The 286328-nt window shown below is 45.3% G+C and overlaps 10 protein-coding genes and 1 non-coding gene across 37 annotated transcripts in view; 6 read left to right on the top strand and 5 right to left on the bottom strand.

The window, feature by feature from the left end:
* The first annotated feature begins 420 nt into the window (after positions 1-420).
* ncoa1 (nuclear receptor coactivator 1) lies at positions 421-41535 on the top strand. Of its 2 annotated transcripts, none has more exons than XM_070988000.1 (22): positions 421-1039; positions 16918-17136; positions 25487-25592; positions 28313-28479; positions 29213-29319; positions 29431-29608; positions 30933-31112; positions 32097-32189; positions 32619-32759; positions 33686-33833; positions 34322-35303; positions 35461-35688; positions 36690-37038; positions 37531-37713; positions 38157-38271; positions 38400-38568; positions 38778-39095; positions 39631-39732; positions 39924-40335; positions 40468-40636; positions 40739-40928; positions 41215-41535. In XM_070988000.1, exons 3-22 carry the CDS (start codon positions 25504-25506, stop codon positions 41392-41394), a joined length of 4500 nt encoding a protein of 1499 aa, XP_070844101.1. In that variant the 5' UTR covers positions 421-1039; positions 16918-17136; positions 25487-25503; the 3' UTR covers positions 41395-41535. The 2 variants fall into 2 exon arrangements, with proteins under 2 accessions (XP_070844101.1, XP_070844100.1); XM_070987999.1 differs by having other exon boundaries at positions 39921-40335.
* Positions 41536-51509: 9974 nt separating this feature from the next.
* unc93a (unc-93 homolog A) lies at positions 51510-57263 on the bottom strand. The gene is made up of 8 exons (XM_070987665.1): positions 57174-57263; positions 55812-55993; positions 55213-55442; positions 54831-54956; positions 54522-54733; positions 53089-53224; positions 52851-52982; positions 51510-52426 (listed from the first exon to the last, which is right to left on the bottom strand). The coding sequence occupies exons 1-8, from the start codon at positions 57261-57263 to the stop codon at positions 52137-52139; spliced, it is 1398 nt and encodes a 465-aa protein (XP_070843766.1). The 3' UTR covers positions 51510-52136.
* A 22617-nt stretch (positions 57264-79880) lies between these two features.
* On the top strand, positions 79881-159373 carry afdna (afadin, adherens junction formation factor a). Of its 26 annotated transcripts, none has more exons than XM_070986721.1 (39): positions 79881-80184; positions 104442-104637; positions 104751-104863; positions 105358-105515; positions 105800-105960; positions 107468-107625; positions 109224-109308; positions 109559-109705; positions 111706-111750; positions 112436-112530; positions 113372-113622; positions 116530-116599; positions 117331-117401; positions 117490-117557; positions 119930-120135; positions 121806-121826; positions 124648-124793; positions 124994-125088; positions 125247-125512; positions 125713-125856; positions 125964-126162; positions 126612-126718; positions 130279-130359; positions 140111-140176; positions 140260-140333; positions 141902-142020; positions 143636-143836; positions 144355-144446; positions 144679-144873; positions 145041-145188; positions 145360-145762; positions 146172-146419; positions 146508-146722; positions 146829-147008; positions 148356-148391; positions 149903-150037; positions 152854-153388; positions 157121-157205; positions 157650-159373. In XM_070986721.1, the coding sequence occupies exons 1-39, from the start codon at positions 80083-80085 to the stop codon at positions 157804-157806; spliced, it is 5874 nt and encodes a 1957-aa protein (XP_070842822.1). In that variant the 5' UTR covers positions 79881-80082; the 3' UTR covers positions 157807-159373. The 26 variants fall into 26 exon arrangements, with proteins under 26 accessions (XP_070842822.1, XP_070842804.1, XP_070842807.1 ...); XM_070986703.1 differs by having other exon boundaries at positions 148353-148391; XM_070986706.1 differs by having other exon boundaries at positions 144676-144873.
* Positions 159374-159888: 515 nt separating this feature from the next.
* trnal-cag (transfer RNA leucine (anticodon CAG)) lies at positions 159889-159971 on the top strand. Its single transcript has one exon. It is a non-coding gene; the product is annotated as a tRNA-Leu (tRNA).
* Positions 159972-161515: 1544 nt separating this feature from the next.
* On the bottom strand, positions 161516-168748 carry tdrd15 (tudor domain containing 15). The gene is made up of 3 exons (XM_070988110.1): positions 162858-168748; positions 162347-162507; positions 161516-161529 (listed from the first exon to the last, which is right to left on the bottom strand). Exons 1-3 carry the CDS (start codon positions 168746-168748, stop codon positions 161516-161518), a joined length of 6066 nt encoding a protein of 2021 aa, XP_070844211.1.
* Positions 168749-172408: 3660 nt separating this feature from the next.
* rfx6 (regulatory factor X, 6) lies at positions 172409-182836 on the top strand. Its single transcript, XM_070987791.1, has 20 exons — positions 172409-172559; positions 174082-174241; positions 175008-175131; positions 175365-175426; positions 175512-175589; positions 175679-175706; positions 175788-175895; positions 176005-176082; positions 176170-176283; positions 176522-176571; positions 177271-177430; positions 177504-177648; positions 177782-177891; positions 177978-178095; positions 179200-179322; positions 179976-180182; positions 180479-180797; positions 181019-181377; positions 181684-181884; positions 182658-182836. Exons 1-20 carry the CDS (start codon positions 172409-172411, stop codon positions 182834-182836), a joined length of 2874 nt encoding a protein of 957 aa, XP_070843892.1.
* A 36501-nt stretch (positions 182837-219337) lies between these two features.
* On the top strand, positions 219338-225008 carry vgll2a (vestigial-like family member 2a). The gene is made up of 4 exons (XM_070987998.1): positions 219338-219415; positions 221079-221322; positions 222794-223291; positions 224919-225008. Exons 1-4 carry the CDS (start codon positions 219338-219340, stop codon positions 224969-224971), a joined length of 873 nt encoding a protein of 290 aa, XP_070844099.1. The 3' UTR covers positions 224972-225008.
* Positions 225009-248869: 23861 nt separating this feature from the next.
* Positions 248870-260095, top strand: plg (plasminogen). Its single transcript, XM_070987666.1, has 19 exons — positions 248870-248918; positions 250634-250769; positions 250848-250954; positions 251366-251480; positions 251567-251706; positions 252133-252253; positions 252362-252480; positions 252882-253044; positions 253777-253901; positions 254126-254285; positions 255210-255400; positions 255487-255635; positions 255774-255867; positions 257253-257367; positions 257944-258018; positions 258106-258246; positions 258824-258930; positions 259382-259527; positions 259934-260095. The coding sequence occupies exons 1-19, from the start codon at positions 248870-248872 to the stop codon at positions 260093-260095; spliced, it is 2415 nt and encodes an 804-aa protein (XP_070843767.1).
* Positions 260096-260406: 311 nt separating this feature from the next.
* Positions 260407-265899, bottom strand: LOC139347716 (solute carrier family 22 member 2-like). Its single transcript, XM_070987468.1, has 12 exons — positions 265546-265899; positions 264631-264678; positions 264180-264283; positions 263673-263827; positions 263055-263223; positions 262647-262761; positions 262471-262571; positions 262168-262382; positions 261695-261803; positions 261501-261613; positions 260906-261005; positions 260407-260499 (listed from the first exon to the last, which is right to left on the bottom strand). Exons 1-12 carry the CDS (start codon positions 265897-265899, stop codon positions 260415-260417), a joined length of 1668 nt encoding a protein of 555 aa, XP_070843569.1. The 3' UTR covers positions 260407-260414.
* A 3209-nt stretch (positions 265900-269108) lies between these two features.
* LOC139347718 (solute carrier family 22 member 2-like) lies at positions 269109-273102 on the bottom strand. Its single transcript, XM_070987471.1, has 11 exons — positions 272701-273102; positions 272211-272314; positions 271939-272093; positions 271665-271833; positions 271386-271500; positions 270785-270885; positions 270455-270669; positions 270265-270373; positions 269846-269958; positions 269512-269611; positions 269109-269202 (listed from the first exon to the last, which is right to left on the bottom strand). Exons 1-11 carry the CDS (start codon positions 273100-273102, stop codon positions 269109-269111), a joined length of 1677 nt encoding a protein of 558 aa, XP_070843572.1.
* Positions 273103-274262: 1160 nt separating this feature from the next.
* The window catches only part of igf2r (insulin-like growth factor 2 receptor), a 28827-nt gene continuing 16761 nt past the window's right edge, over positions 274263-286328 (bottom strand). Inside the window, exons 29-51 of the mRNA XM_070987136.1 lie at positions 285944-286047; positions 285307-285440; positions 285019-285218; positions 284437-284563; positions 284211-284342; positions 283290-283449; positions 282954-283062; positions 282262-282343; positions 282045-282178; positions 281546-281695; positions 281308-281466; positions 281002-281212; positions 280729-280881; positions 280366-280600; positions 279930-280066; positions 279702-279819; positions 279011-279157; positions 278706-278890; positions 278360-278546; positions 278115-278258; positions 277953-278022; positions 277582-277866; positions 274263-277512 (exon numbers count right to left, since the gene is read on the bottom strand). Of these exons, the coding sequence (XP_070843237.1) occupies positions 277363-277512; positions 277582-277866; positions 277953-278022; positions 278115-278258; positions 278360-278546; positions 278706-278890; positions 279011-279157; positions 279702-279819; positions 279930-280066; positions 280366-280600; positions 280729-280881; positions 281002-281212; positions 281308-281466; positions 281546-281695; positions 282045-282178; positions 282262-282343; positions 282954-283062; positions 283290-283449; positions 284211-284342; positions 284437-284563; positions 285019-285218; positions 285307-285440; positions 285944-286047 (3513 nt within the window). The 3' untranslated portion in view covers positions 274263-277362. The remainder of the gene's footprint in view (positions 277513-277581; positions 277867-277952; positions 278023-278114; positions 278259-278359; positions 278547-278705; positions 278891-279010; positions 279158-279701; positions 279820-279929; positions 280067-280365; positions 280601-280728; positions 280882-281001; positions 281213-281307; positions 281467-281545; positions 281696-282044; positions 282179-282261; positions 282344-282953; positions 283063-283289; positions 283450-284210; positions 284343-284436; positions 284564-285018; positions 285219-285306; positions 285441-285943; positions 286048-286328) is intronic.

The raw sequence follows: 286328 nt of genomic DNA, 5'->3' as shown, positions 1-286328 counted from the left end.
TCTAAATTCTGTTTTCAAGCTCCTCAACTTTTCTGAGAAACACGCAAACAAAACGCTTAAACCGCAAATATCCAGAAAAAAAAACAGAGGCCATGACCTGCAGCTTTAGCACTAAGTGTATTTATGTTGTTAGTTTTTCTTCACGTCTGTCTTCATTAAATACTTTCCAAGATAATTTCCCTCACTGACGATCAGGTCCGAACGAACTACCGACGCTCACAGACGCGCTGAAGGCTCCGCTAACGGACCGCTCCGCAGCGCCGTTAAAACACGCTTTCCGTCCGCGTCCGTGTCGGTCCCCGCGTCTCGTCCCCGGCCCCTGATCGGGACTCGGGTCTCAGTCAGCTCGGATCGAGGCTTGCGCCCGCTGCCCTCCTCGTGAACGCGCCTGACGCTCCGTGCGCACGAGCAGCCCTGTTTGTTTGTGTTGAGAGATTGGAAATGGCGGAGAGCAGAGACCAAAGCGATAACTTAGGTTTGCGAACGCGAGTGCGCCGTCATTGAAACGCAGAAATCAGCCGCAAGTGACCCCCGGACTCACGTAGGATTTGCAGCTGCCGATGGGATACAGGTCGGACGCGGCGAAAAGGGATTTTCGGAACAAGGTTTGGATTTAGCAAGCTGGTTAGCTCGCTAGGCTAACCGTGCTGGCAGCCTGGCGTTAGCTAGCTTCAAGTCGTGTGAGATTTTAACTACGCAGGCTTGTTTGTCAACATAAGCTGGCGTTAAACCGCGAGCCAGCCAGCTAACGTGGAACTTCAGCGCGCTTTCCAAGTGAACCGACGTGGCTTTGTGACATGATCGCCGCAGCTGACCGCAAAATTATCAACCCAAAGTATCAGAGGATAAAAAGTAAGACATCTGACTATTCTTGTCGCGAGCAGTTAAGTTAAGCTGGTTAGCCAAGTTAGCTCACTGGCTTGTTTTACGTGCGCTCCGAGCTGCCCTCTGCATGGGAATTAATCATCCAGCGTGACAACTTCCAGCAAGACGCCGTTGGCAGGATCGATAACTCCACGTTCAGCGGACGACAGACCAGGTAAGCGACCGAGAAACGCATGACAGCATGTCATCCTGACCGTGCGCGAGCCGCCTGGCCGCCGCAGCGGAGCATATGCTGCGGGCCTCCAAACGCGCCTGACTCACTGTTGGTTTTTCCACACAACGCCGCCGCGATCCACCGACACCATCTTCTCGAGCTGAATGCATAACGTGCTCAGCTCGCTGGGACATTTTGCTCCTTTGCCACCTGCAAAGAGACGCATGAGGCTGCTCTTATGTAAGACGGTGCGAACGGCCTCCAGGTGTCGCTGCGGCGCGTTTGATTCACCTGCAACTTGCGTCCGGAACGCGAATTCTTAAAGGGCAGCTTGACCTCTGGGCTCAGTGCAAACAGCCTCTGGTCGTCCTTAGATAAGCTCAGACACAGATCATGGACTGTTTGACAGCATCCAGGTGGAGGAGGTGTCGTCCCTCCATCCGCCTGAATCTAATGGACAGAAATCACATTAAGTGACCTCACTTCCTGTCGTCACTGTGCTCCTGATGCTGCTTCAAGGGTGAATGACTTCATGTAGAATTTTAAATGGAGCGGACAGAAACTGGCGTTTGTTTCAGTACGTTTGAGTTAAACTCAGCATCAAACAGCAGCTTTAATCGAGTGAACGAAGGAACGCGTCCTTAAAGGTCTGTGGGAGGAACTGGTGCCAGTTAAGACTGGACGTCGCACTCTGATTCGCACTGGTTTCTAAGACGTTGGGTTGCTGAAAGCCATTCAGGAATCTAAGCAGTTTGCATTTTAAAGACAAAAGATGATTTATGATGAAACATCACACGTTGTTAAATGGAGATCTTCCTTCAGATCGCTCTCATGAAGGCCAAACGCTTTGTTTGCCGAGTGTCACCCAAACGTGGAACACGACGGCCTGGTGTTCTACTGAGAACATCATTATTCAGAGTTCAAGTTCTGCTGGAGTTTGGTTATAAAGGCCGCTTCAGCGTTAGCGTGACTCTGGAGTCGGACGCTGGAGGTTTGGCGGGTGAACGGCGTTTGAGCCGTTGGTGTCTGCAGGACGTGACGAGTCTCTGGTCAGAAGGTTGAACTGGCCTTCGTTTTCTTCGCCTTAAATCAGCTTCATCTGCAGCGCAGGCGGAAGATGCTTCAGTCTGTTTCATGTCTCTAAGTTTCTTTTAGGTTTTTCTGTTGGATGCATTCATACTTGTGATGCCGCTCAGCGCAGCAGCTGAGGACACTTTGAACTTATGTGATGTGACGTCACGTTGGTTTTATTTATGTAGCCCAAAATAACCAGTCAAGAGAAAATCTTATGATTAACTTTGCTTTTTCAAATGAAGCTGGATGATACTTCAACACCGCTGCTGTTCAGTCAGGTCAGCGTTTTCAAACTTTAAGTTAATTCTTTAAATATCTGCGTGCCCGTCGTGGCTGACTGTAGCTGGCTGATAGCAGCCCGTCTGTTTGTGTAGTGTTGGCTTTGCCGTGTTGTAAGTGAAAGCGTTGTAGCTGGGCCTCTCTGGGCTGAGATGGAGTCCAGATAAGAGCCCAGGAGATAGAGTTCAACGCAGACCCCGCTTCCTCGGTTCAAGGTTTGCTGCGACTGCCTGAGGGCGACCCAGGCACAGCAAAAACACGGGAATGAGAAAGTGAAAATGGTCGGGTTTGTTGTTTAAGCACGTTTTCGAGCTTCAGAGTGAAGTTACTTTTGTTTCAGACGGACCAAACAACACATGCAGTGTTTCCTCAGGACTGTTTCCAGCAGCGGTGCTCGAGTTTTATTTAGCGCATCTCTGACACGAGAAGAGCCTAACACGCATGTTTGTACAGGACATGTACGCTGCTCAGCACGAGCTGCTGACATCAGAGGACGCTGCACAGAGTAAGATCCTGTCAGACAGCCTTCGTCCTGTGGTCACTCAGGCCTCTCCTCCTCTTCTCTCCTCTCTCCTCTGTTTGCATTCGTTCCTGTCTCACCTGTACTACCTGTCGTCCTGCCTCCAACAGAAGATATGAAGTGAAGTCCGTGATGAAGCCCCCCCCACCCCCCCCCGTTTTATCCAGCTAACCTCAGCTGCATCATGACCGTCCTCAGCCTTTACTTCCCTGATCAGTCGTTTCACTGAACGCTCGAGCGTGCAGAAGTTTACGGTGATCACATTCAGGAGAAATGTGCGCCGTGTCGGTCTGTCAGCGTTGGCCCAGAATGACATTCACATATTCACTCCAGAACAAATACACACGTTGAAGTATGTTTGAGTTCCTGTTGGATGTTTAATGAGCACATGTTGAAAACGCTGAAATGATCCAGACTCACGTCCACGCCGAGCGTTCAGGACTGAGACGAGCTCTGCGGAGTTCGATGTTCTGAAGGAGCCCGTCACCAGGAGGTGTCTGCCCCGTCTCCCCCAGTACGACCATGACGGCGGGAAAAGTCATGCTGGGAGGAAACTGGTGCAGATTATTGATGAGCCGAATGGGAAGTTTTGAGTCATGGCGAACTCATTTCAGATAATTAAGTTTTAGTGGTTCTTAACATGCGCGGTCCGTTTGGTGGATATTCTGAGCATTCAGCCCAATAACTGTCCATCAAGACAAAGACAGACAGGAGCTGCTGACCTTTGAACTGTCCCATGTCATCTCTACGTCTTCGCTGAACTTCACTGTAATCTGAAGGTCGCTCTGTTGCCGGTAACCAATAACAGCATAATGGCGTCCACGTCTGTGGTTGTTTGATTTGTAATCCAGCTCGTCCAGACTTAAAGCACAGGTCAGAGTTTGGCGTGTTTGTGTTTGGGACAGCGGTGCTGTTGATTGAACGCTGACGTGCAAACAAGCGTATCAGTGTTGGATTGACTCTGTCTTCACCCAGAATGCACCTGGAGAAAAGATGAAGATGCTTCACCTGATCTTGTCCAGGTGTGGTGGCAGCGCTGTAGTCACCTCCACCTCTCTGGTGTAAAGAGGGGGATGTGGAGGCAGATGACGGAGGAGGCTGTTGCTGCTGGATGTTTTCAGAGGAGCGCTGTGGGTCTCATTAGAGTATAATCCCATGTGTTTAATATTTATTCTGATGGCATTTCCTTTATTAGCTCTACACACACGCTGCTCAACCTTCCAGAGGATGAGCCACATTTGAGGCAAATTGTTGGGAGTGGGAGCCCTCCTCCTCCTCCCAGCTCCGCTCTGTCTGTACGGGCAACGAGCAGCCATTTTACACTCAGCACTGCTGCAGCCTGCCTCACGCTATCACAGCATGCTCGTGCCGAAGCCGTCCTACGTGTCCACGCTGTTTGTTCTGAACCCCCGGGACACCTGCAGCCCACCTGTGAAAGTGTCACTCTGAGGCTTCCTCTCAGGTCAGAGCAGCCAGCAGATGCTGAATGCTGACGACTGTCAGCGGCGACGGATGCGTCCGTGAGGCTCACCTGCCGCGCTGGCCGGCACGTGGATGTCTCTGTTTGTGCTCTGATAGCAGCACCAAGTTTAATATTTATGTTCCTCTGCTTCAGCACGTAAACCTTCTCTGAATCAGTTTAAATCAGTCACTCAGTTCTTTGATCAGGCAGCTTTTTGTGACGTTTGTCTTCATCGTCTTCAAAGTAAAATGCTCCCTCGGCGAATGATGTCAGCCTCTTTAAATGATTCATCCTGTGTGCAGCGAGGTGCTTCGTGCCGTCGCCTCGTCTTCGCTCGCAGAGAGTCGTTCGTCCTCTTCTTCATCATGAAGCTGAGCTGAAGCTGCTGACGTCGCAAACACGTGGTCAGGGATGGGACGGCGAAGCGTTGTCATGGATCACATGATCAGACGTTCAGTGATGATGGTGCCTGACAAAAATCTGCTCAACTTGTTCCCAAACTCTGTGTTTTCTTCAACTTTTTATGGTCGTCATCAGGAGGAGCGTCTTATCAGGTGTTGGATGAATAAAATCTCAACAGTTCAAAATTGGATGAACATCAATGAACTCGTTATTTGTGTGTGTGTGAACCGAAACATAGCAGCCGAGTTTTTTCTTTCCGTTCATTCGGCTGAGGAAAAACCCTCATCACTGCAGAGAAAAGCCTGATTCTTACTAAACTCCTCAGTTCCTTCTGCGTTTCCTCCACCGTGGATCATAAACTCGGGGCTGTAGGGAAATGGATGCAACAGAAACGTCGACGGGGAATCGGCAGTTGAATTATTGATGCTAAGAGGAAGATTATTATCCCTGATGCTCACATTGATCAAACTGTCGGTGGAAAGTTTTATCTGAGGACGAGTGAACGCAGTGAAGTTCAAAGCAGCACTGTGGTTAAAGCCGATCACTGAGGTGAGCTGCACAGTGTAGGATAAAAAGTGAAGGCTGTACGTACGCCTGTCCCGCTCTGTTTAACGTTACATCTCTGGAACGCTCATTAGATTTTGCAGGTCAAAGGTCAGTGTGACCTCCAAAACACAGTTTTGAGCATAACTGGAAATTTCACAGGCTAAGTCTGACAAAAGGAGGATGAAATGATGAAGTTATGGTGTTTTATATTAAAAAGGTCAAAGGTCAGCTTTGCTGTGACATCATAATGATGTGCAGAAACTCTTTTCTGTCCATAATTCAGCAGATTCAGCAGGCGGATTGTGACCATGTTTCACATGTGCTCAGGTGATGGTGACTGAACATGTCTGTGCAGCAGCGTCCATGTTTGAAGCGTCGTAGTGCAGCAGAAGCTGATTGGCTGAGCTGATATTGATCTTTGGCTGATTATCATTAAGTCTGGACACACTGCGATGTGAATGAAACTTGACTGGTTGATCATAAACTGATAATTCAGCCAAAATTCAGTTTTTTTTTACATTGGAATAAACTAACATTTGATAAGGTTTTGTTCAATAAGTTTATTGAACAGTTGTGACCAAGATATGTACTTCATATGATATGATCTGTACGACTGTGGCAGAAGGTAGCGACAGGTGAAAGCTGTTGTTTTGTTAGCAGGTGAGGCCAAAGCAATCTGGACTGATCTTAAATGTCATCAGCTGACAGCTGGCGGTGTCTTGTTAGTTTACGTCGGATATGAAGGAGAACGATCTCTCACGCAGGTTTCCTCTGATCGATGTGTGATGTCTCCAGTTCTGGCCTGTTCAGCCTGCAGCACCGGCCCGTGGGTGACATGGTCCTGGCAGGTCGGCGTGATCACAAATGGGAGCCTGTCGATAAAATAAGCTGCGTGCAAACTGTCATTGATAACGTGCAGCGGGACGTGCGGGAGCCCTCGGATTGGCCGGCGGTGCAGCCCAGCGGCTCGGGCTGATGTTCGCCGCGGGTCGTCCTGTGAGTCAGAACGCGAGGAAGACGAGCGGCGCTGCCTCGACTCCTCGCTGCCTTCCTCTGTCGGAGCGATGGCCTACATTCTCACCTAGAGGAAAAGGCTTGTGCAGCAGACTGAGAATCTGTGAGGGCTGGGAGGAAATGGAGGGAAGGAGAAGGTAAAGAATGAGAGAAACAGGAAGAAATCGATCGGGCAAGTGAGAAAACAGAGCGGGGAGAGTGGGCTGCTGAGTTCACGGTCGAGCCAATGGCCCGCCATCAGAAGAGCTCCTCTCTCCTGCTCAGATGTGGAAGGTGTCTGTGATGAAGAGGCTGTTTGCCTGAAGGATGACAGTCACAGGTACAGGATCCTCTGCTGACGCGCCCAGAGGACTCTGTCAGGTGAATTAGAGGAAGTGTAACAGCTGGGGGTGTTGCACCTTCGATGTGAAATGAACAGTGTGTAATGAACATATGCTGGTGTAAACAGCCTTTGTGAAGCGCAGCGTACAGGTGCTGTAAGGGGGGGGGGGACACTTCCAAAGTTTGCTGAACTGAGACTCACTGAGCTGTTGTTTAAGTTGCACTCAGCGCTTTAATGTGTGTGACTTGACATCACGACACCTTTTTGTTGTGTTGTATCGCAGCCAGGCCTGAAAAAGCAAAGCCGCTGAGTGGCCCCGAGGCTCCAGTGTCTCAGCTGAAAGTGGATTCAGTGTGTTCTCAGCGGCTCTGAAATGTCAGCTGGAGCCGCTGGTCCCTCCCTTCTGTACTTTGCTTTCCATCCAAAGGTATTTAAAGTCCACATTTTAACCGAATTTTGAGATAATCCTCATGTGAATGAATGCTTGTTTCCATCCAGCACCGTGATGCAATTATCGGCTCATGGAGATAAGCAGGAGGTGGCGCCACTTCTCATGTCAGGCAGCCCTTATGCCATCGCAGAAGAAGAAAGGGAAACAAGGTGACGTCGTTAAAAGAGCCTCAGTCGAAGCTCTGATGGGGAAAACGATGGAAATACAACATTTCTGTTTGTTTCATGTGTTCGTGTGACGAAGGTTAGATCAGATCTGTGAAGTGATGAGGAGACAGTTTTCTTCTTCTTCTTCTTCTCCTGAGTGGAAACAGCTGATCAGTCATGTGGGTTAAATGTTCACTATGCCAGAACTTCATCAAAAAAGGTGTCTCCACCTCCCATCAAGCCCATTAACTGAAGAATGTTTCTCCAAGATTGAGTTTTTCTGAGTTTGAGCTTTTCCTGTACGATACGTCAAAGCTCTTAAAGTCATAAATCATACCACACGAAGAAGATGATTTATTTATTTACCCCTCTTTTAACTCTTTGGAGCTCACCAGTTTGATGATCTCCACCGGTCATTGCTTGTAGCCTTTACCTGAAAGGTACACAGGTACAGGTGCTTCATGAACACAGTTAATTTTAGCACATACATATGTGCTGAAATTCATAACATGTCTTTGGGACAGTGTGAATGAATTTGAAGCTGCTCAAAGAGTCTTAAAGTGGCTCATCTGTCCGAGGTGGAAATAATATATAGAATTTAAAATACAACATCTAAGCCCACAGCTCAACTGTGATCACATGACCATAAGTCGCGGCAGGTGACTGGGAAACCTCTGGCATGAGGAGGAGGAGGAGGAGGAGGAGGAGGAGGAGGAGGAGGAGGAGGAGGAGGAGGAGGAGGAGGAGGAGGAGGAGAAAGCAGCATGAGCATCACTGGCTGGGTCTCTTTTGTGGTGCAGGGAGTTAAATCCCAGCACACGCTCATCACGCCGGCACTGATTTATTTAAAAAGGTCGACACAAACGCAGACATTTACGTCGATCTCTAAATAAGTCACTGCAGTCGTTCTGACGGGAGTCCTGCTCAAGCTGTGGTGTAAATATGCTGCTTCGCCCTTTTTGTTTCCCACTCTGAACATTGCCTGCTTTAGACTTCTTGCTCAGGACGGAGGGATTTATAGAAAAGTGTGGAGAAGCTGGGGGTGAGTGGAAGCTACGGTAAGAGCATGATTAAGAAGACTTAAACGCCGTCGTCCAGGTGTAATCACGACAAACTTCAGCGCAGGTGAACACTGTCAGGAGCAGCCTGGTCTACTGGCTGCACAGCTGAACGGCTGCAGAGCAGAGCATCTGTGGCGTCGGTGAAGTCTAGACGGTGGCCATTGACAGAAGGAAGCAGCGCGCTGAGAGGAAGCGAAGCGGTTTTGTGTGAAGTGCGACGCAGTGCAAATGGCTTCTGTTTGTGGTCCAGGTATTCAGATGCAGGCTTATGGCCATCTCACGGCCACAGGTGTTTTCACACCAGCGTTGTGGTTGTTTACCTCTTTCTTTTGTCGATGCTGTTGCGGTCCATGATGACTTTCCACCCACTCACTGCGTTACAGAAACAGCACTCCAGAACCATCTCTGCTCTCTCCAAAACATCTTTACATGCAGCAGAAACGGCACAATTCTGGATTTCTTTGTTAGGAAATGCACGTTTCTCGTGCACGCCAGGTGTCGAACAGGCTCAGGTTTCCTCGCCAGTTTCTGACCGCCTAACCTGAGCTGAAACTTGTGCATGCACAGACGAGCATCTGAGGGCTGTTTGGGTTTAATGGTCGACCCCTCTGACGTCTGCATGCTGTTAAAATCCTGCAAACTCAACACGCCGTGCAGCTGCTTTACAGGAAGAACTTTGCAGTGACGCTTATTGATCGTGACTTTCACTGTGAAGGAGCTGATTTGCTTGGTTGACGTGATTATTTAATGAACAGCATGGATGCCTGAGGTCATGTTGAGGGTTTAGGGGCTGTAAGGAAGCTTTTTAGCCATGCTAGCCGTGCGTCTCCAGGGATGCCACTGTTGGTCAGCCAGTCGACCACTTCAATCCAGACTGAAATGTCTCAGCAACTATCAGATGGGTTTCCAGGAAATTTTGTGCAGACATTTCTGCTTCCTAGAACATGTACCATAATGGTTTGGTGCTCTGCTGAATTTGCATAACGCTCAAAGCACCACTATGACTCAAATTTCTCCTCAGAGCTGCTAAATGTGATTAAAACAGTCATGTGTTCACAAACAACTACCATGTTACATAACTCGTGTAGCACAATGCACAATTAAAAGCAGAGTGATTTCTATGTGTCGCTCTGAGCCTGTGCCTCTAATTAACCGCTCGTTTATCTTCATTTGCACGTCACCATCAGCCTTTTTCAATGGAAATCTGTTTGTGTGGATTCCTCTGGGATTGATTTACGGTGCTTGTTTGCACAAAATCCACAAATGCAGGGAGCATGTGTGTAAAATGTCACATGACTCGTCTCGTAAAACACAAATTTCACCTGTAACCTGTCATTTGAATGAATGTAAGCGGACTTAAAACTGTGTCAGCATGCGTTTATAAAAGCTTCTAACTCACACACCGTTGTGTGAAACACAAAATTAACAAACAACCAAGCGCTTTCCAGTAGACGCATTGTCGCTAGTTGCCTGCTTATGAAGGGGTGTCATCAGCGAGGCTAGCAAACTAGCTTCGCTGCAGAGATGACACAGAAGTCGCGATGTAAGCGATGCTAAGCTCACTTCGTCTTCACTCATACCTGTCAGCAGACTTCCTTCAGAAGAAAGGTGTTTGTGGTCGCAGTCTGCAGGCTGACAGGAAACAAAGCAAAGTTAGCAAGCTAGGCGTTAGCACAGCAACAGCTGGCTGCGTTGCTTAGCTAGCAGCTAACATTAGGAGCATGTGACCACAACCATCGAGCTAGCTGAGCTAAAACCAGCACTGTGTTCAGAGGTGCTCATTGTGAAAGTTGTTTACAGTGTGTTTCTTGTTGTCTGTCGGGCTTTGTGATCGTCTTATTGTCATGATGAGCTTTGTGAGCCGGAGTCAGATGCGTCCTTTTGTGAAGTAGCACAGAAACTAGCTACCTGACGTCGAGGTGACACAATCCTAAGGATTCAATGGTTGTTCAGCCATTGTATCATGCTGCACCGTCATGCTGTACGTGACATGGATGCATACAGTAGCTTTCACAATAGCAGCCGTGGCTTTTTCCTGGAATTGTGTCGTCTTTCAGAGGGCGAGGTAAGGCCGGCACCTCGAGACTGACACCAGAACGGATGACAAACACTCCCAGCAGATGACAAAGGTGAAGGACCAGTCACACACTGTACTCACTCTCACCAATAATGAGTGTTCATAATACCACCAATTCTCCATTTTGAAGCAGAGGATCATGATTGGGTATGAAAGGGCGTCCTGGAAAGGCTCAGTTGATTGTAGAGGATGGAGCGAGTTCACCACTTTGTGAACACATGAAGGATGAAGGAGATTAATACATGGACTCAGAGACACTTCAGGAAACTGCAGTGAACAGTTTGATTATTGAGTCCAGACTGTTGTGGAGTCAGGGTGTACGTCTTAAGGATCAGGCTTGTGTTGGTCCACATGGTCTGTGAAGCATTAAGCCTCTGCTCTGAGAGCAGCAGTGACCACGCTACATGCAAAGGAAGTGAACTTGTGACTGTTAGCCTTAAAGGGAAATTCCACCGCAAAGCAGCATTGAAGTCATTTACCAGATTGAGGCACTGAAGCTGCAGCATATGCAGTAGTTTAGGGTTTTATCTCCGGCCTGACGGCATGTACAGATCAGACCGAGAGCTCAGTGAAGCTGCTTTACTCCCCTTTAACATGAATAACTTCAGAAAAATAATCTGATGAGGCTATTGTTGATATGGTATCCCACAAATCTCAACCTGAGTGTTTCCTTCTGTTGTAATAGATAGAGAAAACCAGAGATAAGGCAGATATTAAACCAAGTTGAACATTTCTTTTTATTTATTAAAAGTTGTAAAGATGCTGACAGCATCGTTAATGAAGTTGGATCCACAGATTAAACTGGGCTCATTTGGAAACAGACACAGCCTCGGGCTGGATGTGATCGCCTATTGTTTGGGGGGCGGGGGGCGGGGGGCGGGGGGTAAGGCTGGCGTGGTCTCCTCCCCTTTTCAGTAAGTCCTGAGAAACACCAGCCCTGAGAGTCTCGACCCTCCAGGGCGGCAGCAGCGACCTGGGAAACGTCAGCCGTGTGAAGCTCGTCACAACAACAAAGCAGGACCTGCTGCGCTCACCAGCAGTCGCTCGTGTAAAGTCAGATTTATTTGTGTAGCTCAGAATTACATGTCTGAGTGGGCTTCACGGGCCAGAAAGGTGCAGCACCCCCGGGCTCAACCCTCCGAGAAGACAAGGAAAAACTCCCACAGAAAACTCTTAAACCCTAAAAATGCTGATGAATCAGAGAAAGAGTGTGATGGTACGTTTGCTGCATGTATACACACTTGCTCTATATACGCATCTTGTATATATATATATATATATATATATGTACTCAGGGCCTGACAGTCATTTCCTCTTGATTCATGATGACATCAGATATCTTACATGACAGTAATTACAAGACTGACATGCTCAGTAATTATGTTTTATCGGCTGATTGAAGGATCTGCCAGTACAAACAGATCCTCCAGCATCTTTAAAAGCCAAACACCCTTTGAGACGCTGGTGTCAGGGGACAGGTAGCTCACCTGGTACAGCGTGCCCCCTGAGGTCATGTCCCTAACTCACGATTAAGATTTGGGAAACGTTGCTCGTTGTAGAGACGTAAAGGTTGACTCGTGTGTGAGAGCAGCGCCACACAGAAGTAAACCGTCAATGTATGAATGAATGGATATTTGGTGTTATTTTGGCTTTAACAGAAAGCTGTTTTTGGCCTGGTGGGGGTCCCCGTAGGTCTGCCAGCCTGCTGGGCTGCAGGGGAAACAAGGCATATCATAGAAGACTGCTGGCCTTGCGGAGGTCTGCGCTGCCCCCCTCCTCACCCGTGTGTTTGTTATTTGACTTAGTGGCCTAAATCTTAGTCATTAGGCTGAAGCAGCTCACCTTCCCCTGATAATATCTGAAGAAAGGTTCATGCGGCTTCCCTTACATCCTCCGTCACACCTCTCCTTGTCCCACGCTGAGGTGTGGTTTTCATCTGGGGTGGCCTGCCAGCACCACAACTCTGTGGCTGCACTTAACAGCAAGATATGCGTAAAGAAAAAAGAGGTTTGGTGAGAAAGCTTTTGATGAGCGTTGTCACCAGTTACTCCATGAAAGAAATCATATCCCAGTCTGCTCACCAGTAAACACCTCGCCATCTGAAATCAGCTGAGCAAAAGAGACCGTGTTCACCTGCAGCTGGTGAGTAATTTCTGTTTCCTCGACCACATTTGTGACCCAAATTTGACCATAAAAAGTGCCGAATGACTTGATGTCATTGGATATTTTAATCGTATGAGCTTTTCAAACCAATTGTTTTCCTTTGTAGGGACAAAAAGGGAAAATTGAAAACCAATTAAGTCTCATCAGATATACTAAACTATCAGTTTGGAGCTCAGATTTAATAATGAATTGAATAACTCCAGCTAATATTAGCATATAGATAGATGTAAAGGTTGAAGGGTGTGCAGTGAGGTGGCAGCGTTCAGTCTTGTGCGATAGCAGTGCAACAGACAGTTGAACTAAACGCAGGTCAGTTAAAGCACACATACGTGATCGGTGCACGATAACCGTGTTCTTTGACAGACGTTCAGCAGTCCTGCGCTCAGCCGTGCTACGCTGCGTTTCCTGTCTGCCCGGCTAACATCAGTCCGTTAAGGGGGCGGCGTTGTTTGGCCTGTTGCTCTGTTAGCTGGCGATGCATCGTGTAGTCTAGATGTAGTCTTTGCAGTGCTGGATTGTGCAGGTTGGAGGAACCTGGTTGTTCTCCTTGTAGAGTTAGCGGCTCTGCTTCATGGCTCCTGTTGCTCCTGAAGTTAGCTGGCAGACTTTGTGCGGCAGCTAAACCTGTTTGCTCTCAGTTAGCGTTGTGCACAGTAGCTAACCAGGAATCTTAGATAGAAAGGTCTCCTCTGAACAGACCACATGGTCAGAGCCATTAACAAGGTGAAGACAAAGAGAATAAAGAGAAAAGAGAGAGAGAACAACGGGGGAAGCTCAGGTTTTGTGGACCGGATGACGTCCTGGGTCGCAGACCACACTCCACCAATGGTGGCTGAAAGCTGGGTCCATGGGTATGACCGTGGGAGTTGATGCATCAGTGTGAATACTGGAGGATTGTGGGAAACATGAAGGAGTCTGGGAGGCTTTCAGGGGCTTACCTTTCTTCACAAAAGTTCAGTTTCAGTCAGACAAAGAACAAATTGTAAGAAGTAACGCTAAAGATTTTTAAATGAGTTCTCAGCCTCACCAGCAAAGGCAAAGAGAAGCTGATGCTAATGAGCGTGGACGGAAAGCTGTGGTTTTGTTTTTCATAGGATCTGTGTGTGTGTGTGTGTGTGTGTGTGTGTGTGTGTGTGTGTGTGTGTGTGTGTGTGTGTGTGTGTGTGTGTGTGTGTGTGTGTGTGTGTGTGTGTGTGTGTGTGTGTGTGTGTGTGTGTGTGTGTGTGTGTGTGTGTGTGTGTGTGCGCGCGTGTGTGCGCGCGCGCGCGTGCATGTGCGCACTTTGTTTTTTTGAAAATGTTTGCTGAACATCCAGTGTCAAGTGCCACGTTTACTCAAACAAATGTTCAAAGATAAGTCAGGCTGCATTGAATGTACTGTGAAGAGCAAACTGCCACCATGACAGGGCGCCGAGGGCTGATGTCACTGACCGGCTCGCGGGGCTTGTTCGCCAACCTGGTCGAGATGACCAGAGAGCCTGACGGCTGCGTCCCCGTCTGGACTGAAGAATTAACGATCGAGTGCGCTAACTGTGGAACGCAGTCAGTTCAAAGGCCTTTAGTCACGTTGACGTACTTTCATGACAGTGAGTGTGGAAGTGGTCGTGGTTTCATGTTGAGTCGGCTGGAAAAACAATAGACGTGACATGATTTACTGCTGCCATGACATTTCAGGAAGTTGGAGGATGACAAACATTATGTGCAAACGGTTTTCAGGTTTTTAGAAATGGCCTGTTTCCATCACGAGGTTGAGCTGAGGACCATCGTGGACATCTCTGGACGTGGTGCCTGACCAGCGGTCCAGATTAAGGACTGTTGTGTTTGCCTGTGTCTCCTTGAGCAGATGACCGTCACAGCATGTGACAGCAGCATTAATCTGTTCAGATTCGACCGTACTGCGTTCTTCAGTCTTGTGCAGACCTTGTGAACGTTGTGACTAGATGTGGAGCACCTTTCATGAACGCTTCCTCTCAGCAGACTGAATGCAGTGTTCCTCTCTGAGGCCGTTCTTCCACACAGATGTTGAACAGGTGAAGTCGGGCCTCCATCATGTTCCACCGCTGTGGTTTCCTCTGCTTCAGCAGCTCTTTTGTATACTTGCTTTCACTCTGACTCAGATTCTCTTTTTCTCGCCTCTCATTTTACTTGTGTGATTTTCTTTTGTACATTATGTGAACGGTGTCGGACGGAGCCTAAGATCGAGAATTTCACTGCCAACGACTGCTTCGCTCTAACTGTTGTGCAGACAAATAAAGATCTTAAACGGTGGCAGGTATCTAAAACGTGTTTTGGATCTATTAGACTTCTGTTAATAGGCCAGTCCTGGCCGAACGCTGTCAGTGCCGTCTGGACGTAGATGTTGGCTTCGTTTCACTGTTGCGTAAGAAGGAATGAGGCCAGAACTCATAACTGTGTGGTGATGCACTGACAGGTGATGCACTGACTTGTGAATGCTGGAAGCGTTGCTGGACTCTAATTAAAAAAGACCAGACCTCCAGATCTGGACTGGCGTTGACCTTCTACCTGATAACATGTGCTTGTATAAGCTGGCTGACCTTTCCACATCTGCACTGTTTGTCACGAGCTCCTTGTATTTATTTACGTGCGTGACAGATGAAGAACAAAGACCGTCACGCTGTTCCATAACAGGTCAGTGTTCACCGGTCTGCAGAAGCCCAAACTGCAGCTGGACCACAGTCTGTGAAGGACAGCTGGAGCTCCCTGTGAAGTGTAAAGAAATGGAGGACTGTGTGGAATGCAGGCGTCGTCGTCTTCGACGAGCTGCATGGCTGAATACTTGCCGTTATCAAAGGAAGCGCTTTGTCAGATATTTTAAGTGCATCTCCATGAAATGATGAAATGCATCACCTTCTCTGTGATCACACCTTGGATATGAAAAGGTGCGTCTGTCTTTGCTGCCTCAGATCCTCCTCACATGTCCGGGCCTCCAAAGACGACGACTTGTTACTCTCAAACAGGTCGTTTAGATGCAGGAGTGGAGATGAAGGTGAAGCAGAGGTGGAGGCGAAGGCCAGGTTCATGTCCAAATGTATATTCAGAACACACCTGTCGGCAGCGCCTCGTCAACGCTCGTCGTCCTGTGAAGGGATGGAGGTTGACTGTTTCTGAGTTTTATCTGTTATTTCAATTGCACAAAGCTGTTGAACTGCACGGTTTTGATCATTTCTTGACCAACAGCAAGACAGCGATGCCCTCACAGAACTCCAGACTCATGAAAGCAGCTGGATTAGCAGGAGCATTCATCAGCTGCTGTGTTTTAGGCTCTTTCATTCGTGCCATGAGCTCTGAACTTTCTCCAGACCGAGCGGCTGAGCGACGGCCGCTCAGCTCGACCGTGTGTCGTCTGACCTGTGAGACTTCAGACTTTTTCAAACATGAGATTAACGACTGAAAAGAGACGCGGGAACTGTTTGTGACAGTGTTTGTGTTTCCAAGTTCTTCAGTTTCCAGCTTTATTGTCATCTGCGCAGCAACCACGGGAAGCTATAGGAGGACGTCATGACGTCCCTGCACACATGTTCTGAGTTTCCTCTTCATCAGGTCACTCGCAGGTTAATGTCACGACACATTCACAGCAGCACTCGATGGCGATTGTTCGACTGGACTTCAGCTTCTGTCGTTGGGCGAGCTGGAGCCACAGTCCGTTTCCTTCCTGGAGGTTAGCTGGCAACAACAGGTGTCAGGAGCTCAGAGGCGTGCATCACGTTCACTAAAATATCACATCTGTGCGTGCGTGTGTGTGTGTGTGCGCCGTCTGTTCGAGGCTCTTAGATGCTGAATGTGCGTGCAGACTGTGGATGTAGGGCTGTGTGACTCCGGTTATCTCACGTTGACTTTAACGCTTTCATCTTTGAGGGGCAGAGCGATGAAACGCTGTGTTGTCGGCTTGTGTTTGTTGACGAGGCGTTGTGATCGTGAGAGCTGAAGCCGCTGAAGTTTACAGGACAGCGCGCAGACTTGGCTGCGTTCGTTCGGTCTGTCCCGACCTGCTGCGTCGCTAACTAGCCAGCTGTCTGCGGTCATCAAGCTGATGTCCCGCTCACAAACACAAACATCAGCAGCAGATGAATCAGTGCGCTGAGGCTGAGGTGATGATTAAAGTGGATGTCTGCGCTCCTGCTGGTTAAAGCGTGTAGCGCTGACGGTCTGACCTCCATTTTTTTGAATGGCAGCCTGCAGGTGGTGCGGCTCTTCATCATCCTTCAGCTGTCTCACACATGAAGTCCTGACAGTGGTTTTTGTTTTCGTCTTAATGCGTTTGCAGTAATGACCAATGAGCCGTCGTCAGCTGATGAATCCACGGCGTCGCGTACTTACAGTGTCTCCCATCTCTTTCCTCAGAGGCCAGCAGGCTTCTCCCTGCACCTGGGATGGTGCCATGTGACAGAGCGGCTGTGGAGCCATAACCCCGCCACCACCGCTCCATCGTCTCGACTCCAAGCTGCTCGCCCACCGCTGATCTCACCCCCAGTCTCCCCTTCCTCCCTTTATCTTTGCTCCGAGCCCTGGACGAGGCCACCACAGCCACCACATGACTCACCCACTGGAGCCTTAGATCAAGTAAGTGAAGTGTGGCTGCTCACCTGCGCTCAGGTGCTGCAGCACGTCGCAGGTGAACGCCGGACTGCAGCTCGCTGCTTGCTGTGTGTTTTGGTCCTTGTCTGCTGTAACTCTGTTATCCGCGCTGATCCTCGCAGAATACTCCAAACAGGTTTGTTCATGACTTTATTGATGCGTGCTTTCAGAAGGCTGAAGGTGGTGTTTGAAGGATGGCGGCCGTGGAGGTGAACTGAGGTCACTGTTTAATGTTAAGAGAAGCAAAGCGAGAGGAGCCGCTTGTGTCGCTGCATCGAGCTGAAAGCGACTCGTGGACTGGACGTGCAGCGTGTGCCTGGATGCAGCGCTGCTCGTTCCATGATGCTTCTGCAGCTCGAGACCCTTTTCATCACCTGTTACTCGCTTTTCTAAATTGTTTTGTCCACAAATGATGTGAATAATGAAAAACAACAATCCCAGGTTGTGATAGCTCAAGATAACACCATCAGATATACCGTGTAAAATCAGTTGTAGATCAATAGTTTAGCAGCAGTTGCTAAAGCTAACCTCACAGCTCGAGTCCGTCCCTCGCTGTGCTTTCGCTACAGAGCGGAGTATCTCCTCTATATACAGTAGAGAACGTATCCGGACCTCTGCATGTGTTCCACATTTCCCTGTTACATAAACCTCATTTGAATATTTTTCTCACCAGCCTCTGCAAAGACTCCTATAATGACTAATTCAAGAGCTTCTCAGAGGTCTGAAGATGAATGAAACAGACCAGTTTACGAGTGAGCAGCGCCACGAGAAGCCGCTCGTGCCGTCGGCGTCAGGACAGGCATCACCTGATTTAAAGGGTGTAAGTGCAGCCTGTGCTTTGTATTTGAAAGGACCAGTTTTATTGGCTTTTTGTGTTTTACTGTTGGCCATTATTCGGGCCCTTTATGTGTTTCACAGAGCAAAAGAGACGATAAAGAAAGACCCTCAGTGAAGACGACTGTACGCCAGAAACACGTGAAACAGGCTGCATGAGAGACTGGATTTATAGTGTTTCCTGTCTCAACACAGACTGTCTGTTCCATTTGGAAGAAGACCTCTTAGTTCAGGCTAAATTAATAGTTCAGCGTGACAGAGAGGAAAGATAATGCCTCTCTGTCACTGTCCTCGCCCAGATTTGTAGCCCCAAATCGGCTGCACGGCTCTGAACATCCCAGCATGTCTGACGAGGCCTCCCTCTGCATTTCACGAGTTGAAATGAGGACACACACACACACACACACACACACACACACACACACACACACACACACACACACACACACACACACAGACCAGTGCAGCTCAATAAATGATGAATATTCATGTGGAGTTATCGGTCTGGCAGCCAACGTGTTTGAGATTGAAATGCTCTGTGAAGAATTAGGTGAGCAGCGAGACACATCGGCACTAAGAGACGCGTGTCCAAAGGACGACGTCATGCAGAAGTATTCATCAGCTCACTCCCCTGCTGTGGAGATACATGGAAATCAGTCGTTTTCTCAGCTAATCCATTAACTGTTCGGCCTGTGAAATGTCAGAAAATGGTGACAGAAGTCAGTCAGTGCTTCCCAAAGATGACAAAGATATTCAGTTTAGTGTGGTGGAGGAGTGAAGAAACCAGAAAATATCCACATTTCAGAGGCTGGAACGACTCCATTAATAATCTCTCTCTAAAAATACATCTATACTGTACATGTACTGTGTCTGTTTTACACATAGCGCGACCCGTGAGGAGCGTTTCCTCGTCTAACTTACACTTTTCTGCCCCCGCTGCCTCTCAGATGGCAGGAATGGCTGTGGGCAGCAGTCCACCAGCTGCAGCTCACCACGCTCACTGCTTAGCACTATGTATTCTATACACCGAGCAGTCTGGCTAGCTGTCGCCGTGTGTGTGGAGCTGTGCGCCGTCCAAGGTTATTTCTTACTCTTGGTAAACATCCTGGATCTGGGTGTACACAGATGGTGGGAAACAATGGGCTGGAGCTTGACGGGTATTCAGCTGAGAGGCTGGGACTCTTAAAGGAGCACAGCAGTGTTTCTGCATGTTTAAACCCATTTACCACAGATGTGTATACATTACCCCGACCGTTTTCCATAGAGTTTGAACATTTTCCACCGCCGCTGGTTCCTGCACTGACAGAATGAAAACTCCTGCTTCCAGCTTTTAAAATGTGAAGAATCTCTGGTTTATATTTCAGTTTGCTCGCTGAGACAAAACAAGACATTTGAAGACGAAACCTTGGACTCTGAAATGAATCTATTATGATAATCGTTTAATCTTTAATCTTTTCGAGCAAAAATGCCAAATGTTATCATGTTCCAGCCTCTTCAATGGGAGAACTTCTTCTTTGGGGAGCTGTGATGGCTATTTTCATTATTGTCATTTATAGAGCAAATAATTCAGATAGTCAGCAAAAGGGTCCATAATTGACTTAATTATTGGTCTTTAATTATGATGGAAATCTTTGACTGTTTTTGGTGTTTTTCTGCTCGCACTGCTTTAACAAACAAACACCGCTGTGCTTATTCGGCTTTGTGTCGTTTCTGAGTTGATTTGTTTTGTTCTTAATGGATCGGAGGCTCTGATTCGCGATGATCTGACCAAATCAGAGTGTCTTTCTGCATGAACGTGCAGACGGCGGCGTGGCCTTTGGTTTGGTTGCAGCATTGTGTGTGAAGGCGGTGCAGCAGTGAAACTCTGCACGTGTTGATTCAGATCAGAGAAAGCCGTGGAAGTCTTCCTTTGACGGCCTCAAACACCCTGCGAGCACATGGCTGCACCTGTATGTTCCAGTGCTGTGGGTGTTTGTTCCTCCTCTGGCAAAATACATAGGAGTGGGAGATGCACCCCCGTCTGCTGTCCTGGTTTCACTCATGAAATGATGTTAAAGCAGCTCAATAATTTAGACCTGAGACTTCATTTTGACTCGTAAACCCTGTTCACAGCACCAAGGAGAAACCTCCTCAAACACAGCTCGATTCATCTGGTCTGGATCAATTATGCATGCAGACGGGCTAATGTCGTGTTCAGGAACGTAATATTGCATCAGTCTCTAAAATTTAAGAAACTCAATCAGTGCAAAGCTGAAGGTCGTGATTGCTGCATGATGTTTGAAGTGACCCTCGGTCTGACCTCATGGACGCCACACGCAGGCAGATTCACACCTGCTGTCTGCACTGCAGTGAAGCTGCACGCTGACAGTAAGGACGTGCAGGCTCCCACCTGTCAACAGGTATGACATATAATCCAGCAGTCGGGGGGGGGGGGGGGGCGCCGTGGCCCCGATACACTGAAGCTGTATACGTCCTCCGGTCATGTCCTATATTCAGGAGGGTGGGCCTTAGCAACAGTGACTGAGCAGCTTCTCATGGGCTGTACCAAGTCGGCGCAGCAGAGAGGGGTGGCCAGGCTGCGTGCATAAGCAGTGTGATGAGATTATGCAGGAAATAATTGTTGATTTATCTTTTCCATTCTCAGATTATGAGAGCGAGTGCAGCATTAAATAGCATTTTAAATCCCCAGATATCACGTGTCAGCGCGTCGTTGTCTTTGTTTGACGGTGAAGGCTCCACACTGAAGCGCTCCCACACTCATGGAACAATATGAGGGTTTCAGCGTCATGTGAGAGACTGAGGAAGGCATGAAACTGGTTCAGATCTCTGAAGACATCCCGGTTTTTGGACATTTCAGCCTTTTAGTTTACATCAGGACCAGGATATGAGCTGAAGTGGAGCTGGAGTCTTCATCGAGGAAGCTCTGTGCTTTGTATTCACAGCAGGATGTCCAGACTGATCCTCCACAATGAAAATGGAAGCCAGTGAAAGCGACTGATAAAGATCCTGAATGTGTGTCTGTGGCTCTATTCATCCTCTCCCTGCTCCACTCTTTCCTCCCTCCACCTCTCTAATCCACATGCTTTACTCCCCACTCCTCACCTGGTGGTCTCTTCCTCACTCCCCACACTGCAAGCCATACTGTCGAGTGTGTGTGTGTATGTGTGTGTGTGTGTGTGAATTGATCATGAAGCCGGCGGAGGAGAGAGAAGCGACAAGCCCAGAGACGCTGAGGCGGCTGTGATGGAGAGCCTGTGGAGGCTTTTCTGGCTTTCTCAGCGGTCTGGCTCTGCTGCGCCGTCGTCGCCGCCGCTGCTGCTTTTTCTTCTTCCTCTTTGGCGACTGAAGGCTCCGCTGTACGTCACGTAGACGGGGGGGTGAGGTCAGGAGGTGCAGGAGGCTGACCTGGTCTACAGGTGTGTGGATTAGACTTTCTAATGCTTTAGCGCTCGGCTGGCGTGCGTGAGGGTGCGACTGAAGCCGGGCTCGCGCCGCAGCTGGAACGCTTTAATCTGATCGTGTCGGTCACGTGTGACCGGGCGACAAATGAGCGCGAGCTGTGGACGCTGTCGTATGTCTTTTAAATGCTGCTGCGGGTGCTCAACAGGATCATTTCAGTTTATCAGAAGAGGTTCATGCTCAGACTGTGAATACATGAATGCTGTTCGCTCGTGAAAACTGACTTAATACGTGTGATTCGTAGATTTGATCCACTTTGTGTTTCAGTTCTGATCTGATTCTGATCTCTGAGTTCAGACATTGTTCTGATCCGATCCCAGCGTTTGATTGCCTCACAGTGTGGAAGACACATGGAGCAAAATACAGACGTAAAATCACCGAATTGTTGTCAAAATGATAATGTTGGACCAACAACTCGGTAAAGGAAAATCATTCAAATGAACAGAAATGACATCTTTCAACCTTTAAGTGCAGAAACAAATTAGTCTCCAGTATGAAACAATACGACTGCTTCAGAATGCAAACACTGAGTCAGACGTCACAAACAAAGCGGATAAATTAAATCACAGTTCACACTGAAAATAAACAGGAATCAGAAGTCACTGGAAGTGTTCAGTGCAAATAGTCATGTTGATGGAAACACACACACACACACACACACACACACACACACACACACACACACACACACACACACACACACTTACACTTTCAGGCTGCCATAGTGGACATTCCATTATGTCCAGCTTGTTTTTAACTGGCAGCATGTGGGATCACTGGGCTTGTGTCCAGAGATCGAGGCCTGCGCTGCCGTCCGTGTGTCGGTAAGACAGGTGCACATGGGAAACAGCACACCTGTCCTTGTCACATGGTGGAAGTTCATGCTCAGACTGTAACAGGTGTCTCACAGTGAGATGGAGGCAGAAAGCGTTTGTTAAACCTGGTGCTTCAGGTCTTTATCACAGTGTAAACACGAGCAGAGTCTGGTCTGCCGTCCAGTCATCATCGGACACTTCAGCATCGTGGATGGTAACGCTGCCCCTTCGTTCACAGTAGATCTGCAGTGTGTGCTGTGTTCGTCTACCGTGACTAAAACTGAAGCTCTTGCAATGATTTTTCAGCCTCACTCACCTTTACCTTCGCCTTTATCGACGCTGCTGCACTTCAAGATAGCAGCAGGAGCGTAAACGGTCTCGACGGCGGTTAATAATGCAGCGTTAGCTACGTCGATGAAATCAGATTTTCTGCTCCTCAGAAAACAAACCTGTGGGGTGTAAATCCTTTTAAAGAACATGGAAACACACCTGCAACTGCAGAGACAAGTTCTGAGCGATTGATTGATGGAGATTTCATCAGAGAAGGAGAGCAGATCACATCAGTAATACTGCTGACATTTTATAAACAGCTCAATCTATTGATCAGACAGATTAATGGAGCCTAAATTAGAGCTCAGCTGGCTTTAGACGGCAGCTGACCGAACACGGCTGATCTTCACGCCTCCTCGTCGTGCTGCTCATACAGATCATCCATCGTTTGAACTGATCAGGGATCAGCTCGGCACGCCCTGTGTCTGATCGTACAGACTGCAGTTTCCTTTCAGAGATGCAGCGCGAACAGCTGATTTCAGTGCAGTTTTACTGTAACTTCAGCTGCTGTCGTCCCAAGGACAGCGCAGGCAGACGCTGGATGAATGAAGAACGCCGCAGCGAGCGTCCACTGTGACACGTGACGCATGCGTCCGGCAGAGACAGGTGCATTTACGCCTTCTCAACATGTGGCTCACGGCGTGAACAGCTCGAGCGTGTTCATGGCTTTGAATTCAGAAATAAAATCATCCGTTTAGGGTCAGAGTGCAGCGTCGGCTGTCCACGTCAGCTGCTGTCTCATGAAATATAAAAAATATCTCATGCTCTCTTCCATCAATAATTTCCCATTAACCTATTTCCAGAAATACGGCGGTGTAGTTCGAACTCGTCTTCATCAGAAATGAGCAGCATTGTGACGCCAAGGTCGTTCTGTGAAGATGAGCTCTGTTGACAGCTGCTGTCACTTTGCATCAGAGAAAAGAGTCTGAGTCCATCAACAGAAAATCAATCGATTATCGTCATTATTTCACTTCAACGCCAAAAACTCTCAGATGTTTCTCAGATTTTCTATTTTCTGGTTTCTTCGTTGTTTCTGTTGACTGATATTTTATTTCTCTTAAATATTCAGCAGCCTGTCAGACATTTGAATTTAGCTTTGGGGAACTGTCTAAACGATTGATTAAACAAGAAGGTAATTGGAGATTAATTGATCAAGGAAATATTTGTTAATTGCTGCAACACTCAGCAGAGAAATACACCAAAAGACAGTTTTGATATCAAAATGATAATGAACTATTCAGGGTTAGGGTTAGGTTATTCACACACACGCACACACACATACACACACTCACTCACACACACACACACGCATGCACGCACACACACACACGTTTCTTGGAGTTTGCGATGCACGTCGTTTGCTGCAGAGCTCGTTTTGATGAATCTGGTTTCTCGGGTGGCGATTAGCCGTCATCGTGCTCACACTTCGGCTGTTATTTGGGCGCCGGCGGTCTCTCGGGGTCGGCTCATCCGTGCGTTCATCGAGCGCTGATGTGCAGCGGCGCTCTCACTCCTCGCTGTGGCGGATGGATCTTTTTTAAGTGCAGCGTGTGAGCAGCACAAAGAGGGCCGAGGAGGAGAGGGGTGATCTGAGGTGAAATGTAAACGAGGCTAGTCAGGAAGGATTAACGTCCTGCGAGCAGCGTGGCACCCGGCACGGTGACAATGGCGGCTTGTTTTCTGTGGGTGTCCGTGGATTGAATCATTTGTGTGTCTGATGTGGATTTACAGATTTTTATGTGAATACATCCTCATAGATGTGGTTTCAGAGATGAAGAGACCTGAATCCATCTTCTGTCGTGTGTTGTTAACGTCTCCGGTTCGACTCAACCTGACAGAAATTCATGAGCTGAGCTGCTCTTTGCTGCTCGCGTGTGGATTTGCATCAATAAATCAGCCTTAAATTCAGTTTCTGATGCCATTAAAAGGCTTCTCACGTTGATATCTGGCTGAATGGATCGTGCAGGGACCCTGTTAACTGTCCTCTATGCACGGCGCTTCATCAAATATTGCAGCGTTTCCAGTTGCCGTGGTTACCCTCCCGATGCAGCGAGAGCGATGCGGGCTGTCGACTGTGCAGATGAAGAACAGACACGAGTCCATTAAGGGAGAATGATGAAGAGTGTCAGAGAGACACAAGACGAAGTGTGAGGGAGGCTTTTCGGTACGATGCAGGCAACAACAACAACAACAACAACAACAACAACAAGCTGCAGCGTCTGAAGACGTGAGAGTCACACGAAGGCGAAGGCTGCGCTGGAGTCTACTGCACGTTACTTTGAGCGTGTTCTGAGTGAATAAACATCAGTAAATATTGACACGTTCATGCTTAAACACAGAGTTTTCCTTCGGTGCAGTTCAATCATGGCTCAGCTTCACGTACACGACGTTCATCGTGTTCAGTACTCAGGTGTTGTGATGCGTTCACTTGTACCTTGATGCATTTTTGTTAGTGCAAGTTATGAAGAAGACCAGATGAACTGTTTCTGCTGCAGTGACTGTTGGCTTATCCTGATGAATAATCATTTCTAAATCTTTGAACAACAGTTCTGACATAAATGTGGTTTTTTACTCGTTTGTGTGGACGCTTGTTTATGTATTTATGTAAATATCTGTCATTCCCCAAACTGAAGCTCACGAGCTGTGAATTTTGTGCATCTCACCATATTATGTCACAAATAAGAGCTAATTATGATGACTGTATGAGCCAGCTGTTACATAAGTGCTGATTGTGCTCCTGCGGGTCGACAAACATTCATTACGAGTGTCACTCGTGTTTGCTGATGACGGTTCAGCAGCTGCTCGTCCTCCGCTCTGTTGAAAGGTCGAGCTGTGGGATTGAATTGTGAGTTTTCTTCGTGACCTTTCTCGCTTTAACCTGCCTTCTTCCTCTGCAGGTCAGTTGAAGCTGAAAATGAGTGCAGTCGGGGAAAACCCCCTGGACCCCGCCACGCCGGAGCCACGCAAGAGGAAGGGCTCGCCATGCGACACATCAGGGCAAAGGTAAAGAGCCGCCCACGTATGTTACATCACCAGGCAACAAGACGCTGTAGAAGCAAATTTAAGACGGGATTCACCAAACGACGGTGACCAGAAGTGAGATTTAAAAGCAGAGAGTGTCAACTGCTTGATTAATTAATTAAAGGAAATCAATTGCCAATATTTAGATAACTGAGTATTAAAATCCTTCTCAAGTGACATTACCAAACATCCCAAATGTGATTTGCTGAATTCACTTTTTGTGACATTTTAGAGACTAAACAAACAATCTGTCAATCGAGAAAATGATCTGCAGGTGAATTGATGATGAAACGAAACGTCAGTGATGAGCGAGGGCAGATCATCGAATGAGAGCTGTCTGTGGATCTAAACCGGTTGTTTGCAGATGACGTCGCTTTGTTCTTTTGTTGTGGCGCTAACTGCAGATGGAGGGCAGGAAGTGATTTTCCGCACAGGAAGCAGAGTAACACACTCTCTAAAGGCAGATGTTTTGCGTCGTTTACGGTTGCTCAGATCGATCAAACCACGAGGAGCCAGAAAAAATGGCTTTATTGTCTGCGATGCCTCTGAAACAGTAATCACGGCGTCTGTGCAGGAGGAGGAGCCAGTCGGCTGATGGTGGAAATGTTCGAACGTTAGCTTGTGTTTTACGTCTACGGTGAGAGATTTAGAGTGACAGCTACAAGCAACTCGACGAACACTTGTTAAATCAGCGTTAGCGGTTTCAGCTGAATGTAAATAACGTACCCTGTGTTGTTTGGTGATGATCCACGCCTTTAGTGGTGCTTCAGCAGAGGTACTTAACATTCATCTGCCTCAGCAGCAGCCTGACGTTAGAGCCACATCCAACACTGATCCTGTTTCTCTCGTCATTTCATCGAAACGAGCTCAGTAAGAACTTTCCTCCCTCTCGTCTGTTGTGGTTTTCACTTCCTGCCCTCCATCTGAATTTAATGTGACTGCGAACAGCCTACACACACTTGTCACGTCCCTCCTCACGACAGTTCGCTCCTCATAAATATCCACTTCCTCCAGAGTCGCCGGATGAGCGGCGACACTGTGAACATGTGTGTCTCGTGGCTCTTGAAGGCATCGGCCCCTCGTTCGTGGAGCCGAGCGGAGGCTCTGAGGGGCCCTTTGAATGTGTGAAAGCTGAAGTCTGTCGGGGGAATAAAAGAGAAGAAGAAGAAGAAGAAAAGCCTGTCGCAGCTTAGAGCCTGAGTTAGAGCTCTGATTGGATGCAGCTTTAGGTTAGGCTGAGGTTTAAGGTCGGTCATGTCGTGGTTGAGGAGTGAATGTTCTGTGTGTGTGTGTGTGTGTGTGTGTGTGTGTGTGTGTGTGTGTGTGTGTGTGTGTGTGTGTGTGTGTGTGTGTGTGTATGTATGTGTATGTGTATGTGTGTGTGTGTGTGTGTGTGTGTGTGTGTGTGTGTGTGTGTGTGTGTGTGTCTGTCTGTAAGGCCTGATAGCTGATGTAAGAGCCCAGCTAGCGTTTCTACAGCAGCCACTGACCTGCACGTTCACCACACAGCAGCGACGTCCTCCCCTCCACCCCCCACCCCACCCCTCCCTCCCCCCCCCCCCCCCCTCCCTCCCCCCCTCCCTGCCTGCCTCGGTCACCACGCCTGTGTGTTCTGGCCGGCCAATGCACTGACCTACTTTTGCTGTTGTCGTCTCGCTCTCACATATACACACATTCCTTTTTTCGTGTTTACCACATACCTTGCTGTAACTGGCCGGGCTGGGAGTGTGTTATTGAAACCGGAGAATAAAGCTGAGCTGCTCGCTCTGTTTGACTTACTAATATATGGCAGCTTTCGGGTCTCCTTATGAAAGCTGGGTGAGAAACCGCTGAACTCACAGTGAATTCTGATGTTTCCCGACTCTGAAGCTGAACGTTTGAACATGTTTGAGTCAGCGATCAGAAGTTTAAGTGCGTCTCATGTCAAGTAAAGATCAGGCCGTGATTATTTTCATCTTCTGTTAATCTGCAGGTTGTGTGACTCTTATATACGTGTATGTATAATTATGTTCTCTGCACATTGAGCCCAAATGACACCTTTGTTTAATGCAGAGTGAAAAGCTTGAATATCAGGAAGGATGATTTTTTTCCATCTTTGTAAAAGTCTAAATGTGTTGTGTTCCTTTGATCAAGTCGTTTTAAGGTTAAACAGTATTTTTGTGTTTTTACATGTTTATTTCATCATGGACACAGCAGACAGGTCAGGGAATATCATCGTGGCTCAAGTGAAGTGTCCTCCATTGTCCTCTGACACGATTGAGGTCTGATCCATGACTTTTTATTCACACGGTGCCAAAGATTTGCTTTTTTAGGAAGAATCCTTCCAGTAAATTATGACTTGAAGTCTTTTCTGTTGTGGGAAGTAAAGATATTCTCATTAAAAAACACCGACAAAGAAACCGAGAAGTAGAGAAAGAGAACAAGCCATAACTCAAATTCGAGAAGAATTTCCAATTTTTCACATTTTTTGGTCCCTGTTGCTCCATAACAGACTTCCTGAGCTGATTCAAAGCCTGCTGGAGGCTCTTCACTCTGTTCTAGTCCATTTCTGATGTTCTCTCTTTTCACCTCTGTGACGAACACGTTCACAGTATTTGACAGACTAAAGGAGGAGTTGATTAGATGAGACAGTAAACAGAAGGTAAGGAAAAGACGGCGTGTCTGAGAGTGACGTCTGTCCGTGAACGTCTTGTCCTCTGCAGTCTGGAGAAGCGGAGACGGGAGCTGGAGTGCCGCTACATCGAGGAGCTGGCTGAGCTGCTGTCGTCCAACATGGGCGACATCGCCGGGCTCAGCGTCAAGCCCGACAAGTGCCACATCCTCAAGAGCACCGTGGACCAAATCCAGCAGATGAAACGGCGTGAGCAGGGTGAGGGCGCGCAGGCACACACACACACACACACACACACACACACACACACACACACACACACACACACACACACACACACACACACACTCTCCCGACAGCTAGCTACACAGACCAAGATGTTTTTTGTAGCAGGCTGTAAACTGTTCATATCTGCTGTAAAGTCATTTTAATGTGGGGGTCTATGGGGATCGACTTGCATTTGCAGCCAGCCTCTAGTGGCCATTCGAGGAACTGCAGTTTTTGTCACTTCCCTGTTGGCTTCACTGCGCCTCACCTCTCTCAGGGACGCATATTTGACCAGAATGTCTCATATTTGTGTTTTAAAAACAAACAAAAGCACCGAACAGCTCTTCATCGAATCTCGGTGGATTTTACGGTTTTATGACAGATCAAAACGTGATTCTCGTGTGGAATATGAGGTTGATGTGTCAGATCACTTACAGGTGTGTCTGCGTACATGTTGTAGATGGAATGATGATAACAGTAACTTTATTTATACAGTTTATAACAATAACTTCATTTATACAGCAGCTTTAAAACCAGCGGTTACAAAGTGCTTTGGCAGACAAAGCAGGAAGTCAGTGCAACAACATTTAAGATAAAAGATTTAAGATAAAATCATGACAAAGAGACAAAAGTACAGGTTCATTCATTCATTCATTCATTCATTCATTCATTCATTCATTCATTCATTCATTCCCTCACTTCCATTGTTGTCTCCGGCTGGCAGAGAAAGCAGCTCTTCTGTCTCCAGACGATGAGGTGCAGAAGAGCGACATCTCCTCCAGCAGCCAGGGGCTGGTGGAGAAGGAGGCGCTGGGGCCCATGCTGCTCGAGGTGAGCGGCACGCACGCACGCACGCACACACGCACGCACACACATGCACACACACACACAGAGTTATTGGGATTTCACCTCAACGCTCACCACCTGCTCTCGCTCGCTCAGGCCCTTGACGGGTTCTTCTTCGTGGTCAACCGGGAGGGCCGCATCGTCTTTGTCTCTGAGAACGTGACGAGCTACCTTGGATACGCTCAGGAGGAGCTGATGACCTCCAGCGTCTACAGCATCCTCCACGTGGGAGACCACAACGAGTTTGTTCGCAATCTTCTGCCCAAAAGCCTGGGTGAGTGAGCCGCGGCCATTACTGAGGCATTCAGCAGCTTCAGATTTGAGTTTCCACAGAAATGAAGGAGGCAGTGAAAACCAGGAGAGAACCAGTTTACACTTCTTAATACAGATAATGAAGTGGGTTTATTGATGGAAGAGACTGCTGATAAAGTACACGAGGACCTGTGATGGAAAGCAGTGACGAAGGACAGGTTTTAAGTGAGCGCAGCTTTAAGCTCGACACAAAGCTGTAGAATGTGCTGGAAGAGGGAGGGGAGGCAAAGAGAGGAGAGAGAGCATGTGTGGGTGAGTACGAGGAGCGAGGAAGAGTGAAACAATGACTTTCTGCTCTAATGTTATTTTAATTTTTAGCTCCAACCTTGAGAAGAGATTAGAGTGAGAGCGGAGGGGCCTGAGGGAGGTCGCATCAGGACAAAAGATAACGCAGTGCAGCCGACGACAAGGTTGAACACTCGGGTTTTCTGTCGGTCTCGTAATCCTTTTTAATTGTGTGCCAGCCTCCACGGCGCTCCGCTCTCCTTGGAAACGGATCCTGAAAACCTCACAGAGACACACGAGTGAAACGTACAGATCGGCCTTAGAGGAGCGTCTTCAGGCTGCAGCGGGGTCAAACTCGCCGTCGCTGGTCTGCACGTGACAATAAAGATGTTGAGCTAATTCATTCAGAGCCAGGCTGATTATCGTAAATAAACCTCCGACAGGATCGGTGTCTTCCAGCAGGCTGGAAAAACAGCATTTCAAATAAGATTTGGCAGGAACGTGTTGGAAAAATGTGAGACACGGGAAGTGAAAAGCCATTCAGAGACAGGTGGCAGCGTCACATTTCACAATTGATTGTCTGTCAGGGGTCGCACATGAATTTGCGAGTCCTCGGTGTTTTCACAAGCTTGTGCATTGATTGAAGTGTGTCGTTTGTTTTAATTAGCGATATGTTCAAAATGAGCTGAAGGGTATATTAGTTCATGCTGCAAGTCGCACCTGCAGAGTGAACAGAGTTTTAAAAGTTACAGAACTGATAAAGAAGCAGCAGCTTTCATGGAAATCATGATGACATCCAGCTGTAAGAAACCTATGACCTGTCAGCTGTGTTAGCTCTCCGCTCTCGCCTCTGAAGGGTCTTAAAGGTGCCCTGTGGAGGTTTCTAGTAAGAAGAAAACTCCCATAGGCTTCACAGATATGAGTGTGTTCTTGTCCTTGTGAGGCGTTTGCAGAGCCAGGTGTGGTGACAGCGCCGTGTGGCCTCCAGCGTCCCGTGGGAAGCCTCAGTTCGCCGTGGTTCGACCAGTCAATGCTAAACGATGTGTCCCCCCCCCCCGCAGTGAACGGTGTGCCGTGGCCGCAGGACCCCGGCCGAAGGAACAGCCACACCTTCAACTGTCGCATGCTGAAGAGGCCGCCGGACGAGCTGGATTCAGAAAACCCGGAGGCTCGGCAGCAGTACGAGATCATGCAGTGTTTCACCGTGTCTCAACCACGGACCGTGCAGGAGGAGGGGGAGGGTACGTGCACACGCTCACACACACACACACACACACGAGTGCACACAGTCTGCAGGTGTTTCCGACTCTGAAAGCTTGTTTAAATATAATTCTGCTGTCTGTCCTTTTTTCCTTTATTTTGTTACTATTCTTAAATGAAATTCAATATCTTTAATCAGCAGTGTGGCCTGACTGTAACTTCGTCATTGTTTGCCCGTCTCTGGTCTTTTATTGTGACAGCCTTTGGTCGAGCAGCATGCCTGGCTGACCAAACCTCAGCTTTCTAACCAGCAGTGACTTCTGAAAAGTGACCCCAGACTCGGCGTCTCGGCGGCTCCAGGACGTGCTGCTGAATCACGCTTTGAAAGAGTGATGCCATTTTTGTTTGTGTGGAAGATGGGAGTTTGGTGTTTGTGGAAAGACTTCGGTTCCATGCTGAGTGATGGGAAGCTTTTTAAAACGGAAACATATTTCCACATATTCTTATTTTTCTATTTTAGCTGAATACAGATTGAGGACAGAGTCAGGAAAGTTTTTGGTGTGCTCTTAAAAAGCAGCACTAACACCTCAGTCTCATCTTTTTCCTTTTCATTCTGGATTCTTGCAGGACGTTTCACGTCCTTCAGTCATTGTGGCCTCGATGAAGCTCCATGATGTTTCCTCTGCGCTGTTGAGCTTGCAGAGATTATTGACGGCACATTTCAATAATCTTCTTCTTATTCTTGAGTTTTTGCAGCTTGTTTTCTTCCATCTTCCTGTATCTGAGAGGCTTATTAGAGAAATCTAAATGTAGGATTTTAAATCAGGTGCTGATGTGAGTCTGGATCATGTGACAGGATTCACTCACGTCTGTCTGTTTAGCTTTGACGTTCGTTTTCTTTTCTTCCTTTGTCACAGTTACCTTTTTGTTTCTTTGGCTTACAGGATACATATGACACACATACGCACACACACACACACACACACACACACACACCCCTCACCATGTGTCCTCTCTGTCTTCAGACCTGCAGAGCTGCCTGATCTGTATTGCCTGTCGGATACCTCGCGCCCAGCCTTTCAGCACTGAGTCTTTCATCACCAAGCAGGACCCCACAGGTAACACACACACACACACACACACACACACACACACACACACACACACACACACAGGTATGACGTGACAGTCGTTGACTTGTTGGAGTACGGTGGAACATTTTGAGGTGAACTCGTTGCTTCAGTCAGAGAAGCTGATCGTTTCTGTTGAGCGTCTTGGCACTTTAAAGATGCTACACACATATTTTATTATGTTAAATGAATATTATCCATTTATAAAAACTCTTCAAAACTGTACAGCCAAAAAAAACAACAACAACAGAAAAAAACATTTTAGGAAACAATCCAACTCAGACTTTTAATGCGGGGTCACAGTGTGACCCCTGAATGTGTGGAGGCTACTGTAGATGTTGAAATCTGATCTTTAGCGCGCGTGTGTGTGTTTGTGCCTGTGTGTTTGTGTGTGTGCGTGTGTGTGGTCCCCTCCAGGGAAGATCATCTCCATAGAAACGAGCGCTCTGCGAGCGACGGGCCGGCCTGGCTGGGAGGACCTGGTCAGGAAGTGCATCTACGCTTTCTTTCAGCCGCAGGGCAAAGAGCCCTCCCACGCTAAGAAGCTGCTGCATGAGGGTGAGTAACACGACTCCACTCCCAGAATCACTGACACGCTCTCTGCCGGCTCTGTCGTGCTGAGCTTCAGCGTTACTTCAGAGCCGCTGGAAAAGAATAACCTGAATACGAGATTTGAGTAACTTGCAGGAGATTCGTTCCTTTAATTCAGCATCGCCCTCAGAGTGATGGAGCACATCCAGCAGAAAGCACTGGAACAACGGCACAGACGAGCAGAGGAAGACGCTGTAGATTCAGGCTGCAGCGATCAATGAATCGATCGATTAGTGTCAGGAAACATTGAAAAGGTCATCCACAGTTTCCTACAGCCCAACTGGACTCTTACTGTTATATAAGAAGTTAGAGAAGCAGCAGATCATCACCAGGAAGCATCAGATGCTTGAAATCATCAGCATAGTTGCTCGTTTTTTCTCTGTTGGTCGACTCATAGAGCAGCAGTCGTATTCTGCCTTTAAAAACCAGCAGTGTCATCAAACCGTCACTGCGTCCTGGTCCACCTTCAGGTCTGAAAGCCTGCAGCTGAATGCACAGCTGGATGGTTGATCTTAAAACCCTGAGCTCAGTGTTGTTGGTCACATGAGGTAAAAACTTCAGACATGGATCCAGTGAATCCAAACCTGAAGCATCCAAGGACATATATGGTATACGTGCACAGTCGTCTTTGGCCCTCGATATAAAATGAATGCACGCAGCTAATAGGATGAAAGGAGGGTAGACCTGGAGTGGATTATCTCAGAGCTGCAATCACTTATGGTGGAGCTGCTTCAACATCTCCATGCTCAAGTGTCATTTCGGCCTTTGAGTGAGAGCTGTTGAAGCCGGGACGCCTGTGTGAGAGGAAACAGGCACTAAACACACCTGATGAGAGCGAAGTCTAAACCCTGCGTGTGTGTGTGTGTCTGCGTGTGTGTGCTGTGTACCCGCAGTGATGACCCACGGCAACGCCATCAGCCCACTGTACCATTTCACGTTGAGTGATGGCACCCCGCTCAGCGCTCAGACCCGCTGCAAGTTCTGCTGCCCCCCCAACCCTGACGTACAGCCCTTCATCATGGGCATTCACACTATTGACAGGTATGGTGCTGGACACGTGCACGCGCTGACGCACAGATTTCCGTGCCCTCAAACGCCACGTTGTGATTGTTTGGGAGCTGAGAACAAACAGTCGTTTTTAGCTCAGCAAACATGATGAAATCTCAAAGTTCAACAGAATGATGAACTTCTTCCTGCTTCTTCACTCTTAGAAATGTCACCATGTGCACGATAAGAGAGATTATCACAGAGATAAAGATGCACAGTAACACTCAGATACAAGTCAGGTGATTTAATGGCGTTTTCTAAGAAGCCATAACAAACAGTAAATCTGCTAACGTGCACACGAACATGTTTGCAGACTGAAGGGTCACGCTGGGTCTGTTTACATGCACAGGAGCATCCTGGTTGTTTTTTGCACCTGGTGACACCACATCCTGGTTCCAGAGGTCTGGATAACCTGATGCATGTGAAGCAGATTGTTGGAAATGAGTTAAAGACGCGTCTTTTCTTTCCCTCCTCTCTCGCAGGGAACACAACACTGCTAGCTCTCAGGAAAACACTAACCCCAGCCTTCCACCCAGCCTCGGCAGCCTTGCCCAGACTCCCTCTCGCTCCCCTTCCCTTCCTCCCAGCAGCAACTGGACCCAAGGCTCAGGCCTCGCCGCCTCGGGCCTTCACCCCAACAACAGCAACACCTCCTCCCATGGACATAACCCGGCCACACCCGCAGGCTACCTGACGCCCAATCGGACCTGTCCCCAGCAGGTCAACAGCCCCTCTCCTTTGAGCAGCCCACTCACAGCCACCCCTACCTCTTTTATGTCGCCCAGGATGCCACGGGCCAGTCCTGGGTTAGGGGGAAGCCCTCGGGTCCCGGGGAACCCCTTCTCTCCTTCCACACCGGGCCTCCATTCCCCAGCCGGGGCGCTAAGCAGTGGAGGCAGCCTCAACAGGCAGCAGTCTGGCGGTGATGGTAGTAGCGGCGCCAGCGGTGGGTCAACGGGGTCCTTCTCCCTGTCCTCTCCTGGACCTCAGAGACAAGCCAGTACACCCACCGGCTCCTCTACTCGGCCTCCATCGGCAAAACCCCCAGAAGGAGGAGAAGGAGGGGGAGAGGACTCTGTTAAAGCCCCTCTTCCTTCCGCCTCACAGGTGGGAAACCCCAGGCCCAGTCAGCTCCTGGACAGCAGTGGGACAGGAGCTGAGTCTAACAACAACAGCATCCACTGCACCTCATCACCTCATCCTCCGAACCCTCCCCCCGCCCCTCAGTGCCCAGCCTCCCACAGCACTCTGACGGAGCGGCATAAGATCCTGCACCGGCTGCTCCAGGACAGCAGCCCCAACGAGGCCTCCACCACCACCGACGAAGGAATAAACAAAAACCAAGTTGAGATCAAGAAGGAGCCGCCTTCCAGTCCGGCTCTGACCACAGCAGCTCCCAAGTCCAGCTCCAGAGAGCCGCAGGACCACCAGCTGCTCCGCTTTCTCCTGGACACAGACGAAAAGGTGACGTGACCTCCTCATGTACTGTTTACAGCTATTGAGTGTTTTTTATTGACTAACTACCTTCATCACTACTAAATAACATATCGTCAGTTGTTGTTTGTCGTCTTGAGTCAGGTCGCCATGAAAAAAACTGACTGAAGGGTGATTTGTTTTGAAGGACTTGGGGGACCTCCCACCTCCATCTGCTCTCAGCCTGCAGACGGTGCGGGTCAAAGTGGAGAAGAGAGCCAGCGTGGAGGGAGTGGCCTGCACGGGGGCCGCCGTGTCAGCAGGAGGTGCGTCCAAACCTGCGGGAGTCTCCAGCAGCTCCGCGTGCATCAGTCCCAAAGCGAGCCCCGTCGGAGAGAGCCGGCGAGACGGCCGCAGGGACAGCCGAGACTCCACGGTACAGTTGTCAACGTCGTGGTGATCTGTGAGAACACAAACGGTCCAAAGATCTGAAGGTTATCCTGATAGAATGAAGAGAAGTGTAGAAACAGAAGCAGAAGAAGTGTTTGAAATGTTTGAGGTCGTTTAGAAACAGGACTGTCACCAGCTCTTTTAAAGACCCACACAGGTAAATTTGATCATTACACCTGATGGATCCTGTACTCTGAGGGTGGTCCACGCTGTGTTTGATTGACATCTCCTGGACTCTCCTGTTAGCATCACGTCAAACCCCCCCGAGCAGAGAACTAATCCACCAAAAGAACTGAAGGACCTTTGAAGGACCTTCATCGAGCCTCATCGTCATATTTTTAAAACTTAGATATCTGAAATTTCTATTTTGTCTCCCTGAAAACTGAATTTTAAAGCCTCTTGAGGGGAACTCCAGAAAGTGGTTTGAACTGAGTGACAGCCTGAACCACCCTCCATCCTCGGGGGCCGGCACTAAAGCTGAAGTGTGGCCTGATGGAGCAGAAGGACTCAGAGCAGCAGTGACAGCAGCCTCTTATTAATCAACCTGCAGTGTTTTTGTGCTGAACCCAACCCGACCGGCTGGTCCCGTCTGACAGTCTTCACACCCGAGTCATAACAGTAGTGACATCATAATTGCGATGTGCGTCCTCTTGGTGGCGCTGGTGCCTGTGCGCTGCTGACGATGAAGCTTTGCTGTCTTCCTCTCGAGCTCCGCTCCTGCATTGGCGGCTTCCTGACAGCCGTTGTAAATCACGCTGAATGTTTATTTTCTTGGACTTTGTCTCCTCTGTAGGCTCAGCTACCAGCTGCAGCCTTTGAAGCTCGCTGGCCTTTGACCTTTTGTCTCTCCTCATCTCGCTGTCACTGATCCTCTGCCTCCCGTTATGCTTTAATTCTTTACGCCATTACACCGCTCGTTTCTCCCCGTCTTCCTCTCTCTGTCCCGTTTCATTTATTTCTGCTTTTCTCTCCGTTTCCTGCCCTCAGATGTCAGGTGGCCCTGTTGACATGGACCCTCTCACCCAGCTGCTACCGAGCCTGAGAGGCCCGAGTGGGGCCAAGCAGGGCAGTGAGGATTCAGCAACCCCTGGAGGAGGCCCCCAGCTCCAGTCTCCAGCCCCCCAGCCCCCATCTCAGCTCCAGTCCCCCATGCCTCAGCTCCAGTCCCCCCTCTCCCAGCCCCAGTCCCTTCCTCAGTTGCAGTCCCCGTCACCGCAGCTCCACTCCCCTTCCCCTCAGCTCAAACTGCAGTCACCCACTCAGCTCCAGCCCGGCGAGGCCAACACTCCCCGCAACGTAAATGTGAAGAGAGAGCCTCCTGGCACTCCAAACAGAGGTACAGTTTCAGCTCAGCAGGGAGGGGGCTTAATGTGCTGCAGATGGGCTCTGCGGGTTTGAAGCAGCAATATTCAATTCAAAGAGTTCCCTCAAAAAAATGATTTTCCTTCTTCATGTTTTCAGGAAATTACAGAAGAATGTTTTCCTCAGAATTTTCTCCATGTTTTTTACTGGATTCAGGATTCTTCTTCTTCTTCTCCTATTATTATAATTATTATTATTGTTATCAATAGTTGTGGTTGTATCCAGGATAGTAGATTGATCTGGTCAGGCCTCACGTTGTTAGTCTGGACGCCCCCCAGTGGCTATCAGGAGGCATTGCAGTGTCAGCAGACCACACATGGAAACATGTTAGATTACTTTTCTTATTCTTTTTATTTTGTGTCCTTTTTTATCATGTGTTTGTTCTTTGTCTACGTCTTATCTTATCTTATCTTATCTTATCTTGCACCCTTTCCTCACTCTCTCTGTGCTTGTGTTGGTCTTCCAGGGCTCAGTGACGGCGGTCCACCCTCTGGCTGCAGCCTCCAGAGTCAGTCATCCTTTGATTTCTGCAGCCCCCCCACTCCAAGCCAGACGCAGACCCAGGGACAGGGAGACCCCTTCCAGACCCCCAAAGACAACAGCCCCTTTCCAGAGGCAGAAGTTATCAACCCCTTCAGTTCAAGCACTGGTATACAAGAAGCCATGATGCAGTCAGAGTGTGGCAGGCTTTGAAGATGATCTCACGATCACTGTGGGAACCTGTTTGTTCGTAACGTGACACTAAAGCTTCAGTCACAGCAGCATTGTTGAACTGACCTCTATAGGTAGAAAGTTTCAGCACTGCTGCATCAATGACCATCTCGCCTGCTGAGGTGTGGTCAGACTGTATACTGTTACACGTGAGCCTCAGTGATCAGCTGTGCTCTGTAGACGAGAGCAGCACAGCGCTGCATCAGCGCAGCAACGTGAACATTTGGCTTCAAATGCAGCATTTTAAGCTGATGCTAAGTCACCGTCTGAGCTCTGGAAGGTGCTGCACGCTGCTCATGAATCCAGATTCAGCGTGAACGGGCTGGTTTTAATCAGCTGTAAGCTGATCCTCTTTTAAAACTGTGTTCAAATCTGTTGCAGGCCTAACCAAGATGGATGTGGGAGACTCTCAGTTCCAGCCTCTGCCGCTGTCGGACACCTTGTCCTTTGATGGTCTTGGGACCCCTTTACAGGCTCCTTTGGCATCACCACAAGAGTAAGTTTGACTGTTCCCTCAGTACCCGACCTGTTGTCCTGTTGTGAAGTTGTGGGGAAAATGCTAAAAGAAAAGACGCTGATGTGATGAAGCAGACCATCAGACGCTGTGTTTCTCTGATCGAGCAGGCAGTGTGTGCCCTGCACGCTGGATGAGGTGCTGGGCCCGCCGACCACGCCCGAAGGCCGAAACGACGAGAAAGCTCTGTTGGAGCAGCTCGTCTCCTTCCTCAGTGGGACTGACGAGAGTGAGCTGGCTGAGCTGGATAAAGCTCTGGGTATAGACAAACTGGTACAGGTGAGTGTCGGTCACCTCTGCTTTGACTCAGAATGTGACCTGTTGAAGTGCTGCTGCCTCATAGGTGTCATTTTGTGATGCGAGGAGGGAAAAATTCAAATTTCAGAAGCAAAAAAATCACTAATTCTGAATGCATGTTGGTTTTTTTTTTGTTTGTTTTAATCACCAATCATTGAATATCTCTTCATCCTGTTTTTGCCTCCTCTCAGGGGGGCTGTTTTGACCCTTTGCCCCAGAACTTCCCAACCCAGCAACCCACTGCCAGCCCAGTGTCCATGGACCCTAAACTCCCCAACTACCCTTCCCAAATTACACCAGCGTCACAAGCTCAGTTTCCTCCAGAGCTGGCCACGGTGGGCCCTCAGGGTCTGGGGTTTGGAGCCCCCCGAGGGGCTTTCCCCGGCGGGACGACGGGCATGGGGCTGCGGCCGGGCATGACGCGGCCGCAGGGGATGAGCACTCAGCTCAGGCTGCCGCCCAACCAGCTGCGCCTGCAGCTGCAGCAGAGGCTGCAGGGCCCGCAGCAGGTGAGCGCACACAGGTGGAGGTCTGTCTGTGAGGATGCTTCTACGGCTCGCCTGCAGGATGCTGCTCTCGCCCATGTGTTGAATGTGTGCCGAGCAGAGAAAAACTAATGTGGCATAATGTGGTCACACGATTCAGAGGCTGCTAACACAAACCATAAACAAGCCAAAGAGCTGTGAGTTATTTCACACTTTCTGTGCTTCCGTGTCCTCGACACACTTCACTCAGCGCTCCTGACTGTGAAGTGCTCAGAGCTGGAATGAAACGCACTGACTGTAGTTTTCTCTGCGTTATCGTAACGAATCGTCTGGTTTCATTTTTGAATATTGAATTAAGAACTTTCCACCTCCCTCATCCTGATATTCAGCTCGTCTCCGTCGATCTCTTCTGTCTCCAAACAGAAATCTTTTTACACACATACATTTGTTGGTCTTGTTAAATCCTGCCCTCTTCACTGTCATCACCCTCTCGTCCTTCAACGCCTGTCTAACCTCTGCTCATGTCCTTTGTTTGTCTGTCTCTGTCCCTCTGTCTCAGCTCCAGAACAGGATGGCGGGGATAAGTCCATTTCCTGGAGGAGCCCAGCATGTGAGCCTGGGGATTCGTCAGGGGGTTCAGCAGCCTCAGACGCCCTCACAGGTTTAAATTCTGCGTTCATTTCGTCTCTCTGTAGCTCTTGGACTGTAAATCTGTGACACTCACCTCACTTTTGTACCAGGAGCTCAGTTGGAACTAGTTTGCTAAACTGCTCTTGCGCTGTCGCTCAGGTGGATGCTAAACTGTCCAGAGTCTAAACGTCTTTCTTCCTCGTCCGCCGTGTCTCCCAGCAGCCCCCGCTGAACGCCCAGATGCTGGCCCAGCGTCAGAGGGAGCTCTACAGCATCCAGCACCGCCAGCGCCAGCTTTTCCAGCAGAAGGTCATGCTCATGAGACAGAACATGGCGGGCGCTCCGACCGGAGCCGTGGGGTCCATCGGAACTGTCAGGGTCCCAAAAGGTCCCCCGACGACGCCTCAACAGCAGCAGCAGTTCAGCTTCCCGCCAGGGTACAACCCGATGACGGGAAAACCCCCTACCTCACCGAGTCACTTCAGCCCCGTCGCCGGGGGCCCCCTGGACAGCAAGCTGTCCGTCAGGGTTCCCCTGAACAACCAGACGCTGATGGGCGGCGTGCAGGGCCAGTTCAGCAGCACCGTCAACTCCTCTTTACAGCAGGGCCTGTTTCAGCAGTTTGGAGGGTCCGGTGAGTTCAAGGACACTTCAGGATTGACTGAAAGACAGCATGAGATTCCGGTTCATGAGTAAACCTTGAATGACCTCTTCTCACAGGCTCAGGTTGTGTTGTGTCTCATTTTGGTCCATTCCTCTCTCAAAGCTATAGTCCAGCAAGACTCGTCTTTCCCTCCTGAGATGAGCCCGACCAGCCCGTTGCTGTCACCTCAGAACTCCACCTCCCAGAGTCCTCTGCTTCAGCAAGCCCCTCCTCCTGGCTACCAGTCACCAGAAATGAAGAGCTGGCCACAGACGGGCATGGGCAGCAACAGGTGAGGGAGCGAACGCCGTGAAAATCAGTCATCACCCCATGAATGACTTCATTACGTCTGTATGTTTAAGACTCCTTCACACGACGTTCTCTCTGATTCCAGCCTGTTCAGTCAGTCAGGACAGGGTGCAGGGCAGGCCTTCGGCCAGCAGGGGGTTTACAACAACATGAGCATCACCGTCTCCATGGCCGGAGGTTCGGGCGCCGTCGGCTCCTTACCTCCAATGGGGCAGCCGGTCGGCATGAGCAACAGTAACCTCAGCGGCGTGGGCCCAGTGTGCAGCGACCAGCAGGTGAGCGAACGTCCCCTCCAGGACGTCTTTGACAGCTGTCTCCTCCTGGAGCCTGGCTTTGTCCAGAAAGTGGGACATGAAGTCGTGATTTGTGGCTCGTTCGTCCTAATGCTGGTGTCTGAGGAAACAAACTAAACTTCTGTCAGTTTAATACAGAACTTAAAAAAATTAAAGTCAGATCTATGAAGTGTTTGGAGCTCAGGATGCGTTCAAGGACTGTCAGAAATGTGAGTCTCTGATGATAATGTCTCTTTGTGCAGTGACGTTGTGACTGTCGTTGGTGCAGGTCCAGCAGGTTCAGGTGTTCGCCGACGTCCAGTGCACGGTCAACCTGGTTGGCAGTGACTCCTACCTGAACCAGGGCTCCATCGGAGCTCCGGCCTCCCAGAAGGGCCCCGGACCCCAGGGCCCCCAGAACAACCAGGCCCAGCAGAAGAGCCTCCTCCAGCAGCTGCTCACCGAGTGACACCCCCGCTCCTTCAGCTCTCCTACTCCCTCTACTTCTCACTTCTACGCCTCCTCCTCGGAGGTCGGTGCACCAGACCCATTGCTGTCTCTGTCTCACCTTTTGGATGGAAGGATGGATGTTTGGACGGCCGCGGCGTGTTTAGGCGGCCGAACCGCTTCTGAGGGGGGCAGGGGGGGCAGGGGTATGTCGTTTTACCGCCCAGTACTTTCAGAAAAGACTCGGCAGAAGGAGCAGCAGTGTATTTAAACCTGCCTGTCGAATCTGTCTGACAACCTGTCTGTCTGCCTCAGCCTATTAAAGGCAGTGTTGTCTCGCTGCTCATTCCTTGGTGACCTACTTCCTGCTTCCTTACCCAAGAAAACAACTGCGACATCATTGTAGATTTGCCAAGTTGTCGTCACTGTCAAATCAGGGCCGGCCTCCTTTTGGTTTTGTTTTTCTGATTGGACGGTTCGAGTCGGGCCGTCGCGCCGGCGGCAGCGGCGGTGGCGGCAGCGGTGCATCTTGGGAGCATGAGTTGCAGCACACAGCTGAGCTCAGCGTCTGCGTGTGGGAGCCTCCCACGCGGCGGCGGCAGCGCCTCTGGCTTCTCTTTGTGTTCGTTTTGTTCTCCTCTACCTGTCTCTCAGCGATGTGGGAATGTTAAGGTGTCAGACCTCTGTGGCATTGTGGGATAGAAGCTCAGTATCAGCTGGTTCTGTGACTGTCTCTCTCTATCAGCTACAGTGCCTGGTGGAAGTTTGAGTTTTCCCAAGCTCTGCTTCTTCTTCTTCTTCTTCTTCTTCTTCTTCTACATTTTATTCTATTATGTCTTTTTTTTGGGGTTGTTTTTGTTTTGTTTAAAATCTTCTGCTCTCACCGTCATCATCATCATCATCATCATCATCTTCACGATCATCAGAACAAGCTTTGACAACAGCCAGGATGGATGGATGGATGGATGGATGGATGGATGGGAGACAGACGGGATGCTGCTCAGTTTGAACTTTCGTGTCTTCCTCCCCTGGGAGGAGGTTCGATTTTTATTTTTATTTTTTCAAAGTATAAAAAAGACTGTTATGATTATTTAACTGTCTGTCCGTCACATTTTACCCCTCACCTCAGCAGCTGTGAATACAGAGCCGGTCGGCTCTCTCTCTCTCTCTCTCTCTCTCTCTCTCTCTCTCTCTCTCTCTCTCTCGGCCTATCAGTGTTGTTTGCCATGTGCACGTGCAGGCGGGTAGTATTGTACAGTACAGGAGGACGAAGACTTGGGGACGAGCTCGCTCTTCTCTTCTAACTGCTTTCCTCTAAGACAAACAGATGTGTGATGTGATTCGATCCAGGTTCGCTTCTTTAATCCTGTTGTTGAGATTACTTGGGCGTCATGGCGTCGTGACCCCGCCGCCTGTTGCAGCGGAGGAGGAGCTTATTCCATCCTCTGAAATGTGAAAAGAAATTGGAAGCAGTCGATCTGAAAACTCGCTCCCCTCGGCATCCCGAGTTCGGGGGGGCTCGTCAGCCATCTTTTCTTGCTTTCTCCTCTTTTTTTATTCTGATGTGTGTACAATACTTTGAAGAGACCCTTCAGACAGTTCGTGTGTTTGTAACCGTTGTATAAAGAAGGCGTGATGGTGCCTGAAGCCGCGTCCTGCGCTGCGGCCGCGTGACCTCCGCTGACGCTAACGGTACGGAGCCGCGCCGGCGTCGCAGCCAACGCCGCGCCTTCGGGACATCCCGCCTATATAAAGACATTTACGTAGCGGCTTTAGTAATAGACCTAACAAAGACGTGATGGACGGAGCGGTCCACGCTGGACGGGTGGAGGCTCACGCTCGTCTCCTCCTGCAGACCTGGTCCATCACCGTTGTTCCCCTCCAGCTCTTGTTTGGTTTTTCGGATTCAGCCCTCCTCTTCCTCCACCTCTGGTTCCCTGATGAAGACTTCACTCCACTGGCCACACACACACACACACACACACACACACACACACACACACACACACACACACACACACACACACACACACACAGTTTTCTGTTGACTACTGTTGCTCAGTCAGACACTGTCTCTCTCAGCGATGACAGACCTCTGTTAACAAATCAAACACACTTTCCTTCACACACACACACACACACACACACGCTTCTCATAGCTCACACCTCATTTAGGGTTTAGAAAAAGGAAAACGCTGCCGAGACGTCGCCCTCACAGTGTGTTTCAGGCTCAGTCTGACACACCTGAGCCTGCAGGTGTGTCCTGTCAGCCCTTTTTTCCACAGGATCATTGGGAAACATCCGCGTCTGATTGGCCTGTTCTCGGTTCATCGTTTCTCTCTTTCTATCTCCCTCCTGTCTGGGAGTGTGGAGACAGTCATGGAGTCTGTGGAGAGGCCTTTGCGTCCCGCGCAGACCTCCCGTGGGGACATTAGGAAGCGTCCCCCGACTCCTCGCTCGCTTTAGGTCAACACCACGCAGCCCGGCGCTCCGTCAGTGGAATCGGGCTTTCCTGTGTGCTGTTTTTACTTCGCCGTATGCAACATTAGCAGATAAAGGGATAGTATGCAAGGTCAACATTCCACCCACCGACTCCTCCAATGTTGTGTGATGTGAGAGCCGCTTTGTGCACAGCTGAATGTGTTTCCGTGCAGATCCACGCAGCGCGCGTCCAATCAGAGGCCCGGGATCTGTCGCCATCTTTCCTCCTCACGTCGGTCCTGAAAGCAGGAAACAGATTATTCACAAAGACTTCTTCCTGTTTCTCTCTGTGTGTTTATTTATTAGGAAAGCGCGTGGGTTCATCATCAGGCATCTTTATTACCTCATTGTTTCATTGGACAGGAGTTCTGTCATCTTTCCTTTGGCACGTTCTCATACTGCGAGCGGCGTCTGTGATTGGTCCTCTGCCGCCTCGCCACCAAACACCCGTTAAAAGTGAAATGATTGCAGTTCCCAGAGTCCACGGCGGCGTCCTCACGCTCTGTTCTGTCCAAAAGCAAAAGATCTCAAACAGAGAAAAGCAGCAAATCCTCGTTAAGCCTCTCACTGCTCCCCCTGACCTCCAGCTGACCTCCCCCTGACCTCCAGCTGACCTCCACCTCCACTGTTAAAGGTGGTGGTGTCTCAGATTAAAGCTCCCTCTACCTCCAAACTGAGCCCCTCCATCAGTGAAAGCTGGGGGGGCCCATCATGAAGCAACCCTGCAGGGTTGAAGGTCGGCCTCGTCCGGCTCAGACTGTCCTCCTTTAGACTTTTTCCAGTCATTTTAACCCAAAACGTTTGGACGGAGCTGAGGGACAGACGTGGGACGAAGAGACCGTGAGGCTGCGCTTTGGTCCTTCTGTCCGTTCAGCTCGTAGTCGGCTGGTAGATGAAGACAGAGCTCATCGGGCGGCGGCGCTCAGAGGGTCTGCGGCCGCGTCGCAGGACTTCCTGTGAATCAGCTGACGCTCCTCGCAGTGTGAAGACGCGCTCGGACGCTCCGTGTAAAATACTCCAGAAGCTGCACAAAGTGGAAGAATGTATTTCTTGGAAGGATTGCGCCGGCGTCGGCCTCCGCTGGTTCACCTGCTCCCATGATTTCACTCATACAGCGTCGCCCCCCCCCCCGCGCCCCCCCTCACTCCTGCATGGATCAGGCATTCCTCCTCCGCCTCCCGTCAGCTGCAGAAACTCTTCAGCTTGTCCTGACTTCAGACAGAAACATGCCAAATACAACCGATGCGTATGTAATCTTTGTGTTATGCAACAGCCATCAGCGGAGCGGCGGTCCCTCCTTCCTCACGACGTTAAAGGTACAAGGCTCGCTTCTTTTGTAACATCGCTTTCAACATGTTAACATGATGTATATAACAGAGAAATGTGAATATGTATTTGTTCAGAATCAACAAAAAAGTAGTGCTCCGAGTTTGTGGTAAAAAAAAAAACTACTCGCCTCCGTCATGTTTTTATTTTATGTTTTGATTTTCTACTTTTTTATTTTTCTGATGATGTATGTATGTATATGACTATCAGTGAGTGCGTACGTATGTGTGTAAGTGATTAATACTGTATATCTGGTGTTCTCTAAGATGGAAAAGTGGAAGATGTCCTGTTTTGATTCTTTTCTTCTTTGACTCTTTAGACCCTGCACAGTACCTGTGGGTGTTCAGATAACTATGCCAGAGAATGGTTTTTAGCGACTGCTGAATGTGATTTTACTGAGAGAGAAGCAGTGTGGACTGGCTTTTTGTACGGGTTAATTTAAAAAAAAGGCCATATTATTTAATTTTCTCTGTTGTCAAAAGTTTAAGCAGATCTGGGAGAGTGGAGCCTTGGTTTGTGGAGAAGCATTTCCTGCTCGCTCTGCGTGTTCGTGGCTTTTTTTCCTTTTCTACCTGTCGGACTGATGTAGCCTTTTTGCATTTGTCAATAGTAAATGACCAAAGCTTCAAGATGTTTGATGGATATCATATGCAAACCTCATCATCACTGGACAAGACATGATGTAGCGGCTCGTGTGGGTTTCTCTCTCTGTCACATTCTGCTGCCGGTCCACGGCGTCCTCGCATCTTCGTCTCCTCCTCCTCCTCCTCCTCCTCCTCGCTCGTCACTTTCTCAGCGCTCTCTGTCCTTTAAAGCGGCCTCTCGCCGGCGCTCCGCGTGATGTCCCAAAGTTAGGTCGGTCTAGAGACGTCTCCGCTTTGCCAGTGAGGTCTTTTGTGCCTGAAGTGCTGTCACTCGTTTACAGGAAGAAGGAAAACATTGCAGCCGATAGCTATGCACCTTACTGAAACAAGCATTTCCTCACGTCGGGTTTAGATTTAACACTGGAGCAGCACGAAACCATGGAAGTCCAGTCCTTCACAGACCACAAGAAGCCCCATCAGTGTCCCTCTCAGTGGATTTAGCCCATGTCTGATGAGCCGTTGTTGGGGAAAGCCCTTTTCTTTCGCTCACTGAATACTTCATACCAAACTTGAGGTGCCTCGTGTATATACTTTCTGCAGTGAAGTTTGTGCTTTGCTGTTTAACAGTGATGACCTTGTTAACCAGGGTTTTTTTTAAACCTTTTTTCACCTTTATAAAAAAAGTTTACTGTATTTTAAAAGACTTTTTTACACACAGAAGATTAATCAGATTATTCCAGGAATTTGCAAATACAATCTAATTTTGCACTTTATATCGGATTTGTCGGAGTGAAAAGGCCATCAGAAAGCGTCTCAGTGGAGACAGAAGACGTCCCCTGAATGTACCAAGAATCAGTTTGACTCGTTGAATTTGAGACTGCTCAGGTTCTCTCTGAAGAACTTGGCTGTGGCGGACGCCCGCGACCCAAACACGACTAAAAATTGTCCTCACTTTATCTTCTTTGTGACGTAGTCCTCCGTGTCCGTCGATCCTCAGTGTGAAACTATGCTACTCTTCTTCAGGTGATGTCCCTCCCTGCTCTGCGCTGTCAGCTGACTCCAGGCGTACTGTTAGAAAACCTCTCCGAACATTCCTGCTCTCACCTTCAGCAGCCGTCAACTCTCCGCTCTGCCGCCGCCACCGCCGCCGCTCGCTTTCTGTTGCCGTCAGACTCGATGGACAGCACGCCAACCGTGTCGCTCGTCTTCTCTGTTTTACGTGCCGACGGGCCGGGATCGGGCCGATGTCTGGGGCGGGATCGGGCTAACGTCTGGGAAACTCAAAGCCCCAGGAAAGCAGTCCGATTGGTCGTCTCCGGCGCGGTCGGGCGTCGGAGGCGTTCTCACTCGTCATTGGTCCAGAATGGTTTGGTATTCGTGCACCGCTGAGACTCCTTCAACTCCTCACTCCTCCTCGCTCCTCCTCACTCATTCCTAATGCAGGTGTTCAAGACGAATCCGTGCTCTGCGTCAAAGTGAATCCGGCGTCAGTCGTCGTGGTCGCGCTGCCGCGTTGGGACGGAGGCTGGATTCGGTTCGGAAGGCTTCTCGTTAACTCACCACTTTGTGTTGTTTCGGGGGCGGTGATGCTTTCTCCGGAGAATTTGAGAAAAATGACCAAGGTTCCACTTTCTCCCTTGTACAAATTAATATAAATAAATATATATATAAATATATATTATACATTTTACTCATTTTTGTCCAGTTTTGTATATTACACTCATGTAAAGTTTGTTTTTAAAGAGGCATCGGAGCAGCTATTACAAGACAATATGAGTGACAATGTTCATCTGGGAGAATTTTATGCATGTTATATTTTCTCTTTTTCTCTCTCTCTGTCTCTTTTAATACCCCCAGCCCCCCTGTTCAGGTGTGTAACGTGAATATAAAGAAATCTACCTTTTTTTGGGAATGTTGTAGACAATCAGTCTCAGGCCGGGTCCAGTCCCTGCAGGGAGTGAGAGCCCTGCAGGCTGATAGACAAACAAAACTCATTTTGTTTGACGATTAAAAACTCTCTTTATTTGCATCTACTGGAAGTCTAAATTTGGAGGTTTGTTCATTCATATGTTCGTGGCTGCTCAAGTTTACACACACACACACTTCTCTACTACACTCAAAACACAAACACCTCGTGCATTTGATCCCTCTGCTTTTTTTCCAAGGTCAGGATGCCAACCTTGAGGAAATGATGCTTTGACTAACAAATCTATAACATCTATGAATGTGGGAATGCAACACATTGCAATAAAAGCACCATTTGAAATGCAGCACGTCCGCCCTGTTGTTCTTTTACCACCCAGAAATTTAAAAAGAGGGTTTTTTTTTGTTGAGGTCAACAAGTTTGCATCACACAAAGCACCAAGTCTTAGTCCAGACCCGGATCCAGACTCCGTCTTTACCGGAATCATCGCAGTTTATTCTACTAATCAGTGGATCATTTGTTTAATTTGTGAAACAGCAAAATGATCTCCCAATAATCTTTGAGGTCTGTAATTGAAAACACTGGTTCCCAACCTGGGGTTCCAGGCCCCCGCTGGTGGCTGCCAGAGCTTGGCGGCGGGTCACGAGGCGTTTTTATAAATGTGACGTCGGCCTTTTTTCAGCTTCGTCCTGCGTTTGAAGCGTTGGCAGCTGAAACAAACAGCTGATGGACCAACGGTCGGACGTCAGGAGGAGCAAACTGTGCTGATAGAAGATGGACCACACCTCCAGCTCACAGCGCCTCCATCTGCCTCTTCAGCACAGGTTAGCGCCGTCAGTCAGAAGGTCGTGGGTTCGATTCCCGGCTGCTCCTCAGGGAATCAGAAACTAGCCTTTGTTTGACTTTGTCTCATCTAACCACTGGTTGCATGTGGGGGCCACTGGTTCCTGAAGGGTCTGTTGTGTCGTAGTTGGTTTTAATGTGCAGCAGCATGTTTGATGTTGAGGATTTTGTGGTATTTGGACACAAAGCTTAAAACATGAATACATTATTTACAGGTTTCCACTCTTCAAACGTACAGTTTGAGTTAGAAAGAAGAGTCACAGTCGAGTAAGAACGAGACAAATGTGGAAATACTGTTTTATAATGACAGGAAATGGTTTGATAACTGCAGATACACAAGTCCTGAAAGACAAACTGGAGGATCAGACGTTTCCCAGCACATAATCTGGATTTAAGCTGCGCATCACTAGAAAACTGTTTTCAGATTTACAGAGATAAAAGTGCACATAATGGAAAAAACTTCAGACTCATCATCGAACATGAAATGTTATCGCGTGGTGACACTTTTCTTTTAGTATTTTTATGGTGGATTATTACTTGTGGTATTATTTCCGATTGACCCTTTAAAATGTCTCCGTTACTCTCATCACATTTCTTCTCCTTCATTTTGTTCAATGTGGCGTTTTTATCTGCCAGCTTCATTTATTCCGTCTTCTTCTGTCTATATCATTTTTATTAGCCTGCTTTAAATACCACAGATACATTGCCATTCAGTTAAGTAGGTCCACTGTTATTATTTTAATTGTAACTGTTATCATTTTTATAATTATTCATGTGATTATTCAGCCATTATTTCTGTTAGGCCTTCTGTTCATATTGCTGTCCGAGGTTTGATGAATACGTACATTATTGCACACCTTGAGATGATTAGAAATGGCTGATGAAGTTGCAGAAGTTGTTCCAATTAAGTCAATGACAAGGGCAATAACTAAAGTCCCATTCACGTGTGTTTCTTCCTTCACAATGGCGTGCACTTTTTTGGATGATGTGTTGGATGAAGAAGAAGGGCTTTCCGATGTGAGAGAGTGTTTCAGGACGGGTCAGCCCCGTTGGCGTTTCCTGACAACTACCTGCATGACAGGTACCGATTTTCCAGTGATGGCGTCCGATACTTGTGCAGACTGCTGGGTCCCAAAGTTCAGCACCGCACAGCGTGGAGTCACGCCCTCACCGTCCCACAGACGGTCTGTGTTGCACTACGTTTCTTCGCGAGTGGACTGTTCTTATATTCGGTGGGAGATGCTGAAAACCTGAATAAGGGCACCAGGCATCATTGGCACACATCTTCATTCTTCAGAAGAATTTGCTACATCGAGGAGGAATTCTACAAGATTGGCAGTAACGTCAATTACAGATTGCAAAACAGTGCTAGCATTAGAAAAGTCACTGTAGGATACTCATTATTTTGTGTTACAGCTTTCCTTAATGTCATTGGTGCGCTGGACTGCACTCAGATCAGATTAAACATCCGTCAGGGCCACATGAAGGTGATTTTGTAAACAGAAAATCCTTCCACAGTATCAGTGTTCAGGTAAGAATGACTTATGGTTATGGTCAACTACATATATTAATTCTGTGTATTAAATTACCTTAATAGACTACATGTTATTGTTTCAGATGATCTGTGGTGCTGACTGCGTAATCACTAATTTAGACACAAAGTGGCCTTGCTCGGTCCATGACTCCAGAGTCTTTGTACCAGCAACCATCACAAGGTGAGCCACACAAATTTTATCTATAAGCACCTTGAACATAATGCGTGTGTCAAAAGTTTTACTTGATGTACGTGTTGTATTCTCAGGTGAATTCTCTGCCGTGTTGCTGGGAGATAAGGGTTATGCCTGTATGCCATTCCTGCTCTCTCCCCTTGCAGACCCTCAAACAGCAGTACAGCAAGCATATAATCTTGCCCATGCCAGAACAAGGGCCCGAATTGAGATGGCATTCGGCCTTCTAAAGTCACGTTTTCAGTGTCTTCATCACCTGAGGGTCACCCCCGACAGGGCCTGCGACGTCACTGTTGCCTGCACAGTCCTACATAATATTGCCTGTCTCAGGAAGGAAAGGGCTCTTAGAGTGGCATTAGAGATTGACTGGGACAATGCTGCAATATTTCCACACAACGTTAATGGCAGACTGGTCAGAGACCAATACATTGTTAATTATTTCAGTTGATTTTTCTTTGGGGCGCCGGTTCAATCCCTGTTTGCATGTTCTTCCTGTGCATGCGTTGCTTCTCTCCGGGTACTCCGGCTTCCTCCCACAGACCAAAAACATGCTCAGTAGGTGAATTGGTGACTCTAAAATTGCCCCTAGGTGTGAGTGTGAGCATGAATGGTTGTCTGTCTTGTGTGTTGCCCTGCGATCGACTGGCGACCGGTCCAGGGTGTACCCCGCCTCTCGCCCGTTGACAGCTGGGATAGGCTCCAGCCCCCCCGCAACCCCGAAAGGGATAGGCGGTATAGAAAATGGATGGATGTATGGATGATTTTTCTTTTTGTTGAAATCCATCCCTTACCAACAAAGGACAGTGCATGTCACTCTTCCCTGTGTACATGTATTTTATTTAGCAATAGTAGCACAGTTTCTGGTTGTTAGGTTTCATAATTGTATAATCTTCCCAAATTATAGTCTCACTTCACTGGACCAATATGTGTGTACTGTACATTTATGAAACTGGGAGGACACCACAGTGTGTTTTGACCTTTTTTATTTTGCTGTCATCACTTGTCAGCTTGGAGCTTGAGGGAGAGGCCAGACACAGGTGCCTTTTTCTTAACTGCCAAAATCAGTACAGACCATAAAATATGTGAGCAGGCACCTTCTAAGTAATTTATACACCTCATTTGTACATTATCATCAGCAATGAAGGTACTTACCAGCCTGCAAAATGTTCTTATATTTGATCTTGACTTGCTGCCAAGTCCTCTTTTGTCCAGTGATGTTTGTTCAGTATGAACATTTAGACAGACAGAGAGAGATTTGCACATACGGTTGTCGTATATATTCTTGTTTGTAATTAGTCCTCATGGTAAATTTCTTGAGTAACATCAACTTCCACTGATCACTTTTAAGGCAAAGTGTACAACTGTTAATTTGTGAAAATGAAAACTCCTTCAATTGTAATTATGACGGTTTCAGTGGAGCATTGGTTAATAAGTGTATGTTATTGAACTACTTAGGCATTCAGTCGGTCCGCTATTGTCTGCCAGGCTTTTGCTCTCTGTTTAATTACAGTGGCCATATTGCCTTTTTTACTTATAATATTTTTTACCTCCTCATAAGTTTACATTATCAGTTGCTGCTCACCTGGGGAGACGTATGCAGCATGTGTCTTTTCCATTTCTACATCAGTAAATCAGTGATCGACCTTGTGGTCTGTTTAAGAAAGCCGTGAACGTGCACTCATCCGGATTACTTACACCTGGCTTGACATTGTCGCACCTCCTCGTCCTGGCTGGTGCAACAGATTAAGCCTGGATGCACTGATTCGACTAGGTCAAGCCTCACTTTTTCAATTAGCCTGGATTTCTGAATTCTGCTTTTGTGCAACAGCCCCCAGGACGTGAAAAACCTGACATCGACCAAACACCTGAAGCTCAGCCTCTACATCAGCGTCTGGCTGGTGATTTTGTTCTCGTCTGTTTGGGCGGCTTCCTTGTCATTTAGGTGGACGGCCTCCTTGGTGGACGGCGTCGGGTTCTTGTGTTCGTTGAACTCCACGATGGGGTAAGTGAAGATGGTCAGCAGCAGAAAGGCCAGCAGGATGTAGAGTTTGTACTCGAGGCATAAGAAGGTGCTGTAGGCGAAGGCGATAACGAAACCCAGCGACTCCCACATGCGGTAGTTAGCAAATGCTGCCTCTTTGTTCCGGGAGAAGAGAATGCCATAAAGAGCTGCAGGACAGGAAGGACCAACACAAACTGCTGTTTACAACAGCATCAATCATTTGGATGATAAGTGATTCTATAATGATCCGATAGTAATTATTAATAAGGAGTTTAAAGTAGCCTTGAAAACAGAAAAAAGTCTTAAGGCCTCAAGAAGCTGCAGCTCGTCTTGCTCAAATGTCCTGAGGGTGGCGCTAGAGGGAAGCTTATCGAGTGACCGACATGAACAAGGTTCATTGTCTGCAGTCGGAAATTAAAGATTTGCAAAACATGATGATTCATCCTCTGGGGAGCATGAATATCTGCAATGACCTTAAAGCAATCCAGTTCTGAAAAGGTCCAGTGTGGAGGATTCATGTGGACAACAGTCCCACAAATGACTCTGAGGGTTTACACTAGCCAGAGAATGAAGGAGTCTGGACTTTCTTACCATTAGTCTGAGTTTGCCAGATGGCGTCCGCCATACCCCACAAAGCAGCAAACACAAAGAAGACCGCCAGCTGGTCTGGATGAGGCCTCCAGAACAACAGAGCAATGATACAGCAAAAGTTGGTCACTGCAGCTGAAAGGGGACAAATGTGCAAATCAAAAGGTTTTTCATAATCTGAATATGTTTTGTGTCCTTTGAATCTGTAACCGATAATGTGTGAGGATGAACAAGGTTTTACCCAGACAGAAGAGAGCAGCTCGCCCAGTGTACTGAGCCAGCCTGCCAAACAGGAAGGAGCAAAGAGAATTACAAGCTCCGAAACACATCATCACAAAGCCGACTTGATGGACCCCCAACGCGCACGTCACATAGTTCTGCAAAGACACAACACAGATTTACATCGCACATTAATCCAGAATGTGGTATCAATACATGTGAATAAACCTCATATCTTATGTAAGAGAGAAAAAACTGGTTGCAACCAACCTGAAGCACAATCTGCTTCTCTCATATCTATTTCAGTAGAGTTAGCATTAGAGCTTGAATTAGAGTTGGCATTAGAGTTGAAATTAGAGTTTGAGTTGGAATTAGAGTTGGAGTTGGAATTAGAGTTGGAATTAGAGTCGGCATTAGAGTTTGAATTAGAGTTGGAATAAGAGTTGGCATTAGAGTTGGCATTAGAGTTTGAATTAGAGTCCTGCTGAATTAGAGTTGGCATTAGAGTCGGCATTAGAGTTGCAACTCTTATTGCAACTCTAATGCTGAGTCTAATTCCAACTCGGCATTAGAGTTGCAATAAGAGTTGGCATTAGAGTTGGAATTAGAGTTGGCATTAGAGTTGGAATTAGAGTTGGCATTAGAGTTGACATTAGAGTTGGAATTAGAGTTTGAATTAGAGTTGGTTTTAGAGTTGGAATAAGAGTTGGCATTTGAGTTAGAATTAGAGTTGGCATTAGAGTCAGCATTAGAGTTTGAATTAGAGTTGGAATTAGAGTCGGCATTAGAGTTTGAATTAGAGTTGGCATTAGAGTTGGAATTAGAGTTTGAATTAGAGTTGGTATTAGTTGGAATAAGAGTTGGCATTAGAGTTGGAATTAGAGTTTGAGTTGGAATTAGAGTCGGCATTGGAGCTGGAATTAGAGTCAGCATTAGAGTTGGAATTAGAGTCAGCATTAGAGTTGCATTAAGAGTTGGCATTAGAGTTGGAATTAGAGTTTGAATTAGAATTGGTTTTAGAGTTAGAATAAAAGTTGGCATTAGAGTTGGAATTAGAGTTTGAATTAGAGTTTGCATTAGAGTCGGAATTACAGTCCTGCTGAATTAGAGTTGGCATTAGAGTCGGCATTAGAGTTTGAATTAGAGTCGGAATTAGAGTTGGCATTAGAGTTTGAGTTTGAATTAGTGGGCATTAGAGTTTGAATTAGAGTTGGCATTAGAGTTGGAATTAGAGATTGAATTAGAGTTTGCATTACAGTCCGAATTAGTCCTGCTGAATTTGAGTTGGCATTAGCGTCGGCATTAGAGTTTGAATTAGAGTCGGAATTAGAGTTGGCATTAGAGTTTGAGTTGGAATTAGAGTTGGAATAAGAGTTGGAATAAGATCAAGTGTAATATAAACAGATTAAGACAAACATGGACAGCCACATTGTTCGTTTTTGGAGATGCCGTCACCTGGGTGTACTCCCCGGAGAGAAAGCTCTGTTCAAAGCCACTGTACATGGTGAGGGGGATGAGGGTCACCAGCCTCCAGTCCTTCAGCACTCTGAACGTGGACAGGAAAGTGTGGCAGAATGGCTCCCGGTTCCCACGAAACTGGCTGGTCTGCTGCCGGTCAATGTTATCCAGAAACACTGCCACGATGAGGATGGCCAGCACCCCGACACCTACAGCAGGACACAGGACATCACTGACTGATCCACAGCTGCAACCGAGTCCTGCTGCTCCCACAGTCCACTTCAGTCTTTCACACTTGGTTCGTACCGATGTAACATCCGACGAGTGTCCAGACAAGCTTCTCAGCCGGTCTGGTGGAGGTGGTGTTGTTGTTGATGTTGAGACCGCAGTCCGCAGCTCCGCAGAACTGCAGATGCTCCTCGGAGATGTCAGCTGTCAGGGAAGAAGTACTCCTTTACTTCAGTAAAAGTAGAAATACCATCTTATAAAATGTTCAAGAAGTGAAAGTACAGAAGTATTATCAGGAAAAAGTCTTTGGAACTGTGTAGATAAAGTTATTATTGTTCAGGAAGTACTGATTATGCAGAGTGCGTACTTCTTGTTAATCATTATGTTACTGTTTTCATGACTAATGAAAATATGTAAAAGCATTAGTTCATCAAAGTTGAGCCAGTTGTAGATTACCTACCGATGCTGGCGTCCTGTCCGAAGATGAGCGACGACATGAGGTTTCCCCAAACCGCCGACGACTGAAACATGAAGAAGAAGATGCCAAAGTATTGATTGATGACATCGGAGCCCTTCTTGCCCTCGCTGGCAGCCTGCTTGTTTCCGGAGATGGTCAGGTAGGTGCATTTAGCTGCCCACAGAGGGGAACCCCCCAAACCCAGGACCACTGAGGTGGGGATCAGGGTGTACCTGTGAGGCAGCAGAGGGGAGTGCAGCTCTTTTTAGGCCCTTTTAGCACTTTTGATGATTATGAGAAACATTTCCAGAGATATTTTCGGCTCCTCGGATGTGACGATTTGCTGTTTTTCTCTGTATATTAACTCTATGAACTGAGTATCTTTAGAAATCAAAATGCTGTTTAGACAAAAACCACTGCAGGACTGAAGAGGTCACTTAAAGTATGTCACATCTATCACACTGATATTTAGTGTAGTATTTATTTTGTAGTTGTAGTTGTGATCTTTAGTGTGAGTCTTGGTCAGAAATATAATAAAACTAATACGCAGTAATAAATCCAACAGCCACCCGCTGATTTCATTGATGGATCTGATTGATTACCATCTGGGGTAGAGGTTCCCAAACGAGTAGGAGATGTAGCAGGCCATCCCAGCAACAATGGTCCATTTACAGCCCAGATTTTTGATCATGATGGGAGGCAGGAACATGGAGGAGACGATGATGGAGGCGTAGATGACGCTCAGAGACGCAACCCCCATCCCTTGCTCTGCATTCAGGCTGCTCTGCACACACATGGACCAGACTCCATTAACCTTCATGGCACTGATTCAGAGCTGAAGGCCGTCAGTTTGAAGCATGCAGTCATTAAACTGATTATTATTGAACGCTGAACCAAAGCTGACTTTGAGGATGCATCAAGACACTTCCATCGCTGAGGGCAGTTGGTGTTTGTTCTGTTCTGTGTTTCAAGGTTTGGTTTCATGGAGCTGCCCTCAGTAACGAGGACACAGCTGCTGATACACTTCAATCGTACTTGTGTTTGACTTGTCAAGTGTCTCCTGACGGTCTGTCAGCTCAGCTCAGAGACTTTAGTTTGTTTGCTTTCAGTTTTAATGTAAAGTCCGTTAAAAACCACTGACATGAAGCTTAAGAAGCCTTTTTTTTAGCATTAAGAGACGTGAAGACATTTATTTTAAAAATCTGGGGTTTTTTTTGAGTCCTTCGACTGAACTAAACTTCTGCAGCTCTCCTTTAATATTGCATTCAATTATTAAAATCTCAGTTTAAGTTTTTTTTTAAGGCTCACAGTTAATTAAAGGAAAAACAAACAATACAAAATTAAATGATAATAACTTGGAAAAATGTTATTTAACCGTTTAAACAATGATGTAGAAAGACCATGAAACAGTTGTTTACCTCTAATTATAAAATCAAGCACAGTCTTAGGAAACCAATCACATGTCAGTTACTGGAATCAGTAAATGAATTTAATGAATTTATTGTCTTCATAAATGTGTGAGCTAGGCTGTAAACGGGTCATAAAAGCCATTTTTACTAACGAGTCTTCCCCTCCCCATGAATCAACCCAAGAATAAATCCCTTAAATTAACTCCTTCTTGTTCAAGATAAGGAGTTTTTGTGAACAATGAATCCAGTTTTAATGGAAAATGTTCAAATACAATGGATTTATAGACCCATTACTTCTCATTCTGGGTGCATTAAAAGGCTTTTGGTCAAACAATTAAAGAAAATACTGAAACAAAACAAAACCCATGAACATAATCCATTAATTAACTAGAAATGATGCACAGATGCACTAAAACATCCCTTAATTAGGCGTCCCTCCGTGACTCAGCTGATGAATAAATCCCTTAAATCCCCCATGATGCTGACTCCGACAGTTTAATGTTTTTAATGAACAATAAATCTTCTGCATGATGAATAAAACGCTGATCCACCTACCTGTAGGTTCTGCAGGCCTCCATACGCCGTGAACAGGAACAGGAACCCGACTGACACCACCAGCACGTTCTTTAAGTTCCGGCTGATCATGGCGACACTTGTACACCTGTATACCTGTATACCTGTACACCGATATACCTGTACAGTGAAGAGCTGAGGGCTGAGGAGGGGGTTTATCTAGAGAAGGCTTCAGACAACAGCTGCAGCTCCACAGTGAAGTCAGAAGAGTTCCTGCTGCCGTCTGTGATAAACTCACTCTGGAAACAGAGCAAAGTCCAGCCTTCACACACACACACACACACACACACACACACACACACACACACACACACACACACACACACACACACACACACACACACACACACACACACACACACACACACACACACACAGTGTTTGTGGATTTGTTATCATCAGGCCTCTGAACCGCCTCCCTCATGTCACACTTTGACATCATGAGCTCATATATCAGCTCTCTTTGACTCATTACACATGATTTTACTCCAAACGTCTCTTCCTCCTCGTCCTCCTCGTCCTCCTCAGTGTCTTTCTCGTCATCTTTTCGTCTCTGCTCACATGAATCGTCACATGTTCGCAGACATCCAGGAGCAGTGGGCTCGGAGCAAAGGTTTACTGCATGTTCTCTCTGGGACGAAGGCACAAGCTCGTCCTTGTTTCTGTTTGGAAAATGGGACAGAGACTCAGAGACACTGCAGCTCGCTGTGTTGTCCCAGCTGTCTTCGAAACAAAACAAAACAGCCTCACACTGAGCCGTCCGGCCGTGTTGACGGCTTATTAAAACCCAGGCCGGGTCCATGACTTGGTCCAATTCTAATGCTGTCCAGTTTTTAAAGGCTCGTCCGTCCTGTAAAAGCATGGGGTCGTGTATAGCAGGAGAATAAGAAGATGGATTCATGTTTTTAACAGCTTTTAAACTGGCGGTAAAGACGCGTCAGACTTCATTGAGTACTTATCAACAGCAGCCAAAGACTAATCAGACACTGACTACCTGTGACTTTACAGATATGATTTATGACTGATGAAGCCTGCAGAGGCGTCGCCTCAGCTCATTTATCAGCTCTCTGTACTGCCCTCTGTCCCCTCGCGCTCCCTGAGATCCTTTTGGATCATTCTGGGATGGTCAAGGTCCAGACTGATACTCAGAGGTGATGGAGCCTCAGCGGGCAGGCGTCCTGGACTCTGCAGTGACCTGCCTGAAGACAGACGTCCTGGACTCTGCAGTGACCTGCCTGAAGACAGACGTCCTGGACTGAAAACTGTCTCCTCTTTAAGAATCCACTGTTTTCAGAGTTTTATGACGTTTTACTCTCTTTGTGTTTCAAATGTTTTCTGTTTTCACTGTAAAGCACTTTAACTCTGCTTTGAAAGGCATCATATAAAAAAAGTTTATTATCATCATTCCAAGGTTTTGTTCATATCGTGTTTTTCTCTGGCAGAAAAGTGAGAGAACATTTTATCTCTTTTCTGTTAGTTTAACTTAAACAAAAAACTTTTTAAATAAACCGTTTTTTATGTTTCGATTTTTAAAATATTCACGTACAGAACATGATACGTTTTAAACAGACAGACAGACAGACAGTCGATATGGCTGCATGTGCATAAAGTCAGCATCTGTGCTCACATCCAGATGTGCACATGCAGCAAAAAACAATTTACACACACACACACACACACACACATACACACACACACACAGTAGCTTCAAATATTCAGTCTAATCTCAAATACATCACAGTATCAAGCAGTGATTTTACTTTAAAATGCTGAATTCACTATATTTGCATGTGCAGCGTTAATGATGAATTCATCTTAATCTTTTGTCCTGAAGTTATTTCTTTGGCCAGCAGAGGGAGTCAGAGCTCACACTTAAAGCCTTAAAGCTTGTACAAATCCACTAATCCTGCAGATATCCCACAACACATTTCAACAGCGTGCGTCAGGCACCGATCAGCCCTGATGAATATGTTTCATAAAAGGCTTGAAATCCACCGGAGCTTTAAAACTTCACTGTACTTTCATGTTTAAGCATTTCCTCCTTCCTCCTTTCAACCTGTACCCCAACATATTCACCTCATGTGTTTGAGTGATATGTTCTCAGTAATTCTGTCACTGTGTCACATAACGGCAGCAGAGGTGAAGGTAAACAGAGCACAGCTGCATGCAGAGAGTGTCAGGACTCCACCTCTGTGATAAAAACACTTGGCTGTTTAACTGCGTGGAGGCACGAAGAGGCCAGCTCATGCTATGTTTGACAGCATTTAAAGAGGCTGCTTGGTGTTTCCTCCACAGGAGGAGCAGCTCAGAGGGCACTGCTGCCACTTGACTATTTCATGCATTTAATGATATACTGTAATACACATCATGAGTGCTTTTACTTGTGATGGTTTAGGTACATTTCACTGTTCATACTTACTTTTGATTGCAGGACATTTTACGCTGTTTTATTGCTTCTTTTGCTCCAGAATGAAAACTTCTCCTGCTGCCAAATGTAAAATAATGTAAACAAACCAGTGAGATGACGACTTAAAACCAGATGAAGCCAAAAACTTTAAGATAACAGAAGAGCTGATGTCACTTTAAAGGCCTGAAGTGTTGAAAGTCTGAAGAGGCCTCATCAATATTCCCTGTTGAGAAATGTTGGGTCATGAGGTGAGAAGTGTGTTTCTGAGCTCAAAGCAGCCCACACATATACAAAGCAGAGGCTTCAGATAGCTCACACACACAAACACACTTCTCACCTCACCAGGAGTCTTTGCCAGCTTACCCTCCAATCCTCCGCTGCCGTTCAGAAACCCCGTGAAGAAGCAGCCGCGCTGCATTTAAAGACTCCCTTTACATTTAGTTTGCTGCCTTCGGTCACAGCGCTCTGCTCACTGCTCATGGCCTCATTTTTCCCTCCATCTCTGTCTCTCACACTCTCTGAGTTTTATTTTTCATGTGGCGTCATGCTGTATGTGGCACTGGTTGCTGCTGGGCCGCATATAAACCAGTATTTCCAGTTTGATGCTTTCTTTAGAAACAAGTCAGGATGACAACAGCACAAAAAAAACAGCCAAGTCAGAACTTTTTTTTTCAGTTTCCATCACCAGAAACTCAGCAGCTGCTCAGCATCTCACCTCCAACATGCTCCGTTTCATGGGCGGGGCCACATGCGGCAAACCTGATTGGCACTTGAAGTGACCCGTTCACCTGCTGTTTCTGAACCTCTGTCTGACATTAGCTTAAGAATGAGTTAGCGAGCTAACGTTAGGTAGCTAGTGCCAGCTGTCTCCCCTGGAGGCGTGGGTTCGAATCCCACTTCTGACAGCAACTTCCTTCTGGCTGTAATGACTGGGGATCAGTGAAGTCTTATCTTATCTTATCTTATCTTATAGAGGGACTGAAGGGACCTGCACTCGTCACCTTTTTCTTTTCACGTCCGTTCTGCCCAAAGCCGCTTTGCTCTTTGACATTTTTTCTGGTTTTTACAAGCCTGAGACGTCACCAGAGTGCAGGAAATGAAGTGTCTGACACGGATGGGGGCCCTGCTGTGGCCCCTGATTTAGAAAAATCTTCGATCAGCTGATTTTTTGCTCTCTGGCCGATGAGAACGTCAACACCACTTAAATATCTGTCCGATAAATATGAGCAACATGCAGCTAGCTTAGCTTAGCACAACGACTGGAAACAGGCAGAAACAGCTAGCCTGGCTCAGTCCAAAGGCAGAATCAGCTAATTCGATGTTGCATCTTGTTTGTTTAATCGGCAGGAAAAACTGAACAATCAGTGGTTTGATGAAGGCTTTGACGTATCAGAAACTTCTCTGTCACAGCACATTTCTGTCTGTGTCGTGGTAATAACTGACCTTCAGAGGTGCTGATTGGTGCATTTCTTTAACACCCGTTTTCTGATCACAAGCACAAGAATCACTTCAGGTAAATTCTGAGTCAAATACTTCATGTGATCAGAGACTGACTGACAGGACCAGACCGAACTCTGAATTAAAGACTGATCTCACAGACGAGAGAGTGCTGGAACACCTGATCATCAGGTGGAATTGACGTTGGATGTTGATGAACAGAGCAAACAGGTCACAGAGGTGATTTTCATAGCAGTGTTTCAGTGTTCAACATTCCTGTTCAATGACTGAAATCGAAAATCAAATGAACACAACAACAGACCGCCGACTGCAGCACAGCCGGCTTCTCATTGGTTGGTTTAACTGCAGTTTACTCCCGCCTTATTGGCTAAATAAGCAGACCTATGGGGAGTAAGAGCTAACCCTCCCCCCACACACACACACACACACACACAGCCAGACCCTGAGGTAGAGAATTACAGGTATTAGAGTGGCAGACAGACAGGTATGTCTGCTCTGCTTCAGATATGAGCTGAAAGCTCTGTGAGCACACCGGCTCAGGGCACTTTAATAATACACCTGTGTGTGTGTGTGTGTGTGTGTGTGTGTGTGTGTGTGTGTGTGTGTGTGTGTGTGTGTGTGTGTGTGTGTGTGTGAGCCACTGGAGGACTCTGTCACACACAGACTGAAGAGAGCTGCTGTCAGACTGAATCATGAACTGTGTCCCAGTTAATTCAACGACATGTTGCTCAGAGTTTGATGCACTTCTTCAGGAAGTCAGTCAGTGACACACACGTGCTCTCAGACATTAATCAAACTCTGACAAGGTCAAATTCAATAGATAGATAGATAGATAGATAGATAGATAGATAGATAGATAGATAGATAGATAGATAGATAGATAGATAGATAGATAGATAGATAGATTGTACTTGTCGAGCTGTATTTGTACTTTGCGGTAATGTTAGTAAATGATCTAAATACTTCGCAGTAAAATGTGGATGTTTTCAGCCACGTTGAAGCGTCTCAGCTGTTGGATGCTTGAAATGTTTCCTCACACGTTCATGTTGACATGAGGATGAATCCTCATCACTTCACTGATCCTCTGACTTTCATGAGGTTAACTTTTGTGGTTTTGGGTAAAATATATCAACTTTGGGATGAAGTTTGGTGCAGAGCTTCGTTAGCATGCTGGTGTTAGCATTTAGCTGCTGCGTGGCTGCGACTCTAATCTTTGAAATACAGAATTTTCTTCATGTCAGACTTTCGGTGTCCTCCTGCAGGTGGCGCTCTGCTGCTGCTCGTGACAGTTCATTCTGCTGAAGTGGAAATCTGATCCAGAGAGTTGAACACAGCAAACAAACTGGACGTATGTTAAATTGCTGCGTTTCAGCCGGCAGATAAAGATCAAAACACACATTTACTTCTAAAAAAACGCTGCAGATTATGACTTCAAATGTCGGAGAATAAAAAGATTTTGAGGTTTTCTCGTGTCGGCCGGTGAGAGCTGTGAAGGAAGAATTCATTCCTCCAGATTGAGCTGCTCTCTAATCCCAGACCCCTACCTGTCTGACTGCTACAGAGTCATGGGAAAAACCTCTCTCACACGCACTCGCTTTGTTTCTCACACACACACACACACACACACACACACACACACACACACACACACACACACACACACACACACACACACACGCACACACACTTTCCTCCTCCGGCAGACTCTCTTTTCTCACCCAATCCTCCGGCTCTCTCGCCCCAAATCCCTCCTGGAATCTCAGACCTGTGTGTGAACCAGACTGCCGACTGACTGATATGAGTTTGTAAAGACCGCTGCTGATCCTTTTGGACTGAAGATGCCGACAACCTCCAGATCTTTAAATCTGACTACTTTTATGACAAATAAGCTTAAGCGTCCAGTGTTCATCTGGAGAAAGTCTCTGGCACAAAGATCGTGGACGTTAAACCTCTGAACAGCAGGTAGAAACACTCCTATTTATCATAATTTAAGAAAACAGACTTCTTCTTCTTCAGTCCGATCAAAGTGGCTCATTAGAGTCAGCTGAGCTTACAGGCCTCCGTAGAAAACCAATAAAGAATTCATTACAAGTCATCAATCAAACTGGATCATATCGGGGCGGAGCGCACACACAAGACCACATCAGATTTTAATGAGGCCGATATTACTCACATAAATAATAAAGAGATGCACACAGACAAAAACACTCTTTGGAGTCAGTAATTAGTTTGTGATTACTGGACGGTGGAGTTGCTGGGTGGAGAATTACGTGGTCAAATGTTATGCACAAAAAAACCTTAAGGTTTTTTTTTTCCCTTAACTTAGATAATGGAAGTTTTCCACAACATGTAACGGTCCGGTTTCATTTTCACTGAATCTGTTTGGACTCAACGCTGGTCTATAACCTCCTCTGCTGTCAGGGTTTATCACAAAATCATATCGCACAATATTCTGTTATTGCACAAAATAGCGTTTATTAACAACAACAGAAAATGTCATAAAATTAGTATTTTGATATAACGTGAAAAAATGAGATTAAAATGAAACAAACTGGGCCGATATTCAACATTACGTTATTGTAAATGTTAGTGAACTGTGGCTCCTTAGTGACATTTAGTGGCGGCTGAAGGAATTACAACAAGATTTCTTCCTTCCCGCCAAGTTCAACCTTTCTACCTGAGACAGAAAAGCAAAAAAACGCAGATAACGTGAAAAACAATCCGATCTTTGAGTTAAAACGTTCAGCTTGTCTCAGCCCACAAAGGTTCAAAGTTCACTCATTCATTCATCTGCTGCGCGTATTTTACTGCACGTGACTTCAACAACATGATCAACAACAAGAGGACGAGCCAGCACCGATTGAACCAGCTCGTGTGCAGTTAGCTGCAGGTGTCTTACCTGTCCATCAAACGTCATTCCAGCTCGACGATTTTCCCGTCTCTGATTCATCTCCCTCTCCATGTAAAAGCTGCCGTGATGGTCACCCTGGATCTGCAGAGTGGACCAAATGCAGAGTGAATGAGGTTTTGTTCAGGGGTGAAGTTTGGCTGTAGACCGACATTCCCAGAAGATACAAAGAGCCTGTTTACAGAAGGTGGAAATCCCAGAGAGGTGACTGGCAGCGATCGTCACGTCCAGCGTCCTTTGAATGAGACAAAGACTCAGTCAGACATCACTGAATCCAAAGAAATCATTTGAGAACAACAGAAAACTAAACGCTCTGAACTCCTGTGATGCTGAATGTTTTCATGAACTTTGCTTTAACTCCTGAAATGAAACACAGTATTTACGTTTTGGTCAGAAGGAATGTGCAGCTTTGCCTCTTCAGACTCTCAGAGAGAGATTTAACATGACTAACGCCACCAGTATGTCAGAGTCTGTTTACTCTCTATTAGCTTATCATGTTCAAAAGTGCATTCTTTACAAAGAGAAGAATGAAGAGAGACCTGAGAGGAGGGCAAAGGTCAAAGGTTGTCGTTTAGGGAGGAGGTGGAAAGGGAAAGCAGCAGAGGAGCGGACGGTTCAGACGTCACTGATTTCCTTCCTACTGAAACAATGCACACAGAGCCGAACGGCAAAACGCAAAAGTGAACAGAAATAATCGTGTTATTTACTCTGCGGTCCACAGAAATAGACGTTGTTAGCAAAATATGACAAAATGTGATTTCTTCAGATACAGAGCAGCCAAACCAAACTCGCCTTTTTTCACCTTTCGTACCGTTTCCTCGTCAAAACACGAGGCATCAGCTTGGCCCTGATTGGCTTAGGTTCGGTCCAGATGTGGACCAAGCTCTGGACCTCGAGACGCCTTTTCCTTCACACTTTGAAGCCAGCGTGAGGCGCGGCTGGTTGCAATTTGCAACCTCACCAGTAGATGCCACTAAACCCCTCACACCTGAGCTTTAATGTAGAGTTTGGTGTCAAATATGAAACAAAGCAAATAAAGACGTTTCCTAAAGGTTATATGATCATCCTGAATGCATAGCGCTCACTCAGGATCTGGAGCAGGCTTCTCCGGAGCCGTCCAGGGTCTGAGGGCCGGATGCTGCCGTGTGTTGTCCTGCAGAGTGACATGGTCGCCTCTGAGATCGAGGCTGCTGCAGAGACGGAAGCTCTGGCTGAACAGGGAGAATGGATCAGTTATCACTACCCCCCTCTGATCTGATGCTCCAGTTTGATTAATTAAATACTCGCTCAGCCTGATCAATAAGACACTGGATGTCTATGTGAAGCCCTCACACACACACACACACACACACACACACACACACACACACACACACACACAAGCTACATCTTTATTATCAGGAGGAGTAAGCCGATCCTAAGAGTGATGATAAATGTGGAACACCAAAATTTAAAGTCTGAAAACAGAGTTACTTAAAGCAGCTGAAAACTGGCATAAACAATAACCTTTTGAGAAACATCGTCGCTGGCTGAGGAACACGTTTCAGATCTGTGCTGACCACACAGCCGCTGCCTCAGGCCTCATTACAGCAGCACTGACTCCAGCCTTTTGCTTCGAGCAGCTCGCGTCTGTGGCGAGCTTCACTTTTAGCCTCCAGCATCTCGCGCCGGTGCCAGCCTCTGCCGTGGCGGTGACATGTGTGGGCATTTCAGCAGTTAGCTGTCATTAGCGGTTTCAGTATTTTCTGCAGCTTAACCAGAGATGAGCTCATCCTCTGCTGCTGCTGTTCGGCTCAGAGCTCATGTCCCCTAACCGACACGCAGACGTCTGCAGCTTGATATATGAAATGTCAAGTATTTAGGTTTTGATGCTGATCGCTTTCTGGGTGGACTTTTATGTCGTTTTTAAAAGCTTTTCAGTTTTGTTTTGCACGTTACTTTCAGGATAATTGATTCATTGAGACAACAGTCAAAAAAGCCTCTTCTGAAAAACCCAAATATTAAATCTACGAAGATGTAAAACACATGTTTTTTGGCATTTTTCTTGAAAAGTGATTTCAGTCAGAGTTGGCATCCATTGATTCTATTTGGCCAATTAATCAATTAATTAATCCTCGGAGGGATGCCAACACTAAAATTTGAAATTTAATTTTGATGTTAGCTCGCTTAATTGTAATCCAACTGCAGCGTCACTAATGTCAATTGTCTAGTCGGTGCAGCCTTACCAGTACGATGCCGTAGCTGCTAGCTGCCATTAGCTTGTTAGCTCGGTTTGTAACACCCTCAGCTGCACCCCAGGAAAAGGTCTTTACAATCCCAGAAAGTCCACGTCTGCTCTACAAGGATGTTTTGGTATTTGTTTGTTATCCCTGAGAGCATTTGTGTGTGTGTGTGTGTGTGCGCGTGTGCGTGTGTGCGTGCGTGTGTGTGTGTGTGTGTGTGTGTGTGTGTGTTGTTTGTACTGGGCTACATATTGCAAACAGGCTTAGTGTTTTACACTAGTGACAGCCTGGAGTCACTCCCAAAACATCCATTGTAACTCTGTGTGTGTGTGTGTGTGTGTGTGTGTGTGTGTGCGTGTGTGTGTGTGTGTGTGTGTGGGTAGAGACACCAGACGATCTATTGTTATGTGTTTGCTGACATGGTGCATCATCCACAGGGTTGCTTTCCCAGCAGCACAATGAACAGGCAATGCAGAGATGCTGAGCCCAACACTCCACAGCTTTATTTAGCTGAATGACACACACGCGCACACACACACACACACACACACACACACACACACACACACACACACACACACACACACACACAGAACAGACAGAGACAGAAAATGTATGTGTTGTCATCTCAAAAGGACTGAGAGGACAAGAGTTCAGGAGTTTCACAGTGCAGGAAATCATTTCTCTCAGTCACAGCAGGAAGCACGAACACACACAGTTTCAAACCCGACGTGATTTGATGAAAACAGCTTGTCTCTTTATTTTCCAGACAGAGTGAAGATTAGTTTCTGGAGGTGTGGCTGCATCTGAACTTGTTCACCTGCCAACACTACAGACAGCCGCGTGCTGCTAAATGTAGAAGGTTAAACAAGAAATCTGCATGAATTATAAAAACTGCTTTCTATCATATCTGCTGTGTTCGGCTTTTCAAAGGGAAGAGATGAGAGTAAATGCAGCTTATGGCTGATAAAGATAAAGGGCAGCTATGTAGCACATGAAATGAAGTTCAAAGGGTTGTACAAATATGAGAAGAGTGGATGGAGCTCATGAGGCTGCTGGTGATAAACTGTCCATCAAACAAACGAGCTATCAGAAATGTAGTCTGTCTTCATTTGATTGAAGGCTAGTGGGAATGTCATTCGTTGTCATGTATTTAATCATAAATCAAAATGATGAACAAATTGAAATTTTGAGCTCATGGCAAAATTATTCCATCTGATCCTGAGGGGAAGATGACGGCGTTGAAATTTAAAGGTGAAATCATCCAACAGTTGTCGAAACGTTTCACTCAAACGTCGACCTCAGTGTGGCGCCAGAGGAAATATCAGCAGATCGCCAAAGTCAGAGAGGTTCATCCTCTGGGGACCATGAGTGAGTCCTGATCACTTCAGGATGCAGAACGCAAACAGAAATACTCACACTGAGTAAAAATACTCAGTGTGAGACTCAATACTACAGCTGGCCAATGGAAATAAAGCCAGACTTCTCAAATAATGTTTTACAATAATGTTGTATCTTCCAGCTCAAGTGATTTCTGTATTTTGCACCTCATTTTGTCATATCAGGATCAAAAGCAGCTTTATTGCCAAAGAGGTTTTCATATACATAACAGTCAGAATACACAAAGTAGAAGAAGTACTGCAAAAAGTTTTTTAATTAAATTCAAATGTTAACCAGAAATTTGCAATAGAAATGTTCAATATATTCTATAGTATAAAGAGCAATGCAGTGATCAAACAAAGAGAATTTTGTTTCAGTTAACACGATCTTCATCTGAGCATAAACTCACAGTCAGACACATTAATAAAAGGGTTTTTGTTGTGCCTCAACTCATGAATAAACATGTTTCTGGATGCTGGACTTCCAGGAATAAACTCACGAACAAACACAGAATAATCACCGTGTTTCCGACGTGAGCTTAACACACACGACGCATCGTGCGACTCATATCAAAGACTCTTTCATATTCTGTTCAGTCGATGGAAACTGAAGCTGTTATCTGGCTTCAGCTGGAGAGCATCGCCTCCTCGCTCAGCGCCGGGCGTGAGGTGGAGAGATCCAGAAAGAGAAAGAGGAGAGGATGACAAAGGAAAGCTCCATCAGAAAAAAACTTCCATGAATTATTCAACTCTCCCTTTGTGTGCTCTCCATTTATCTCTCAATCCTCCTTTTTCTCCTCTCTTCCCCAAGATGCTGCAGACCCTGACAGGTTTATTGTAGCTGCTCAGTGTGTGTGTGTGTGTGTGTGTGTGTGTGTGTGTGTGTGTGTGTACACTGTGTAAGTGCTGTAAAATAGTGCAGTGGTGCCTTGCGTCCGCCCCCCCCCCCCCCCACCACACACACACACACACACACACACACACACACACACACACACACACACACACTCACACCACTTTAAATAGCCTGGTAATTAGACAGGCAAATTACAGTCCTTTCTGCTGCCTGCTGCTGAGGACTGTGGGAAACGTAGGCAGCTTAAGTGTTTCCTTTATTTGCAGCGGTGGCAAAGGACCAGGAGTGTTTCTGGATTTCTAAAGGCAGATGAAGAAAGGGGACGGGGTTAGCGTGATGATCGTGGAGCTGCTGGATTCAGAGTTCATGCTGATTTGGGTTAGAAAGAGCTGCAGGAGATGTTTGTTGATTAATTGCTTTTTTAAATGATGCTGACGCACCCTGAGAAACAAGGCATTGTGGGTCCAGAGGGGAGAGTCTGGGATAGAACAGGAGGTGCACAAAAACACAAAGATCTTGCTTTCATTGATTTGCTGGTGAGATAGAAAGCATTAAGAGAGTGCTAACACCTCCGCTCGGCTGCACAGTCCTCTAAATACACTATTTATAGAAGCTTGTGGGTTTTTGTGATTTTACAGTCTGCATCTGTATCTCCATCTGCACCCAAATACATACAGAAACAATCTCATCGTGCCTGGAAATGTTCGGTGTGGCTCGTTAGTTATCACAGTTTAAATGTAGAGCAGATGTGTGTATTCTCCTATCCTCTAAACCTTGTTGCAGCTGCACAATTTGAGTTATTTATTTCAAATATAGCACAGCAGGAGGAATTATGAGACCAGTAACAATAAAACAACAGTGTGTCACCTTCTGCTTCCAGTGTTAAAGATGAGCATTCAGTCTCATTGATTAAAACTTTGGCAGCTCGTTCTAATATTTTATTTATCAAATGTGGTGAAGATGTTGAATGAACTGAGTTTGGACTTGAAGTTTAGAAGCAACATGATAACTTGACATTTTCTTACAGTCTTTAAAGAAGGTCTTTAAAGAAAGAAAAGAAATGCAGAAAAACAACAAGTTCAGGTGTTATGAGCCAAAGTGTGGTGCTTGTTTCTTGACATGTGCTAAATTTCCACCATATTTTTAAGCTAAACTGCAGTCTAGGCTCATCAACAAACAGACACATAATAAAATCAGTGTTGGATCAGGTTTGGGTTTGGCTGATGCTCAATATCAAACTATCAAATGACAGAACAGATAAGTTCATTTTATCTTAATTAAGCGAGTGTTAATTAGCTCAGCAAACGGGATGCCAAATGGTCCTTAATCCCATTGTTCTCAGGAACGAGCCGACCAGCTGATTCTGCACAAACTGGTTTCAGTTGCTTACTCACACACTCACACTCACACTCACAGCATTTACATTGAGTGGCCTGTTGGTAGTTTGAATATTGAAACTGGTCTAACTGGTAGTGCAGGCATCTGTCTCTGCCTTCTCTCACCTCTAATACACAAACACAGCACAGGGTGTTTGACTCAGTCACGTTTTGCCTTTTGCCTTCAACAAACCCAAGAATGTGAAGCGTTCATGCTGTCATGGGAATGTGCACATCATAGTTATTCCACGCTGCAATGCTCAAGATATTAACATCACAAGAGGCGATAGCTGTTCAAAACAGGTGGTCAGTGATCGTCCAATCATAGCTCAGCAGCCTGCAGGCCTGTCAGGTGGTGGGAATTAATGCTGCATTCATGCAACGTCAGCAGAATCAGAACAGGAAAACTGGCCGTGAGACTGATTGAGGAGTGTTCATGTGTTAGTCAAGAATGATTTATCTGATCTAACAAAAGCTGCAAATGTTAGCACGTCTGGCTAACTAGCTTGCCGCCTACAGTAGAAACCAAACCCACCTACAAAGCCAAGCAGCATTTCACTCGAGAGCTATATTTGTTGTGTTACTGATGAGTCTACAGTGCATGATGGGGCAGCACCGTGTGGATGCGACTGATTGTTAGCGCTCCTGGCTGCGTAACGACAGTCGTTCGAGACTTTGGAGTCCCTCAGATGTTTGTGCTCCGTCTCTCGGGCTCGGACATTTGTTGGTTCGCTTTCGGCTCAGTGTTGCAGGTTTCGGATGACTCCTAACTTATGCTTCAGTGGGTGTTGAGAGTCAAAGTTAAGTATTGGTCAGCGTGTGTGGGCGTCCTGTCCTCTTCAGTCCAGGAAGGTCAAGCTGTTGTTCCTTTTCTCTTGTAACTATAAAAAGTGGAAAAATTCTGTCTGAAAATACAAGTAAGCTTTGGCCTTACAGTCTTGTGGCATGACATCATTTATGTGGCCATCAAGTGCACATTTAAGATCCTTTTACAGGTTCTTGTATCAAGAATAGTCAGCAGGAAACAGTGCGTTCAACCAACTCATGTTGCTAATATTAGCTTAATAAACTCGCAGCTGTAGCTGATGAAATATGCCAGTGATAGTTGTTACCCAAGAAGTTGAAACCCAGGATTTCTGCTCTCTTCTCCTGTGACAATGATGGCAAAACTCAAAGAGTAGAAGAATAAATAGTTAACAGGAGAGCAGGGTCACTGATGTGATTGGTCAGTTATCTTATAAGTGTGAACGTCTCAGTACAATCAAGGCCTCTCTCTGTGTGTGTGTGTGTGTGTGTGTGTGTGTGTGTGTGTGTGTGTGTGTGTGTGTGTGTGTGTGTGTGTGTGTGTGTGTGTGTGTGTGTGTGTGTTGACTCTATGACTGGGTTCATAGAATTGGTTCTATAGGGTCCCTTGTGTGTTTCTGTCACAGTCTGCTCGTGACAAAGGCTGACTTAATGCAGTGGTGCTGAGTGGTAGAGACTGACACACACACACACACACACACACACACACACACACACACACAGATTCATGTTTCCATCATTTCACCTGAACCCTAACCACTACTTGATTAACCTGAACCTTTACTCTAACCTTAATTAGAGCCTTCAACCTAAAATTTAATGATGATTTAATGACGTTATGGTGACTTGCCCTTGGAAGTTTTGCCTGAGATTATTTTACAGATTAAAATGCATCAGTGTTGCAGCCTGTGCAACATGAGGGACGGCCAATGCTGCATAAAGTACAGAGACAGGTCCTGAAGCTAGAATTAGTGACATACCTTTGGCCTGAATGATACTGGAGGTCAGATTTGAACAAGGTTGAGACAAATTTAAAGATAGCATCACCACATAAAGAAAGCACTTCGTTGCTGGCCTAACGAAGTGCTTTCTTGATGCCATGGAAGAACAGGACTTTAGCCTGTGCAGAAAGCCTGTTGAGACTTTTGTCCAACAGATTCCAGGTTTTTGTCATCAATAATGGACTGAATACAAACACCATAAAGATTATTGATGGAAAGACTTGGAAGCTTTGTCCACTCAGGGGAAGAGAAAACCAAACCGTCATAGTTTTACTTTTGTTGAGGTTAAAAGCCATTTATATAAACTATGAAAAGCAGGGGTCCAAAAACGGATCCCTGTGGAACACCATTCATACCAAAGACTGGGTCAGACATGACATCACCATGCTTCTGTGATTGGTCAGATAGCGATGGAGCCACAGCAGTCAGCCAGGTGTTAGTGAGCAATGATTGGCCCACAGCATGAAAAGCTTTTATAAGGCCTATAAACAAACTGCATGTAAACAGATCATTCAGATATTAAAAACAACTCCACACCTTATCAATTCAAACTCCGCTAATCTCAAATATTTGCAAACATCCGCATCGTGTGTGTGAACATGAATAGAAAAGCTCTTTAACGACTGAGGGAACTGCTGCCGGTCTCACTGCTGCTGTGCTCCATTCAATAAAATGACCTTTACAGGAAGGCCTCAGAGTCATGTGACCTGTGTAATCTCTGCGTCACCTTCAAATGTTAACGAGCTTTCCACTCTGGGTGGTCTGCTCGTTGGCTTAACAGAGAAATGTAATTCACGTAATGTGATTTGAAATTATCTCATGAAGATGTATTTTTCATGGTTTCAGGATCCACAGGCCTTTCTGTTTTTAACAACGCGAGCGAGAACACCACCAGGATTTATTTAGAGACAGCATTTTGACCTCAGTCTGGCTGGACACCAACACGCAGGCACGAAGCCAGAGAGCAGAGGTGTGGCTGCAGTTTGCTGCTGGCTCGTAGCGCTGACTGATGGCTGCACCTGGTTCAAATGAGTCCTCTGCACAGCGCTGATGGTCAGAGAATGATGCTGCTCAGGAGGAAAACACAGGAACTGGCTGTCTGTACATCTGTCTGGCACAGGAGTCTCATGTTTGCATGTTGTTTACTTGAAATACTTGAGAGTCCAAAAAAGTCCACTGAAGTGAGGATCAGTCTTTGCTGTCTCTGCTGGCTGTGCTGTGGCCGGAGCCTCTTTGACTCTGAGATTATGTCCATTATGTCCTCTGCACATAGATACTGTGACATATTTTTGCTTGTCCACAATTGTGAAGGCAGATTTTTGCAGCCAGAGTTTCCCTGTAGTTCATCTTCCATCCACTGACGTTCGTTAATGTCAGGACTGCCATGAAGAGCAGCGTCAGGGACCGAGGGAGTCAACAGCATATCTTCTCCCTTTGACTAATTTATGGAAATAAGCAGGAAAACAGCCAAAGTCCTCATGTGTTATACAAGTCATGGGAACCAGATCATTGAAATGTGAAAATACAGTTTTTGTTGTATTGATATAACCTATAACAGCTGGATAAGAAAAAGCCTAAAAACACAGACTCCAGTAAAGCAGATATCACTTTATCATCATGTTTCTCTTCTTCATTCTTAATTCATCTGTGACATCACATTGTAATAATATAATGTCACCAAAACAGTTTCCTGATTTTGTCCTTTAGATCAACGGTTCCCAACCTCGGGGTCATGACCCCCATAAGGGTGCATAAGATGAAACTCAGGGGTCCAGGAACCAGACAGAGAATTATGTGAATATGTGCTATAAAATGTACTTACACTACAGTAACCTGCCATCTTCACGATGTTTGTTTTTCCTAATCTGAGGATGTTCTTTGCAGATTATTCCAGCCCAGTTACAAAGTTAACATGCGTCAACCCAAAACTGCCCTGCAGCTGTTTTAAGAAACCACGTTTAGAGAAGAATTCTCCCGACTTGCAACCGCAGCCACTGATGCCTTTTCCAGATGCCCGTCGACGGCCGCTCTGCCAGCACCAGCTCCCCAAACATCTGTGAGAGTCAGCTCCTCTCTGTGGGTTTGTCACCTCCTCTCTCCCTTCCTTTGCTTTGTGTTTTTACCCTCACCCCATCTTCCAGTTTCTAGCATGTTTCTAGCCTGCTGCTTAGCCTCCAGCAGGAGCGTAATAATCCTTAGTGGAATGCAGATGGTCAGCGCAGTGAGACAAAACAAAGATGTTCCACTTTCACTCTGTTGATGTTTGACTTCTTGTTCAACAGTGTGGAAGTTAATAGATGTGTTTGTTACACTGGCTCCCACTCCTGGCTTTAGCTTCATATTTATGACAGTGATACCAGATTTTTATGTCTAATTATCAGCAAGAATAACTGTGTTTCCAAAATGTGGGATTATTAGTAAACTGATGCCAGGATAGACTTGGTGACACAGACTTAGATGAAAATGAGGAAAAGAAGAGGAAACCGAACACATGCAGCTACAACAGGCAAACAGGCTGTAAGCCAAGCCGCCTAATAACAGAGAGGAAAAGCTACTGACTGCATTACAGGATGCGTATTACAGAGCAGAAAACATGACTGAAACTCATGTGTAAACTGAGCTTTCACAGAAGCAAACAGTGATACAGCAAAGAGAAAGAGAAATCTAAACATTATAACAAGGTGAAGAAAGACAAGAAGGAAATCTATGTCAGCGTGAGTGAGTGACTTCCAGTGTGTTTCACGATGTTCAGTCAACAGGACAGAGCAACAGATGCTGCAAAGCCCCCGTAGCACATACACACAGCTCGACTGTCCATGCACAGCACATATGAAAGGCTGATAAGGTGCAGAACTATATGAGCAACATCTACACATTCAGCCTGTAAGATCCTCATTTCTTGATCTTAGTCTGCTGGTTTCCTCTGCAGCTTTCAGGAATCTAAACATTGGGTCATCTCAAATGAGGTCTTTGGATTTTCTCTTCATGAGTTTCTCACTGTTGGTTTTTATCTATTTCCAAGAAACCAGACACATAAATACCACCTCTCCTAAACCAGATGACTCTGACAGAAAAAGCAACAGTTTGATAAGGAAAAACTAAGTCATAGATATAAAAAACAGCAAGTAAGAACACAGTGGATGGATTTCACCTGAAAAAAACCATTAAAACTAACATGTCATGTTCCAGGAATGTCAAAAGAAAGACGATAAAACACAGCTTCCACTTCAGCTGCCTGCATGTTGCAGGCTGTAATGTTGGGATGCATGTTCGATGCTTGTTGTTGGTTGTTGGCGCAGTTCATTTATTGATTTGTTTCCATGTGGAGGCAGCACCTCCAGGAACGCTGAGTCGGGAGAAAGACCAAAGACTGATGAAGATGCAGTATTCAGTGTAGATCAATGGTTTTACACTGATATATTTTGACTGCATTGTTCAAATATTGTATGTAAACAGCAGTATATTGTGCTTAAAACATGCATGTAAATACATTTTATGATTAATGGAGGTAATCAATGCAACCTACCTTATACAGTATACATGCATGACCTTTGCTATGAGGCTTTTCTCGTGACAGACAATTCATTCATTCATCAATTCATCCACTGTTGCTGGTGAGCTAGCTGCTAACTGCTAGCTAGCTGGAAACATACAAGCACTAGCTGATCACAAGACTTCTCCAAGACTTTATAAACTATCATTTAGCCAGGTAGCTAGTTGGGTCACTAACGAGACAATAAGTTCACACAGTTGATTCAAAAGATGGATTTATACCATCGACTGGCATCTCATAACTGAAAGGCAGGACTTTTCTATGGAGCGGTAATATTTTGTTCCTCCTGTTGATTCCAAATTTACTGTTCACCTGTTCTGCTGCATTTGAATCCTGTTAGGTAGAAATTATCCACCGTGGTGACTCCCTGCTGGTTGATATTTAGCTCACACGTCTGATATTATGTTTGTAAAATCTGAATCTGAATCAAAGCTTTGTAATGATCTCTGAGATGAAGTGGACGACCCCGATCAGCAAACACAGAGGAAGTCATCAATTAGAAAGACGGGCCGCTCGTCTCCGTGTGGTGAATGTGATGAATAAAACATCACTTTGGTGCTTATGCAGACACTACATGATGTCTCCTGAAGCAGACCATCACCTCGTGAGCGGTCCAACATGCTCTGCACTTTCTTATTTCTGTCATGAGAGCTTACAGTCGTTTGTTCACACCTTTGAATTCATACTCTCTCCACCTCCGCACGTATCCTGTACACGGCCACGTTTCACAGCACTGCAGATGTTTCCTGTTGCACTGTGGGAGAAATCATGTTTCTCTTGGAATATGAGCAACAGATGGCGAGAACAGGACAGGGAAAAAGAAAGGTGTGTTGATAGATAACGCTCTGAATCATGCCGGCATGCAGAGAGAGGCGCATTTTTTAGCTGCCTGCCTGATCGCATGTCTTTGTTGTTTACATTAGAGAGGGATCAGAGACTCTGTCAGTGTGAGTCTGAGGAGTGAGAAGTTAACCAAAAAGTCTGTAGTAAATCACTGACTCTGTTAATACTCCATCTTTTACCTCGTCCAGCCCAGAGTGTCCTCTATTATAATGAACACTCAAACACGATGATATCAGATATTCGATATTAAATATTAGGTGAGAAGATTTATACTACTCTCATATTTGTCTGTCTTTATGCTAAGCTAAGCTAATTAGCTGCTGGCTGCAGCTTCATATTTATTGTAAAAAATGTCTTTATTTCACTGTATTTTAAATGGTAAATCTGATTTTTCATTCGCTTCAGAAGCATCAGTTCTTCCTCCCGTGCAGTGACTCTCAGCACTCATGACGTTAGCTGTGACGTTTTCCTTTATTATCTGTCTAAGAAGCCTGGTCCTCTGATGATAATCAGAACTACTTAAATCTTCCTGGCTTGAAGATGTTCTCTCTTCCCTCAGAAATCAGTGGGATGAACATTATGTCAGGGTTGCCAGTTGTTAAAGGGAAGGTCTGATAAGACAAAAACATACAGTGGGTGATTACAAAAATCGTCATTTAAGGTCACAGTCTTCATCTCCTCTTCCCTCTTTCTCTCTTTTTCTAAGGTTCCTCTCAGCTTTCATAACGAGCTCTTTAACTATATCTGTACTTTGCTTCTTCCTCATTTCGATCCATCCACCTTTATTACCTTGTGCTTGTTGATGACTGTTCATCACCCAGATCTCAGCCTCTCTCTGTCTGTATGTGTTTCCCTCTCTTAACCAAACACTATGTTTAACACCGGCTCCACAGCAGAGTATAAATGTGGCCGTGCACAGCGACAATAAATCCAACACCCTTTAGATGACACTGCATACGCACACACAGATGATGATAAATCCTCCTGAGACTGAGCAGCACTCAGGCAAAGGCAGGAGGTCAGGCCTCATTCTGCTCAGCTCGCTGACATAAATAACCTTTCAAAGGAATTTTTCTTTGAAGAGAGACTGAAGCAGGAGATAGACTGTGACACAGATACAAAGATAGTAAAGGTCTACAGCCACGAGAGCGGCTCTGAGGGGCTGTGCTGAGGCACAGTGCATGAGCTAGTTGCTAATGTTGGCTAACATGCTCACAGTGGCAAAGCTAAAATGTCAGCCCGTTGCTAATGTTAGCTGACATGCTCACAAAATGTAAATCAATTTAGTCAAGATGTCACTTCACTTTATGTTAGCTTAAAATAAGTTGATATATCAAATGCGACACGGTGTCGGCAGGATAACTTAAGATAACGTCTTCGCTTTATTACAGGTTGACTTTGTGGGTTGTCAGCAGTCCATGGTTGAAGCTGTTTGGCTCTTTAGAACACGTCGTTCTCTTCTACATGTTTCCATCCTAATGAACTGCTTTGTCTCACCTCGCTGCTTCCTTGTTTTGATGAATTCAGTCTGCAGCAGCTTCCTTTTTTTCAAACCACATTGTTTCTGTAGGTTTGCCTGAACTCAAACTAACGATCTTTGTGATAAAGCGCTGAGCGTGCTGAACTGCCTCTTTTTGTTTTGTCTTTACACTTGGTTTGCATCCACTTCAATCTAACTTTTTGTGCTTTTTAGGACTGGAAAGATTTAGTAATCTGCTTTGTACTGTAAGTGAGATAAGGAGGAAAACACGCTGCACTGCCACTTGTTGTCATCATTTGCTTAAAAAAGCTAACCGATAAGAGCGGGTTGCTGTGGTCACAGCGAGAGACAAAACGGTTGATAGCATGAAGGAGGATGAGGACGACGAAGCAGCGTGTGATTCTCATCTGTGACCGTGTGAAATGCAAAGAAGCGAACGATGAAAGCAAATCATGCCAGTGAGCGAAAATGTCTGAACAGACAGTGGCAGCAGGAAGAGCTGACGCTTTTTGTTGGGACAGATTTGTAATAATCAGTGTGACTTCTGTCTTTGACCTCTGAGTGTGTGTGTGTCTGTGCACGTGTGTGTGCATGTGTGTGTGGTGATTGAAACAGTGATGATATCACAGATACAGGAAGTGGCAGGGCTATCTGGTGAAGTTGGTTTCCTGTTGTGGTTTCTCACTTCTGCTGTTGATTTCAAGAGTTCAGTAAAAACTCACTCATCTTCTCAACAGTAGTGACGGAAGTTTTGGAAGTGCAAATACTACAATGGAGTAAAAAAACAAAAACAAAAACAAATAATCATACTTAAGTACAAGTGCAGAAGTATTTGCTGCAAAATTCACTTAATGGATTAAAAGGAAACATGTTTTTTCTGATATGTTACAATATTTTCCTGTGGAATGTGGCGTAGAAGTAGCATAAAATTAAAATAGTGTAGTACAAGTACCTCAAAGATTTACTTGAGTAAACTGACTTTCACTTGAGTGAATGTAAACAGTAACTTTCTTCCACATCAGCTTTTGTTTGCCCAGAAGCGCAACATGAGGCGAATCTAGAACGATTTTGGTGTGTTTGATGACTCGTTTCGTTCATCCGCTGTGCTCGGTCTGATCAGCTGCTCTGATAAAAGCTTCTTTTCATTCATTACTCACATGATGTCATCGCAGCACTCACACCCACGAATTCAGTAACAGTGACTAATGTGGTTATAAGGAGCGAGGCTACTGTTCCACAGCCCGTCTGAGGAGTCGGTGGGAGGCCAGCATGACTAACCCTCCGCTGTATCGCTGCTATTTCTGGACATGTGATCACCAGCATATTCCTGACATTTCACATGCATCTGCCTGATATCTGCTGACCTTTCAGAGCCATTGCCAGTTGTGTGTTAATAAAGAGCCGGTGTTGACAAAGATGCAACACTATGCAGCTCATTTACATACACAACCCACCACACCTACGACACACAGTGCACACACACACACACACACACACACACACACACACACACACACACACAGACAAAAAGGAAACCAGCATTTACTGATTATGTTTTCATTTCAGGAAGGACACTCGTTATCAGTTTCAAAGGAGTGCAGACAATGGCTCATCCATCCTACTCATGTGGATAGGATGTGTGTGTTTGGGTGTGTGTTTGTTCTGAGGTTAGAAAAATACCAGCTTAAAAAGTCATTACAATTAGCTGGAATTTAGTCTCTGATTTTGCTGTATTTTTCTTGAAAAAAGAAAAGTGTGTGTGTGTGTGTGTGTGTGTGTGTGTGTGTGTGTGTGTGTGTGTGTGTGTGTGTGTGTGTGTTTGCTGTTGGACAGAGGGACTTGGCATTGCTGTGTGGCATTCAGCACCTGCTGGCTACGACTGAATCAGGGGTCAGTGTGACAACAGAAAACACTAAAAATGCTCCTCTGGCACTGTTTGAGAAATAAAAATCTAATTTCTAATAAATATCACTGAGAAAAATTCAGTTTTCTTGGGACTAAAACTGCCATGTCATGTTTAAAACTACATGTTCCATCATAAATAAGTATTTATTGATAATGTGTGATATTTATTATTATATATATAAAAAAGTTTGCATATATGTGAATGTCCTTGTGTACACGTCATATCTTTTATAATAACTTTAAATTAAAATTTTAAGTTAGAGAGTAAAATTATAGTCTTATTGAACATCAGTATGATGAAATATGTAGATTTTAGATATGAGAGAAAGATTATATTTTAAAAAAGAACATATGTTGACGTAATCCTGCTTCTGTTCAACCCTGTTCATCATTTAGAAAGCAGCGTCATCAATCACGTTTATTAGACTCCAAACAGTTAACGTCTTTGCGCGTGCACAGACACCCGTCCAGAGTGCGGCGGGAGCGCGCAGAGGCGCACCGGGAACGCGAAGCAGAAACCGATCAGACGGCAGGTCGGTCGGTGAGCAGAGAGACAGACCACACGAAGCACAGGCGACGGAACGGCAGACCTGAGCCTTCGGTTTGTGTGGCGGCGTTTGCTTCTCCTGTGGACTAACGTTACGGGAAGTTTTATTCAGCGGTACAGACGGACGGAGAGGGTCAGAAAGGTTGTCCACCATGTCGGGGAGCAGGGAGGAGGAGAGGAGGAAACTGGCCGACATCATCAACCACTGGAACGCCAACCGGCTCGACCTGTTCGAGATCAGCCGGCCCACAGAGGTAGGAGACCACCCTGAAGTAGCAGGAGAGGCCGCGGACCCGCGGGCCCTCTCCTGGGTGAATGGGAGAGCGTCAGTCTAGCACCTTCTGACACTTGGCACGGAAATGTTGAAAGCCCAGCTTGTTGTGGGCAGCGTGGTTTACTCGGTTTAACGTTACTCGGTGTAAGTCCCCGTACGTGCATGGAGGGAATGAACGCCAAACTCCATTGAAAAATCTGACGATTTACTATGTCGTAATATACACACACACTCACATTACACAAAGTGAGGCCTTTAACATTAAATTAATCGTTGAGCTTTCATGGCTGCTAACTGGACAAGTTAGATATTTGTCTACAGATCAGCGCAGAGATGTTTTGATAAAATAACGTCTTTTACAAACACAAACGTAACGTTAGCTAGCCAGCTAGCGCGCTGCCGCCCACAAGTGTGTATTTGGGAAGTAGCTAGCTATGTAGAAGGAATAATTCTCAAAGTTGACAGTTTACAGAACCAGTTTGTGCTTTGTGCACAGTAAGTATGCCGAATTTCAAGTGAATGCAAATAATTAATTACATCTCTCGAGGTATATTCGCGTAAATGTGTGACTGTGAGATGAGAGGCGGCACTGAATTGCCAGATTTTGAATGGAGTTTGGCGTGTTGTCTCAATACAAAAGGGAACGGCACGTATTGGGCTAGCTAGCTAGTTAGCAAGCACATTACCTGTAGAGCAAACGTTAACCCCGCCAGTGTGTTAAAAAGAATAAACCGGAAAGCCAAATTAGTGGGTCCCCGTATAGCACACATCATGGCTGTGTAAACCGTAAACTGAAGTTGTAACACACCCGGCTGTGCCATTGTTAGCTGTGTGTATTGGTGAAGCGGGCTCGCAGCAGTGCCTACAATGGCTGACAAACACAGTGGCACGGTGAGGTTGTTTTATACGCAAGGCAAATAGATAAAAGCTTAAAGTATTAGCAACAAGCTGGGTGTAAACGCTTACAGCAGGTAGGCTGCTCGCAGCACGGACGCTACCAGCCCTCAGACCATCACACAGTGTCCCTGTCAGACCGTGTCATGTCGCCCTGCATTGTCCTTACATCAGCTAGCTTGATGCGAGCTGCTTGTTTGACCAGCAATAATTTGACCCTGCAGCGTATTGAGGAGCTGTGCTGTAATTAAATCTCCCGTCTGGACTCAGGTTGTGGTTGTTTACTAACAACATGACGGGATAAGGAGCTCCTCCCTGCAGGCTTCAGCAAGCTAGCTCCAGTCCCAGAGAGCAGCGAGGGCTGGGTGATGTTTCTAGTCCTTAAGGAGTTAGTCAATATCCTTCTAACCTTACCCCTTAACCGGTGCATCTCATGGATAAGTAGTTTTGATTTATGGCTCTGGCTGTGATTGCATCAGCTGCAGTGTTTTTAGGCGGGCAGCCCATCCCCACCTCTCCGTGGATAAGGGTGTAGGGGGGCCACAGGGTCCCCTCTTCTCGTCTTGAGCCGATTAATTTATCAGGATTGAAGCTGGCCAGCCGTTGGCCGGGGCTGCACACACAGCCTCTCCGCTCTGTGAGGAATGATTAACCCAGACCCAAACTTCTCAAGGCTGTAATGCTCTCACTGTACAAGCAGTGTTGCCTCAGCACTGCTGAAGACTCAGAGTTTAGTCCAGTGGAACATGATTAAACGTGAGCAGATGCATGGCCTTCCTTACCACGCCAGACCCTCCCCATATGTCAGCTGGTAGAGCCCCCAGGCTGTACAAGTGTCCTTCACACCGTCTAGACTGCCCCTTTGTATGAAATACGCTGCGTTTGCAGTCAGACTTTACAGCACGATCTGTGATTGACGATGATTTTACATTTATTTACCATGCGTTAGCAACACATCTGACTATGTTTAATTTCTGAATTTCAGACCAAACTGCCTCATAAGGGGTGAGATCATTCGTGTGATTAGATTAGCTGTGGATGACTGATTAGGCTCGAGCAAAGGTTCTCAAACTTTTTAATCTGGCAGCCCAAACTGAATAAGTCCTGCTGTGGGACTCATGGCGAGGCTCGTTATAACATCACAGGTACTTGTGTCACGTGGGGGCTCGCTGTCGGCAGGGATGTGAGGCCTGTTTCTGCAGGATTCAGTAAACACCGGGCTCGAAAGATGTGGCACAATAGATGCAGAGGAATTCGGATGCAATCAGACCAACAGTTTATTTTATTTGGATAAAAAGGTTGTGGGAAAGTTTACTGTGCTTCGCTTTTGTATTCAGGACGTCTGTCTTCACACTGCTCTGAAATTATTGGACAGAGACTCGATGGTCTGTATTCCTGTTCGGCTGTGGTGGTGTGTGTGCTGTGTGGGTGGCACCGTGAGGATGAATTAGCTGAACATGGAGCTTAAAAACACACGCGGTCTTATTACTTGTCTTTGTGTATTTTAGCACGTGTGACCACACACAATCAGCATTTCGTTCCATCTTCCAAGTGAGACGATTTCCATTCACAATACGGTGGCATTGAACAGCTGCTGCACGGCGCCTAAAAATAATGCTCTCAGTAGTGTTTGAAGAGGAGCGCTGTGCTTTTTTAGGCTTGTGAGCACAGTCTGCAGCATCTGCAGGAATCCTCCCCAGCACGCACGCTTTCACGTACATAAGACTTTGAATCTTGACAGCTGATATCCAGCAGTTCCTTGTGCTTGGAAAGCTGTGCAAGTTGTTGTCAAGATTGTCCTGAATATAGCTTGTGAGAAGGAGTGCGGCATATCCAAAGCGACGTTTCTGGAACCGATAGGCAGAATTTAAAAGCAAGTTTCAGAAGGAAGTCTCGGTTTTCGATAGCCTGTCTGTGGGTTTGCTTATTTTTGGAAGGCTCTGATAGACTGGCAGCGTGAGTCTAAACAAGCCGTAAACGAAAGTGTCGACCGCACAAATCTAAAACACTTAACTGCACAGAGTGACACGCATTGCGCCGGACAAGCACGCCCTGTATGCAGTGAAAGATAAATGATAGAGGAAATGATTCATATCACCTAACAAAAGTGCTTTCAGCGCTCGCTCACTGTGCACTCAGGCAGCGCATGTCCAGAGGAGGCTGAGGCTGTGGCAGTGATGTAATGAGCAGGTAGTGCTGTCTAAGCCAGTAATTTCATGTAATATTGTTGTTAATCAGGCACGTCAAACGTATGCTATGTTAACATCTACCTTGGCACAGGCAATTTGAAGTTGTACTTAAAAGATGAAGTCACTTCCTGTAAAAGGGTGTTTTGCCTTGGATGGGGGCTGAATCATGTACAGTAAACCTGGCTGCATCTCTGAACAGGAAAAGGTTTGAGTTTCGGCTGGAGTCCGTTGAGCTGTCGTTTGTCCCGAGTGTTAACCGAAGGAATATTTTCACTTTCTCTCTGAACAACTGGAGAGGCTTATGGTTTAATACAGGAACAGCAGCTTTTTTGTCCGTCCAGTTCTAGATTGATCCTGCCTGGCACAAAGCCGTCCTCGCCACCAAATGGACTCCACTAAACACTGACCCCTCAAACCTCTGCAGGCTGCCAGATATTGGCAATAAAAGCTGGACATTAAGTTATTAACTTTGCTTACATTCACGCTGTGATTGCATGTCAGCCTGTAGATTAGTGACTTAGAGGGTCTTGAAGTGTCTGCAGGAGCTTAAAAAGAAAAAGCATTGGATCTAAATTTAAGAGTTTTAAAAGAATAAATGCTTTAAATAGACTTTGTAGAGCTTTCAAGCCGCAGCAGAGCTGGAAATTGAAGCACATATTACATCCAGTTGCATAGTTTCACTTCCAGTTGGCCACGGTTAGACTTCCACGCTTGGAAGACAGAAGCAGGTTAACGTAATATGACACATAATTTCCTTTTATCGAGTCTGCTCAGCCGCACAGATCCAAGCATCTTGTCTTTAAATGTACGCCGTCCTGCTAAATTTCCTCAACCTCGTGTTGCTTATTTATAGATTCAAACTTGTGATTGTTCAGCTTTCCGTTTTCATCGCTTTGACCTGGTTTTCTTGTTGCTGAAATTATCGTAAATGCTCGCCAGGTGACAATTCAGTAACAGTGAAGCGTAACAGCGAGAGAGTGACCGCTGGGGAAGCTGATTTTCATAGGAATTCAGGACTGATGCTTTGACAGGATGCAGAGCCGAATAAGGCGGAGAATTGTGTGGTTAAAAATTCAATCAGCTTGACTCCATACATCCATTATGTATCGCACGGATGTGTAGGATGACGATGTGTTGATATATGGTGACATTTTCTGTAGAGTGTCTTTCCTGTGGCCCAGGGAGGCGGAACGACGGAGGCTGTTTGTAACCCAGCAGAGCAGCAATTCCTGATTGTTGCTTTTGCTCCATACGAGGAAAAAACAGACAGCGACAGCGATGATTTGTCTTCGTACAGCGGTTTGTCACGCTGGAAGTTATCTGTGCACGTGTGCGCACGCTGAACCACAAACCAAAATCACAGCAATTACCAGCACAAAACGACTCAGGACGGCGTTTTCTCACAGCGCTGACTGGCTGATTTCGACGTTTTTTACTACCAGGAAGCTCAAATCCACCGTCTTTCCTATGGGACCTGAATGTAGCATGCAAGCAGCCTCGCTGTGACATCAGCGACCTCTCCCTCCTCTTCCCCGCTGCACAGGAAGCAGGAAGCCAGCAGGAAGTATGTGTTGTGTGGAGATAGAGGGTTTCCTGCGGTCGAGGTGGAATGACTGGGTTTGTTTTCACACTCATGTTTGATCAGATTTTATTTTACCTGCTATTTCCAGATCCCAGTGCTCCAGATGAGGCTCCAGTATTATTGCTGTACTAAGACTTCGTTTTACCGTCGAATGGTTCTTGATATTTATTGATATTATTGGTCATATTTTGTTCTTGTGTTTATTGATATTGCCCATAGAATATCATCCTTTAACCTTTATTGGATTTGTTATTGGAGCTTCATCTGGATGGGATCTTCACCCCAACTTCTTCTCAGATATCTGTTTTTGTGTCCAGCCTTTGAACAGTTAATATCACGGTGTGTTCATTTGGTCGTTAGCCTTTTAGAGAGTAACTGTGCATGTGCTTGTCTGATGAAAGCTGTAGCACCAGTTAGGTGTGAGCCGCAGCTTATTTTTTGTGTTTATTTGAGACTAGGAGTTGGTGATACTTGTGTCATGATGTGTAAGTTTAGACAGTATTATATTACTATATATCATTATATAGTATAGTCACTATTTCCTTGAAAGCTGGCACCGTCACGTTTGAAAGTTTTGCTTGAAAAATGACTTTGAATGAAGTGTCTGTCGACCAGCTGATCAGTTAATGATGTTAGCTCTAATTAACAGCATGTTGTCACATCACTCGTACTCTCCTGCGTGCAATGAGGACTTTTTATTGACTATGCAAAGGAATGAAGGAAACCATATCATGCAGTTAAGAGATGTTGAGATGAAGAGGATTTTGCTGTTCCCCATGGGAGTTTTGCTCTTTTGTGAAGTGGCATTGGACCATCATTGAAGGTCAAAATGCTCAATGACAAGAAATTATGCACAGCTAAGAAATAGCTCCAGAGGGACTGGTGCTGAGGGAGGAAGGCTGTTGACTGGCTGGTGTTTGACTTTGGCTTAAAGGTCAGCGTCGGCCTGCTGGGTACCTGTTTTCAGTAGCATCTGGCGATGGTAGCAGCAGGTTTGGCAGCAGTGCCGCGGAGGCCTGGTTAACAGATTTGCTGGCCTCAGCCACAACGACAATACCACGAGGTCACACACACACACACACACACACACACACACGCACACACACACACACACACGCACACACGCACAGTAGTCGACTGCTCTGTGCATTTATCTCTGTTTGCATTGTCTCTTCTGTCTCTCTCATCACGTCACGTGGCCAGTAGCTGGCTGCGTCGCGATGGTAACGCTGTAGCTGTGATGAGCAGAGACTACAGACGCTCTGCAAAAGAGGCCTCTCTCTTTCACTCACACACACACACACACACACACACACACACACACACACACACACACACACATACACACACACACACACACACACACAGAGTCAGTAGCTGACAGGCTAAAAGAAGTATGTGTGTGTGATTGTCAGCCTGCAGTAATGATGAGAGCCGTGTCAAAGAGGCCGTCATCAGTAAGTTTCATAATTGGATTTATTGTGATGCAGATGTGGACCTGAGGTGAACCTGAAGGAGTCAGGTGTCTGCTCACTTTGCTGCACTTGGAGGAGCAGGTGGGCGGGTTGACTGGCTAAATTACGCACCCACATCAAGGTGCTGCAGCTCCTACGTGTGTCAGCTCTGTAGGTATGTGGAGGATCCTGCTAAAGCTCAGGTCACTTTGTCATTTCAAGTTCAATCCAGATGAAGGTCACGTAGCTTTTAAGATGCTTTCCGCCGCTGCTGGTTTTCCCATGCTTCACACCGTGCAGGGTCGGCCTCACTCCACACTCCACAAGCCGTTTCTTTAGCTAACAGCCATCAGTACATTCACGCTAACACACGGACGACTGACATTTATGTTCTATCAGCAAGACAGAAGTTTTCTCATCCTCATTCAGCTTGATCTGATCGGGGATCAGATAAATGCTGTGACAGCTCAGTGCGCCTTCTGTGTTGTTGTTTGTGTTGAAATCACCAGAGCTGCTTTTTCCCGTCGCTTCAATGAGGCAGGAAGAAAGATGGCAAACTTCAGCGTGATTTGAGTGTCTTGTTAGCTATCGTGGCACAGACCCAGACCACAAATACCACACTTCGTCTGCGTGCGCTGCTTTGTTTTTCTTTCCCATGTTTCCTGGTTTTCAGGCTGACATGGAGCTGAAACTTTGGACTGGCTGATGAACAGCTCAGTGTGTGAAGGTAGGATGTTAATGCAAAGTTGTGTGGAGCCTTATCTTGAGAAATGTGAACACACACAATGGCAGGTGCAAAGCTCATATCACAAGGAGTGATATGACGTTTTCTAGTTTCTTTTAAGATTTCCCACCTTCATGCTGTTCTATTGTGTCCGTCTGTGGAAAGTCCTTCAGCACCTTTGAATTGAATGAACTCCCCTTTGTTTTACTGCCACGCTTTGATTCTCTAATTGGAAATAAGTGCTCTTGAGAGGACAGGAGTTTGTTTTGTTTGTTTTAATTCTGGTGGCTGCCATTAAAAGCATTTACTCTGTATAATCTGACGTCACACACACCTGGATGCGGCTCCTGGTTTTCCTCACCGGCCTCAGTAGTGTGGCTGCAGCCTCCTCCGGCTCCTCCTGACGCTCTGCAGGCCTGAGATAATTTGAGCTCAGCATGTGTCTGAGAGTCCATGTCCACCTGTGTCGTCCCCGCTACTGTGTCTCCTATCAGCACAACCGGTTGAAGCTGTAAATGTGTTGTATGTCACATTTCATGGCTGAACAGCGTGTGCGTGTGCGTGTGTGAGTAATCGCTCCACAGCAGTTCATTACAAAGCAGGGCAGAAGATCACGACCGCGAGCCTTATAGGCTGTCCAGCAGAGTTATGGCCCATCTCTATCACACACTCGTGAGAGCACGCACACGCAGACAGGCAGGCAGGATGACGTGATTGGATGAGTAACCTTGTTCATTTCCATCAGCCAGCCACTGCTCAGTCATGTTGACTTCAGGTCCTTGAAGGGATCTGGGTGTTTCTCCTGGTTGGCTGTTTTGTGGTTTAAACACTAAGTTGACTTGAATTTGGCTGCTTGCAGGTCGTCGTGTTCGCTCAGTCTGGACGAGCGCTGTGCTTTGACACTTTGACAGCACGTATGGGGGAGGTGCCGATCTTTGTTCTTACGTTCACGTTTTTGAAATCCACTTAATGTTTCTGTTGTTGAGTCTGAACCCTGCAGTTCAGCCACATCGCTCACTGTACCAGCTGTAATCAATGCAGCAGGCCTCGCTCTATTGGCTGCTGCCTGTCCAAAAGAAGGATGGGGTCACGCTGGACAGCCGGGATATTTATCATCACTGGTTATTTCAGCGCGTTAGGGAGTCCACTTCTGGAGTGATGCAGGCTGTGTGTTGGTTATGGGTGAAACAGTCTTTGTCATGATGTGCTCCTGAAGTTCGATCTAATGAAGGAAAAATCCAGGCGTAGATAGAAAGGTTAGTAAGTGGCATCACGTGATTAAACTGATGGTGGACAAAAGAGGAAAAATGCTGTTTGTGTGTGAACCAGAAGCCCAAATGCAGAGGAAAATGTTTGTTTGCTGAGTTTTGTGTACACACGTTGAAGGCATACATCATTTGATAAACTGATTCATGCTTGCAGCCTCTCCTGAAGCGCTGAAGTCTGCTTCCAGAGGCCTCTTCTCGTTTCGAAGCAGCAGCAGATGACTATTACGAAGCAAATACTGCATACGGCTAATTGCAGGTCGTTTTCATTTTTCAGCATGTGCCATCAAGCCCAACATTTGCTACCTGAGTTGCTTAGTGTTTCAACAAAGAGATCAGAGAAGACAACCACACGAGATTTAGCCGGCTAATGCAAAACAGCAACTGAAGTGTATCCCAAACACAAATTTCTAGACTCCTGAGGAACCTTTAAAATTGTCCTCCAGTGAAATTAAGGCTTTAAAAAAATTATACAGTCTTCCAAAGTTGTTGTTTTTGTTGAGTGTGAGAAGTCATCCCAGTTGAGCCAGTTTTTATTTACATTTGTTTAGGTTGCAAAGTTGATCACATAATTGATCCTCACGTTAATTTACAGGTTCTTTAAGCCTTAAAGTTGCAGAAGCCTTCTCTAGTTTGGCTGGAGGGAGTTCATTTTCCTCGATGGGCTGCCGAAATCTGATCAATATATGTAAAACCCTCCTTAAAGAAGCCTCCCTAAGCAGTCCAGAATAACACACCAGCATGGTCTCTGTGTGGGCGTGTGTGTGTTTGAGCCCTTTGTGAGGATCCAACTGGGGAAGATGTCATGGTTTCCAGCCTTCCTACTGGTCGTGGAATTCCTGGAATGCACATGCAGTCTTGGACAGTGAATTCCACACAGAGAAGGTCAGGTATCCTGATGGATTCCCTGTGGAAATTGGGGAATGTTGGGAAATTTTCCACCTGAAATGCGAGTGTTATTGAGTGCGATATGCTCGTTTCAACGTAGACAGCCTTCAGTGAAACCTGGGCGGAGTCCAGACGTTTCGGAAAAGAGGAGTAATTGTGAAAGTCGTGGAGGAGTCATGGAATTTACATTAAGGCCACAGCGGGAGTCGCTCCCTCCCTGGAAGTGCGTTAGCTGGGAAGCACCTGTGGTTCATAATCCAGCTCGCTGTGCTCGCTGTGCGTCTGTCAAACACACATTCCTCCTCTGTGATTTGGCCTCTCTCTTATCTATCTTTTCTCTCTTTCCTCTTGTTCTAAAACAAGCAGAGTATTGTGTGTGCTCAGCAGAGCAGCCCGCCCTAAAAGCTGTGTGTGTGTGTGCGTGTGTGTGTGTGTGTGTGTGTGTGTGTGTGTGTGTGTGTGTGTGTGTGTGTGTGTGTGTGTGTGTGTGTGTGTGTGTGTGTGTGTGTGTGTGTGTGTGTGTGTGTCCCAGCCAGCCTGTCAGACCGTGTTAATCCCTCTGAGGCCTGGCTCACCTCCTCCCGCCTTGCCCCCTTTTCCTCTCCTCCGGCCTCCATTGGTTCACATTGCCTTCTCAGGCGGCTGATTCGCTCTCCCACCTGTCAGTCAGAACCCGCTCACCTCCCTGCGGGCCAATCGCACAGGACGTAACCCCCCTTTGACCTCACAGGATCAGACAGCAATCAGGAACCAATGACTATGAGTGTTTAGCGCCGCTTGCTACTAGCTCCCATGGTGCTTTGCAGCAGATCAATGTCTAAGTCGTGGCCCACAAGGAGGGAAAACAAGGAGGGAACTGTCTGTGTCACTGCTGGGAGTAAAACCTATTGTTTGGCAGTGCACACGTGGTCAGACGAGGGCGACCGTAAATAAAAATCCTTCAGTGGACTCGTGCATTTTGTGTCAATAAAGTTTATTACAGGACAGCATCTGAGCGACCTGGCAGATTGGCCTTCGGATTTAAAGGCATTGAGCATCTTCCATTATGAATAATGAGTTCATAATTTTTGAAAACCTTCTGAATTGCTAGTTGCAGATTCAATGCTTCTTTTCTTGTCTGAGGACATTCGAGAAACAGAAGGGACAAGTAAGACATCAGCTGGTTCATCATTTGGATCGTTGGCTCAGAGATTTGAAGACATTTTTGGTTGTTTTCTGACATTTTGAAGCGTAAACGATAAATGAACTAATTGAGAAAATGATGGTCAGCGTCACTGAAAATGAAAAGTCAGATGCAGCTCAGGTGATCTGAACGGGCTCTTGTAAAAACATGTGATGATATGTGACTTTATCAGCCTTTATTTGTATCACCTGACCAGAGTATGTTTGTATAAAGGTGGAACTGAGATCCTGAGATCACATGATCAACAGCTGGTGTAGGTGAGACCAGCGTGGGACGTCTTATTGAACTGTGACATCTGGCTCGATAAACTGCAGGGTTGGCTTTTTTTTTGATTGGTTAATCTTAATTACCAGCAAAACAAACCCTCCACAATGAGGAACACACACACACACACACACACACACACACACACACACACACACACACACACACACACACACACACACACACACACACACACACACACACTGGTGACATTCCTCAGCCTTTAAGACGGGACCACAGAATATTTGGCGCTGTGTCTGCGTGTCGAAATGTTTGCTGGTTTGGTGTTTGTCTGTGAAAGTCGCAGCATACCAAACACATGAGAGCAGATGTGCGGGTGGACTCGACTGGACTTCAACCTTTTCGTGATTTCTTAGGGGAGAAAAAGGAATTTAAGAGAGCTTAACAGTGTTCACATCAAGATTTGGTTTTGGTTTTGGTTTTGGCTCGCAAAGTGAACGCACAGCAGCAAGTGAGAGAAATGTGCGCATGTGAAAGTTGAGACGTTCTCTCTGTGAAGAGTCCAAAGACGATATATTTAATGTTTGAGCTCTTTCATTTTTGTAAATATCTGCTTTTTCTCAATGTGATGCAGAACACATTTCAAAGTTAGGACAGGAGCAACAAAAGACTGTGAAAGTCGTGGAAGGCTCCAAAAACACCTGTTTGGAGCATTCCACAGGTAAACAGGTTCACTGGTAACAGGTGACTAATGTGCTAATCTCATGGCAGCAAAGCAATACAAATACACTGACTGTGCATCAAAAGTCAGACTCACTCAGCCGTACAGAAGTGATCTGCACCTTTATGAAATAAGTTGCAGCACATGTTTGAGACGTCGCTGCTCAGCAAGCGATGAGCAGCCAATCACAAGCAGGTGCTGCCGTCTAGAGTTGCACACCAGCTCCATCAAAGAGGAGCGTGTTTGTCCGGACTCTCATCTGCTGGTTGTTAGAAGACTCCCCAACGGAGCTGCACCCCGTCTCAGCCCAGCCCCACCCGCCTGGCAGGACCCGGCGGAGGATCTGAACCAAAGAACTACAATAACACTGTGTGGGTGACCTCAGCGGGCCGGGGACTTCCCTCCACGAGGCCCCACCCGCTCGTATTTGTTGTTCTTAGCTTTACGCCCTGTTTCATAAGAATGGCTTTGACACACACCCGCACACTCATACTCGCAAACACACAGCAATGCAGTGGTGATGTGTGACAGGGGCTGACATCGCTGACGCAAGCCCAGTGTGTGTGTGTGTGTGTGTGTGTGTGTGTGTGTGTGTGTGTGTGTGTGTGTGTGGGGAAGGTACATGGTATTGCATTCCACAACTCCCAACTTGGGGAGCACTCCACCTCCACCTCCACCTCAATCTCTTTCAGGGAAGAGAAGAAGAAAAATAGTTTGTAAGTTGCTCCTCAGTGTTGTGCGTTGATATTTATTTGAGGGCAGTGTGTGTGTGTCCCTGCATGTTGTTTTTATGTGTGTTTGTATGTATGTGTATGATTGTTGAAAGAGGAGGCTCCACGTTACTCTTCCTGCTCGGTTGTTTGTTCAAGAAGGCAGCGCCTGATGCAAATGCACCACACTATCCATCAGCGTTGTGAGTGGCAGAGTCCACCACTAAACGCTGCTGATACCAGGCAATTTAGCCAACCAGTGGAAAGTATGTACGCTCTGCTGTGACGGACTTCTGGAATGTCCTGGTGCACTAAATCCTGCAGAAGTGGAAATTAAGCTCTGACCAGGGCTTCTGCTGCTTTGAGCTGGGCTCTTGCTGAAGGCCAGATGATGTCATCTGCTAATTTGGATACTTGTGGCACCAGTTGCATCAGTTTCAGGATATCTGCAACTTTCATCAGGATGTTTCAAGGCTTCCTGATGCCAGTTAGAAGGCCGCCCAGACATTATGATGAGTCAGGCTTTAAGACCGATGAATTGTGTTTTTGGTGCTTTGCAGAAGTTCAGCCATCATTAATCAGATAACTTTTCAGACCCTGGAAACACCTTACAGCTGTTCTAAAACACAGCCCAGTTTCCAAAAAAGTCTCCTTTAACCAATTATGTGTTCACAAAGTGGTGAACTTTGCTCCACCCCATACCCCATCATGATCCTCTCACCTGTTACCAATGAGCCTGTTTACCTGTGGAATGTTCCAAACAGGTGTTTTTGTTGCTCACATCCCAACATGTTTGAACTTGTGATCAGCAATTTTGCTGTTTTCAGACATTTTAGACAAAACAATTGATTGATTATTAACAGATTTTTTTCTGCTTAAGAAAAGAAACTTGGTACAGTTAGTCGTAGTCGAATAATTCACTGTTTCAGATTGTATGGGCACAAGGAGGAGATGGTTTAAGACCCATCAATGAAGTATTGACGATGCGATGTCAGAGCCAATCACTCGTTCAGACCCACTTTTTATTTCGTCAGGGTTGTGAGATTGAGGTCGGCTTGGGGAAGGAGTAAGTGCTGGAGCTGGGAGATGGAGAGGAGCATCAGTCAGGAGGAGGAGGATGAGGAGGAGAGGGATTGCAGGCGTTTATTTGCTTCTAACCTGAGATGCTGTTTGAACTGTTTTCCAGTGTTCGTGGGGATTTTTAGTTAATGAACTGGAAAAGTGTCTTCCTGCTGGTAGAAGCTGCTCCAGTCTGGACTGAAAAGGCCTCGTTTACGTTCAGCTTGGTTTAGTTCTTGGTTACCGTTTTGCTGCAGCAGCATATTTTGTTTCCCCCTGTCTTTGTGCACCTGACATCCCAAACTGGGCAGGGCCAGAATACCAGTGCCACGGCCACATGACACCCAGCTATGAACTGGTTGCCATAGCACTGGTCAGGAGCTTGCTGGTGTTGGGTTCCAGTGGCGGCTTCCATTCACCGGAGTGTCGGCTGTTTGTCTCTGGAGACAGCCCGCTGTAGACATGGACGAGCACCCACTGGTGTCATGTGTGATCAGCAAACTGAATTTATTTGGATTTTGCACTGTGTGAGACAAAACAACCATTTCTGGTGTGCATTCTGGGATATTGCAATGAAACCAAACGATTAATAGAGAAAATAATCAGTAGATTAAACAATAGTAATAGTTCCTGGTTAAGGCCCAATCTTTTAAGCTTTACAGCCCATTCTTAACTTAGGGTCCATTGACTCTTCTTCCTGAGCTTTCAGCTGTATTGCACAGTCTTCAGCAGATGGAGTTTGTCTGGTTTTTATTGAGCCGTTGTTTTAACATTCAGGTTTGAAAATGTGCATTTATGAGCTCCAGAGTTTGCTTTGGACAAAAGTCTGAAGACTTTATGCAGCTGAGCAAACTTTGTCTGCTGATGAAGACCATGATATGAAGATATGAATATGAACCTTGAGTTGTGACTGATTGGTCAACAACAGGTGAATGTTTCAGTCCAGTTTACTGATCTGAGATTACACTCTTTATTCAGACTCGCTAAATGATTCTCCATATTTTTTGCCCAGCATGCCATCAAAGCTCCCATTAACATTTTTCATCACAGACTTAATGACTCTCACCCTCAGAGCGAGGGAAGAAAACCGCAGAAAAACCCAAACAGAGGCTTTAAAAATAGAGCAGCAGCAGCAGATATCATCAGATGACCCCTGAATTTGAGGTAATTTGTGGTGGAATTTCTACTTTGCAGATTACAGACATGGCAGGTTCACACAGGATTAAGCGTGCAGACGTCCTCTGTGGATATTAAAAATCCCGTGTGAATGGGGCTTTAAAGGCTGCATCATACAGCAGTTAATTACTGTGAGGCCCTTTATACACAGCAGGTAATGAAAAGAGAGACTTCCTCTGATGTGAGCCTCCTCAGGTAGTTCAGGTCTGTTGGTCAGTCTCAAAGTTTGTCATTACCTCCTCCTCCCTGTTTCTGCACCAAAGTCACTCCAAGGCTGAGAGAGGGATGTGGGCGGACCTGCATAATTCAACGCCTCATCCCGGGAGTGTGTGTGTGTGTGTGTGTGTGTGTGTGTGTGTGTGTGTGTGTGTGTGTGTGTGTGTGTGTGTGTGTGTGTGTGTGTGTGTGTGTGTGTGTGTGTGTGTGTGTGTGCATGTGCTTGCTAGCATGCGTGCACGCTGCATTCTTAATAGTGCTTCTCTATTCTCTGCATGTCGGGACCTTCAGAGACGCCTGGTAAGGTCACACTTGTGCTCACGCTGGTGTGTTTGTGTGTAACTCCATAGCCCTGATCACAAGGTGCCATGTTTAACCAGCCCCCCGTAAACCACTGCAGACTGTTATTGATCTTTCTGGTGTGTACACACACACACACACACACACACACACACACACACACACACACACACACACACACACACACACACGAACACGCCCAGAAGCATGTGTGACCTTATTTTGCAGAGGTCTCTATTTTCTCTCTGTCTCTTTGTCTCTCTCTCTTGCTTCTTTTGTAGTTACTGAGAATGAGAGCGAAAATATCAGTAAATGGAGCAGAAGTGAACGCTTCCTCTGTCCGTTTAGTCTCTCACTCTCACTTTGAACGTTTCCGCTGGAGTCACACTGTCACCACTTTGTCACAGCTGACACAAATACTACGTGGACATCTTTGGAATACGTTTAGTAATGGCCAACATCGACTATCTTATGATCTGACCAATATGATGCCAAGAGGAAGAGAAAATGCTGTGAAATCTCTTAGGTGATCACGATATTTACAACTGTGGAAAGCACCTGGCCTGATTTGAAACAGGCTTCTATTAGAGACATGCCTTTATTCCTGGTTTCCTTGTTTTTAGACCTTTAAGACGTGTCTTCTTTTCTGGCCTCGTCCCATGTTAATGTTTGAGCACAAACTTAGCTTCCTCCGTTTTCCTGTCTTGTCTTGATAAAATCAGGATAATGTACGTTTCCACACTGCTAGTTCATCACTATGTCAGTCCGAGTCTCTATTTGTAACAGAGGTGGTGTTGTGAGCGTTTTTTGAACGCTGTTGTTAAAAAATAGATAGATTCTGTGTCCAAGCAGTCAAACTCCAGCATTTCCATCCTGTCCTCACATGTCTGGGCCTTAAGGTCAGATTCTGGGAACAAAGACCTTTGAAGACACCAACACATTTTCTGCACGTCCCACTCGGAAAAGCAGAACTGCACCGTGTTGTTTGGTGTCTTGAACAATGGCTCCTCTGTCAGCCTGGCCTTCGCTGATTCACACTGTTCCTGTGTGTGAGTTCAGTAAAGGCTTGAAGATGGATGAACAAGTTCCTATCAGTCATTTGGACGGTTAAGATGTGGTCGCCCTCCAAACCCTGAATCCCCTGTGTGAACCCAAACTATGTGCAGCCATGGTTTTAACTTTAACTATGCTCTGATCTCCAGCTGAAGCGTTTAAGTGAATATGCATTTATGGCTGAGTTTCAGCAGAGAGTTTATGATATAAAAGTGTTTCTTTAGCCAAACTGTGGTCAACACAGTGCATAGTTAGAATAGTTTGGAGATTTTATGACCTCAGAATGGGCAAATTTACAGGTGATGCGTGTAAGGAGACAAGGTGTCTGTATGAAGACAGGTTTTTAAGTGATGAAACATCTTAAGTGACACCTGAAGTGAAGCTGGCAGCCATGTCAGCCATACATCATGTCTCATGTATGTTTACTCTGTGTCTGGGCATGGCTGGAAGACTGGAGACAAGCTCATCAGCCCTTAACGGCCTTGTGGTGGGCAATTACCTCACACACACACACCCACACACACCCACCCACACACACCTCTGCACACAGTGATTTCCTTCCAGTGGCCATGCAGTTATCTGCCAGCCTTGATCCTTGTGGGCTGCTTATGGAGGCGTTGAGGCGGCGAGCAGGTCTGATTTGTGGCCAGGCGTCACTGCTGGGTCCAGACGATTTATACCGTACCTTCCCACAATGCCTTACTCTGTCAGGATGACAGGGTGAGCTGGGTGGACGGGGGTGGGGGATGGACGGCTCGATACTGAAGCAGAAACTCACCTGAAACAAAGAGGCTTTTCTGTGCTGCCACAGAGGAAATGTGTGCATTTAGTCCTTCATTCGCTCTGGACAACAGGCCTCGGCTGCCTCCCTTTGTGTCTCCTGCTGGGTCTGGTTGGGTTTGCTCTGCAGGAAATTCAGTGAAATTCCAGATCGGCACAGTCACCATTAGCCAAATTAGATTTTGGCTTGGATCCAGCACTAACTGGACCACATTGTTGGGATATTTCAGTATTTGGCTTCTTTCTTGGGTTAAAAACTTACTGTAGGCTGGAAGTGACTGCAGTGTGACTGTAGGTTTCATTCCAGATATGCGTCTCCACCTAGACAGTTAAAAGGTGAGCAGTAAATCCACAGCAGCAGGTTTCCTCCATCAAGCTGTGGTCCTATCAGATAACCTCTGCTGTATGCTGCACGACTGGATGAAAGCCTCATAGCTCTGAGACCCACTTTGGCTGTTGAACAGACGACCTGCGCTGTTCATCTTCCAACCACAAACGCTAGGAAGCCGAATATTTCTAAATGTGTATTTTTTGTCATTGAAAAGCTGTCAAAAAGCATCAATTCCACTACATCAACTAACAATATTTGCTGACATAGAATGCCAATTTAATACCAGTGAGTGAAATCCATCACTCATCTCTCAGCATCAGATTTCTTCTGTATTAGGACATTGACAAATAAACTGTATTAATATACGTCCCATTTTCTGCGTTTAGACTGGAGAACAAGCTAAAAAATAAAGCTGTCCGTGTTACTAAAATGTAAGCTGTGGACATCTGCAGACCCTTTGGTCTTTTCATGGCCAGCGTTTGCATAAAATGCCTTGAAACCAATTAACAGAGGTCAGATAACTTCAGCACACACTGATGCACGTTTGCTTTTAGGTGAAAGTAGAACAGAGTTAACATCACAGACTGCACCCACCTGAAGTTTCACAACTTAGATTCAGTTTGACGGTGGATGTTGTGGTGTATGTGCAGTGAGCCTCGCATCCTTTGGCTATTTAAAGCACGAGGAAAGTAATTCTCCCGCTTCATGCGATGGGATTCTTCATCTTCTCCTCCTCTCCCGTCTTTGTCTCTGCCTGTCGGCGTGTCTGATGTCTTCGAAATGTCTCTGCTGGGACCTGGTATGGGACGACTTTCCCCTCCCCACATCTGAGTTTAAACCTCGGTCCAGCTGACCTCAGTCAGGCTTAGGGAGGAATCCCCCCGTGTTGCTGCAGGTGGGGCTGCAACAATATTGACTCAGGAACTCAGTTCATTTTATTAGGCTCGTGTGTGTGTGTGTGTGTGTGTGTGTGTGTGTGTGTGTGTGTGCGTGTGTGTGTGTGTGTGTGTGTGTGTGTGTGTGTGTGTGTGTGTGTGTGTGTGTGAGACTAGGATGACGCACAGCAGCTGGAATCTATTCTCATTTTCAAACAGCCATCATCCACAAAGCTCCTCTCCTCCCTTCTCTGTAAATTCATCTCTTCAATGCCCCCAAGAAATTCAAATTCAAGTATTCAGTGTCTCCATGGAAACTATGGTTTCAGCTTTTTCTCATTTGCAGGCGTTGGGCTTTAATTAAACACAGGGCTGCAGTGTCAGTGCAAGGGAAACCACAGTGTTGGAAACAAGAAAAGTTGGGTTATTCACACTTAATGGTGGGAAACAGGAGCAGAAAACAGCAGCTTGGCTTTAAACTCACCAAACTGGGCCACATCTTCCCCAGAACAGCTGAGGTTTCAGGGCTTCATATCAACATAGTGGTGAATTGTATTCCCAACTGCCTTCTGAAAAGAGGAAAAGTTGCCCAAAACGAGAGAGTGAGGTTCGGGATCGGTGGTTTATCCACGAGCCAGTGAGACATGGCTACGTACTGGGAAACGTTGTGTTGCCTTTAATTGTTTTCATATTGCATTTCCATCACATCCCGCTGACGTGAGATTGTGGTTTCAGAGAGGTCAAAGCCTGCAGGAAGCGGTCACCTCTTTGTTCAGGTGTGATGAGGAGCCACTGTCAGTCAGAGCAGCTTTCACCATCTCAGATCTAACACCAGCTTCTATGCAAAGAGCGGTCAAAGCTGTCGAGGTGGAAGCTAATGGTTGGATCAGTCGCTGATGCTGGACGGCTGAGGTGGCCAGTATGACAAGTTGGTGCCTTCAGGGTCTAACGAGGTTGCATTTGAGTGTAAAGTGAATGTTTGTACCAATGGATTTGTTTTAGATCTCATTGGATCACAGTGTGTGGGCATTAGACGTGTTCCTCCATTAGACTTGTGTTTGTAGGTATTGATCTATGGCAGTATTGATAGACTGTAATCAGGGCTGTGAACGGTGCACACCTGATCCTAAAACCTCGTCCTCACGTCTGCAGCAGCGTTCGCTCTGACACGCAGCCGTGTTCAGTCTCAGCACAGACGCTGGAGCCAAAAGTGGTTTACAGGCTCTGGTTAGTTTCCTGAACACCTGATAACCCCCTACCCACTTTCCCTCTCACACAAATATAGCCGAGCTGTGTGTGCGTGGCACGGGTTTAAAAACAGCTTTGAAGGCTCACTGCTGTTTCTTGTAAGATGGAGACTGAAGAGGAGATGAGGGAGAACGATAAGAGCGGTGACGGCATGTGATGGAGGGCTCCTTATGAGCAGGGTTCAGTCATAAAACGGATTATATCCAGGTTATATTAATTTAGCTGTTCCCAGGCCGGCTGTGTTTGTGCCTGTTGAGGGTAAAAAGACAGATTTCAGTCAAACGTCAGTGTTGTGTCGTGGAGTTTCAGGACAGCAGCAGTGTGCACACCCTTTGCAGCAGCCATTAATACCAGCTCGAACAGCAGCACAACTGGAAACTCCTTGCTTGCAGAAAGTGAAAGTATCTCCTGAAGCCTGTGATGAGGATGCGTCAACAAAGGTGCACACAGAGCAAAAGACAAACTTTAGAGAGGCTGGAACATAACGCGCTGATAAGTGTTTGAGCTGGATGCTCCTCAGGCGGCGTTTTATTTGTCTTGTCTGCACACCTCAAGCTTTGATAAACATTTCCCTTTTTGCAAACAAGCAGCTTCCAGTGGCCCTCGTGTTGTTTCTCTCAGCCTGTCTGCATCCTCTGTTTCCTCTCACGGACGCCTGGACTCAACATCCTGAAGTACTGACCACTGTGGCCGGACAAGACTGTCTGTTTGACTTATCCAGAGACAAATATTTATATGTTTATGAAGACAAACGCACCGCATGCAGAGTTTTCTGTTTTAACTTTGACGATAGCTGTTCAGATCTTTAAGATGGACTGTTTGCACATGCAAGCGATCCGATCGGACTTGTGCGTCCAGACATCATCTGCCTGTCTGCAGGGGTTGCTGTGGTGGTAATAATAATAATAATAATTATAATAATAATAATAATAATAATTTACCATATTCATAAAGCACGTTTGTCTGCCCAAAGCACCAACTTTCTAACAGCAGTTGCTAAATCTTGGTGTTTTCAAAGAAGTCGTGATGGTGGCTTAGGTAACTACATACGCTACGAGTCTTCTTGCCCTCAAAACAATCGCGCTGTGGAGTCTCGGTGCAGAACTCGTCCATCACACCAAACTCTGCTAATAGCAGCACGAGTTCTGCACCGCTGCTCTGATGCATCAGACATCATTTTACCAGTGATGCAGAAGACACTCTGAAATTCGGTTCGAGCAACCGGACTGAGATGCATCTGTAGAATTTAATTGGAATTGCTTTTCAAACCATCTCCAAATGTGGCTCGGGCTGGATTTGGGCTCAGTGATACCACTTCCTGTGTCTGTTTACACGCCATTGTTCAGAGGTGTGGAGCCGGGAAGAGGTGATGACATTCAAACTTATTCAGCAGCAGTTTATGGTTTCAGGTTCGTTCCAGTATAAAATGAATTTACAGGCAGGAAAGCTCCAGTCTGCTTAAAGTGTAATCTACACACACACACACACACACACACACACACACACACACACACACACACACACACACACACACACACACACACACACACACACACACACACGAGAGAGAGAGAGAGAGACAGGCACCAGGTGGGATCTGGTTTTTACAGCCAGAGTGAAGTGAACTCACTTTCTCATGCGAACACACGCGACCTTTGACCTCTCTCCTGGACGACCTTTGACCCTGAGGTGTTAGTCACAGAGTGTGATGGGTCGGGCTTATCTCTCACAGCGTGCTTCCCCTCTGTTTCATTTCAACGAGCGTCACGCACTTTCACACGCACGGCTGCAGAGGAGCTGTTTGAGTTCAGTGTTGCTTATGAAACGGATTTACATCTGACGCTCCTCAGCCGAGTGTTTCCAGAGGAGGAGAACAAGATGTGTGTGTGCGTGAGCGTTTTTCATGTAGAGAAAACACCAACTAAGATCTACCAACGCTGAGACTTTTCTTTGACACAGCGTACAAACATTTGTTGAATAATGTAGTTGCACTGTAAGGATTTTTTCATGTCTGTCAGCAATCAGAACGTCTTCCATATTATTACAGTGTTGTTGTCCTGCATCAACATTCACTGTTTGTTTATGCAGCAGACAAACACATTAACACACACTTTCATCTGCTTACAGCTGTGTGTTAGTGTGTTATGAACCATTCATTGAATGGACTTATGCCTCTCACAAACCTGCTCGATCTGGTATGATAATAGAATACCTCAGAGTTTACAACTTTGCTGAAAGTAAATTAGCCAGTAGTCTTTTTTAAGGATGCCTTAAACTTGTATTTTAAGGAGTTGTGACTAACATATGGACACACTGACGTAGATATTGTTTATCTACATGAAGCTAAAAGCGGCCGATGCGTCGACCCGCCTGATTTGCTGACTGTCTGGGCTGTCAGAGAGTAAACCACTCACACCGTCACTGGCAGACGTCGATATCTGCTGTTAAATATCCGTAAACAACAGATAATTGGTTCCCTGCTAACATCTACAGCGTGACACCAACCAGCTTGAACGCACGCACGCACGCACGCACGCACGCACACACACACACACACACACACACACACACACTTTCTCGCCTCTGGTCTCTGTCAGCTTTTATCCAGCTGATAACATCTTGCTTCAGTGTTGTCCTACTTTGTGTGTGCGTGTCATAAATAGTCACAGGTAGCACTCATACCTGTCTCTCTCTCTCCCTCTGTGTATGATGTACACACGGTAACTACACACAGGACTTAATTAGCATCAGATGCAGAAAGTGTGCACATCCACTGCATGTGGACCCTCTGTATGAACGCACCCCACAGTGACAGAAGTAGTCCAACTTCAAAGACTTCCCCGAAGCTCGCTTGATCCCTCGGTGCCTCGACTTGACTGGAAATATGTGACGTGTGTGTTTGACAGGCGGCGTGTAGCGGGTCTTATCCGGGCTGTTGTTTGGTGACATACTGCTGCATTAGCATTTCCTGCCAGTCCGTGTGCTGTTTGCGAAATAAAAAGCTGTTAGGGATTAAACGAAAGCTGCAGAAAGGATCAACCGAACAGTTTGTTCTTGTTTTGCCCTCACGTTTTACATTTTGCAATTTTGAGCATTTAACTGACGCGCTCCAACAACAAGCTGCTAAAAAGTCCGAGGTCAGGCTTGTGTCCATTTTAAAGTCCAAATGGATTTGTCCTTTGTTCCTTTTCTTGTCCTTTTTGCTGGAGAAATGAAGCTGATGTCAATTAAAAAAGCTGAGGTGGCTGAGTGGTGCAAGCTGCAGCACCCTTTGAACCGTGTGCTCAGCGAGGTGTCGCACATTTAGCTTTATAGACGTCACGTCTTCCACAGTGAACTCTGTTGTTGTGTTTGGTCTTCCTGGTCTTCATTCAAATATGCTGCGGACTCCTCACGCCTGTGCTTGTTGTAGGTATTTGTTAATCTATAATCGTACTTCTTCCTGAATAGAGACTGAACGTGACTCACTTGTGCGTCCTTTGAGACGTGACTCATTCACTGCAGACAGAAAGATTAAATAATGATGCATTACTTACGGGGAGCAAAAGGCCACACAAATAAATAAACAGATTGAAGGAGGATGCTCTGCTTTACCGAAGCTAAACCTTCCAGCTACAGTCAAGACAAAAAGTACATCAATTTTATCAACACCCTTCACAGGGAACAGTATGATGTGGCACACCTGTAGACTGGACCATTGCCACAAACATGGGGGTGTGCATAAGGACCATAACCTGGAGGCATGCTTCTGTGGGACTGTACCATTCTGCAGGAGTGGGGGAGCTGGACTGCTGCACTGGACTTGAACCACATGTGTTTGTACTTGTCTATTCCCAGTGGCCAAAAGGGGGACTGTGGTTGAACTGGCCGGCGTGTTAATTATCCACTGCTGGCTCTTAGCTGGGCTTTGTTTGAACCCAAGTGGACCAGTGTCTCCACAGAAACAGTTACGCAAGCCTGACAACGGCAACCCTCAATGACCCACATTCCAGCAGGAAATCACAACACACACATTCCCAGCTCCACCCTCGTCTATCGAAACTGCGCTCAGTGTTTCCACTCTGCCTGTGTGACTCGATCAGACGGGGGAAGGGGAGAGAGAGGGGGAGGCAACGGGTGAGAGCGATGGAGGACGTTTTGTCTTTCAGCTGAAGAAAAGAAAGTTTTGGTTTCAGCGGTCTCACCCTGGTTTTACTTTCTGTCCACATGTCTGAATCAGTCTTAACTGTGTGAATGTGTGTGAGGAACACTTACCTGAGAACACCTCGCCCTCACACACACTCAGTCTGTGACCTTAGGAAGCCGTTCAGCCAGCTGTCCTCCATGTTGGCAAGGTCCCTCTTCAGAATTACCATTCAGAAGTGCATCGCTGGCACGCTGACAGCAAAGATACCTGCGCTGAGGACGAACCACAGACAGGGTTTTCCCACAGACGCTCATGAATGCACAGCATCCTCCTCAGAGAACCACCAGTCACAGTCAGAGTTTTACTTTAAAACCCCCGCAGAGGGTGGACACAATAACACGAACACTACAGTACCCTGCTGTGTGTGCGACTTTGAAGCTTGTTCAGTTTTGCTGTTTTTGAGGTGTGTTTATTTGATCTGGTGGTGGCGGCTTCCACCATCGTTGTGATAGTTCAGCATCCAGTTTGGCTTCGTAGGAATGGTGATGTTAGAGAAAAAGCACATACAAGCTTTCTTATGTCCACAAGCTGCCACATAGACCCAGACCTTTTCAGTGGCACTTAAAATGAAATGCGAGGCCAGTTCACTGCACTGTCAGCACTGTGGGACATACCATTATATCAGGACGGGCTGTGCGTGCTGTGTCTTTAAGACGCTGTTGTTGTGTAGTGGATCCTGCAGAGGGAAGTGTCAATATGTGGGTAATGAGTTTGTCCCCACACAGACATACGGTGCAGACAGCCCCGGGTGTTTACTTCAGCCTGCTGCCTCCACATCCAGCTCTGACTGTTTGAGCCTGTGTGAGAGAGGAAATGCATCGGTCAGACTTTTCCATGAAACTTCTTGAAAAGGATTCAGGGCGCCGTGTCTTCTCAAGAAGCCATGTTCCTGAAGTCGGTTACTGCGCGCAGACGTCGGTATGTGGTTTGACAACCAGGTCGGTGACTGGCTGAACAACCTGCTGACACACTCCTCTGCTGGCCCTCAGCCACCGATGCTTCTCTCCTCATGTGACAGTGCAGCCTGATCATGACTGCTGTCTTGTAGTGTTGGAATCAGTTGAAATGAATCAACAGTCTTCTCTAACTCCAGACGTATTCATAAATAGTAATAGTTTGCATGTTAGCACCAGCATACTGAATGTTAAGCTCCAGCTAACAGTCTGTCTCTTGAACAGGACTTGGAGTTCCATGGCGTGATGCGGTTCTACTTCCAGGACCGGGTTGCCGGTAACTTTGCCACCAAGTGCATCAGAGTGTCCAGCACGGCGACAACGCAGGACGTCATCGAGACGTTAGCCGAGAAGTTCAGACCAGACATGAGGATGCTCTCCTCGCCGAAATACTCTCTGTATGAGGTCCACGTCAGTGGCGGTGAGTCTCACAGACGGCCAGTGAGAAGCTGAGGTTCACTAACCTCTCAGTGAACAATGATAGTTCGACACGGTTGACCCTCAGATGAACTGATGTATCTGTGTGTGTGTTAGAAGAGCGTCAGCTGGACCTGGACGAGAAGCCTCTCGTCGTTCAGCTGAACTGGAACAAAGACGACAGAGAGGGACGCTTCGTCCTGAAGAACGAGAACGACATCCTCCCCAAGGTCAGCCGCTCTGTCTGCTGTTGTCTGCTAACCTGCGAGCTGATTCATTCATTCATTCATTCATTCATTCATTCATTCATTCATTCATTCATTCATTCATCAGACCAGTAGACTGTGTGTAACAACGAGGAGTCCAGAATAAAATGTGTTGATTTAAATTTGTTCTGATTCATGTAATGGGGTGATTCTCTCCAGTTTTAACCGCCACACTGACCGTTAGCTGTTTCTAGGTATTATTTTGATCCATGTTCTGTCAAAAAAGCAGCTTCTGTAAAATGAAGGATGTCACAAACTGAAACAGAAGTAAATAAATCAGGTTTAAAACTAAATGAAATCTCCTTTTGATCAGATGTAAGTCTCTAAGATGGCCGAGGAAGATTTGTCCTCGATCATCGTTCTTCATTCAGAAATGAATCCGTCGTTACGAACTGTCGCTAGTGTCTCCTCGTGGTCCCTTAAAGGGCCTCGCTCACTCCTCTTCCTCTCTCTGCCAGAAGAGTCAGAGTAACGGACCGGAGAAGGAGAAGGACGGAGTGATCCAGAACTTCAAGAGGACTCTGTCCAAGAAGGAGAAGAAGAAGGAAAAGAAGAGGGAGAAGGAGTTCGCCCGGATCCCTGATGGAGACGAGCAGGCGCTCAGCCGGGAGGACGGGTAACACACACACACACACACACACACACACACACACACACACACACACACACACACACACACACACACACACACACATACACACACACACAGTCATCCATCTTCCTGTCCCGTCCTTACATCCTCAGTCCTTGGAGAGGATCGTGTTTTTTTAAGGCCAAGAAAAGCACAGAAGAGGAAAGAATAGTGATTTAAACTCTGACCTCTCCGTTCCTCCATCTGTCTTCTTGCTTTCTCTCTATGACTTCTCCTTCATCGCTCCTCTCCCTCTTTTTCTGGTTCAGGGAAAACAGTCGCCTGGCTGCAGAGGTTTACAAGGACATGCCGGAGACCAGCTTCACCAGGACCATCTCCAACCCGGAGGTGGTGATGAAGAGGAGACGCCAGCAGAAACTGGAGAAACGCATGCAGGAGTTCATGAGCAGCGATGGGAGGCCTGACTCAGGTACTTCAGCAGTTTGTTCTGGCTTCTGATGAACTCAGCACGTCCTGTTCACTCGCATCCAGAGCCGAGGCCGTCACTGTCAGCCTCAGGAGGACGGAGCATGAGGGAACATTCCCAGGAGCTAAATGAGATTCATGATAATGAAATGGAAGTTTTAAACCACCGAGACATTTCCTTCAGTGCTTTACAAAGCAGTAAGATAAGTTTGAGTAGCTCACAGTACCTGGCTAATAATCTCTACTGTGCAGCGAGCATGAGTGGAATATATAAGGACACCTCGCAGCAGCCAGAGCTCAGAAACTGATCAGGTTTGACGATAAATGAGCCAAATGTAAAACCCTGCTCCCAGAGTGAACATGACACCATGCAAAGACTCCCCTCTCACAACACCCGCGTCACTCAGCCGCAGCCGGAGCTGGATCAGCTTCGGAACAAGTCTGAATGTCTCCGTGTGGCTTAAGACAAACCTGACGTGAACCCTGCAGAAAATCTGCAGAGCGACCTGGAAACAGTTCACCGCAGCTCCTTATCCAGAGCTGGAGAAGTCTGCAAGGAGGCCTGGGCGAAGCAGCTGGTGGAGGTGCTGCAGCTGCAGTCACTGCCAGTCGTGTTTCTGCAAAGAACGAAGGAGCTGAATGCATGTTAGAATGGAAACGCTCAACTTGTCTTTTCCGTCTCTGATGGCTGTGCATCATGTTTACATCAGCTGGTGCTCAGACGGCCATATGTTGTGGGAAAGTCTCACGCTGACGTGTTTGCAAACAGAAGAAGACATACGTGCATGTTTGAATGAATGAAATGAACGCGCTGGCTGCTTTGGTGACTCAGGCGTTACCTAAGCGCTCTGCCAGGCGGACAGATGGACCCCTGAACGACTCTAAAAACAGCTTTAACCACTGTCCCCACACGGCAGACACACACACACGCCCGGTGGGACAGGACGGCTTGTGGTTAGACAGTGACGTTCTCCCAGCAGAAGGTGCTATTTTAGACCAGCTCACTTTATGTAATGTGTCTGAAAATCCTGTTTGCTTTGCTGAAGACTCCCTCGTGGAACATACCAAGGTGTTCATGTTTGATTGACACGTCACGGTCACGGCGCCTGCGGATGAAAGTGTGCGCCGCAGTCAGCGCTTCTGTGATTCAACACGTTTCTAAATGATGGACGGAGCTGTCTTTTATATGCATGAAGCGCATTGAAGTCAGGATCCCCACACAGAATACTGCTGGGACTGATGTCCAGTCAAATTTAAGGTTTCCTGTCACCTTAACTGATCATCAGCAGGGATTGTGCTTGAGCTAAGGAAGACTTAGCTTAGACTTATATTCTGTCCGCTGTAAGGACATCAGTAGTCTCTCCATGTCGTAAACTAACTTCATCTCTTTAGGGTTGGTGGCTGTTTTGTGTCCTGTGGTCCACATGAAAAAGATGAATATTTAGACTCTTTGAGATCGAATAACAATCAAACGACGGCTAACAAAATGTCTGTGTGTGCTCCTCCTGCAGGAGGCACTCTGCGGATATACGCCGACAGTCTGAAGCCCAACATCCCGTATAAGACCATCCTGCTGTCCACGAGAGACACGGCTGACTTTGCTGTGGTGGAGGCGCTGGAGAAGTACGGGCTGGAGAAGGAGAACCCCAGAGAGTACTGCATCGCCCGGGTAACAACGCTTATCTTTCCACACATTCCTCACCTGTTAGCTCACCGTCTGATCCCACGCCTCCTCCACCCTCCCACTCTGACATTGAACATCTCCATCCTGTCAGGTGGACAGTGCGCCAAACACACTGAGTCTGCTCTGTTTCTGTCAAAGATGGTGTTAATTGCTGCATTTGAGGCACATTTTGTCCTGTTTTCTGCAGCTGAAGTGGATCCTGTTAAAAGGATATTTGATGGCAGCAGCTCATTCGTCATAATTTGATGCACATCAGATTCACAGTGATTTTTTTTTAATATCCCGTCGGCCTTTGCCTGCCGCTCAACACCCACATCCTCCCAGTCCTCATCTCAACACCACCTCTGTCTGTCTCATCAACAAACACCTCCATCATCCTTCTGAGAGGCTGTGCAGAAGACAGCCAAGGTCACGGTCACATGCACATGCACACTCACACACACACTTATATGAAAGCACACACTCTTCACTGGACCGGCAGATTGAAACAGAATGCTGCTTGGCACTAAAACCTTTGGGAGGAATGCAATTCAATTGCTTTCAGACTGAGTGCTATAGCAGCAGCAGATGCTCTGTGTGTGTGTGTGTGTGTGTGTGTGTGTGTGTGTGTGTGTGTGTGTGTGTGTGTGTCTGTGTGTGTGTGTCTGTCTGTCTGTCTGTCTGTCTGTCTGTCTGTCTGTCTGTCTGTCTGTCTGTCTGTCCGTGCGTGCATGCATGTCCTTCCCTGTGTGTGTCTGTGTGTGTGCGTGCATGACAGTGAACTTGGCTGCCCTCCCCGCAGCCTCTCCCATATCTATCCTCTCAGATGGACTCTGGCTACGGCCAATCATATGAAATAACTGCTGCTACCTCAGCCAATACAATGGAAGACCCTCTGGAGACCGCACACACACACACACACAGGCACACGCACACGCACACGCACACACACTCTCACTGTTGATAGTCAGTATCAATTTGCTGATGAGACTAAAGCACAGGGAAAGTCCATTAGGTTAGTGAGCATGAGAGAGAAGCGCTAGCATGCTAGCTAGTAGCATGTCAGCGCGTTCCTGTCGGAGGGGGAGGGGATGTTAACGGAGATGAGACCGAACAGGATGAAGATATGTAGGGCAGCTATGATAGCCTGTAAGGAAATACAACAGAAACTTCAACATGTGTGAAGCTGGAGAACATCATCGTTTCCTTTGTTAACCAATCAGAGAGCAGCTCTGCTCTTTGTTCTCAGTAATGGTTTGTACGCCGGTTAATGGCTCGCCACAACAACTTATCAACTTTTGCATCAGCAGAGTCCAAACAGTAAAATCCAATGCATATTTCAGGCAGCGTGATGTGGTGAATTAAGAGAAGTCAGGACTCATGAAATGAACCTTTGGCACTTCACAGACGAGGTTATGTGGACCCTGCAGCCTCCAGACATGAGGAGCAGTTAGTCGTCCAGCTTCAGAAACCTGCCGTCTTCTGCTGTGTGTGTCAGTCATGAACAGTCTCGAAGTGTCTCAGTTAACTACGCTCATCAGTGAGCTTTGCTGTGTTTGGCTGCTTAACTGAGCGATTTGTTGTCTGTCTTCCTTTCTGTGCAGCAAGACGATAAGTCCGGAAAGGAGGTGATTCTGGACGATACCGAGTGTCCACTGCAGATCTTCAGGGACTGGCCTGCAGACAGAGGTAATAAAGATTGCATGCTTCCCTCACACTGGTCCTCATCTCTTGGTTGCTACCGCCCCCTCCTGCTGCCTAACAGTCATTACACTTTGCCAGGAGCTCCTCGCCTCCTGCTCTTGAGGTGTCTTGTTGGGTTGAAAGAATTGACATGCTTTGTACAGAACAGGTTTCAAGAATCTGCTGGTTAATTATGTCAACGTCAAGTTCGAAGTTTCAGTGCGACATTCTGACGTGTTATTATGTTGTGCGTCAGGAGCGCTCGTGTTCCAGCTGAAGAAGAGACCCCCCGACTACCAGGGGAGGAAGGGGAGGAAAGTGGATGACAAGGGCCTGCGAGGGAAGGACGGCAGCAGCTCCCTGCCGCCAGAGAAACTGCCTTACCTGGTGGAGCTGAGTCCAGGTGAAACCGCAACACACACATACACGCACCGCACTATAATGTTAGGAATAGTGTCCATCAGCTGGACTTCAACAGTACTGCTAATGGAAGCAGGAGCACCTGCTCTGTGACAGGCAGGCAGCCACGCAGCTGCTGTAATTACCGTGTAGGGCTGCTCAAAGGTGAGGTGGTCATCCTCCTCCTGCTGAGGTGAGTCCGTCACACGTGGACGCTTTATGGATCCCAGCTGCTTTGTGGTTTCTGCTCCCACCAGCACAGGATTCCCTCAGTGTGTAACAGTCACAGCAGGAGGTCAGGAGTGGCTGAAGTCTCTGCTGGAGACCATGACAGCTGATGGTGTCTGCTGCCTCTGCTGACTTCAGTTCAACGCTCAAAGCTTCATTCAGAAGCTTCATTCTTGATCCTTCAAGCTTCCAGAATAAGTACTGCAGTATTATAAGAAGCACTTACTGACACTTCTGCACATTTTCCTGGTAAAAAACAGTAATTACTGGACAACAGTACAGTTTGATTATATATGGGAATTTAGCCACTGTGCTGCTCTTGGTTATACAGTCCCGACCTCACCTGTGTGGTGTTGTTGGCTGGAGGCTTCACTGCCCAAAGGTTGCAGCCCAGACGCATCCTGAAAATACAGGCAGAGGGCAGATAAACGCTCCATCTGTGCTCGAATCAGGCAGCTTCTTAAGATCAAGGTCAGATGATTAAAGGCGATATGGATCACAGTTATATGCAGATTCTGTAAGAATGAACAACATCCTGCTGCAGACCGCGGCTGACTTTAAAATGTCTCTGCCACAAACCCCGTACTTCAGAAAGTGTAAATGCAGCGACCCAGTTTAACGCAGACGAGGTAACAGATGCAATCCTGCTGGTACAGTCGCTCACATCAGACTCTTTGTGGAGCCTTTATGTCTGAAATAGAAGTAGACTCTGCAGGTTGAGGGACTTGGAGTACAACAGAAGGTAAGTCTCTACAGCTCAGCTCCTGGAATGCAGTCAGACTCCCAGTATGGAGACGTGATTGTGACGGTAAATAACACCCAAACCCACAGCAGCACTGTGGAGACGAGCCTGGACGTGATGTTCCTCAGCCCTAACAGCTTGTTTCTTGGTACTGATCCCTCTCTCTTCAGCTTCCTCTTCGTCTGCCTCATGCCATTAACTCACCTGGTCTGAAGGGAACCCAAACACCTCTCAGCACCGAACTGGTTTGAGTGGTCAGTGCTGAGCTGGTGTTTGGGAACCAGAGGGTCTGGTCCAGGATTTTACTAACACGTCCACTTCATCTGCTGTCAGGTTGACGGCTGGGAAACAGCCCAGATGGGGAATGGATTTGGTGGCTGCTAAATAATGGGTGCTGGGTCTGTGTGTGAGTGTGTGTGTGTTCTTGTACTTTTATACTTAATTTAGATCACATGTCCGCATGTGTTAGCCAGGTCCTGTTTCTTTGTAACAGCAACAAGAGCAAAGCTCCCCATAAAATGACAAACAATCACACTGCTAACCAGTCACTGCAGGTGTCATGGCACCGAGCGGCTCACCTGCAGCCTGCAGCTCACCTGAGCTGTGAATGTTAATGGAACCAGTGACAAACCTTTCCTCGGGCCATGGTACGGTCTATCACCTGGTGTGTGCTGTAGGAGTTTAGGTGAATTTCTCCTTTAGAGTTCTTTCAGGATTAGGACTGTCTGACAGAAGTAGTACTGCTTTGTGTCACACAGACTATGAAAGGCCCTCAGAAGTATTCTGTGTGTGTGTGTGCGTGCATGTGTGTGTGTAATGTGTGCGTCCATGCAATTAATTGGTTAACAAGGTGATGCTGCATTTTTCCTCCTTGCTGCATTTTCACCCTCTGCTATGTGTCTGTTTTCTTTCCCACCTTCTTATGGCATGGTGTGTGCTTGTGTGTGCGCGTGTGTGTGCGTGTGTGTGCGCGTGTGTGTGGGGTCTTGTGCATGTGTCCTTCTATCTCCGCACCTGCCTGCCTGTTTGCCTAGGGCGAGGGAATCACTATGCCTACTACGCCTATCGGCACCACGAAGGTAAACACCCACCACACCTCCTCTGTGTCTGTTGCAGTGGCTGATGGGATTGTTCAGGGGGAGGTGCAGTGACCCCCGACTCCCAGTAACGATCAAACAGACCCCCTTACTCACCTCCCACCTCCTAATGACGTGTCCTGTTGTACTTGTAGTCCTTAGTAGGATTACTGCAGTCCCTCCATAGAGTCAGTTAGCTTAGCTTAGCTTAGCATAAAGTCAGTTTCAGAATGCAGAAAACGCCTTCTGCCTCAGTATTAGTATTAGTTTATTTGAGGGTTTTATGCCTTCAGTTGAGGTAAAAATACTCCACAGAGCAGCTGATGACAGCTAACAGAAGGTTTGCTCTGAATGCTGCACGCGCAGAAGTGAACTCTGGGAAGTTTTCAGTTTCTTCTTAAACCTCGTTATGTTAGCGTGAAAGGCTGAGCTGCCCTGGTTTTTCTCATTATTATTCATTTGTCCCAGATTTTTGTTCTCCTGTTCCCCTTTTCTTTGAACTAATATGCTTTGCTTTTACTAAACTCCTGTTTACTAATGAGCAGACGTCGAAGCGCCACACATCCCAGTGTCCTCTGTTGAAATGATGGCTTTCATGCTGTCAGCTGTGTGTGGACAGACAGACAGAGTGTGTGAGGACCACCCTGCTCTGTGCTAAACGTGTCGCTGTGTGTTTGTGTGTGTGTAGACGGGTCCGACTCCCGGGACAAACCAAAGCTGTACCGGCTTCAGCACAGCATCACCGAGGTCGGCTCAGACTGCACAGAGGACGGCGCCATCCAGGTAACGGCACCACGAAGACACTCACAGCTGGTAGAGTCTGTCTGTGGAGGGACATGAAAAGGATGACACGGTCTGTGGACATGTTTTTGGAAACAGTATCTAGGATTTGTTTCTCTGAGAGCTGGTGCTAGAACATCCCTGTAAGTGTCTCTTTCCCTGTTTTCAGTCAGGCTGCATTGTGTTTGTTCATATCGTTAGTCGCTGAACGCGTCTGGTCTTTTACAACATTCAGCATGTTGTCTGATGCATCGTGCGGTTCAGTACTTATCCAGATGTTAACGTTAGCGCTGGTTTCCAGTAGACGTGTCTCTTCAGCTCCTGCGATGTCTTCTGCAGCTCCTGCAGCCTCAGGTCTGGGCTGGTCCCACCAGATAAAAAGATGTGACTGTCAAAAAGCTTCAGTTTACAACATGAAATCATTTGTTTTTCCGCTGATTTGTCACGTTTCACTCATCAAAACAACCTCCATGTCTGCGACGTTGCAGTAGCCTGTGAGCCCTGAGGGTCACATGTTTGTGACAGCTGTTTGTAAAATGGGATGCTGCTCCTCTTTGTGATCTGTGTGTAAACAGCTGCTCTAATTGCTTCAGTGAAACCAGCCTTTAATGTGAACCTCTGATTCAGATGACAGCACGGAGAAGTGCAATAAAGCTGTGCTAAATGCTAAACGTGTGGCTACTGGGGTTGAAGTGTATTACAGACTGCTCTTAGTGGCCGCCCAAGCAGGTACTGCACCAATCAAATTACAGTGAAGAGTCTGTCAGTCAGTACCAGATGTTCACGCTCTCTGGACAACAGGGATCATGTAGTTTCTGATCTTCCTGCTGTGGTTTGTCTCCAGCTGCTCGGTCCAGGGATCCTGCCCCACCACTGCAACCTCATGCACAGCGAAGGCATGGTGACGGTGACGCCGCACGGCCCTGACGCCGACACCTTCGTGGACGGGCAGCGGGTCACGGAGACGACGGTGCTGCGTTCGGGCTCCACCCTCCAGTTTGGTTCTGCGCACGTCTTTAAGTTCGTGGACCCGATGTTCGACCAGGGAGGGAAGAGAGAGCCGGCCGCCATGATGAGGAGCCGGCACAAGTCTGGGTGAGTGTGTGTGTGAGTGAGTGTGTGTGTGAGAGAATGTGTGTGAATGGAAAATCCTCACTTCTGAACTCCAGGTCCTTCCTGTGATTCCTCCATACAGCTCTCTCTAGTTTGTGGACAGAAAAAAGGGTGTTGTTTCAGATAAAAGGAGGAGAAGATGAGGTTTGGAGTTGGCAGGCAGAGCGAGAGATGAAGGGAAGGAAAAGGAGGAGGAGGAGGAGGAGGAGGAGGGGGAGGGAAGTGTGGGATTGGACCAATGGAGCGAACGGGGAAATGAGAGGAGAGGAAGAGCGGAGGTCTCGGGTTATGGCAGGCCGGCTGCCCTCTAATCTGATCAACATGGTGTTGGGTGTGGCCTCCCACTCACTGGCGTTTCTCTCACACACACACACACACACACACACACACACACACACACACACACACACACACACACACACTAACAGGAGACAGAAAGAGGAGCTCACCAGATAACCAGAGGAGCTGTGAGGGATGAGTGGAGGACAAGAAAAGGAGGTTTTGAATCAGGATTGAATGAGCCTTTAATGACTCAATGGATGACTAACGCTGCGAGAAAGAGAGAGGTGTGTGTGTGCGCGCGCGTGTGTGTGTGTGTGTGTGTGTGTGTGTGTGTGTGTGTGTGTGTGTGTGTGTGTGTGTGTGTGTGTGTGTGTGTGTGTGTGTGTGTGTGTGTGTGTGTGTGTGTGTGTGTGTGTGTGTGTCTGCAGGGATTAATTCTCAGATGATTCAAGATTACAAGTTACACATTCGGGTTTCTCTGGTAGAGCTTGTCCTGCGATCTGTTTTCGAGGGCTGCCATTAAGTTTTTCAAGAGTTTCGAAGTGGCTTGAAGTCCACGGAGAGTCAGAGATTTGTGTTTGGACGAGCTTCACCGGGAAGGAATAAACCTTTTATTCAGGCGCTTTGAAGGAAAGTAAGTACATTCGTAGGTGGCTGTTAACCACAGCAGCTTCTTCCATGACTTTTACGGCTTGTTTGTGCGTTCAGTAGTTTGCTGGAGAGTGTGCTAATCACATACTGAGATGCGGCTCTCGCTCAGAGGGTTTGAGAGGTTTCAAAGACGCTGTCGTGTGATTTTGATTAGCCCCTTTAACCACAGAGGAAGATGTACTCATCAGCCTGCAGTGAACCTCTGTGCTTGGTTTCTGTTACTGTTGTTATAAAATATGAATTTTTAAGGAAGGCGCTGACTGACCCCTTAAAGTGCCTTTAACATCCAATTTGACTTCCTGTCTGCGACTTTTTAATGTCCTTCTTTCCTGCATGCGCAGCGAGTTCTAACTGGACGTGTTCTTACCATCCCTGATTATACAACAGAGAGAGCGATAAACAAAGTCATGCAATTGCGCATTTCCCTGTGAAAGTGTGTGTAACGTCTGGCCGGTCACATTAACACCAGCTGTCGTTTGCGTGGCTCAGTGTTGCTTCGGTCTGGAACACGAGCCTGATGTTGTGGATGTGGATCCCTGTGGTTTTCTGGGCGGCTTTCCAGCGGCTCTGCTGTACAAACGTACGAGGATACGACGCTCAGGAGGCGTCGTGATGTTTAGAGCGATTAGAGCCGCAGTTTGGCGTGACAGCTGCTTTTTACCGTCGGAGCTGTTTGGCACCGGGTTTTGGCGGTGGAGCAGATGATCTCGCTGCGTGTGAGTGTTCAGAAGTTTAATCTGCTGCCTCTCACAAGTATTCCACATCAGTCAGTGAGAGAAGAGCCGCGAGGAAGGGACATGTACCGGAAGTCTGGGAGGAAACGTCGCCCGCCACCATGTTTGTTTTGACCTTGTATTCTCATTACTTTGGATATAATGAGTTAAATGCCATCCAGATATTCTAATGTATGCTTAATAAACATGGATCTGCAGGTTTGTTTTGGTTTGTTTTGCTTGTGACGGACTGTGACGTCACCACGTAGCTCAGCGATGAGTTTGAAGCCGACGAATCAGGAGAGGCTTTTCTGTGATGGTGAAACATCTTCAGTCACGTCGCATAAATCTAGAATGACAGTCAGCAGCTGAAGGATTCAGCTGAAGATGACTCTGCTGCTGCTTCTTCGTCTGTTTGTTTGGAGGAGGATCAGAGCGTTCGGCCTGATCCCTGTTAATAAAAAGCTCAAATTGCCGTGTTGTCGGATTGATGAGGTGCAGACACATGCCATGTTTTCTAGTGTGGCTTGAGCTGCGATGACATGCCGTGTGAGCAGAGGTTGACGAGCCCGATCTGTGGCGTGTTCAAGTTGTCATAATCAGCATTTAACAGATGAAACTAATCAATTGTGGAGTTTTTGTCATGTCTCCATCCATGTAAGTGCCACGCTGTTAATGGCTTCACCCGTTCTGCTGCCGGCGGTTCATGTGTTCACACAGAGACCTCGCTGTCCTCGCTGTCCTCGCTGTGTGTGTTTCTGTCGGTGTTGTGCTGTTTGTTTGACACTGCTGCCCTCCCGTCATGTGAGCCGTGAAAAGCAGACACTCGTCTTTTCAACCCCACCGCTGTCACTCTCCATTACTGCCACTCAAACACACACACACACACGCACGCACGCGTGCGCACACACTCTGTCAGGCGTGGCTTCTCTATAGCTAATTAGACTATTATATAAGTGTGTGTGCATGTGTCTAAAGCAAACTATCTGTCTGCATGTTTTAGTGAGTCATTTAGCTCTCTCCTCCCTGACGATGGGTTAGATAAGTGTGTGTGTGTGTGTGTGTGTGTGTGTGTGTGTGTGTGTGCGTGCGCGCGCACGCGCGCGTGCGTGCGCGTGCGCGCGTCTGTCTGGATTAAGTCTGAGCTCTTGTCGTTGTCAGTAATGAAAAGTCAGCTGTGAGAGCACAGGACCTAAATCTGAACCGCTGCCTGTCTGTGTCTGTGTCTGTGTCTGTGCTGCAGCAGCGTTCCCGAAACCACCTTCGACCTTCACGGAGACATCCACAGTGGAGCTGCCCTGCCTACCAGCAAGGTAACACGCACACATGCACACACACACATGCACGGAGCATCTGAATTTTTGCTGTATTTATACCTTTGCACTGGAACAGTCTGCTCACAGGTGGAAGAAACATTTTATGACTTAGTACTGATGTTTGATCCTCAGCTTGGTTATTGGGAGAGAAAAGGTTGGAACGATGCCTCCGTCGCTGCACAAATAATGTCTTGTTCCCAAATACAGTGAACTGAGATGTACACCCTTCTGTGTTTTGTATGTGTTACCCCAGAAGTCTAGCATGTAGGGCTGAAAATAAGATATTTACAATGTTGATTAATCTGCTGGTGACTGGCTTTATCAATCAGTTAATTTGGTCTATAAAACATCTGTCACATGCTCGTTTTATCCAATCAGCAGCTGCGTATTCTCAAAACAGACTTAAACAATTAAATGTCAGATTTGCTGCAACTTATTTTTTTTGTTCCTTGACTAATTGATTAATAGCTGCAGCTCTCAACATAATATGAAATGAAATCGTTAACTTTTTCTCATCAGCAGCCCTCCTGTGTGTGTTTGCAGTGTGTTATGAGCTGTTACATGTGTGCTACTATTGACTCTATAGAACAAATACAGATGTTTAGCTGTGTGACAGCCTGCATGTGAGCAGATGACAGCGTGGCTGCAGGCTGTTTGAGAAGGTCACGCGTGAATGAAGTTACAGATTGTGTGGATGCTGTGTGACGCTGCATCTTCTGTGTGTGCAGAGCTCAGGAAAGCTGGAGATGGAGAGAGGCATGGTCAAGCCCATGATGAGAGGAGAGCAGCAGGACAGCAGGTCAGACGCGCTCTTCGTCCTCCTCCTCGGTGTCCTCTCTGTGTTCGGTGTTATCTCCTCTTCTCACGGTGTGATTTTGTCTCATCAGGTCTCAGGACGTTTCAGCAGACAGAGCGGAGTTGACTCTGCCAGCCGGCATCGAGTTCAGAGACAACTGTGAGTATCAATGCGTCTCCATTCCCTCGGTGTGTTAGTGAATCAGTCAATGGATGGAAACTATTGAACCCTCTCAGTTGCCTTTACGTTGGTGACATAACAGCCGGAGCAGTCGCAGTAGACATATGGTAAATGTCAGATCAGGCTAATGTCGCACATTTCCTCTCAGCCTGCTCACTGCGCACACCTCTCATGGAGAGTCAGGTTTTTTATGGGTGATTTCAGAAAGATGTGAAATCATTTAGAGACATTAACACGATTTCTGTGCGCAGACGGAGAGAAAACAAGCATCTGGTCTCAGCCTCTACATTACATCTTATGTTGTGTGCCATTGGCAGGAGATCAGCTGGATCAGCTCGGAGCCTGAAAGCTTTGTTTCCTGTAATTGCGTCAAGATAACAGTTCATTCGACACTGTCAAGAGATGATAAAATGGAGCACTTAGGATTAGGTTCTCCTTTTCATGGCAGACGTTTAGTTTGTCAAAGCAGGAAAACCACACGGGGAATTAATAACATTAACGATGGCTGCGTGCCATTTAGCTGAGCCCTGGTTTTGAGCTGGACACGCTGGGACAAGGTTAATCTTATTATTTTTGCCAGCGCTTCTCGAGCTTCGACAAGTCAGAATGTCTGCAGTGAAAAGGGCGTTTTGAGTCCAGCATGGACGGACGGATGGACAGAAGTAGAGCTTCAGAAAGTCCTGTGTGGTTGGTGGAATGATCCTGCCTTCAGACGTAGATAAAACAGCCTGTATTGGCTGTCTTTTTTGACCTTTTAATGGTGAAGCTTTAATGGCTGCTTCTGTTGACCGAATGGAGGACAGTCCTGCTGTGAGAGGGGTCTGAGTTTAGCTCAGTGGCAGCCAGTTGGTTGTCTGCTCACACTGAGGAGGACACAGTGAAGGCACCAAACTGGAGGAGCTGGTGATCTTAACCGTGGAATCGTCTTTTGCTTTCGTTGAATGGTTCCATTAGAAAAGGGCTTCAGGGTTGTTCCTTGAAAGTCCTCCAGACCCGGCTGCCTGACAGCTGATGTTCCCACGCTCCGTCTGCAGCTCGCAGCTCTTCTCGCTGTTTGCTTTGTCTTTCCAGCGTCGTGTTTGTTGACTTTCCTCGTGCTCTGGGCCTCCGTGCGTCTGCGTGCACCGAGTGTTTATTTGGCATAGCGTGAGATCATCTGTTTGACCAGCCAGAAGGAGGCTTTTGATTGGTTGGAGAGTCCCTTACCCACAATGCACCAGGGGAAACCATATGCTCTGAGAGTGTTTGGGATAATGACGCACATGCACCATTGAAGACTGGATCCCGGCTGTGCCGTCATCTCCAGGTTTTTGGGAGGGTTGTTGTCGCAGTGCAGCTGCAACCAGTTTGACATCAAATACCAGCCGAGCTGAGCTGAAAGAAAGTGACACCGCAGTCTGGCTCAGAGTGGTTTTACTGGTGTAACCCACATGACACATGTGGAGCCAAGTCCTGTGACCAGCAAACCACCAAAGAGACTGACACACACTGCCTGTGCAGCTCAGACGGGATCTATTCCAGGCGGTGCCATCCGTCTGTGGCATGATACAGAGAGTGTGACGCTCTCTGCTTTCATATATATGAAGCTGGCTGTCTGTGAGGAGTCTACAGCATTAAAGCATCCAGATTCCTCAGAACTGTGTGTGAATGCTTCATTATCATTAGCCAAGTTAATGTTAGCGGTGAAAGTATTAGAGGACAGAAGGGGCTGCAGTACCTGTGTCAGGTACTGTGAGATGTTTGAGGAGCGGATCCCCAAGGCTGAAGCATGACGAGACACTCAAACACTGCACAGGAGTTCAGAACGAAGCCATCACAGCAGGTAAACAGTGGAGTCACACAGTACGTAGTTCAGGTAGATGGTGTCTGTCAGGATGTGAGGACCAGGCTCAGCTTCAGGGCAGAGCAGCAGAGCTGTCTTTCCAGTATCAGCAGTGGTTCAGCTGGTCGTGTTGCAGGATGGACTTCAGCAGATCTCCTCTGTGTCCATCAGTTTGCTAAAGAGGAGCTGATCTTTGTTAAATATCTGACATTTGCCCTCTGCTTCATTGTTTTCTTTTTACTGTTTTTGGTCTTGTTTTCGTGACCTCGCTCTGTGAAAGGTGCTGACTTCAGTTACCTCTTTGATAATTGTATTAGTATTTTCCCTTGTTTGTGCTGGTGGAGGTGTTTTTATTTCAGATGGCAGCGTCAGAGTTTTCAGAGGTCTTACTGTTCTCACATGATGTCAGAGTTTCCACGGCAGGTTTGATTCTTCTGCAAAAGAAAAAGGTTTTGAGTTTACAGCCATGTAGCTACAAGCCGTTCTCAGTGTGTCTGTGGTCGAATTATCTGATTCTGTGTCCTTCCAGCTGAAGACACCTTCCTGTCAGCCATCATCAACTACACCAACAGCTCCACGGTTCACTTCAAGCTCTCGCCCACATACGTCCTGTACATGGCCTGCCGCTACGTGCTGTCGCCTTCTTACCGGCCTGACATGTCGCCGTCCGAGCGGACGCACAAGGTCATCGCCATCGTCAACAAGATGGTGAGCATGATGGAGGGCGTCATCCAGGTCAGTATCATCCTTCGTATCTTGGTTGTTGTGCTGTGACTCTCAGGCTCATTGGTGTTTTATCTCTGTGTGTGCTGCCGTTAGTTTGGTGTCGCTCCTCCATGAAGCTGACACACTCGCTGGTGTTGAAGTGTTCTGTTGAATCCCCTCGTTCAGTGTGTTCTTACAGACCGCTGCTCTTGCCGTGGTTGTAAGGTGTGTGTTTGTGTGTGTGTTCGTGCAGCTCTCTCCACGGTCACCTCTGTCGTACCGTCTGCGCTTCTGTCTGACATTCGTCTTCCTGTCCGTGTCCAACGCTCGTGGTGTGAAGCCTGCTGTGACACGACGTAGTGTTAACTAAACGTCAGCTAGCATGGCGCTAACGCTGATCATTAGAGCTGGAAGTCATAGCTGGTTCATAGCTGTGCTAATATGATCAGTTTAAAGGCAACTTTACCAAAACCATTTTTTATATCAATGTTTGTATCAACCATAAACCTCTTAGAACAAAATAAACTTAACGGTTGGACTAAATCAGAATAATCTGCCAAAGAATATGAAATAATAATACAAGAAAACTTTATTCATACAGCACCTTTCACACAGGAAATGCAGCTCAAACTGCTTTACAAGAAAGAAGCATGCAGCAAGTAGAAAAGACAAAGAATGAGCATAAAACTGTCCAGCTGCTGTCTGATAATCTGCATCAGCATGCTTGTGTGAACATGTTTTATTATGAGGAGATGTGCTGCCACGCTAACAGCGTCTGAGCTGACAGCAGCGCTGCTGGAGGATCTGCACGATGACGAGCAGCTTCATTGTGCGAGGTTCAGGAGATGAACGCGTCCTGTATGTCTTCACTTTATTAACGTTCCCCTCAGCATGTGATTATCAAATTAAGTGTTAGGACTTTGTTTCCTCACCAAGAAAGTGGTCAATGTTATCTGACAGCTTCTGTTTCGAACCGTCTGTACTGGTCCCAGTTGTTTTCTGTGCTCAGACCACATTTCCCATAAAATCCGTTTCTTGTTTCCCTTCAGAAACGGCCAGATTTCCCCTGAACGCCCCCGTTCCTGCTGTAAAGCAGTGAAACAGATCAGTGTGATGAGAGCAGAGCCTGAGCCGAAGACGTCTCCAGATGTCTCCTGTTTAACGTGTTATTGACTTTAAACCGAGTTTACTCAAGGACCTATTTGACTAATTCGAGGACACCCTGTTCACACTTAAACGCCTTCACCTCGTTCACTTCCTGTTCACTCGCAGCTCGTTTTACTTCCTGCTGGCGTGCAGAACTGAACACTTTGAAGTCTGTTTCTCTAACCTGTAAAACATCAGACTGTGAGGCTTCACGTGCTCCTGAATGCACTCAGATTCAGTCTTAAGCTGGATGACAGGCCTGTTGCCCCCCCCGCCCCCCCGGTGATGACTTCCTCCGAGCTGGCGCTCTGAAGGCTGTAGACTGGCCTAAACTGGTTTTCAGCTGACCTCCATCAGCTGTAACTGAATCAGACGGCTTTACGTTGTAAACCATGACCATGTGTGTCAAAGTTTATGTGTGTGTGTGTTACATGGCTGTGTCCATACTGTAGCTGTTGACGTGTTTTCTCTCTGTCCTGTGAACGTGTCCTCCTCCTCCTCTTCCTCCTCCTCCTCCTCCTCCTCCTCTTCCTCCCCCTCCTCCTTCCATCCAGGAGATTCCTGAAGGGGATCAGGTAGGATAGCACACCATGATACGGCTGCTACAGACTCGTCTACCTCCCTCACTCACTCTTTCTTTCTCGATCTCTCTGTTTCTCGTGGTGGGGGCGACATGGATGAAGAGTCACTGTTCGGCGATGAAGCTCGGTATCGTTCATGTGATTAAATCTGTAACCCAGCTGCTGCATGCTGGGACTCAATTTCCTGCCTTTAAAGACACTTGAACTTGAGAAACATCAGAGCTGCTCAAAGGAAAAGTATTTTCATTACTTTATAATAACAGTACTTTTCTTATTATGATGATAAATAACTGGCTTTTTATTCCAGTTATCTGTAGAATTTATACTTTAAAACAGATGGAAAGCAAGTGGGTGGCACACAGCAGGGCCTGAAACAGTTCACAGACTGATAAATGGAAATAATGATCATTTATTCATTGTTATGGTCGTTAATTAAGCAAAAATGCTAAATGTTCTCTGGCTCCAGCTTCTGAAATGTGAAGATTTGCTGATTTTCTCTGTTTTCAATAAAATAACTTTGAGTTTTGCACTTTTGTCTGAACAAAACAAGTGATTCAAAGACGTCACCTCGAGCTGCTTGACTGATCAGTCACTGATGAAAAGAGCTTCAGTTGTAGCTCTGCATGCAGATGTTGACAGAAGTGCGAACGAGCTGACTCTGAGTGGCAGCAGCGTATTCCTTTAAAGCCAAAACCAATTTTTAAAAGAATAAATCATGATTGCTCTGACAGATAGACCCTGTGCTGCCTTGTTCAGCCTGGATGTCTGATCTCTGCAGCGTCAGCGAGCCGTGCTGAGCCTTCAGGTCACGGTCGATTGTGTTGTCGTACAGTTGGAGCGTCGGACGTTCCTCTGATGGCCAATCAGAGCCTCGTACACGGTTTAAACTCATGTCGCTCCACCTCATCCACCTCTCGGCTTCTGTCTCTGCCTCTCTACCTTCTTCTCTCTGTCTGCTTTTTGACCGGCCCTTCATTGTTGCTGCTGCTTCTTTTCCTCCATTCTAACAGAAATGTCAAATATAGCCATAATAATGCGTCCTCCCACAGCTGGAAAACTAAGCAACAACAGCACCATCAACCCGACTAATTCCATTCAGCTTCCTGGACCTGCCTGGTACTAAAAAACCAAACCAAACAAAAACTGAGCGAAACCAAAGCAACCACTCTGTCCCGCCATGCTCCATCTTTAATTCCGGCATCCGTTTTGTGTGACATCACGTCCTGCTTCTCCTTCTCAACAGTGTGGATGAGAGACAAGTGGCGTCCCTCCGACCTCCTCTGCTTCATTTGTCTGTGTGGAGTTGAACGTGTCCAGTGTCTCCTCAGTGTCTCATGGTCCCGTTTCGTTTTGGATGCACTTGGCTCCATCTCTCATTCTCTGGCTGTTCTGAATGAAGGGTTTTTTTTCCTTTGTTTGATTTGTGTTACGTTTTTCAAGGCGGGGATAGATGAGTGCAGGACAGCGAGCCTCGCACGTCCCTCCCTCTGACTGGTGGGAGTATTAACCAATCAGCTCCTCAGACACTGAGCTCTGTCCTCCTGTTGATCTCAGACTGACACACGGAGCAGAAGCCGAGCGTCTGATTTCATCAGCGCTGGCCATGTGAGATAATTATGTCATTAATCACTCTCAGGTCTTATTTCCTGGTTCGGCTGTTTGTTCCCTCTGCAAGCTGTTTGATTGACGGATCACTTCACTCTGCAGGAGGCTGATTACATGACGCAGTGATGAGCAGCTGCAGACCAACAGAAGGCACAACATGTGTGTTCAGTAGCTTCTTTAAACTGCTGAGTGTTTGATAGGCTGCAGGAAAGTCTAAAGTTCCTCTCCAGGCACTGATCTCTGCTCATCTGAATGACATATTTAGAAGTTTTCCATTAAAAAAAATCCCCTCAGGCCTTTCATTGGCTCAAATGTAACTACACCTTTGCCTTCATGTAGCTTGCGTGTGCCTAAGCAGCTGCCACCTCCCTCTCCGCCCACCCTCCACCTGCAGGCAAACCTCATTAGCAGCTTCGTTATGTGACAAACTGTTCTGAAGAACGTTTGCTGAAACTTTCTTTGTCAACACCTGCAAGCCAAAGAAAACGTCTCATCAGCACGAGTCATGAATCATCGCGTAACAAACGCACGAAGGCTCAACATCGAAATCATAGTAGTGAAACTGAGCTTGACCCCCCTCGTTCACTGCAGCTCCACCCTGCAGGTCGACTGATTGGTTCCTCCTGAGGTGATGTATGACACTCTGAGTCTGTCATTGGTCCACTGCAGGTCAGAGGTGGCACCGCTCAGCCATGACGTTGTTTTTCAGCCAGGTAAAAAAGCTTGAAATGAATGAACGTCTCGTCACCTGTTGATCCTGCAGCTTGCAGTGTGAGGACATGTGGTCCACAGTTTAAGTCCACAGCCTGAACACGTTTAGTTCGTTCAACATGACAATGAGACAGGAAGCAGCGTGCTGGTGTCTGAGGACCTGGTCAGTGGAGCGTGGGAGGACACGGAGTGGTCACTAATGTCTCTGCTCATTGTGTAAAACTGAAGACGTGAAGAAATCAAATGAGGACACTTTGACTGAGCGCCGTCTTCGACAGTGATGACCACTCCTCCTGTCGACGCTGGGTTGACTCAGAGGGAGGGGTGGGCGGGGCATGAGTCTATCCCTGAAGTAACAACTGCTCCTTCTGGCTGCCACTCAAACAGAAACCCCTGTCCTACCTCCTTCTTAACTGTCCTCTGTCCTCCATGCTGCCGCTCTAACAGCGTCCTCTGTGTGTGTGTTTTTCTTTGTGTGGCTGTCGTTTGTGTGTTACAGAAGCAGAAGAACATCGCAGGAGCGCTGGCTTTCTGGATGGCCAACGCCTCAGAGCTGCTCAACTTCATCAAGCAGGACCGAGACCTGAACCGCATCACGCTGGACGCCCAGGACATCCTCGCCCATCTGGTTCAGATGGCTTTCAAGTCAGTCTGCGTGCAGTTATATGGCAGGGGGAGTCAGGGGCTGTGATTCAACTAGAGGAAAAAATGAAATTCGAACATTGTGTAGAATAAAGAACACAGCAGCTCAGTGTTAGACTGACAGAATTTCTGGATGTGCAGTCTTTTGTGGAAAGTTTTCCCGGGACGTCTGCCGTCGTTAACGAGCTGCGATGTGTCTGCAGGTACCTGGTCCACTGCCTCCAGGCGGATCTGAACAACTACATGCCAGCCTTCCTGGACGACCCCGAGGAGCACAATCCACAGAGACCCAAGATCGGTAAGATACTTATGATGTGTAATTAAAATATGCAAGTAACGTTAAAGTTTCATGCAGAGTTCATTGCTGGTCATTGAGGGTATATATGAGCTTCTTTGCATGAAGAAAACCACATGACAGCTGTGAGACGACCCTTGTGTGTCTCCTTCTCTGTGCAGAGGACGTCCTGCACACCCTGACGGGGGCCATGTCGCTGCTGCGGCGGTGTCGGGTCAACGCCGCCCTGACCATCCAGCTCTTCTCGCAGCTCTTCCACTTCATCAACATGTGGCTCTTCAACAAGCTGGTGACGGACACGGAGTCGGGCCTGTGCTGTCACTACTGGGGGGCCATCCTCCGGCAGCAGCTCAGCCACATCGAGGCCTGGGCGGAGAAGCAGGGTCTGGAGCTCGCCGCCGACTGCCACCTCAGTCGAATCGTGCAGGTGAGAGGATGCTGGGAGACTGCATGAGCGTTGTTTGATCGCATTGAACTGATGCCGATGTCTCGCTGCCAACAGAAGCAAACAGCCGGTCAGCTGTCATCAGAGTCTGAGGAGTGTATTGTTATTTCAGCTGGTGCAAACAGAGCTAAAAGATAAAAAACAACATGTTCCGATAGCTGATTAATGTCTGTGTCCTCCAGGCCACCACCCTGCTGACCATGGACAAGTACTCCATGCAGGATGTGCAGAACATCCACAACACCTGCTTTAAGCTCAACTCCCTGCAGCTGCACGCCCTCATGACCAACTACCACTGTGCTCCGGACGAGCCTTACATCCCGCCCGTAAGACGAGGAGCAGCTCCACAGATCTGATCGGCTCAGGTGTTGAAAGTCGTGGCGGATGTGTTGAAACGGCCTGTCTGACATGTTTTTTTGTGTGTGTTGTCCAGGAGCTGATAGACCACGTGGTGGCAGTGGCAGAAAACACAGCAGATGAGCTGGCGAGGAGTGACGGGAGGGAGGTGCAGCTGGAGGAGGATCCAGACCTCCAGCTGCCCTTCCTCCTCCCAGAGGACGGCTACTCCTGCGACGTGGTGCGCAGCCTCCCCAACGGCCTGCAGGACTTCCTGGAGCCGCTGCTGCAGAGAGGTAAAGCCACCGGGACCCGGACCAGTATTTAGGACGCAAGTTTTTAGATTTATTAGTTCAAGATAATCTGACCTGGAATCTGGTGTCTCTCAGTTTAGTCATTGAATATCACCCAGTAAAAAGAGGATTTTATTATTTTTGGGGTCAGCTTGATGATGGGCTCAAACATTGTCCACAGCAGTGTCTCTAGATGTCTTAAAACATGTCTGCAGGAGACTTTAAAACCATTAGATGTGTAAAGATTTCATGATTGAAGCTTTTGTGTTCATTTGAGTTTCATCTGCATTTCGTTTTGTATTTACACAAAAAGTCGACTTGGAGTTTATTTGTGTCTTAGTGAGGATGTGCTGTAAAGTGTGTGTGTGTGTGTGTGTGTGTGTGTGTGTGTGTGTGTGTGTGTGTGTGTGTGTGTGTGTGTGTGTGTGTGTGTGTGTGTGTGTGTTTTCCAGGTTTCTGTAGGCTAGTACCTCACCCCCGCTCGCCGGGGACGTGGACCGTCCACTTTGAAGGAGCCGACTGTGACAGCCACTTCTCTGCCGCGGACAGTTCTGAGATGGTAGGTCGTGAACACGCGCATGCACGCACGCACGCACGCACGCACGCACACACACACTCTGAGCCTCTGTGCTGCTGTGTCTTTGTGTGTCGGGGCGGCGGGGCGTCCCAGGTGAAGCTGGTTTGCGCAGGTGAAGTAATGCTGACTCATGGAAACTCTGGAGAATAAAGTGCACAGTCGATCTGACAGCTAAGACAGCAGAGAGCAGAGACACACTCTCTCAGAGCCGCAGAGGAAGTTCAGGACACTGCTGTACTCTTGTCTCCGTGCTGCGCTGAGACACTAAGACCTGAACCGAGTCCGTTTGAGTATCTGCTCTGGAGCTGTCCTTCGTCCCACATGATCGTGATGAGGTTGTCTTCTCAGCTCTGCCCCAAATTTGACATTTCTAAAAATCTGTCACGATGTAAAAACTGCAGCTCAGTTTTCAACCCTGCAACATTATCGTCTGCCTTCAAAATAAAAGCATGATAGCAATGTGTTTTAAAATCTAAGTTGCTAACCTGAAGGCGTCATTTAATTTGGACTACATAAGAAAATGATCTGCATCAACATTATATAAGATCCCTTCATTTGCTCCCGTCAACCGTCTTCTGGCTCAGCTCGTCTCTCCAGCGTACTGGATAATTCAGGTGTAAATTATACTGGATTTACTGGCTTTAAGGGGGATTGTACGGGAGTTCCAGCAGTCAGGATGTGACAAAATGAAAACATGGATCAGTTTCCAGGTGGGTTCAGGACTAAAAAAGGTAAAATTCCTCAACAGAAGCCGAGCTGCAGACAATATGACGGCACAGCTGACATAGTTTGACTATTTTTAGAAGAGTTTAAACCTGGAAGTTGCTTTGATTCGAGTCCAGAAGAGTGTGTGTGTGTGTGTGTGTGTGTGTGTGTGTGTGTGTGTGTGTGTGTGTGTGTGTGTGTGTGTGTGTGTGTGTGTGGTCTCTCAGCTTGAAGGCAGTGATTACAGTGACTTCAGAAGGGGCAATTTACTTTTCATAACAACCTTCACAGAGACACACCAAACACACACACACACCAAACACACACACACACACGATTTAATCAACACCAATCACTCTGCAGAGGTTAGTTAGTGAGCCTAGAGCAGTAAATGATAGAGCTCTTCTCATCGCAACACACACACACACACACACACACACACACACACACACACACACACACACACACACACACACACACACAGCCACTTCCTCTGTAATTGGTCTGTTTATCCCTGCTCTACTATTTCATGACTGTAACCTCGACATAATGCAGGCGTCTCTCTCTCTCTCTCTCTCTCTCTCTCTCTCTCTGTTAGCTTGTAGCTAAGCGTTAGCTTTATAAAGGTATCATTGGATTACTAAATACTTAAAAAAAAACAAAACAAACAAACACAAGTCAATGCTCTCTTGCTGTTCTTAAACGTTTTTTTTATGTGCGTCGTCTCCAAACTCCAGAGAGAAAACGGTGTTTTTTAGAGTCGTCTGCTGTGATTGGTGGGAGTGTTAGCATCATGTGGACAGAAGGCGGGTTTTCAAAGAGTGGAACAAACTGTCAGACTGTTGATGGAGGGCACCAGGATCCAGAGCCAGGAGCCACTCTGCAGCTGTTCCCATTGATTTCTTATGTGCACTGATTGATCACAGCAGTCAGTCTTTACGTTTGACAGCTGGATCGCCGTGGTGATGGGACAGCGGCCATTTGCTCCACTGTCGTTTAGTCCTGTCAATATATTAATATTTTTAAACAACCCCCCCAGGCTGGGTGGGTGAGAGAGGAGGGAACGTATTGACTGTTTGGACCACTTAACCTCGGTGATGTGTCTGGTCCTTGAACCCGCTCCGTCTGCTTCTTCTCGTCCTTCCTGCAGATTTAAAGCTGACTCTAGGAAAGTCTAGGAAAGTCCAGATCTTTATGTCGACCAGCTTGTGGTTAGCTGTGGCTGAGGGCGTAAAGCTGCTTTACAGTAAAACCTTCCATAAGTCGGCCTGTAGAAAGGAAGCTTAGAGGATAAGTTCACATTTTTCAGGTCTGTCTTTAAACAATCCCGCCGTGCTCATGTGGACGCTGCGACACTGAGGGGGTTATTGTTTGCTGCCCCCCCCCATCACTGAGAGAGAAATGGCTTTAGGAAGGATTTCTGTGTGGACAACGGAGCTCGTACAGAAACCCTTTCAGTGCTGATCAGGGCGACTTTGATGCTGTTGAGTGTCAAATCTCACCAGGATCAGTGAGCCAATAAGCACGCAGTTTTCCTGTCCCCGGAGCTAATGATGCTGACGATTGGCTGTCTCACGTTCTTTACCACCAGCTGCTTTGTGCTGGTTGTTAGCTCGTCAGTGCAGCTCTCCACCGCCGGGTGGATAACCTGCAGAGCGTGATGCAGAGATGGTGGACATGGACATGTCCTGGAGTTGACACGGTGGACGGTTGTCAGACTCGGGCTAGCTGCTCTTTAGCGCAGAGCGAGTCAGAGGTCTCTGCCTCTGTTTCCCAACACCACAAAAATCCTGAATGATTAGGCAGCGTTAACGCCACAATGGCCTGTTGCTGCCCCCTATTGGCTGCTCCTTCCTAACGTTCCTTTTGACAGTTATTTATATTTTTGTTTTAGCGTAGATACTCCATGCGTTTCTTCAGTTTGGTCCAGTTTTCCAGGCTCTCAGCTTCCTCTTTGAACTTAGCGATTTTTCATAACGTGTCATGTTATTTCCCTTTTTGAACTTTATTGATCCCAGTTTGGGAAATGATTTTGTTGCAGTAGCAGTGAAACATACAGGCTGGTTACGGCTGCGATGTAGCTGCGGTGTAGCCGTAGCTGCCGCCGGCGTGGTCCAGCTGCAGTGTTTCGTGTCGTCACTGCAGTTGTGTTGACGTTGCGGTGCGGTTGTCGTTTTGTTGTTTTCTGGGTGTTCCTGCTGGAGAGTTGGCTCACTGTGCTGTTAGCCACACGCCGCTGAGATGCTAACACACACACACACACACACACACACACACACACACACACACACACACACACACACACACACACACACACACAGAGCAGTCCAGATCACGGCCTGACGTCCTCTTCTTTAACTCTGACACAGTGTGTTTGTTTTGGAGTCTCCTTTGTCAGACTGTTTCTTCATGATGTGGGAAACCTCGGCAGCTCTCTCTCTTTCTTTGTTTCTGTCTTTCTCCCCACCCAGCCCTGTGTGTGTGTGTGTGTGTGTGTGTGTGTGTGTGTGTGTGTGTGTGTGTGTGTGTGTGTGTGTGTGTGTGTGTGTGTGTGTGTGTAGCCATGATGTGGTTTTCATTCCTGACTGGATTCCAGCGACCACAGGTTCCTCTGTGGTCTTCCCCTTTCCCCTTCATCCCTCCTTCCCTGGTCCCCTCCCTTTTCTCATCCCTCCCTCGTTCGCTCGGCGGTCTCGTTCTCCTCGTAACGTTTCAGAGGCGCTCAGCGGGAACACGCTGCAGGACATTCGCAGACTTTCCCCCGAGGCCGTTAGAGACGCGTCCAGAGGTTTCGTCCTCACTCACAGTTTGTCCTTCCTGTCCATCTCTCTTTTCAGCCAATGAGGAAAGAGCCGGAGGTTGTCACAGTAACCCTGAAGAAGCACAACGGCATGGGCCTCAGCATTGTGGCTGCCAAGGTAGGAAATACCACCTTGAAGTGTGTGTGTGTGTGTGTGTGTGTGTGTGTGTGTGTGTGTGTGTGTGTGTGTGTGTGTGTGTGTGTGTGTGTGTGTGTGTGTGTGTGTGTGTGTGTGTTTGAGCTTTTCAAGAAAGTTTTTTCAGTCAAACTTCTCTTTCAAGGCAGAAATCATGTTTTTTTTAAGCCTTTTCTGAAGCAGATTGTGAAGGACTGGCACGGATTTGACAGGAAATCCAAAAATAGCTTTGATGTTTTTTTATCTTGGCTGTCGAGATGGAGTGTGTTGGATCGTGTGTGTGTGTGTGTGTGTGTGTGTGTGTGTGTGTGTGTGTGTGTGTGTTCGTGCGCGTGTGTGTGCGTGTGTGTGAGCGGCTTCTGACAGAAGAGGCTGCTGTTTTAAATAGACTTCTTTTCATTGTTGAGCCTCACAGCAGCAGAGACTAAACATTGACACTGCAGAGGACAAGCTTGTTTTAGGGGACTGGGTGTCTTTGGGGGGTGGGTGTGGACGGTGGGCTGAGGTGAGTGGGACATGGATCACTCTGAAGTGCACAGATTGACCCAAAGAGTCATCCATTTCCTCTCATGTTAGGTACAAACTGTTCCTGCTGTAAAAATGAACTTTTTCTGCGTGTTGGATTGAATGAGCTGACTGGCTGAAGGGAAGAGAGACTGTCAGGAGATGGATGTGATTGGATTTGGATGAATTAGGAAAAAAATCATTATGGAAGCTGTGTGCAGTGGCGCCATCTGCTGGGTGAAATCTGTATTGTTGGACTGGTGGACCGTAGAAGGCAAACTAATAAACTTTATAATGTTGTTGTTTCAAGGTGACCTTCTCGGATTAGTCAGACAAACTGTAAAAAACACAAAAACAGGACGCTTGTCTCGCTGCCAGCTGAAATAAAGGACACGCACAGACTTCAGCAGCAGACACATGAAACATCAGTGTTCAGAACGCCTCCATCGTCAGCAGTTTGATGAAAGATAAGCAGATAGTTAAAGCTCCTGTGGCCGCTGCAGACCACCTGCTGTGAGTTTGTCTCATTTGAGTTTTACGTTTTATCTGCGTCCACGGCTGCAGACGGAGCCAGGACAGGGACGTGGTTTGCTCCTCAGAGGCACCGCGATGTCCCACACTGCTTGGATTTTATTTTTTAAAGCACAGTCGGCCATCCACTTTGACTAACAGATTTCCTGTGGGGGAAACCCTGAACTCAGAAGCCAGACGGTTACGTAAGTCTACGTTAAGGCTTCTCCATCAACACATTTCCCACTGTCACATATATCATGTGCAACATAATGTGCTTTTTATCAGCGGATCACAGATTTGGGCTCAGCCGATGGCTTGCCAGCAGCCAGTGTAGCATCCTGTTTCTGCGCTTTGCTTTGGTGAAGGAGATGAAGCAGAGCAGCAGACGAGGACCCGTCGTGTTTGCTGTCCTGCTGAAACTCGAGGACTCGCTCTCTTCTTCAGTTTCCTGCTGAAGGCGAGAGCTTTCCTGAGTGTGTGTGCAGAGTGTGTGTGGGGGAAGAGCGGGAAGGAAGAACTTACTGAGGAAGCCTCCTCGCTGTGTTTACTTTCAGAGCTGTGTGTGTGCGCGTGTGTGTGCGCGTGTGTGTGTGTCTGATGGGAAAGGCAGGTAGAGTCAAACAGCTGCTTGAATTCTGGGTAAACTGAGCTGAGCTCTGTCCTGTTATATAACTCTATGCTTGTGTGTGTGTGTGTGTGTGTGTGTGTGTGTGTGTGTGTGTGTGTGTGTGTGTGTGTGTGTGTGTGTGTGTGTGTGTGTGTGTGTGTGTGTGTGTGTGTGCGCGTGTGTGTGCGTGTTTGCGTGCGTGCGTGTGTGTGTGTGGTATTTGCCTGGTGGAGCTGCAGCAGCGCTCCACCTCAGTCTGCCCAGCCGGCGTCCCGGCCGACGCTTCACCTCTGGATCGCCGCCTGGATCCTGTTTCTTAACAGTTCAGAGCTGGTGGAGGAATTTTTCTGCACTCGGGAACATTTGAGGAATTTACTGCGTCCGTTTCACCACAAGTGCTGGAATTTACACAGCTTTTTAAAATTACACCACTGGCTTTTATACGAACTGTTTAATAAATCCAGCTTTTTCAAATGGCTGGCACTGAATTCCCTCTTATTTTTGCGACGCTTGCAGGACTTCCTGTTTCTTTTTTGTCCCTCGTTTCCAGCCGTAAATAGTGATTTTAAACGCAGACGTTCAGCTGAATGGATCACTCCCCGCCGGTGTAATTGGGAGGTTTGGGACTTGTCGGTGCATGTTAGCAGGTTGAAGTGCTCTCTGGGATAAAAGGTGTGTAGGCTTGTGTGCGTCCCAGTCTGGACATCCCAGTGTGAACTGGTGTGGACGACGCTGACGAGTGGCTGCAACATGTGGTTTTCTGTGGTGGGCAGGAAAGACCAGGTAACAGCTCTTTTGTGTGTGTGTGTGTGTGTGTGTGTGTGTGTGTGTGTGTGTGTGTGTGTGTGTGTGTGTGTGTGTGTGTGTGTGTGTGTGTGTGTGTGTGTGTGTGTGTGTGTGTGTGTGTTAAAGATGGACAAAGAAAGTCTTACTGTGTGAGGTTCTTCATCATCTGCTCTCTCTGCTGTTGTTTTTGAAGGAGCTAAATATAAAAAGTGATTTTAAGGTGTGTGTGCTCGTGGAAGCAGGATGAAGAGTCTGTACGTTCTGTTCGCTCGTTTCTCGACGGACCAGATTCCTTCGTATGCTCCACACGTCGTGATCCTCTCTTACTGGTTCACACGCTGCTCTGATGGCTCTGCTGGAGCGTGCACCAGCAGCTGGTTGAGTGTTGAAATGTGAAGAGCAGCAGATCGATGTGGATTTATCGTGCACCCTGCAGTGTGACGGCCTCCGGGTTTGTCACCTGTTTGCTTTCAGGGCCGCTCTGCTAATGGTTAAACTAAGGTACACACGAGACGCAGGCGGTGAAAACACACACGCATTTCAGGCCTGTGCTCAGTCCAGTCAGTTCATTGGATAGTATTCATGTCATCCTTTAGCAAAAATCTAAATCTAAAAATACTCTACCCGTCAAACCTGTGTGTGTGTGTGTGTGTGTGTGTGTGTGTGTGTGGGTGTGTGTGTGTGGGTGTGTGTGTGTGTGTGTGTGGGTGGGTGGTACATGGTATTGCATTCCACAACTCCCAACTTGGGGAGCACTCCACCTCCTCCTCCTCCTCCTCCTCCTCCTCCTTCTCCACCTCCTCCTCCTCCTCCTCCTCCTCCTCCTCCTCCTGCGCTGCTGTGTTTACTCATTTGTCTGTCACAGTAAAGAACAGAACATTCTCTCTGCTCAGCTCAGCTCAATTTGCAGAGCGTTGCAATCCAAGTTTCTCAGAAACGTGACACATTTTAATTCAAGGGAGAGGTGCACACCAAACTCCATTCAGAAATCGTGTAGTTTTCTTCTCCTTCTTCTGCTGCGCTTATTGGGGATTGTCTCGCTTGCTAGAGCAGCGTTCAGGGTGTATCTGGTGTGTGCGGTATATTCAAAGCACTTCATGGTGTAAAGTTACAATTCCAACTCGTCTTTTCAGTCGGCAGCACCATGGAGGACATTACTGCGCAGTGTCGAGTCCTTTCAAGAAAAACAGCTTTTATTTAAATGGAGATTTGCATTGTGATGTTCGATTGTCGTGGAGAATTCACCAGCAGTCCCCGATCATCTGGAAAGGTCTGCAGTCATTTATTCTGCCTGGTCTTTGTACTGCAGCGTGAAATTACTGAAATTCACCAAAACGTGAGCGAGTTGAGGAAAGTTTTTATGCTGCTCAGACTCAAAAACTCAGCTGCGTTTGGTCTGTTTGAAGCATTGACTGTGTGTTTGTTTGTTTACTGACCGAATGGAACTGCAAGTGGAACAATGACATGAGACGCGTACCCCCCATGAGGCCTGGAACAATGGGAGGATGTGCCGCACACACACACACACACACACACACACACACACACACACACACACACTGGCTTTCCTGTAAAGCTTTTTTGCTGGAGGTGTTTACAAGGTGTGTGTGGAGAGAGCGTTCGTACATCTCGGCCTCATTATGAAACCATTTGGCAGCTTAGTGTGAAGCTGACACGTCCTCGCTGGAAAAGAGACGTGCACGCTGTCCTCTTCTTCTATGCTTACTCTGAAAACCATTTCCTGTCTTTACGACAGCTTCCACGACGTTCAAAATATCATGGTTCCTTTGTCATGACGAAGAGTGAAGTTGCTTTGATGATGAGGAGCTGCTGCTCTGTGACTGATGAAACACTGTTTTCCACACATCAGGCACAGCAGTTATGACCTCACAGATGGATTTTTGGACTTTCACACCAGCAGCTTCCCTTGTGTGTTTTGAGCCCTTCTGACAGGTTAGAACTTTGAATTGTTGAACACAGTTTGATGGATGGAGGTTTTGTGCTGTCAACATCAGCTTGAATTTGATCTAGACGGCGTTGCAGGTGTTTCCTAAACGCCTCAAATAAACAGGACTGCTCTGTGTGGACGCGTCCCAAACAGCTGGAGCTGAAGTGGCTGTCAGCAGGTCCAGACTGTGAACAGGCCAAAGCTCGTCCAGGTGTGAAACCTGTGAGTGACTCAGCGAACACTGGGTTTATCTTCATCCCCTCGGTCTGAAGTGCCGAGCCGCTCTGGGAGAGTCAGAGCAGCTGCTGCTCTGTGATGGAAGTGGCTTGACAGTAGGAGGAAACCTCCCCGAGTGTATTTTTGACCTGTGGGAAAACTGTATTCCCCTAGATTATAGTTACCTCTTTCTATTTCCATGCAGGCTCTGTGGCAGGGAGTGCAAACACGCTGCAGGCAGCGCTGTGCTAAAGAAGCAGCCAGAAACGCTCTTTACAGAGCAGCAGGCGCTTCAAACTGGCCTTTTGTGGCTTTCATACTGTTTGTAATGTCACAACTCTCATGCCTGTCGCAGTGTCGTGCAGCTGACTTAGATTACTGCGAAGTGAACATTTACTAATAAAAAGTAGTTCTTAGTGGTGTAAAAGTACTGCAGCAGCTGTCACGCTGACCAGGTTGTAACACCTAATATCTGCGTGTGCTATCAGCGACGACCACACGTCGTCTGTTTAAAGGACAAAATACGGCTTTGACCCGAGTTTGAAGGCTCATTGTCCCCTTTTCCACTGGAGACAAAGACCAGATGTGAGTGTGTGTCGGTGGCTGTTTGTCCAGCGTTAAAGGGGTTAAAGTTAACCTTCCTCTGTCCACCCACGCAGGTGTTATCAGTTATTTTGGCTCAGCAGGCATCCTCTCAGGTTAAAGTTGGGTGCGGCTTTATACTGCAAACTTTCTGAAGTCATGAAATTGCTTTTACTGAAGAATAACTGGTGCAACAAAAGCAAAACAGGAGAATCAAGAGGATGTCAGTCAGCCACAGTCTGCATGCACAGAGTCCAGAGAAGGTGTCTGATCTGCTCGAGTCGCTCATTACCTTCAAGCCACGCCCACTTCCAAACTGCCTCTTAGTGGTTCATAACCTCAGAAGAGGCTCCAGGAGGCGGACTGACATGTATTAACACTGTTGGCTGTAATCTTGGTGTGTCGCCAGCCCGCATTAGCAGCGGTGTTTGTCAGCTGTGTGTCAGACGGACGTGACGCTCGCTCTTTCTGAGGATCTGCTGGAGATGCTTCTCAGCGTGAGTCAGCTGCAGATCGAGCGTCACATCACTGTGACTCTGCTGCATCAGATGCCCCGAATCTGACCGAAGAGGCCGTCACATGTGCTGTATGTCGATGCATTAATGGGTAAAGGAGGCCTTTCTTTTATTTGTATATTGCACTTTCTGCAAGAACACTTTCAGCCGTTTACTCCTCGGCTCTTTTACAGGCTTGTGCTCAGAGGGGAGTCTGGGCGTTCAGCCAGCGAGGCTCACCTCAGGACCACAGCAAGCCTCCAGCGTATCCAAATACACCTCGAACGCCACCAACGTGTGATCAGAGGCCATAAAGGTCTGACAGCACGTGTGTCCCGACGTGACGGGATGTTTGCATTTAAAAAAGCAGTCAAGTGTAACCGCCGCCGATGAGGTGTTCAGCGTTTGTTATTAAAGTCACATTTAAAGCGTCTGACTCCTTCAGGTCACTCTAAAAGAGGCCCGACAGCTTTAAGGTGCGCTTGATTTGTGCAGCTGTCCATTAAAACGCAGTAAATCAGGCAGTAAAGCTCCCTCAGGTACTCCAGATATTCTCCCAGGCTAACTGAAAGAACAAGAACACGCTTTTTGTTTTTTGAAGAAAAGCTGCTTCACATGAAACCTTCAAGCTGTATTCGTGGAGATTTTAATATGGGGGTCTATGGGGACTGGCTCGTTTTTGGAGGCAGCCTCGAGTGGCCGTTTGAGGAGCTGCTGGTCGCGCTGGCTTCATGTTTCAGGCTGCTGCTGAGTCGGTTCATGGCATTAAAGGACGGCGTGTTGTGCTGAATTCAGCCTTCCAAACTCAGAGCGATGCAGTAGATTCATGCATCTTTGCACTGCAGGTTTACTTCTGAATCCCCTCTGGGACCCCTCCAAATTGCTAAAAGTCCCTCCAAATGTCCTCCAGGGATTCAGGGAAGTCCCTCGAGTGTCTGTGGAGCCTGATTTGGCGCCCCAGTCCTCATTCTGGATGAATCCATGAGGCTGTGGCTGCATCTGAAACAGGCTCTTTAATGTCGTCTGTAATGTGCAGCAGACATGAAACAGCCAGAATGATTCACTGTTCTTCTCATCTTAATGTCACTCACAGGAAGTCCGTGCCTGCATGAATCCAGCCTCATTATAACATCGACACGCACTCAAAGGATCTTTTGACTTTTCCTTGTATGGAGGCACAGCCGTTAAAAATGCGAGTAATTTGAGAAACGATGTCTGAACTCCAGCTTTCGCTCGCACTCGGATCCCATTTGGCAAAACTCTGCGGCGCAGAGGGAAATCTGAGGAATGTATTTGTTTGATTTAGATGACAAGTCAGCACAAAGCTCATTGTTGTTCACAACAAACTGATCTGTTTGAACTCACATTTTTATGTCTCCGCATATTCAAAAGTTGTTTACTGCTGCAGGAACTCACTGATCGCAGCATTCACAGCGAACAAAGTCCTCATGCAGCGAGCCGACAATCAGCAGCCAAGGTGATTATTAAACATGTGGAGAAAACACAAATTAACTGCTAATTATGAGCCAGAGCGATTGAAGTGATGTGAAACAGATGGTTAAATGCTTAGAGCTCGAAATAGACTTAAAGATTTTTAGAATCCAGTTTTCAACTTGAGAAAATGTCAGAATGAAGTCTGTTCAGCAGCAGCAGCTCTGGAGCTCTGGGTCCAATCACGTCGATGTTTCTGTCCCGAATGAAGAAAACACCAGTGATTTAATGACAAAGATTAAAAACTCTGTCTGATGTGATCTGAAGCTTCAGAGCTGCGACGAAATGAACTGTGTGCTGAGAGTTTATGAAGAGCAGCAACTTCAGGGCGTCTGAAGGCCTTTAACAGTCTGAATCTGTCCAAAAACATCTTAAACTACATTTACAAAGCTCTTCTTCTTCTTCTTCTTCTTCTTCTTCTTCTTCTTCTTCTTCTTCTTCTTCTCGTCCTCCTTCTTCTAGTCCTCCTCCTCCTCCTAATTCTTCTTATTCTTGTTCTAGTCCCCCCTCTTCTTCTCCTTCTTCTCCTCCTTCTCTCTCTCCTCCTCCTCCTTTTCATCATTTTCAGAGTTTTGTTGTATGCAGCTTTTCAGTACAAAAATATGACACAGTTGTCAGTAAATTCATGTACTTCATAAATATTCATAGGCCTTCTTGTCCCCTCTGGTTCTCCGTCCTTCTTTGATCAGTGTAGAAACATGCAGTAAACTGGACTCTCTGTCTCTGTGCTTTAAAAAAGGTCGTTAAAAGTCTTCTGTTTAATTTGGTGGGCGCTGCAGAACCTGCTGCCGTCTTTATCTTCTCCACTACGCTGATGAAACCGTTAATACATGTGACCTGCAAACAGTAAGAGCTATTAACCTGAGTGTAACCCCTGTCTCTCACACACACACACACACACACACACGCACGCACACACACACACTCTCTGTGCCACGTTGCCAGGTCTGACGGATGGCAGCAATTAGGACTCTTTTTAATCCACTCCACAGTTTTATGAGCGAGTTTACAGACATGCTGCGACTCTTAATGTCTCGGCGGTGTGTGTGTGCTGAAGCTTCCTGTTTGGTCTAAAGTCTGAAAGACATCAAGAGATGTCTTCAGCGTTAGAGAAAGTTCATCAGTTCATCGTCAACAAGACGGCAAAGAAAGCGTGTGATACGTCTGACAACACGCCAGCACTCTGCTGTACTGCAGACCCCCCCGCTTCACCAGAAAACCACACACACACACACACACACACACACACACACACACACACACACACACACACACACACACACACACACACACACACACAGAAGCTCTGCCTGGTGTGTGTTTCTGCTCCGCTCTCTGTTCTCTGTTGCTACTCGGTAAAGAAAGGATTTGGTTTCAGGTAAATATTATGACGTGAAGTAAATGTGGACAGATTCCTGTGTGGAGGTTTGACCGTTTGCAGCAAATATCACCAGAATCCAGCAAAGAAACGTGGAATATAAGCAGGAAACCAAACATGGAAACACTGGGGAATGTGTTTAACTGCTGCCGGTTGTCCATGAAGGTTTCAGTTGGACGTGCTGGTGAACTTGTTACCTCAGATAAAAGAGGCCTGGCTTTCAGGAGACGCTGAACGCGTCCAGTCCGAGCTGCTCTGCTCAGTGTCAGCGCTCTGTAATGGCTCTGTGTCGATGTGTGTTTTTAGAGTCAGTGCTGCTGGTGTTTCTGTCGGGATCAGACCTCATAACGTCTTGAGACGGTCAGGTGTCGGGCGACCTGTTGGAGCCTGTCCAGGCTGTGCAGTGTGCCTGGAGCGTTGCAGAGCGTGCTGTAGGTGTGCTGGACTGAAGCTTCATGAACGAAGCACAAACCGTTATCTCCCGCTGTCGCTCATTTCATTTCCCAGCAGTCTTTACGTCCACCATAGTGTCTCCTGTTGGAGCAGATTGTTTCAGCACCTCGCTCAGGAAAGTTTGTTTCTTCTTCATCCTTCGTGCAGCAGCCTTTCCCACTCGCAGGCTTCACTTGGACGGGCTGCTCAGGTATATTAACCACTGCCAAAGTATATTTTAACACGTTCTGCAGAGAAACACAGACGTCCTGTGGTTTTCAATCCATTTGAAATCTTTCACAGTTCATTCTGTCAGATGTTTTTCCAGTATTTGAAACACTGTGCGGTGTCTCAGAGCAGCTTATTATGACTTGCTGTGATGTGGAGAAAGCGTCTCGTGATAATGATAAAATGATAACAATGAAAAGGTAACTTGTGATAGAGACGAGCGTCCATCCAAAGCAGAGTCATCCATTGTCCGTCAGTCTGCAGACCCTCCACTGGGGCTGATTTCACATCATCCCCTCAGAGTGAGTCTGAACCTGAGATTGAAAGTGTGTTTACGCTGCAACATGTTCAGTGAAAATGGAGAAAAAAGCCACACGAGTACAAACAAAACCACTTTCGAGGCCACAAAGACGTCACGACACCATGAGGAGGAGAGTTCTGTGTGGGCTTTAACGTTGTTTGTCTCGTTTATGTTTGCCTCTTGTGATCTTTTCAAACTGAGCGTCTGAATGTCAGCAGACTTCCTGAGGTGGACTCTGTCTGTGTCTCTGCAGGGTGCCGGTCAGGAGAAGCTGGGCATCTACATCAAGTCCGTGGTCAAAGGAGGAGCAGCTGATGTGGTTCGTATGCACGTGAAGAGGAACCACGATGGAAGAGCGTGAGGAAGAGCGGCCACTCATTCTGTGTGTTTGTGTTTCTGCAGGACGGCCGATTGGCTGCAGGTGACCAGCTGCTGAGCGTGGACGGCCGCAGTCTGGTCGGCCTATCACAAGAGAGGTAAGACACAGCGGCCGTGCTGCTGTTTTTAAGTCTTAAGATGGTTTTTTTTGGCCATTTCATTTCGCTGGAGGAAGAATTTGAATGCTTCAGTGCCCAGAAATCATTTAATGTGATGCCAGCTTGACTGATTTCCAATCGCAAATTAGGAATGAGAACTTCCCAGCTGGCACATGTGAATAATGATTAAACCTTCGCGGCATCCAGTCGTCTATCTGCAGGCAGCAGGGAGTCGCTGCGGGCGCACGTTATTTTTCTCTCCATCCGCTCAGCCACCCACCGCACAGCGCTGACGTGTTTACGGTCAGGCCATGATGAAACTCTGTCCAGAGTCTATTTAGAGAATTAAAAACATTTGAAGTAAAGCATGTTGATGTGACACCAGGTGACCACATCCTGCAAACCTCAGGCTTGAGGCCGTTCTTGCTTTGAGGCAGTTGCGTCCCGTTTGTCCTTGTAAAAAGACAAAGTTTCCGACATGTCTGGGACACACACAGCAGCAGAAAGAGGGTGTGTGTGTTTTGGAAACAGCAGCGAGCGCTGGGCGGCTAACGCCCCGCTCACATTAATCCATTTATCCCTCAGCGTGTACAGGCTTGATGTTCAGGGTTGTTGTCTCCATCAGGTCAAACTGGATTTACGAATCAGTGGTTAAACGCTTTAGCGTGCAGGTAGCAGCTGGGCGTGGCCGCCCAGTTCACAGAACATCAGCTCAGAGCTAATCAGACGCTTTCCTCTGAGCGTCGTGGTCGGCGGTGTCACCCTGTGGTCGTCTCCTCTCCCCCTCCTGCAGGCTTCGCCCTCAGGTTTGAGGTTAAACATGATTTAGGTCTGAAACACGTTCCTGTGATATTTCCACATGTGTGTTCAGAGCCCGTTCGCTGCTCATCATCAAGAGGCCGATGTTCCCCGACTCCCATCCACTCAAACACACATGACGATCTGCCCTTCAGTTATTTATAGCTTTGGTTAAAGCTATGTGCACATGTGGCTGTTGAAGAACATGGGTACTGTGTGTGTGTGTGTGTGTGTGTGTGTGTGTGTGTGTGTGTGTGTGTGTGTGTGTGTGTGTGTGTGTGTGTGTGTGTGTGTGTGTGTGTGTGTGTGTGTGTGTGTGTGTGTGTGTGTGTGTGTGTGTGTGTGTGTGTGTGTGTGTGTGTGTGTGTGTGTGACAGCAGGATTGAACCCAAATTAAAGTGAAGTGAGTCTCTGGCAGTGACAGATATAATCCCTGCCCCTCGATGAAGGTCCTCTGGTTTGTTTCCTGCCTGCTGGGAGGCAGCAGACACAGACTTGACCAGCGTTTCCCATAATGACTCACATGAGTGCACTAACGACGTTTAGCTGAAATCATGTTCTGATCACTGTAACGATGGAGATCAATACAGTTAAACTAGAGGTTTGAATAGGAAGGTGTGTTATAGACAGACTGAGAGCAGTTTGTGTGTCACATCAGATGAAGTAAGTGTCATATTCTCTCTCTCTCTCTCTCTCTCTCTCTCTCTCTCTCTCTCTCTCTCTCTCTCTCTCTCTCTCTCTCTCTCTCCCCCTCTCCCTCCCCCCCTCAGGGCGGCAGAGCTGATGACGAGGACGGGCTCAGTGGTGACTCTGGAGGTCGCCAAGCAGGGTGCCATTTACCACGGCCTGGCCACGCTTCTCAACCAGCCCAGCCCAATGATGCCCAGAGGTGAGAGCGCGCACGCACACACACACACACAAACACACACACACACACACACACACACACACACAAACACACACACACACACACACGTGTCTGTTTTTCCTCATGATTTTGAAGAGCTTTGTATCTGCATTAAGTTTATGATTCATTAAGTTTAAACACTTTGTTCATCAGCCAAAGTTTCAGTGGAAGGAAAATAAATGAGCAGAAAAGAACCAGGAAAATGAAATATTTAGTTCTGGGACTGTTGGTCGAACAGCTGTTGGCTTGTGATCTAAATATTTATGCTGGGCTCTTTCTCCGTTTTTAGATATTTAATAACAATGAACCAATTAATTGATCAAATAATGTGTAATCAGTAATGCAGGTCTGCTTTGAGTACAGTGGAAGTTCAAGCTGTTTTCCATTAAACACTATTTGACAATTAGGACTATTATAAGAGTCCTGAAAGGCGTTTAAACGGATCGTAAATGTGGCTTCCTGAGCGCTGCAGATTGTGGCTGTTTAATGGCTTCAGTCAATGGACCATTGTGAGCTCCACCGTCAGCTGCTGCCACAGATTCGCTGCTGTGGATGAAGGCAGAGAAGCAGACTTCCACACACTGTGTCCTTGTTGTCTTCTCGCTAGCACAGTAAAAGAGCAGCGAGCAGACTGAAGGATATAATGAGTGTTTGTGGCCACAGCCAGATATGTGTGTGTGTGTGTTGCATGTGCCTCCACACACACGCACGCACACACACACGGCATGGCGTTTACTGGGTTGTCTGGCTGTGTGCTGGTCTTTGTCTGCTGGAATGTGACCCCAGATTCATTAAGGAAGTCTTCTGGCCGGGCCGGTCTGTGGTCCAGGATGACGCTGAAGGGGTGTTTCTCCCAAATTCCCTCGACCACAGTGTGTTTTCCAGAGCAGACAGAGGTTTAACCGCCAGGCGGTGAAGGACGCGGCTCATTCTTCAGTCAACATGATGTTAGAAGTGTAGATCCTCACAGACTGAGGGCGTGACTTCGCTCAGAGGAGCAAACCTGGTCCACAAGAGGAGTCCTGTGGACGTTCCAGCAGTAATCCCTCCCATCACCACCTCTGAAGAGGAGTGTGTGGTGGTGTGACGCTGCCCTCTGTCTGCTTTCTTCTTCTTTGGACAGTGGGGGTGTAGCCTCCAGCCAATAATAGCCTGCAGGTGAGGTCAGGACTTCATCAGAAGGTAGCGACCAAGCTGAGTCTGTCCTCTGTGTCTGAAGCTCTGGACACAAAGACGCTGAGCTGATGTCGTTGCTGTCTGTAAGCGGGCAGATTACCGGGGAGCGTAATGACGTTAACATCAGGACGCGTGATCATTGTCCACTGCTCTGCCTGTTAGCACGCTAGACTGAAGGCGGCTAAAGTCGGCGGCTAATTAGAGCCAGTAATCAGCTGTTAGCATAGCTCTTATTTCATATTCACAAACATTAACACATCGTTCATCAGGTATTTGTGGACACCTCAGTGAAGTGCTTCACATACATCATACGAGCCAACAGGAATTAAACTAGAGTTTCTTACATCGTCTGGATTAGTGTGCAGTGCTTTCCCTTTTTCCTGAAACGCTCCCTGTCTCTGCTTCATCCTGATCTCTGCAGCATCAGACCGAGGCCGCGACAAGAACGGGAAGCTGCGACCAAAGAGCGAAGGCTTCGAGCTGTACAACAGCTCGGTGCAGAACGGCTCTCCGGAGAGCCCGCAGGCCGGCTGGGACTCCTACCCTGAACCAAAGAAGATGAGCAGCGAGGATCGACTCCTCAAGAACCGAGCCGACCACCGCTCCAGCCCCAACGTCGCCAGTGAGCCCCCGACCGACCGAGATTTGATTTGTTTATGCTCTGATTTTAACCGCTGTGTGCTAAACTACACCTGACCACCTTCCATAAATGATCAATACTTGACTGAGGATGGCTTTGACACGAGTTTAATAACACGTCCAGAACGTTCCCCCCTCTTTTAGGCTGTAGATTAATAGACTCAATGGAAAGTATGTATGGTAACAAGCCCTGGGTTCAGACTTGGCACAGGCAGTGATGGAAATAGGAAAGAGAAGTAAAACTGCGCTGGTGTTTTTCTTGAAGTACTCCACCCTGATATGGAATCAGTGCCACAGGGCTGTTGGGCAATAACACCGTGTCTGCAGAAGTCTTTAAAAACAGTCTCTGAAACCACTTTCAGTCACCAGTTTGGGTAATTTGGGATTTGTTGGTGACTGCTTTCCTCCCTATGTTCATTGCTTAATTCTGGGTATTGTTGTATTTGTCAGTGAGTGCCGTTAACTGTCCTAAAACAACTGTCTGTCCACCCCTGCCATCAGATCAGGGCCAGAGTCCTGCAGGCAAAGCGGTGTACCCCGGAGGACCCGGCACCAAGATCACCTCCGTGTCCACCGGCAACCTGTGTGCAGACGTAAGTGACCGTGTGATCGATGCTGTCGAAGTGTCGTCTGTGTGTGGAGCGTTCCGGCAGGCCGGATGAGACCGGAGCGACGCCGGCTCTCGAGGACTCTCAGTATCTGGAGCAGAGATGAGAAATCCAGAATGAATCAAACCAGCTCCACACAATGTGCTGCCTGTTCAGCTTCGGGAAAGTGTCCCAAATATTTTCTTTTCAGTCCGTAAATTCTGTTTTTGTTCAGCAGGACGAGCCCTCCCCTCCCCGTCCAGAGGCCTACCCCATCCCCACCCAGACCTACCCTAGGGAGTACTTCACCATCCCGGCCTCCAAGAGCCAGGATCGGGTCGTCGGTCCCGGACAGGGGCCCTCGCAGCACTGGCAGGGCATGGAGGACAGAGAGCGCCTCCCAGTGGCCGACAACATCCACAACAGCATGCAGGTAGAACAGCAGACCGTGGGCGTGTGGAAGGCTGAGCTTCATCAGAAAATACCTCAAATAGATCCAAAGATTTGTATTTGTTCGTTGTATAAGTCAGCTGGAAACTTAGAAAATGTTCTTGGAATGTTTGAATCCTTCATGTTGTTGATGTTTTCGTCTCCTCTCAGCGGGTTAACCACTCCCAGGAGGAGTTATACCCCCAGCCAGGAGGTCTGAGGCCAGACGAGCGCATGCAGCAGCTCTACCAGCAGGACTACCAGCACCGGGACCTGGACTACCAGCACAGAGATCTGGACTACCAGAGAGGTCCACCAGGTAAGGAGAACAGATCCCTCCGGTAAAGGAGGCAGAGGCTGACTGAGATAACAGCTGAGTGGTTTTCAGCTTCCACATGTTCCTCTGAACTGTAATCAGAGGTGATATCAATGATTTGACGTTTGTCCTCAATCTGTGAACTGAGAACTCGTCCACGCTGTGTTTCTGCAGGAGGTCCTGAACTCTGGGCCCCACAGCCGCAGGTGTCCTCCTCGCTGGAGTCGTCCACGTCCAGTCAGGAGCACCTCAACTTCTCCGCCTCCTCCTCCTCCTCCAACAAGACCCAGAACCAGAAGACGGGGCCGGGCCGGTGGAAGACGCCCAATGCCCCTCACCCTGTGCCGCCGCATCCGGCCCAACCGCCATCCCGCTCTGACCTGCCCCCTCCTCCGCCCCCGCCACCGGCCCCTTACCCCGACGCCTACGACACCTACGACCCCCAGCCCGACCTACCGCTCCCACCGCCGCCCGCCGCCGTTGCTCCCGTCACGGCCCAGCAGGCTGCTGACCGCAAGAAGCGCGAGGAGCAGCAACGCTGGTATGAGAAGGAGAAAGCTCGGCTGGAGGAAGAGAGGTGGGGTGTTTAATATCACACACTGTACATACAGACACAAAGTGACAGCTCCACCTACAGGACAGGAGGGAGATCACGATACAAAATACCCCCCAAACAGTTTACTACGCACACAAAAAGCATGTTATAATGTCCTAAAGAGGACAGACAGAATGTGGCCTGAACCAGTCTTAGTATTTTAGAAAAGGATAAAGGAAATGAGGAGGTGCTGCCCTCGAGTGTGCTCAGCATTAAAACCTTTATACTGTTCAGGTACAGTGTAAAAACGTAAATGTACTACAGTTTGACCATCGTTTCATGTTTTGTTAATTTGTTTTCTCCTGAATAATTCCTGCTGCTGCTGCTGCTGCTGCTGCTGCTGCTGCTGCTGCTGATGATGATGATGATGATGATGATGATGATTTTTCAGGGAGAGGAAGAGGAGAGAGCAGGAGAGGAAGCTGGGTCAGATCCGGGCCAACCCCGTCATGCCCGTCCAACCTCACAACAACGGAGGATCCATGCCTCCCCCTCACCACCAGCCCCCTCTGCCCTCTGTTGCGCCGCCCCAGCCCTACCTCCCCCCACAGCCCCAGCCTCCCCCATCCAGACCGGAGAAGCTGGCCAGCCTGCCGCGCTCAGCTGTCCCTCCCCCTGCCAGTGGTCCCAACCCTACTGGTAAAAGTCAAAGCTTTCCTCATATTTGATGTTTTTATGTGCAAACTGCAGCCACAGACACGATGAATGTGATGTGATGTCCTCGTAGGCATGGACACGGTGATCAGGGAGCTGCTGCCTCAGCAACAGCCGCGGACCATCGAGAGGCGAGACCTGCAGTACATCACCATCAGCAAGGAGGAGCTGACGTCCAGCGACAGTCTGTCTCCAGACCCCTGGAAGCGAGACGCCCGCGAGAAGGCCGAGAAGCAGCAGCAGCTTCACATCGTCGACCTGCTGGACAAGGAGATCCAGGAGCTCCAGGTGAGCCCGGTTTAAGCTCCGTTCCCCTCCCAGAGGGACCTGACACCTGACCTGTCTCTGTGGGCTGAGCAACCTGATCCAGGTCTGAACCAACTCTGTTTTCCAGGCCAAGCCGGAGCGAACGGCGGAGGAAAGCGACCGCCTCAGGAAGCTGATGCTGGAATGGCAGTTCCAGAAACGGCTGCAGGAGTCCAAGCAGAGCGACGAAGACGAGGAGGAGGAGGACGACGAGGACGTGGACACCATGATGATCATGCAGAGGCTGGAAGCCGAGAAGAGAGCCAGGGTGAGATGGCGGTGGCGGGAAAGGATAGAGACTGGAGGACAGGAAATGGAAAGGGTGGAGGAAGTGTTGAAGGAGGAGAGATGAAGCTTAAGAGAGCGATTTATACATTAACAGGAAGTGCTGAAGGAAGAGAAGACAGAGACAGGAAGTCGCATCATGCGCAAAGGCTGTTTTGGCCAAAATAAAAGTCTGACTTGTGTTTTGAGTAATAATGACCATCAGCTCGCTGCTAAGAAACAAATCAGTGCACGAGGAGGAAAGGAAGGAAAGACCCGGCTTTGAAACGCCAGCAGGGGAAATGACTTCCTCTGCGGCGGCGCTCCCACTATGAATGTCCTGCAATGTGCATCTGCAACATGCTTCTGTCATCGCTTTGCCATGCTGAGCTGCTTAAATCTGATTGGCTGGAGGGGTGGACGGGAGGGTTGTGGGCAGGCAGGTCAGGATGTTGTTCTGCCGCGTTCACATCACGTGATCTAACCGTAAAGTGTGTCTGTCTGCGCTTCACAGCTGCGTCCTGCCGTGAGGAGACACGACTCTGCTGCTTTAAAGTCAGATCAGATTCTGATCCGATGGAGATGAAGTCAGAATTGGTCCTTTCTGATGCCCAGCATCATGCAGCCTTTACGCTATGTTCCTCCACCCGAACCGCGTCGGCGCGCCTTTAGCTTCTTACGCTGCTTTATTTCCTTCATTTCTGTAGTTCGACTGGGTGTAGCAGCGCGTGGGCGGGTGCAGCTGTGTTAGCGTACACTGCGTGTTGGATGTGGTTGGATGCAGGAAGGTGTTGAACCTGTCCAGGTGTGGCTGAGAGTGTGACTGTATGTCAGCTGATGTTGTACTTTTAAACTGACTTCACGTCCTTCTGCTCTAAAACATGAGAACAGCAGATCAGAGGAGACGTTTATTTCCAGTATTTCACCCGCTGAGGCAGAGGAGAGAGATGTGGAATGAACCAGAGTCCTTTCACGTAATTGAAAACAGGAAGTGGCTGATTGAACTCATGAAGTCCGTAGTTCCGTCAGTGACGTTGAATGTGTGGTTGGGTGGTGCAGCGGTCATCTGGATTCGGATGTGGTGGATTTAGGACATCCAATAATAAGCAGAGTGGAGAAGAATAAACTTCAGCAATGTTTTCACTTTACTGTATGTCCCCCCCCCTTTTATTTCTATTCTGCTCCTCAGTTTCTCCTCCCTCCTCCCCTCCTCTTTTTGCTAACTTAGTTTCACTGATATCTCCTCCACACCCTCCTTTGCAGTCTTTGGGTATTTCCTTCTCCCCCCTCCCTCCCTCCCTCCCTCTCTGCCCCCCCTCTCACTCTCTATTCTCTTCTTCTTCTTCAGCAGCAGAATGCTGTCCCAGCTATCTCTGTTCTAGACTTGGTATGTTCTTCCTGTTGATGACGAGTTTCCTCCCCCTGCCCTTACATCACTTCCTGTTTTCTGTCTGGGCTGCCCACCTGCCCGTGTTTCCTATCTGTCTCTCCCCACCCATCTGGACTACTGTCGTCGTTTCATTGGGGGCGGGGCCGGGGCCGGAGGCAGGGCTGTGCCATGATTAGCTAAAGAGCAGCCGGTCATGGAGGGGGCGTCCTGGGATGCTTGATGCTGTTTGGCTGGGGAAGCCGTCCATCTCCGTGTCCACTCAAAACATCTGCTGAGGGACGACGAGCGAAGCTGCTGCTCAGCGATGATGAATCACGTGTTTCAAATCCTCAAAGCAACAGAAGCGCAGTCGTTGACGTGCTCACGGCGTAGCGGAGCGGCGGGCGGCGTGGTTCTTGTCAGCAGTGATGTTTTGAGTGCATATGGAGGTGGAGCCTGCATGGCTGAGTGCTTACAGGGGGTCCAGGTCCAGATCCATGCATGAAAGTCCTGTGAGCCCCCAGCGCTGCCTGCGCCGGGCCACACGTCATGTCGTGGTGTCCATCCATCCATCCATCCATCCATCCATCCATCCATCCATCCATCCATCCATCCATCCATCCATCCATCCATCCGTGTGTGACCAGCTGAGCCTCTTTGTGTTCTCTTTTAAAGAATCCGTTCAGCCAAAGTGTAATGAACGAGAGATGAAAACATCTCAGTCAAAACAAAAGAGGGAAGAGAGGTTAATAAGTTTATATTGAAGCTCATGATAGCAAATATATGTTTATACTATTAACAAAAAAAAGAAAAAAACAAAACAAATTGGAAATAAAATAAATGATTCGAAATAAATAATGAAAAGACAAAACCTATATTAGTAGGCAGATATATATTAAAAAAGAAAATATCCAGATATAGAAGAGTAGAATATAGAGTTTTTGTTATTTTTATTTCTTATTATCTAAAAAAAATTGTAAAATATACACCAAACTAACACAAACAAAATATATTGTTCTATAATTTGGTTGAACGGACCCTTTAACCTCCACCCAGCCCAGAGAGGGCGTGCTTGTTTTGTGTGTCACCGTGTCCCGCTGGCTTTGTGTTGGGATGGTTTTATCAGTACGTTTCTGCAGCCGCCCGCTGAGCTCGCAGCCGCTTCAGGTGCGTTTGGTTTTGTTTAAAGAGTAAATCAAGCGCACCTGAAACGGCTGAGGGCGGGGCTGTGTTTGGCTGTGTTTTGTTGTTCCGGTTGCTGTTGTTGTTGTGGGTGTGTGCATGTTCAGCGGCGTGTGTGTCTGCCTGTGCTATGTGTTTGCAGTGCACTCTGCTCCTCTCCTCTGGAGCCGTCCTGTGAGACAAAGCCACGAACATGTTAGTGTACGTTAGCCGTCCAGCAGCCGCTGGACGTGGAGACGCTGTCTGTCTGTGTGGGAGCGACGTCCATTCGCTCTACTAACTCTTTCTTTGTTTGCATGTGTGCCTTTTGGCATGTTCTGTGTGTGCGTGCGTGTGTGCGTGGTCAGTTGCAGGACGAGGAGCGGCGGCGTAAGCAGCAGCTGGAGGAGATTCGCAAGCGGGAGGCGGAGGAGCGAGCAAAGCAGGAGGAGGAGAGGAGGTGGAGGGAGGAGGAGAGAGCCAAACGAGAGGCCGAGGAGAAGGTCGGTTTGTCTGTCTCTGCAGGAGTCCAGTGGCCACAGACTGTAGGATGTTTAGCAGCTGTATGACTCTGTAGCTCTGTGTGAGGCAGCCAGTCCACGCGGTGGGACGAGACGGAGCAGACGTCTGTCAGGGTTGGACCACCAGGCTGGAGACGCCCTTCAAATAACATTCAGCCCCATCTCCTACTGAATCGCTAAGTGAAGATCACATCATGTGTCTCAACAGAGAGTTTAGAGATCTGTGTGAAGTTAAAATAAGAAGGAAGCATTTGACAGTTTATGAAAGTCTGCAGAGGAGCTGGAAGACTCAGACAGAGCCAGGCTAGCAGTTTCCCTCTGTCTCCAGTCTTTGTGCTAAGCTAAGCTAACAGGCTGCTGGTTGTAGCTTCATATTTACAATAGAGACACAAGACAATGAGCAAATTTCCTTCAAAAAAAAAGAGGCAGTTTTAGTATTTTAAATAGACTGAGGTGAATAAAATGAGGATGATAAAATCAGTCAAAAGACATTCAAATTATCGGTCCAACCCTCAGATGTTCAGTGGCTCCTGAAAGTATTCAGACCTCTCACTCTGTCCACACTTTGCTGCGTCACAGTTTTAATTAAAGATGGATTAAAAATCCTTTTGTGGCAGTTAATTCTGCTCACAATAATCTACATATTAAAGAGTCTGAATATTATGGAAAAAAGGAGATTTAGGTTTTTTATTGTTGTGTTTTTGTTTTGTTGTTGTGGATTATTGAGCATAGAATTAAAATAGATGTAAAGTGTTTCAGGTGAAGCAGTTTAATCCTTCCTGAAGCTGCTGTTCACACTGAACGCTGCAATGACGTCCTCTCTGTGTCCTCTGTCCATGTTTATTTTAGGCTGTAGTATTAATTATATATTAATTGTATATATTATGTTGGAGAAATATTTCACTTTGTGCTTTGGAGGTTTTAAGTGAGCAGTAGTGTGATCTGGTCTCCACCCGTCCATCTCCGTCTGGTGTGTTAAATCAAACATACTGTGTTTTATCATCGTGTCCACTGATGTCACCATGAGGCCATTGTTCTGTGCATTTGTCCTGTGAGCTGTAGATAACCGATCACACCACCAAGTCTCAGCAGAGAGGGTTTAGCGTTAGCATTAGCTTTAGCGTTAGCTCAGGCGTCAGAGCTGCGTTGAACTTTGCTGGAAGAGACGATGTTTAAAGATGTTCTGACTGTCCATCTGATGCTGTTTGTGTATTGTGAAGATGTCCAACTGCATGTCCTCATCCTGTGCACCCCCACCCTCTGTGGTGTGTTGCTGTGTCATGTTATGTGCCTCCACCCACCTTGAGCATGGGACTCCCATCGTGTTGTCGGTGTTTGTCAGGAAGTTTAAGTTGTTTCTGTTTTTTTGGGGAAGCAGTTTTGATTTGTGAGGTTTATGTTTGATTTGTCACCATCTCCATCCACCATCGCTCCAGAAACTGTGCAGGGAATGCCGCCCTCCCTCCCACTTTCCCCACAAACCACATGCTTTATATTCAGTTCATGCACACACACACACACACACACACACACACACACACACACACACACACACACACACACACACACACACACACACACACAGAAGGCTACACCCAGTCACCTGCCTCATCCCCGCCCTCAGCCATCCATACGTACACATTCAGACGCCCACTCATCGACGCCCACACACCCACTAATCCCTCCCAGTTTCTTCAGATTCCGACCGGCCGATTCAGCCGCCACGAGCCGCTCGGACGCACCCGCAGAGCGTCCCGCGGCGGTCGCCTTTCCGACACACGACCAAACGGACCAAAACACGCCAAGATAACCCGGCGCGAGAAGACTGAGCGCATGTGACGCGGAGCGGCTGGTCGAGCTCCAAACCCAGAAATCCAAACACATTCCTGCAGGCTGACGAGCAGCGTCACAGCGTAGGTTCAGGGTGGCCCCAATCAAAGAGCGGCCCACAAACCACAGAGTGTAAACTGAGGATACACACAGTTTGTGCACACACACACCCACAGCCATGAGGGGAGGGGGATGGACATAGACCGGGTGGTCCAGGGAGCAGGCCTGGTTTCCGGGTGCAGTTTGTAGGTCATGCGGAGCGTGAGGAGCAGGTTCCTCCTCTGGTGTCTTTGGGTTGGTGGAGTCGTTGGACAGTAGATGTTTGGTGTGGTTGATGATCTTTATTATACACAAAAATATGTCAGCGATAAAGGTCAGGGTTTATTTTCATCCCCACTGTTTACACAAGAGGACAAGTCCGAGTCCGGCTCAGAGGCGGCGTTTAGGAAACTGTTACCGACTTTATTCTGAAACATAATCATAAGCTGGTTTCTGCTGGCGGCCTGACGTTGTTTCAGGAGGCTACAACTGATGGTTATGGTGCAGTTTTTAGAGCAGAGCGACAAATCATGACGACGAAGAATACGTTTGGTTTGTGGGCCGTTGGTCCCACTTTAGAAACCAAACGATTAATCAGTTAAATTAGCTTAATTTGACGGTTTTTCAAGAAAATATCTGCCTGTAGTGTAAAAGCAGCTGCTTCCTGGATCTGTCCTGCTTTTAAGTCGCCGCTTCAGTTAGAATTTGAGCGGTCAGCGTGGTGGACCGGGTGGACCGGGTGGACCGGGTGGACCGGGTGGACGTGGTCTTAGTGCTAGTGGTCCAGTTAGAGCAGATCAGGTCCAGAAGAGTCTGATGTGGGGTCAGTAGTTCCCAGCTGTGTCTGTAGCTGATTAGTCAGTCAGTGTCCTTAACTGAGGTGAGAGCCAATGAGAGTGGAGCTTACTAACAGGTTGTCCCTCCCCCAGAGGAGACAGGAGGAGGAGTACTACACTCGCCTGGAGGCGGAGCGGCGCCGGCAGCACGAGGAGGCGGAGAGAAAGCTGCTGACGCCCGAGGACCCGGCCGGTCTGTATCGGCCCCCGCTGCCCCGGGACTACCAACCCCCCGCCCCCCACAACCCTACTAACACCCCCCCGCCCCCCCCACAGAGAAACACCTCCTACCTCAAAACCCAGGTCACCTCCCCCGACACGCTCTACACCGCCAAGTTCGTCTCCTACGCGGGCGACGAAGAAGAAGACGAGGACGCAGGAAGTGGCGGCGGCAGCCAGTCAGGTCAGGTGAAGCTGTCGGCGACCCGGAAGTCGTACGGCGACCTCCCGGCCTCCGCCTCGCCATATCGCAGCAAGCCTCAGCCGCCGCCCACTGCGCGCAAGCCCCGCCCCCTTTCTGACGGCATCTTCCTGTCTGGCTCGTTCCAACCGCCAATCAACAACTCCAACAGTACAGGCCCCCCCCTTCCTGCCAAACCCAGCTCCACCCCCCCCGGAGGCTTTAAAGGTAGAGCCGCAGAGAGGAGAGAGGAGTCAGGCTCGCGGCCCCTCGGCAGCTCGCGCGCCTCCCTCTCATTCGCTCCTTCTTCATTCACTCCCTGCGTAGTGCTCTCCTCTTTGTTTGACCTCGTCCTCAGTAGAGAGGCGTTCTTTCACTTCCACCATCTTTTTCTTCTTCACGTCTGTCCACATTTTTTTGTCCCTCCGCTCGTCACTTTGTGTCCGTTAGTTTGGAAATTTCCCTCCCTCTCCTCAAGCCAATCAGATTGTATTTGTTGTGTATTTTTTTTATGTTGGTTTGTTCAAACACCTCCTCCTCCTCTTCCTGTCACGGGTAATTTCCCCTTCCTCATCTTCCTCCAATCACCCCCCCCCCCCCCCTCCGATCAGCAGTAGCCGACAGAAAAAGCAATCGATAATCACGCCACCACTTTCCGCTGCAGATTGAGACCCATCAGAGCCAATCATAGTACTGTTGGTGTTGTCGCTCGCCGCCTCCTTTGTGTCTGGTTTGTCGCTGCTTGGGTCGGGGGTCGAGGCCGGCCGTCGGTCTGCCTGCCTGCCCCCTTCCCTCCCCCACCCCACCCCCGTGGCTCTGCTTAGCGGTGTTGGCTTTAAAGGGAAGGAGGCGCACCACTGGCTTCACGCACCATCAATCACTCGATCAGGAATCAGCTCTCATTCATGAACAGAAAAATGCACACAGCAGCAGTGTGTCGAGTCCTCGTCTTTGTCTGCGGACGTCTCAAACTGTCTGCTGAGCCACAGCTCCCCCTAGTGGCAGCCGCCCCTCACAGCCGTCCTTCTAAAGAGACGTGTCTCTGAGGAGGTGAGAAGTCGTCTTTCCTCTCAGAGATCTGCTGTTCTTGGCTTCCTCCTCTCAAATGTTATGATATGATATGAATCGCAGCTTCTCTTCAGAGGACTGATGTCCAGCAGTAGACGGTCAAACTGCAGTCAGTCGGCGGCCGTCGAGAGTTTTTTAATCCGAAAATATCCCTCCGTGATTTTCAGCCTGTGCAAGCTGATGTTAAAATCACACAAAGAGATAATAATTAATAATAATCAATTCATCCTGTGAGATTAATTGTCAGAACGATACTTCGGTCAAACCAGTTGGTGATCAACCTGTGGGGCGTGACCCTCAGAAGGGTCCCAACAGACATTTAAAGATTAACAGAAGAGAAGATCAGTAAAGAATGATTCAAATCAAACAATCATTTTCATCAAAATGTCAGTTTTAGACACATTTTAAACCTTTTTCCTCTTAAGTTAAAGAAAACATTCATAATTATCAGGCGAGCTTCCAAAATAAGAGCGCTGTTTGGGCATCTGCTCAGAAACGACGTCTCTGCTCGTCCACGAGGCCTCAGGCAGCCGTCATTCAGGCTGAACAAAGCTGTTTGAACGTCCGCAGACAAACGGAGCCGCGAGCAGCTCGGGCTGGAGGTCATCGCTGCCTGAGCTCCAGGAAACGGCCGCCTGCCCCTTCAAAATAAACCTCCTCCGTCCCTGCTGCTTACTGAACATTGAAACTCGTCCGGGGCCTCATGGAGAACTTTGTGCTGCATTTTTTTCACTCCAATCAGATAAAAAACATCCCACTAACATCCCACCACCCCCCCCCCCCCACCCTCCACCCACCCCCCAACCCCTCCACCTCCATGAAATGACTCAAATCTGCATGACACACACACAAACTCAGCGCTGCCTGCGGCTGCCAGCGACTCACCCAGCAAGCGGCTTGATGTCTATTGCTTTTTCCCGCCTGTAGCTTCCTCCAGGCTGCGTCCTGCTGTCTTTTTTACGTCTTCTTTGTGTCTCTGCTTCCTTCTCCCACTTTAACTGTCTGTCCCTTCATTTGCCTTAATTTTCCTCCTCTGTGTGTCGGCTGACCCGGCTGTCCTTCATCTCGCCCGTCAGTCTGTCTCTGCTGTCGCTGTCTAACGCCGCAGCTTCACTAAACCTCACTACAGCTCCCACAGGGCTTTGCGGCAGGTTCAGGTGACAGCGGCACCTGAGTCTCTGGCTTCCCTGATGTATGAAGTGTGTTCAGAGAGTGAGATTTGATCGGCTGGCAGCTCCGAACGCTCGAGTCTGGCTTCCATAAAGACGCGGCTTCTTTTTGAAGCGAAATCGAAGCTCAAGAAAAACAATCCGACGCCGGTTTGCTCCAGAAGGGCGCGATGAAGGAGGAGCTCAGTTCGTTCCCTCAGAGACGGACGCTCGAACAAAAACTGTGCTGGTGCAGAAAAACAAAAGTTTTTTTAGCCTCGCCGGCCTCCAACACAAATGAACCAGAGTCAAAGAAAACACGCGCCACCTCTGAGAACCCCGACGAGCCGGCCGATGACTTTCTGTCAGTCTGAGGAATTTTCTCTCGCAGTGCCAGAAGTATAATTTTCCATCTCGTTTGGCTCCTCAGAGGAATGCCATTGGCCCGCTCCTCTGCGGTTTCTTTGTTCTCTGCCAGTTTGTGTTCATGTGGTTTGAGGCTGAAGCGGACCCGGCTCGGTCGCAGATCCCGCTTTAGTGCCGCGGAGCCCAAAGAAAGGCCTCGGAGCTGCCAGCTGGACGGATCCGTGTGGGTTCGCACTCTTTCACTGTGTCTGCATCTGAGCTGAATGAGCCCCCCCCTCTGCATTTCATCCCAGACTCCAGACCAGCATGCTCAGACTCCAGGTCGTGTTTTGTGAAACACCACCGAGTCGTGTTCAGGCTGGATGTTTGTCATGACAAGTCTGCAGTTTTATTCTCTCACAAAGCTTCATCAGCCCGTCTTTAAAGGTGCGAACACACCTGTAAAGGTCCAGGCTGCTTTTGTTCTGTGTCTCCTGTCTGTCAACAAATCCAACCAAGTATAACTGAGTACTTCCTGTCTGCGGCACGCAGCCACGCCGCCCTTACAGGAAGTCTGTTGCAGCATCAGGTGGCCCAAAGACTCGTTCCTCCGTCTCAATGAAGACTAAAGGAGCAGCTGGAAATCTTCTTTTTCTGCCGTCACAGTTTGATTGAGTCTAACAGGAAGTGTGTGGTCACATGCTGCAGACGCGCTCACACTCTTCCTGTCGTTGGATCTGTTGACAGTCAGAGGACTTCAGGACTTTAAAGTTTCAGCGGGAGGAACTTTTCTCTCCTGCTGTGTTTGTCAGGGAATAAAAAGCTGCGGACTTTTGGCTCTCAGGCTGATTTGACACAGGGACACACGAGCCGACTGTTTAGCTGCGGGGTCAAAGGTCGGGGTCACCCTCCTCGTGTTCTGACTGAAGCTTGATGTCAGGTTAAATTTTCTTTGACGGGTTTGGATCTAAAGGAGCGCCGTGACCTCGGCCTCAGGCCCCACGATGCCTCCACAGACCATCTCTGCTGCTTCGGAATGGCCCTTTAACGGCTTCCTAACGCTCTTTCTTCCTTCCTCTCGGCTCGCTGCTCGACTTTAACGACTTTAACGCCTCTCCAGAACCTTCCTTCTCTTCTTCTGCTCAGGCTGGTCTGTGGGAAATGAAGCTGTGTGGAGTGTAGAAGCTGCTGGTTCGAGGCCTCCAGGCTCTCCGGTCAATGATCAATAGTCAGTAGTTTCTGTGTGATTTGAGGCACAGACCTGTAAGTCTGATAAGTCTGAGACGCAGCGGAGATCTGGACGCCGTCGTCCAGCAGCTTCTATCCGAGACGCTTTCAGTGAACAAACGCTGTGAGCGAACGATGCTAACTGTCATCTCTGCTGTGTGACGTCGCACAGGATTTAACTCGTACACTGGAAACTCAGCAGGAGTTGTAGGATCGGGAGAAGTCTACAAGGACCCGCGAGACAAATGGACGAAGAGGTGAGACTCTGTCCTCGTCTTAGTACTTTTACTGCAGTAAAGGCTCTGAATACTTCGTCCATCAGTGGCCGTCAGGGCGTCACAGGTCGTTTTTCTGCTTCTGTGCAGCTTCATTACTTCCTGTTTATTAGATTCTTTGTTTTTATGTATTTATTTAGTACAAATTCCACTTTTGACCTTTTAAAAACTTTAAAAGTCTTTATTGTTATTAATGATTCCGTTCGATGTGTGTGCTCACTGATCACACGGTGAGCTGCTGTGTGATCAGTGAGCACACTGAACAAGATGATCAATAACATATATATTATATATATATTAAATACACGTGTGTGTCTCCCCCTCTGTGTGTGTGTGTGTGTGTGTGTGTGTGTGTGTGTGTGTGTGTGTGTGTGTGTGTGTGTGTGTGTGTGTGTGTGTGTGTGTGTGTGTGTGCGCGCGCTGCAGTCAGGAGCAGGAGAACTCGATCCCCGGCGGCGCTCCGGAGAGTCTGACCTTTAAGGAGCGCCAGCGTCTCTTCTCTCAGGGGAAGGAAGTTTCCAACAAGGTCAAAGCTTCTCGCAAACTGATGGAGCTGGAGAACGAGCTCAACACCAAGCAGTAGACCCGAGCCTTCGCCTCCCGGCGCCACCTCCACGTCGCCGCGTGACGTTCAGGTGCTCCTGGGAAAAAAAAAAACGGGTGGAGAGAGCCGGCGCTCGCTTCCCTTCCACCGACCGTCTCCTCCTGTTTGTGTTGTTTTCTCTTTTCTTTTAATCATCGAATAACTGGACCGTTCACTTTTGACGTAGCTATATCGTTGCGATAGGAGAGACATTTATGGCTTAAAACTTCTTCCCTCGTTAAGGTCTGTCAAAGATATATAATGATGAAGCACTGTAAAAACCTTTTAATTGTATCTAGTGAGCATTTGAGAATCACACCACAAAGGGGGATATATTTTTGTTTATAAAGAGGTTCTTGGGGCGAGGGATGGAGAAAGCTTTGTTCTTATTTTAAATTTGTTTTTTAACAGCTCGCTGGAACACCAACAGTTTCATGGTCTTATTTTGTTCTCTTTTTTCTGCATCATGCTGTTTTCACACTTTTAATTCCTTCTGGCCCGCAGAAACGCCCGCAGCCGAGCTCCAGACCAATCTCTCTTTTTATTTTCTCGTTTTTTAAAATTCAATTCTCAGCGAGTGGAAACACTGTTTTTTCATTCCGTAGCAACAAAGCATGGGATTTTATTTTATTTCTTCTTTTTGTGACGTTTTAGATAAACTCTGGAAGATCCTGCAGAAAAGGATCTTTAAGTGCACAACATTACTGTAAATATTCGGGTCCACAACTGTCACTCTTTTACTACTGTAGAAACCTGCCAGGCTACTAAAAACTGCAACACTAATGTGATTTAACAGCATTTTGGCGACAGATAATCCAACAGGAAGTTCTGCTAAAGCTGGAGCGTCTCCCCGCTGCTCCTCGCCGTCAGCGCAGGAGAAGTTTTAAATGTTTCGTCTGAGGCAACTTTAATTTTACTTTCTTTTAAATCTAATAGTCATTTTCTGCAGAGTTGTGTGGGATTCATTTGATTGATTGTACCCTAAATTCAAGACGAGAAGGATTCCTTTCACTCACAATGTGATAAATGTTGGTTTTCACAATAATAAAAAAATAAAACTACTCTTTAACTCCTCGTTTGCTTTACAGATATTTATTTCAAACCTTGCGGGAAAAACAAACTTGCACAAAAACTTGTTTGTGGTGTTAAATGTGTACCTGCAAACTGCTCGGAGACGCCGATCACTGCTGGGACGTCTCGTGCTGAGGTGATCGAGACAGGAAAAAGTAGTTGTGGTTGTACAAATATAAATACACACAGTCTCCATAATCACGCTCGCCGCTGCCGAAAGGCTCCGGTGTGTCCTCACTTTTAAAAAGTTCAAATGTGTCTCTCCTCTGCGGTGTGTTCAAGTGACTCCATCCTGTGTGGATTTATTTGATTTGTCTCCAGGAGCCTCCTCCAAAACTGATTTTACGTGACGAGATGCTGTTATAATAACTGAGCTGTCTCCTCTTCCCCAACAACAACAACGACTCCTTTTTAGGTTTCAAAATGAACTGAATCATTTAAATGGTTTCATGTTTAGCCTTTTGTAAATCATTAATAAATACAGATTTTTCAACAGCGCAGGCTTTAAGTGTGGTCTTTTGTCATTGTAGAAAGGATAGTGTTATTGTCTAAGGCTGATGAGTTCATGCAGAAGTTTTGATTTAAAGTGATTTTTTTTGTACTTCAGTGTTTCAGTTTTAAATACTAAAACATTTGAGTCCAAGGAAAACGCTGCATTGGTCTGAATGCTGCCTGTGGTGAGTTAACTTCTCAGATTAGGACTTTTTAAATCTACAAAACAGTTAAAATTAAGATACTCTGCAGTTTAATAACGAATTAACTCCACGTCGATTAGTATCACTGTATGTATTTAGCGGCATCGATGAGTCCGTCAGAGGGCGCCGCGGCCTGGACTCGAACCCGCGCACATCGAGCTCTCCTCACTCACTCTCAACGTCGATTTCCTGAACGTCACGTACGTCTGACAGAAGCCTGATGTTCAGGCGAAACATAAGAAATAGACATCAAATCCATGTAGAAACGTGTTTCTGGTCCCTTTAAATATGACGAGTTTCACCATTGTCGGTATGTGTCAGGATGGCCGAGCGGTCTAAGGCGCTGCGTTCAGGTCGCAGTCTCCCCTGGAGGCGTGGGTTCGAATCCCACTTCTGACAGAACCTTTTTAACCTTATTCACAACAGGAAAAACTACAGATTTAGCAGTAACTCGGTCAGCAGATATCAAGTCGCTCAGTGACACTCAGTGGTTGTAATTCTGCTGCACGGACGTTACTGAGCTCTTCCGTGTTTGTTACGTCTGTTTTTCTCCTCCGTCTTCATGTTTTTCACCTTTGACCCAAAGCTGATATCCTGATGTTTGTTTCCGTTCAGAGAACACGACTCAAACGAAGTTAACACCACTTATTCTGGCTGAATGGTGACGGCTGCTTGAAGTGTGACAGCGGTGACAGACACAGGACTTATGAACGACTGTGACTCGACAGCGCCCTCCAGTGGTGCAGCAGGAAATAGGAAAAAAAAGATCAGTGGAAGAAAAACAACTAATGTTAGAAAGGATTAACAAAGAGTGAATTTCTCAATGGAATTCTTCAATTTGTTTTTAAAAAATACCTTCATCTGATTTTTCCAAAACAACCTGAATTCAGTTTGATAAACAGGAAGTGAGGACAAAAATAAAGTTGTGACTACATACTTTGGGAAGGGTGACTGTAGTATTAGTACTAAAGGTAATATTAACAAGCGTGCAGTTACAACACGAGGACAGAGAACTCTGTGCTCAAGACTCAGTCCAGTGTCAAAGTACAAATACACAAATACTCTGCTGTAAGTCCAAAATGGAAATGTTTGTTCAAATTGGCCAATTTTAAGATAATTAAAAAAAACAAAAACAAAAACAAAAGATCTAAACATCTACCAAACCAGACTAATATTGTTGTTCGCCAAGAGGTTTGGCAGTTTTTGTTCAGTCACTGATTTATGCTCCAATCTGCACCCATTATTTGAAACAGGTGGCGCCCCCTATTGAGCAATTTCAAAATAGTTTTGAAACATCATGCAAGTTTTGCAATGATCAATTTCTGATTATAGTCTGATGAATGTTTTGCTGTGCCCCCCATGGCATTTGTAGCGCCCCCAAGTGGGCAGTAAAGATCCTGAAAACCTCCAAACAACATCAGTTTGGAAGAAGTCAAAAACATGTTTCTCAGTCAGTCTCAGACTTTAAAGGTTCTTCAGGCAAATATCTGAAAATATCTGAGTTTTGTTTAATTGGTCTTATGATGTAGAAGTTACAACAAAGTCTAACTGTCCAGCTTAAAATCACTGGACTGTAAAAAAAAATGAATGTAACGTCGATCAACGTGTGAGAGAGAACACGTTATCTACATATATCAAGAGACAAATGTAAAAATATTAGTGTTCACAAAGGAAAATCACACAGTGCTCAAACAACATCAACAAAATAAATCCGTTTTATCATTATTAAACACATATAACTTTACAACATTTCAAGGACAATTAAGTAGCATCTGTGATGTGTAGATGTGCTTCTGCAGCAGACGTCCTGAGGCTCAACGTTCAGACAAAACCTCCAACAAGCAGCGTCTCACTCGGACTAAAAGGACGCCGGGTTAACTTCCAGCAGGGCGGCGCTGTTCATGTCAGAGATAAGATACAACCAGACGGCCTTCACCTTCACTTCACTGCAGAAAACCTGCCAGAGGAGAAGCAAACAAAGCCACAGAACTGTACGTCACTGCTCACCAGCTGTGGAGTTTCAGGTTGACGAACACATTTATTTCTAGATTTTAATGGAGTGTTTCACTGTAAATAAATTCAAAGCCAAACAGAACTTATTGGAGACGCTCATCCAACAAACAGGTCATAACCACATTTGTTGCAGGAAGTTGTTACTCTTCAAATTTTTGATTTGGTTTATTCTGGAAAACTTGTTTTAAGCCCGATCGCACAGGTTTTTTTGGGTACTATAGGGTTTAGATGACCTCATCAGCATCATTAGTGGCCCTCTGTAGCTTTGTTGGTTGCCAAAAAGTACATCTTTTGTCAATGGAACGAAATAACAACGAAATATGATATCCAAGATAAATCTTCCTTTTCTGCCTACGGTAAGAACCATGTGCTCCCCACCACCTACCAACTCACACTGATCTCACCTGCCCTCATTACTACACCTGGTGTACATTACCCCAAATACTTCCAAAAATGTACGAATGCAGAGAAATGTAATTCTATTCAAGCTAACGTTGTGTTTTGTTTGGTTGTAAGTCAGTGGTGACACCAGAAACACCAGATGACATTTCATAGAGTGAGGAAGAAGTCGGCTAATGCGACTAAATGTAACGTGTATAAAACTGAAATACGTGACCTTTCTCATGATCACGACTTCCACCCGAGTCACGTCGGACAGATTTTCATCAGCATCATTTGTTGTTTTGCGGCAGAACTTACAAACTGTGCCTTAAGAAGTTTGACTGATAATAAACAAAATGTGCTAAAACCGTAATTCTTACATTGATGAACTCCAGAGACGTAGTGTGGCATCTTCCCGTCTACTTCATCTGTAAACTCCACAGAAAGATCTGACTTGATGTCAGAGGTATCCTCCTCCTCCTCCTCCTCCTCACTATCAGGACTATGAGGAGCAGCTTTACAGGGGCTCTGTTCCTGGAACCTGAAGGTATCAGAAGTAAGGTACACTTTTCTGTATTTAGTCAATGTAAACACATTTTCCTTTTCCTGTCTTGGCAGCAAAATTTGATTTTTGAACACCCGTTTTTTTTTCATGTAGCTGGAGGTGACTCTTTAGACTCTTTAAATCAGCAGTTAAGAGTTAACCACTGATGTGAGGACACAACAAACAATGGTCTGAATTTTATGGTGCCTCACTTCATTGCTCTGAATAATTTGCTGTATAGACAATTAAAATTGTCAGAAAGTGAAAAATGAGAGCTGAAGGACTGAATATAAATTACTGTAATAGAAGTGTACTAAAGACAAAAATAGAAAGTGATGAGAGCATACCTCTGTCCCAGCAGGACGTCTATATAACTGGCATGTCCGGCATCCACCAACTCCTTCGTCACATGGACACCATCAACCAGAACGTCCACCTTCCAGTGTGTGTTTGACACAAACTCTCTGAAGAAGATCTGGAGGTTCTTCTGGTAGAAACATTTCTGGAAGAAGACTGCTGCTTCATCGGTCCATTGTCCATCTGCTCCAACAGGCATCACCCCCCTCAGGACGCAAGGGTACGTCACCTTTGGCAGACTCATCACCTCGACTGGAAGCCTCTTCAGCTTGGAGTAGTTTTCGTACGCCGTGAATTCATAGTGGCCGTAATCCACGAGGTTTAGGGTCACTGCGGCACTGTCGCAGTGCACGACTTCTGCTCTGCACCACTTGTTCTTGGTGTCTGATTTCAACAGGCAGCAGGTGCCAGGGATGAGGTGGTCTTCAGGAAGAGGACACATCTGCCCGGGCAGGTCGTCCAACATTATGGACACTTTGTTCAAGACGACAAGCGAGTCCCCCAGAACAACACAAAACTCGAAGGGAGTCGTCACTGCAGCAGCAAAGCCAGAGTACGCTCTGTCTATATGAACAGGAGCAAAGACGAGTTGCTGAGGACAGCTGGTGTCCATGCTGGACTCTTGTAGTGCTTTGTCTTTTTGGGCTTCAGCGGGTGACAGGATCTTCTCGTCATTCTGCCACAGTGAGGCTGGGATTTCAGGAATGAGGAACAGTCCATTCACGATTATTTCAACCTTCCAAAGTTTATCGGCTTCTGAATAACACAAAAACACCAACTTGACTTCTTTGCCTATTATTTCTTTGAGCCTTTCACACCACAGTTCATGAGCACCCTCTTCCTCACCAAACCCAAAGTGGTTCACTTTGCACAAAACTGCAAGGGCTGGGATTTTTGTCAGGTCACTACACTGTCGTCTGATGGAGCCACTTGGAATCTCTTCCATTATTCCATGATCCATGAGGAAGACCTGGCATTTTTTCTGGCATACATGTTGAACAATAGCCCTGTGCCACTGCTTGTCCTTGTGAACCTGAACTAAGCACTTGAGGCCTTGTTTAACATCTTCTTCAGCCACCACCTCACACTTGTGTAGATTGTCAGCCATGTGGCTTTCCAATGCAGAAAGCAGCTGACTGGTCCTCTTTAGTCTGACATAGAAAGTGCTGTCAGTCAGTACTGACAGAACTGTACAATGCACTCTGTCTTTAGCTCGAACAGTTGGAGGAATGATTGCACCTGCACAATCACTCCTCGCTTTGACAGAGAATTTCACAGTTTTCCTTTGATATGTCTTGGAATCACCCTTGTTTCTGGTGGAAGCTCTTCGATGGCGCCGGCAGGTTATTGCATTCCATTTGTGTGACAATGAGGTAGGTGTTGGTTTTAGCATAGGAGGCGGTGGCTTCAGCGTAGGAGGTGGCGCTTTCAGCACAAAGTTTTCACCATCAACAGTGGACACCATTCTTTGGGATTCAGTCGTTTCATTGTCGCTTACCTCTTGTCTCGGGTAGTTCTGTTCGTGGGATTTCACTCTCTCTTCCATTTCAGATGAACTCACAGGAGCCACCTCTTCCTTTTTGGTTTCAGTGCCAACTTCAACAGCAGCTTGAGGCGGCACTGGGAGATCAACCGCTCCACCGAGAATCTCAGCCTTTACTTTCCAATGAGTTCCATATTGGTGGACAAAATCAACCATGAGAGGCTTGTCCATTACAGCATCTGAGAAAGAAGTCACATCTTTGTATGTGCTTGTGTCCAGCAGGGAGCATGATATGCTCAATCGTGGCAGAAGGAGATACTCCTTTGGTATAGAATAGATCTTCTCCTTCTCCACGACTGCTGAGTTTCCATAGTCCACAAACTCAACTTTGAAACAGGAACTTCCTTCACAGTCCTTCACAGCAGAACGATACAGAGCGCCATCTTCCTCATACTCTGCCAGAACGAGGTCATTGATTCTCAGAGATGTGGTAGTCGCTAAGGAATCTCTGAAGATACCTGAGCAGAGATCTTCAGCCATTTTCAAGATGGCAGGTTCATCCTCTGAACGCTGAAGGAAAAAACTGTCGACCGAGTCGATGTGGGAGACGAAACATTTCACCCTGAACCCTTTGGTCACTTTCATGTTGGGCAAACACGAGAGCTGAGGGATCTCCGTTTTCTCTGCATATTGTGGTTGCTCTAACTTTGTATCACCGCACTCGGTATGCTGTTTTGCTTGAGTGTTTTTCTGAGGTTTGGCCGGGACGCTGCTCTTTGCCTCATTGTGCAGTTTTACTTTTCCAATCTTGCTCTGAGCTTTACCATGAACACAGTTCGTTTTTTTCTTTATATGGCGCGCACAACCAACTTGAGTCCCACTGTGGGCATCTGATGTGGGAGGATTTGAAGAATGGTCTTTGAGTTGTTTCTTGACTTTGACTGAAGCTTTTGTTTTACTTGTGCAGAGTGTTATTGGTCTTGTCTTTGCGCTGCTTGTGTCAAAACTCACAACCATCTTTGGTTGAGGTGAAAGACAGTGAATAAGCTCCTTTACCTTCTCATTGATGTTAACGTCTCCATCAAACAGGTCAACATCAAATGAACCATCTTCACTCTTTCCAACTATGAGGGCTCTCATCTGCTTGTGGAGGATTGCACTATCGAGCCAGGCCTTGACATCTGCATAGAGCTCTCCCTTGGACACTGAAGCAAGGTTACATCTCAGAGCCTGCATGGGTGTGTACAACAAATCAGCAGAGTCTCTGGGGATAAACATGACGTGGGTTTTCTCAGATATGTCTGTGTTTCCATAATCCACAAAAAACACACTGAGATACAGCGGCGACTCAACGGGATATGCCAAACCCCGGTACCATCTGCCATCTAAGTATTTTGCCAGGCACAGCTTCCTCACAACAGCTCTTGTACTGGCTCGCTTCATTTTTTCACTCTCCTCTGAGATTTTCTTTTCAAGCTCTTCAATGACGTCAGTGTTTCTCTCAAGGTGGCAGTATATGTCCCACTGACTGCTGATGTATGTTACATAGACTTGCTCTTCATTTCCAGGACTGAGACCATATGAAGAGAAGACAAAAGACTCAGGAAACACAGTTGACAGTTGCTTTGTTGAGACTGTTGTTTCTTTCGCCAGGCCCTGTTCCAAGAGCACATTTGTTATGCTCCGTTGGGTTTGGGTGTTGTAGAGGTCCACAACATTGTACATATTGTTTTTCACATTCAACTGAGAGACAACTTTACATCTTAGACCAAAGGTGCTGTCACGGACAAAATCTTCCAGCAAGCGACACACCTCCGGACTCCAATTCCCACAGTTCTTTGGGTCAGCAGGTTCAATCAGATTGTACAGGCTGCACCTGAAAGCTTGTCCTTCCACATAAACATATTCTGGCATTATTGCCTGAAGATTGTGCTCCTTGATTTGAATGGTGTGCCCATAATCAACCAGCATCACTTTGGCATGACCTTCCTGTTTCTCTGTGATGAAGGCTCTGTACCATCTTCCATCTTGAGGTGACTTGGCAACACAACATGAATCCCCTGATTGGAGGGAGACTACGTGAGTTGAATAATATAGCTGAAGTTGATTCATCAGTTCCTCCAAAGCTGAAACCTTATCCAGAGGCTGGCACCAGAAATATGATGGTGAGCTGATGTAAGAGCAACACACAGCAAACTCACGCCCAGGCTTCACACTTGGTGCCTTTAAGCAGCAAGGAGTGTGGGTCATCTCAATTTCATTTTCACTGCATGTTTTCTCTTTGTTCTCACAATCCTCCCATTGGGCTGTATTCCCATTGATGTCTGATGTCACACTATATCTTTGGCACCTTGTTTTTCCTCTCACATCAGTGTTATTTTGCACTACAGGCTCTATGGGAATGCTGTTCCAGCTTTCAGCTTGGTTCGCAGAGATCAGGAGCTCGGTCATACTTTGATTGCTGTCACTTCCCATCTCAAAGACGTCAACAACAAATTTGTTTTTTCTCATCTGGACAACGTGGACTAGCAGGGCCTTGTTTGACACAGCTCTTCTGAAATACTCACAGGTGGTGGTGGTCCAGACTTCATCCAAAGGAACAATATTGACAAGAGAACAACAGAAGGCAAATGGAGATTTGCTGGCAAATGTCTCAGGTATCTTCTTGATCAACATGTGTGGCACTTTCTCAATGTTCCCAAAGTCGAGGAAAAGAACTTCAGCTCCATGCTCAAGAGTGTCCGTCACTACAGCCCTGTAGAAATGCATGTCTTCCTCATAAACTGCACAGCACAGCATGCCAAGCTCAGGGTTCAACAGTGCATCGTCGTGCAGCTTCACTTGACAGAAGTGATCTGCCATCTGTGTCATCATTTCTTCAAAGTCAGCATTGCGTTTCTGTGTCCGGATCCAGAAGTGGTTTGGATTCTGAACATACTCGACATAGCCCACAAAGACGGAGCCTACCTGCACCTCTTCTGCTTCCAGTGTTTTACCCAGTGCTTCACACATGACTGTCTCGTGGTATAAATAACCACCCTGAGGAAACAATTCTTCTGCCTCAACAACTGACTCAACCTTAACCCTAGGAGGGTCCTGAATGGGCTCCGGTTCCTTCACATGGTTATCTTCAGCACCAATGACTGTGATCGAGTAGAGATGCTGCTCTTCGTTGAAACTTTTGATCTCCACATCTAATGTTCTTCCAAGCAAGCCTGCCTTGAGAAAACTCAACTGCTGACTTTTGTCCGCCTCATCCTGATCACTCAGGGAAAAGAGCGAGCATGGGAACGCCATGATGGGCGTTGAATGGAAATCAGGTGGCAACCTGTGGATGTTCTCAACGTTGACAAATTCAAAGAATCCGTAGTCAATGAATAAAACTTTAACTTGAGAATCGACCGGGAGAAACTGCACAAAGCCTCTGTACCATTTTTCATCTTTGCCTTTAACTGAGCAGAGCAAGCCCACGTTTTCTGGCATCTTCTGACTGCAATCTTTCACTCTGTGCTCACAAACAGCAGTCAGTTTCTTTGACATTTCCCAAAGATCTGTTTCCAAACTGGCCATCTGACAGTAAAACAGCCCAGAGTTGACAGCAGCAGTTACACGCACTTTAGCACATGTCCCACAACTTAACCTCGGTCCGCAAAATGACAGAATATCTTCGTATGCCTGCAAACCAGATGGTTTAAAGCAAAGTTCTCGTGCCCTAGGATTTTCAATGAGTGAGTCAGAAACCGGCTCTATGCTTTGTTTGAGTGGCACTTCTGTGAGCATCTCAACCAAGAAGAGGAAAGTATCTGTGTCCACATGCCTCCCAAACCCATGTCTAACGAGGTGGATGCTGATGTCAGGGGCTTCCAGTAGGAGCACTTTGTGGGGCAGGAGGGCTTGGATGTAACCTGTGACATTTCTTCCAATCAGGTCAGAGAGGTACTCCTCCACTACAGAATGCAAACAACCTTGGAGCAGCACAACATTTGCAAGAAACCCGCAAACTATCTTGGGAGGCAGGACGAACAGGTCATTAGAGCAGGAAGATATGTTGGCGATGCTGACACTCAAGACGTTACCTTGATCTATGAGGAAAACATCAAACAAGCCCTGTTTTCGGTTCTGAACTCTTCCTCTGTACCAGCGGGCTGAAGTCAAATCCTCTACGAGGCAAAACTCTCCGATATCCACTGCAGCTTCAGTCTTTGGTATGTTCTGTATTTCTCCTTGCAAGATGTTATAGTCAAGTTCACATGTGGAAAGGTACTGTCCCTGGAAGTGTATCAGGGTTGCTTCAGGGTTCCAGTCCAAGTGAGTTAACTTGAGGTCCACTGGCTGCAGGGCACATGGTGCAGGTGGACCAGAATTCTGAGACCTGTAAATTACAGCAACTACTATCATCAACCTTCAGAAAGTGTTGATCGTTTTATGAGTTTATGACGTCATTCATTCATGCGGACACTAATTTTTCTGTGCGAATTTTACGGGCACGATGTAATGCAAAACTATAACACTCTGAACACTGCGAACACTCAAATAAAATGGTGGACTCTAACTATAGTAAACTATATAGTAAACAGACAATGTTTCAGACATAACCCCAGTATGAGGTTTATTTTCACTGGCATTTATATGGAGATGAAGCATTTCATTGTAGCTGCAGTGGATTTATGAAAAATGCTGAAAAATGTTTGATGTAACCGCATAGTTTCAAAATTCAGTCTCAATTCAGTTTTATTTAGATCGCACCAAATCACAACAAGTCGTCTCAAGACACTTTCCACACAAAGCAGACAGTTGTGTCATGATTGGGTATGAAAGGGGCCTCCTCAAGTCGTTCACAAGCAAAAACGGAGAGGGGTTCACAGCTTCGTGAACACATGATTGGATAAAGGATATTATTACTTTGTAAAATCTCTGCCAGGCAGATGACTGTTTCTGTTTTCATCTACACTTTACACTATAATATTTCTGGAATCAGGGTTGTTGTAACTTTGCTGTCAACTTCTAAATCAGTCATTAAAATACTGAAAAAATGTGATATATTGTAGTAGAAGTAAGAACATACCGGCATCATGGTACTTGTGCTGTGTTGTTTTACTTACTTTGAGTGCATGGCAGCAGCTTCAGAAACTGTCAAATCCTACACAGAAAAGACGCTGAAGGAAAAAGTTGGAGATAAATAAATGTACTTGCTATCATAAAGTGCACACACACACACACACACACACACACACACACACACACACACACACACACACACACACACACACTGGTGTTAAAGCACATACTCAGCCTGTAAAAACTCATAAAGTTTCTACTTTGACTCAAATTTCACTTAACTGAAAACATCAACAAAAACAAGAACAATTCAACGTCAGCATAAAACAAACAGTTCAATTCTTTAAAAAAGTCTCTCAAATATTTTCTGCTTTATGGTGGTGAAGACACATTTGTCCCACGTGACTCCATCCACAAATTACCATCCAATCAGATGGCTCTCTCTACTTCAGCCAATCACGTAAGAGTAGATTCATACTTCTGTATTTTTGCTACATGTATTTAAAACAATTCTTGTGTGTGCATCAGAGATACGTTTGTCAATTTTTTTTAAATGTGGATTTGTTTTACATTTATCTCAAACAATAAGTATTTTGTGGGCATTGAAAAACATCTTTGTGGGACCGTTTATATAAAAATCCAAAATCCACTTATGAATCCTTTAGTGTGCATTCATTAATGCTGAGATTGATCTGATTGATCTGACTGTGATTTAACTTCACTTTGATTACCAAATGATTTTCTTTGCTTTTCCCGCGGACATAACCTGATGTGTGTTTGCACGTATATTTTTAGCATGAATATGAATAAATTACTGCACTCTGCTGATCCAAACCGTGTTTTTGTGACAAATCAAACTGTCAGTAATGAATTTCCAGACCGTTCAAAGAAATACTCTTTTGGTCATCTTGGTAGATAAACGCCATGAACTTGAATAAATGCGCGGCTGTGAGAGTATTCAACTTTAGCACTGTAGCTAACACAGTTAGCCAGCTTTAAGTTTCGTAATATTACTGCGCAGAAATATTCAGAATGTAGATATCTGGAAAAACTGTGTCCGCAGGATACAGGAGGATGTCCGGCCAAACACCAGACTCCGCACACTTTTTCATGGCGGTCTACTAAAACTAACGGCGAGCTAACGTTAAATAACATCATGCTAACATGACACTAAAGCTAACATCATGTTTCGGCCGACGCATCATTGAGTGTTTTATCTCAAATTTCTCTCAGTCACTGGAAACACTGACATCTTTCTGACTGGAGTCACTTCACTCAGTTTCTTACCTTTCGGACCGCCTGATGGTGTCTCCCATCCGCCTATTCAGGATGCTGTACACCAACTAAATGCGTCTGATGTCGCGTCTTCTCCTCGCGCCTGTCTTAATGGCGGTAGGTAAACCGTGTTACACGCGCATTGCTGCCACCCAGTGGACTGGAGTTTGGCGCAAGTAAGCATTAAAAAACAGCAACTACATTCTCTTTATTATTCTTACAACTCTTAAGAGTCTAATAGGATGTTTGCAGTCACGTGACGTTAAATTCAGCCGGAAGTGAAAAGTGTAATGGATGGGATGAAGGAAAGTTCTTACTGGGCTAGTTTAGATGAAATTATGAGAGAAAGGTACAAAAAGAAAATCAGAGCATATATTGGATGTGACTCTTACGTTTCAAGAGGAGCGATTTTTCACCTAAACTGAAATATTTGCTCATTCAGACGTCATTCTGCTCTGGAAAACAAATGAAAACAGACAAAAGTCTGAAGGCAAACAACCTGGGTACCAAAGTGCCCGGGGATGACTGGATTAACCGAGCAGTAAACGTCCTTACGGTTGTTTGCTCGGCTAACCGGTTAACCTAGTGAAACGCCACTAAAGATGTGGATCGTCTCAAAACAAAACAGGGTTCTTATTTACATTCAGCTGTTTTATGTGAAACCATTAACGCTGATTTAACAAGTGTTTTTCATGTTGCTTGTAGCTGTTACTTTAAATCTGTCACCAAAGATTTAAATCTAAAGCTAATGTTACAACATTTCCACCATTAGCCAACTCGGCTCCTCCCGACCACAGACAATTAGCAAGTCTTTTTTTTTTTTTTTTTGGTGTTTTTGGTCATCGTCTTGCATTTCTCACCCTTATGATCAACAACTTTTGGCATTCAATAAAAGCTCCTTGTGGTTTCTTGGTTTGATTGATCTGAGAAACCATAAACAACGTAAAACTTAACCTCCTATGCAGAAAATCACTTCCTGCCCTCCATCTGCAGCTCACGCCCCAACAAAAGAGTGCCGTGATGTCATCTGCAAACAACCTATTGGAGGATTGCGTACTTTCCTAAAAGATTCTCCAAATCAATATTGTGCTTTCCAGCATTTAGCACTGATTTTATATTCCCTTCTTTGCTGTTGAAATCTATAAGTAAATTATAAGTCTGACAAATAACATGCAGTCATGACGCATAAACAGATGTTTGAGTTTCAGGACTAAAAAAAGTGAAAGCAAACTGACTTCACTCTTCTGACTGCTGGTTTCTCTGTATAACTTTGTATAAAGGGCCAGCTGATTGTGGGGGGCAGGACGGACAGATGGACAGATGGATGAGGGTTTTTCTGTTAATCATTAATAACCTGGATTAGTCTCAGTCTTCTGCAAATATGATGAATGCATCCACGGCTTCATTAGCTCTGCCTTCCCACAGCTCAGCTTTATTAGTCTGAGGCTGCTCTCGGGTTTATCAGCAGCGCAGTTTTTCCACTTTTCTCCAGCTTCCCATTGGGGTTCGGACAAAAACACTGGACATGATCTTTCTTATCTTTTCCTGGACTTGTGTGAAGGTGGGATTGGCAGACAGTGTTTAAAGATTGTGCGCAGAGCTGAGTCACAATCTTGAGGACAAATGAGCTGCAGTGGACTGTTTGTCTCACTGCATGCCGACTTCGTTTTTGTCTTTTTCTTCCTCTTTGGTTGACTCGTTGATGGACATTTATTCTATGTGACGATGCCGATGAAACGCAGCAGTGACAGTTCAGCCAGGGATGGAGTGTTACTGATCCACTCTCTGACCAAGACTTTGTGCAGCTCACCGGAAGACACCGACTTCAACAAACAGACGCATTTTCATCAGGAGGATGATTCTGGGATTAAATCAGGTAATGAAGAAACTTTCATCTACAGCTCAGGTTTGTTGCTTTTTGGGAGTTTGGACCAAAAAAGCCAAAATCTTACTGTTTTATATTAACATCCATCTTATGTCGTCATCTTCTGCTTTTTCCTTCAAATAATCTTCACTCAAACACTTTAAATCTGAGTGTTTTTCAGTGATTGGAGGTCAAATTTGCTCAGGTAAAAAAGTGACACAAACTGACCACATGGTGGTGCTACAACCACAGATTTCCCTGAAATGACTGATCCCATTCGTTTTCTTTACAAACTTTTTATTTTGAATGAAGACGGGAATGAAGACACATAAATGTAATTTGTACGTGACTAAAGTAGAAAAATCAGTGAAGAAATAGTCAAATAAATAAAACAAATTCAGTCAGATGCTGTTACGAAATGAATTCACACACTAGAGCTAAGTCCTCATTTTAACAGCTTCTCAGCATGCTTACTTCTATTTCAAAACTTTTATTTTGTTGAACAAAATAAAAAAAAATCCACAGTTTCTTTTGGTTTTCACAGTTTTCAACAAAAGATTTCGACAGATGCACAGAAAGGAAAGAGGCTGCGCTTCTTAATGTCAGAGCTGTTCAACGTCACATATGAACAAAAGTGCGTCATCGCAAACGGTTCTTTTTCAAAAATTAACATCAGGCGCTTTTCACCAACAGGCTCCAAAAGCTTTTGATGCATTAAACGTTTCATCGACAGCTTGTTTGCCGCAGAGACTCGGCGCTCACTGTTAGCGTGTTAGCTTTCACCGTCCTCACCTTCACTTCATCCATCGGCTGCTAAAAATCATCTGCTGTTGATAAGTTTAGAAATTGTATAAAATACTGTTGAGCTCTCATTATTCACATCCAGTTTTTTAACTTTTGCTCTTACAATCTTATGTTTGTTATTTCCTTCGTTTTTATAACATTAACAGTTTTGTCTCCATCCTTTTTTCTGCTTCTAGCAGAAAGAAAAAGTGATTGAAAATTTCTCTTTGAACACAAAAATTCAAGATGCAGTCATAGTTTGCGTCTTTGAACGGCTGTGATGACGCAGCAGAAAATGATGGTCTGATGTTTGACTCTTTTAACTGCACACATAAAAAATAAATATAAAGTGTTGCATTAAAGGTCGGTGCATCTGATCTCAGTAATTCAAGGCTTTTACATGTAATGTTGTGGAAGGTTTAGCTGAAGAAGAAGAAGCTGTGATGCAGCTTTTTTGGCCCTTTTTAGACGGTGATATGTAAAGACCAGTATCTGCATAAAGCGTGCTGAAAGAAGTCAAGTTATGTAGAGAAATTAAGATTTGATTCCCCTCTAATCTACAGTATATTCTGTGTTTCAGTACGTGTTTTTCCCAGAAAGATAAACAGACAAACGCAGCCCTCAAACTTGTGCCGACTCATCGTTTTTAATCTTTTCTCAGCAAACACTGAAGTTAAACGTTTTCAGAGACACACAAAGCACGATCTCCTCCTCCGACCTGTGTATCATTGTTGTCTGCATGTTTGCGTAGAAGCAGAGGACAGTAATGAGACACCGTCCTCTGAGGAAGACCAGGACCTGGTGGACTTTAACCCAGACCTGACCATCAAACAGAGCATCTCATCCTCCAGGAAGACCATCAGTCAGATCATCAAGGACAAGAAGAAACAGACCCAGCTGACCCTGCAGTGGTAAGAGCAAAGCAAGCGGTCCACTTCCTAAAGAGACGCCGATGTCCAGACTTAGAGGACAAGTACTTACACAGCTGGTGGTGGATGACAGATTCTGATCCTTTACTTCAGGAAAAGTACTAATACCATGCTGAAAATATTCCAAGAAACAGTAAAAGTCCTGCATTCAAAACCTCACTGAAGTAAAAGTATATGAGTAATATCAGCAAAATGTACTTAAAGTATGAAAGCAAAAGTACTCCTGTAGCAGTAAAGTGTTAATGTCAGTGTTTTTCTATCTGCTGTTTGTGGATTGATATTACTGCTCATTTTACTGCTGTCCTGTGAGAACCATGTATCTCCAAAAAGTGTGATGAGAGGCTTTTTAAAGAGTTTATTGAGAGGAGAAGCACAAACATCAGCATCAACACATTTGGAGATACAAGCTTTTCACTGGACAGGAAGGAATCTGAAAGGTAACCAGCAGCTAAAGCTGAAAGACAAATGTAATGGAGTGAAAAGTACAAAATGTGCCTCTGCAGCTGGTTAACATGGAAATACTCAAAGTACAAAGACCACCGGGCAGCCTCAGTTCAGAGGAGGAACTTTTTAACTGCGTCACTCTGAAATAACTTTAGGAAGCACAAACTCAAAAGCCAAAACTTCAGTCAAGGATTTTTTAACCAAATTAGCTTCCTTCATCTGTGTTGTGGAGCGAGAACTCAGCAAAACTACAACATTTACTGTATTCAGAGCTCTCACTTACTGTTCTGACGCGTCTCAACAGGCTGGAGGAGAATTACATAGTGTGTGAAGGAGTGTGTCTGCCTCGGTGCATCCTCTACGCTCACTACCTGGACTTCTGCCGCAAGGAGAAACTGGAGCCGGCCTGTGCTGCTACCTTTGGAAAGGTACTGTCCTTCTTTGTGCTGAGAAAACATCATGAAATGTCCTCTGGTGTGTCCTTCCAGTGGAGAAAATATGATGATGTGTGCCTCTAAATGGTTAAATATTTAATAGTTCCCTGCGTGTTTTTCTTTAGTACATGTAGTAGTTATACTTCAAATCTGAGCCACATAATAAAACGATTTTGATCTTAACCAGGATTTGGAACTCGTCTCTCTTTACCTCCTTCTCTCATCAGACGATTCGACAGAAGTTTCCTCTTCTAACAACAAGAAGACTCGGCACCAGAGGACACTCCAAGTAAACGCACAAAAACTTCACTTTTGCTGTCTGATCGTTGTACTTTGTGGTCATCGTTTAATATCGTTGTCCTGACATTGTGCAGATATCATTACTATGGAATCGGCATCAAGGAGAGCAGCGCTTACTATCACTCTGTGTACTCTGGAAAAGGTTTGACCAGGTGACAACATATTTAACATCTAATCATTTAATGGTCTCAGTGACATATTTATATTTCAAAGGATCGAATCTGTTTCTCTTTGATGGCAGATTTTCAGGGAGCAAGCTGAAGAACGAGGTGAGTGAAAAAGCTGAATCTGACTCAGAGTAACGTGACAGCGGGCTGAAAAGCAGAGCATGACATCGCTTCATATTTCAGGGAGGTTTCACCAGGAAGTACTCTCTGAGCTCTAAAACCGGGACGCTGCTGCCAGACTTCCCCAACGCTCAGCATCTTCTGCTGCAGGGAAACATCTCCAGAGAAAAGGTCGGTGACAAACATTCAGCCATTCAGAGACGTCACTTTACTCTGAACAACACTGACGCTGACAGGCTGTCTGTCTGACTGCTGTCTCTTCTTTGTTGGTCCTTGGCAGGTGGACACTCTGATCATGATGTATAAAACACACTGTCAGTGCATCCTGGACAACGCCATTAATGTCAACTTCGACGAGGTGATCGCTGCTGTCACACGAGAGCATCTTCTTCAGCAGTTTACCGTTCGCTCAGACTGCTAAAACTCTTCAAATGCTTCGTTTCAGATCCAGAATTTTCTGCTCCATTTTTGGCAGGGGATGCCCGACCACCTGCTGCCGCTGCTGGAAAACCCCGTGATAGTCGACATCTTCTGCGTCTGTGACTCCATCCTCTATAAGGTCGTTATGAAATGCTGCTTCTGCTTTTGGTTTTTGGAGTGTGAATCGTCTCAGCTCATTAGGTCATGAGTTCCTGCTTTGTTTCTTGTGATTTTCACCAAAGTGGAAGCCTGACATCTTTCAGTTCATCACATGGCAAATTTCATGGATGAACTTTCTGAATGACGTGAATGAGGATCCTGTTGTCCTCTCTGACTCATTGATCAGCGTTTTACATGTTTGTTCCTCATTTCCTCAGGTTTTAACAGATGTTCTGATTCCTGCCACCATGCAGGAGATGCCTGAAAGGTTTGTTCCTCCACACAAACCAAACCTTTGTTGAGACGGTCTGAGCCTCTGTGACACCAGTTGTGTCCACATCGTGGAGGCTAAAAACCCACAGAAGACCCTTCCTGTCCTGGAAGATAAACATGCTGGAGGGAGATTTCCTGATTCAGCTCCAGAATAAAATGTTGGCATTTCTGCAAACTACTGGAATGTTAAATTTGTTGGTTTCATTTCATCACATCAACGTTTCTACGAAGAGACAAAGTTCAGATTACTGGACTCCAAAGAAGCAGCTGTTCAGGCCGTGTTTGCGGCAACAAAACCTGGTATTTTAAGCCAAAACACGATCTTTTTCTCACCCTAACCAGCTGGTTTTTGTGCCAAAACCTTAACCACAGCACAGTCACAACATAATATTGAAATGTAAACTTTAAATGTAAAGAAACGTAAAGTTTCAACACGTCAGTGGTTTGCAGAAACGTTCAATGCCAACATCTCTCCTGGGTTCTGTTGGGTTGGTGGTTGACAGAAAGCTTCAGACCAGTTCTGGATCTTGATTTTTTGAGTTTTGGACTTCATTTCCATTAGAAGATTAAGAAGTCCAGTCTAACCTCGACAAAGCCTTTGGGCTCATTTGGAACTACAGTGATTCACAATAAGAGATGAATGAATTAACTAGCAGAGCACTGAGGACAGATCTGTATGAATGTTGTCCATCAGTCTGTTGGCAGATATCCGCAACTTTGCCAAACACTGGGAGCACTGGCTAGCCTCCTCCCTGGAGAACCTCCCAGAATGCCTTGCAACCAAGAAGCTCCCCATAGCACGCCACTTTGTTTCCTCCCTGAAGAGACAGACGTCGTTCTTGCACCTGGCACAGGTACAACGCCTCCTGAAGAGCAGAGCAGAGCCCGTAGATCACAGTGCTGTAAAGTCTTTTCTCATCTGTGCAGATAGCTCGTCCGGCGCTGTTTGACCAGGCCGTCGTGACCAGCATGGTGCTGGATATCGACAACGTGGATCTGAGCAGCATCAGCTCGCAGCCTCTGCTCAGCATCAACGCCACCGGAGACCAGGACCCAGACATCTACTCTGAGTGTGAGGCAGCTGCTGAACATGTGGCTCATACTGTCTCAGATCAACCTGAGACAGTGGACATTTCCACATGTGCTGAGTCATCTCACAGTGACCTGAAGAAACTCGTCTCTTCCTGGTGTCTTTCTTCTTCCAGATAACTCCATCACCGTCTTCCAGGAGCTGAAGGAGCTGCTGAGAAAGAACGCCACCGTGGAGTCCTTCATCGAGTGGCTGGACTCTGTCGTGGAGCATAAAGTCATCAAGGTAACAGCTGTTCCTTCACCTGCGCCGTCCTCCGAATGCCGTCCCACCAAGCGGTTTGTCTTCTCTGCCTTTCTGTCTCCGATCAGCCCGGAAAACAGAGCGGCCGATCGGTGAAGAAGCGAGCTCAGGATTTCCTCCTCAGGTGGAGTTTCTTTGGAGCCAGAGTGATGCACAACCTCACGCTCAACAACGCCTCCAGCTTCGGTAAGAACGTCTGAAAAGAGGACTAGACGTAACGGTCTCTTCAACCTTCAGTTTCAATCAGATTCCTTAAGTACAAACTTGAGGTACTTCATACTTTACTTGAGTATTTTCTTTCCATGCCACCTTCTGCTCATACTCCAATGTAACTTTTTACTCTTTGGGCTCATTGTGACCACATTTCGCACTTTTTTCAGAATGTTTTCAAACCAAATGATCAATCGATCGATGGAGGAAATGATCAGCAGATTGATCCAAAATGAAAAGAATCACAAAATACTTTAAAATGAGCTCCACCTCAACCAACACCAACAGATACTACAGATACTTTACTGATTATACTTTCATATTTTTACTGAAGTAACACTTTCATTTCAGGACTTTAATTTCTTTTTACAGTGCGATATTAGTACATTTGATCCGAACTCTTCCTCCTGTACTAATACACTGAGTGCACAGAGTATTCCACAGTATCACAGTTTATCAGCTGATATTAAAACTCGATTTATAAAAGCTGAACATTGAGACAACATTATTGTTTGTGAAATTAATAACTGTCACCGATCTAATTAATTCTGAGCTCCTTTCTTCTCCATCATCCAGTCTACAGGAGACACACACACACACACACACACACACACACACACACACACACACACACACACACACACACACACACACACACACACACGAGGCTAATACAGGCCAGCTAGGAGCAGATTGCTACAATAGTGCCATAAATTGTAATGGCCAGACTCGCCTTGATTAAACAGTGTTATCTGCAGGTCGTGTGCTCTCTGTTCAAACACACACACACACACACACAGACACACACACACACACACACACACACACACACACACACACACACACACACACACACACAGACACACACAGAGCACGCCGGCGTGAATAAACACTGGCTCCCTCTCTGAAGTCCCAGCGAAGCTCAAACACTCGCACTGGTTTTAAACCTGCCACCCCGCAGGTCAAACAAAGAGCAGCTGATCCTAAAGGTCAGAGAGCAGATAAAGAAGCTGGAATCAGGTCCCTTTAAAGAAAGTCTGAGACGATGCGATCATCCTGTCGTGGCCTCCTTCTCGGCAGGTTCCTTCCACCTGATCAGGATGCTGCTGGACGAATACATCCTGCTGGCTCTGGAGACTCAGTTCAACAACGACAAGGAGCAGGACCTGCAGAACCTGCTGGACAAATACATGAAAAATGCAGGTATCAGGCATCGAAACCGACACTCACACAGCTTCAGCTGCAGACTCGCAGACATGGACTCACAGCTACAGCAGGTCTACAGTCTGTTTAGAGCTCTTCTTTTATTATCAGGGACACAGAGGACGGATAGACCACAGAAATCCAGTTTAAAGATGCTCCACAACAACAACAACAACAACAATATTAATAGATAATTCTGTTTTTACAAAAAGACATAAAACCAAGAGAGTGCAAAGATCAGCTTTAAATAAAACAGGATCATATAAAATGCAATAAACTATAATTCTCAGGAGTGGAAATTCTTCTTCTACATCTTTGTAAATTTATCCAAACTATATGTTTTCTATCTAACGTGTAGAGCAAATGTCATGGTGATGGTTTGTTTTTTCAAGGCCAGACAAATTTATCTGAGAAGAGACAATTCAGTGAATACATAAAGCATTAAAACATATTTTATTTAAAGTTACTTAAGTTTGGGCTCATTATGGTTGAATTCACTGGAAATGATCATGTGATAATGTGAGTGATCGATGTGATTTCTTGTCATTACATCCCCACAGATTCGTCCCACGGTCCTCATAAATCAGCATGTTCTGCTATAGAAGCTCAAACAGTCCCAAACATTGCTGTTTATGTCCCTCCGTCACTTTCAGGTGCGAGTAAAGCAGCGTTCACGGCCTCTCCCAGTTCCTGCTTCCTGGCGAATCGCAACAAAGCCAGCGCTGCTACTGACCAATCAGTGAAGAATGAGTCTGCGGGAGAACACACCTACATGTCTCTGTCCACCAATCAGCAGCAAAGTCTGGAAGCGAACCCCATCATCTACCAGGGCACAGAGGCTGCTGGCTTCACAGTTTCAGGTGAAGGAAAAACAAACAATGCTTCGTTTTATTTCTGCTAACTGAAGAAGACGTCACACTAATGTTATCACAATTAAATGTCACAGCTGGCTTCACTGTCCTGAAGCTACCTCCTCCTTTGAGCTCTGTTTTTGGTCTCCACCAAACATCTGGCTGTTAAATGCTCTGCCGTGTTCTCTCACAGGTCGTGTTCGCTGAGTCTTTTCACTGATCAAACCAACATTAAACTGAAACACTGATAATTCTCTGAGTTCGAAACGTCTTCATAGACTCACTTCCTGTCCATCTGTGCTCAGTAAACGCTGGTGGTCAGATGGACTTCTCTCAGGGCAGCGGCCCCCTCATGACGCCCCCTATCTCTCCGGCAGCCTTAGTGCACCGAGGCTCCGTCATCAACCAGGGGCCCATGACGGGGAGGCCCCTGACATCTTCCTCTTCTTCCACCACCTGTTCCTCCTCCTCTTCCTCCTGCCTGTCTTCAATCAGCGCCATGACTCAGCCCACCCCCTGCTCTTCATACCCGGAGACCCTGTACCCCTGCTTACCTCAGACCAGCTCCAGCTACTTCCCACCAGGCAGCGGCTCCTCAGCCTCAAACTACCAGCCTGCGCTCAGGTCAGCTTCATTTCGCACTGTGTATCTGGTAAATCATGAATTCAGTAAAAATCTGGTCATTAAAATCTAAAACTTTAAGTATAAAACTCTGATAGAAAGACTTTAGTCTAATTCTAAATGGTCTTTTAGACATATTCTCCTGAATTTGGCTTAAAAAGGAATTTGCATCATCTGACGGTTAATTAAAACGTGTTTTGTTGTCTCTGTTCGATCTGGTTCAGGCCTCAGACTCAGAGCCAGTGTCTGGCCTCGGCTCAGTCTCAGGCCTCGTCTCTGGCCTACCAGCTCTCTCGCTACCCCTCCTTCAACGACCAGCACCCCAATAAAGACGTGTTCTACAGCCATCACCACCCGTCAGCCCATCACTCATCTAACAGCACCAACTGCTCCCTGACGCCTTACGGCTCTGCGGTCCGACCCACATCCAGCTACAGCTCAGGCTCAGATCCGGCTCAGTCCGAACAGGGACTGGACGCTCAGATTCTGGACTCTGCAGAGGGGTTCAGCTTTGTGGGGGCTGGACTGAACCCCACGGGCGGTGGGTGTCAGGGACAGACGTACTCTGCTGCAGGACACAGCGGTAAGGACGACTCAGACTGTGGCTTTAACCTGGATTCTGGTTTAATGGTCAAAATGTCTGCTGCTGTGAGTAACTGAGTGAGTGAAAGGTGTCCTGATTCCAAACAGTATTTAGTTAAAAATGACACATTTCTTTAATTTTCTAAGTGAGATCACAAACATACAACTTTTACAGCTTCAAGATAACAAAAAGGAAAAGGACCCGCTGTCTTCTGCTCACTGAGCTGCTGACATCAGGGGCTTTTAACAAACACTGCAGCTTCTTTTTAAAACAGGAACTAAAAGCCGAACTGTCCTCTTGTGGCAGGTTTTTATGGCAACAGCAGTTACCTGGACAGCCAGCGCATGACGTCACTGGTGGACCAGCACGTGTCCGTCATCAGCACCGTCGGCAGCCTGCGTCCGTTCCCTTCGACGTACTCCGAAGTCCACGATCCGCTCAACATCCTGGACGAACCAGGACGGAAGTCAGCCGGAGCGTATTTCACTGAGGCCGAAACTGGAGCAGGTGAGGGGGGAAACACGGCCCTGACGGGGGTCCTGGGTGGGAAATACACGACACTGCAAAGATTTTCTCCTGTTTAAAACATTTAAGACTCAACACAAAAATCTGCCGCAGAGCCTGAATTATGGTCTGTAGTGATACGAGTCGGGTTCACACATCCAGATTCAATTCTGGCAACAGCTACAAAATAATCAGTTTCAGCTCAGTCTGATTGATCCCAACCAATCATTTTAAAACAGATGAGGCAACATTTGATAGAAAGCTGCAGAGGAAACTCGCTGTAGGATCTGTGACTGGTCTCATCACGGCGTTCTGATGACTGAAGTTGTCATTGCTAACTTGACAGACGCTTGAGTGGTGTGTTAATGTAGAATATTGAAAGCGAAAGTCCTGAAATGGACAATGGATGATTAAAAAATATTACTAAAATTGGTCCACAGGAGCCAGATGTTTCCCTTTGGAGCTGTTGGAGACCAAAAACAGAGTTAGAAGAAAGAAAATATTTCAGTGACAGAAACAAACTCCTGATGAATGATGATGATGACGAAGCTGCAACTGCTGGATGTGTTGATAAGCAACTGTTAGCATACGAGTTAAAAACGTCAGTATGTTAATGTTGTGCTCACAGCTTGTTTCTGCTGCCCCCAAGTGGCCAAAAAACATCAGTTATTGCATGTTTGAGTTTCTCAGAGTACAGTAAGAAGTGTAATGCAGGAATGTGAATTCGCCCATGCGTTGCTGTGAAGTGATGACACCTTCTGCGCCCCCGTTGTCAGATCACCCCCTCCCCTCGTCAGGATCTGCCCCCTGCATGTTTGGAGTTCCCTCTCCGTTCTCCTCGCAGGAGGCGCTGCTCGCCCAGCAGCGAGTGCCGTCGTCCTCGGACGTGCAGGACCTGGTGTCCTCGCTGCCTCCCATCAACACGGTCTTCATGGGAGCAGGAGGAGTGCAGTGACCCCGAACACTGGAGCTGTTTGGACAGCAGAGGAGGACAGATCCAGGATGGACTGTATGTATGCACCAACGCTGTGAGGCCATCTTTGACTGACTCACCTCAAACTGTCAGGTACAGTATGAAGCTGAGGAAGGGATCAGGACTGTCCTGCACACAGAGACACACCAGCCAACAGCTTTATTCCCACATAGAGGAGCAAAGATATTTATTTCTATTAAAATGTGGATTATTACTTTAAAGCAGGCAAACTGTGACTCAAACGTCCACAACTGTTCTTTTCAGTCGGTGTTTTGCTTTTGTTCCTGAATGAGGACTTCAGTTTCTTCTGAGTGCAAGCTGATGTAAATAAACCTTTGTTAGTCACGATGGTGTTCCTTTCATTGACGGGAGAACGAGTTTTCAGAAAGTCCAGCTTGAATTAGCAGTGAAGATGAGGAAGTGCTGATGACTCTCGGCTGATTCTCAGAGAGCAGATTTCTTTAAATGTGTGCATTGACTCGCGGCTGGAGGCTGTGGCTCTTCTGCTTTAGTTAATTAATCATCAATCAGGGAAAATTTCCAAACAGTAGCTGCTTTCAGACTCTTCCATGTGAGTCTTACGTCATTGTAAGTTGAACATCTTTGGCTTTTCGTCTGTCGGACAAAACATTTAAACGTCATTAAATATATCATTTTCTGATATAATTACTGAAAAACAAAAGCCAAACAAAATGTTTTGATGAAGATAATCATCCAAGTGCTTCATGTGCTTAGCTAAATGCTAACATGCTCACCACAGGTCACCTTAGCTTAGCATGTTAACATTTGCTAATTAAACTCAAGGTACAGCTGATGGGAACGTCGGCTGTGTTAGTGTAGTTTTAAACATAGTTTTTCATAAAATAAATTATTGGACGAATCAGAAAACTGTCCAATGATGTTGCTTCATGAAAAGTCATTACGGTTCACATCCAGGTGGACATGAACAGGAAGCGGACTTCCTGTAGATCCATCTGACAGTTAAAGATGTTTCAGTCTGGAAAAAGTCGAAGCCCTGACTGCTCCGTGTGAAGAGCCACACTAACGCTTCAGCTAACGTGGCTGAAACCATAAACGCAGCTCCGAGCAGCGTGGATCGTTAGCAGGTTTTCTTAATGCAGACACTGAACAGACGGAACAGGAACAGTTTGCACTCTTTCTTTTTCTGCCTCTGCAGCAGATTGACTCCAGTCAATAAAACACCCCAATAGGATCCTTATCTGCTGATTCAAAGAGCTGCTGTCACAGCGCTGAACACATGACTCTTTAATGGCTGAGCTGGGAGATTACAGCACGGAGGCACAATGGAAGACCGCCGATCAAAGTTGGGAGCTTTTGTAATCATTCGGTTTGTCTGCAGCACAATGGAGGGAGATACGAGGCTGATAAACGTGTTGACCAAAACGTTAAAGAGCCACAGGGCGGGCGGGCGGGCGGGCGGCTGGACGAGGTCTGACTGGAAGCTGTTCACATCACACCATGGAGACGTGCTTTCAACAGGAAACAGAGCTCCTCTGCAGCCGAAACATTTACAAACACTAAAGAACTCAAATCATCTCCGAATTCACTAAAGAGATGAAAATGTACCTGTGGAGGCCACAGACGCACCTGTTTCACTGCATCGCAACACAGACATTAAACTTTTAATTTAGCATCTTGAAATTCCATTTTTTTTAAATAGAAATTGTTTATTCTTGTACTGTTTGACTGAATTTAAGGCATACATTTTTACCACGTCTGGACACTGAAATCACTTTTTGCCCTTACATTTGAAAACCTGCTTTATTTCTAACAGGAAGTTTCCTGGAAAGAACAATATAATCTATCACCAATTATAGAGAAACTCTGAATTTCCCTGAGCGAAAACCTAATTTAGACCCATTAATATATTCTGTTATAGTTAATTTATTATTGTCCATTCCTTATATGTTGAAGTGTTTTGCCTGTAGTTAACTGGACCCATGAAGAATTCTGTTACCACAGATGTTAACTTGTTTCTGATGAGCAGTTATGTGAAGTAAAAGAAAGAGAAAGCACTTTGGTTTATGTTTTTCTTTATATCATGACATGAAAAAAAGGCTTATTTAGTCAAATGAATGAAGATTGTTGTTACCTTTCTTTAGGACTTTTTTCTCATATAATATGTGTCAAGCATGTTTTACTTTCCTGGAAAATGTTCTTTTAAAGGCTTTTAAAGCGAATAATAACAGTTTTACATGTAATGTTACATATAATATTTATTCCATTCATTTAGAAAAAGTGATTAAAACCCTCCAGTTCAATTCAGTACTTTTGTTCTAATGGAAATATAAAAGCAGAAAACACCACATATGCCAACATAAACAGGCTAATGATGAAGTGTCTTTCCAGCTGCAGGTTTTCGTGCTTCATCAGACCAGATGTGGATAAATCTGCTGAATATAAATCCATATTTGCCTGGGTTTTGCTGTAGATGAATGGCGGTGACGTGGCCGTGCTCCCCTCCTCCCTTCTTCATTGGTTTTTATACGTTATCTACTCAGGAGGAAAAATCCATCTCAGGTGCTCGTGCTGCGGCGCAGGGACAGATGGTGGCATATGTAATGATTACAGAATCCCCACGTTAAAATACTTAATTACTAAGTCAATAATGGCTGCAACAATTGCTGGACCTTTAGTGTAAAAACAACAGAAGGCGGAAGGCAAACTTTGGGCCAATGTTTAACCAGAACTTTGCGTTGGAGCTGGTCGAGACAGCCTCCATATGTGAGTGTTTCCCTCCCTCTGTGCAGCAGGTAAGACATACCTGCTGCCTCTGCCGTGAGAAACAACATTATTCTGCTTTTACAGCAGTTACAGCCCTCCTGCTCGTGGCATCAGGACAGCACGTACCAGTGCTAAACAGGAAACGTGTTCTAAAAATAAAAGATGAAAAGAGGAGTGATGTGTGGCTTCCAGGTGTGAACAAACACCTGTCGCACTGGCTTCAGTCCACCAGTTGAGTTCATGGTGCAGTGGGACTGTTACTGCTCTGAAACAGCAAAAAGTAATAATGTAAAGTTTTTACTTGAAATGTAATTTATCAATGTCAAAATTTAAGGACAAAACAATAATAATAAACTTAAATATATATAGAATGTGTCTTAATAATGTTACAAAGTAACATAGAATGTGAATTAGAATCATTGATCGACACATTTAATGAACTTTTAATGTTTCATTGTTTCTCTTTATGTTGTTATATGTTGTTGTGTTACTCATTACATGCAGATTTATGATGAATCAATTTAAAATTATGTGTTTTTTTTTAAGTATTAGATTAATTATTGTGTAAAATTAAACATTTTATAATCACTCCAGTGACACACTCCAGTCAAACCAGTGATTTACACCGTTTGGACATTTTTCACGTGTCATTGTTTTTTATTCAATGACTTTTTTAATGCATCACCACATATTAGCACATCTGTAGAAAGCTTTTAATGCTCATTGTGTTAAAGAGGTTAAAGAGGGGTTAGTGCTAAAAGGCTTTTATTGTCTACACACGTTAAATATTTCCTCTGACTTTATTATTTCTGTAGTTTGAATGAACGTGAACATGATGTGTTTGGTTGCTGTTTTGAATAGTTTGAAGCTTTATGAGGCGGCTGCACAGGAAAAACTTACAGAGAGAAGTTCCTTCATGGTTCTCTACTTTTCATGCTTTTTTATTGATAATATTGATAATATTGAATGTGATGCTGTTGGAGTTTCACTCTTTGTGTCCACAGGTCTCTCTTGAAGACAAATACAACAAATACAGGATCAGAAAATATGGTGAAGACAGAAAAGTGAAGATGTTGATGTGGTTTAAGTTTCCTCCTCTGGTGCTGGACTGAAAACAGTTCAGAGGTTCCAGTGAGAGGAGACAGATGTCTTTCTGGTTTTTATTTAGAGAGAAGTTCTCTGAATGTCCATCAGAGGGCAGCACACTCACATGAAGTGCAGGTGTGTTCAGGAGAGAGGGCAGATTCAAACAGGAACTGATTGATTTGTCTTTAAGAAAAGTTCTGAAAAGTCTTTCAGTGCAGCAGAAACAAAGTTTCCACTGACGAAATTAACTGAAATCCAAAGTCTGAAAAATCTTTATTGGTTTTCAGTGCGTCAGGTTTGATGAAGTTCACTCTGTAACAGGAGGCAACGTGAATCAGACACTGACTAATTACATCCAAAAACAATATTAATTGATATTCTGCTCAGACATTAACTATTTATCCTAAAATCGTTAGGGTCAGTTAAAAACACATCAAACTGAAGGCAGTCAGAGGAGCTACATGTGATAAGTTGACAGAATAAGACACATCATTCATCACTGACACAGAGTTTATCTGACGTCAAATGTCTTGACGTTTTTAATTATTTTTGAATAAATATTGCATTAAACAGTGAAATGCTCCGTTTGCACTGACGCATCATTACAATAATGTAATAATGTCACAGATAATAAAACATCAGTCACAGGTGCCCTTTGCTCTGCAGGGTGAGTACTTCTACTCACACCTCTGACAGTACTTTTGATTTTTTGCTCCTTACAGCAGTAGTACTAAAGTAAAAGTACCACAGTGTACAAATACGATTCTGTATCAAAATGAAGTTAAAGTACATGAATATTATTGTTGTTATTATCATTATCAGTGCTGCACAGTATTAAACACTCAGGCATCCTTTTCATGGTTATTTTGACATGAAACCAGTTTTAACGAGTTAATATTAATTATTTTTCTGTACTTTCTGTACGTCTGCTCGGTTCAGTCACAGTGTGTTTTAGAGGATAATTGGAATGAAGTAAATCATGAATAAATTTCCTCTCTCTGACTTTCTCTCCGTCTGCACACCTTTCTGTCGTTTCAGCCTCCAAATTCACTGCCAAGATCTTTCTACACAACCAGGGAGCTTTCCTTTATTTTGGGCTCATTCATCAGGTTACTTCCTCCACCAGCAACTGGAATTTTGAGCCAAAGATCAGTGTTTTATTCAATAAAGCTTTTTGAATTCCGAAAGTGAGTGTTCCCTCATTGAAATACAATCTGCAGCAGTTTGGCTTCATAAAATAATCTTCCTCAGCTGAGCATTGATTGAGGATTGTTAGACAAACTGCAGCTCGTGTTTTGATCAAGGGCAGCACTTCTTGTGATTGTTCTATAATAGGTCAGTCCTAAGAAGCATGATTGAATGGTGATTGAGAGGCACTCAGAAGACGGTACTTACAGGAGCCATTCTACTTAATGAAGTACTCAGTTATTAAAACATGACCTGGCGAACCTCTGCTGAGATCCATGTTTGAAATCACACGACAGCCAAGAATTTACTGCGGAGAATTAGAAACTCTACCTGGTGACGCACAAATAACTCCTGTGAATTGAAAGAAGAAGATTCCCAACACCTGTTCAAGTGCAGCATAAAAAACCATCAGCACAAGGACCGTTTAGCTTCTCTGGAGCTTTTGATGATGAACGTCGGCCAAAGCTGAAGACACATTTTCACAACTCTTCACAGTGTTGAATTATTTTTCATTGTTGTCTCACAAAATACTTTCAGTGGCCACATTTTCAAAATCCACAAATCTTTTCTCATTAACACTCCAGCACACGGATGCTAACACGCAGCTTCAGAGCAGAACGATGTGCATTTCTGCAGGAACTGCACAGAAAATACTGACAATAAAACCAAATGATGCCAAATTGGAGTTGGATCGCAGTTGGATCCAGAGGTCACCTGTTGGCTTCAAGGTCAACAGGTGCATCAGTGGTATGAATTCTCAGGTGAAACAGCAGATCAGGCGTGGATCCTTCCATCATACCTGAGCCAGTCCAGTCCAGCGTGTTTACATTTTGCATGGACTGACATTTTGAAATTGATTTTGTGTTTTACAGCAGGAAATTGCTCTTGCTGACGTGGTATTTAGCAGCACTGAAGCAAACATGAAAGAAGGACGAAGCAGACACATGTTACACGTTTGGGTGAGACGTCTGATGATGAAGCCATGTGTGATGTAAAACTGTGGATTTACTGTGTTTCAGAGAGCGATGGAGGAGGAAAGTGGAGTCTTCTCTGGGTGGAGGTGGACGTTCAGGACCAGATGAATGCAGCTGTGGAGACACAGGACTGTACAGGATGAGTGCCTGTTGTTGACGCTTGGCTGAAGTTATCGTTGCAGCTCATTTCTACGTGAAAAGATGCAGAAAAACGCAGAGTTTTGTAACGGTGGCTTCAGTCAATGTTTGTTTGCAACTGGAAAAAAACCCGAGCAGGTTTCAAACCTGAGATTTTAAGGCCTTAAACACAGTCATTCCCCAGCTGGGCGAGCTCAGCCTCCTGACAAACAGGGAAAGCTCCACAGCTAACAGACTGTTTCTGCATCCGTGGTTTGAAGGTCAAGAATAAAATTTGAACTTTACACGTTGTACGTATTTCGTTTTAATATGTCCATGTAGGGCTTTAAAACAGATATATCTGACATATTTTATTGAAAACGTCTTTAAGATTAACGGCTCGCAGCGCTTGTTTCTTCTTCCTTTCTCTTAATATGTTTATTGAGACCGTCACGCTCCAAAACACCAAGGCCGGATCCTTGTACGCTGAAAACCTCCTTGGCAATAAACCTCAGCTTTTTGCCATTTAGCTTTTTTCTTTCTGTTTTTAATAACTGATCAGAATATGGAGGAAAAGGAGCCGATAATGTTCCAGTTCGCTGACATAAAACAGCAGCGAGTGTTCACTGTCTAAATTTAGGGGGAACGTCAGAAAAAGACAAACTTTATTCGTATTTTGATTGAAGACGTTTGAAGCTACAAACAGATATGTTAATGTGAAGTACTTGTACTGTGTGGTTCTTTCTTTAAATGCTACTTGTACTTGTGAAGGTGTCACTTTGGGCTCGTGACGACATTTCTCACTGTTTTCACAATGTTTCCAAACAAACGATCAATCGATTGATGATCCAGAATGAAAAGAATCACAAAATACTGAAAATGAGCTCCAACAGGAAAATCCTGCTTTGACGTGAATGAGGAGACACAATAATCTCAGTCTAATATAATCTGTACTTTACTGCACTGAGTACTTTTACTTTCAATGCTTGTAGTACATTAACTTTACTTGAGTAATATTTTCCATGCACTTGTGTTTTTACCATGTGTATTAGTACTTTAAGGATCTGAGTAAAGCCAAAAGAAAGAAGCATTTTAAAAGTAGAGTCCTTTGAAAAGACGCTCTGTCGCTGATGATAATGAAAATATAAATTATTCCCAGACTTACACTTAACATGAAAATAAATCCAAAGCTGAACCTTCAGGTCGATGCCTTCGCTCGACAGAATTGAGCGATTGTCGATTTTAATTTATATACCAAAAAAAAAAGGCATAATTTCATTTCAAATCTTATTTTCATGAAGCGAAATGTTTGTTTTTAAACAGCCTGACGAACATTTTTCTCATAGTTTCAGTTAAAGACATTAACGCTCGAGTGTAAGTGCGAGCTCAGGTACATATTTCCCCCTCACACTCACAGAAACACATTCTTCCAGGATAAAAGAAAGAAACTATTCACACAGTCGAGCCGTCCCTCATAGAAAAGACCATAAAAGACTTTAGTGGCTTCTGCTCTTATAAGACTCTTCCCTGACTTGGCTCACCTTGGCAAGACCAACAGACATTAATGACTCCTAATTACGTCCTTAGCGGCGCCTCAATAGCTGCTTCATCGCATCAAAGTTGAATTTAATTTCCGAGTTTAAATTGTGGGAGCTCTCTGCTCTTCAGCGGCCGTCTCTGATTTCTCAGTGGCTTTGCCTTTTGCGGCCTTGTAGTTATTTATTTTTTTAACTTTTCACAAGCGTCTGTCACATTCTCAAGTATGTATTTAGTGTACGGCTGCTTTCTTTAAGACATAAAGCTGAGCTGCTATTGATTAAACTGCGTATTATTTCTCGTCACAACGTTCAGAAGTGGTCTTGTAAACTTAAAACAGAGCAGACACACACTGAAAAGCAGGAGGGACATGAAAATGCACCAGCCTGCCCTTCGTTTAATGCAGCTTCTAACTTCTATTACTAACTATTGTCTCTCACCTGGCACAAAACAGAAAGGACACGAAGACCACCTCCAGGTAAACAAGACGAAGGAGAGAAAGGAACTATCCTCTGGTCACAATGAGCCGTTTACTCTCTGCGTGTTCAGCCTTTCAGACATCCAGTTAAAAGCTCCGGCTATTCTTTCTGGACTTAATTGCATCTTTTCTTTGGTCGTGTGAATGAAAGCGGGAAGTCTTCGCTGTGTGTTTCATAACTATGTTATTTCAGTGTCGTCTTTGGTCAGAGAGTATTGCAGACCACCACAAAACCTGCAGGCTGAAACTCTGCTTTATCGTCTGATACGGTGCTGCTTCAGTGTGCTTCAGCGTCGGATCAGTCGCGGCTCCACGTTCTCCTTCGCTGCAGAGGTCAGCTGGATTTACCTGACACACGTAGAAACCTGTAGCGTAGGTTTTAATTGTCAAATGTTGACTTTCACAGATGTACATTATACGGTATCTTGCTTTAATCATTTCCCTGGGAGCAGCCATGTTCACGCAAACACCGGCTCTTCATAGAGGTCCACTGCGGAGCGTCGAGAGCAAAGCGAGAGCAGCAGATGTGAGTCTCACCTGCTTGTTGGGGAAATCACAACCGGCCCAAACTTGCTCTTGGGGTCTCCATGTGGTCTCTGTAGCCCTGATGTGTCGTGACGTTTGGGAGCCTACAGAGTTAACGATGGTCCCATCGTGAAAAACTCAGTTACAGTAGATCAGCCCTGAAACAGAAGGCTGAGATGAGCCATCAGCGGCTGCAGCTGTGAAGGTTGGTCCTCCTGCTTCCTCTCACTCTGTTTCTTCTTCTCTGAATCTAAATGTTGCAGACTCATGGCGCGTTGAATCAACGGGCCTCAAGCGGACCTGCAGACCTGCCGTCAAATATGAGGTCCACCACAGACACCATAGAAGAAGAAAGCTACGCTTGTTTCCAGCGTATTTCACTGTGTACAAAACCTTCTGACTGTGTTTTAATTGGTCGTTCTGTAACCAGTGCGCAGAGCAGCCATCTTGGATTTTGAGGTCAGTGTCAGTTCACCATCAGATGTTAAATCTTACATTTTTATGTCTGTCTAAAGTTTCATTTATTTGAATTTACATTTATTTTGTTTTCAGCTTCATTTAATTCATCCCTTCTCTTTCAATCAGCGGGGGGGGGGGGGCTCAGGATGTATCTGTACAGTTTTTCTATTGGGTGACTTGAATATTTACATACCTTTCAGTATAAAAGTGCTGTAAAATAAATGTATGATGTCATCTGTTACTCCAGGCGTCGTTTGTCCTCTGCACTGCTGAGGGTTCAGTCATGTGAACGTACTGAGGAACCACCAGTGGTTCAGCCTGCTTCTCCACAGGTGAGTCCATAACAGGTGTACGGTAACAAATCACTGCTGCGGACTAGATGGGCTTACTGAATCTAATTGAATGCAGATGTGAAGAAGTGACCCAAATTTATTAAAAAAACAAAAGATTTGTATTCGACTGAGAAAAAAAAAACACTCAATAAATCGATTAAGATCTGGATGCAAATCAAAGAAAATCAAATAAATACATGAAACGATGGTCTCTGCAGAAAACGCATTTTGTAACATTTGAACCACCTGGACATGAAAACTATATCTTATTATTTCTATTAGTGTAATTAAAAATGAATGAATTATATTGTTTAATTTGAATTTTCATACATTTTTTTAAGGTGGCGTAAATGTTTTTTGTCGAGTCAACAGATCCAACCTGATCTGCTATAAAACTAAGATAAAAATGTAAAGTTCAACAATATAGCACATAAGATGATGGATATAGTAGAGTATACTAGTACAATGTAGTATAATATGTAAGACAATATGTGATATAATGTAACATTCAATGGAGTATAATGATGATAACAATGCTAAATGTATATAACATGAGTTTGTGTGCAGTATTTAGGGATCAGGACAATAACTGTTCTTTCTCTTCATCGTCTTTTTCTGCAGTTCTTCTTCTTCTTCCTCTCCTTCTTCTGTTTTGTAATTCCTCTTTTTATTTACAGTAGCTCTCCACCCGTCAGTCGAGAATTGAGTGAGTGGAATTCCAAATCTGTGAAAGTATGAACCATTTACATTCTGTACATTACAACCTTGACGTAGCGGCGACGTGTACATGCAGCGCACACACTGCTGATCATTTAACATGTGCTTTACCTCTTTCATGCTCAGAAACTTTCAAGTTCACGCATTCTTTACACTGTTTTTTCTCTATATTTTCCACCTCCTCCACACAGCACAGCCTCCTTTCTCTGTCCTTTAATGAGCTTTTATAAACTGCAGCCATCCATGCAGCCGGAGTCAGAGTGTTTTGGCCTCTCCTTGAAAGGGAGAGAGGCGTGTGACGAGCGAGGCATTTCGCTTTAATCCAGTCTGCTTTCATACTTTTCAAATTATTACTTCAGTGTGATGATTTGTTCTGTTTTTGGCAATGAAGAGTGAAACTTGAATTCAGGACAAAATACACACAGATACTCAGTCAATACACCAATGCCATAAAAGTCTATTATTTTCACTTTATGTTGTATTTTCTGATGTGTTTGAAGAATAAAAAAACAGTAAATTCTGTGGATCTCCCACAGAAACCTGTGCAGCTCATCTTATGTTGGTTAAGTTTAATGCTTAAAGCTAGCTCTCCTGATAAAGCCTTTTTCAAGCTTAGCTGATTAAGCTAAGTCCCCTGATGAAGCTAATTTAAAGCGAACACTTGATAAAGCTAACTTTCCTGATAAAGCTTTTGTTAAGCTACCACTTGACAAAAGCTAATTCCCCTGACGTAGCTAACGCTTATAGCTAGCTCCCCTGAAATAATGCAAAAATAAAAGGTCATTTGTAATAAATATCTTAATAAATTTAAATGTGGACCAAAAATATGTTTTTGGATTGTACAGAGTTCTGATTATCCAACTGGGTGTGTTATTGGGATTTTATAAATCTAATGTGCACAAATATAATATTGGTAACCTCACGACTTCAGCGCAGAGTACTTGATGAGATGATGTGATGTTGAGGCATCTATCTATCTATCTATCTATCTATCTATCTATCTATCTATCTATCTATCTATCTATCTATCTATCTATCTATCTATCTATCTATCTATCTATCTACATACACACATATATACGTATATATACGTATATACTGTATATATATGTGTGTGTGTGTGTGTGTGTGTGTGTGTGTGTGTGTGTGTGTGTGTGTGTGTGTACATACATATACATATATGTGTGTGTATGTATGTATACACACACACACACATATATACGCACACACACACACACACACACACACATATACACATATATATGTGTGTGTGTGTGTGTGTGTGTGTATACACACACACGCATATGTTTGTGATTCAAATGAAACTGAATGCATCCTCTTTACGGTCCACTTGAATTTTGTGTCCTGCTCATGTAAACAGAAAACAAGGCCAGAGCGTTCAACACATGAAGCGGCACAGCAAACAGCCTCCTGTTGCCTGGTGGATGATTCTGGGGTCGTCACTTCACAGGTAGGTTGACCAGGCCAGAATCTTAAAATTCACAGTATTTCTTGAAAGAAGATCCACCACAAAAGCTTCAAGTAATTGAAGGATTAATATGACACTTCTACTGTACAGTGTTATGATCATATGAACTCAAGAATGAAAAAGGAAAGAGAATTCACTTAAGTGAATATTCAGTCCAAGGGCACAGAGAGGCCTGTTGTTTGCCGGCTTCTCACATGAATGACAGACAATCCTTTTTGTGAAACCTTCTCCCTTGAACCTTGAGCAAATTGTTTCCATTTGTTAATACCACTTAATGCATCAGAAATACATTTCAGCGTGCCCTGCTAATGGACACTGAACTGGCAGACTTGCGATGGCAGAACTATAAAAGAGTAAACTTTTTCAAAAACCCTATCCCCCCGCAGAAAGGATTCCCTTTTACACAACTCACTCAGCGAGGGGAAGAAGTATGTTTGTTTTTTTGTCCTTGAGCAAACAACAGCCACCTTTTTCTTCCAGTCTCTGCAGAGAGGAGAGGGCACTTATTGCCAGCGACTTCGGAGAAAGAAGTCTTGTCTTTGAGTTGCAGTGAAGAAACATCTGAAAACCACCAGCTGGTCCACAGCTGAAGGCTTTCTGATGCTTTCTGCAGCGTGGTCAGGTGTGGCAAAAAGAGCCAAAAAGTACAAATTCCTCACTTTGATTAAAAAGAAAAAGGAGCTGGTGAAGTCAGTCCAGTCAGTGCCGTGCACCTCATGAGGATTATCAGTCTTTTAATGACTTTGTTGGGTGGTGGTTTGTTAGTTACATGCCAAAAATTACAATATTTTCCAAATAGAAAGTATACAGTACATGAATCCATCCATATTTCTATGCAAATGTATTCATGAATACGTTAAACTAAGTTTCCTTACGCTCCATAATTACACATCTTTTTCCAAATGTTCCTTCTCCTCTAAAGTCTTTGAGAAGATTTCTTTTGATTAATGAATGTCAATAAAGAATTTCACCTTCTTTAAAAAAAAAAAAAAAAATTCAAGGCTCACCACAGCACTTCACTCAAGCTGATGAAAGACCTCAGCACTGCTGTGACGACAGCTTGATCTTAATTTATCAAGAAGCAGGAAACCTTCAGGCGTTTCTTTATTAGTCAGTTGGAGATTTATGCAGGGCTAATTGACACAGCTCTTAATTCAGCCTTAGTTTTCTATTAGAAAATATATGTCTGGGCAGCAATAGTGATTGTGGTGTTCCCCAAGGAGACGTCCTGGGTCCTTTGTTGTTTCAATTATAGCGTGCTTTTCATTTAGAGCAGATCTTATGTAAAGAGCGCTTCTGTTTGCTTCAGGTACCTGAAATGGATGGACACACAATAGTGCAGCCAAGATGTCTTTGTCTCATAAGAACCTGGACGTATCCTGTAATTGGAGACGGTGTAAATTCATGGTTCATAGCAACTGCTCCACCTGACGTAGTAGAAAGAGAGATGAAGGAGACCATGCTCACTTAGGGGACAGGAAATGTTAACCATTTCATTTCATTGGCAAATGGTTAGTCTAAAGCCTCCTTGCTAAAGGATCACTAGTGCAACTGCATCAGACGCCGAGGAGAGTGAAGCGATGTCGGCATTTGATGAGAATGCATTCAAATTGTTATTCTCCATTTGTTGTTTCTAGGCTTCAAAAAACATTTTTCTGGCTGCAGCAGTAAAAGCTATTTTTCAAGGGAACATACTAAAGGCTTATACCAGCATTTCAAATGGCAAATGTTTGGAGCAAGTTCAAGTAACTTCTGCAAATCTGTGGAAATATTTTAAACGTCGAGTTGAGCTTTGGTGAACTTTGACAAAGAACTCGTCCGACTGACCACCGTGATCTTTGTTTCACATCTGCCTGAGTGTAAACTGCTCCATCAAACAGGAGCTGATTGTCCTGATTGTCCTGTTAGCAACTGAGCTAACGTGCTAGCACGTTCCTGTCATGTTAACTTGCCCTGTGAGTAGTCCCTCGGTCACGTTCTGGTGTGACAAACGTGGATTTGTTGGTGGAAATACAAAGATGAAAGACCACGATGGTGTTATTTTAAGCAGAAAAAGCTGTAAAGTAAATGAATGTTTTTCATGTGATTTCAGTGGCGTTGACTTCATGTTTTTCTTCTCACTGAACATTTTGTTCCTTATTCTCCATATTCAGTATTGAAGTCAGTAATTTCAGCTGATCTTCAGGTCGTCACTGTAAGTTTTTGTGAAACGTTCGTGGACACCCGTCAAAAATCCTTCTTTTATTTAACTTTCTGTGTAGTTCCAGGTGTGGTCCACCAGCCCACACACACACACACACACGCACACACACGCACACACACACACACACACACACACGTTTGCCGTGCATGCCTGTGTGTTTGCCTGCCTACCTGTCTCTCTGCGGCTGAATAAAGGAGTATTCTGTATTTCTGTATTGTCGCCTCCCTCCTCTCCTCCTATGACCTTCTATTGTGAGTTGCTTGGAGACTGACAGAAAGGAAGCGCTGTCCAGCCCTTTATATACCTCCCTCTCCCCCCTCCTCCATGCATCCATCCATCCCTCCTCCACCCCCCTGTTTACCTCCATCTCTCCAACCCTTTACCCCCCGATGTCGGCCTGTCTTTGTTTCTTTTCCCTTCAGATATCAAACATGCGCCCACTGTCTTCCAGTGTTCACAGCCGAGTCATCCTCCCATACAATGTTGGTGGCGTCTGGGTAATAGGGTGTGCACACAAACACACACGCAGACACGCAGACACACACACTCCCTTTATTCACAGCTTTTCATTGTCCCCACTCTCTCAGTCACACAGTATGAGACACTGGCCTTGGGATGGATGCGCGTTAGACCCTCTTTGCCCTGTTAAACATTTGATTTCTGCCGTCTGCCTCCGTGTGCGCCTGTTTATGAACATGCAACAATAACGTAAATTGAGTCTATACAACTAAAAATTGAATTGATCAACCCCCAGCTGAGTGGCCGTCAGCATCTGTATACCAATACAAGCACCAGCTATAGCGCAAATTGATTCCCATTTGTTTGTTGTCTGTTTTGCACCTGTGTTGCTGGGGATGAATGGGAGGAATATGTCACATAGTGATCTTTCTCCTCTTAACAAGCCAATTTATCAGGTGGCTCCTACGTCCTTGGTGCACGTGGGTCTTTTCATTACCCAGCCTCTCCTTCTTTTCCTCTTCCTCTTTATCTGCCAATTCAAAGAAAACCTTCAACAGAAAAACCAAAAAAGAAAAGAAAAGAAAAACCTTTCCTTAACATAAAGAAAGACGGAGTAAATGACAAGAAAGGCAACGGTCCTTTTCTTCAAAGCCGGACAATGAAAAGAGGGTGAAGATGATTCTTCTTAATTAAGGAGCGGGAAGATATAGCTAACAAGACGGTTCTAATTAAGAGCATCCCGCGAGGTGACGAGGTGATGCCGGGAGGCGAGACTCGGGAGGGACACAAAACAAAAACGTTTTCAGTTTAGCATCCGAGACCGCAGAAACGAGCAAAGCTGAAATGTGAGAAATGTTCATCAAATGCTTTGCTTTTGCTTTGCATAATTACCAGTTTTGTGCCATTTGAATGGACTGGATGACTTCTCGGCGCCGGCTTCCAGAGTCCAACTCCTGGGTGATGGAATATATTCCCCAACAAGTGCTGAGGCTGTTTCTTCTCCCGCCAAGCCGCAGAGCCCGACGCCTGGTAACAAGAATGTCGCTGCTGCCCCTTCTGCCTTTATCCTTGAGACCCATTCAGCTAATCAACAGCAGGTTAGTTAGAGAGAGGTATGGAAGCAAGAAAAGACAGGGCAGGCTGAAGAGATGTAGAACGGATAATTAAAATTATACGAGCTGTAATCAGACAGTGACAAAAAGAGCATCCTAATTAGCCTCTTTGCTTAAAGTATTCACGGCGGATTCGTCTCGTGTGGTTTCCCTCTGGCTGTAGCAGGTTAGAGATCTGCGTGCGTAGATGCCATTTAATGATAATGCAGACAGTTTTATAGAAAGAGAAGAAAGAAAAGATAAAACAGGAAAAGAATCACAACACAAATAGGTAAAAACAGCAGCTCATTACCTTTGAAAAGTCTGTCAGGTTGATTTCAGCTTTCAGTGATTTTTGAAGGTGTTCAGGTGAACAGAGCAGGATGTGACTCATCCCATAATTTCAGGATGAAAACTGATTGGCAACTGTTATGATAATTGAATAATCAATTTTCTCAAATGTCAGGATTTGATGCATTTCTTTTGTCCTTCACGACAGTAAACAAATATCGTTGGGTTTTGTTGGTCAAATTGATTGATTGATGAACATCATTGTTATTTGTAGGCCTCGTCTGAATGGAGACGCCCAGACTGAAGACAAAAAGGCCCAAAAGAAGATGCTTCAATCCAGCAGAGGAAGACTATGGATCGAAGACTTCAGGCACATATTGGCTGATTGATTTTGGCGCTCTAAAATTTGGGGATTATGGCCACAGTTTCACTGTTGATCTGATCTGTGTGTCCGTATAATCAGGGTTCACGTAACTTTTTCAGTCAAGTACTCACCTCATACACAGCTTGATCTTAGTCTTCCTCACTGTCCTACACTTCAGCTTCCTGCGTGGTGGATGATGAAGATGCTCCTCCTCCCAGTCCCTGCTGCCGTCCAGAACGCTGAAGGTTTCTGGAGGACGAGTGGACGGATCGTCGGCACAGGTGCTGCAGCTGCTGTCCAATCAGTCGCTGTGTTGCTTCAAATGCAAATATTCAAAACAAAGACAGAGAGCAGAAGTAGTCGACTGTAGTTCATCTTTGGAGGCTGACATTTGGCGAGGTGGCACAGAGGCATACAGAGGGGAAAATAAGAAGTACACAGGGTGCAGAACAGAAAAACAGCAATGTACATTTGTACAGATGATAAAAAAACAGTAATGCTATAAAAAAGGACTAATGACGTGTTGTATTGCACTTGAGAACTTGTATTTATATGCACAATATATACAGTTTATAAAAATACTGTTGCCTGTATGGATGATAAACAGTGTTACTGCACAGCTGAAAGAAACATACAACTCAGAAACTGCTGCAGAGAAATGGACGATGTGAGCAGATATTAGCTTTGATAACAGTAGTGCAAAACAAAAGTGGGTTTACACACACACACACACACACACACGCACGCACACATGCACGCACGCACACACACACACACACCAGCAGCTCTGTATCTCATTCTGTTGGTCCATCACTACATCCGTCCACACAAACCTATCCGTCCACTCGTCCACAAAGCTGTGCTTTCCCTTTACCAACCACAACTTTGTGTCTAAGAGGCTGAAGTTTGCTGCGGAGGTCAAATGTTTGGTTTTTAATTTTCACTAGAAAATAAAACGTCACTGAGCTTCAGTTACACTGAGGCTGAACTTCACCTCATCATTTTGATTTTGGGGAAATGAGGACAACAATTCAATGCATTGACCCCATACGAGTCAACCATTGACCTCCTCTGTTTCCATGTAAACCTTCATGTGACCTCAGCCTCACACACACACACACACACACACACACACACACACACACACACACACACACACACACACACGAGAACGCACAGCACAACAACTCTCGTCCATCCTCTGCTTCCATGTTCCTGCTGCCCTACTAAGGTTTCAGTCCTCCGTCTAACTTTGTGCTTGTCATTCTCTCTCTGTTTCTCACACACACACACACACACACACACACACACACACACACACACACACACACACACACACACACACAGGGCCAGATTTCAGGGCCATTTCTAACTTGGATACATGAGATGAGGGCAGCCACATGACTGGTGATTCATGAGGACGCTCATAGAGCTGTCACACTGGAGGCAGGTGTCTCTCTCTCTCTCTCTCTCTCTCTCTCTCACACACACACACACACACACACACACACACACACACACACACACACACACACACACAAATAGAGAAAAAGGGAGTCTGACCTCATCCCTAAACACTGCAAGATGGTGGTCAGATGGCTGGCAGAAGAGTCTTGTTGCCAGTCACAGGACCTAGGCACACACACACACACACACACACACACACACACACACACACACACACACACACACACACACACACACACACACACACACACACACTGACGGACATTTTTTTTTTTTTTTGACAGTGAGTTGAAACCTGATCAAGTGCACTACAATATCGTATTGAAAGTTATGACTGGTCCTGCTGATAGGTGGCTCCTCGGCGGTGTTGGCCGGGTCTCTCTGTTGCCACATTTGTCTCTGATTCCAGGACAGGTTACTGACTTGCAGCCATCAGCACTCGTAGGTGCTGCGTCTCACATTACAGCTTTCACTGCGACAGACACACGGAGGTCAAAAAAGTTCTGTTTGGCGATCAGTCGCCAGGTCGTGGAAAAAAACTGTGATCTGACCAAAGCCACGAGCCTGAAAACCTTTAAATCTGCTGTTCTTGACACCTGTTAGAGCACTTTTCTTGCTTAAATCTGCACACGGAAAGTGAATTCATTTCTGAATGAAAAAAAACAGTTTTTCTTGCAAACAGCGTTGCACCTTGGTGACAAATTTGGATGTCGTTGTTTGGTGGTAGTTTGCAGCATCTGAGGATCGTGTCTCTGTGTTTAGTTAGAGGGATTATGTGGTCGAGGAGTTTATTTATAAGCTGCTGGTCTTGATGAGCTGGAGGTGGGGTTACATAAACGAACCAGGCTGTTGGTAATAATAGAAGAAGCTACGAAGATCCTGCAGCCCTCAGTTTACAGACAAGTGACCCCTGAATGACACGTAATGCGAGTAATTTACCTCAACTCCAACTGATTTCGTTTTCTTTGGATGTATTTTTACCTTTTGCACAGCTCTTTGAATGTGTTTGAAGTTGCTTCTCAAAGACAGAATAATTCATTTGTGTGTTAGCATGTTAGCGTGTTAGCATGTTAGCGTCGCCGCAGAATCAAAATTTCCCTTTTTAAGTTAGTACTTTTGGTTAAGTTTAGTTAAGGTGAGTTCAATTAAGTTCAGTTGATTTAAGTTAAGTCAGCTGTAGTTAACTGTTTCATACATTCCCACACATCTTTTGTATTTACTGTATAAAATATATACAATCAGTATTACAGAGAGATGATGACCATGATCACTTTCAGGTTTATACTTTAACTTAAGGTGTCGACTAGAATAGATTTACATGCTTTAATGTTCAGAAAACACATTATTGAACACACTGTTCATTCACTTTAGCTGCATTTATACAATCACCCAATTAACCACCTCTAAAATGAAGATTTAAACACGGCACATGTTCAAGCATGAATATGATCCTCGCCTTCACCGCCCAGCAGATCACTGACGGTGCAGCTTCGTAACAGCAGTTAGCTGTTGGCTGCTAACCAAAGTTAAGCAATGCTGCCAAACCAATGAATTCCTGCAGTTTGACCTTCAGAGCATGTGTTTACCGGCGAGGATCCTAACAGCTAAGCTAATGCTGACTGAGCTAGTGCTACAGTATAAACACAAAGAAAGCAACAGGAAAAAATCAAACCTAGCCTTCTTGTTATTTAGTTGACGTCAAATGACTCAAATGTTTACAGTTTCTCTTGACTTTCCTTTGCTCCCAGTCAGCAGGAGTAGACGCATTCCAACATGTTAGCACCATGTTAAACCAGCGAACCATCAAAATAAACAGCAAAACAGCATAAACCTGGTGTTATAAAATGGCAAAACCTTTGAGTTTGAAGTCGGGTCATGGACAGCCGAACTCGATCCATCCTTGAGCTTGAGCTGCACACAGTTTTCTAGTCCTTGTGGGGATTTTTTCTGCCACATTTCCATCAAAAACAGAGCCGTTCCTGTGCTTAATGCACTAAAGGAAAGGGATTAAAAAGCAGAATATGGCCTCTTTAATTTAATTCAGTAAGCTTCTTATTCGTGTTTTCACATGAAAATGATTTGATGGGTTGGAGAAGCTGACACTGTCTGATCACCGTCAGTAAATCAGGCTTTTGAAAACATCATACTGATAAATATAAGCACAAACTACCTTATTAAATAAGACACAAAATGATAAAAACGATCAAATGAAATGACACGTAGCCTTGACAGATTTCATGCATGTTTAACAGTGTCGGTATGTGTGGGAACCTCTGGACATGAATGGATGCTCGAGGGGGAATATTTGTGCAGAATTGCTGCTTCTCTCCACACAATCAAACTGATCTGCGGTAACTGAGCGTAGAGGCTTCGGCGTCTCATATTCTCATGCAGAAATGAACTGTGACAAGCCGTGAATTCCTCCCCTCGCTGCAGGACCAGAATTCCTCGGCTACAGGCCGCGGCGTTCACTTTTTATGGAGACACCAGCGGAGGATTTGAGTCAGGAATCCGTGTCACGCGGGACACAATCCGACGAATGTGGCAGAGTTTTAACACTGCTGCTAAGGTTTCGGAGCTGAACGTCCAGCCGTCTCCACGCTCGTCCACGGTGTGCTTCGTACAGTTTACACCAACTGCTGCTAAGTCAACGTTAAGCTGTTATCATGTCACTTATATGGAGTGTGTAATGAAGGAGACAGAGGGCGAGAAAGCACTCACCAGCGAGCTTGAAAATTACAGCTAATGACAGACAACTGCATGTAATTCAGCACCTTGTGTTTTATCGACAGTCGGGCTGAATGTGTGGCCTTAATGCACTTCTTTCACTTCCTTCATCTGAGCTTCATGTGAAATAAGAATAAGATTATTCATCCCGAGGGAAAGAGTTTGTGCAGCAAAGTAGGAAAGAGAAGTTAAAGCAGATATAATGTCAATAAAATCCAGAAGCCAAAGCAGACACATAGTTAAAGTCAGGATCGTAAGATCATGTGAACAGCGAGCATGGTGCAAAAACTGTTTTGTCATTTTAGATTAAGATCAGAACTATTTGCCATGGTTTGTGTAAATCTCACTCGCCTCATCTTGATTAAAATTGCAGATTTTTGAGGGGTATTCATTTTTAATTCTTAGTAAAACAAACCCACCTCAATCTAACGTGATCAACATGATACCACGCAGGAAAGAAAACAAGACAAACAAAACAACAAAGCAAACATCTGAAACGTTCGTTCATCTGTGCGTATATAAAAGAAGAATCTTTCATATTAAAACTCTTTCATATTAAAACATTGTGTTTCCTTCTTTGTCGAGTTGCTGCTGTACTGATGAAGAACTTCCACGGCGTCTTCATCAGGGAGGATTGTTTCTCTCACCTTGTTCTCTCTGAGTCTGACTGTGTTTCCATCAACTCCTCCGTTACCTTGACTCCAGCTGCGCTTTGTATTTTACTTTGATTTTTAATTTGGAAATTGAAAAGAATGAAATATGTTATGAAGGGCTCGTCATGGCGTCAGGCAGGAAAGTACTCTGGGTCAGAGGAAGCAGGATTTGTGTACGAGGAAGAGGATTTATGAAGGGAAGGCTGAAGAACAACTGAGGAACAATTCACTCATGCTTTAGACTAAAACTATAAACGTCTCTGTTGCCTTTGCCTTCATTTGTTGCGCTTATACAAAAGCTTTTTGGAGGTTTCAGACATCCTGAAATGAAAAAGCCTTTTTCCTAGTCTTTTTTGGTGTTCATGAAGCTGATAGAAAAATGAGTGAGCTCCATACTAAACTGATTTTTTTGGCATTTTACTGGCTGTTTGGTGGACGCTCTGCCCTGTGATAACGGTGACAGCCGGGGGAGGAGAGCTCGCCGGTCTGAGCAGGAGGATTCTCAAGATTCCCCGCAGCATAGCGGCCGTGCTTCGCAGTGTTTCTGCAGCTCGTTGAGGGGATGCCACGCGTGGTTCAGCCTGTGTATATTTTCATTTAGCCTGAATGCTTGGCACACTGGGGCGGTAAACGGAGAGGCAAGGTGGGCATAGATGGCATAGTTACTTTGCACTTGTATGTGATGAGAGAAAACATTCATTAACAGATCTAATTTACATTGAGAGGCACACACACACACACACACACACACACACACACACACACACACACACACACACACACACACACACACACACACACACACACACACACACACACACACACACACACACACAGTAGTTTGAGACAATGATAAGATTCAGGACTCTCGCTCTCCGTTGCTGACTTGTAGCTTGTAGCACGACTGAAAGTTTAACGTTATTTTTAGTATTTACAATTTGTACCCGGTGTGTGTACTCTTATACTGCGATATATTAGAGCGGACACAGTGTATGGTGCTATTTACATTTGTATAACTTGAATCAAGAGGCCAGAAAATGTAAAATATCAAGTTTATTCCTGTTTTATGTTTATTACAGCAGCTTTACTTTGTGCATATTTATTTAAAAATGAGATTTTCAGGCAGAACAAGTGCAGCTTTCTGTCTTTATCTTCCATTATTCCACCAGCGAGTCCTAAAGAGCAGCTTTGTCCTGCACATGTTGTCTGTCCATCCTCGCCTGCAGTCTGACTTACAGTATGTCCCCGTATTCCACGTGTGTGTGTGTCTTTGTGTGTGTGTGCGTGCGTGTGTGCGTCCGCTGAGCACCTCTTTTCCAAGTATGGTCACTATGAGGCAGAGCTGTCGCTTAGGGGCCTTTGGAGGAAATTAATGAGCGACAGCCAAGGGCAAAAAAGAGGAGACAGCTGGGCCTGTCAGCGCCCAGAACAGGAGCAGGAGGACAGAGGAGCCTCAGCGTGAGGAGACGCGCACTGAGGTGGTAAGTGCTGGACTGTGCTGGAATGCAACGCAGTACATTTACACAGGGACTGTACTCATGTGCAGATCTGAAGTACTTCTACTTGAGTCTTTTCGTCTTATGCCACTTTCTACTTATACTGCACCACATGTCAGAGGAAGTATTTGTACTTCACTACAAGTATCTGACAGCTTTACTCACTTTAAAACTTACTAATTAAACAACCCAACAGTGTATAGAAGTAAAGCTAAAGCAGTTACTTGATTAATCAATTGTTTGACTGAGTGTGGAATCACTGGATGTTTGATCTTCTCACATGTTTGATTGGCTGCTTTTCCTCTCGATGATCTCAATGATCTGAATGTGTTTGGAATCATGTGGAGCTTTGGACCAAACAAACATGGTGAAGGCGTCACTTTGGACTCATCGTGACCACATTTCTCACTGTTTTCACAAAGTTTCCAAAGCAAACGATCGATCAGGTGAAAGTCAGACAAGTCAAATTTTCAGCTGTTAATGAAACTAATGATTCTTTTCATTCTGGGTCAATTTGCTGATCATTTTCCCCATCGATCGATCGATTGTTTGCTTTGGAAACATTGTGAAAATAGTGAGAAATGTGGTCCTGATGAGCCCAAACACCTGACACCTTCACCATGACTGATCCAGAATCATATTAAGATCATCATTAGTTTCAGTAAACAGCTGAAAATTTTACTTTGACTTTCACCTGAAACAGTATTTTTACCTTAAACCCAAAGGGATTAATAAGGTTCTTCTTCTTCTTCTTCTTCTTCTTCTTCTTCTTCTTCTTTAAATGGAAACTAGCTTCATTAGATCATCACAAAGTTACTGTAACATAAACATAAATGTCCCATTAAAACGTTTTATAATGGGGTCGTCACTACATGTAGATATTAGACTTTTGGGTCTAAAACAAATGAAATATGCTGTAAACATTTTATTGATCCATTCGGTATCAATATTTTTGCCTCTCGAGGCACACAAGTGCTCAGTGTGTTAACAGGTCGCATTAAATTTCCCTTTAAATGAATTTGCTGTTGTAAATAAGTCGTATACTTTCTAAAAACAGAACTGTTGAAGCTGTTTGGACACTGAGGATGAGCTGGGAATCGAACTACAAACCTTGCGATCACCATCTCGGATACGCTTTGAAGCCAAAGCGTTATTTCCGTCTCCTGGTTGATAAACGCTGGAAGCTGCTCTTCACATCTCTGATCAGCTGAGTGCTTGTTTTTTATCTGCTCACAGCCTCATTTCTTCCATCATATCATCATCACAGCATTGTGCTGTTTATCATATCACATGAAGGTCAAGGAAACCGAGTTAGAGCAGAATCATTTCCCGTTAACAAATGTGGAAACCGACGTATTCATGAGCGAATGTGCGAGGAGGGCAGTTTTAATTGTACTCGACGTGTCTTCATTGTGTATTTCTGTGAGAACGGCTGACACGTGATTAATTAAACCGCAGTCTTAATTCATTTGCTCTTTAATCTCTTTGATCTTCTTGGTTTTATTTATAGAAGATTGCTCTTATTTACATAGCTGCAAAAAATGAGTCCAAGTTAGGAGCCACGCTGTCATCTCATCTCGATTACCGCCCTGCTGCCAAGAGGGAGCTGGAGAAGCTTTGAGGCGAACAGTGCAGCACGATTAGCCGATTAGCACAGCAAGTCGAGGTAAGACGCTCGCGGCTCACCTGTACTTTACTGTCATGTTGGGGAATGTCGTAATTTGAAATTTGTTTTGTTCCAGCCGTCGGTTTTGGAAGTATCCTTCTGTTTTAATTCATTTTAACCTATTCGGCATTGGCCAGTGGTGGTTTTCACTTGTCCGTGCCAATAAATGCTTTTGCATTATTGCCTGAAATCGAATGTGAGTCAATGCTGAACCGACTGAATGCGATTAATTGACTTAAAAAATTGAACGTAGGCTTTCAAAGTGTGACAAACCCCACACGGCAGCCTACACCTGAATTGGCCTTTTAAGCAATGCAGCTGTGTGCAATCATCTAAAACTCTCGTCTTTTCATGTGAACGTCCTCACAGCCTTGTGTGAGAACTCGCTCTTTCATGGGCTGGTAATGGTTTCTATGAGGGCAGCCGCACAGAAAAGCTGTTTTCCTCCTCACGGCGCGGTAAGTGTTAAAGTTTGGTTGAATGTTAACCGCACAGAGTTGTAAAGACACAAAGAGGAGTGAGGACCAACGTGAATGCTCAAAGGACGAGGAGGAACAAAGAGAAGAAGCGAGGGAAGAATTAGAGAAAGAGACTCTGCAGTGGTGATCGGCTCAGGTATGTCTGTCTGTCTGTCTCTGTGCTGCTGCTAATGGCTTTGGACAAAAAAGGTGGTGAAATAAGCAACACGTCGGAAAGTTAAGAGCAAGGACGGCCATGGTGTAGCCGGGTCGGAAGTTTCCAAAGAATTTTAGAGACTGGTGGTAAGATTTTTTATTTTCTGAAGCACATTTTTATTAATATTTTCATATTTTTTCCATTAGTTGTGTCCTTTGTGGTGGCAGGCTCTGGTGTACAACAGAGGTTCATTCACACTTTCCACCTTCATCTTTGTAAATAACTTTAATTTAATAACTGATTTCTGACTGATAATTTCTAATGTTTTTCTGTTATATTCAGTTAATACTCTGGACACCAAAGTTAAAGTGTGAGGAAAACTGGACAGTGATGCCTTCAGAGAGCACAGTAGTCCAGTTTTAGCTGCTGTTCAGAGCTGATTTTAAGGTCTTCCTCTCTGTATACAAAGCCCTTAATGGACACGGACCGAGCTAAATCCCTTGTCCAATATTTGCCATCTGCGATCGTCTGCTGCTGCTTTATTGGAGGTTTCCAGAAACAGAAAATCAGGGCTGCAGCCTTTGACACCCCAAAGCTCTGAGAAGAAGCTGGCTGAACACGTTTATCAGAAAGCTAAAAACTGATCTCTTCACGTCAGTCTTAAACGAGCTCTGACTTCCTGATTCAGGCCTGAAACCTTGGTGCTTTGCCTGCGCTGATGCGCGGCTGCACTTCTTTTAAAATGCTGTACTTGATTTTATGTGTTCTGTGTACTCTATTTTTAACGTTTTAATTTGTATATTTCGGTGCATTTATTGTCCATCTCATGTCATCCATTGTCTTTATTTTCATTTCTTTTCTACATTATTATCAAGTGTTTTATTCTCCATCTTATCTTAAATCAATTTTCCATCCCTGTTTTTATGTTCAGTGTCTGTATTTTAATGTGAAGGACTTTGAGCAGCATTTCCTGTATGAGAGGTGCATACAAATAAAGTTTTTTATTATCATCATCATTATCTCATCAGGCTTGATGACACAGTATTTGACCTTGTTTTAGTCATTCAGGGCATCCAGTGAACTGAACTGCTGTTAAGATAAAGTCTGTTCGGTCACATTGAATGAGCATCTGCTGCAGCAGCATGTGGTTCAGCTGAACATAACGCGAGGGACAGACGGCGTTTTCTGTGTGTGACTGATCGCAGCGACATGAACTCACCTGAAGATGTTTCCTCACGTTTAGCATTTCGATTATTAAGACTCAACAGAATCTGTTCGAAGGACAGAAAACGCATTGATGCTTTGAGTACACAGTAAATACATTTATACCATAATGAGTCATTTCTTGTTGTCAGAGCAGCACCTGAACAAACACTTGTCCAGAGGTCCCACTTTGTCCTCAATCATACATCATTTAACTATACAGACGTATAAACTTCAATAAATACGCAGTTTCAATGCAGGACAATGTGGCAAAGTAGATGTTATTTAAAAAAAGAGACTTGAAGGTCTTTCAGACTTCTGGCTCATCAACCTGCAACATATGAACCAAAAAGAACAAACTGATGAATGAAGTGAAAGATAATTTGATCGGGTGTCGGTGCTCAGTGAACGGGACCATCGTGGTTCGTCATGTGGATGACCTGGTGAAGAACAGAAAGTCAACAACAAACAAACAAATCACTTAAAACAGACAGAATCACTTAAGGTCGTTCAAAAAACACTTAAAACCAGGATCTTTTATGACATTTTGTTAAGTAGAACCAAAAATCCCACCTGGAACACTGAGTTAGGCTGATTCCTGTCAGGAAGTTCAGTACATCCAGTGATATTGAGCTTTCTTTGATTGAATAATCGTATTTTTATCAACAAAAACAGAAGTCTGATTTATCAGGATGAGAAGATCTCTTTCTTCCTGCTCGTTGGGTGTTAAAATAGCATTCATCTGCCTTAAATACACATCCAGCCCGAGGATTTTAATCGCTGTGGTGAACTCATAGAAATGTCTGATCCCACGAACAAGCGTCCCTGAACCTTCAAGGTTCTCCGTTAGAAGGCCGTCACAGAAGTTATTCTTTCCAAACCCCCGATAACGAATAAAGGGATGAAAGAAAAGCATATTCACAGCCTCGTTCCAAACTCTGCCCTTGCTACACCCGACGTGAAAATACATTCAAATGGATTCAAAATGAAGCGCTGAGAAACGAAAAGGTGAAAATGTGACTCACTGATTTCGTGAAATCCGAGAATGAAAATGAGACTTTTTGTTCGACGTTGCAAATGTTTTGTTTTTGTCTCAAAATGAAGTAAATGAGTCGCGTTAATCACTGAACGAGGACGACTGGAGGGAGCTCTTCTTCTTCTTCTTTGAAAGAACTTCGCAGCGTTTTTATGTTTTTTTTTTGTGCTTTTCTTACTTAAATTTCTTCCTCTCATTCTTTTTGTCTTGTTCGTGTCCTTCTGCATTTTGTTCTGTTTTGTTCTTGTTCCTGTTTTACTTTGTGTTCTTCTTCATCCTTTTTTATCCTACATGCTTGTTTTTTATCTTGTACCTATAACTCATGAACTTCCTCTCGTTCTTCTGGTCTTGTCAGTGTTCTCCACCATCTTGTTGCGTTTTGTTTTTGTTCTTTTTGTTTGTCTTTGCTCTTACTCCTCCTTTAGTTTATGTTCTTTATTCTTGTTCATGTTGTTTGTCTTTGTTCTTGTTTTTACTCGTTCTTATTTTTGTTCTATAACTAATGTGCTTCCTTTCTTTGCTTTCGGTCCTCTTAGTGTTCCTCTTCCTCTTGTTCTTCCTTTTGTGTTCTTTGTTCTTGCTCCTCCTTTAGTTTGTGTTCTTCTTTGCTCTTGTTCTTTTTTCTTGGTCCTGCTCATGTTAGGGTTCATGTTTTCCTTCTTTTATTCCTCTTAATGTTCTTCTTTGCTTGTGGTTTTGATTGAGTTCTTGTTCTTCTTTGCTGAAGTTCTTATTATTAGTTTTTTTCTCCTTCGCTCTGTTCTCTCTCGTGTTTGTGTTCTTGCTGTGTTGTTCTTTGGTTTTGTTCTCACTGATGTTCTATGTTCTTGTTATTTTTTCTTGTTCTTCTCCTTCCTTGTTTTTTTCCTCGTCTTGCTCTTGTTAAGGTTCATGTTCTCGTTCTTTCATTCTTCCTAAAGTTCTTCTTTGCTCTGTTCTCACTCATGTTCTTGTTGGTGTTCTTTGGATGTTCTCTCCCTGATGTTCATTGTTCTCGTTCTCATTTTTCCTTTTTTTCTTGCTCATGTTCTTCTTCCTCGTTTTTTCTTCTTGCTCATGTTCTCTCTTGTGTTTGTGTTCTTCTCCTTGTCCTTCTTTCCTTTTGCTTCTCTTCTTGGTTGTCTTCTTCTTTGCTCTTGTTTGCATCCTTATTTTCTTTTGTTCTTATTTTTGTTCGTCTTCTTTTCTTCTTCTTCTTCTTTTTCTTTATGTTCTTCTTGCTCTTGTTCTTGTTTAACCCGTCCCCCAAATTAAACACCACAGTACCTCAATGGTGACTTCCCATCAGTATCTGGTGTCCATATGAGCGTGTGCGTCTTTATTCATTCATTCACGTCTTCATTCACACACTCCTCTCCTCTTTTGTTCTTTCTTTCTTTCTTTTCACACGTCGCACAAAACCGTCAAAACTTGAATGGACGACGCCAGTGTCAAGAGACACTTGTGGAGTTAGTCCAATGAGACTGAACGAGTGAAGGACAAGATCAGCACGAGTACGTGTTGAACGCTTTTCTTCACTTTATCGCCAACACGTCTGACAAGAGGCAGTCGGATGATTCTTCATCATCACGCACATCATTCAAAGGTTCTCTTATGTTCCTTCAGTTAACTGCTGCCAAACACATTATTTAGTAGCTTTGGTGGTTAAAGATGTAATAATCATTAAGCGATTAAAACTCGCTCTCAGTCGACGTCCACACAGAACACTGCTGAAACTCTCTGTCATCAAAACTCACCTCGGCTGTTTTTTCCTATAAATCCTGACGAGGCGTGTCCAACGAGCTGACAGGTTGGATGAATGGAGCAGTGTTAGGAAGAGGGACACACACACACACACACACACACACACACACACACACACACACACACACACACACAAACAGCTGACAGAGGTTAGCCGTGGCCCATGTGGGGTTAAAGACTTGTTCTTCTGTTGAGATTTCAGCTACTTCCTCTCTGCAACACACCTCATGCACACACACGCACACACACACACACACACACACACACACACACACACACACACACACACACACACACACACACATTGTTTCTTGATGTAAGTGACAGGTGTGTGTGCGTGTTTCAGCTCACATGTTTGACCTGATAACACACAGCGGTGTGTTAACGTCCACTGGGGTTCATTCTTACATAAAACATGTTAAATGAAAATTCGTTAACCATCACAGACGTTCCTACGCTGTGTATTCTGTGTGTAGCTCTCTGTCTGTTATTGAGTCACAGATCAATCTGTAGTAAATGTGTAGTTTTCAACTATGATGCAAGGTTGTTGTCAACTCACGGCAAAAAAAGAGCAGGTGTGCGTCTGTGCTGTTTCACCTTTGCTGCCACTCGCTGTATTTAATTGTAGGCGGTGCGCTGGGCTAGTTCTTAGCTAGCTATTGTAGCCTTTTCTTGTGTTTTGCCTGCTTGAAAAAACTGCCGTTGTTGAGCTAACGGGGTGGCGGTCAGCTGTTCGACCTTCTGCTCGCGGTTTGGTTTCATCGCGTCTCCTGACGTCACAACAGATTCTGTGCAAGTTAAACAAATGCAGTTATTGTTAAATTATGTGAAGCCGCTTCTGAAGTTTTCTGCAGTGTTTAATCAACTAACGTTAACGTTTTAAGCGACTAGCAATCAATCATTGCAGATCAAGTAGTCGTTTAAAAATGGCAGTGACCTCTAGTGTTCAAACCGAGAAGTGCAACAACAGGGCTTGATGCTCAGGATAACATCTACAGTTTAATCCAGGACAGAAATATGCTTAAGCCACAGTCTAGTTAGTTTGAAAATTCAACCCCGACCATTTAAGAACAGGCAGCGGGCCACAGCTGGTCCGTTAGCTTAGCTTAGCTTGGCCACCTCAGTCATGGTGGGTGGTGCAGTTTGACTGGACTGTATTTTACTGGAAGGTGTTCCTAATATTTTTTCAGTGTCTTACACGGTGCTCGTTAGAATGATTTTTGTTTTTGTGCTACCTTATTTGCTCTTCTGCTTTTTCCCATTGACTTCTACTCTTTGTAGATACCAAAATATGCCACCTGAATATCCATAGTATTTCAAGTTGAACAGTACTTTAATTGCTCCAATGTCATTTGTGTGTGTGTGTGTGTGTGTGTGTGTGTGTGTGTGTGTGTGTGTGTGTGTGTGTGGACACACCATAAAACAGAGACACACACACCGAAATGTGCACACTGTAAGCTGCAGTTACAAAAACATGTGAATACACACCCTGCGTGCACAAAGAAATACATCAACAGGTACGGCACATGCTCTCAAGTCTACACACACACACACACACACACACACACACACACAGGCGCTGTCCTTGGTGGGGCACTGGTGGGAGATGGAGGGTCACGTTCAAGTCTTCCTCATCAAACGAACGAACAAAACCTGCGCTCTCCTCCACCGCGAAGGAAAAGCTAAATGAAGGATGAATGAGGCTGAGCAGGATTCGCTCCGACACCTCGGCTTCTCACATATATTAAATTCCTGCAGCGTATAAAAGAATATTTAGAGTGAGGACTGTTTATTGACTCGGAGCTGAAACAATTATAATAATAATTAATCAGCATCAAATTGATAATCAGTTATGATTAATATTTAAACTCTCTGGTTCCGGCTTCTTCTATGTGAAGATTAACTGTTTTATTATCATTGTCTTTGGTTTTTGTCTGCTGGTCAGACAAAACATGATGTTTTATTGACGATACATTTGATTAGTTACAGCCTGCATTGTACTATATATCTATTCATCTTTAATAGTTATTGATAAGCAGACAGGAGCAATGGAGGATGGAATCAATTCATCATGTCAGCCAGCAGTGAGTTTCACACCTGTGTGGAACAAATATTCAGGCTGTTTACTTCAGTAAAAGTAATAATGCCAGCATGTATAAATACTCTATTACTTGTAAAAGTCCTGCATTCAAAATCCTCCTTTTTCCTTTAGACGGCTGGTAGTTAAATCTTCAGCACTTTGTCATCGTGACTCTTCCTCACACTGTTGTTTCCAATCATTATTACATTAGTCTGAGAAGTCATCAGAAGCTTTAGCTGTCTGGTGAAGTTAGAGGAGTAAAAAGCAGCAGGTTTCCCTCTGAAATGTACAAAGTAACGTCAGAATTATATATGAGTGCAGTGAACTGCTGCGCTGTAATGTTTACTCACTGAAAGCAGCATTGAGCCAAACAGCTGATCTGACGTCTGACGCCTCCGGAGGCAAACTTTACATTTATTGCCCCTGTAGATCTAAGAATAAGCCCTCTGTCCATTTATCATCCAGCATTTATTTCTGGTTTGCAGAGACCGTTCCGGCCTCACGGGGCCGTCAGAACGGCTGCTGTCTTTTCGTGTCGTCGAGTGTTTCGGGTCAAACTCACGGCGGGAAAGTGGAGGTGTTTTGTTTTTCCATCACAAAGAGACGAATTCACAGAAGTGTTGAGGAGACATGAAACTAAACTCCCACTTTCTTTGGGTTAGACATAACACGAGGATCAGCCACGAGCATGTTGGACGCATTCCAATATGCCGTGTGTGTGTGTGTGTGTGTGTGTGTGTGTGTGTGTGTGTGTGTGTGTGTGTGTGTGTGTGCGCGGGCATTTGTTAAGTCCCTGGAACACCAGAATCAGTTTTCCATTGATGCTCGAGCTGTTAATTGTGTGCTAAAGAGCAATGATGTTTCCCTGTGTGTGTGTGTGTGTGTGTGTGTGTTTGTGTGTGTATGTGTGTGTGCGTGTGTGTGTGTTTGTGTGTGTATGTGTGTGTGCGTGTGTGTGTGCATACCTGCTATCATGTGTGGTTTGCCGACAGCCAATGAGGTTCATTTGGGTGCAGAAAGTTTCTCTCATTTGAAGGTTTCTTTCTTTCTTTTTCTTTCTTTCTTTCTTTCTTTCTTTCTTTCTTTCTTTCTTTCTTTCTTTCTTTCTGGAAAGTTAAAACAGTTCTGAGTTGAATTAACTACAAAGTACAATCTAACACCCTGAATTTCAACTTAAGGTAAAACTCATGAACAATGAATATTATCCACATTTCCATCATTTTTATGATTTCCCTCTTCAGTAAGAATCTGCTCCGGTATGGAAACACTCCTGGAATTCACTTAGAACGTAACAGCTGGCAGGAAACGAAAATCAAACGATACGTCTGAACATTTCCGACTTCATCACAAACCTTTTTGTTTGGCTGTTGTAACTTCTTCTCCAGAGTCTGTGTAGTGGAAGGAATTCAGGTTTCAATCACAGCAAAATCACCTGAGCTGAACTGAAGTGCAGCAATCAGTGAAATAAATCCTCAGAAATGTTTCACATCAGGTTCAACTTTCAGACACTTTAACATACAGATTTGAACCGATGACCAACAGCAAACCGCTTGAACCTCTGAGTTAAACTGCGTGCAAGTGGCATTTAGCACGACACATAACAGCACCATTTTCTCCCTGATGGAAGACATTATTAACTGTTTTCTAATCCGTCACAGGTTTGGTTTAGGCACAAAGACAACATGGTGAGAGTTTGGCAAAGATCCATCGTCACCCGACTTCCTCCTTCATTCCTTTAATAATTACTGTGATCACTCGAGGGCGCCATCACTTGAACAGAAACAAACGCTGCGTTTGAGGAGAGTGTCCTCCGAAGAAGAACAACAGCATCAGTCCTTTTAACCAGTGTCCAGAAATGACTTTTTACTGGTTACATGCTAATGATAAGGCCCTCTAGTGTCTGTAGTGGTTACTGCAGGAGCAATGGAGGAAGTCAGCAGGCGGTATTAAAGAGCCTAACCCGTCTTTAACAACATGTATGTTTAAATTAAATGACGAATGATAGTCTGTCGAGACTAATCACATAATCACAGACTCTATATTACAAAAACACGATTAACACTGAATTCTTGTAATTGTAATGGTCATCATTCAGACACACCAGGCTTACAAAGGACTTTCATTTTGCTTTTGTGACTGCGTGTGGACCTGGTCTTGGTCTTGGTCCCCCCGCTCTGAACACCTGATTCTTGAGTGACAGCTGAGAGGATGCCAAACATTCCTGATTGAAAATTCCTCGTTGAACCTTGGTTCCAGTTCCACAATACACACAGATCGATGGCTGCGCAGTGCCCGTGAGATGAGCTGAGCTGCACTTCAATGGGAGATATTTTGGGTTTTAATGGCTTCTTTGTGCCACTTGTGGTGGGAACAGGTGTGCTGGTTGTTGGAGGGGTCAGCCAAAAGGACAACCGAGTGCCAGAATGGCAAAAACTGGTGCAACAGATTATTAGTAGTTCATTATTAGCATTTATAGCACAGCTTGCTGAGCATGAACGCTCTTTTACAGTAGTTTGTCACAGTTACCCAACTTATTACTCATTAAAAGTTTCCTGTCGTCTAATTTTGAGTCAGCGAAGGCAACATCATCTCTGAGTTAATTAAAGTAACATGTGTACACGCTCAGACAAAATAAACGGATCACGGTGGCACTGAAAAACGCAACGCTCTCGTTTCACAGAAAAACAAATATTTTGCATGTCACTGAAAAGGTGACATTGATTATTCATGTTTGGTACTTCTGCTCGGCCTCAGTCCCAGTTTTAATGATCTGTCAGCTGGAGACTTCATCATCAGGGATCAAAGCTTCGTGTAAACGGCTGCAACTGACCACAAACTTCCCAGCTGTGTTTTCTGTCATTTCAGGGTGTAATCAAACATTTCGTTAGTGTCGGGAATCCCAAGTACTTTTCTGCTGCTGTGGGTGTGGTGTTTGTGTGACAGAGCCAGACAGAGCAAACTTCAGTGTGTTTGCCGCTGACCTGCAACAGCACGTGAGAGAAACAACTTATTTACATTATTTTAATCCAGTGTTTTTCATGGATCTATCTGCAATCTGTGTAAAATGTTTGTCCTTTGATGCATGATGTGGTTTTTATGCTTTTATTTTGGCACTTAAGGCCTGTGTTCTTGATAAAAATATGCAAAATACTTAGAATAAGTTCAGGAATTTGTCACGACTATCCTCTACAGACATTTAAAATAAATAAATAAATAAAAAAGTAGTTTGACTCCAACTGAATTGAGCTGAATTGTTGCCCACATCTCAAATTTTTCATCACTTTACATGATGAATGAAACATGAATGAAAACTTAGCGAAAAGAAACGGCTAACTCGAAAGTGTTTTTGAATAATAATCAGATTTTATTCTTGCAGACGACAAACAAACACTGTGACAGAACATGAATAAAATCATTCTTTCACTTTCACTCACTGGTTCCTCTTCTGTTGTTTGCTAACTGACCCCTGACTTCTCATGATAGTACCAAACTGAGAGCAAACTATTTGACCTTTGACCTCTAGAATTTGGGAGGCCACTGAGGAATTGTGGGACTTCACAGCATTTACATTCCTCTCATTGGTCGGTTTGATAAGTTTACTCATTCAATTAGCGGTAAGTGCCAGCTGTTACATTCTTAACTACGGCTTCAAACGGTGCATACAGGACACGTAATGACCACTGACCACACACACGTTAACGATCAGGTGTCTGTGACCTTCTGTGCTGCTTGTCAGGCTCATTGATGAGGCGAATCGATCGAAAGTACTCTCTGGGAAGACAATTCTTTTGTATGCTCACTCCTAATTCCATGCTGTCATTGAGATATCAGCTGTCCTCATCAGCTGATCAAATCTACCCAATAGCAGAGCGACACACCTTCACTGTCAGCCTGTTGCCGCCTTTTTAAATATGATTCTGTCTCTGCTTTGGTACATTCATGCTGCTGTTACTCACACTCCTCCACCTCCTCTCAGTCTTCACAGATTCATCATCTTCATCAGTCAGCAGAGTCTTCACCCACCAACACCACCGCCGCCGCCGCCACCAGTGTCTGGAAGCCCCTCGAAGGACTTTCTGACGATAAAAAACGACCCTATCGTCTGTGCAAGCAGGTTATTACGACCCATATTTATGTTTATTGTTCGGTGGCGATCTCTAGAGGGCAAAGGAGGAAGTCAGGTGATGCAGTATAAAGAGCAAGAAAGTCCAATTATGGAGGAAGATGGGGTGGGTGGAGGTCTCAAACACACCGAGCTGGTGCTGAAAAGTGAAGCCAACGCGAAAAACTGCAGTTCCTCAAATGGCCACTTGAGGCTGGCTTCAAAAGTGAGTATTAAAAAGCCACAGCAGAAATAAACAGAAATAAAATGTTTACAGCCTGATAAAAAAATCAAACTTACTCATTTAAGGCTTAAAATCATGCATAATCATGAGCGTGGATGTACTGAGTGAAAGCCTGAAACCTCAGCTCCACCCATGCTCCACCTCTTCTTTGTTTTTAAAACAACATTTTTCTGATTGTGCGTCTTATTTTTTTCTATTGGTGGTTTATGGTTTAAGTTACTGCACTGTTTCTCAGAGGAGAACTGTCGTGGAGTCGTTGCATCTGAACCAAACCTTAGATAACTTTCAGAATCATTATTCTTTGTGTTTAACGATATATCAGCAGGTATTTGGTTGATTTGTGGTTCTGAAAAATGTCACCATCACTAATCATGATGCTGGCTCACATTGGAACTTAGAAATTTTCAACTTATGAACCCACAAAATATGAATTAATTGTCACTCCAGGCGGCGTCGATACGAAGCCGAACTCGATCAAACCTGAAAGAGAAGACGACTTTCAGGGTTATAAACTGTTCCATGTTTACATAATCAAGAGAGTTAAATAAGGTTCAGTTTAAAATCTGTTTAAAAAGAAATACATTTGGACATGGTGGCTGGTGTTGATGAAGGGGTAGGCAGACCACTGGTGGTGTAAAGACATAATAATTAAGACCATTGGACACCTTAAAAAATCGTAAGGCCCCCATTTATACGCCAATCACGCCTAAAAATTTCCCAAAAATGGAAAAAACCTTAATTTCTGAGTAGCTCTCGTGTTTCCGAGTCTATTCGTCACAGGCCAGTCCAAGATTTCTCAACACATCTAATGAGCTTGAAAATGAGTCAGATCAGAAAACCACAACATAAGGTTCAAATTATTTAACGAAGAATGGACTTTTTAAAGTGTGGAGCTACATTAGATGAAGCTTCTGAGGAAAAATAATCCCACTGCTGAGTCAATCCAGAAGGAAACTGCAAGATGATCAATAAAATAAATAAATAAATAGCACAAAAATGAAATATGAAGGAAAATAAAGTCAGTTTGTGGATAAGAGCTTTGGCAGGAAGCACAAACAGTGCGACGCAGAAACAGGAGCAATGGGAAATGAGCAGAAACATCAAATGTTTAAGTAAAAGCCCGTTTAGGCAGAGGTGGAGCTCTGGCCTCTGATTGGCGGGAGGGAGGTGTCAGGCTGGGTGTGTGGGGGGAGGAGGGGGGTGAAGGGTGGAGGGGCTTCCCGTCAGTGCGCACGGCCGCTGTCCAGTGCGTTAAGAGCGCAGAGCCGCGCAGCGCAGCGCAGGGCAGCAGACACACTGTCCACTGTGTCCTTCACCGCCGGGATTAATGGTTCCTCTCCGTCTCCACAGACCTGCTCCCCACATGAAGCTTGGTTCCTCTCCGTGATTTCTTCGCCATGAGCTGCCTGGATGTGATGTACCAAGTGTTTGGTCCTCAGCCTTACTTCAGCTCCTACAGCCCCTATCACCACCAGGTATGGACCAAATGCTCCTCTACAAGTGTTGGAAGGACTGCTTATCTCTGCACTGTGGACTTCATGCCTGCTTGAATGTACAGAAAACTTTATTATTTAGGTTTGAAAGTCCAAAGGACAGTTAAAACTTAATCACGTGCAAATACAAGAGATCAAGCGGCTACTATTGTTCATACAACCGTTAGCGATGGATGATATATTTAAAAAAACTTATCTTTCAACTCCTACAGTGCTAAACACCACTTAATATCCTCTGTATATCTAAGAAAAAAAAACATGCTAAACACCCTGTTAACCAGCACTTTAAACACCATAAAACGCAAGACATGGACTCTGTGCGCTGCATCCACGGAGGCGCTGATCCGGCGCGTAAAGCGAATGTAGAACTTTCCTTCGGGTCGCTGCGATCGCGTTTATATTAATCGAATTTCTCCGGTTTCAGTTTTGGACTAAACACCACCGTGAACAGGTTGTTTGTTCCGTGTCTTGAATCAGAAGAAGATAAAAACAGCCCCACATGAGTTTTATCCAAGTTGAAACTGACGGAGTTCACGGATCATACTATTCTGCTTTATGCTTGTCTCTAAAGAGTTTTTAAGTAAAAGATTTATTTTTGTTTTCAGAGCTTAAAGTCATAAGCATTTAAACAGCTTCATCTACCTGAGGGCTCATTTCCTTCCTCATTTAGCATCAGAATCAATTAATTCTCACCACTTTCTGCCTCTTGATACCATTTCTTACAGCACAATTGCTGGATTAATTGTCAAATAATAAAACATGACAGAGGTGTTAATTTCCTTGTTGCATATCAGACTTCATGCATGTGACTGAACAGTTGAGCTGCAGGTTTTCTGAGGCCTTTCTAGACCTGTTAAAGTGCTTTTTTTCCACCCTCTGTAAACCTCTGAGTCAACATCCAGGCATATTTCACATAGTGCCAAAACTCAGCCTGCCTGTCACCTAAACAGACTCCGGATCAGCCAGAGCCTCCCCGCTGCACAGCACAGTCTCACAATATATGTCTCCACTGGTTATTAGCAAGAGTTCTATGAACAGTTATTATGCGTGGTTTATTTAACATGTTTGTCACATAATAATAATAATTTAAAAAGCTAAAAAGTAATTTCATATTTGCACTAATATCTGAACTTTCATTAAATAAAAAACAAACCATATTACTCTACATGTTAATATATCTGTGTACTGTAATTTAGAAAAAGTGACATAGTGTTAATTTAAAAGACACATGAACTATTAGCTGTAATTTCAGGTCATTAAATAGAATAAACAGCAATATCATCATAATCTTTTTTTTTCTTTTTTTTTTTAATAAAAGCCACACCCTTTGGTTAACTGTCTATACTTAATATACATTTCTATGTGCATATTCAGTCATTTCTGTCAGTTTGTGCTAAATAGTTATAGAGGACAGAAGAGTTTGGGTGGATTAGTCTCTTACTTCATGCCTGCAGTGCCCTGAAAAAGAACATTTTTAAAAAAAACAAACTAATTTCTATGAGGTTTAGAGGTCAAATGTCACATAATGATTTATGTCTCTCCTCCAGGCAAATATCTAAAATCCATTTAAAATGATAGAGTGCTAACAGGACGCTGGATAAACACAGTTTCATAACACATATTTTAATCTACATGTCCTTCGTAGAAACTGGCTTTGTATTCCAAAATGCAAGACCCCCAGGACGGCGGCAGCCGGCTCGGCCCCCCGGGCCACCCGACCATCAAAGAGGAGGACAAGGAGCTGCCGCCGGGAGCCGAGTACCTGAGCTCCCGCTGCGTCCTCTTCACGTACTTCCAGGGAGACATCAGCGCCGTGGTGGACGAGCACTTCAGCCGAGCCCTGAGCCACACAACTGCGTACCCCGCCTCGAGCCACAAGGCCGTAAGAGGTGTGTGTGTGTGTGTGTGTGTGTGTGTGTGTGTGTGTGTGTGTGTGTGTGTGTGTGTGTTGTTCTTCAGTGTGTGTGAGTGTGGAAAAGCTGCTGAGGTGAAACCAGTGAATCCAGTCAAACCCATGAAAGTGCTTCATGGTGCTTCATCACTAATGTTTGTGGGTTTTGTTTGGAAATTCTGTTTTTTCTGTGAGTTTATGGCATTTTGGTTCCTTCAGTTGTGAGTTTTAATAGCAGATATAATCACCAGGATGTAATAACTTCGTGTTGTTCTCTCACAGAGTTCATGTTCAAACAGCTGCAGATTTCCAGTTTTGTTCTGCTGTTCAGCATCCTGTAATTTCATTTGTCAGAATAATAGAGTTTTATTATTATCATGTCTGCTTCAGACGTTACCAACAGAAAAGACAGAAGACGTCTGTCGATGTCTTTGTTTTTTTCTCTTCTGCTGTTGTGTTTGAAATATAAAGTCTGACCAAATGGTGAGTTGGTGTAAATAACACACAACATTATTATATATGTCGCTTGGTTTGGAGTGTGACATTTTTAGTAACATTTAAAGGGTCTTTGGATAATTTAATTTCATTGCACAGTTAAAAAAATTTCCAGGATTTTTTTTTAAATTATTTTTTGGGGATTCTTGTGTGTTTTCTGTGATTGCATCGATCACATTGTGCGTTAGCCATTTATATAAACATAAAGGAAAGATAAAAACTCATACAGAGGCATCGATTTCTTTGTTGTTGTTTTATTTTTTTTACAATCTTTTTGTGAATCAAAAATGAATCAATATTCTTTAGTAAACAGACGGCTTGCTTTTCATTCCATTTCCTTTCATGGCCATTTCCCAACTCCAGCACTTTTGGGTAATCTAGTGATTTTTTAATCCAACCAGAAACAAAAAAGGCATTATTTTAAGTTTTTGCTGCTCCTGTTGTATAAAATGACCACACGCTGTTTGGTTTACAGGATTTTTGGTCAATAATTGCTTCTCGGTATACAATATTTTGCCAAATTTTGAATCAAAAACTCCTCTTCTAAAGCCAACTGAGCATTATTACTGCATGATGTACAGCATGCTGCCTCTTTAATTAGAAATATCTATATTTACTTGATGCTTATTTGCATTATCCAGCAATTTGCAAATTATTTTCTCAATCAATTAATTAACAATAAAATGTCAGAAAATTGTTCAAAAAGCCATCACATTTTCCCTGTCTTCAACCAACAGTCAACACATCTAAAGTTAATCAATATAAAAATCATAGAAAAGCAGCAAATTCCCACATTTAAGAGGCTGTTACAAGCAAATGCTTCCTCTGAGGTCAAGATTGAACCTGCGGCCTCAGATGTTAAAGTTGTAGCTCACATGTGCTCTGTTAATGGGTTAGGCGAACTTAGTAATCAGTAACTATTTAGGGAAAGTAGACGAGCTTCCTGTCTGTAGTTACAGTGTCTGTCTTTACAGATGGATCATTCCCGATGAGCCAGAGAAGTTTCCCTCCATCCTTCTGGAACAGCTCCTACCAGCCGTCGGTCTCCTCCACGCTGGGCAGCGCTCTGTCAGCCCCACACTCAGAGCTCCCCTTCCCTGGGGACCCCTACTCCTCTGCCTCGCTGCACAGCCACCTCCACCAGTCCAGCCCCGACGCCTGGCACCCATCCCATCACCACCACCATCACCACCACCACCCATACTCATTAGGGGGCGCTATAGGCTCACAGGGATCAGCTTACCCGCGACCGGGGGTTCACGAGATGTACGGCACGGCGTTCGACCCCCGCTACGGTTCTCTGCTGGTACCGTCAGTGAGGCCTCATCACCGTCTGACATCGGGCAGCTCAGTAGCGGGGCCCAGCTCCTCGCCCTGTGACCTGGGAGGGAAGGGGGAGTCAGGGTCTGGTTCGGCCTGGAGCGGCGCCTTCACCGGAGCCGGAGCAGAGATCGGACTCAACATGGACACAGGTATCGTCAATTTTCACAATCTGTACAGCACAACATCTTCAGATGAGGAAGATGAGCAGTGGAGGCCTCCCTCTTCCAGTCCAATCAAACACCAGAGTTTGGTGAATAAAATGTATACATAAAACCTCATTGTGTAATTTGATAGCCCTGCAGAGGGCTGTGGTTTCAGGGGGCACAGACGGGGCTCACAAGTCATCAGCCAGTTCTAACCAAAAATCTAAAAACCGAAAAGTCTCTGCAGGGATCACAAGGTAAACATGAGGGTTAAACATTACTCCTATCTAACCTTTCTTCATGAAATACTGCATAGTTTTACCTATTTTACCCATAAATATCATTTTTAGGAGACAGGCTGGTTCTGTTACCTTTTATAAGGGGTCACAGGTTGACTTTAGGTTGTTTTAAAAGGGGACAAACCAAAAAGCTTCGGAACCACAAGTCAATAAAAAGTGGTCTGGTCTTTGATGCGAACCCTACTGGACCACTGAGCAGATGTGCTGATCCCAGAACTTTGCAATCATTCAAAGGATGCTTGAAGCAGTTTAACAGACTTTAGGGGGAGTACTGTTTTGGATTGACACTTGTGGACTATTTCATTCTGCCGGGTGAGGACATTTCTACTCAAAAACCCCAAAACAAGATTTCTGAGACTATTTCTAACCCTGTATTACGTTGATTTCATTAGACATTAATCATCAGAGATGCAGCCTTATTTTATGCTGGAAAGGTCCAGTATTTCATGCTCTGATGTTCATCCAATGTGCTTCTGGTTGGGACTGGTCAATACTGGTGACTGGTGTTGGTAAATTACAACACAGAGAATATTTTAGATTAGAGATATTAGATACTAGATGTCAGGATTTGCTTTGAGTTCCATCAGCTGACAAAATCTGTGATGTTGAAAGAAATCTGTAATTTCATGTGATTATAGACACTGGTTCACGTGTGTTAAGATCTACTATAGACGTGATCACACGCTTGAACTGACACTGAAGTCAAGCTGACATCTCTCCTCATTGATGAGATTTGTAAAATAAGCATTTTCAAAGCTGTTCCAGGTGAATTTGATACTGACACATTGAAAATGTTGTGCTTCTTTGGTCTGATCCATGTTAAAGGCATTCAGTAAGACTTGAAAGCATGAAAATTTTAATCTAGTTTTTTTTTTTTTTCCTCTTGCCTCGGATCAACTTACCACAAGTGGTTTGAACCAACAAACTGACTGTCAGTCAGCACCTTAACTCCAGCTGTCAACCTCCTTTTCTGCTGCTGTCCTGCTTTCATCCCCTCGCTGCCTCGGGCAATTCCTCCCGCTTTTATCAACAAGACATTTGCGCTTCTTTTTCTAATCTCCCTTTTCTTGCTTTTCTCTCCTTCCACTGCCTTTTCTTTTCCTCCTTTCTTTCGTCCTCTCTCAGGTCTGCAGGCACAGGATAAGAGCAAGGATTTGTATTGGTTTTAGAGACCGCTGAGACCCCCCCCCTTCAGTCCTACTTCAGCTGTAGCCTCTTTCCTGCACTCCTGCTCTACTCTGTTGCTCTGCTGCTGTTATGGGATGACTGAAAGAGAAACTGAAAATCGCTCAGATGGCAGTTTTGTGCTGTAACGGCTTCTGATCTACTTGCAGCTCGGTGTTACAGCGGACTGTGCAGCAGCGGCAGCACAGCCCTGCTGAGCTGAACGCCGACAGCGCGGATACAAACGAGCGTGGAAACAAAAGTCGACTGGCGGAGGAGAGAGAGAATCTGATCTTGACGGATGTGGACAAAGACAAGACTCTTTGTGCTTCTGTAACAGGCAGGGACAACATTCCTAAACTGGAAAAAGTCTGGGGACGGACGGACGGACAGACGGACAGAGACACATGTGTTGTCAAACTCCAAAGACAAGCGCTTGAAGGACTTGGCAGGACTTGCCTCACTGGGACAACTGGGCTACAGACACTGGGAGTGTTATGGCTGAAGGAAAGGCCATGTTGGTGTTGAGGAGGCCGAACAGCAGGAATTTGGCAGACGATGAAGGCCGGAGGAGTCTGAACACTTTGGTTTACATGGACTATACGTTCAGTGTCAACCGAAACACTCTATTTTACGGCACAGCAAAAGTTAAATTAAACTGTTTTCGATGGTTTTCAACTCATATCAAAAGATATTTAAGTAATGATTTGACATAATGTTTCAAGTAATAACTGTGTCCCAATTCCATATTTTGTACAAACTCTGAGCAGGTTTTGAGTCTGTTCTGTCATCCCGCAAAGGAAACAGAGGAGCTGCTGATAGCTGCAAAAAACTGAAATACAAAATATGAAAATGGGCAGTATTTCTTTGTTTTTGTCTTTGTGAAGTTTAACTGGCAACGTGACGGTTTGACTGACATCCATTGGGGCATCTGCTGCCTGAGTACACTGACTTCTTGTACGTGAAGTATTATGGCATTTTGTACTGTCGAGCATATGAATGCTGTTCATATGTAGTATGGAATTTGGACACACTTGTCTCTGTGACCAGGATGTGAGCGCAGGATTTGGTGATTTGCAAGTCAAATAACATCCTAAGTTGTTTTGTTGTTTTTTTTTTGTTTTTTTTAAATCTGATGTCTAGGTTACATCAGTTCAGTCAAAGGAATTCATCGCCTGTATTTTGACGTTCAGTGGGTCCAAACCAGGAGATGAAATAAACACTGGGCAGAAAATTAACTGACAGTTTTTATAATCAGGTAATAATTTAAGTCGTTTATCAGCTACCAAACATTTGCTGCTCAAAGCCTGTGAAATGCAAGGATTTGCTGCTTTTCTCTCTTTTGCTGTATATGACGATGATGGAGCTGCAGCTCTAAATTAAATGTTATTCAAGCATTGGATATTTGTAAACTATGTGTAAAAGTAAACACATTCAGCTCAGTTGTAACCTAGATATCTTCTGACCTGGAAATTACAAAAAACAAAAAAACTGCAACACCTACTTTTTTTGGGTCACATTTCTGAGTCATTATATTATCAGAGCTAACTGCTGTCACAGATTGCTTCTGTCTATGAAACACAGGTAACCTCAGGTGTTAAAAGAAACATCCTGTACATGTTTTTAAGTTTTAACGTTAACTTCCATTCAATGTAAAACTGATTTGCTGAATTGGGTAAACTCAGCCTATCGAATGGATGTGTTGATGACAGCATCCACCTCAGCAGCAAAATACAAAATGCTAACCGGAGCAGCCACCATGACAGCTCTGTACTCACCTACAGAATGGACTGATCTGTGCTAACTTCTTTGTTCTGGACATTTACAAAACATTATTTCACAGTGAAAGCAGAGATTAAAAAACATTTTCATGACTGCGTCAACAAAAGAAATGTAAACTTCACACCAGTGGCTGCTGAGAGAGCGAGAGGGGAGGGGTCCCTCTGATGAATGAGGAGAACGACGGCTATTTGAAGCCACTTGACTCCTTCTCTCCCTGCTCCCATGCAGCTGTCAACGACAACTGCTCTTCAACTCAGTTAACACACACACACACACACACACACACACACACACACACACACACACACACACACACACACACACACAAGTTAGGTTTTCACCTCTTTTGGGGACATTACATAGACTTACATTCATTTCCTGGAGACTTACGCTAACCTAAACCATAACCACGTCTTGACTGACCCTAACCTTCATTCAAATCTTCACCATAAAATTCAATTCTTTAAAGTAAGGGGACCTGCATTTGTCCCCACAAGTACAGCGAGTCCCCACAATGTGACTGTGTAACACATGTATGTGTTTACAAATGCAGGAATACACACACAGATGCACATTTTCATTGCTTAGTGTGGACCATGATTTTTGAGTTCTTTGTGAGGACCATCACTTTAACTGGAGCCAGTTTGGTGCAAAAACAACACATTACCAGTATTTATGAAAAGTAAAAGATACTAAAAGATACTATTTTATTTACTGGATTTTCTTCAAAGTTTCTCTCTCAGAATAACCCAACAAAAGACATTTTATTGCCAGCTTTTAAATAGGCTGCCTATATAGCATTTTTCTAGTCTACCAATCACATTCACCCATTCACACACACTGAGTTCAGCATTTTGCTCCACGTGTGTGCTGACATTATTTGCATTTGATATTAAAATTTCTCTAAATTAAAACATAAATGGATCAAAAGGACTACAAACAGTACATTGTTCCATGAAGACGGAATCATCACTTGTAGATATTGAACGATGAAGCACTGTCAGTAAAGCTGTATTAGCTAATAGCTACACTATTTAGAATTTTGACAATTATTTTTCAACGTGGGAAGAAACAAATGTATTAATTGTACTCATGATAGCGTACCAGGTGGCTAAAACTGAATTTTCACTTGAAACACATTTGGATCATATGCTTTTTACACATGATTTGGTAGTCATATGACAACCTGTCGGGCAAAATTTAAATTTGGTTAGCATAATTCCATGCTTTCAAAGGAAAAATCTTAGACTCTTATATCAAACTGCGATAGTCCTAGGCAAAAATAGCTGGATGGATGGCTCATGTGAGTTTTTTAAAAACTTAAGGGCATCACTGCCCTGATTAAGAATAAGTTAATTTCCACAGTGTGTTCAAACTCCTGTGATTGAGCTAACATTATAAACTAAAAGAGGAATAAAGACTCTGCTTTTGTGAATAATTTCCACAGTTACCTCAGAGATCATCGTTACTAAGCTTTCAGTTGCCAACATTTCCATTTCCAACATTTCCATGTAAAGCTCCTTTTCTTCACCTGATGCTGTCCCACCTGTTTCATCTCTTGCGGTTTTTCTGGTTTGATGCATTTTTTCATATTCAAGGTTGGCTGCACTTAAACCGTGAAAATCACCACAATAACCTCCTCTACACCAAAACTTCACCACCACACATCTTCAAGCAGGAATCTGATTCGAAACCAGGCAGAAACGAACAACATCTGCAATTAAGATTTAAGTTTTCTGTGATGTTTTCCTCAGGTAATGACTGCTAATGTTATTTTATCTCTGTCACATAAAGTTAGATCAGTATTTTCGCCTAAACTCTCCAAACATTCACTTTACCCTAACTATACTTACAGGTACACATGTGAGAAGTCATCTACAGAGTGTTGGTGTTTGTTGTGAGGAGCAATGGAACAGTGTTAGCATGGGCATGCACATTATACAATATAACGTTAGATACTTAGAGTAATTACCAGTGTGTGTGTGTGTGTGTGTGTATACATACACACACACACACACACACACACACACACACACACACACACACACACACACACGTGTATATATATGCATACACACACACACACACACACACACACACACATATATATATATACAAATGATGTAAAACATCATCAAAAGCCAATGCATCTTGTCACTAGAAGGGTTGGTTCTATCAATTTTCCTTCCTTTCCTTCCTGTTGTCTTGGCATAATGCATACGGCCCAAAACCTCTGGTACAGCTGGTATTTCCAAGAAACTACACAGAAACCTCTTAAGTTTGGTAAGCAGTATACAGTAATAAAACATCTTGCGTGAGGCTCTTCCCTCTCCCCACTGTTTTCCTGTACTCCACCATTCAAGGATTCACTTTTATTACATGTTGCTGCAGAGGCACAGGAGTGGCCTTTGTGGGCATTATTCAGCCGGGTATAATTCAGCCGATCCTCAGATCCTGGACCTTCTCGACCAGCACTCTGCTGCTAATTTGTTTCTTTCAAAGAAAATGTATATATATAATATAATAATATATATGTGCAAAAGCAATGGAGTTTTCATTCTAGGTTGGTTTGATGGTTTACGCACACCTGTCAGCCAATCAATATCCAGCTGGGATGGAAATATCATATATTTCTTCTTTTCTTTTTCTTCTTGTCTTGCATCTACATGCCGTGTGTCCCTTTAAAGTCTCAGCAGTTACAGAACTAATTCCCTGCAGCAGATATAACTACCTGTTCATTCAGATGTCGTTCTGCTCTAGAAAACAAATATAAGCAGACAAAAGTCTGGAGGCAAATGACTTTCTTGTTAGCGGTTGGGTCCACAACCATTTTTGTTTTCAGTCAGTTTCTTGCATTTTTCACCTTTATGAACAAGAACCTCTGGTCCTAAATAAAAGCTCCTCTTGGTTTCTTGGTTACGTTCAATCTGAACAACCGTAAACAACGCAAAACATCTGCATTTTGAGCATGTGGTTTCCTTTTTTTCCTTTGCAGAAAATCACACAACAACAAAAGAGCAGCATGACGTCATCTGCAAACAACCTATAGGGGGAGCCCAAGCATTTTTTTCTGATTATTGTTTCTATGGGGACATCTTATGGAACTTATCCAGACACATCCGAGCACATTCTTTGGGTGGACCAACCAGAATGTCCTCACAACTAAAAATGTCCTTGAAGCAAAGGTGTTCTATCAAGGGTTTGGTCCTCACATGTATATAAAGACAGGCAGGCACATACACTGTCCCACTGCGTATTTGAGCCAGGCCTATGAATTTAATAAAGGGAGCATTAAGTGGGAGCTGGATCCCGTCCTACTGGGACAACTGGTGTGACATAAGTGAGGGGAACAGAGGTCACAGACACAACTGTCAAAAACTAGATTGTGAGTGTCTGTATGTGCAGGCACGTGTTCATTTCAACGACTATTTCTAAAAGTCAGCCATCATTTTATTGTTCTCAGTACTCAAGTGGCTACTAAACGTTTAAGACTTTATTTTATTTATTACGTTTATTTATCTATTTATTCATGTTGTCTGTGTAGCCTCACTCTGACGTACCTTCTGTTTCTATGCCTTTGACTTCCACTGTTGTCCAAAAACATGTGAAATAAAAAGACACTTTAAAAAGACATTAAAGATGCTGGTGAGGCTGAGACCTGAGAGGAAACACACCGTCATTGAACTAAAGCAGATTAGTTGGTTGACTTCAGTGCTTGAATAAATGTACTTAGTTACTTTCCAATACTCACCCTGAGTATTACTGTGTGTGCAGTTGATATTTTGTCTAATATGAGCGCATAAAGTGGTGCTGCTCAGATTGGAAAATGGGCTGTTGTCCATCATTTCAAAGGTTGGCGGTTTTGGTCTTGGAAATTTCTGTCCGCATGTGGAAGTGTCCTTCATCCCGACACCAAAACCAAAATTACTTTTGATGAGCAGACCAGAGCTGAAAGAAATGCCCTGGAAAGACAGAGTTTGCCCTGACTGTTCCCTGACAGAAGGAAAACATTTTCAGTGAGAAGGATGGAATTATGTTGGCTCAACGTGCACCTTTCAATTCTGAGTTTGAATCAAATCTAACATTTCAGACACTGAAGTACAAGAATCAGACTCATATTCCTCACTATGGATGTCCACCGGCAGCTCTCGACCCCGTTGATGAGAAGCCACTGGGTGAACATTAGAGGTCACCAATGTCTTTATTGCTCTATGAAACTCTTGTTTCTCCTCAACTCGAGGACGCCATCCAGCACCTGCATGTGGTTTGATGTCATGACTGCTTTGATTGATTGGTCATCCACCTGCTATGTGTCCTCCACAGATTCACTCTCTTGGTCCCACACAAGGCAAATCCAAACAAGGCTTGGTGTTTCTTAAGCTTAAATTCATTTTACATGGACCTTGAAATTATTTTGTCTGAATATAATAAAACCTGTGTGACCAGGACTAATATGTTTTGCAGCAGTAAATAAATCCTTCTCTTTTTTGCTGATTCCATCTGACTAACACTTGACTAATACAATCTTTTGCTTTTTGTTGAAATCTCAGTCAGAGTCAAGTCACTTATATAACCAATTTCTTGACAACTATTGATTATCTTACAGGTCCTATTTGCTGATTCCGGCTACAACGCAGCCTACAGAGCTGATCCCAGGCTGGAAGTGTTGGGATTTGATTCCTACTACAGTCACTTTTATAGCTATGATATGAATTTATTGCTCAGTATTGTATCCCAAACAAGGACTTACCTCACTCTGAATTGAGCGAGGGCAAACAGTATCCTCATGCCCGACCACCTGCAGATGATAAAGATGAACACATTGAAATTTTAAAAACTCCCCAACCTGCAGCTTTACCACAATCACCACCAGAACAATTTCAAAAGTTATTGGAAATGAAATGATGACAAACGTGACTGAAATACTGCAAAATGTGAAAGAGATTTTATTTACCACTGACGTTGTGCAGCTGCATCCTCACTCCGGCTGTGAGGAAGTTCCACCTTCTGTGCCCGCCAACACTGGCCAGTTGTAGTTTTGGTGGACTGCCAGCTCCTCTTCTCTTTTGCACAATACACATCATAAAATGATCAGCAAGCAAGGTGAAGAAATAGCAGTGGAAACCCAATACATACCACAAGAAAATAAAATGAAAATAAGACAGATTTTTCATAGATTTGAGAAGATGTGTGATCTTGGATGTGAAAGTCAGTCAGTTTTCTGCAACAGCTTTGTGTTGTTGATCATTCACTAAAAACAAGAAACCTGACCACATAATACACAACTTAACCAAACTCAAACATTGAACGTGTCTGTCAGTGGAGTCACATCAGTATTAAGTTTTGAATCTGTTCCAGTTAAGATCAGGAGGTCAGGGATACTAAGTCTCCTCATCTGATGGCGTTCATTGGTTTTATTCTGGAAGTAGCATCAACTTCAGTGCTCATCAGGTGTAGCTGTTGTTTTCTGAGACACATTTTGTCATTAAATGTGAGATTCTGTGTCTAATTGGACTGTTTCAGAAAGCAGGCAGGTGTGATCTGATACCAGGGCTGCAATCGTTTCCCTCTGTGGTCTCTATGTGTGTCAGCGTGTTTGTTTCCTGCTCTGTAACACTCAAGCTGTTTGAAGTGTGTTTGCCTTCTCGTACCTGAGAAGCAGAAGAGCAGGATGAGATTGTTTAATTTCTTATTTCCTACCCAACGCTGCCAACATTTCCTCTGTGAAATGAACAGATTCTTAACACGTGTAGTTAAATCTTTACTTTCAGACGAACAAATGCAGGAAGCAGAGAAGTGAAACATTGGTGAATGTGAAAACAGGCTAATTACTGTTATTTGATCACGTCTCATGCCGTCATCATGTTGTATTGCTAACAAGGTGGTGGAAAGCAGACGACCATGACTCAGCACAGACCAGCTCACCGGCCATGACGTGGAGCTCACACCGAACAGAAGCCTGAAAACCTGCTTCTGTCCATCGATCGACAATTATAATAAAGGTTATTCAACCAAGATGGCTGCATCCTCAACAGTGCGGACACAAAGACAGAAAAGAAAGACAGAAACTTCTGACACTCCAGAAATCTACTGAATCATTGGAAAGTCGATCGTTGGCCGTTCAGACAAAATCCCTCAAACTGCACGTCAGGCAAGAACCTCTGTGGCAGAAATTCAGCCTGATTCTGAAATTAGTTTGGCAACAAATTCAGGGATAAAATCAGGCTTAATCACCGTCTGCTCGGCCTAGATCAAATCATCCAAAGTTGTTATTTTTCCAGTATGAAATTTGTTGTTCGTATGTGCTCCTTTAATGCTTTAATAGACAGAAGGAAAGAGGCTGCTCAGAGAGATGCAGCAAAACCATAGAGCCGAACAAAAGACTGTCAATTTCTGCCATATGTTGGCTTTCTCAGGAGCTCCGTGGCGTGTGTGTGAATTTGTTTCAGCCGAGAGCGAGACAGCTGGAGATTAATACCGGCTTCTGACTGGAACGATGACAGACGAGGGAAGGGTGGAGAGGTGCTGTCTCCCTCTTTTCTCTTTTTCCTCTCTGGAGCAATTAAAAAAAAAAAAAACAAAATTGCTTCTTTCCACAAAGACGTGAGTTAATTCAGCTCTCCAGCTGCAGAATAGGAAGGTATGAAGCTGTGCTAATTGTGTGAAACACAGGGCTGAGGTTAAGGACAAGAGCTGTCCTTTAATCAAAGCACAGAGGGGGAAGAAGTGCATCGATTCATCACGTTATTTCACTAAAACGTTAATACTGAATACACCTGAATAACTGAAGTGCTGGTCTTTGTGCATTTCAATGTTTTCACTTCTAAGAATGAGGGATCTGTTCTGTTAAGTGAGTGTGTGCATATATATATATATATATATATATATATATATAAAATATGCATTTTCACACCCTAAAATTATCACTAAAGATTGATTGATTGAGTTTTCCTGCATTTACGAAACAATTTAGATTTTTTTTTTTTTTTTGGTACTCTTGAACAGTTTTGAGGTGCTTGTACTTAACTGAGTATTTTTCCATGCTTCTTTATACTTCTACTCAATCACATTTCAGATGCAGATATTGTTCGTGTTACTCCACTGCATTGATTTTAAAGCTTTCGTTACTTTGCAGATTCAGATTATTGCATCAATAATTATAATCTCATAATATAATATCTGTTTGAGCCATTCTGCATTATGAGTACTTTTACTTGCAACATAGTATTTCTGCCCCGTGTGAGGGAGCAAACTTCTTTATCAGATACTTTGTATCACAACAGAGGGGAGAAGCCTGGAGGTTGGTTTTGTCTGTTTCTCTTCATTTGCTCTGTTGTTCTTTATATTTCTTGAACTTCTTGCTGTTTGCTGCTGCATGCTGTAGCTGATCAGCAGGGATCAATGATCCATGTCGCCTCATCACAGTTCCACTCGTCCTTCTGTTCCTTTCTGCCCCTCTGAAGTGAATGTGTCACCTGTTAATTCCTCTGAGCTCCAGAGCGAGTTGCTACCACATTTACCACACATTAACAACACAGATGTATTTAATTATGTATTACTGTTTGTATATATACACTATGTTTTTTGTAAATCATTGATTGTTTTGGTCTGCATGTCTGACGGTTTCAGACCAAAATCTCAAAATTCCTGTATAGTACACATTTTTAACTTGTAAAGGTTTTACCTCAAACCTCCGATCTCTGTCACTTAGCCTGTCAAGCTTGTGTCTGTATATTTCAATGGATCTTATATGTTTCAATCATACTGATACAACAGAAAGGCAGCTTTTATCTGCTTCTCAGCAAGGCCAGAATTTTCAACCTCTATGAGCACCTCTGAGCTGACAGTTCCATTAAAGTTTATTCAAACAAGGTGACCATGTCCTCAACAATGTTGGCAGAAAGCGAAAGGAAAGACGAAAAAATGTCTGTTTTACTGAAGAATTTTAACTCACAGCAGTCTCAGTCAAGATAACAATTTTAGCCACAATATGTAAAATACGACTGCAGTAACATCAGAACAGCTCTCTGCACTTTAACAGATCTTTTAGCAGCAGATGTGGGTAATTGGATCGTAGAACTGCAAGACATCCGAGCAAAATCATCCAAGAACTAGTTTGTTGTTGGATGATAATGATTCAGAGCTTTGGAGATTTGGAGCTACAGCAGCTCTAACAGTAAGAAAATTAGATTAACATTTCTAAGAATCATGCTAACAAACATGATTAAACTGATTTAATCTACGTTACTGGGATTTTAAAGCTGCATCAATCAAATTTCTTTTATTAACAAATGATTTCATGCAACATGAAAACAGGTAACTCTACCTCCTGCTCTCACTTTTTTAGCTTCTTTTAGCTCATTGTTTTGGTTTTACGGCACATTTACTGCATGAATCGCTCTCACCACTCATCAGCAGCAGCAGGCATCTGTTTTCAGTAAAAACTCTCCTCCTTTTCCTGAAACCGGTGACTCGATGCTTCAGGTTCAGGCTTGTTCTGTTGTCCTTTCTGAGGAGCCCAGGGAGAACAAAGAGGGATACAAAAACATCTAATTACTACATTTTATCACAGTTTTCTGCTGCTATTCGTTGATCATCGCAGACTGATTTGTTAGAGGATCTGAGTGTGGAATTAAGTGACTGTTAACAGAACATTTCAGTCTCACTTCCACTCCACTTTCTTTCTCTACCAATATTTTTGTTTATTTAACAAGATGACGGATGAATAAAATAAAGTCTTTCATTCTGAAACGCATTGAAAATGTGGATGTAAGTGCAGCGGAGGTACTTACAGAGCACTTAAAGTTTATCTCGTCTACTTGATGCAGCTACTTTGCCTTGCGGTAAGTTTGGAATGTGCCCGACATTCGTTTTATCTAAACACAACAGCATAAAATGTTCAACATCTCTTCAAGGTAAAAGAAGAGCATCTACTTCTGATTTTCAGTCTAACCCTTTGCCTCACTCCCACTTGCCCTCCATCCCTCCATCCTATCATCTCTGTAGTTAGAGCAGATCAGAGCTAAGTGAAGCGATCAGGTTTCTCCTCCCTTGACGACTGTTTACAGGAGAGATGGAGCGGAACAGCCCTTTAACAATGCAGAGCGAATCCTCCTGCTCTGTTCTGCAACATTCCCCACATTTCTGCCTCGGTTTGCTACAGTTCCTGTGGCAAGAAGAAAGAAACAAGGGAAGAAGAATGACGGACATTTGGTTGCAAACAACTCAGTGGAAGAGGGAGAAAGAGAGGATGACACAAAGAAGAAAAGGACCATTTACACCATTAAACTTCAACAAGTACAGCAGTAAAACTTAAACTATGTTTCCTTACTGTCATGAAGTTGCAGGCGAGCTTAATTGTTGTACTGGTGTTATATAGCAAAGTTAGCGCGAGGTTGGTTCAGGTATCTCGTGATCCTTTAGCTCAAACCTGCAATAGCTGATTTTTTTTTTGGCCACTTGGGGGCATTGAAAACAACTCAGGAACACAGCATTGACATTGAGTTGTTTGGTGAACCTGTTAGCAAACACTTTCAGCAGTTAGCATGATTATCATTCATTTGGATTCGTGTTTCTGGCCACATGATGAATGTTAAGTCCCACATTCACTCGCTTTTAGCTCCATTTTGGGTCTCTACCAACTCATGAAGGACATATCTGGCTTTTAAGCTGCTAAACGTTCCACTGTGTTCATCAGCTAATTGCTACCAATGACCATTTACCAATGAAATTCATTTCACTTTTGGTTTGATCAGAAACTAAAGTGCTTCCCATGCAGCCTCCATTCGGGGACAGTGTCAGACCTAAATGCAGCTCCTGTATATAATGTTTACACCTGCTGCACTGACCTCTGTCTTTACAGTACATGTGCCATCTATGGTGGTGTAGACGGGTTATTACTAATCACACAGGCTTTCTAATAATCTATGGATAGTTTCAGTTCATTGGGGCAGCTGTGGCTCAGTCGTCCACTAATGAGAAGGTCGGGGAGGTGAAGTGAAGCTTCTGATGAGCAGGTGGCACCTCGCATGTTAGCCTGTGTGTGCGAATGGGTGAACGTTACCTTGTGTTGTAAAGCTCTTTGAGCAGTCAGTCAGACCAGACAAGCGTTATTTAACTGCAGTCTGTTTAGTTAGGGCTAATTACAGTTTCAGAGATTTTTCCATCAAAGTAGAGTCAGAGGAAAATGATGCAGAAAACACTCAAAAACTTCAACTATTAGCAGCTTTCAACCAAAACAAATCAGCCTTCAACATCCAGTATAACAATCCAACAGCAGCCGTCACATGTTTTGACTGCGTGCATATTGGAATTCCATTGCGGAGAAAAACGAACCGAACGCCAGTGACGCTCAGTTCGTCTTTGTCAGTCTCACAATGTCAGATGACATCAACAACAAACACGGCGAAGGGCTGCATTAAAAAATCATTTAAATGGTCGATCTGCTCGTCATGAACTCGCTATGAAACAAGCAAATGTGTTTGAGTGGAGGGCCGGAGTCGGGTGGAAACACAGCTGTGCTTCTTGTTATCCAGGCTCTGAGTGCCAGAACTGTCAGCTGTGGGGTAAAACAAATCCTGCTGCTGAACACACTCTGCCTGACTTTTATTGAGGTTTGTTTACCTCCCACAAGCTTGATTTCCATCGATCTCAACTGGAGGAGAAGTGGAAAGTGTAACAGTGTGGACGGACTCACAAATGCCAAAAAGGCTCCATGTGGACAGAAATACAGCAGCACTTATACCTCATATGGAGGTGTAGGATTACCCTGATGAAGGCAGTACTGAGGTGTTTCTCTGTGATGTCCACTCAGACCTATTAGAAAGTTGACCTCAATGCTGATTTCTGTGCTTTATTTTTGATTTTTAATCATTCATGGCGTCTATCACTAACCTCCTGGTTATTCTGTTTACTACAAAACTGCTGGTGCAAAAGTTTTGGTGCAGCTCACCTCAGTTGAGCAGGTGATAAAGAAGAGCAAATATAAAGACTTTCCTGAATTCCTCGGCGAAAGTTCGACAGCAGCCGAACAGACCAGAACCAAAACTGTTTCTCCAATTTTGTGTCGACATAAAAGCAGCCGGCCGGTCGTCTCCCGGCTCAGCTGTCCGTGTATTTCTCAGAGGCAGTGAAAGCTCGGCCTGTGCTGCGCCTGAGCCTCTGCCAACATTACATTGACAGGTCTTATCTGGGACGGGATGGATCCCATCAATTGCTAGAATCTTATTTTTAAGAAGAGACAGACGTCCTGTTTGTCTGATGCATCGCCTGACTGCCTCCTTATTTTCTGAGCTGAGAGAATAAAACACAGATACAAGTTGAGCTGTTGTGTGTGCGTGTGTGTGTGTGCGTGTGTGCGTGCTTGTGTGTGTGTGTGTGTGTGTGTGTGTGTGCGTGTGTGTGTGTGCGTGTGTGCGTGCTTGTGTGTGTGTGTGTGTGTGTGTGTGTGTGTGTGTGTGTGTGTGTGTGTGTGTGTGTGTGTGTGTGTGTGTGTGAGGGCCTGCAGAGTCTTCCACAATAGTCAGATTAAGTATCACCTCTTCCAAACGTCAACAAAGCCTCACACAATAAAACCACGCACACACTTGAACAGAGAGCTCTCCGTGTCTCAGCCTGGACCTCCGGAATACTGGGAGGTAACACTAAACAAACAGACTTACCTGGGCAGGTAACCTGAGAGGGGACCCACCTTGAACCCCCTTCCTCCTTAACCATCCTCCCCCACCCCCATCACACCATTTCCTGCCGATGTCTCAGAAGCATTAGCAAGCAGCGTGGGGCCTCAGGGTGTGTGTGTGTGTGTGTGTGTGTGTGTGTGTGTGTGTGTGTGTGTGTGTGTGTGTGTGTGCGTGTGTGCATGTGCGTGTGTCCGTGCTCTTGATGGAGCTGAGGACCAAACGGGTAGTCGGGCAAAGAGGAGGGGATGAAGAGTGATTGGTGAGGTGTGAAGACGAGCAAATCTGGTTGGACAGGTGATCTGTGGCCACAGGTAGAAGAAAGGGGGGGGGGGAAGTTCAGTAAAAGACAGAGTTTAAAAGGATTTGGTCTCTTTTGTCTGAAGTATTTTAACTGAGATGGGGGCAGCGGTAGCCTGAAGGTTGGAGATCAGAGGATCATTGGTTCAAATCCCACAACCTGTGAGGAATGTTTGAGTGAAGAATCAAACACCGTTAATCTCTACAGATGTTACAGCTGTGGGAATTCTGGATTTTTAAGGAGGTTTAGGTTTTCATGCACAAATATAGACCTCAGAGTCTCAAATCTATCACAAGGCCCACACATATAGACCGACAGATGTTCAGAGTTACACCTGAGAACACTAAGTGAACATTTTGGCCTAGTGATCACGTTGAAGCCTCCATACCAGATCTGCTTCATCTGTAGTGATCTGACCTCTTCAGAACTGATCTCCTGAACTTATAGGATGTGGAGGGGAGATCTTTTTATAGAAAGCGTCCTGACGTGACAGTGAGTGGGAATAATCAAATTAATGATGGCGGATCTCATTTAGCTGATTTGGTTTCAGGGTCCTGTGCACGTCGGCTCATTGTCGTAGTTTGCAGGGACACGGAGAGATTGTTAATGTTATTAGTAACACCTGTGCTTTTCTGCTGTGACAAGTCAAAATGTAACGTAAGAACATTCTTGTCTGGTGTCGTCTTTCATTCTTGTTATTATGTGCGAAACAATTTATCATCATGACAAAACAAACTGAGCAACGTAACCTGTTACCCTCTGTCACAAAACACTGGAACACTTGAGGTGCAGCAGGTTTAGAGTAACTGGACACGAGTTCGAGAATATTGATGCTGAGTGAGAAATCAAAATACAGCGAGCTTTTCATTCTGTGTCTGTCTTATTAAGCTCCTCTGAAGAGCATCGTACGATTTCCAGTTACTGTAAGTGAAAGTGGTGAAAGAGGTGCTATGCTGAAGCACGAAAACTCTCTTAAAACATCTTTAAGTCTGCGTTAATCAACATCTTTACATTACAAATGGGTCACTCACAGATTCATCACCAGTGCAGCTCTGTGGAGCTTTTTGGCGTCTTTTAACTGCTTTGTTTTTATGGCCCATGACTTTATTATTTTGGTTGAGTCTCCGGGCTCTCATCCTCCTCCTTACATTCAGGTGTTATATCTATAACTCTGAATGAATGAATGAATGAATGAATGAATGAATGAATGAATGAATGAATGAATACTACTGTCAATTCACATATTAACTGTTTGCTAACATCAACTTTACAGGGTGATGAGATGTACAACCTATATGAATATGCCTTATATAATATGATTTGTGTTTGCGGCTTGACGAGGCCGGTTGCTCTCATAGCGTCAGGGGTTGTGCGAGGTCTGACCTCTGAGCTTGCTTTGTGTTGAGGTTATATTTCATCTTGAATTACTCTAAATACTGATATAGACAATATTCTGGTATGAAGACTCCTTCCTGCAGAACTTTCACAGAGCGGTTCTCCTGTCAGCAGGTCCATGTGGGAGTTTTTTTGTTTTGTCACCTGCTTCCATCGTGTTTACGAAGACACAGCTATGTGTTCAGTGATGCATGGGGGTCATAGAGTGCAATCAATCTGCGTTCATCTATTCTACTTGTTGTGTTTTCTAATTTAAATTAACGTTACTTCGACAGCTTGTTTCTGCTGCCCCCAAGTGGCCAAAATATCAGTTAATGCAGAATGTTTATTTAAAATTCTTTAACAAATGTTAATGTTATTATATGTTTTATAACTGGTGTTAGCCGTAAAATGACCTCAATTATTGGAAAATGGTAAAATGGCTTCGTAAAGTTGTACAGTCACATGCTCATCTACAGTGGAGGACTGTTTTTCATGTCCCATAAAAAGTTGACATTTTGTAGAGGATTGACCTGATGACAGCAACGTTAATCACTTATTAAATGCAAAATGTTGATTATCTTAATTACAATCTTACTGAAGCAAGCGGTAACTGCAGCTGTCAGATGAGATTTTCCTCAGAAGCTGGAAATACCCATGCAGAGTAGCTTTACTGCATTACTGTGTTTAAGTCTGAACGTTGAAGACATTATGACAGCTTGTGGTCAGTGTGCTGCGGTCACATGGCTCCTAACACGTCTCCATCAACCCAAACCTGAATCCTGAAGTTGCACGTTGAGCTTCAGCCTCTGAGTCTCTGCGTGAGGACTGTGGGAGAACAGGTGGGCATAGTTTCTGTCAAACACAGAGAGATTGATGGAGTGGGTTAGAGCGCCGGCCGGGGGTATTCTCTTACAGTAATGGCAGGGACGGAGACAGCTGGACTCTGTACATTGGACTCTGTGTGTGCATGTGTGCATATTTGTGCAGCGCTGTGTATGTGCTCGTCTATATGGAGACGCATTGTGTTTGTGAAGAAACAACAGAAGATATGAAGCAATGAGGAGATGGTGAGGCTGCAGAGTGAACACAAGAATCCTGCATGTCAGTTTGTATTCAACACTGAAGACAGTCCAGAAAACTGACTGTGTTTCATGAAACATTTCTTCCTGGAATTGTTCGGGGTTTTTTTTGGCAAATTCTTTCCTTTTTAAAGATATTTCTATATGACAGATTCCAAAACCATGAACAAACAATAAGGGCGCACAAATGAAAACTCACCTCATGTTATTTTGTTACATTGTCACATTTTAGAGACTTGATCAGTTTCCAATTAATGATTAATGATTTTAAAACTTGATGACTTTGGCGACCTCTTGAGTCCTTTGATGGTAATGTTCTGCGTCAGTTGTCTCATTGTCACAACCAACCAAATGTCTCACCATAATTATGCAGATGGATTTAAATTTCACAAGTACTGTCTATGTGCATTCAACAAATAACTGAGTGGATGAGCCAAAGGTTCCTCCAGTTAAGTGAAGATAAAACAAAGAAAGAAGAGCAAAAACCATGTCTGTGTATTTATCTTATATCACCAGTGAATCACATTTTCTTCCACATCGCAGCTCTCAGGTCTTTACACTGACTTCCACTGAATGCTTTAAACGGCGTCCCCACAGCCGAACGTGCACACTGCATTTTTATGAACCAAATATCTGGAACAAACTCCCAGAAAACTTGAGATCTGCTCAAACTCTCAGAGAAGTTTGAAGCCCTGAGAGGTTTAAGCTGATTGCAACTGAAGTTTATCAAGTGAAGTTCAGGACTATTTGTTCATATTCTGCACTGCAGCTGCAAGATGACTGATTCTCTCATAGATCTATTTTATTTGCCTTTTGTCTCGTCTTGCCTAAAACCTTGATGAACCTCACATTAAATTGATTGAAAATCCAGCCGTTTTCAAGTGCAACTAATAAAATTCTAGCTGTAATTTTGTCTCTTTTCTCAGGCGTGATGGTTGAACCTGACGAGCTTCAAAGACATTTCTTAACAAACACTTCATCTTCAGTCAAGAGGACAAAGTGGGGCCTCTCTTATTTGATGATAATGAAGGTAAATTTCACACAATGATGCTGACCTGCTCATTGTTTTCATTCTTTTGTTCTTTTTATACTTTTTATCCAGCAGACAGAGCAGTGAAGACGTTAACCAGATGTGGGAAGCGGAGCCTCGAAAGCACAGTTTCACGTCCGCAGTTGTGAAATGTGTGCGTGCACAGAGCAGAAAATACCTGCGGCGTGTCTCGTTTTAGAGCCGTGTGTTTAATCACACATCCTTCAAAACCTCAGAGCTGTACAATGGTCCAGTCAAGGGCAAGTCACTTAAGCAATGCTTTAATCAAAGGAAAAATGCAATCAATTTAAGGAACAATGTTTAAAAGAAAGTGTCGCACAGTTTGCCACAGACGGCTCTGATACGCCATCATTCTGCATCCATTTGCCGGGACCTTCTGTCCAATGAGGCTGTAATTGAAAACGCACAAAGAGCTGACACTCTGGAGGAGCCGCATATGAGCTTTTTCATGTCCATAATACAAAATGACCATGACATGTTTCTGGGGCTTGATCGGGTGGTCGGTCAGAAGAAAAGCTCCAATTGATTATGCGTACGGTGGCTGAGAGAGCTCAACACACTGCAACTTAAGAGGACGTGCAAATAGACAGAACGCCTGACGGCACGTGTGCAGCATTTAGAAAAGAGCTGGAAATACTTCAGCTGGAAATCTGCGAGCAGCTCGAGACTCGATTCTGATTCAGAGGCCTGCGAGGCGTTCATGAAACAATGATCTACATGATTTATGTTTTCTCACTGTGAGGCTTAAAACATCACATATTTGTGATTTCTTAACTTGCAGTGAGCTGAGATCTTTCAGCCAGTTTACATTCTGTGAGATATCTCCCAGAGTCTGTGATTCAGTGGCTTCATACAGTGAACAGTAAACTATGAGGCTGACGTCAAGGAAGCCAAATACAAAACAACTGTTCCGACAGGTAAGTACTGCATAGAAGTGCACTTGAATGTTGATCATCAGTTGCATCAAAAACTGATTTGATTAAATATGCAAATATAACATTTTTTTTAAGGCTTGACGCTCCGATGGCTCACATTTGGGCCGTCAATGTGGCGCTTTGGATGGCCAGTGAAAGTATCTGCTGCTTCAGGGCCTAATTTACACCAAGGAATTCACGATATGGATAAGGATATCACGAACAATAAATGTACTAAATGGCCTTATTTTTAAATCACAGTATACTGCAGCGATTAAAAGACTAAGATTTTAACTAAATCAAAATGTTTCATTTCACTTTTCTCTTGCCGTAATTTCTTCTCTGCTGTGTTGAAACGCCACTGCTAAATGAATACAGACGCTGCTTTTGAATTGTTTTTATGACTCAAATAGATATTTCTATAAATGCATTTACATTCATATCAGAAACAAGAATTTTCCTGTGATGCTTGTAAAGCACGCACGTGTCGAGGAATGTGTCTCTAATCTACAAAGCACAATAAGTAGAACTTCCTTTTAACAAAAAATTCTTTGTCCTTTTCAGAAGAAGTGCTCACATCAGCTGCCTGAGGGCTCTTCACTGAACAGCTGCTTTGTGAACGCGGGCCTCGGCACACTGCAGGTGAGATGCCAGTCGCCCAAATTTCAGACGATATTTCAGCTTGAAACCAGCAGCAGAGTTTTTCACACAAATACGCAGCCATTTGAAACTTAAACAAATAGTTATGTGTCCAGACGAAGCCTGAATCCAGTTACTTGCACTGTCAAACAGTGAGGTGACACTAACTTCTGAATGTTGCACAATAACTAAATTTGCTTTGTATTGGCCGGGATGTTACTGAGAAGAAGATACAAAGATGGATGCTGGTTATATCTGTCAGCTCAGTGCAAACATCAGCATGTTGAGCCTTTGCCAGCAGGGTGAAGCTCCTGTGAAGTGGAAGAAATACACTTTCACCTCCAAAAACTGACTTTTCTGAGAACTAAACCCTCCATATGTAGATGCACCTGGTAGTTCACCTGGTGCAGGACATATCGGGGTCTTTCCTATGTCTCTCTTTAGAAAATGTCAGATGCATGAGAAGATGATGAAAGGCGTATTTTCAGCAGCATCACACATACGATGAAGCAGCCACACCTGAGCTCCACAGAGCTAAGCCTGCCTGCCACGTCATGTCACAACTGATGGAGCTCATCGAGTCTACTGCCATCATTGTAGAGGAAGCTGTGATGGCCTCTGGTTTGGGTTGTCCTGTTTTACAGACGACACTTCATTCAAAGAGTGATGCTCAACTTCACAACACAGTGAAAGCTAAAAACTCCTCAAACATCAGTTTCAGTGTAAATATTCGTGTGTATGGTGATTTGTGGCATCAGATCTCACTTGTTCATGACGGTGGGTTCAGGTGCTTCTTATCGAGTTAACTGCATTAAAGCACTTCTTTTCAAATTGTCAGCTCATGGGTTCTTTGGGAAGTTGAGGAAGCATCCTCCATGCTCATTATACAGGTATTCTCATGAAGGTACTACAACGTGTTGTTACTCATCATTGTCTTTCGTGCTATGCTAACATACATATAACATTCGTACACACTGGTCACGGTGCCATGCCATCTTTCTGACAGCCCATTATTATGATTCCCTGAATTTGATCATCTGACAGCTTTAAACTGAAGACAACTTCTTGTTATAATTTGCAGTTCTTTTAAAACTATCAAGGTATCGAGGCGTGTCCTGTCAATAAAACATACTGAGATTTAAAACAATCAGTCTTAAGTAACCTTCTTATGTTTTACTGCTTTTTCCATCTGTGCCAATGTGCAAGGCAGAAGAGAGGAAAAAGGTCAAAGGTTTGAAAATACTCTTCATCCTCTAATGAATAAAACTTTGAGGGCGGTAATCATACGTGGTCACCAGTTAATCTTGTCAATCTGCGGTCTGTGTTACTACAATTAATACTACATTGAGTGCATGTTGAGTTTTTGTTTGACCTTTCTTCAAAAAGGACAGTCTCCAAAAATTGAAATATGTTTTTCAAGGGAAATTTGGCCAAAATGACAACCAAATCACACAAAGACCACAAAGAGCCAACAGACGCAGGAGGCAGAAGAGTTTCAGAGAAACACATCCAGCTGTAATGCAGCGTGTACACGGCTTCAGAAAAACATGATTTGTTTTGATTTTTTGGTCACACAAAGAGAAATGACATGAAACCCTGAGTGATGCAGCAGCAGAAAGAAGCCATTCTTCCCTTTTTAAGGAGAGAGGGACGTCCTCTAAATTGAGGTCTGACGGAGGATATTGATTGAGCAGCGAACCTTGGACACCACAGAGCAGAACACCTCTCGCTCGCCATGCCTGAAGTATTGTTGTGGTCCCACTTTACAGAGCAAGCTGACCTTCAACTTGCGGGAACATAGAACAAAACCAATACACTTAGTCGCTCGGTGAAACAATAAGATGTGTTATTATTGCTGAAAGTGGGAGCTTTGTGGAAAAAATGAGAAAATCTACAGACTATTCTGCGTTTATCTGCAGACTTTTTGAACAAGGCGGCCAACGTGAGTGGATTCAACATGGATGCTGTGCAGCAAATCAGCTTTGCTTTGTACAGTGCTGCTGTCGACCATGTGCATGTTCTGTTTCAGTCAATCTGAAGAATCTCTGGTTTGGTCTCTTTTTGCTCAGGGGACACAGTTTTGACGTTACACAGCGTAACCTGGTCAGCAGCCAATCATATGTCATTCAGGATATTTACGGTGACATCCAGTGAGTTCAGAACATAAACTGTGTTTTATATTATCGAAACCTTTTCTCATCCTTCGACAAATGTCCTGCAAGATGTGCTGAGATTCACCAGTGACGGTTTAGTCCTGCAGTACTGAAACTGTCAGACCTGGTGCAGATTCATTCATGTAAACGGAGTCAATGCAGGATCACCCAACAAAAAGTGGAACCAGGATCAGATTTTACTTTTTATTTCTACTGTTTCGTGGAGCATGAAGAAGCATGTTTTCATTCATGTATAATAAGAATTGTTGTCATTACCTTGAGTGAGCTCTTTATATCTACAGAGGGAGTCCACCATGTTTCTACAGTAGCCCATAGCGGACAATGCTAACACACTGATGTTTAGCATGTATGATGTTTACCATGTTCCCTATCTTAGTTGAGCAAGTCATGCTAACATTTGCTAATCAGCACTATGAGACAGTCATTAGTTTTGCAGGTTTTTGACCATGAACCAAAGTGCTGCACAAATTACAATTTTGACCTGCATTAAAAAGGTCAGAGGATCGGCGGTGATCCATCCAATACTGTCAATACATGTCAGTAAAAACAAAGTGTGAATCGTGGTGGGGCTGGAGGAAAAGTCAGATGATCACTAAAGTCACTCAGACTCATTCTCTGGAGACCATGAGGCCTTATTTACACCTGGAACATGTGACGTGTGTCTGGATACAGTCTCTGGATAATAATCAATGGAGCTTTGCATGTAGACCTGGTGCTCTCGATTGTGCCCACAGTGTGACTGGATCTCAATATGCCAGTTAGTTCAGTGGACCTGTCGACAGGTTAAGGCAAGATTAGCTAGCTAACGTTACTGCGACACCTTAGCTTTAGCTGGATTTGCTTGAGTTAGCAAGAGGAGGAGTAGCTAGACGACCTTTCAACTTAAAATAGGGTCACACCACAGATCCCGTTTGATGCTTCAGTTTACAGCGTATTCAATAACAGATTTACTTCCATGCTTACAGCAAGACTCAAAGTTCATGTAGGAGTTTGCTGTTAAAGTACATTCCTTCATTTAAGTTTTGTCATTTTATCTGCCAAGGACTGAAACGTAAATGCTTTTAACATGTTTTCAATAAAAGCGGCCAAAGCTCTATCGTGCATACATTTTTCTGTCTCTAACATCCATCATTTTGTCTGCTGTCATAACAGTAAGACTGAAAATTGTAGAGGTACTCCTGGATCCCTTGAACCATCTGACTCATCAGAATTACTCCAATCATATCATGCCGGATGATCGCCATTCATCACTGTGCTCTATTGAACACAAATCATCCACTGACGCTCAAACGTTTATTGTAATCGTGGATACCATCATCAATAGCTCCATTATGCTTCCCATCCTTGACACTGTTATCGACTTCGCGGTTCATCCGTTTGTCCTCACTTTCTTTTCACATGCACCAACACTGGCGTGTCTTTTGTCAGTATTATCCACCTCTCTCTCATTGTTTGCTCAGGTGAAGTTGAAGAGGTGATTGAATATTTTTTAAACATGCAGCTCCTCAAGGTTGGGGATCAATAGCACCCTCTGCAGGCCATCACTGTGTATTACATGGACTGCTATAAAGGAAACCAGTACAGGAGCACTGTCTGGGTTTTTGATACTGTTTTTTAAATTGAAGTGAGACAAAACACAACAGGTGATGCTGAGTGAGACAAGCTTTACAAAGTAGAAATACTCAGACGAGAGGGCATGTGTTGGTGTGCAGATCAGTTTGTGTGGGCTCACAGATTCCTTATAGAAAGGAAGCACTTACAGATGGTAAAAATTAAAGTAGAATGCATAAATAAAATGATAAAATAAGGTGTGCTGTAACTGCTTATTATTTGACTATTATTGATTTAATTAATCCTATTTTCATGATGTTTACAGCAATGCTTTTATATTAACACTGAATTGAGGTGAATTAGCACGAAGCTCTGCAGTGATATTTCGACCAGCGACTTTACTGTTTTTGCTTGTTCTCACAGTCATTTTTCAGCTGCAGCAGGCAGCTGCTTTCAATGAAAACCTCTAAAAATCAAGTCCACACTACCTGCCAAGACACAGCGCAACAAGCAACAAGCAGGTGAACATAGTGGAGCCTGTAGCAGCAAAAGAGTCAGATACTTCCACTGTCATGCCAAAAACTGTGGAAAAACATGTGTGCTGGAGGTGCAAATAAGTACATAATAGTATAATGATATATACTATTCTATGTATATATTAATAATAGTCATGGTGTGATACCTGTGACTGCAGAGGTCATATTTTCTAATTGGTAGCTAACCAGACTTTTGCCGTCAGGGTTTCAGGTTATTTGGACTGAAAGCGGTTTAAGTTGTTTAGAAAGTGGAGCAGCAGCAGTTCCTCTGTCCAACCGTCCACTGACGAGTCTAAAGTAGCTTGTTTTGTAATCACATATTTGCAGTTGAGGACATTGGTCCCTTTTAGCTGAAGATTAACTACATATATTGATCTCCTTTAATCTAGATCACATAGTATTCAGCAGTAGAATGAGAATCAGGTCTGTACTACATTCTAACACACGCACATGCACGACCATTAAAGATAACCCCCTACCTGTAACATTTACTTAAAATGTCAATGATAACGCCACTCAGGACATATAAGCATGCTCAGGGCGGACAGAAATTCCAGTGAAGGGATGAAGGAAAGAATTGGCATGTTGATAAGAAACAAAAGGTCACATGATATCAAAAGAGGTCAAAGCTCAGGAGCAGTTTCCTAAATCTGTCATAGCGGCAGAAAAGCAACAGAGTAGCTGAAGAAGCCTGTGGGTGCATCCCAGCAGAGACCAGCAGCCTCCCAGTTCTTCCCCTGCTCTCCAACTGGTGGCATTTCATAACTGGACCAAGGTAAGAATCAAACATCACGTTATTATTTTACCATATTCAACACAGGACAGAGAGGATAAAACTCTGTGATGCTACGATGCAACATTTTCCAAAATCTCCCTTAAACAAGGTTTTTGACCTGTAGCTCTTTTGCCGTCCTTGTCGGGCCAATGATTGACTAATGATGTCCTGTTTGTCTTCCCAACATGCTAAAAGGAGCCGAATTATATACCAGGAGATACCTCGGTAGGTTAGTCGACAATGAGCTGCTAGTATAAGGGCCTCACCATGGACCTGAACAAGCTAGCTTTCCTTCTGGGAGCCCTGCTCTGCACTGGTAAGATGTGACGTCTTTAATCTTTAATGATACTTATGAACCGCTGTACAGCTGTGTAACCGCGATAGAACACAAAAAGACCAACAAAACTTGGCTTCACTGAGACTACAACCCTGTTCAAGTTAGCTAGAGGTTTTGTCGAGGCTGTCTTCATCGAGTCACGTAAGGATGCATCAAGAGACAAATCTGGATGCACTTAAATCTGATTTTGTTCACTTTGCATCTAGTTTATATAATTTACAGGTGTCCCAATCAATGGGAAGCAGAGTCGGACAGAGACAGGCTGAAAATTATCTATCCAGTGACACAAAAAACATGTGTCTGTCTGAACCAACAGTTCATCTTATTCTTGTAAATCACGTTTTGTTCTGTTGGTTTCTCAGAAGTCACATTAAGTTCTTTACACTATGGAGTTTAATTTGGTCATTGATTGACTTTTGAGTTGCTGAACATTTCCAGTGTAGTCGGCCACATGCGTGTTTGAGTCTGTTTCACTGCTGCCACTAACAAGTTGAAACCTACCTCTTATCCTAAAATATCACCCACGGTGTACCACAGGGTTCAATCTTAGGTCCCGTTCTTTTTGTGCATTTGCCTTAATTTGACTCTACAGTAATTGTTATGCAGATTATTAACGTCTGTTCCAGATAGCAAAACCTTTATGAAGACACGTCTGACAGTTGTTCTGTGGGTCCAGCTGAACCTCTTTAAATGTCCAGAGAGACTCTTGGGGCATGGTATCAAGTCTTGAGGCAATAGGTAGACGTTTCAGAATATACGCATCTGACCGAGAGTTATATAAGAAGAATGATACCACTTTAATGTCTGAAGCTATATGTGGAAAATGATTAGCTTAGCTTATCTACAAAGTTGAATGACGTTAAAACTACATCATGTGTTTTAGTGTTTTCTTACCGCGTTGTGTGTTTGGTGTGTGGTACTCACCTGTGAACAGTTCAAGGTCTCTCTCACAATGTTTGTCATTTCAATCAAATTAGTCAACCCTGGTTTCTCCACACAGCGTCACAGACTGAGTGACACTGTCGCACTGTTGCTCAATTCCCAGTTGTGTTGCGTGTCACAAACCTCACATTTCATCATTAGAAAAGCAAATGCTTCTAAAATAATCAAAACATTTGTTTCCAATCCCAGAACGTTCATCAACTTCTGAATCTGAAGCCTATAAAATATTTAATTATGTTAATCAGGACCTACAGGGGAAACAGCCTCTTAATGCCATCGACTGTTATTAATAATTTAGTCTTTAAATCGCTGCTAATTCAAGGTAATTAGGCCAAATTAAATCACAAATGAGGAAAATCAGCATTAATGTTTTATTATCTCTTCCATTTGGTGCTGTAAACAGATGTTTGTTTATGTGTGTGTACAGTATGTGTGTTCATTAGTGGTTTCTTCTTTTGTTCCATCTTATTTTAAAAATTAGATAAAAGTTCTTATTTCATTTTATTTGATACTCTGCTGGATTACCTCTATTACTTAATATTTTACTTTAATATTTATTTATATACTTAAAATTTCACATCAGATCTTGAATTTTGTTAATTTTAATCATTTGAAAACATGCTGATTTCAACTTGCCTGACACCTGATTTGGATGACAGCCATTCCTTCATGCTCTGAATGAATGAATGAATGAATGAATGAATAATTAATGTACTGAATGACAATGAATTGATGATATTCTCTGGTTTAAGTTGGTGGTACTGAGGTGGACGGCTACTCCAAAACTGAAGGAGCGTGGATCCTCTCGTTGAACAAAAGACAGTACTCAGTGAACACTGTGGCTGAGTGCGCCACCAAATGTGACACTGAAACAATCTTCACCTGCAGGTAAGTTCACAGTTTTGAAATCCAACCCGTGCATTTAAGGCTCGGGGTCCCAACCTGACGCCTGCACTGTCTTCACAGGTCTTTCATATATAACGAAAAGGACCAAGAGTGCTGGACAGCAGCGGCAAACTCTAAAACAGAGACCATCCTGCGCAGAAGCAGCACAGCTTTATATCAGAAAAACGGCAAGTCCTTTTGCTTTGTTCCAGAAGTGTGGTGCCCTTTCTTTGTCTCCTATGAATACTCAAAGGTCTGAAGAGTGTTCCTACTGCTCCAGTTTAGAGTTTGCATGGTATTTTTTAGCCTCCATTACGTTGTGGTTAATGTTTGGCCCGTGTTGCATGGTCAGTGATGTTTGGACTGCGTCTGCAAACACAGCGAGGAGGTGACGCACGTTCAACAATACTGTGACTCAGATTTTGTGGATGAAACATCACTTGAGTGGGATCAGATCAATGATTCACTTAGAGATTAATTCTATCATATACAGTGAACATGTCAACAAGAAGTCCCGCTAAACAGCAGCTGATTTTACTCAATGATCAAACGTGCTGATAGTGTCCTTTGGTGTGTGTTGTGGTTTTTGTCTCATCTAGGATACCTCCTGGAGTGTGTCAATGGAATAGGAACAGATTACAGAGGAACAAAGACCAAATCAAAGTCCGGAAAGACGTGTCAGACATGGGAAGCAAAATACCCACACAGGCCCAAGTGTGTATTCACCTGAAACAATGTCAATGCACATATTACACCATGTCTTATTACACCTTTTCATGACATTAATGCATCTGCTGCAGCATCACACCAGAGAGCCACCCCCGAGCAGACCTGGAGTCTAACTTCTGCAGAAACCCTGATGGAGACAACGGGGGACCCTGGTGTTACACCACCGACCCCAACACCCGCTGGGAACACTGCAACGTATCGAGCTGCACAGGTAAAAACTGATTGATTTCTCATCCTCCATCCTCCTGATTGCCAGCTGTTTCATGGTCCACCGCCTAATTTGAGTGTCCAAATTATTCTGAAGTGTTTGTATTGAATTTACACTTATCTCTAGAAGACCAGCCGTAATTTTAATTTGACCTATACTTTATGACCAAATACCTGCAAAATTAATGACATTGCCATCAGGGAGATTCCCTGAAGTCCCCCTGAGCCTCAGTTGTACATAAAGTAGAAAAACCCCAACAAGATTTGTGACATTGTGTTGCTTCTCTGTACAGTTTCCATATAGGTGATACATTTCTCCGCATATACAGCGCACAACAAATACATTCACATGTACTGTAGTCGTGAAGTAAATGGAAAGGCAGACCAATGCAGCAGGTAGTGTGAAGTGTCTGTGCTTGTTCCTCTGCAGAGGAGTGCATACACTGCAGCGGCGAGGACTACAGAGGGAAAATCTCCACCACAGAAAACGGCTTCACCTGCCAACGCTGGGACTCCCAGAAGCCTCACAACCATGGCTACAACCCCAGCGCGTAAGACTCCAGAGCAGCACATCAATCCATCAATCAACCACAAAGCAGAATTGAATAAATAAAGCACATTTTGTTGCTTTGCCTAATGATTCATGTGTTTTTCTCTAGTCTTCCAGAGAAGTACCTGGAGGAGAACTACTGCAGAAACCCAGATGGGGACCCCCGACCCTGGTGCTTCACCACCAGCCCATCAAAACGATGGGACTTCTGCTCTATACCCCGCTGCAGTAAGTTTTCTGTCCTGTAGCACCTTGTACCTGCTCAAGCTTCTATCGCTGAGAGGACAGGTGTGGAATTGTGGGGAAATTTCACTAAATGCATTACAACACATATTACTGCAGCTTTTATGAACTGAAGAAAACATGTACACTCACCCGTTAACGAAGTGAGTTCAATCCCACATTTGCTCGAACTTGTAGACGTGCCCTTGAGCAAGATGTTTAACCCCTTCCTGCAGCAGGACCATTGAAGTGGCAAACTGACCTGAGGGACCAAAGAAAATACTGTATTTAAAAAACATGAAAAAGCACACAAATTGACAAATTTTACAATATTTCAAACATTGCTGCTTCTTGATTAGTTTTTACTGTAAGTTCAACGATCAGTGTGTCTCATCTTCTGTGCTCAGCGTCCGAGCCTCCCACCATCGTCCCAGAGGTGACCTGTGCCACCGGCGAAGGTGCACTGTACCGCGGTACAATGGCTGTGACGGAGTCTGGCAAAACGTGCCAGAGCTGGTCAGCTCAGACGCCACAAAAGCACAACCGCACACCGGACAACTACCCCTGCAAGTAAGAGCTACTGTGACGGAAAAACATTTCATTTCATATATATACGGTAAATTTACGGTCTCTTTCATTCTCAATGTTTTTCTCAAATCCATTTTCTGTTGTATGCTAACTGCATAGCACCAAACAGCAGACAAGACAAAGTTAGCGTCTGGTTGAAGAAGTGCAACATATAGCTGCCAAAGAGAGATATCTGTCTCAGGAGTTTGTGGAGACCAAACCAAGCTTTTGGCATAGCCGACTACAGAACAAGCCAAATTCCATCCAGAAATCTCTCACTTTAAAAGATGTCTCTGCCTTATTGGTTGATGTATGACATGACACCACTTAGGATTGTTAACAAATCACAAAGAGTTACATCTCAGGTCGGTGTGAATCTAATGGAATAGGCAGAACAACTTAAAATAAAATATCAGCCTTTGTAGTTGGTTAGTCTGTTGTTGCCACTATCACTGTCGCTCAGTAAATGTTCCTTTATGAGAGGATCGAACTGGTGAACTGCCCATAAAAACTGAAATTCCATTCAATTAATTGTTGCTTTGTCAACAAGACAAATGTTGAATTTACGAGAACTTGGTGCTTAATCGATGGCTTCATTGTTTCCAAGACTATCATTAACTGTATCTTCCACTATGCACCACTGACAGGTGGAAAGCAGAAGCAAAATCCAGAGCATGCTGTTGTTGTTGCATTTGCCTGTGATCATCACCATTTTTGCTATCTCTTGATTACCAGAGGCCTAGATAACAACTACTGTCGTAACCCCGACAATGAGAGGATGCCCTGGTGTTACACCACTGACCCTGAAACCCGCTGGGAGTACTGCAGAGTGCCGAGCTGCGGGGACGGAGCTGGACCAGGTATGACAGTAACGGAAGATGATGATGATGAAAAACAGGTTTAAAAACAGCTGTTAATGTCAGCGGTGATGGATCTGCAAGTTGTTATCAGGGTCATTGATAGCACTTGGGGCATTAGCGTTCCTGGATAACGACCCCTCAGAGGTTAAACCCACTTGCATGAATAATCTGACTCCAGATCTACGCATCACTGATTCAGCCTGATTTTTTGTCTCTTGCTGCAGGTGAGCCAGTGATCCCCCCCGAAGAGGAAGACTGTTACGAGGGGGACGGGACGAGTTACCGTGGCATAACATCAGAGACCATCAGTGGGAAGAGATGTCAAAGCTGGAGCTCCATGACTCCTCACAGCCATAGGAAAACTCCACAGGCGTTCCCCAACGCGTGAGTGTCATCATCATGTCCACTAAAATATTTTACATTGAAAAATGCAGACTTGACCCTTTATTACATTAATATTTAATGAACACCAGTGCGACATTTTGATGGCAAATAATGACCCTCATCTGATCATCTAGGATGCAAATCCAGGATAAACCAGGTTAAATTCTGTATTTTTCTTACCATCAGCTAATCACATTAAAAAAGACCAAATGCAGCGATCGTCCTCTTTTTGCTAAAACACCATTGTCCGTCTGTTTTAGCTAATTACTTAGTTTAAAGATTTACACCTTCTGTGGGAACCATTGGGCTTCACCAGTCTGTCTGTAGCTTTACAATATTAATAATAACAATAAAGAATATGGCCACACTTACTGTTTTAAGTCCTGCAGAAGCAAACATGGAAGTGGCTTAAACCTGCATTCTTTGTAATGACCAGTAGGGGGCCACTCCACTGGTTGCAAAAGGGCATCTGTTTGTATGGAAGCTTATGAGAAAATGAACCGACTTTTCACTTTATTTATTACATAAGAGAACGATTTCTAATGAGTTTATGGTCTCAAACACTAGTTTACAGTCTTCTTCAACACAGTGTGATGTTCATGCTGGAAATGATGGTTCCATTTAGAGTGAAATAAAATGGATACCTTGTGATTGACAAGTCGCTACCACAGCGTGTCCTCGGGTCCCCAGTCAGATCCAATCAGAATACAGATGTAGCAATGCATGTCCGACCCAGCTCCACCCTCAGGTCCAAATATGGTCACTTCTGGCTCCATAAAACACCAGCAACACAGCCCTAGCGGTATTTGAAATATTGTACTGAACATTAGTTCCTTTCCTGGTTTAATTCCAGGAGTTAGATGCAGAATCTTGTGTGATATTAGTACCTGCTGTCTTGAAGTTCTGGGTTTTCTCTGTCAACAGGGACCTCAGGAGGAATCTGTGCAGGAACCCTGATGGAGACCGAGCTCCCTGGTGTTACACTACGGACCCCAGAGTTCGATGGGAGTACTGCAACTTGGAGAAATGCCCCACCAATCCTTCAGGAACTGCACCCCCTGTCCCTGCTAAACCCCAGCCCCCCACCACCGCCACCCAGACACCACCACAGAAAGGTACAATGTTCAACTTTTTGAATGTGTGCTTGTCAGTTTCTTTAATTCTGTATTCACCTGCTGTTTTTTTTCTGTTGCTGTGTCAGACTGTAAGGTTGGAAATGGGGAGTCATACCGGGGTCCAACCTCCATCACCCTTCTGGGGGTGACCTGCCAGGCCTGGAGTTCTCAGAGTCCTCATCAACACAACAGCTTCACCCCACAAAGTCACCCCACCAAGGGCTTGGAGGGCAATGTGAGTGTGTAGCTCTATAAACCACAATGGACTGATGACGTTTCACTCTGGATTTAACAAACATATTAAAGTTAAAATCTGGTAAATCATTAGATTTGTTTCAGGTTCATTAATTCTGTCCTTGTGTTTTACCGTCAGAGCTGCAGAAACCCTGATAATGATGTGAACGGGCCGTGGTGTTACACGACTGACAGGAACAAGAAATGGGACTACTGTCAGATCCCTGATTGTGGTATGTGAACACTGTTCGTTTGTAGAACATTGAACTTTTCAACGACTCTCCCTGCGTGGCCAGACAAATGGTGACATCAAAATATTGAATGCTCTTCCATTAAATTCAATACAAACATTGATGGTCCCAGACGATGCGTCCTTGTCATCTGTTGCCACCAACAGGCTGAAATGTTCACCTGTAGAATAAGTAAACAAATCCTTTGAGTCGGATTGAAACATTAGCATGCTAATAAATCAATAACACCTAAATATTAGCATTTTACAATCCTAATTGACTGCATGTTATCATGCTAATGTTAGCAGTCCGAGATGCGAAACAGTTCTTACCATAAATCTCATGTGCTTTATACTTTGTGTTTGCATGTTAGTATGCTAATATGCATGTCAACATTTTAGTTGTTAGCATGCTATGATACACTACAGAGCAGAAACAATTACTCGTAAGATTGATTAGTTGATCAACAGAAAATTAATCATTGGCTGTTTTGATTAGTTAATCATTAGCATTTTTTAAGCAATAATGCTATAAATGTACTGCTTTCACCTTCCTACATGCATTTGCTGGTTTGTTTAGTCGACAAGATGTTTAAACCAGAGTCACATTCCTTGTATGTGCACACATACTTGGCCAATAAAGCTGATTCTGAGATTTAACTATTGCTAAGCCTTGTGGCTTTACCAGCTTCTGCATGACCATTACATATGATAAACGTCTTGGTTGCAACAGAACAGGATGCAGGCCTTACCTTGTGGGGCAGCTGGATACGTGATATTACACATCACGTGAGAACATCTGGTGCATCAGGTGAGACCTTACCTGAACCCGGTGTACTCAGTTAGGTCACGCCAGCCCCGCTCAGTCTGGTCCTCTTCTCAGGTTAAAAACACAGGACTGAGCTCAGTTGTTTTCAGTTCAGAAACCAAAAAACAGGGTCATTCATTGTCCATCACTGTCTCAACTCATTAACTCCCTCGTGCGTCTCTTTCGCTGGGAAGAGAAGACTGAGGACATGGTCACATGAAGCAACACCCACCTTCTGAAAGCTTGGCAAACAGTCCAAAATGACAAACTGTGACGGTAAAACTTTGATGACAGTCAATAGAATCTCTTTGGCTTTTGGACCGTTGGTCAGACAAAATAAGCAAATTGAGGACATCACCTTTGGCCGAGAGAAACTGTGGCCAGGAATGTTACTGTCTCCTGACACTGTGTAGACTAAATGATCAGTCAGTTAATCAAGATGTATCAGACATTTTTGTCCATCCATCAATTTAATTATTCATACTGACCACCAGCCTCACAGGCTGCAGGCGAGGCCGTCAACTTTCAGTCTTGATAAGTTTCCCCTAATTTGTTCAATTCATGTTTTTGTTTTTTTTTAGCTGGACTGAAGTGTGGTACACCCGTCACCAAACCCAAGCGCTGTTTTGGTCGTATTGTGGGAGGCTGCGTGTCCAAACCTCACTCCTGGCCCTGGCAAATCAGCCTCCGCACCAAGTGAGTCCAACAACACTAAAATCTAATTCCATTTGCAGAATATGAAGAAGATTTAAGTGAGATCTGGTTTTTAGCATGTTGGCAGACATTCTTTGTCTCTAAAAGGTAATTAACCGATAACGTTTGCAGATTAAACATCGTTCCTATCATGCAGAGGAGGGAATATTTTTTCATCCAGGTGGTTAGAGGAGTCCTTGAGGCAATGGTTTTTAATCAAATTTCGGGCTGTAAATCTTTTAGAGAAACAGGATTGATAGTGACAGCGTGGTATTCAGATCAAAATGGATTTTAATCTGTAAAATAAAACCCATTTTTCTCTGAATATGACCCTTGTTTCTTATCAAAGTGTTACAATCCAAGGATCTCTGAGGGCGATATGTTTTATTTATTTATTTTTCTGTCATTTTTTTTCTTTTACTTCTTACGTCTGCCATGTCTGTGTTCTGTATCTCCCCTGAAATCAAGATGCTGCATCTCCAGGGCTTTATCTGCAAATTTTGAAATTATATCTGATATTAAAAAAGGTTTTATAATCTCAGGTGTTTATTCTGAACTACATTTCTGTGTGTCTTCCAGCACGGGAGTTCATTTCTGTGGAGGAACTCTGATTGATGCTCAGTGGGTCCTCACGGCTGCTCACTGCCTGGAGAGGTCAGTTAAAAGCATGTAAACATCAAATTGTGCGATAACACAAGCACTGGATGGTGTGCGTGTTTCTAAATGTGTTGCGTCCCGCAGGTCCAAACGGCCTTCGGCCTACAAGGTTCTCCTGGGAATCCATACAGAGAGAGCCAACGAGGCATCGAAACAAGAGAGGAACCTGGAGAAACTGGTGCTGGGACCCAACGGAGCCGACATCGCTCTGCTCAAACTGCAGAGGTGAGCACTGACTGAAGTCCCAGTACTCACAGTCATAATGATACTGATGAGTACAGTTTTTCTTTGTTCACTTATTGCTACTCAGTGATGGAAAGTAGCATTTAGAGTAAAGTACATTTACTAAAGTAATGAAAATGACTTTAGGTGCTTAACAAATTGACTGGGAACAGAAAGTCGTACAAAGGCACAATTTTCAACCAGATCGTGCAGCTAGCGTTAGCTTATTTAGTTAGCTAGCTACAGTTGATAAAATAAACTTACGTCTGTCAAACCAGTTAGCGGTTACATGTTAGAAGCTGGCTTTTGTTTGTCTGAAACCAAACAACCATTGTTTTTAAAATGACTGAGAATATCGAGAATAAATCGACTCAGTTTATGCTATTTTATCAACTGTAGCTAGCTAACTAATCGAGCTAACGCTAGCTACATGATCTGGTTGAAAATGATGCCTTCGCTCAAACAAAATGAGCTGTTTGAAGACAATTTGAGCCATGTGCCATGTGGTGTTTTAGAGAGTAAATTATTAATCAGTTTTTCAATTGAAACTGATGTTCCATGTGTGCGTTTGTGTTTTCAGTCCCGCACTAATAAATGACAAAGTCCTGCCAGCCTGTCTGCCAGAGAAGGACTTCACTGTTCCCAGCGGAACCGAGTGTTATGTTACTGGATGGGGTGAAACTCAAGGTACAGTAATTAAGACATTTTAGTCGCTCTCAAAGTTTGAGGGTAAAGATTTAAAAACCTCCAGTGACCTCCATTTTCCAGCAATGTCTTTATTGATTTTGTAGAAGACTGTGAAGCACTAAAAGTGCCAAAAAACATGAATTATCCTTTATTGATGGAGTTATTTAAGTCAAAATTGATGTATTTGATCAGATTTGTTGCTTTTTTTAAATAAACATACATTGAGCTGGATGGTGAAAACAATCAGGGAGTGTACCTTTAAATGAGATATTTAGAAGTTAAATATGTTCTAGTATAATTGAATATTTGATAACCCTAACCCTAATACATTGGATGTGTAGAGAAAAGGTGGCAATAAAAAGCCACCAAATATTTCCAAACTGTGATGCAGCACCTCCTCAAAATTGAGGAAGAGGAGGATGGTGGATGACTGCAGAGAGGTGTGTTGCAGGTACGGGAGGAGAAGGCGTCCTGAAGGAAACCGGTTTCCCCGTGATCGAGAACAAGATCTGCAATCGTCCGTCCTACCTGAACGGCAGAGTCAGAGACCACGAGATGTGTGCTGGAAACATCGAGGGAGGAACAGATAGCTGCCAGGTTTGAAAAACCCTAAAAATACACAAACTGGAGGATATTTTGGAAAACTTCCTGGAAAAAAGCTAGCAGCTCGAGGCTACGTTAGCCGCTACAAGCATAACGCTCCCATTGTGGGAAATGTAGGCGCCAGGTTTTGACAAAGGAAGCTGCATGCAATAAAAAAGACGATATCTCTGGTCCAGCAGTGCAACGCTAAATCAGTTCTTTTAACTACTACTACTACTACTACAAAAAAAAAAAAAAAAAAAAAATCTATAAAATATTAGCTTGTTCAAGTACCTGAACCTGCTCTTGTTCCTGCTCTGCTGGTGTTTTCCAGCCATGTTTTGGCAGCGGTAGAAGTGAAAAACATCCATCTTGAAAATACATTCTGCTTCATGTATGTTTGTGCTCTTCCTCCTTGCAGGGCGACAGCGGTGGTCCTCTGGTGTGTAATTCACAGAACAGGTTCGTCCTGCAGGGTGTGACATCATGGGGTCTGGGATGCGCCAACGCCATGAAACCTGGCGTCTACGCTCGAGTGTCCAAGTTTGTCGACTGGATCGACAAAACCATCAAGGCCAATTAAAAAACATCCACCTTTAACAAATACAGTTGCAGAAAGTCAGCGTTCATTGTGCTTTTTAAAGAGAGTTTAACGTGTGTTTGTAGCGTGGTGTCATCTGATGTCCGGCGTTTTGTCCCCTCTGGTGGAGCGTTAGAAGCAGATCATGTTCCTGCTGTTCGGGATGTAAAGCTGTGTTGTCTGTTAGAGTTGAATAATAAAACAAAGGACATGGGGAAGCCTTGCTTTATAGAAAATATTTTTAAAAAAACCTACTTCCTTGTGTTTAGTTGAGGTCAGTGTATTACAGGGAGGAAATCTACACACATGCAGTCAAACACAGTCACACAGTTGACTCCCTGTTGTTTGTGAGGTCTGACTTTAAAAGCGTCTTCATTTGTTGGTTGTCCACGACGTCCTCTTTTTTCCTGGGAACAAAAACACACATTCCATAAGAGTAAATAGAAAACGGCTGCATTCCTTCATACAGATGCATTAGACTTAAAATGTGATGCAAGTGAAACATTAAGATTTTGTTTTCTTTCTCACTCTTGTAATGTTTTGGGCGAATATCGCAAATTAGCTGACATGTAATTTGTTTGCAGTTTTAAAAATGGCCTCAAATATTTCATTAAATGACAACTGTAATGAAAGTCAGTAGTGGAAGTCACTTCATACATTTACATGTGTAAAGTTTGAGAAGTACTGCACTTTTTACTACATTTATTTAACATGTGATCTCATTATTTATTTAACAGCTTATGGACAAAACATTTGATCAGCCTACATGATTAGTTCCAATCTAACACTGAAAGGGGACAAACTGTATCTCACCTGTTAGGAAACTCGATATCGTCAATGGTGTCAGGGAGAGGAACTCCTTTGGTTTCAGGCAGCAACAACACCAAACCTCCAGCTATGAATGCGACCACTCCTGTGAGAGAAACCACAGTGGAGATCGGGATAGGTAACACTGGGACAGGTAAGAATGTCCAATCGCTATTTATCAAGATGCTGTACCTTCTTACCTTGTGCGAGTTGGAAGAATCCAACCAGCAGCGCTTCAAGTTATGAGTTTGTGGCCGCATGACTACAAACAGCGGCTCCTAAAGAGGTTAGCATCAATGCTGCTATAGCATCAGTTCCATGAGAGCTACAGTACAGAGGACCAGAGAACAGCACTGAAGATGTTTTTACTCTCCTCCAGACTGCTTTCAGTTTCATTTTCTGTCGACATCGTGTGGTTTGTTGATCCGATTGGTTGAAGTTAGCCTGAGATAGACGGTGATAGATGGTTCATCCGATCACCAAGTATTTTTTGAAAGTGCCTGCCCTTTTCCAAACAGCTTCAATGAACACATTTGGGTCAGAAGTGTACAGCAGCTGCAACACCATCACCCCCGTCATGGGTAACATGTCCGAGACCTACCGAAGATGATGAACGGCAGCTCCAGCCAGATGGCAGCAAGTCTGTACAGCAGGAATGGCGACACGATGCCTCCGATGTCACACAGAGTCGAACACACGGACACTCCCAGGTTCCTGTATGCAGTTAAGTGTTAACTTCTGCAATGAAACTGTATTTTAGAGGTATCAAAGCAGAGCTGATCGGTCTGACCTCACCTGACAAAGGTTGGATAGAGCTCCGTGTTAACAAACACCACCATCTCAAAGGCCATGGTGATCCCCACCCGACCAATGCAGGCCACCACCGTCTTCAACCAGTGCAAATCTGAGGCGCAGAGACAGAACTGTGAGCATATTCAGGAAGTTCAGATGAAGATGTTCCTCAGAACATCTGAGCAGAAGAACAACATTTCTCCTTCACAACATGTCCTCACACCAAAACAACTGAATAGGTCGATCACCAGACTCCCAGCACGACATATTTGAGTGTTGGAGAGCACCAGTAACAAGTGTACCGGACCTTTGTCATCACATGGTTAACATTGTGACCAGAACTGTTTACATCAACTTTAAAACCATATTCTAGCCCCCAGAAACAACCGTTTTCAGTCATTTTTAAAGACTGACTGCAGCAATACAGTGAAACCAGTAAAAGCCTCAATGACACGGGAGGAATAAGAAGTTCTCACTGTTGGGAATGAAGGCAGTGATCAAGCAGGAGACTCCAGCTACAATGTTGGCGGTGGCGAAGGGAAGGCGTCGGCCGATGCGGTCAATTGTGAAGAGGATGAGGAAGGCAGCGGGGAACTCCACCAGGCTGAAGATGAGGAAGTCGATGTAGAGGTTTCCTCCTGCTATTCCTACCTGCATGATGAGGCCCTGATATACCACAGCACTGGTGAACCTGCAGAGATGGAGACAAGAAGACTGAACATCTCCTACATTCAGGGACCTGTTTGGCCCACAAACCTGTGATCAGAGGTGAGTCTCACCAGTTGTACATGAGGATAAAAGTGTGCTTTCTCATGTTTGGAGTTCTGATCAGGTCCATCAAAGAACCAGTGGGAAAGTCACCCTCATCGTCCGTCAGTGTCTGAAACAATAATCATGATACAGTTGTGATATTAAGTTGAACTGAGATACGAAGCAAACCGCTGAATCGATTTACCTCGAAGTTCTTGGAGAGTTTCTTCTTGTTTTCCTTCGCCATAGCTTCAGTGATCTCCAAAGCTTTTGCAGAATTCCTCTGAGAGATGAGCCATCTCGGAGACTCTGGGATTAACCTGCGGTGCAAACAATTTTCAAACAACCATCTCAGAGACTGTTCCACAAACACAGCTAGCTGTAATGATGCTCTGAGCTCGGTCTCTTCCTTAGTCTGATCTGTTTGATGCAAAACAGCGTCAACAAACCCGTTAACATTTGGCCATTTTGTGCTTTTCTTAACAAGCAGAGAGATGACGGGACGTGAGTTTGGACTTGATCTTTGTTACAGCAGAATACTTAAACAAAAGCCAAAAGGGAACTCCGTCTTAAACAGATAGAAAATGGAAAACAAGGATCTAAAGTTTCTCACCAGTAGTAGGACAGGAAGAGGATGTAGGGAACGGAGATGACGACCTGCAGCCAACGCCAGTCAGTGATGAAGTAGGCGAGCAGAGGCAGGATGAGGTTGCCGACACTGAAGAACATCTGGTACAATATGCCCACCAACCGTCTGTGCTTCACTCCAACGATCTCTGTCACTGACGGACAGACAGGAAACAGAACATGTTTCGTCAAAAAGAGCTAAAACCAGTCAGTGAGAGGACAGATCTCTGCAGAAAGGGCATGAACAAATACACGACTAGCAGCAAATCCACCAAGTCAAACAGTAACACACTGCAACACCAACGTCAGTCGTCTCTTTCTATCTGCTTTATTTAGTTAATTTTTTTCTGTTATACATGTGAAGAGACTTAAGTTTAGTTAATGTATTGTCAAAGTTCAGAGTGCAAAATCATATGTTTTGCCAGTGGTGGATGAAGCATTCAAAACCTTTACCTCAGTAAAAGTACTAAAGTACTAGCATCAAAATACATTTAAATTGAATATACTTGAGCTATATTTAGAGGTGGAGACCATTCCAACTACTTTATGTACTTATTCAATATGTGTGAATTAAATCACTATAAAACCAGAAAATCGTCATTACGCAGCACATATGAAGTCATCCATCCTCCTTTGATTCCAAGGCCTAAGATGGCCCTGAGCACCAGGATGGAGATGTAGCTTGGAGTCACAGCCTGCACAAGCCCTGCAATGGCGTTCAGTATGTTGGACATCAGGAAACTGATCCTCCGGCCAAACCTGCAGCACGAAAGAGAAGAACCATCGGATCAGTTGTCAGTCAGAACAGCCGGCCTCAAATCACGTTCTCAATACATGTGGGGCCTCTTCACTGCATGCTGATGTTAAAGAGGAGGAGGGCCGACAGGAAGCAATGGGGTTTATGGGAAATGTGGTCTAACAAAAGCGTGTAATAGACGTTACCAATCATCTCATCTGTTTTCAGTTAACTAGCACTACTTGGAGACATGTTGATTTGTAAGATCACTGAACGCAGTCTCTGATAGGAAGGTGTAGATCTTAAAGGTGATGAAGGTGTAACTGTAGCCAACAGGGAAAACTAAGTGGTTACAGAAATGATCCGAGGCCTCACCTGTCAGCAAGGTAACCAAAAACAAAGCTGCCAACGAGGAAGCCCAAATTGAGAATGGACTGGTAGGTGTCCACCAACCATGCATCTGAACACACCAGGTTAAACTGAGACCAAAGAGAACAACAGTTACAGGTGTGCACGCAGGACGCCGTCATGTCTCAGACATTCAGGTATTTACTGTTACTTTGGTTGCAGTTTCATAAGATGCTGATCTCTGATTTAACTACAGAGAAATGTTCCACACACACCTTTTTTGTTATATAGTTTATTTTGTATTTCTTATTCTCTTCTATGTCTCCTTTTATATTCCTGCTATGATTGCAGCTGCCTCTAACACCCTAATTTCCCCTACAGGGGATTAATAAAGTCTCATCTTATCTTATCTTATCTTATCTTATCTTATCTTATCTTATCTTATCTTACCTTATCTTATCTTATCAACACTTCTCACCTCTGTAACAAAGGTCTTCCTGCCCTCGTAGTCATACTCCCAGCCATCCTTACAGACAAAAACATATTAGGTTCAAAACAGACGGTAACAAAACTGAAACCACATCAGACTTTAAAGCACCTTTTTATCATTAAAATGAGCCAATGATAAAAACTTAACAGGCACTTGATCACTTTTTGTGTAAATCCAAATGATCCAATGAAGAAATCTTATAAATGTTAACCAATCGTTCAAATGTGCTGCTTTAAAGGAATAGTTTGATATTTTGGGGAATACAGCAGCCAGTTAGCTTAGCTTAGCACAGAGACTGGAAACATGGAGCAACAGCTAGCCTGGCTCTGTCCAACAAAAAAGGCCAATTTTAGATGTTAAACTTTTTAAACAAGACATAATGTGTTAATTGTCCCTATCAATGGACAGAACCAAGCTAGCTGCATTCTTGTTGTTCCAGTCTATGAGCTAAGCTACGCTAAGCTAAACTAGGCTAGGCTAATGGACATATTTACAGTACAGATATGTGAGTGGTATCATTACGATTACGATTGGGTCATAGATCCTAACTGACACAAACCTCAGTCACATAAAGGACCAATGAGTCAGCCAGACCAGATTAACATTATTCATTCTGCTGCCAGGGGATGAAGCCTGCTGGGTATCGATCTTCTCGTCCAGAAAGTGAAGTACTTCCCAAAATGTTGAACCATTCCTTCAACTGCTTCTAATCTTTAGATTAAATGAGGATGCTGTAACTATGCTCATCATTATGGCATCATTAAGTACTATAAATTTTGATATGTTTAGTATCCAAAATCTCATAATCCTAAAATCAAACCATCAAAACACCTGAAAGCTTTCAACGAATTCTACTGCAGAACGAGATAATCCAGAAGGATCTGCTTGGACCAGAGGCCGCACCTTGCATGTGGTAACCGGGACCTCGGTCAGGTTCAGTCCCCGTGTATCGCAGGTGAGCGTCGTGGCGTTCCAGTCCACCTCGTACCGCTCACAGTTGCTGTGCTGCAGCACTCCAGAGCTGTTGACCAGTGGCGCCGTCAGCCTGCGACTGTCCGCCAGACTCCACCCACACGCCTGCGTCCTCTCCACCACCGCCGGGTCCCGACACCAATGATCAGGGGTGAAACCCTGGAAGACGATGCCGACGTACACACCTGAAAAAGGTATCGACAGCAGACAGAGCAGCGCGAAGATCCGCTTCTGACAGCGGCCGAAGGTCCCAACATCCTCCAGGAGGTCATCAAAGGTCGCCATCACCACTGTGATCCAAGGTGTTGGTGTTTAAGATGTCCAAGCAAGTCAAATTTTGTGCTGCTGAGCACAGCACAGACTGGAGTCAAATGGCAGCAGTCTGCTTTAGAGCTTCTGACAGACTTCACTCTCCTGCTAACTCACCGGGTCAATGTGGAGCTAAAGTCCATAAAGCCTGTTAAAAACCATGAAACCTGCTGTGGAGATAAAAACATGTTACTGTTTAATGGAGCTAACAGGATGCAGAGGAATTATGCAATCACTGAGTGGCCCCAAACTGAACGCGAGCCAAGACAAATTCAGTTAGTATGCTTAAAGAGTGCGACCAGAGTTACACAAGACAAATTTATGCAAAATCTGTGTCACAGTACACCGATGCCTATCTCTTGTTTTTGAAAGAGGGCGAGCAGCGCTGGCATTCAGCGTGAGGTCCACTCTTACAGCTCCTGTGTGCTGCATTTGAAAACCTCTGCACTGTGCGACTCCCGTTGGCAGGATAACAACAGACGCTGTGGTAAACAGCAGTGCAGCGCAGACTGAGAGCAAGCGCAGACCATCTGAGGATGGTCATGACTCTGAGTGCTGATTCTGTCTTTTGTCGTCGGCCATACCTTCTCCATCCATGTCTCCGTCCTTTTCCCATAATTGTCCTTAAAGAGCCTTTAGGTTTCTTTTTATCTTCCCACTTCATGTCTTTGGATTATGATCCATCCATCCATTTTCTATGCCGCTTATCCCTTTCGGGGTCGCGGGGGGGCCGGAGCCTATCTCGGCTGTCAACGGGCGAGAGGCGGGGTACACCCTGGACCGGTCGCCAGCCGATCGCAGGGCACATACACACAAGCATTCACACTCACACCTAGGGGCAATTTAGAGTCACCAATTAACCTAATGAGCATGTTTTTGGTCTGTGGGAGGAAGCTGGGGTGCCCGGAGAGAACCCACGCATGCACGGGAAGAACATGCAAACTTCACACAGAAAGGCCCGACCCGGGAATCGAACCTGCGACCTTCTTGCTGTGAGGCAAGCGCACTACCTGCTGCGCCACCGTGCAGCCTTGGATTATGATGAATATTTAAATTTTAAAGTGCGTTAAGTAAACGGGACCTCTCTCCATAACTCTCCATAGAGACGTTAAGTGGCGGAGTCCGCCATTCCCGTGCAGGAGTCAAGCTGCCTTGACAACACCAGCGATTCACAGCAAACAACATTTTCTGTTTTTGTTTGATGTCTCATGATATCAGCCTCTCTGTTAACTGTCCCACAGCCATATCAGAGCTGTGTCAAGTTACTAATGCCGACCCAACTTCAGGCTGTGCTGTTGGACTTTACTGCAGTACTCTCATTACCAAGCTCAAATATTACAGTTTTCCACCTTCAGACCCGACCAGGATGAAGAGTTTCCTCTCTAGCAGCTTTTCTGACAACAGGAAATATTTGTGGCGTTCCACCTGGCTTTTATTTGAAATGTTTATAACTGATTTAGTGTATTTTGTTAAAAATGCAGATTAAGTTATTGTACAGGGAATTTGTGTTATTTACACAATGAGTGCATAAACTAGATATGTTTAATTTAAAACAACAAGTAACTAAATGATTTGTTTGCTGTTGACCTGTTAGCTATTTGGATTTGGAAGTTTGCTAACATATGGCTAATATGAGGTAAGTTTGCTAACAGGGGAGGATGGTTTGAATGGATCAGGAGTCGGTTGATATGAGGACTTGCTGGGTTTTTGGTGATTCAGTACGCTGTAAAAATGATCAGGTGTGTGCTGTGTACATATTAATGTCTTAATGTTAAAGTCAGTTCTGTATCTGACTGGAAGCCAGTGTCAGGACTTCAGTTCTGGGGTTTTATGGTCAGTTTGCTTTGTTTTTCTGAGAACCCTTTCAGCTTACAATAATGCCAACTGATTCATTCGTAAAGCTTTAAAGTATAATTAAGTATAATTAAGATTAAGGGATTAAATACTGCTTCATTGTGACATGTAGTACAAGGCTGGACGTAAATTCAGTGAAGGTTCCTGCTGGAATCAAATGTGTGCATTAGAAATATGTTCTTTTATCAAAGTTTATGATTTTATAGTGTTTCTCTGCACTGCTTACGATACAGATCACGTTGTTCAGGTGTGTCTCTTCACCTCGTGTAAAATAGAACATTAAATGCCTTTTATTTCTTAAACTCCACCCCTGGACTTTCTGAAATGGGATGAAATCTCGAGCCCTCCAACGTTTAACTCAAAGTTACGCCCTTGTACAGAGTCAGAGGGTCTCTGTATAACAAGGCACCTGCAGCTCACCTGTGAACAGATATGCTCAGGTGAGGTGCTGGCAGGAGTTTCACTTATTAAGATGTTGTTTCCTTGTGTAACGGCGCCTCCATATGGATGAAAGTAGAGTTCAGCTGGCACACAATCCTTTCATTCACAACCAATCAGTGACCTTTGTGTTCTGATGGACCAATCAGGAGGAGCGTAGTTCAATATTTAAATGTCATGACAGAGCTTTTGATTTTTGATGCGTATGTTGTTTCATATGTGTGTTGCCTTTTCTTCTTTTGAAACTGTGTGATTTTAAAGCTAATGAGGCTCCAAATAAAGAACAAGAACAAGAATAAGAACTTTTCCTGCAGCTGCTGCTTCACATTAAAGGTGTCCAACTGGTGAAACACAGGGTGGCTTTTATTGTGAAGCAGTCACAGGAAATGCAGTGCATGCGTCACTGATCGCTAACTGCCATCGTTAATCAGAAATGTCTCCACAAACCAAGACGACTGCCATCCTTTGACAGCAGGTCAGTTTTAAATACTGCGGGGAGGGATGAGCTGCAGGTGACAGCTCATCCCAACCCTACTCGGCAGGAAACCGGATCGAGGCAGCTATGAACTGAAATCTTCAGGGAGGTGTTAATGAAAACACTTGCAGTGAAAGTTGTGATAAAGAAAACTTTATAATAATTTAATTCTCTGATAATTCTACCAATATAATAACTCACACATCTCAATTCCAACATCGCGCGTCAGCGAGGCTCGACAAAGACAAACAGTTCCACCTTAACACCAAATCCACAGTGTGGCGATAAGAGTCCAGACTCACAGAACACTTTGAGCTGCCTCCACAGTCCAAAACCGCTCATCAAAGGAGGCAGCTGACAAATTCACGAGCAACAAACAAACAAACACATGAATAAATACTGAAGTCACAGAGGGAGATTAAACCGTCGCTGGATCTTTGTTGGTCGATACGTCGTTGTTGGGCAGCAGGTTGGTCAACTGCTGGTTCTTCAGAGCAGCGTTCTCCTTTATTCTGCAAACACAAGCAAAAAATGACATTAAATGTCGTTTTTAAGCAAAAACAGAAAACAGCTTCTCAGATGTGAGGATTTCTTTGTTAAAAGGTGATGGTGAACTGAATATCTTTGGGAAATGACAGCGTTTTTCACCATTTTATTACATTTTGAAGTGATGAAAATAAGCCTTAATTCTTGATCCCTGATCTAATATATCTAATAGAGAAAAATATTACAGCATCATCAACATATGTGAGAATCTGTATGTGTATCCATAGATTGGTCTCATAAAGAGCCTGAATTCTTCTTTTCTTCAGCGGACTCACCTGTCCGGGAACTCGATGTCATCGATGGTGTCGGGCAGCGGCACACCTCTGGTTTCAGGAAGCAGCAGCACCAGACCACCGGCCACGAAAGCCAGAATGCCTGCACAACACAGTCCAACAGGACGTTAAGAACACAGTCCAACAACATAAAGACCTAAAACTGTGTACAAGTCCAACATAATTTATCAGCAATAATGTCCCACTTACTCTGCAAACCTTATGAGATATGTCAGTAACATTGTGTACAAGCCGCCCACATTTAGAGAACATCCTCATATATCGATCTAAAGTGGTCTGCAGCAGATGTTCTCACTCTGTAATAAGATGAACCCACCGAAGATGATGAGTGGCAGCTCGAGCCAGATGACAGCCAGTCTGTAGAGCAGGAAGGGAGCTATGATGCCTCCAACATCACACAGAGTGGAGCAAACCGACACTCCCAGATTCCTGCAGACAGAAGAACAACCTGTCACTGTCTGCTCGTGGGATCTGTCTCCATGTTTTATACCATCAGTGAGGTGTACATTCATTTTTCTAAACACTGTGTCTCTCAGGAGATACATTTTCCATTTGATTTCGTTTCACTGGTTGTGCTGAACGTCAAATAACAGCTTTCATACTCTAGTTTAGCCTGAAGGTGTCACCAGTGGGCGTCTCAGAACATTAGCATGCTGATTTTAATAAATTGTACATTTGAGCAGGATGGAGTCGCTGGTGGAGGATCACAGAACCCAGAGCCTGTTCAGTTGTTACCTGACAAACGTCGGGTAGAGCTCCGTGTTCACAAACACCACCATCTCAAAGGCCATGGTGATGCCCAGCCGGCCGATGCAGGCCACCACCGTCTTAAACCAGAACATGCCTGCGAGGACGGAGATAAATCACAATGTGAATATAACCTGAGCGGCTCGTTCCTCATCGCCACCCGTCCGCTGAAACTTACTGTCAGGAATGAAGGCGGTGATGAAGCAGGAGGCGCCGGCTACGATGTTGGCGGTGGCGAAGGGAATACGTCTGCCGATGCGTTCGATGGTGAAGAGGATGAGGAAGGCAGCAGGGAACTCCACCAGGCCAGAGATGAGGAAGTCGATGTAGACGTTTCCTCCCAGAATGCCGAGCCTCATGATCAGACCCTGGTAGACGACAGCGCTGGTGAACCTGGAGAGACAGAGGGAGAACGGTCCGGTAAGTGGAGAGCAGCTTCAGTTCTGCATCACTGAAACAATCCATGTGACACAGAGATGATGACGACCTGCAAAAAGAACACACTCACCAGTTGTAGCTCAGAATGAACGAGTGCTTTCTCATCTTTGGCGTCCTGATCAGGTCCATGAAGGAGGCAGTGCTGGAGTCTGCGTTATCATCAGTCAGAGTCTGCAGGACCAAGCACACTTTGAGCAAAGCTGCCGACATCCAATAAATTCCAATAATTCTTTGATGGCTTTACAATTTGTTTTGCATTTAAAAAATCTTCTTTATCCTGCAAGACCACCAACATACCAAACGCTAACACACTTTTTTTAGATCAGTTTTCTTGACTCCACACGGGGGAACTGAAGTGTCGCAGCAGCTGAAGTGCAAATACAGATGCATAAAAAACCTCAACTAAAAACGGCACCTCTGCATAGATGTTGTCTGCTTAGATGTTGTTACACCATGAAGCATGAAAGATGTACAAATTGAGTCAGGTGATGCAGCGTTAACAGCATCAAACATGGTGTCTGTAGCAGCAGTAACGAAGTGTGTCTGGTCCTGTACAGTACAGTACATCACAGTAACAGATGAATGATCTGGTCTGTCTGCGGCGGTCTATCTTGTCGAGCTGGATGCCGTCTGATCTGCAGTGTTAGTGTGTGCTCTGAACCAGCAGCTACCTCGATGTTCTTGGACAGGCTCATCCTGTTCTCTTTGGCCATGGCCTCAGTGATCTCCACTGCTTTGGACTTTCTGTTCTGAGAGAGGAGCCATCTTGGAGATTCTGGGATAAACCTGCAAATACAAAACTATCATGAGTAAATGTAGTGGAGAAGAAGTATAAGTAGCGCAAATGCTCAAAGTAAAAGTACAGTCTTTGAGTAAATGTCCTTGCACGAAAGTGCAATCAGCTGATTTTTTCTGCATTTTTGCATAAAGCATAACGAGTAGCTTCTCACCAGTAGTAGGACAGGAAGAGGATGTAGGGGGCGGTGATGACGACCTGCAGCCAACGCCAGTCAGTGATGAAGTAGGCGAGCAGAGGGAGGATGAGGATGCCCACGCTGAAGAACATCTGATAAACCACTCCCACTGTGCGCCTGAACTCCACTCCCACGATCTCTGTGACTGAGACAAGAAGGTTTGACGGATCAGACGATGCTCCAGACGTGACAGAACAAAGACGAAGAACGTTTCTTCATCGCCAGTTGTGAGGTTAAAGGTCGTTCTTACTCAGAACGTATCCAGCCACCCAGCCTCCCTTCACCCCGAACCCGTAGAGCGTCCTGAAGACCAGTAAGGACGCGTAGTTTGGAGCCACGGCCACCAGGATTCCTGCGATCCCGTTCAACAGGTTGGACATCAGGAAACTCATTTTCCTGCCGAACCTGAAGACAGAAGGACAAACAAGACAGTTTAGTGCTGCAGATTATACTTTGATATAACTGCTATAAACCAATGAGACAACAGCTGACATTTCTGAGACCGACAGATAACAGACTTACCTGTCAGCCAGGTAGCCAATGGCGATGCTGCCAACCAGGAAGCCCACGTTGAGAGTGGCCTGGTACATGTCCACCAACCATCCATCTGAGCACACCAGGTCGAACTGGGACACAAACAAATCCATCAGAACTTTCATTTCTGGCCTGAAACTCAATAAAAAACTAACAAAACTTTACTGAAGTGGGACAGTTGGTCCTTTACGAACTGTCTCCTGTGACCTTCCCTCCTCTCAGCTGAGTGATCTTCATGGGTGAGGGTTGTGTGACTGGAAGCCGTGAGATTCATCTACCTGTTTGTGGTTGCTTGTTAGTTAGCTAGTTCATATCTAACTGTTGTAAATAAACTGCTTAAGTGTGAAAGTTTGTTTTGCATTCGAGCAGTTTGCTCCAGGTGCATTAACGTTACCACCTCCCACTGGACTGGACTGGACTGGACTGGACTGGGACTGACCCATATTAACATGTAGTCCAGTTCGCTGGCGTACTGTACCTCAGTAACAAAGGACCGTCTTCCCTCGTAGTCGTACTCCCAGCCGTCTTTGCAGGTCGTTGTGGGAGTTTTGTCGAGGTTCAGTTCCTGTGTGTCGCAGGTGAGCGTTGTGGCGTTCCAGTCCACCTCGTACCGCTCACAGCTGCTCTGCTGCAGCACTCCAGAGCTGTTGACCAGCGGCACCGTCAGCCTACGACTGTCTGCCAGGCTCCACCCACACGCCTGCCTCCTCTCCACCACCGCCGGGTCCCGACACCAGTGATCAGGGGTGAAACCCTGGAAGACGATGCCGACGTACACGCCTGCCCAGGGCATAGACACCAAACACAGCAGGGCGAAGATCCGCTTCTGACAGCGGCCGAACTTCCCAGCTTCCTCTAAGATGTCGTCAAACGTGGTCATGGTGGCAGAGGTCTTTATTTTTTTTCTCCAACTTAGTGTTTCTTGGTCTGCAGGCTTTCTTTGTGCTGAGACTCCCGCTGCAGAGTGACCGCTGGCATGCCTTTCCTTTGGGCTTTTAACAGGTCAAGCAGGAGCAAAGGTCCACAGAAAGACGCTGTTGATTTAGGGGAAGTTCAGTGGAGCATTAAAACACGTTTGCTATCAGCTTTTCAGACGTCACACGTTTGTCACCTTGACTTGGCAGAGAGCCTCCATCACCTGCACGGGGGTTGGAAGCGCCACACGGTCTGTGGAGCTCAGGAACGTATGCACACAGTGAGCGATGCTGTCAATCATTTAACCTTTACGTCTGGTTTCTGGGAGTCTGTTAGAAATAAGGATTTGACTGGACCTGTTTTTAAAAGGTGATTCCAGTCCACATATGCAGTACGATCATTTCAATTAGTTTTTCCTTTATTGGTGTAGAAGGTCAATCAGCAACGCTCAGGTTTGCATTTCTACAACTTTCAATGGTCCTAAAAGTCCACAGAAAGAGGACTTTTTCCTCTTAGAGGAAGTTTTATGACCTCAACATGTGTGTGGTGACAGGTGGATGGACTCAGCCAGCAAACAAGGGACACCCAGGGACAATCCACGCTGACTGGTTGTCTGGGAGGGATCAGGTCCATGTCACTATGCAAAGGAGGGCACGACCTGCAGGTCTGGTGCTTGTGTTTTGTGAGGATCAGAGGGGTCTTTGAGGCTTTTGGGGCCAAAATCAAGTCTGGAGTCTTTCCAGATGAGTTCATATCAAGTCATTTCTTGACAAATCCAATTAAATTTGACAAGTTTCAAGTCATCCGAACAAGTCCAGGTCTAGTCTTACACCCATTTAGTCAAGTCCAAGTCAGATGTTAAGTCCATCTGCATGAGTCCAAGACAGGTTCCAAGTACTCTGAGACATGTCCAAGACTCAAGTTCTTCAAGACCAGTCAAGTCTAGGGTCCTTTGAAACAGGTCAAAGTCAAGTCTAAAGCCGCTTGAGTCGAAAGTCGTTTCAGAAAAGTCCAAGTTAAGTCTGAAGCCCTTCAAGATGCAACTAAGACAAGTCTCAAGTCCTTCTAAACAGGTTTAAGTCACTCCAGGTCAGTTTCATGTGTGTGATTAAACCACATCAGAGCTAAACAGCAGATCGTATTTATTCAAATAATGCAGTATTTTTTACATCAATGTTTTGTTTTTAAATAGGAAAACAGGCAAAGAGCTGAAAAACATATCTGACAACATAACTTACACCAACTGAAACACAACAATGATCCCCAAAGTACCGAATCATCACACAAAACTTCTTGTGCTTTTTCACTGATTTCTCCCAATTTAACTCATGATCTGGATCAGTTCTCTGCTCCAGCGTCGACAAAAAAGCACAAGAATGTCAATTCGTATCTTCACAGGAAGGAGAGGGTTCAGTACGGGTCCATGCAGACGAACCACACAAACTTTGGTGCTAAATACAGCAGAAACAGACTTTAATGCGACGATGGAAAAAGGCTTCACGTGCTGAATGGTAACACCTGGTTCTCTGAAGTGAGGAGCGCTGCCGCGAAAGACGCTTTCATCCCAGTTCAAAGCTCTTCTAACAGGGCAGGAATTTAAAGAAAGCTCTCCCAACAGCTGAGGTCCACAGGCTGAACGAATGAGAACACTTAAAATGTGAAAAAGTCTGTCAAGTCTGCCAACAACAGGCTCGATTTCATGACTTCTGCTCACAAGAATTACACTAATTTAGCAGTTCTTTGGAAACTGGCCTTGTGTACTCTGTGCCATCGCCTCGATCTTCATGCTGTCAAAGGCTGATCACACACTTCATAATCTCAGATCAGTGTTTTATTGATATGGTTAAAGACCTTCAAAGGTGACAGATTACATGATAAGTGAGATTTTAGAGCAGGATGAGAACAAGCCTTCAGGTCTTCTCGACTCTTCTGGATGATTTCACTCAAAAAGGCTGAAAACTGTCTGTGAGGAGCCACGATGATGCTTTCCACTGGTCATTATGGGGCGCATCTCAAAACTCATCCATATAAAACACTCGTGTTTCCAACGCCAGCTGGAGATTTTTTATCTGTGGTTTTTGGCATCTTACAAAAACTTGTTTAACAAATTTTGTGTACAAAGCTTTAGAAATACCCTGAAAGGTGAACCTTCTACACTGATGGATAGATTTTAGCAACGACATCACGTTTCGTTAATAACTTTAGTTTCTGTGGGCTGAATACTGAGAAAGTGAATCTACGTCTTTCCCCTTCGTACCGTACTCTGTGTACATACTGGAATAAATACTCTCTGTGTATTTGTGACTGCAAATCAATACAGAAGTGGTTCAATCAACCTCCAGTTCGTTTGGCTAAGAGTAACACCTGTAAAGAAACACCTCAAATATCCCATTAAAATACTAACACTGAGTATTTACTGACATGGACGACACTGCAACTAATGATTATTCTCATCAGCGGCTGATCCATTGATCACTTCTTTGACGGATCAATTTAGTTTTCAATCAGAGGACTCGGCTGGAGGAGCTTGAAGAAGTTTGACAAACTAAATAAAAAGGCATCTTTGAGAAGTCATTGACCAAATGTCAAACATTCAGACGTCACCTCGCAGCTCGTGGTGGGCACTTTTCACCGTTTTCTGGCATCTGGTTATACATTTAACACACAGCAGATCTACTGAATGGTGGGAATAACTTGCGGCCTTGAAAAACACTTGATATGTTCTGAACGGTGGAGAAATTACAGCACGTTCAGTTTGAATTACAGCAGCTAAAGTTTGCTTTGTTTCGACTAAACTGGAGCACGTCCGTGTACTCATTCAGCAAACCAAAAACACACCGACTTCACGACGAGACGCAGAGCGAAGAGCCCGCGGGCGAGTTCAGACCGAGCAGGCTTCAAATGAGCCTGAACACTGCCGTGAGTTCGAGCTCAGAAAGAGGACGAGCGTCTTTAAACATAACGAACTTTCCTAAATATCTCTGCTGAGTGCGAGTCAACTGCCTGCTTCCTCGTTTCCGCTTCGCTTTATTTTGTCCTACATGCTTTTGGCTAAAAAGGGCTGATTTCGGCACTACAAAAACTTACCGAGTTAAAATTTCACTTTTTAATGCAGCAGCATCCATAATCACAAACCTGATCTCCAAAAACTGAGCCTTTAATGTAAGAGAGCGTGCAAACTTCCACACGTTAGTGCCAGCGGAGGCTGAGGAAATATGGCTTTGGCGGGTGGGGGGGCGGGGGGGGGGGCTTCAAAACCAACACAACCTAAACAGACATCTCACCTCGAACCTGCGTCCTCCTCAACCGTCCATTCACACTTAAGGCCGCCAGATAATCAGCTCAGACGGCCATTTAAATAATCCTAAAAACAAATGTGGCAGCAATTCACCAGTGAAGACAGCGAGAGGACAAAACGTCCACATTACAGAACATCATCGTCTATGTACAGAGTCTCTGATCAAAACCAGACAAAATCAACCCGGACATGATTCAGCGCTGCAAACGGAAAATAAATCCACCATCAGGAAGGCATTTCTTCTCCAGGGGAAAGAGAGAGAAAAGATCTGCTCTTATAGAAACTGTAAACAGCAAGAAAAGCCGAATGGGCGTCTTCATTCCCTTTAGAGACAACACAAGCCGACACCGCCGCCGCCGCGACCACAGGACTGCGATCTGCGCTCTGCGCTCGCGGCTCTTCTCCCAAAATCTGCTGAACTGTTTCACCGCTGAGCTACATGACGGTTCACCAGCGTTCCTGCCAGCCAATCAGTGCTGCGATAAAGTGCTAAAGCAATGGCACAGCTTCCTTTCAAAGACTTCATTTAAGTTCCCACTGAGACGCCTCATCGCAGAGTCAACAGGACGGGAAAGACGCCGTTTGAGCCTCTGGGGCGGAGTTAGAGCGTCTCACAGGGTCGATTTTAGATCAACGCGACAATGACGGTGAGGCAAATTAGTACATTTCAGAGCTATGAGGGAAAACGTGAGAAGACCGGTCAGAAAAGGACCCGCGGGACGTTTTGAATAATCAGCTATCAATAAATAAGAAAGCGTGTGCTAACGTGGACAGTCTGCAGGCGGAGGAGCGGAGGAGTCTGAGGAGGCCGAGAGGAGGTGACCGACGCCTCCTGCTTCCACGGCGTGTTGCTGCTATGACGGAGACATTCACTGAGAGAGAAGAGTTCAGACTGGAGGGATGAGGAGCGGGAAGGAGGAAGTGACATCACACCCTGAGGAGGTCCTCATCGCTGTCGTCCTCGTCCCGTTTCCTATTGGCTGCCGCGCTGTTAAGGCCCGAGGAGCGAGGTCTGCCGCTCTTCCTCTTCCTGTCCGACTCCTCCAGGAGGCCGACCAGGTCCTCGTCGCTCTCCTCCTGAAACGAGACTCCCGTGAGGCTCTGAGCTCAGGTAACGCCCGGAGTGACGGCGGAGGCGGCACTCACCTGAAGGAAGGCACTGCGATGGGCTGTCGACTGGCGGGGCGGCCCGGAGGATTTGACCACTCGCACCCCCGGGACGCTCAGCACCTCGTCCTCGCTGTCGTCGTCCTGGTCCTCCAGCGAGAACGAGCGCAGGCCGTCGGTGTTCACCCGCTTGGTGGTGATGTGACCGTTGCCATGACTACTCCTGCCCCGCTGGGAGGACGAGGAAGAGGACGCCGGAGGGGCTTCGAGCTCCTCCATCAGCCACTCCATCTCCTCTTCACCCCCTTCTTCATCCATGTTGACCTGAGGACCAGAAGCGTTCACTGAAGTAGAAGTACTGCAGTATCTCATCAGCAACATGAACTGAAAGTACGAGCTTTTCAGCCGACCTTTGAGTACTTGTAGGAGACTTGGTTTCCTCTCCTGCAGCAGCCCGCCACCTTCTGGATCACCAGCTCTCTGTTAGGGAGACAGCGAGGAGGACAGACGATCAACAAAGTCCTTTCAACACTTAAAAACGGACCTTGGAGTGTCCTCTGCCTGCGTCTCACCTCCTCTCCCTCTTGTGGAGCAGCAGCCCCAGCAGACAGACGGCGAGACCCACCAGCAGGACGGTGAGCATCACCCCCACCACCTGACTGCGCCTGGACAGAGTCTTACTGCTGTCCTCGTCCTCTGACTTCATGTCAGCGGTTCTGCAAAGCGACGGCCAACAGCAGGCAGGTCTGTCATTTCTTCTATGAACTGGGAGTAGAAAGCGAAGTCTGGATGTTTGTGCGTGGAGGCGTTTACTCACGTGAGGCGACACACGGCGTTGGTGTGCCACACAAACAGGTACTGGCACTCGTCCGTCTCCAGCATGAACTCGGGGATGCCGACGCCTGCCGAGGGGCTGCAGTGGAACATGATGGTGGACGACACTGTTTTGGTCTTCACCCGCCCGCAGGCTGACTCAGAGGACACCATCACATCCAGGTTTCCTCCTGATGGAGCAGAGGACAGTGACGTGTCCTTAAGTTAATTATCTAAAACATCACCTTTAAGACGAAAGCTGAACTGACGTCAGCAGTGAACTCGTCTGGCTTAACTCATCAGAGCAGACAGGAAGACAATCTGATCCTGGGGCACAAACCAGCACATACCTTTAACGTAGTACTTGGCCTTTGTGGAGGAGCCAATCCTGCGTCTGTAGGGCCCGTTGAGTTTGACCTGGCAGATGTTGGCACCAAAGCAGGAGGGCAGCGAGTCGTTGGTGATGCCGGACAGCTGGATGTGGTAGATGTAGCGGTCGCCGTTGGGACGGATGTCTCCAGATGCCTCATGGTGGCTGAGAGGAGGAGGAGGAGGAGGAGGAGGAGGAGGAGGAGGAGGAGGAGGAGGAGGTGGTTAAACGGGTTTAGGATGGAGACGTGAGTGGCGGCGAGATTCAGACGTTGCGAGCTGTTACCTGAAGTAGAGCGCTCCCAGGCTGAGGCTGGCGCCACTGTCGGGAAGCTGGATCGTCCCGTTCACCATGAACACCTCACGCTGCTTCACCGCACACGCCGAGCGAGTCTCCCAGCCAATCAGAAACTCGCACGATGCTTCGTCGACACTGATCGCACAGACACACGAGAAGGCGCGTTTCAGACTTTAAAACAAACTTTCAAACAAAGAGCTAAACAATGCTGCGAAACCGGCGCTTCACAAAGAGACAAACAACACATTCAGGGACATAAAGCCAGCTGTGATGCGTTCAGTAAAGAACCCTCAGAAAGCAGATTTCACAGATCGATGAGCACTTTGAGGTCATCAGCATAAACCATCCATACTGACTGCAGACAATCTGACTGACTCGTGACTTGAATGACATTAAATCTGCAGAGAGGCGACAAATGTTTTGCAACAGGCCTGAAATGACGCTGCGAGCGGACAAAGATTAACTTTAAAGACAAACCGTCCTCTGTCATTAACTGGCAGTTAGACATGCTGTGCTGGAGGGTGAACGAGTAGCGCTGCAGAGTGAGATTACAGCATCGCGTAGTAAAGAAAACAAAAGCACGAGTGCCAGCGATGCAGATTCTCAACATGTCAAAAGCTTTGTTTCATCTCTGTCTCCCCGTCTCTCGTAAGACTGAATAACAGCAGCCGTGCGTCACCTGACGAGCGCCGGGTGTCCGACGGTGGAGCCGCAGCTCAGCTGGATCACAGTCTTGGCCTTCACGCCGTGACCGCAGACATCGTCTCCAGCTGAGTAGGAGACGGAGATCTTTCCACCTGCAGAAGGAGTTTGACGCTGATGTGAAGAGCTTCCACAACATTAAACAAGAATACTGCTTTCATTATCAACAGCAGACACGCTGGAGCGCGTGCGGCCGGTGACCCACCTGCATGGCTCATTTTCTGGGTGTAGACTCGACCCAGGACCTGGACCTTTCCTGCAGCTGAGCGTCGGCACACGGTCGCTCCGTCCGGACAGCCGGGTAAACCGCCGTGGATGCCCTGGCACAGGTTGACGAAATACCTGAGGACGCAGAGACAGAAAGAATGTCAGATCTGAACATGACGGCTCGAGCGCTTCAGGCGGCCTCGCAGAAATATTCCACGTATGCGATTTATGTAAAGCAGATTACTCCTCCTCCTCCTCCTCCTCCTCTTCTTGTGTCTATTGTAAAGAGGGAAAAATGATCATGGCCACAACATTGCTTTATTTATTTGTTCGTCTCCTCTCACCTTTCTAGACTGAGGATAAAAGAAGAGCGTGGTGCATAAATATGGAAATGAGCCTCTGAGACGTGCAAACGGAGCCAAAGGCAGACTTACGAGTCTCCGCTGTGGCTGAACTTCCACGGCTCGGTGAGCGAGGACAGCGCTCGCAGGTCGAAGGTCTGGTGCTGGCTGACCAGCTTACACTCCATCTTCCTCGGGGGGCAGACGGCGCTGGTCCGCCACTGGAAGGTGGCCGAACACCCGGCTGTCTCTGAGAGCAGCTGCGGGAAGCCGTGGCCGGCAGACTGGTCGCAGGTGAACAAGATGGACGACTGGCGCTTTCCAGAGGCTGGAAGAGAGGAAGATGACCTGGATATGAGTTGGATACCTGACGCACGTAAACATGGAGGCGAAGGTCCCAGCAGCTCTTATGAATGCATCTTCGTCCTGCCTGTCTGATCACGTGCTTCATCTCACCTGCCCTGCAGAAGCCCCACTTCCTGTCCGTGTTGTAGTTGGCGGTGGTGGCGCACCACTTCCTGCCGTCTGTCCTCCCGTCTGTGGTGCACTCTGTGTACGACTTGTCCAAGAGGGTGAAGGGGAAAACGCACGCCTCGCCGCCGTCTGTCACTGGAACACAGACGGACATAAACTGCTCGTTCTCCAGTTATCCTAATCATCTCTCTACTTTCCATCATTCCTCTTTAAAGTCTGACTCCACAGCAGGTGGGACGGCGGGTGCAGACGTACCTGGTGGGCAGGGGTCTCCTCCGCCGTACTGCATCAGCACGGCCTGATCGTCGTGCTTGAAGTCCATCGTCATGGCTTTGTTGATGCCAAACGACGGCGCCGACTTCTCTGAACCAGAACCAGACACCCGGCAAACTGCGCTGCTCTTACAGTCCGGATCAGCCACTGAGCCGCAGACGTTGATGTAGTAGGTGCTCGAGCCCACCGGGACCTACACACGGAAAGTCCACTTCATTACAGAGATCTGCAGTCTGGAAACAGATTTAAGATGAAGTGATTATTCAACAGTGGCGACATGGAGCTCACCTGGACTTCACCGGAGAGGCTCGACAGGTCGAAGGTGAACTGCAGCTGGAGGTCGGTGAGCTGGCAGCCGCTGGTGTTGGTGGCGTCCGGACAGACGAGAGGCGTTGCCCATTCGAACACGTACACGCATCCCTGCAGCCTCAGCATCCGAGGAGAGCCCTGGAGAGAGACGGACAGGTCAGCACTGTTCACACATGAATCCTCAGAGACGGCGGCGTCGCTGCGAGCAGGGACTGACCAGCTCCAGGCCGCGCTGGCAGGAGAAGACGATGGTGGACGTGTAGGTCTGCGCAGGGTCGGCGGCACACCGGGTGGAGCTGCCGTAAGTGATGGACACCTCCTTCGTTACGCTGTTGATCTGAGGGCCGCTGGTGGTCCGGCCGATGTCCTTCAAGAGGCAACGACATCACCATCACCATCATCACCATCATCATCATCACCATCATCATCGTCATCGTCATACATTTTAGTCATTCAATATCGTCCCTCTTTAACTTCTTGCTATTTGACATTTTTGTTTCTTTAATCCCAAACTGATGTCTGCATAATCATTAAAGATCAGAGGAGAGTTCATTTCCTCCCTGATGTTCCAGATTCAGTAATCTGTGTTGTATTTATTTCACATTCAACGCGTTCACAGCACTGAACGTAAACATATATGTTATGTGTAGCAGGATGTAAAACTCCTTTGATATCAACAGCTGGAGCGACATCAGTGCTGGTCGCGGGGGTCTCACCACAGGAGGTCCGTCATCGGGATCCATACAGACGGCGGCTCCGGGGGGGCAGCTGACCCCGGGGACGGGGTTCAGAGGCTGACAGATGTTGATGTAGAAGTCTGGGGATTCATCATTTTGCTCCACCGCCTCGTCTGAAACAGAAACACGGCATCGGTGAACCCGGACGAACGCTGCGCCACAGAAACGACGGCTGCGCGTCGTCACGCGTCTGTACCTGCTGCCGTGTAATATCCGCTGAAGTGGATCAGAGGGGTCAGGTCGACGAGAGCACCCCCGTTCTGGACCGAACACTTCACCTGAAACATTCAAAGCAAAGTGTCCACATTATCGTCTGTCTGCAACATCTTGATTTCCCCAGTGTGGCGTCCTTTATCTTATCTTATCTTATCTTATCTTATCTTATCTTATCTTATCTTATCTTAAAACACTAAAAGCGAAGTAACGCTGCGGCTCAGAAACACGTTATTGTGATGATACACAAAGTTCTTTTCTATTGATCTTCTAAATGCATCTGAGTGATAAGAATTATTTTGGATCGATGAGTCTCCTGCAGCTCAGACTTTAAAGCTTCCTTTCTGTCCATCTGTTTATCCTTCAGGACTCTGAAGAAGCACCTGCAGACTGAAGTTCAATGTGTGCTGTGAAATTATCCATTTGGTGCCACTTTGTGAAGGAAAGCTCCATAATCAAACAGAAATAACTGTTTATGTGACGGCCATGTTTGCTGAAACGTTGGTGAGGCCGTGCGATCGTCATGTCAGAGCTCAGGTTTGACTTCACTGACTGCTGAAAACACACTCTCACGTCTCCTCTGCACACAAACGTTTCCTAAGATCTGACCTGGCTGAGCTCTGACTCCATGAAACAGGCTGATTTAACTCATCCTAGACACATGACGACACTTACCGGCTGTTCGCAGACCAGCGGCGTGTGGAAAGAGAAGAAGTGTGTGCAGGTCTCGGCGTTGGAGTAGGTGAGGACCGGCTCTGGAGGGGCTGAGCCCATGTTAGGTGGTCTACATGAACACAATGCAAACATCCAGGACATTAAGATCTACATCTGCATCTAAACTCTACAGCAGTGACAATGAGACGCCCTGACCGACGCCCTGACCGACGCCCTGACCGACGCCCTGACGCCTTTATTTACATGCTGTCGTGCTCTTTGTGCACAAAATCAGCTGCAGAAGAAACTAAAAATTAAGCCAGTGACGGAAAAGGTTCAGTGAAGACGAGGACGTACCTGCAGATGAAGGTGATGATGGTGTTGTGTTTGAGGGCGGGGTTTGCCGCGCAGGGACTTCCTCCTTCGTACGTCAGCTCCAGAACGTGATCCTTGTATGAGAGTGTGCTGCTCACCTGGCCGCCGCTCACCGCGGTGGAGGCGTCCTTGATGCACACGGCTGCAACACAAAACACACACAGGTGTGTCAGAGAGTTCACTAAAGTACCTGCAGTATTTGTACACAGCGAGTACGAGCCAAGGCGTCGGTCAGGATGAGGTCTGTGTGTTTGAAGAGCAGAGCTGAAGCTGCATCGGGGATTCTTTTTAATGTAAAAACCGTCTGAATGTGTGATTTTGGTGGACAGAGATGAGATTTAGAGAGAAAGTTTAAAAAGAGGATTAGATGCAGGTGATGTTTGCTGAGCCAACATTGATTGTTGGCTTAATGATTTTTCAACTTTTCAGAATAAGCAGATGTTGAAGGTTTCGTCAGGAGCAATCATGCCGGTCATGTCTGTCCATCACTGCGTCTTGATGCATGTCTCTAAACATCCCCATAATTCATACTGTGCAGGTCTGTGCTCCCTCTGCGCCTCCCGGCTTACTGTGCAACATCTCCCACAGTCCTGGTGAGAGACCGGTCAATAATTTGAGAAGCGGTGGACATTCAGGTCTCTCATTACCTTCCCAGCAAGCCCTCAGTGTTTCATCAACCACGAACGTTGGAGCGAGACTAAACAGTAACCAGCAGAGACGTGAATGAATCCTGAACGAATCCCTCTGTGTTATGCAATCTGCACAGCAGAGTCAGCGATGTGCACATCTGTTCATTGAAACCTGATAAAGTTTAAATCATGAAACTGAAGCAAGCTGACTCAAACAAAAAAGAAAGCTAGCGTCGATGCTAACATTAACGCCGTGCTAACGCCGTGTACGTACCGGATCCGGGGCTGCAGCCAGCGTTGCTCACGTTCCCGCAGATGTTCATGCGGAACATCTTCCTGTGCTCCTGACCCTCGTACACGGTGTAGCCTCCTTCCTTTCTCAGCGCCGTCAGATCGAACAGATGACCTGCAGGAGAGGACGTTAACGAGGTTCGTCACAGGAGAAGCAGGTTGTAATGAAAGCCTGTCATTTCTGCAGCTCTACGATCTGATTGGCTGACCTGTGGCGGGGTTGGTGACCCTGCAGTCGTCGTGTTGGGTGCTGTTCAGGGGGCAGGCAGCGGCGGTTAACCAGAGGAACGTGTACACGCAGTCCTTGATGGCGGTGATCAGAGTCGGCCGCGAGTCCTGGAAGGCAGATACAAAGAAGAACGTTGTTTGATTCAAACACACGCCTGCTCTCACTCTCTGATGCTCTGAACACAAGAACAGCAGGAAAACATGAAGAAGTCAACAAACATGAGGCCAGAGGAAGTGAACCAGGAGCTAAGAGAAGATGAGGCAGATCAGAAGAGCGGCATGGTGAAAAAACATGATGGAAAACTCCCGTCCTGTGGTTTGACTCGGATGTCTGAGCTGTATTGATGAAAAGGAGAAATATAGAAGAGGAAATTGGTGATCTGCTGATGAGTTTGAGGTTTTCTTTGCGTAACAAAGAGTTTCACTTCTCTCCTTCACTGACTTTGTCCTCATATTGCAGATTATTCTCCCATTGTTCACTCCCTCTGTCTTTGTTTCTAAAAAACATCAATAAACGTCCACTGCATTCGTCCTAATGTGCTCACAGAGTACGTGTCCCTCACCACTTTGTCTCTGTCGCACTTGAAGCGGATGATGGTGCTCCTGTTGCGGCCTCTGTCGCTGGGACAGGCCTGGCCGCTGGTGTACTGCAGCTTCAGGACAGTTTTGTCCCACGTGAGACCAGACTCCACCTGCCCCAGGCTCACATACTTGTCTCCAACCTTCAGACAGGACGCTGCACTGGACGGACACTTCCACGAACCTGTGGACGGCGAGCAGAGGCTCAGCTGTGGACTCTCTAAAGACAGTTCACGTTGGACGCTGCGGTATGTCTCTATGAGCAAACCCACCTCCCTGCTGCACCAGCGACCTGCAGACGTTGATGTAAAACTGTTTGGTCGTGTTGTCTGTGGACGCCTCCACCAGCCAGTTTCTGGAGTCCAGCGCCAGAGGAGAGAGGTCGTACGAGTGGCCCTGTCCATCGCTGAGGACACAGCAGACAAAAGAGAGAAGACTCATCTGTGTTCAAGGTCTGTGCAGCTCATTTCTGTCAGTGTTGTCTGGTCAGATACCAGCAGAGAACAACATCTAAAAAACTGATTTATGACTCAACAATAAGCCTTTTCTAAGCGTCTGCAATCACTCGAGGAGAAACAACTTCAAATCAAATCTGGGAAACGTTTATTCTGGCAGAATGCTGCACATTCTGCTCCTGTATGTCTTTCATTAACAGAGGGATCCTTGAAAAATTCCCATTTAAGATTGAAAGAGAAAGAGAAAGAGGAACTCTGAGGCCTCCAATTACAACAAAGCTGTCCAGAAATACACATCAGGTATTGAATTTATTCACTGAAAGCTGAAAATCTTTTTCCACATTGAAAAAGAAACCGTGTCTTTGTCCTGTTAGCTGAACAGTGGATGAGAAGCGTGCATTAAAAAACAGAGGAAGAGGAGGATGACATGTGGGGGGTGGAGGAGGGTCGTTACTTGTAGGAGCAGCTGGAGGTTTTGACTGGGATGCAGGCCAGAGCGGTGGGCCAGCTGAACAGGTAGGTGCAGTCTGGAGTCTCCTTGATAAACTCTGGAACTCCCTGATCGAGTGAAGCAACACGACACACAGTCAGCCGCCGTCACTCATGGCTCGTTCATAGATTTAATTCAACAACTGCAGTCACCAGAATCATCCCCAGCAGCTCCACAAACACTGCAAAGACTGTGACACTCAGGCAGCTTTGCAGCATCTGTCTGATGCGTTCGAGGGAAACAAACTACAAAAATCAAACTTTTGGAACAAATTTCCCTCAAGGTTAAATGTTGCACAGGCTAATTAGATTTTTTTCAGTCTGAGCCCATTAAAGGCCAGTAAGAGCTG

Source organism: Chaetodon trifascialis, chromosome 19, assembly GCF_039877785.1.
Source record: "Chaetodon trifascialis isolate fChaTrf1 chromosome 19, fChaTrf1.hap1, whole genome shotgun sequence".
NCBI lineage: Eukaryota > Metazoa > Chordata > Actinopteri > Chaetodontiformes > Chaetodontidae > Chaetodon > Chaetodon trifascialis.
This window is presented reverse-complemented; position numbering and strand designations above follow the sequence as displayed.

What these genes read in the sequence shown, in the direction of transcription:
- LOC139347718 (XM_070987471.1), bottom strand. Translation starts at nt 273,102, where the DNA reads ATGACCACGTTTGACGACATCTTAGAGGAAGCTGGGAAGTTCGGCCGC. An exon ending in GCCTGTCCAAGAACATCGAG is followed by an intron (nt 270,886 to 271,385) that starts GTAGCTGCTGGT and finishes TTGGTCCTGCAG; the next exon opens with ACTCTGACTGATGATAACGC. An exon ending in CACCGCCTTCATTCCTGACA is followed by an intron (nt 270,374 to 270,454) that starts GTAAGTTTCAGC and finishes CCGTCCTCGCAG; the next exon opens with GCATGTTCTGGTTTAAGACG.
- afdna (XM_070986702.1), top strand. Translation starts at nt 80,083, where the DNA reads ATGTCGGGGAGCAGGGAGGAGGAGAGGAGGAAACTGGCCGACATCATC. An exon ending in CGATGGGAGGCCTGACTCAG is followed by an intron (nt 105,961 to 107,467) that starts GTACTTCAGCAG and finishes CTCCTCCTGCAG; the next exon opens with GAGGCACTCTGCGGATATAC. An exon ending in CCCCCCCGGAGGCTTTAAAG is followed by an intron (nt 153,389 to 157,120) that starts GTAGAGCCGCAG and finishes GACGTCGCACAG; the next exon opens with GATTTAACTCGTACACTGGA.
- ncoa1 (XM_070987999.1), top strand. Translation starts at nt 25,504, where the DNA reads ATGAGTGCAGTCGGGGAAAACCCCCTGGACCCCGCCACGCCGGAGCCA. An exon ending in TGGGGCCCATGCTGCTCGAG is followed by an intron (nt 29,320 to 29,430) that starts GTGAGCGGCACG and finishes TCGCTCGCTCAG; the next exon opens with GCCCTTGACGGGTTCTTCTT. An exon ending in GTATAGACAAACTGGTACAG is followed by an intron (nt 38,569 to 38,777) that starts GTGAGTGTCGGT and finishes GCCTCCTCTCAG; the next exon opens with GGGGGCTGTTTTGACCCTTT.
- LOC139347716 (XM_070987468.1), bottom strand. Translation starts at nt 265,899, where the DNA reads ATGGCGACCTTTGATGACCTCCTGGAGGATGTTGGGACCTTCGGCCGC. An exon ending in TCCCGGTTACCACATGCAAG is followed by an intron (nt 264,679 to 265,545) that starts GTGCGGCCTCTG and finishes TTTGTCTGTAAG; the next exon opens with GATGGCTGGGAGTATGACTA. An exon ending in AACTCTCCAAGAACTTCGAG is followed by an intron (nt 262,572 to 262,646) that starts GTAAATCGATTC and finishes TTATTGTTTCAG; the next exon opens with ACACTGACGGACGATGAGGG.
- plg (XM_070987666.1), top strand. Translation starts at nt 248,870, where the DNA reads ATGGACCTGAACAAGCTAGCTTTCCTTCTGGGAGCCCTGCTCTGCACT. An exon ending in AAATACCCACACAGGCCCAA is followed by an intron (nt 251,481 to 251,566) that starts GTGTGTATTCAC and finishes CATCTGCTGCAG; the next exon opens with CATCACACCAGAGAGCCACC. An exon ending in GAGGAACAGATAGCTGCCAG is followed by an intron (nt 259,528 to 259,933) that starts GTTTGAAAAACC and finishes TCCTCCTTGCAG; the next exon opens with GGCGACAGCGGTGGTCCTCT.
- unc93a (XM_070987665.1), bottom strand. Translation starts at nt 57,263, where the DNA reads ATGATCAGCCGGAACTTAAAGAACGTGCTGGTGGTGTCAGTCGGGTTC. An exon ending in TCTCCGGGGAGTACACCCAG is followed by an intron (nt 53,225 to 54,521) that starts GTGACGGCATCT and finishes GTGTCTTTGCAG; the next exon opens with AACTATGTGACGTGCGCGTT. An exon ending in AGCTGCTCTCTTCTGTCTGG is followed by an intron (nt 52,983 to 53,088) that starts GTAAAACCTTGT and finishes GTCCCCTTTCAG; the next exon opens with CTGCAGTGACCAACTTTTGC.
- rfx6 (XM_070987791.1), top strand. Translation starts at nt 172,409, where the DNA reads ATGCCGATGAAACGCAGCAGTGACAGTTCAGCCAGGGATGGAGTGTTA. An exon ending in ACCCAGCTGACCCTGCAGTG is followed by an intron (nt 174,242 to 175,007) that starts GTAAGAGCAAAG and finishes GCGTCTCAACAG; the next exon opens with GCTGGAGGAGAATTACATAG. An exon ending in TGGAGCATAAAGTCATCAAG is followed by an intron (nt 177,892 to 177,977) that starts GTAACAGCTGTT and finishes GTCTCCGATCAG; the next exon opens with CCCGGAAAACAGAGCGGCCG.
- vgll2a (XM_070987998.1), top strand. Translation starts at nt 219,338, where the DNA reads ATGAGCTGCCTGGATGTGATGTACCAAGTGTTTGGTCCTCAGCCTTAC. An exon ending in GAGCCACAAGGCCGTAAGAG is followed by an intron (nt 221,323 to 222,793) that starts GTGTGTGTGTGT and finishes CTGTCTTTACAG; the next exon opens with ATGGATCATTCCCGATGAGC. An exon ending in CGGACTCAACATGGACACAG is followed by an intron (nt 223,292 to 224,918) that starts GTATCGTCAATT and finishes ATCTACTTGCAG; the next exon opens with CTCGGTGTTACAGCGGACTG.
- tdrd15 (XM_070988110.1), bottom strand. Translation starts at nt 168,748, where the DNA reads ATGATAGTAGTTGCTGTAATTTACAGGTCTCAGAATTCTGGTCCACCT. An exon ending in GACGTCCTGCTGGGACAGAG is followed by an intron (nt 162,508 to 162,857) that starts GTATGCTCTCAT and finishes TGATACCTTCAG; the next exon opens with GTTCCAGGAACAGAGCCCCT.